Raw genomic sequence first — 288,358 nt, forward strand, 5'->3', positions numbered from 1 at the left:
TATACTGGGGAGCACCTACCTAATCTAACCTGTACTGGGGGCAGCTACCTATCTATCCTATACTGGGGGGCACCTACCTAATCTAACCTGTACTGGGGGGCAGCTACCTATCTAACCTATACTGGGGGGCAGCTACCTATCTAACCTATGCTGGGGGGCAGCTACCTGTCTAACCTATGCTGGGGGCAGCTACCTATCTAATCTATACTGGGGGCACCTACCTAATCTAACCTGTACTGGGGGCACCTACCTAATCTAACCTATACTGAAGGGCAGCGACCTAATCTAACCTATACTGGGGGGAAGCTACCTATCTAACCTATACTGGGGGCACTTATCTAACCTGTATTGGGGGCACCTACCTACCTAGCTAGCCTATACAGGTGGCAACTATACTGGCTACCTATACTGGGGGCACCTACCTAACTAACCTATACTGGGGGTACCTACCTATCTAACCTATGCTGGGGGCAACTATACTGGCTACCTATATTGGAGGCACCTACCTAGCTAACCTGTACTGGGGGCACCTACTTATCTAACTTATACCGGAGGGGGGGGGGGTGCCTGCCTATCTAACATACTGGGGGCAACTATACTGGCTACCTATACTGGAGGCAACTACCTGGCTAACCTATACTGGGGGCAACTTTACTGGCTCACCCATGCTTGGCCACCTATACTCGGGGGGGACCTATAGCTGGTTACCTATACCGGGGGGGGCGCAATTTTTACACCCTCGCCCTGGGTGCATTTTAGCCTAGAAACTGCACTGTTGCCGCCGGCCTCCAAGTCCGATGACTCTGAGCTCTGCGGCCTCTCCTGTCTCCTCCAAGGCTGCATGCTGGTGAAGCTGCCTAGTGCCTAAGCCTGCTGATTTGATGGCGGCGGCTGCCGCCCGCTCTGCTGCCCTGGCTGCGGCTGATTGTCACGGTCAGTCACTGAGCAGCGAGCGCCGCCGACGTGACGATGATGATGATAAGGCTGGCTGGCTGCCGCCGGACGCCGCTCATGTTATGTAGAAATATGGGGGGGGGCGCCTTTACGATCTTTGCCTCAGGCAGCAGAAAGTCCAGGACCGGCCCTGATCATGAGGCCCCCAACAAGACAAATTCAGCAATCATGAGACCCCCAACAAGACAAATTCAGCAATCATGAGGCCCCCAACAAATCATGAGGCCCCCAACAAGACAAATTCAGCAATCTTGAGGCTCCCAACAAATCATGAGGCCCCCAACAAGTAAAAATTAAATCATTAGGCCCCCAACAAGACAAATTCAGCAGTCATGAGGCACATAAATAGACAGCATTTCACATAAATAGGCAGAATGCCCCCTTATTATGGTAGACACCTCTCACCTGGATTCTGACAGGGACCCCCAGGTTAGGTAGTGAGTGACATGGAGCCCTTTAGGCAGTGAGTGCCAGGGAGCCCATTAGGTAGTGAGTGAGTGACAGGGAGTCCCTTTAGGCAGTGAGTGAGTGACAGGGAGTCCCTTTAGGGAGTGAGTGAGTGCCAGGGAGCCCCTTTAGGTAGTGAGTGAGTGCCAGAGAGCCCCTTTAGGTAGTGAGTGAGTGCCAGAGAGCCCATTAGATAGTGAGTGAGTGACAGGGAGTCCCTTTAGGCAGTGAGTGAGTGCCAGGGAGCCCCTTTAGGGAGTGAGTGAGTGCCAGAGAGCCCCTTTAGGTAGTGAGTGAGTGCCAGGGAGCCCCTTTAGGGAGTGAGTGAGTGACAGGGAGCCCATTAGGCAGTGATTGAGTGACAGGGAGCCCCTTTAGGGAGTGAGTGAGTGCCAGGGAGCCCATTAGGTAGTGAGTGAGTGACAGGGAGTCCCTTTAGGCAGTGAGTGAGTGCCAGGGAGTCCCTTTAGGAAGTGAGTGAGTGACAGGGAGCCCCTTTAGGCAGTGAGTGAGTGCCAGGGAGCCCCTTTAGGGAGTGAGTGCCAGGGAGCCCATTAGGTAGTGAGTGAGTGACAGGGAGCCCATTAGGTAGTGAGTGAGTGACAGGGAGCCCATTAGGTAGTTAGTGAGTGACAGGGAGTCCCTTTAGGCAGTGAGTGAGTGCCAGGGAGCCCATTAGGTAGTGAGTGAGTGACAGGGAGCCCATTAGGTAGTGAGTGAGTGACAGGGAGCCCATTAGGTAGTGAGTGAGTGCCAGCAGCCCAGCGTCAGACCTCAAGATCAGCGGCGACCCGACTAGTAAGAGCGGGCGCCGGACGCACCCACTCTATATGCGGAAGTGATGTCACTTCCGCATATCAGTGCGGGCGCTGGGTCCTAGCGCCCGCACTATTGCTGCCGCCTGATCGAGGTCTGACGCGGCGGATGCGGCGGTGGCGGCTAGAGGGATGGAGGCAGGGAGCAGCGGCCAGAGGGGTTGAGCGGCGGCCGGGCGGCACCCGCAGCACCTGCCAGGGCCGCGGCGGGGATGGGGCCTCCCTGCAGGCCCCGGGCCCATGACGGGAGTCACGGATGTCCCCCCCTGATGGCGGGCCTGCATATATAGTTTATATAACTAGAGAAAATTAAAGGTAGAGGAATAATGCATAAAAGAATACTTAACCACTTCCTCATCACAGGTTATTTCCCCTTAAAAACCAGAGCAATTTTCTCATTTCACGCTCCTCCCATTCATTCACTAATAACTTTATTGCTACTTATCTCACCTAAATGTTCTATATATTGTTTTTATGCCAGACAAACTAGGCTTTCTTTGGGTGGTACTTTTTGTTAAGAATTATTTTATTTTGTATGCATTTTAAAGAGAATAAGAAGAAAAAAAGGGGAAAAATGCAATATTTCTCAGTTTTCAGCCATTACAGTTTGAAAATAAAAAGTGCTACTGTAAATAAAACCCACACATTTAATTTGCCCATTTGTCTTTGGGTATTACAACATTTAATTCATATGTAAGGCTTGGTGGTGTATTCTCCACAGTCAGCATGCAACGCATGAGCTGACGTGGAGGAGGTACACACGCTAGCACAAGGAAACAGGCTATCCCTAGTATAGTGGAGGGGAGGACTGACTCCAATAGGAGATTGTGGCGCACAGAGCCGGTGCAGATCCGACAGCCACAAACAATACTTTCGCTATAACGTCTCAGCGCAAAGTAGCGCTGAGCGCATAAACCAGAACTGAGGAGATCAGGACAGGTGGACAGAATGAACGCTTGCTGGCTACCCGCTACTTAGTGACAGCAAGCGTCCAAAACAAGACAGACTGGAATGAGGCAGCCAATGCGTTTGCAGCGATGGCGTGCCTCACAAAGACAGGACAGGATAGTCAGGAAATAGCAGGATCAAGATAGATGAACGTAACACAGACAAAAATACAATAAGTATGTTTTCCTAGCGTATTACAATTACAGCTATCAATGAAACTATTTGTAACGTCTGACTAACATATGTATATATCGGCAATGAACCGATATATGACATAAGCAGGAACACTGACTAGACTGGAGCAAAACAGGGAACAGGACTCAGAAGGATTCGCTATCTCTTCGCAGAGATGAACGCAATCCACAAATGGTAACAGAACAGGATTCAGAAGGATTCGTTTTCTCTTCGCAGAGATGAACGCAATCCACAAACAGAACCAGGAGCAGGGAAACTAACTCAGCACGGGTGATCACGATACGCGCAACCTACCAAAACGTGCTGGAAAGCTGACTAACTGCACACAGGATATAAACAGTTCATGTACGTATACATCAGCGACACTGATGTATCCACGTAACACGAATACAAGGAAAATAATAAACGTGCTGGTATGCATATATATTGGCAATGAACCAATATATGATGCAAAGACCAGCAAAGTATCTTTAGAACAAGAAACACGATCGGGGGCTGAAGCAACAGCAAGACAGGCTTAAACTGAAGCTATGAAAACCCGAGGAGTCCTGCAGGAAGCAGATCTTTATACTGAGGTCATCCAATGGGAGCAGACATGCAGATTCCCACACAGGTGAATGATAATCAGTCACAAGCTGACAGCAGGGAAAGGCAGACAAAGCTATGTAGCTTGCATGGAGAGAGATCAGAACTGCCTGAGCTGCAGCACTTCTACTTCCAGCAATACCTGCTGCAGCAGCGATCATGACATCATATCTTTAGTACAAGGTATAGAGATAATGTTTTATTTTGAAATAAAGGTGTATTTTTCAGCTTTGTATTTGTTTATACTCTATCAAGAATTACAAGGCATTATTTGCAAAAAAATAACAGTAATATACCCTCATGACATGCAGTACATATTAAAAAGCAGGCAACTATTTTTACTTTCTACTTTTACTATAACTGTTTTTACTTTCATTTTCAATGAATGATCACTGTTACTCGTTGGTAGTGATGGTCATGTCAAGGAGAACGGAGTCGGGAAATGTATATTGAAGTCTCTGATTTGCTAGTCATGATCATGTGCTAAAGCAGGGAGTGATCACAGCAAATCAGAGCTTTGCAAATCTATCAGTTGATCAAATAAATCACATGTTCCTCCATGAGTTTTCCTAGATATAACGATTACTACTCACTGGTGCAGTGATCAATGATTCATCTGGCACTTTGTTTGGCTTTGGGAACACATGTTCTCATTCACCAATCGTTGCACTAACAGGTGGCAACTGGGGTGTGTAGGTGCGCACGCGATTGTTCACAGTGCTTGTAAACACGATGATGCGTGTATATATATATATATATATATATATATATATATACATATATATATATACATACACCCCACACTAGGGATTCGGGAGCATATTATCTAACTGTGGGGAAACTCTGCCCAATTATTTTTCAGGAGGAGCAACTCTGCAGCATGACTATGTGTGTGAGGGTGGAGGATTGTGCCCAAGTATTTTTGGGGAGTGATTCTGCCCATTATAATTGGGGGGTGTGGTAAGTCTCCCTAATTATCTCTGGCCATTTTTTGTTTGTGGAGAGGAAGGCTCTATCGAACTCATATATATTATGTAGTTTGTTTGTGGGTTGGAAGGCACTTATGTTCCTGTGGAATTGGAGATGATCCTCCTCAATTGCAGACCAGATGATGAAAATATTGTCAATATTTTTACTGTTGGCTAAGACAGTATAATACTCTACTGCTTAAAAAAAAAAAATGAAAACAATTTGTAATAATAAAAATAGAGTTCATATTGTTATGGCGCTGGGCAGTTTGGCAAGCTGAATGACGGCTCTCCCCGCTGCTGCAAAACTCCCCAGCGACGTTAACTACTATTTCCCGTCCGAGTTGTCACAACTCGGAGGGAGATATAATTCATGGTTTAGCAGCCGCCAGAGCCCCGAATTACCACTACACGCACTGCACAGCATTACATTGCTGCTATGGGGCACCCAGTCTTGGCGCTCAGCGCTCAGTGCCATGCGTCGCGATAACCTGCTTAGATATAAATAGGCTATTGCATTTCTGGCTGGTCAAGCAGACAGAAAATACTGCAGCGAGCAATACACATTACACAATACACATTAAGGACTCTTACACAGTAAGACGTTGCGTTTGATGTGACGTTAAGGTCACATAACGTGCCCCTAACGTAACGCATGTTAGCTTTGAAGTTGGACGTTACATTGCACTGCGTTATGCGTTTCTTGATGCGTACGTAATGCATACTTTTTGACGCATACGGATCAAACGAAAACGGCGCATGCGGCACATTTAAAAAAAACAAAAACATTATTGAGCATGTGCAAACAGTCTAACGCAGCCAAATACGAGTATAACGCACAGCATGCTGCACCTTCATTTAATGTGCTGCATTATACTCAAGCGCAACATGGGCACTGTGAACAGCCTATTGATCTTTCATTGCAGTGAGTTGGGCTGCGTTACAGGCTGCTGTAATGTGGGACATAAACGTCCCACTGTGAAAGCAGCCTAAAAGTAAAAATGCAAATAATATGTGAGAAAAATGTTAGATAAAAAACAAGATGCAGTGGGAGAATTTTCATATTCAATTTACATTTTAGAGAGTAAATTGCTTGATAGAGTAAATTGTTTGACAGAACTCTAGGTATACTTATATTATTACCTTGTCTACATAAAATAGTATGTATTGTTTGCATAAAATATATTACAGTGATAAGTTTAACAGTGATCATTGTTTCATTGGCAAGCAAACAAATGACAAAAAGGGAAATAATGGGTAACATGCTTCATGGCCAAAACTGCACCCAAGACCTATACTTATTCACATCAATTCTTCACTTCGGTGCCTAAAAACAATAGCAGCTGACAATGTGTTTGGAAAATATAAGCTTTGCAACAGTTGAATAGTTTTCTGTAAGGCCAGATATTTTAGAAAGTGCATTACAGTTTTTAGATTATAAGGATTGCAAGCATTATGGGCAGACATCATAGATACAAAGTGTCTACATGTCATGGTATTGTGTATACTGTTGGTTATATGTTTTTAGTTTTGTTTAGTGTTTATTTCCTGACTAGGGGGTTATTGCATGTTAAACTACTATAAACTGTATGTGCGCAGAAAGCACTTGTAAATGTTACCAAAATTTAGTGAATAAACCCACAATATCCATATCTTTTGTATACTTTTCCCAAATTTGGGGCCTTTGCAACTGAAGACCAACCTAATTTAAACAATTAAAAAAAACAGGCAGTCTACTGTATAGTATTGTGCTGCTTCTGTATAAGCTGAGGGAAGGTAATGTCAACCAAATATTCTCTGTACAAACACCTTCGGTTGGGAGGAGTGAAAATTCCATATAATACGTTTAGAAACATTCTGCTATTTCAGAGGTTATTGCTTTCAGATGTCAATTAGCATTAACTGATAAAATAGTTTGTTGTAAGCCTTTATTCTTCAACACCATGCAAAAGCCTCATCTACACGGTACAATTTTCCATCAAGTTGATGGATCTATTAGATAGATCTAATAAGAAATTGCATCATGTGTAGATGTTCAAATTGTTTCAGTTTTGCGATAGATTTTGCTTTGATAAGTACCCAAAATCTATTGCAAAATGTAATGCAATCCGATTGGACCGGTTGGAAATTATCTAATAGATCCGTCTAATAGAACCAATCTGACGGAAAATTGTACTGTGTAGATGAGGCTTAATGCTGGGAATACATAGGTCGATTTTGCCTCTCGATTACGTGCCCGATCGTTTTCCGCGCTCGGTTATGTGGGCAATTTTCTTCCATTTGTTTTTCTTATCTTTTCCCATTGTTCCCTATGCAAAATCGAACGCGGAATTGATCGGGCAGGAGATCGGACATTTCGGAAATTATCAATCGAGCCATCTAAATGGCTCAAAATCAAGCCAAGTATTCCCAGCATAAGACCTTAGCTGATTGGTTGCTAAATTCACATAATTGCTGTCATGCAAACTTTCTTAAACGGCAGGAATCAGGGGCGTAACAATAGGCCCTGCAGCGCCTGCGCCCGCGGGGGGGCCCGGCCCCCCCCTGGGGCCCGCTCGGGCCGTTTTTTGGGGGCTGGAGGGGTGGCAGCATGAGGGGAAAGCCGTGGCCACAGTCGGCGGGGAGAGGGGAAGTTCCCCCCTCTCCCTCACCTCGGGGCTCTCCCCTCCAGCTAGTGAACCTGTGTGGGCAGCGAGCAGCAGCGGCGGCAGGATACATACCTTCTTCCTTGCGTTCCATCGCCGCCTTCTCGCTCTAGCGGCTGACGTCACTTCCGCTTCCGGAAGTGACGTCAGCTGCTAGAGCGAGAAGGCGGCGATGGAACGCAAGGAAGAAGGTATGTATCCTGCCGCCGCTGCTGCTCGCTGCCCACACAGGTTCACTAGCTGGAGGGGAGCGCAGAGGGGAGAGCCCCGAGGTGAGGGAGAGGGGTGAACTTCCCCTCTCCCCGCCGACTGTGGGCAAGGCTTTCCCCTCATGCTGCCACCCCTCCAGCACCCAAAAACCGGCCACGAGCGGGCCCCGGGGCTTAGTTACGCCCCTGGCAGGAATCTATACGTCCTATTAGCCATTAGCCACAGCTCATCATTATTTTCTGATTGATCTAAACATCTTTCACTTTCCGGAAAATGTACGGTAATATGTTTATAACTGTGTCACTGCTGAGCAAATTCCACATTGTACAAAAACTTTCAGTGAGTTCCAATGAGGGTTTAGTTACCTCTCCTATACAACAACAACAAGTATTAATGGTGTTTTTCTAAAGATGAGTACACACATCTAATAATTGTTGCCCATTTGGGGCCTGGGAAACAATCCCTGATTCGGGATAGGAGGCTGTACAGACACATCCTTAGCCTTGAGGCTAGAGATGTGTTCTGTTGTCATACAGTGGGGCAGAGGGACAACAATTGTTGCACAGCAGAAAAATAGCATTGTGATATGTCCTGCTCAGGCAAAGTGGATCTCCTTCCTAATATAAAAAATCCTGCAGTGCTGATGTAAGCAAAAGTTATATTTACCTGAGAAGCCTCCATTGTCTCCCCGGCGAAAAAATACCAAGCAATTTACTGCAGTAAATAGCCGGGCGTTTTTTTCTCCGACGAGACAGGGGAGCCGGAGCCAGGTACCGGAAGGGGAGTGATGTGGGGTAGAGTTGGGCCGAACCTCCGATTTTAGGTTCGCGAACCTGGTTCGCGAACTTCCGCGGAAGGTTCGGTTCGCATTAAAGTTCGCGAACCGCAATAGACTTCAATGGGGATGCGAACTTTGAAAAAAAATAATAATTATGCTGGCCACAAAAGTGATGGAAAAGATGTTTCAAGGGGTCTAACACCTGGAGGGGGGCATGGCGGAGTGGGATACATGCCAAAAGTCCCGGGGAAAAATCTGGATTTGACGCAAAGCAGCGTTTTAAGGGCAGAAATCACATTGAATGCTAAATGACAGGCCTAAAGTGCTTTCAAACATCTTGCATGTGTATACATCAATCAGGTAGTGTAATTAAGGTACTGCTTCACACTGACACACCAAACTCACCGTGTAACGCACCGCAAACAGCTGTTTGTGTAGTGACGGCCGTGCTGGACTGGTGCGCACCATGGCGAGAGTGCAGGATTTGGTGGCTTTACAGCCCATATGGTCGCCTGGCTGATGTAGCTGCGGGTTCACAGAACAGGTATGCAGTGGCAGGTTCACTGAACACAACAGGTATGCAGTGGCAGGTTCACTGAACACAACAGGTATGCAGTGGCGGGTTCACTGAACAGGTATACAGTGGCGGGTCCACTGAACAGAACAGGTATGCAGTGGCGGGTTCACTAAACAGAACAGGTATACAGTAGCGGGTTCACAGAACAGGTATACAGTGGCAGGTTCACTGAACACAACAGGTATGCAGTGGCGGGTTCACTGAACAGGTATACAGTGGCGGGTCCACTGAACAGAACAGGTATGCAGTGGCGGGTTCACTAAACAGAACAGGTATACAGTGGCGGGTTCACAGAACAGGTATGCAGTGGCAGGTTCACTGAACACAACAGGTATGCAGTGGCGGGTTCACTGAACAGGTATACAGTGGCGGGTCCACTGAACACAACAGGTATGCAGTGGCGGGTTCACTGAACAGGTATACAGTGGCGGGTCCACTGAACAGAACAGGTATGCAGTGGCGGGTTCACTGAACAGGTATGCAGTGGTGGGTTCACTGAACAGGTATGCAGTGGTGGGTTCACAGAACAGGTATGCAGTGGTGGGTTCACAGAACAGGTATGCAGTGGTGGGTTCACAGCACAGGTATGCAGTGGTGGGTTCACAGCACAGGTATGCAGTGGTGGGTTCAATGAACAGGTATACAGTGGCGGGTCCACTGAACAGAACAGGTATGCAGTGGCAGGTTCACTGAACAGGTATGCAGTGGTGGGTTCACAGCACAGGTATGCAGTGGTGGGTTCACAGAACAGGTATGCAGTGGTGGGTTCACAGCACAGGTATGCAGTGGTGGGTTCAATGAACAGGTATACAGTGGCGGGTCCACTGAACAGAACAGGTATGCAGTGGCAGGTTCACTGAACAGGTATGCAGTGGTGGGTTCACAGCACAGGTATGCAGTGGTGGGTTCACTGAACAGGTATGCAGTGGTGGGTTCACTGAACAGGTATGCAGTGGTGGGTTCACAGCACAGGTATGCAGTGGTGGGTTCACAGAACAGGTATGCAGCCAGACAGGAACAAGTTAAGCCTAACTAATCTTTCCCTGAGAGACAGTCTGCAGCAGCTCGCCCTACTCTCACTAACGCAGGCAGCACACGAGTGACCGTAATGGCCGCCGCTGCCTGCCTTATATAAGGGGGGGTGGGGTTCCAGGGGCTAGTGTAGCCTAATTGGCTACACTAGGCCTGCTGACTGTGATGTAGAGGGTCAAAGTTGACCCTCCACGTGCATTATGGGGCGAACCGAACTTCCGCAAAGGTTCGCCTGCGGGACGCGAACGCGAACCACTGAAGTTCGCATGGAACCGTTCGCAGGCGAACCGTTCGGCCCAACTCTAATGTGGGGTAATCGGGGCGACTTCGCAGGACAAGACAAGTAAGGTAAATATAACTTTTGCTTACAGCAGCGCTGCAGGATTTTTTTTTATATTAGGATGGAGATCCACTTTAAGAATCTGACAGGACGGATCCTTAATGGTGCATGATAACTAAGCAGGATTGATCAGCAGACACTGTACACACATAACGATCATCGGCTAAAACAGCTGTTATCGGCCATTTCAGCTGACGGTTATCCCATGTGTGTACGAACCTTAAGATCTCATCTGATTGTGTGATATAGTCAGTTTTCATGAGAGGAAGTTCTTAGAGTGTCCAGAAGCAAACTCCCTCAAGCGGACCTGTACTCCGAACTTCTTCTCCACTCTAAAAGATAACAGCATTATAATCTTTAAAGAAAAACATTTGTTACAGCTGATACAAATCCTGCAATAATTCTGCTGTGTGTCAGCTTCCTGCTTTCATGGAAGCAGACATAGTTAACATCCTGTGTATACAAATTAGCTGTTCTGCCAGGGCAAATGAGATTCCTGAGCTCACACAGCTGATAGACTAAATTACAGTGGTGATCAGTCACAGATGATGGGGAATTAGACTCTCTAAATACATGCAGGATTCATTTCTATGTTTTCCTTCTGTCCTGTGCAAGAGTATAGGTCCACTTAAAGGAATACAGAGGTGAAAATAAACTGATGAGATAAACAATTGTATCTATTCTCCTACTCCTAAAAATAACTTTTTGAGCCATCCCACAATTTTATTTTATGTTTCAATCTAATTTTTACGTTTTTAATGTTTCAATGTCTCTGCTCAATGACACATTCTGTCACAGAATGCCAGAGATAAAATCTATGAACTATTGCAGATAAAATCTATCCTGCTCTTTTAAAAGTGTTCTCTGTAGTCCGACTGGGTCCTGACTGGGGAGAATTGTTGTTTGCATACGTGAATGATAACTCAACAGGCAGAAAAAGGAAAACAGCCCAGATATCTGTATGCTTGACATTGTACACACGCATGTCTATCTCATCCGTTTATTTTCACCTCAGTATTCCTTTAAGGTAACCATTAACCTCCCTGGTGGTTAATTTTTTTTTTTTTCAAATCGGGAAAAATCTTTTTTTTTTATTTTATTTTTTTTGTTTCATGTAAAGCTACCAGAGTGGTAGCTACATGAAACACCACTAGAGGGCACATGTGTCCCTCTAGTGCGATCGTCGCTGGCACTAATACCAAACAGGGGAGCGCGTATATAGCGCGTATATAACGCGTTCCCCTGTTTGGCTTCTCCTGTCGCCATGGCGACGATCGGAATGACGTCATGGACGTCAGCCGACGTCCTGACGTCAGGCGCACCCGATCCAGCCCATAGCGCTGCCCGGAACTCATTGGTCCGGGCAGCGCAGGGCTCTGGCGGGGGGGGGGGGCCTCTTTCGCCGCTGTGCGCGCGGCTAGCAAAGTGCTGGCTGCGCGCACAGCACTTTGAATGGGCCAAATTGCCCCACCAGGGCCGGATAAATCCTCCTGCGTGGCATAGCCCGAGCTCAGCTCGGGCTTACCGCCAGGGAGGTTAATTATACAATCTTGACTGCACAATCTTACCACTTCTAGGAGGTTAAATTAAGTGAATATACTTTGATTAGATACCTTTAGGTAGTCCCTCATATTACATAGAAGAAGTAATATTATACAATCAAGATTGTATCATTAATGGTGTCAGATAATTTTCATTTTTCAGATATAAGAACAAGAACATGGAGCGGTTTCCAAATTGAAATAAAGTAATTTATTTTGCACATATGTGGAGATATTATTAGACCACAATTAGTCTATAGTATAATACCAGACTAGCTGTCAATGGGACCCTTCATTAATACTAACTTACAAGTTGGCAGCAACATGACATCATAAAATGAATACAATTGAAGTCCATTCATGAGCTGTATATTCAAATCCAGGATTAGGAAGGTAAACTGGCATGTAGAGCTGTCCTTCTCCTTGATCTTTGATGCATTTGTCTTCAGACTTCAGACTTGAATGGCTGTTTGTCTGGCTGATATCATTGAGGAAAATGTAAACATGTACTGTACATATATAATGAGACAATGAAGTTGGTGCAGATAGGCAACAGATTGTTTAGTCTTCTCTTGCTATACAATGTAGATGTTTCCAAAGACTATACAACAGTTACCTGTAAGAATGTGAACAAACGATTACAAAGAGACTAACCTTTTCCTGTTATACATTGCACATAGTTGTAGAGTTTAACAGCTAATGAGAGAATGAACATGAACAATTATTAAGGGTACAATCGAACAACAGTGTTTTGTGAGGTCAATATGATTTACCTTTTACTTATAGTAAACTAATCTTCTTGATTTCCATTTAACCGGACCTGTTGCACAGATGTGAGTCTCACGTCCGGTACTGCTGCAGCCGCAGGGACGTGAGACTGCAGTTTGGGATCGTGGGGTGGAAGCCCGCGATCACGATGGTCCTGGCAACAGGGGAGATTGGTGGCAGGGGAAAGAAGTCCCCTGAGTCAATCCGTACTTGTCCGGCAGGAATGATCACTGTTTTTGTTCAAAAACAGTGATCATTCTCAAATGGTACCACCATGCTGCCTCCCGCTAACTCATTTCTGCTGCTCCCAGCACTGATCTTTAGATTAATGAATGAGAACTTTGATCCTATTCATTCATCTCCCCTCTAGGCCTCTGTGATTGCCGGCATCAATAAAACTACCCGCCCTATGAGGGAACGTTTAGTAGAACATATTAGGTTCATTAGGAAGGGTAAAGGTGGAGTCCCAAGACTTGTGGAACATTTTAAACAGGTGCATCAATGTGATCCTACCCAGTTGAAGATGGTGGGAATGTTTTCTGTGATAACCCCGAGAAGAGGGGGGGGACAGAGAGAGACTTCTTTCTCAGAAACAATCGACCTGGATTTCGAGGACTAATGCAATGGGTCCATTGGGGTTCAATGATAGAAACGAATTTAGCGTTTTTTTTGCAATATTAGAAATGGTCTAAGGTTATAAATTTTGTGGCTTTTTCTCCTTACTTTTACCTGGTCTTGAGGAGTCACTTTCTAATGTATCTCTCTTTAGTCCTTTATAGTTAATTAATCCTAATGTATGCAAATATTTCTCTTTCCTGGTTATGGGATCTTTCCCTTTAATTGATGTAATGATTTTTTATATTCAAGGTTCCCCCTGGCCAGCGTGCTCTGTGCGGACTAGATTCTGTCCTCCCTTGCCCGTGTTGAGCTCCTTGCATGGTACACATTACCACGTCCGACGGGGGCGGTCTTAGACTCGCTTCCGGGTGGATGCGGCGTAACTAGTAGGTTGCCATGGCTGCAAACCTTGCTATTAAATGTGGCAGTTTAACACCAGTTGGTGCCCATGTGAAGAACATTGTCTTTGTTGATAATTCATCAATAAGATGCCTGCGTCACTCCCAAGTAACACAGCCACGCATTACTTCTTATTTAGCATACTTATTGTACACAATAGGAAAGAATGCGTGAGGGCATCTTGTGGCCAAATAGTAAAATTACACCTACATAGTTTAGGGGGTGACATTTTTTTTAATATGTACGTCAAGAGGGTATATTACTATTAAATTATGGGCTTGTGATAGATGTAAAACTGAAAAAATGCACTTTTATTTCCAAATCAAATATTGTCACCATACATTGTACTAGGGATATAAATTAAATGTTGTAATAACCAGGACAAATGAGCAAATACAATGAATGTGTGGCTTTTATCCACAGTAGAACATTTATTTTAAAACTATAATGGCCAATAACTGAGAAATATGATTTTTTCCCATTTTCTTCTTATTATTCCTATTAAAATGCATTTAGAATAAAATAATTCTTAGTATACTGTACCACCCAAAGAAAGCCTAATTGGTGGCAGAAAAAAACAAGGTATAGATCAATTTGATAAGTAGTGATAAAGCTATTGGGAAATGAAAGGAAGGAGCGCTGAAATGTGAAAATTCCTCTCATCCATAAGGCGAAAACAACCCGCGGGCTGAAATAGTTAATATACTACTATATATTCACTGATAATATATTTGAAGAAGAAGATCAAATGGCTTGAATCTACCTGAGGGTCAAACAGTGACATAGACCATTTTATTTATTCTGTGCAATCTTATGCATAATAATGATCATTAGTTATTTCCCGTGTTTTATGCTAGTGGAATATGAGCAGGCATATTATTATTATATATACATACAGATATATATACTTTAAAAATGATTTCACATTGGGCACCTTTAGAATGTGGATTGATCTACCATTGTGGATCAAGCCAGCCCACCTTATTAACTTTATTATATGGTGGATTGTTATGCATAGGTCCATCATCTACAGACCAATTTCTAAACCTATCTACGGTAACAAGATGTTCATATATGTACTAAACTCTCCCATTAAAGTAATCCTGGCCTCTGGGAAGTCAAGTGCAAAAAACATGCAGCTTGCCTCAAAATATATTCATAGCTGTGGAGGAGGGGAATTACATATCCCTATCAAAGCATGCAAAACCGCTCTATAAATATAGCCACAAATACTAATCTTTCCCAATTTTAACTTTGTGAAAAGACTATAAACTAACGTTAATTAGAAGGGCCCCCATGAAAGTGCAAGAAAAGAGTCTACAACAAATAGACCATCCAATGGTTTCAGCAAGTTGCCAACTTTTCTCAATTGCACAACTGACAGTACTGGCACTGTCTATTCATTCGAATGGGCAGAGCTTAACGATGTGTGCCACAGCTGACTTTTACAGCCCGGGAAACACCTGTGTGAACCGGCCCTTAGGACCAAGTAAATGTGTTTTATGAAGGGATACAAACTCTGTATTTATTCACATAAGAGAGGACCAGCGAGTGTCTCAGAGTACTGCTGAGGCCTCTCCCATTCGTAGACAGAAGACTCAGCTGCATAGTATAACTTTACATAAGAGATTTCAGAATTGGCTCTTAACTTCCAGGCACTCCGATTTCAAATAAGTAAACAGAAAACCATCATTACTCCCAAAGGGGCAGATCCACTAAACATTTGTAAAATGTATGTGCGTTATTGCACAAATAGAGAAACTCATGTTACCTTCACAAATAACGTAACGCACATTATACAAGCAATGTGTGCATTGCTTGTAATGCGAGCTGCTCTAGTTGTGCAATGTCTGTTATGTATGGTTTGCGTAAATGCTGGTCAAGTTTACAAGCGATATAACCCACCAAAGTTTTTGCGCTTTTTATCTGTGCACAATAGGATTACTGATTTTTAATTATTCTGCCTCCATCTGTTATGTAATTTTAGTATAAATTAACATGAATTGCCAATGGTGGCTTTCACACTGTAACATACTTTACTCCTATCCAATAATAAACAAATCAAAAATGAATGTGACCTGACAGATCACATAATTAACTTTTTATTATTCCAGCTACAGTAGAGCCCTAAATGCCAGCTTATGGATAAAAAGCACTGCTGGCACACAATCCTTCAACATTCAAGAAACATGCATACATATAATATTACAATGACTGGAGATAAAATACACTAGTACAGTTCCACCCCAGAGCACTATACAGCAAATATATACAAAAGAACGAGCATCAGTCTTTATTCTTCAAAAGTACAAATTCTCCTCCATTGCAGTCGTGAAATGTAAACAGGTTACAAAAGATCCAATTTACAGAACCAAAATGCCTGACATGTGTTCCACGGCTCAAGGCCGCTTCCTCAGAGGCACACGAGTATATAAATATCAGGAGTGACCACACTGACCAGGATTAGAAGACCGCAATCTGAGATACTATAAAAGAACCGGTATAACACAAAGATGTGCTCTCCTATGTGACCAAGTGTTGCTTGACAACCGCTCTGTACAGCCTCTCTCTGATACATATAATATTGCCTACAAACACACAAACTGGTACACATGCATATACATAGAAATACATGCACAAAAAGTTAAATTAAATTTAGCAGACCACATCTTGCTTACAAAGATATCTTTTGTCTCCTTGGCTATTCCATATACTGCCTGCTCGACCCCAACACCAGCATTTTTCTCTCCACAATGCATTCAAAATTCTCATTCCTTAATCCTCCAGAAATCTCACTCCTTGAGAGCAGCAGCGATAGTCTCAAGCACTGAGGGAAGAAGGATGATTACCTGTTTGTTATGTCCAGTGAGTGCAGTCTCGGCTGTGTGCTTTCTACTCTATGGCTACTGGGCTCCTACAGAGTATAGAGGCAGCAGCAACTTCCCTACACTGCAATGCACATGTGGTGCCCTACGCACTTGCCTAGGTGGCCTATACCTAAAAAAGCCTGGTTGAGAGGCTAAAAAAACCTCATTTATAGAGATTATAATCTTGACAGAGAATTTCATACCTAAATCAGTAGATCGTGACATTGGTGACAAGGATAAAAGCTTACCAGTCTGAATATCCATATAAAACAGTTCTACCGCTAAATGTATGCTTGTTGATCAGCACAGCCTTTCTCTTTCTGTGTACATTTTACAAAATTCAAGTTGGTTACACTTGGAAACCTCCATTTAACATTGCAGTCACTGATAACTCTTCCTTAAAGTAAATGTGAATTGAGGAAAAAAATGGTACAAACTTACCTATGGAGGGGGAAGGCTCTGGATCCAAAGAGCCTGCCTGCATTGCCACCTCCGTTGTGTGTACTCGACCAACTGGTCAAATGCACGTCCCTGAGCCCTTGGGAGGCTTTGGAAGCACTCATGTCACCGAGTACAGTCAAAAACGGTACTTTGCACGGATGAGTGTGCACTTGTGCATGCACAGTAAGGAGCCGCCATCTTTGGAAGCACTCAGGGACACTAGTACCGTACTTCCCGAGGCGGCAAATTTAAATGGGGGTGATGATGCTGGAACAAAGGGAATAAGAGAGCACAGGGAAAGCCCTATAGGATCCAGAGCATTCCCTGTCCATAGGTAGATATCTACATTTTTGTTTTTTAAGTCACTTCACATTTGATTTAAGGATAGCCATGTGATAAATCCTAACACACTTAGGTCTGAGACACACTGCCAAGCATTGTTTGCATTCTGAGAAACCCATTCTCATTGACTTGCATGAGAATCATGGCAAAATCGCGGCAAGATCGCAGAGATTGATTTTGATTTTCATTCAAGTCAATGGGAATGCGGTTCTGAAAACGTAAACGCATTGCAAAATGCTTAGCGGTGTGTCTCAGGCCTTGGGGGCTATTAAAACTTGCATTTCTTACTGTAAATTGACTTTTCACACCATTCTATCCCTAAGTAAAGGAACAAATCCTAATCTTAAAGATTTAATGAAGTAAATCTTAAAAATGAGGATTAGAAAGGTTATTAAATACTACTTGATTTATCACCAAAGTGATAATAAAGATCATTCAGATTCCTTAATTAATACAGGAAAAAAAGCTTTGGGGATTTGACACCATTGGTGCTAAATTCATACATACTTGAGCCGTGTACATCACAATTTTTCATAAAAAGAACGGCATGTGTGCTAAGAATTATAGCTATCTGCAAAGTCATTTCTGTAAATAATTAAACGTCGGTCAGTCAGTTATAATCTTGTCAGGCTTTGTTTTACTCAAGGAAAAGGGAATACATGGAAGTGAGTGCAAGCCAGATAACAAGAGATTAAGGTGTTGGGGAGGTTGGGGGCCCTGGGGCACCCATTAGTCTAATAGCAATCAGTGTGTGACGGCTGGGGTGGGAGGGATGGAGGGGCGCACTTTGGTGTTTCAGCCTCGGGTGCTGGAGGACCTTTTTCCAGCTCTGATTGTGGGAGATGTAGTTTATGGGCACTGTGCATTTTAAAGTTGCATAGACCTTACCTTTGAAGCTCTCACTGGTCACATAAAATGGTAAAATGGGACGCATTCGTATGACACCTGTGGTGTACATCATCCTGCAGGCATGCCCGATATTTTGCTTGGCTCTAAATTATTCACAAAGATGGGGTTCACTAGGCTTTTCTGCGGAACAGTCTGGGTTAGAATTGATGATTCCACAACACCCAGCTATCCCCTAAAGTCTGCAATAAACTTTCATTTCAAGCCACTTGTACACAAACACAGGTACACTTTGGATTCCATCCTGAATTAAAAGATGCAAAGAAAGGTCAGTTGAATTAGAGCCACATGAATGTAATGTACTGTATATACAGTATATGTCACTTTAAATAGGTGTAGATGAATGTAACAGTTTGAAATGTACCATGACAAAATAATTGTACTCAAGCCCCGTATTATAGAAAAAAAAAACCATAATCTTATAAAGATTATTGTTTGTTTTCCCCACTTTCTGCAGAAAGTCATCTCTGTCACCAAAGGGTATATGAATTGCGACACAGTCTCACCAGGAGACAGCGTGGGGAAACAGGCGTGCTACAGAGTGGAATAGTTATAATTAGGCTTCTTCCAGCAGTCTGTTTGTAAACTTGCCCAAAACAATAAACAAAACATGAAAAAGACATCAGTGGTCTGGCTCCTAACTACCTCGCTTTGTAGCACTGTTTGACTAAAACAACAGAAAACAATAAAAGTCACTTGGAATAAAAAAAGAGGAACTTTCTGGACTTGATTGGCAGAATGTCAGCAAATGCAGAGCTCCTACCCTTTCAGCTACAGACTTTAATGCTGGGCTCTGTATCTCTCAATCCGAATGCCCTAACTCAGTGGTTACCAAACTTTTTTGGGTGAGGGCACCCTTGGTGGCTTTGAAATTTTTTCAAGGCACCCCTCTGCAAAAACAACTACTGAAATGCCATTATGACCCTTATCAGGCGACGACCCACTCCAAGTAGCTAGTGATGCTTATTAGGCACCATGATTCCTCTCAGGTTCAACTTCACCCATGGTTGCGGGGACTAAAGGTTAACTAGCAGGTAATGCAGCCACATTGTATATCAATGCGCGGTTGCATTACCTGATGGTATTGCATAAAGGATCGGGATGCATGCCGAGGCACCCCTGAAAGGTGCCCGAGGCGCACCAGGGTGCCGCGGCACCCAGTTTGAGAACCCCTGCCCTAACTACTAACCACCAACCACTAGCATAACTGAGTGCTTTACCATCAGCAGGTAGACAAGCCAGGATGCAGCCAGAGTGGCCTGGGAATACAATACAGTTATACAATTTGATGCTACCAGAGGTTAGACGGGGATAGGGCTGTCATGTTAGTGCCAGTGCACCACTCGCATTGGGAACCCACACGTGGGTTAGGAGTGTAAGTGGCCTGAATTTAAAAGGATACATGGGATGAAGGTATGTCACAATAAGGAAACATGGGTACCTCAATATAAGAGGACATGTGCAATGCATTCCTGGATCTCAGTGGAATGGGACGTGGGATTGGGAGATGTTATTACAAGGATATGTGAGATATGGTGTGATCTTGGTATAAGGGAGGGGAGGATCGAAGGATAAAGGGACCTGTGGTATAAAAGAATGGGGCAGTGAGCAGCAACATGTAGGGTGCTCTTTCATTTATCAATACACTTGAAACACAGTTTCGGCCTCTTCCCTCATTGTTAGTTTGAGCTGACACGTTATCATCATCAATATTTTCTTTGAATAAATCTGCTGTCGCTCTTTTGCAGAGTTATACAGGGCAACATCACTCCATGGTTATAAGAAAACTCCATGAGAAACTATTCATATACTTTAGCTGATTATCTCTCTTGCAAAACATCAGTGATAAGATGTCTAGTAATTTACTTCCTCTTAACAAAGGTCACCATATCTGATCACACTTATCAAGTGTAGATGGTTATAAAACATTGTATTAGGCTGTAATCATTTCTTTCTGTTGCAAGCAATCCAAGAGATTAAAGTGGACCTGAACTCTTGCACAGGACAGAAAGAAAACAGCGAGAAATGCACCCTGTATGTATTAAGAGAGTTTAGCCTGTCTTCTTCCCCGTCATTAGTGTCTAATCACAAGTTGTGATTTGCCCTTAGCTGTGTCAGCTGACTGCCATGTAGAGAGCTCATTTGTAAACACTGGATTTTAACAATATGTCTGCTTCCATGAAGGCAGGAAGTAGACAAACTGCAGAATTACTGCAGGATTTGTATTAGCTGTAACAAATAAATGTTTTTCTTTAAAAGAAAGCCTCGGTTAAAAAAAATCATTTTTACTTACCAGGGACTTTAACCAGCCCCCTGCAGCCGTTCTGTGCCTTTGCAGTCACTCACGGATCCTCCAACCCCCCAATACTAGCTAGTTTTGTTTTCGGCAACAGGCTTAATGTGCCTGCACAGGCCTGGCCATGCGTCTCCTTCTTTGCGTTACCGTCCACAATAGCACCCTGCGCAGGATGCTGTTGCGGACAGGAACGCCAAGAAGGCTACGTGTGGCCAGGCCTGTCGAGCTTGCAGGTAAAACAAAATTAGCTGGCGGCGGGGGCACGGGACGGCTGCAGGGGGCTGGTAGAAGCCCCAGGTAAGTAAAAATTATTTTTAATCAAGATTTTAGTATCCCTTTAAAGGTTACTATGCTGTTGCTTATCTTTTTAGAGCTGAGAGGAAGTTCTGAGTTCGGGTCTGCTTTAACTCCACATTAGTTTTAGCAATATGTTGTGCAGCTGCTGCAACTCTTATTAGTTTAGATACCTTGACTACTGGCAACCTAGTTTTCTCCATTGTCCCAACTAAGCTAGCTATGCAGAGGGTGATTATATTATAATAAGCCAAGCTGATTAATCCCTATCCCATTGGAAGTTGTTTGGATAGTGATCAATTCCACTCATATTTACCGGTATTACATTTTTTATTTCTGCAGAAATCTATTGAACTGCAATCAAACTGCAACCATTGTACTACTCAATGCAGTGCAGCACTAGGATCCATTAATCTCTCATCGCTCCTGCCCTGCAGGGCTACGGAGTTGGAGTCGAGGAGTTGGTATAAGTTTTGGGTACCTGGAGTCGGTGGTTTCATAAACTGAGGAATCGGAGTCGGGTGATTTTTGGGTACCTGGAGTCAAGTCAATGGTTTCATAAACTGAGGAGTCAGATTATTTTTATACTCACTGCAAGGGGTGTGGAGTCGGAGTCGAGGCAATTTTGGAAACCTGGAGTTGGAGTTGTTTTCTTAAACTCAGAAGTTGGAGTTGAATGGTTTTTGTACCTACTCCACAGCCCTGTTGCACAAATGGCCCAGAACTTTTCCTACATGTTCATCTAGACTTATGATCGATAAACTGTACAAGGTCAATCGAAAGCCAATCGATCATTTCTATTGGAGCAGTAGATTACTGACATATTGGATCAAAGTGATCAATCCTGCCAGAAATGTACTGTTTATTTTAAAATTACCTTTTCATATGCTTATAGAGCAGGACGTTTTGAATCAGGATGATACAATTTGCAGAGTGAGACTATATGCATATAGAGTGAGACTTCAGAGTTGTAAATGATATGCTAGAAACACTTTAAGTTCAAGCAATTTATTGTCTTTGTATAACACAACTTAATTACTTTTTATGACAAGACAACCTCAAAGTTGCATTTCAAGAACATAAGTGACAATAACAAACGGTAGAAATAAAGAAGTCATACAAAGTATTTAAAAATGCCATATACAGTGTTACCGGATAAGCAGCATAATTGCATAATATTATTGCACATTCAATTAAAAATGATCTCAGAGAAGATTCTGAGTTTAGAAAGTTTATGACTGATGGGGAAAAGCTGCTTTTCTATCTGTTTGTTCATATGCAAACGGATTTAAAATGTCTACCTGATGGTAGAAGATCTTACAAAGTGTTTCCAGGGTGAGTAGTTAAGTGATTGGCAGCATAATCATTATTTCACCCGTCGATAAAGTTATCCTTATATCCGTCCTTAAAGTTATCCTTGATAAAAGTTTTTATCAAGTTCAAGTGACGGTAGTTCAGTGCCATTATTGACATCTGCTGTTTTTGTGACCCGCTGCAGGGCTTCTTTACCAGCCTTTACCAGCCTTGGTGCAGCTATTGTACCAGGCCATCATGCAGGTGGTCAATACACTCTCTATAGTGCATCTGTAGAAATTAACCAGCAGCTTTAGGCCGGGTTTATACTTGAGGTTTCGCATTGCGTACATTTTACGCATTCCCACTGGTGCAGGAACACTAACACATACATTTTTACGCGATAGTGGTGCAATGCATAAAAATGTATGTGTAATGTTCCTGCACCAGCGGGGATGTGTAAAAATGTACGCAATGCGGCCTGCCGACCCCGAGGTCAGCAAAAATAAAACTAGCTGGCGACGGGGGACTGGAGCAGCAGTGAGTGACTACGAGGGCACAGGATGGCTGCATGGGGCTGGTAGAAGCCCCAGGTAAGTGAAACTCATTTTTTTTTGCCTGACAATTCCTTTAGGGGTAGAGGATGTAAGTTTGCCTTACCTAATGGACTACCTCTCCGTGCAGGCATTGGGGTGGGCACATGCACACAACTTTGCTGGAAATGCTGCAGCTGTAGTCTCTCCCTGCAGAAGATGGTGGATCCCATATGGACGGGAGGCCAGAGGAGCAGCACCCCGTAGACAAGTATTGATGCTCACTCTGCCCCCCCCCCCTGCCCCCCCACGCCACACTCCATTATGAACCTGCCTTATGGTCAGGTTCATTTAGAAAATTCTAGGTAATAAATAAGGTGGAGTCATCTAGAGATTATTATTATTATTATTTATTGTATTTATAAAGCGCCAACATATTACGCAGCGCTGGACAATAAATAGGGATACATACAATATTTAGGGGTGACATACAGCAGTATGACAATACAGGAATAAAAGAAAACCAGATCACACAGCACAGTATGAGTACCAGGTAATGCTTAGTCAGTCACTGGAGGGGAGCATGGAGATTAGGCAAGTTAGGTTCACTCAGATGCATAGCATGGGTGCACAGTAATGGAGGTGCATGATCAGGTAGGACACAAAAGGAGGAGGACCCTGCCCAAAGGCTTACAATCTGGAGATAGGGAAAATAGGGTAGAGAAGGGGTGAGGAGATTGATGGAGAAGATAGAGATGGGTGGCCCTAAGAACGAACACAAAGAAACACAAAGGGCCATCCTATTTGTTTTTCTCCTTTTCCCCTGAGTTTTCTCAAAGGAGATGATGTTACATCTTATCTAAAACATTATTTTGTAACAGTTAAAAAAGTACAAAATTATAAGTAAAGGTAATGCCAAACTCATTTTGGAGTATGTTCTTGCTTGTATGAGCTTTAAAAGTATTTTATTGATAAGGTTTGAAAATATCTACGTGGAGAGAGAAAAGTTAATAGCAGAGAGGAAGGTGGCAGAGAGAGATAGAGAAGAGTGGTGGAGACAGATAGAGGAGTGGCATAAAGAAAGCGAGAAATAGAGAAATATGCGTGGCATCGGTGGAGACAGAGAGGAGTGGCAGAGAGATACTGAGAAGGTGCCATATAGGGTCGGTTCACACTTGTTTTAAAAACGTATCCTTTTGATACATTTTTAAAGCTCTGCTTAAACGCAGGAAGCGAATCCTATGTTAAAAATAGGATCTGCTTCAACTTGTTACAAAACACGGATCCTGCACAGATCCGTGTACCGTGGAACGCCAGATGGAACACAGAGTCCTAACTTGGAACATTTTCCCAGACTGGACAGGAAAATGTGTTCAATGAAAGGCTATGAGAACATACACTGTCTATTCTCACTAGGCTAGTCACCACATCCGCATCGCCCGTTTTGTCCACATCCATGTCGCTGCTATGACGTTATACTCGTGTCCCATCTCTGCCGCTCAGTCCCTTGTAAGCAGCCCGACGGCCGGGGGATCTCCATTGGGCTGCAAAAGACCAATGGAAATCCTCAGCAACAGGGAGAATCCTCATTGGTTCATGTTGGACCAATGCAAATTTTCCCTGTGGCTAGGGAGAATTGGCTTGCTGCATCCTATGGAGAGCCCCATGATTCTGCTGGCCTCTGGGCTGTTGAAGGGACCAAGCAGTGGAGGCGGAACAGGTGAGCAGCAATGCGTATAGGCAGACTTGATCGACGTAGAAGTGGACAGCCTGGCATGTGAACGCAGAACAGATGGGGTGCGGTCATGGAATGGGTGTATTTGTATTTGCAGAACGGATGTTACGCATCCACCTCGCAGATGTACTTACCGGTTTCATTCTGCATCCACTCAAGTGTGAGTCCGCCCATAGTCTCCTGCTATTCTTCATCTCATACTTTCCTCAACAGTAACCATCTCACCTCCATTCACCTGATATGCACAGCCAGGGTTTTTACCAGAACTCCCCAGCCCCCCTCCGTGTATTCTCACCTCTCTCTTGGATGCATTTTTCCCAGGTAGGGAAGTCGGGAGGAAGAGGGATCACAGGCCAGTCTTCTCCCATCCCTTCAAAAACCAATAATACATACATCCTGTGCAGTGAATGTACTGCCAGCCACATGCCTGGCTAGAGAGCTGGTGACAGGTTCTCAGCTCTGGGATGAAGTAATGCGCTCTTGCATCCTCAGCAGGGCAGTTTCTTGGGCAGGGCGGCCGCCCTGGGCCCATACTGGCAAGTAGAAGAAGGGGGGCGCAGGCAGAAGGACATAGCCGCTAAGGAGATGGTGACGTGTGGTGCAGCCAAATTGAAGAAGAAAGAAAATTACCAGAGCGATCACCTTCCTTGACTCCTCCTGGGCTGCATGTGTCCGACGTCAAGTCATCATTACGTCACCACGGCGTGATGACACCTGATGTCCTGTAGCAGTAGTACAGGCTGTCAGTGCACGGCACCCATGGAGGAGTCGGCTCTCTTCGCCTGTGTGTTTTCCTGGTCCCTGCTTCCTCCTGAATGATCGGCTGGTCACTAGTAAGTAGGCAGATCTACTTGTGACCTGTGGCTGTGTGACTGTCCCTAAAGAGTAAGGGTTCGCGAGTCCACAGGGGTGGGGGGAAGGAGGCGCAATTTTTACACCCTCGCTCTGGGTTCAATTTAGCCTAGAAACTGCCCTGATCCTCAGTACCTCTCATGGCAGCCATGTCAGAGGAAAGACAGGGTATTAGAAAATATAAAAATAGGTAAATTTACTTGCTGTCTTAGTAAGGCCTCTTTCACATGGGAGGTGGGAAGCACTGAATTCACCGCCTGTCATCCACTCCTGTGCAGCAGCCAGGCACTTGGTGCCAGCAGTAAAGAGGCAGCCCCCCCCCCCCCCCCCATTGAGTAAGGCATCAATTGATCGGGGTTTTTCGATTGCACCCAAATGACGCACGTGACTGGCAGTCGGGAGGCTGAAGTGCCTGAAAAGCGTGCATTTCATCCTCCTGTGTGAAAGAGGAATAGGTAATGCTGCAATAAAACATGTGCTTCAGATGCATGGGCAGATAAGTGCACAGAGTTTGTATGTTCTCCCTGTGTCCGCTTGAGTTTCATCTGGGCATTCCGCTGTTTTCCCACATGCCCGAAAACATACAGATAAGTTAATTGGCTTCCCCCTAAAAACTGGCCCTAGACTATGATACATGCACTACGCAATACATACATAGACATATGACTATGGTACGGGTTAGACTGGGAGCTCCTCTGAGGGACAGTTATACTCTGTACAGCGCTGCAGAAGATGTCAGCACTATATAAATACTAAATAATAGTAATGTATAGCACAGTGTGGTTATAGCATAAAGTTGTATGACCTAACTATGCAGCCACAGTATATACTCATCACATTCACAAGTGCTGTAATCTGAAGGCAATTTGTATGCTTTTTAAGATATTCGTAGTAAAGAAGAGAAGAGGAAGCGCCAGCTCTGCTTACTAAGGTTTATTGTGAACACAACGGCAATACAGGCATTCCAGACAGGTGAGGGGTGGAGATACCGGCCTAACAGCCGTTTTGCGGCAACTGCCGCTTTCTCAAAGGTAACAGAGGTATCAATCAAGATTGATATCTCTGTTGCCTTTGAGAAAGCGGCAGTTGCCCCGAAACGGCTGTTAGGCCGGTATCTCCACCCCTGACCTGTCTGGAATGCCTGTATTGCCGTTGAGTTCACAATAAACCTTAGTAAGCAGAGCTGGTGCTCCCTCTTTTCTTCTTTACTACGAATTTGATGTGTCTGAAGGTGGCCACACACCATACAATTTTTTTAAATATCTGTTCAATTTAAGAATTGCAATTCATTTTTCTGACTGATTGTAACATTCCAAAAATCTGACCAATGTACCACACACCTGTGTTCAATTTTTCCCCAATTATGATAAAAATGATTGGAAACTATGACAAAATTGCTAGGGTGTGTATATTAATAAATTGACAATCTAACATACACACCATACAATCTTTAGAAAGGTTGAAGAAAAATATCTGGCATTCCAGGTCGATCAAAATCAAAGAAAACGGGAAGTCCGGATTTTTCAGTAAAATGAAAAAAAAGCTTTCGATTGTTTCGGGAGATCCGATCGTTTTTATCGAATTGCCGTAAAATCGGATCATTTTATTGTATCGTGTGTGGCCACCTTGACTGTGAGCACAACTCTTAAAGGGGCGAACACCTCGAGTCTACTGCCAGCTAGCACCTGGTGCCAAACTACATATCTTCTTTTGTCTAGCTTCTTAGGATATGTTCTAGTATAGCAAGTGCATAGCAATGTCTAGAAGGTTCATAGAAATTTACTTTCAGATTGCTGACTCATTCCTGTGCTCTTCAGTTCTTACATGTTACATAATATAATTATCTGAATGTGTTCTAGTATGGGGTCATCAAGGCTTTTTTTTATTTTTTTGAACCTCTTAAACTACATATTCCCAGCTTGACTCAAGTTATTGCATGTCTGTAGTAAATGTTCTTCCTTTACAACTAAATGACTGCATATCTCTGTGCTATAAAAAGTAATATAAAAGTGTAGATGTTTTACCTTTAGATGCTCATGTACATTACACTAGCCTAATAAGGCAGACATTCTAGCAGAAGTTGGTTAATGGACAATTTCACAACTGCAGTCAAGAGTTTACAATTAACCAGAATCATTAATTAATGATAAAAAAGTACAAAAGACGGCCTGACAGACGTTAGTTTGTCTCACGTTGCTTTGGACCCTTCACCAGTTAGCATTGCCAAACATACTATAAAAGATTTAGAGCAAAGTACTGTAGCCTACACCAATCGATCAGATTTAAAGTAAACTTTAAACAAACCTAATGGTATTTATTTACCTATTCTCCAGCCAGCACTAGCCCCTCCCGCAGTATGTTATGTTGCTTATGGTGACAGCAGTGCTGCTGGCTATTGGCAGTAAGACTACTGACACCCTGCCCTCCAGTCCAAGAATTCTGGAAAACTATAACAATTCCTGGCCAAGATGCTGCGATGCCCGGTCGATCTGTCTTTCAAGGCTGCTATGTTGGGTATTATCGATAACGCAACGTGTAGTAAACACAAGCAGGTATTTCTTAGGTTAGCCTTTTTTTATGCCAGAAAATCCTTACTACTAAAGTGGAAAACACCTATTCCTCCCATGATAGGTGATTTTAAAACCTTGGTTAATTAAAATTTACCTCTGTATAATCTCACATATCAAACAAGGGGTTATCCGGCAAAATTTGAAAAGGTCTGGAGTCTATGGACTGAGAACTGTGACACTGTCACGCCAGATTTGGACATTACAATCAGTGTTTCAGATCTATATTTGTAAAGTCTACTCTCTTGTATTGCAAATCTATAGAAACTGAAGTGGTGAAGTCAACCTGTCATATAAGTATGTGTGTAGAGATGCCTATAAATGTGATATTTGCCAGTTGTAATGTTAAGGGTCCTGGGAGTTTAGGGTGGGGGGGGGGGGGGGGTTCATTGGGGAGGAGAAGGGACTGTATACTGGGGAACGTTTGCATTTGTATTTGTATTTGTAAAAACCAATAAAAATTCTCTTTAAAAAAAAGACTACTGACACCCAGTAGCTACAGACCTCAGGGCCCTGATGCAGAATTTGGACCCACCCTACATTAAATAGCTAGGTATAGGCGCCTCCAATATAGGTAGCCAAGAATAGGTGCCCCAGCATAAGTAACCAGGAATAGGTGAGCCAGTATAGGTAGCCAGGAACAGCTGCCCCCAGTATAGGTAGGCAGGAATAGGGGCCCCCAGTTTTTCTAGCCAGGTATAGGTGCTCCAGTATAGGTAACTCAGGAATAGGTGCTCCCAGTATAGGTAGCCAGTAATAGGTGCCTCAGCATAGGTAGCCAGGAATAGGTGCTCCCAGTATACGTAGCCAGGAATAGATGCTCCCAGTATACGTAGCCAGGAATAGGTGCTCCCAGTATACGTAGCCAGGAATAGGTGCTCCCAGTATACGTAGCCAGGAATAGGTGCTCCCAGTATAGGTAGCCAGGCATAGGTGCATCAGTATAGGTAGCCAGGAATAGATGTTCACAGCATGGGCGTCCACACATACGGCAAAACCGGGCATCTGCCTGAGCCTGGCCGCCTGCTGCCCCCCCCCCCCTGGCCGCGTGCAGCCAGAAGGAGGGGAGCAGCACAGAGAAGAGAGAGAGCTATGGGCACAGTGGGGAAGGGCGGACGTCTCCCCCCCCCTTCCCTCACCTTAGGGAGCTCTCTCTCCCTCGCTGTCCCCTCCGGAATGAAGTGTGCAGCGGCTGGGCAGCGGGCGGAACTTACCTCGTCTCGCTCCTGCGCCGGAAGTTCTGGTGCCGCACTCTGGTCTGGATCAGACCAGAGTAGCGGCTAATCCATCCAGCGCGTGCGACGAGACGAGGTAAGTTCCGCCCGCTGCCCAGCCGCTGCACACTTCATTCCGGACTCCGGAGGGGAGAGCCCCCTAAGGTGAGTGTCCATAGCTCTCCCTCTTCTCTGCGCTGCTCCCCTCCTGCTGGGGCACACATGGCCACTTTTTTCTGGGGACATATACTGGGACATACAGTATCCCCCTGGCTACATATACTGGGACATATCCCCCTGGCTACATATACTGGGACATATCCCCCTGGCTACATATACTGGGACATATCCCCCTGGCTACATATACTGGGACATATCCCCCTGGCTACATATACTGGGACATATCCCCCTGGCTACATATACTGGGACATATCCCCCTGGCTACATATACTGGGACATATCCCCCTGGCTACATATACTGGGACATATCCCCCTGCCTACATATACTGGGACATATCCCCCTGCCTACATATACTGGGACATATACCCCCTGCCTACATATACTGGGACATATACCCCCTGCCTACATATACTGGGACATATACCCCCTGCCTACATATACTGGGACATATACCCCCTGCCTACATATACTGGGACATATACCCCCTGCCTACATATACTGGGACATATACCCCTGGCTACATATACTGGGCTATATCCCCCTGGCTACATATACTGGGACATATCCCCCTGGCTACATATACTGGGACATATCCCCTGGCTACACATACTGGGACATATCCCCCTGGCTACATATACTGGGACATATACCCCCTGCCTACATATACTGGGACATATACCCCTGCCTACATATACTGGGACATATCCCCCTGGCTACTTTTTCTGGGGACATATACCCCTGCCTACATATACTGGGGCATATCCCCCTGGCTACATATACTGGGACATATACCCCTGCCTACATATACTGGGAAATATACCCCTGCCTACATATACTGGGACATATACCCCTGGCTACATATACTGGGACATATACCCCTGGCTACATATACTGGGACAGATACCCCTGGCTACATATACTGGGACATATACCCCCTGCCTACATATACTGGGACATATACCCCCTGCCTACATATACTGGGACATATACCCCCTGCCTACATATACTGGGACATATACCCCCTGCCTACATATACTGGGACATATACCCCTGCCTACATATACTGGGACATATACCCCTGCCTACATATACTGGGGACATATACCCCTGCCTACATATACTGGGCACATATACCCCTGCCTACATATACTGGGCACATATACCCCTGGCTACCTGTTCTGGGGACATCTCTACCCCTGGCTACCAGTTCTGGGGACATCTATACCGCTGGCCACCTATTCTGGGGACACCTATAGACCTGGGGCTACCTATTTTTGGGGAACCACTGCCGTCAGATTGAGTGTATTTTGGGGAACTGCTGCCAGGTGAGAGGTGTCTACATATTAAGGGGGCATTCTGCCTATTTATGTGAAAAGCTGTCTATTTATGTGCCTCATGACTGCTGAATTTGTCTTGTTGCGGGCCTCATGGTTACTGACTTTGTCTTGTTGGGGGCCTCATGATTTGTTTGGGGGCCTCAAGATTGCTGAATTTGTCTTGTTGGGGGCCTCATGATTGCTGAATTTGTCTTGTTGGGGTCCTCATGATTGCTGAATTTGTCTTGTTGGGGGCCTCATGATTGCTGAGTTGGTCATGTTGGGGGCCTCATGATTGCTGAATTTGTCTTGATGGGGGCCTCATGATTGCTGAATTTGTCTTGTTGGGGGTCACATGATTGCTAACTGCGAGACTATGGAAAAAGCTGAATCATCATTATATGAGACAATAGCATTAAACCTACTTTTTCCGCTTTTTAAAACAGAAAATGAAAATTGGGAGGTTCTAAAAAAAATGAATAATTTTTTCAGGAGTACGATGGATGAAATTGTTTATCTTCACAGTTTATTTTCAACTTAATTTTCCATAATGTTCATGTATGAGTTAAAACGTTTGTATTTAGTTTAAATTGCTGTTGGCACTTTGTGATAGTAAAGTGACTTTGCAGTTTGGACACTCGACCTCCAAAAGGTTTGCCACCACTGTCCTAATCTAATGTCCCACCATTGCTTAGTTCATGTAAACTTGTCTCCACCCACGACCACACCCACATTCTGGTTCATGACCACACCCATTTTTTGGCGCGGCGCGCGCCGCATGACGTAGCTCCATTTTTTCCGGCGCCGCCCCGCTTTTTGCTCCCTACCTCCCCCCCCCCTGGAGAATTTTCTGCGGACGCCCATGGTTCACAGTATCTGGCTATGATTAAGGAGCCTTTCAGAGCTCCGATACGCGTCAGCCTTGTCTGTGTCTACTGATGTGTCAATAAAGTTGAAGATATGGCTTTTAACCCAGCCTTGGTGTAGCGGAATACTTTTCTTTGCCGCATGTCTTGAAACCTGAGATTCCTGCTCCTTCGGCATTTACAGCGGTGGTTGTAGCGATCCTTTCTCTTTTGCTCTGGTTCACAGTATAGATAGCAAGAAATGGGTGCCTCAGTATAGGTAGCCAGGAATAGGTGCTCCCAGTGTAGATAGCCAGGAACAGGTCCCCCAAAATAGGTAGTTAGGAATAGGTGCCTCGATATAGATAGCCAGAAGTAGGTGCCTCAGTATAGATAGCCAGGAGTAGGTGCCTCAGTATAGATAGCCAGTGATAGGTGCTCCAGTATAGATAGCCAGTGATAGGTGCTCCAGTATAGATAGCCAGTGATAGGTGCCTCAGTATAGATAGCCAGTGATAGGTGCCTCAGTATAGATAGCCAGTGATAGGTGCCTCAGTATAGGTAAAAAGGCAGAGGGGGGGACGCAACTGCACGCATACCAGCAGCCACTGAGAGGTAATCAATTACTCACTTTGCCTCGATCCAAGTGCTGCATCTACTAAATTCTTCCTGTTCGTTATTTTCTATCTCACAGTAACAGCGCCCCTAGGGGGCGCAGTTACTGTGAGCTGGAATGCAAAACAGGAAGAAGTAAGTAGATGCAGCGCTTGGATCATGGCTAAGGCCTGGTGCACACCAACAGTGGCGTACCTAGGGTATTTGGCACCCGGTGCTGATTATCCACAGACACCCCCCCCCCCCCCAATCAGGAAGACAACGTGCGGCACGCTTAGCCGAAAAATAGGGCTACATTGTGCGGCTGCGCTGAAAAATGGGTGTGGTCATGGACCAAAATGTGGGTGTGGTCACGGGTGGAGACAAATTTACATGAACTTACCAATGGTGGTACATTAGATTAGGACAGTGGTGGCGAACCTTTTGGAGGCCGAGTGCCCAAACTGCAACCCAAAAGTCACTTATCTATCGCAAAGTGCCAACAGCAATTTAAACTAAATACAAACTCATACGTGAACATTATGGAAAATCCAAGTTGAAAATAAACTGTGAAGATAAACAATTTCATCCATCCTACTCCTGAAAAATGTATTGTTTTAGAAACCCCCTCCCCCCAGTTTTATTTTCTGTTTTAAAAAGCTAAAAAAGTAGGTTTAAGGCTATTGTCTCATATGATTATGATTCAGCTTTTCCCATAGTCTCACAGTTAGCAATCATGTGACCCCCAACAAGACAAATTCAGCAATCATGAGGCCCCCAACAAGACAAATTCAGCAACCATGAGGCCCCCAACAAGACAAATTCAGAAATCTTGAGGCACCCAACAAATCATGAGGCCACCAACAAGACAAATTCAGCAATCATGAGGCCCCCAACAAGACAAATTCAGCAATCATAAGGCACATAAATAGACAGCATTTCACATAAATGGGCAGAATGCCCCCTTAATATGGTAGACACCTCTCACCTGGCTTCTGAATTCTCCTCTACTGGCTGCTGTGCCTGGCTGGCAATACTGTGTGGACTGAAAGGCCTGGCAGTGATGCTGTGGCCTGGCTGGCGGTGATGCGGTGGCCTGACTGGCGGTGATGCTGTGGCCTGACTGGCGGTGATGCTGTGGCCTGACTGGCGGTGATGCTGTGGCTGGCCTGACTGGCGGTGATGCTGTAGCTGGGCTGGCTGGCGGTGATGCTGTGGCTGGGCTGGCTGGCTGGCGGTGATGCTGTGGCTGGGCTGGCTGGCGGTGATGCTGTGGCTGTGCCTGGCTGGTTGAAGTAAATGCTGGCCTGACTGGGGGTGATGCTGTGGCCTTTTTGCCAGCGATTCTGGGCTGGTTGGCTGGTGGTGATGTTGGGCTGGCTGGCCTAGATAGTTTAGGTAGTGAGAGGTGCCCCCTAGTTTAGGTAGCGCCAGGAGCCAGTGTAGGTAGTATAGTAGTCCCCAGTACAGCTAGTATAGTGGCCCCCAGTATAGTGGCCCCCAGTTTAGCTAGTATAGTTTCCCCCAGCCAGTATAGCTAGTATAGTTGCCCCCAGCCAGTATAGCTAGTATAGTTGCCCCCAGCCAGTATAGCTAGTATAGTTGCCCCCAGTAAGTATAGCTAGTATAGTTGCCCCCAGCCAGTATAGCTAGTATAGTTGCCCCCAGCCAGTATAGCTAGTATAGTTGCCCCCAGCCAGTATAGCTAGTATAGTTGCCCCCAGCCAGTATAGCTAGTATAGTTGCCCCCAGCCAGTATAGCTAGTATAGTTGCCCCCAGCCAGTATAGCTAGTATAGTTGCCCCCAGCCAGTATAGCTAGTATAGTTGCCCCCAGTAAGTATAGCTAGTTTAGTTGCCCCCAGCCAGTATAGCTAGTATAGTTGCCCCCAGTAAGTATAGCTAGTATAGTTGCCCCCTGCCAGTATAGCTAGTATAGTTGCCCCCAGTAAGTATAGCTAGTATAGTTGCCCCCCGCCAGTATAGCTAGTATAGTTGCCCCCAGTAAGTATAGCTAGTGTAGTTGCCCCCAGCCAGTATAGTTGCCCCCAGCCAGTATAGTTGCCCCAAGTATAGCTAGTATAGTTGCCCCCAGCCAGTATAGTTGCCCCCAGTAAGTATAGCTAGTATATATGCCCCAGTATAGCTAGTATAGTTGCCCCGAGCCAGTATAGTTGCCCCCATTAAGTATAGCTAGTATAGTTGCCCCAGTATAGCTAGTATAGTTGCCCCCAGGAGGGTGAAAGCAGCGCTAGAAGGAGGGGCAGTGGGGGCAGCGGTGGGGAGGGGGGAAATATCCCCCCTCCCTCACCTGGGACCCCTCCTTCTGCCTCTCGCCCCCTCCATAACCAATAGTCGGGAAGTGCGGGGTGGCAGGAGGCGTGCTAAGAATTACTCACCTCATTTCCGCATTCCAAGCGTGGAGCGCAGCCGCAGCGTCATGTCGTTACAGGTCTCCGTCTTCAATGCCGCCCACTGTGCTTCCACTAATCAGGAAGCACAGTGGGCGGCATTGAAGGCGGAGACATGACGCTGCGGCTGCGCTCCACGCTTGGAACGCGGAAATGAGGTGAGTAATTCTTAGCACGCCTCCGGCCACCCCGCATTTCCCGACAATTAGCTATGGAGGGGGAGAGAGGCAGAAGGAGGGGTCCCAGGTGAGGGAGGGGGGGGGATATTTCCCCCCTCCCCACCGCTGCCCCCACTGCCCCTCCTTCTAGCGCTGCTTTCACCCTCCTGCTGTGCTGCTGTGGGGGGTCGTGGTGACACCCCCCTGGGTGTCTGACACCCGGTGCGCCCCGCCCCACTGCGCCCTATGATAGGGACGCTACTGCACACCAAAACCCGCTAGCAGATCTTCAAAATGCTAGCAGATTTTGAAACGCTGTTTCTTATTTTTCTGAAACATTTCAGCTAGCATTTTTCGGTTTTGGGTAGCGGTTTTTGTGTAGCAGAATTCATAAATTGTTACAGTAAAGCTGTTACTGAACAGCTTATGTAACAAAAACGACTGCAAAACCGCTCTGAACTGGCGTGTTTCAGAGCGGTTTGTGTATTTCCTATACTTTACATTGGAGGCAGAAACGCCTCCGCAATCCAAAAATGCCTCAGCCCGGGAGTATGTGTTTCAGCAAAACACCTCCCGCTCTGGTGTGACCCACCCCATTGAAATACATTACCCTAGTGTATCTGCAGCCGCAAGTGGCTGCAAAAATGCCTGAAAACCCACTCGGTGTGCCCCAGCCCTGAGTGAGTAATTATTGCCCCTTCAGTGGCTGCTGCCGGTGCGTGTGCCACTGCGCTCCCCCACGCAGCACATGGGGAGGACGAGCGGGCCCTTTTGGGGCCCTGGCCCGGTCGCACAGGTGACTGCTGCGACCATGGCCCCTAGGCCCCTGCTGACACTTACATGACTATCCACTGCAGGGCCAGATGTATACTCAGATGTAGACGTGGGAAACAATGACTGTGGGCACCCTAACAGCTCCCTTTCTTCCCCCCTTTAGTGGCATTAGCAGGGCTGTTTCTAGCCTGTGTATCACTCCAGGCAAGAAGTCCTGTGTCACCCCCCCCTTCCCCACCAAAAAAACAACAACCAGGCATACACTAGAGAATATCAACCATGTGACGTATAAGGTGATACAGGGAGTCCAAAAAGATACAAACATGCTGAGCCTGTCGCATTTCATTGCACATACCCTTCCTGCACTCCCCAGCTTAGTGTGTAATTCCAGAGTATAGTGCAGCAGACGCTGTGCTCTCATCTCTCCGCTGGAGTCCAGTGCTGAACTTCCATCTGTCTGCTCATTACTCGTCCTAGTGCTCAGCATCTCCTAGCGCGTGTAGCGTGATTGAGAGTGAGGTCTACAGGAAGACAGACAGGTCGCACAGGTTTAGCAGTGGACTCCGGCGGGGAGGTAAGAGCACAGCGTTTGCGGTGTTATACTCTGCATTTACACACTGGGCTAGGGGAGTGCAGGAGGGTAACAGGGAAAGATAGTGGCATAAGTGGACATAAGGGGGCACAGGGGGACAGACAGAGGTACAGGGGGCAGACGGAGGCACAGGGGGCTTGTAGAAGGCACACAGGGACAGAAGTAAGCACAAAGGGGGACAGTAGGAGGCAGAAAAGGACTGAAGGAGGAACAGAAGAAGGAGGAGGACAGAAGGATGCAAAGGGAGACAAACAGAGGCACAAAAGGGGACAGAAGGAGGCAGAGGGGGACTGAAGGTGGAATAGGGGGACAGAAGGAGGCACAGGGAGACAGAAGGAGGCACAAAGGGGGATAGAAGGAGGCACTGGGGACAGAAGGAGGAAAAAAGGGACAGAAGGAGGCACAGAGAGGGGCACAGAAGAAGGCACAGGGGATGGAAGAACACACAAAGGGGGTGTAACGACTGCAGAATTATCTCCGTGGTCAACGCACAAGATGTGCACTGACACTGCAGAGATCCTCCACAAGCATTTAAATAACAGAACCCAGCTTTGGTGCAATGCACCTGTAGAGAGGAATTCCCACCGGCAGATGGAGCTCTGGAGTGCAGAGGAGTGAACCCTCTGCACTGCCACAGATGCCAGATGGAAATTGTACGAGGTGAAACAATACAGGGCACGATAGCCCCTAAAGAGAGAGTGAGCACAGAGACAGAATGTTTGTATGTCCACCAATCCAATCGCCACCCGGCGACAGTTGACATACAACAGCAAAAACCAAAGTGAGAAAGCAATCGCCAGAATGGCGATTGCTAATAGAGACACAAGACTGAATGAGACAGAACGTGACTGAGTAAGGAAGACACAGCAACCCTAAACAGAGAGTGAGCACAGAGACAGAATGTATGTATGTCCACCAATCCAGTCGCCACCCGGCGACGGTTGACATACAACAGCGAAAACCAAAGTGAAAACCAAAGTGAGAAAGCAATCGCCAAAATGGCGATTGCTAATAGAGACACAAGACTGAATGAGACAGAGCGTGACTGAGTAGGAAAGGCACAGCAAAGAACCACAATCTGAACGTCAAAGAAAATAACAAACAAACTACCTAAACGCGGTCGCCGCATGAGAAGCGCAACAGCGACAAAACACGTTAATGGCGTGGTCTCCGCACGAGAAGCGCAACAGAGACAAAACACGCCAACCCTGACTAACAAATGAACCTAACAAAGACGACAGACAAATAACGCGAACGCTTGCTAATCGTTTGCCTCCCTCCAGACAACAGCAAGCGTTCGTGCTGGACAAGACAGACTAAAGGAGTAACCAGTAGCAACCGCAGCTAAGGTTATACTCCAAGACAGACAAAGGAGATCCACCGCCACTACAGCCAGGGCAATGCGATCTAGGAACAAGACCAAACGATTTACTGCCAGCCGCCGCAGGCGACAGTACAATCGCAGGGACCAGTCAAAAACAGCACAGGAATAAACAGTACAAATAATACAAAGCCTGACTGCACTATAGAAAATGCAAGATGCACTCCCCAATAATTAACTACACTAGAATCTTCGCCAACAATCAACAGAGGGGCTGAAACTCCAGGAAAGTTAGCAGGAACAAACCTTCATGACCAGCACGGAATTCTGGGAGGAAATGGTATTTATACTGCAAGCCATCAAAGGAAGCAGCTAAGCAATTTGCATGACAAGTGGATGCAAATTCCTCACCAGAACAGCAACTCTGAAACTTGCAGAATGAAGACAGGTCTATTTTCTAGGGACCTGCAGCACTCAGACCTAAAAAATGGTCAAAAAGCTGTCTGCCTGTGCCGACAGCAGAGCAGATCATTACAGGGCGACTCTAGGAGGCACAGTAAGACAGATATATGCACAGGGGGGCAGAGGTAGCACAAGGGGACAGAGGGAGGCACAGGGGGACTGAAAGAGGCACAAGGAGACAAAAGGAGGCACAAAGGAGTATAGAAAGAGGCACAGGGGCACAGAAGGACACACAGGGGAATGAAGGAGGCACAAGACATAAGGAGGCACAAAGGGGCACAGAAAGAGGAACCGAGGGATGCACGGGGGGGGGGGTCCACAGAGGGACACAGTGGAGGCTGCCTGCAACTTACACTATCCGGACTGTGTCATGTCTGTAGTACTGCTGCTTCTCAGGACACCAGGTGACAGAACACCTGTGGGGTAGTCCAGGGGCAGGGCTTAGTCTGGGGGTGGGGCTTAAACCAGGGGCCTGGTGCCGCCCAGGACCAATGGCACTCTCAAAGCTATAGCTTTTGGCGACTGACACCACTGGATCGGAAAGATGGAGGACAACGTGGAAGCCTTATTAGGATCCAGAGGTTTCCCCTCCTGAGGTAAGTACCCCATAGGAGCACTATTTTTCTTACAGATTCTCTTTAAATAACGATTTTTTACTGACATATTAGGACACTTTTAGCACCTTTTTTTACTGCACTTTTTCCACAAATGGCAATTTCAGGTGGAATTTGTGAATACGAACTTGGTCATACTTCAGTCGGTAATTTTCCGACATTTAATGAATGGAGGCCAATGTGTATTACAAACTATGAACCTGAAATAGAGCTTAAAGAGACTCTGAAGCGAGAATAAATCTCGCTTTAGAGCTCATAGTTAGCAGGGGCACGTGTGCCCCTGCTAAACCGCCGCTATAGCACCGCTAAACGGGGGTCCCTTCACCCCCAAACCCCCCACTGCGACACTTGGTCGCAGACTTGGTTGCTCCTGGAGGCAGGGCTAAGGGCTGCAGCCCTGCCTCCAGTCGCGTCTATCGGCCGCGCATCGCCGCCTCTCCCCCGCCCCTCTCAGTGAAGGAAGACTGAGAGGGGCGGGGGAGAGGCGGAGATACGCGCTGACAGACGCGCGTGGGGCAGGGCTGCGGCGGTTAGCCCTGCCCCAACCAGGAAGCACTCCCCCGCTGCATGGAGGGGGATTTGGGGGTGAAGGGACCCCCGTTAAGCCGCGGGATAGCGGCAGTTTAGCAGGGGCACACGTGCCCCTGCTATCTATGATGTGAAGCGAGATTTATTCTCGCTTCAGACTCTCTTTAAAGGAAATCTTAATCAGTGACAATGGGCTCTATTCTCAAAGACTTCCCGCATGCGGTAAAGTACATGCGGGAAGTTTGCGACCAAAACACCGTCAAGTTGATATTCTCAAAATGTTCCGCATGTTTTTCCGCATGCGGTAAAAGTGCGGGATTCATGCGGAAAAATTTTCGCAAAAGTCGGTATTTTCCGCAATAAAAAAATCAATTCTCAAAAATGTTCAGGCGCATCATTTCGTCGTTATTTACCGATTTTTTATCACCTACAAGTAGGTGATATATTCCGCATCCCATTGACTTAAATGAAGTCTGGAGGCTTATGGGCTGTGCTTGCTGGACTTTAACTTTTTTTTTAAAACACTTTTTCATGCGACCTTTTTACCGCATGATTTCCGCATGAATAATGGCTGTTACCGCATCTTTTTTCCCGCATGCAGAAAATATTAGTGAATGTGGAAAAAATGCGGAGTTTACCGCTGGCGGTAATTTTGCGGTGATTTGGCCTCTTTGAGAATAGAACCCTATCTCTCAATAGAAGTTATGCCATCATGAGACATGCCATAGTTCTAGCACAGTAAAACAATTTATTATGTTTATTGCCTAATCCCAGGAAGGAACCCTCATCAATTAAGTTTCATTGCAGGTGTTTGGGCAGAGTCCACCGATAGAGCACCTTTCTGTCTCCAATTTAGAGATGTTCCACTAGTTGCATGTGTCCTGCAAGCCGCTGATAAATGCCCTGGGAAGATAGCTATCCCGCTGTCATCTATCGCTGATTATTAACACGAAGTTATTTCCAGCCAGGCTGTGAAGGGAAGGAGGAGGAGGTCCTAGGAGGGGGAAAGCTAAGAGAAGTGAGTTAGAAGTAGTTGGTGTCGGAGAAAAGTGTCACATCAGCCTGAGCTCAGCAGAGAGGGAGGGAGGGAATAGGTGATCCGCTACAGCCGCTATGGTGTTCGAGGACATGGACACTTATGATAACGTGGACTCTAGTAAGAAAGTCTGTATCACTGGGAAACATGTGGCCATAATTGTAGGGGCGGTGGTAGTGGTGGGATTAGCTGTTGGCTTGGGAGTAGGTCTCTCTTACCCAGCACCATGTAAATCTACCAACGGTGATGCTACGACGGCACCTACTGCGTCCAGCACCTCTAGTACCACCAGCGGGACCAGCACTGCTACCACCAGCGGGACCAGCACTGCTACTTCCACCTCTAGCACCACAACCACCACCACAGGGCAGCCAGAGTCTCAAGTGTGCCCGGTTAACAATGCTGACAGCAGCGGAGACTGGAAGAGTTTCCGACTTCCAGATCACATTAGACCTCTCCACTACGACCTTGAGATCAAACCAGAGATGGATAAAGATACTTACAGCGGTACTGTGGTCATCTGGCTAAAGCTGACAAAGGCAGACACCCGGCACCTATGGCTTCACATCAGGGAGAGCAAAATCAGCGAGCAGCCCAAGCTGAACAATCGTTATGGCCAAGACATCCCTCTGAAGAACTGCTTCGAGTACCAGACGCAGGAGTATCTGGTGCTGGAGTCCACGCAGGTCCTAGGGGCCAATGCCAATGACGAGAACCAGGAGGACAGCTATCGTCTGACCCTGCACTTCACCGGCCTGCTGAATGGAACTCTGGTGGGGTTCTACAGGACCACCTACCAGGAAAATGGAGAGACCAAGTAATGTATCTACTAATTTACCCATCCTCTTTTATTCTGCCTAAAATCTGACCTGCTAGCTAGCAGGCTTTTAAATGGTCAAGATACAGCTGAGTTGCAATGGTCTTTTATCACACTCTCTGACAGATACCAATTCAGTAATTATATGGGTGAGTGTGTTGCTTAGGTTCACTGGATGTGAACGCAATTGTATGTGCATGTTCACATCTCTACATTGTAATGGGTCACATAATTATCCCCAAGGCTCGTACCTACATCGCAACCTTTTGCATGATTTTTTTTCGATGATCAGTGATTTTTTTTTTTCGTGTGATAAGTGATCGTTTCCATAATCTGGCGACGTGGGTATGTGTGCACTATTAACCGAATGATGTTGTGACTTGCGGCAATTACTACCATCACGGCACATAGGATCCTTAAAGGGAACCTAAACTGAGGATAGGGATTTTTCCTTTTAAAATAATACCAGTTGCCTGACTCTCCTGCTGATCCTGTGTCTCTGTAGGTACTCGCCATACAATTTTCTGTTAGCTTTTTTCCATGTTGTAGGTAAATCTAACAGAAAGTTGTATGGTGTGGACACAGTATAATACTTTTAGCCACAGCCCCTGAACAAGCATGCAGATCAGGTGCTCTGACTGAAGTCAGACTGGATTGGCTGCATGCTTGTTTCAGATCAACCACTACTGCAGTGAAAGATCAACAGGATAGCCAGGCAACTGGTATGATTTAAAAGGAAACATCCATATCCCTCTCAGTTTAGGTTCCCTTTAAGATCTCTGACCACCGCGTAAAGTACTATGATCATTTGACCTCTTGTTCACGCTGGTTGTGCGTTGCGTGTTCCTGCGGCTAGGAAGTTGGATCAGGGAATGCTCGTTCTTTGGGAGGAGTCGCTGTGAGGTTCCCTGATAAGTCTTCAGGTGAGTATTCAGCTTTAACCACCATGGCGTTCTATTACCTGTGCCAGGGTGGTGGCGCAGCAGTTTTTTGTAAAACATTTTTTTTTTAAATCATGTAGCTAGCCTAGCCCCCCTCCCTGCGGCGTCCGGCGCGTAGCTTCGATCGCCACCGGCGCGTACCCACGTAAGGAAATCCCGTTCTGAACGGGATTTCCTTAAGGGCTTCCCTGTCGCCATGACGACGATCGCGATGACGTCATCGACGTCGTGACGTCAGACAGAGTCCCGATCCACCCTTCAGAGCTGCCTGGCACTGATTTGGAAAAGCTCTTGCTAATGCAATGCTATGGGGTATTTTTTTTTATAAAATCACATCGCTCAAGTGGGATCACACCCATAGCATTACATTAGCAAGAGTTTTTCAAGTCACAAAGCGCTCAGAAAAGCGCTGCTAGTCAGTTCCAGGCCTAATGGCTGCATTTTAACATGGCTTGCTGCACTGTAACACATCGTCTGTGCGACCTTCACTTTGTACCGGTTGCAGTATATATTGGTGTGTGGCATCCCAACGCACTGCACAAAATGTGTGCGTTAACAGTGAAGCATACTTTTCCTTGACTGTATGCTTCACTGCATCATTCAAATAACGAACAGCACCACTTTACAGTTCCATTGGTTTCCTACTTTTACAAGGATTGCAATGCCTGCTGTAAACTTAGTCTTGGGCTCCGTACACTAGGGCTGCACGATTTTAGGGAAAAATCGAAATTGCGATTTTTCCTCTCAGAAATTGCAATTTCTATTTTTTTTTTTTCCCCCGATTTTTTTTTTTTTTTTTTTATTAAATGCTGGGGGGTTTCTGCACTGCCCGGTCCGCTGTCTGTAATACTTTACTTCTGGCCCCGCTGTGCGCAGATTGGCCAGAAGCAGTGAATATGTATGAGTGTTAATGAGCGGGGGGGTGGGGGAGAGATCCACTCCAGCGAGCGGCCGGGCACATAATACAGCATTACCAATCACTGGCTAGCGATGGAATGACGGCAGCGGTAGGCTGAGCTGTATGCTCTGTACAGCTCCGCCTACCACTGCCGTCATTCCATCGCTAGCCAGTGATTGGTAATGCTGCTGTATGTGCCCGGCCGCTCGCTCGAGTGGATCCGCCCCCCGCTCATTAACACTCATACATATTCACTGCTTCTGGCCAATCCGCGCACAGCGGGGCCAGAAGCAAATTATTAAACAGGACCGAAAAACCGAAGGTAGTGACGATCAGCAGATCGTCTTGCCACGAACCGCGGTTTCAGTTTTAAACCGAAAAACCGCGCAGCCCTACCGTACACACTATGGCCCATATGCAAAGAACTTTTTCTCCTGAGTTTCCTCCTAGGTGATATTTTCACATTTTGGCCCAGTGCACACCAACAACCTCTAGCAGATCCGCAAAATACTAAAGGTTTTTAGGCCTGGTGCACACCAAAAACCGCTAGCAGATCCTCAAAATGCTAGCAGATTTTGAAACGCTTTTTCTTATTTTTCTATGGCGTTTTGCTAGCGTTTTGCGGATTGCTGCAGCGGATTTCAGTATAGTACATTTCATATATTGTTACAGTAAAGCCTGTTACTGAACAGCTTCTGTAACAAAAACGCCGGCAAAACCGCTCTGAACAGGCGTTTTTCAGAGCGGTTTGCGTTTTTCCTATGCTTAACATTGAGGCAGAAACGCATCCGAAATCCAAAAAATGCCTCACCCCGGCATTTTTCGTTTCTGCAAAACGCCTCCCGCTCTGGTGTGCACCACCCCATTGAGATACATTGACCAAGCAGATCCGCAGCCACAAGCGGCTTCAGAAACGCTGAAAAAGCCGCTAGGTGTGCACCAGCCCTTAAAGCAGATGTAGGCCTGGTGCACACCAAGCGTTTTTGGTAGCATTTTCAAAAATGCTGCCACTTGTGAAACCGCTTAGCTAATGTATCTCAATGAGATGGTGCACACCAGCTGTTTGTGGTTTTTAGCAAACCGCAAATGTGGCTCCTGCAGCATTTTTGCGATTTGCATATGTGTTTCTGCCTCAGTGTAAAGTATAGGATAGCTCAAACCGCTCTAAAATAAAACACTAGATCAGGCCCAGTGTACTCCAAAAACCTCTAGCAGGTCTGCAAAACGCTAGAGGTTTTTGAAAATAATTTCAGAGCGATTCTATGCATGTTTTCTAAAGCATGTTTTCCTAGCACATTACAAATATTGTTACAGTAATGCTGGGAATACATGGGTCAATCCAGCGGCCGATTAGCCGCCGGATCGACCCCAGCCGCATCCCCGCTCGTCCGCTGATCGATTACCGATCGACCCCCGCCGGCGCTTCCTTATCAGCGCTCGATTCCCTGCCATTGTCCGGCGGGGGTCGAGCGGCTTGATCGGGCCAGCTGAATATTATCAGCTGGTCGATACACGGTACAGAAACGTACCGTGTATCCCCAGCATAAAACTGTTACTGAACAGCTTCTGTAACAAAAACGCCTGGAAAACCACTCTGATCTAGCGTTTTTCAGAGCTGTTTTCCACTTTTCTATTCTTTAACATTGAGGCAGGTATGCCTCAGATATCTACAAAATGCTGCAGCCCCTGAGTTTGCGTTTGTGGAAAAATTGAATCTCTCTGGTGTGCCCCATCCCATCCCATTCACTTTCATTAGCCAAGCAGTTTTCCCCCTGCAAGTGTTTTAAAAAACGCTCCAGAACCGCTCTGGTGTGCACCAGCCCTCAGAGCAGTTTTCCAGGCGTTTTTGTTACAGTAGCTGTTCAGTAACAGCTTTTACTGTAACAATATTTGAAATCTGCTACACAAAAACGCTCCCAAAAACGCTAGGCATGTTTAGAAAACCTCTCTAAGGGCCCATTCACACTAGAGCGGTTTGCCGGCGATTTCGGCAAAATGCTCAAGCGCTGGCGCTTTTTAACCACTTGAGGACCCACCCTTTACCCCCCCCTTAACGACCAGCGCTGTTGTAGCTGATCTGTGCTGGGTGGGCTCTGCAGCCCCCAGCACAGATCAGCGTGCAGGCAGAGCGACCAGATCGCCCCCCTTTTTTCCCCACTAGGGGGATGATGTGCTGGGGGGGTCTGATCGCTCCTGCCTGCGGGTGTTGCGGGGGGGGGGGGCACCTCAAAGCCCCCCTCCGCGGCGAAATCCTCCCCCTCCCTCTCCTACCTGGCCCCCCCTGGTAAGCCGGGCTGCACAGGACGCTATCCGTCCTGTGCAGCCAGTGACAGGCTGTCTCCGGTCACATGGCGGCGATCCCCGGCCGCTGATTGGCCGGGGATCGCCGATCTGCCTTACGGCGCTGCTGCGCAGCAGCGCCGTACAAATGTAAACAAAGCGGATTATTTCCGCTTGTGTTTACATTTAGCCTGCGAGCCGCCATCGACGGCCCGCAGGCTATTCACGGAGCACCCGCCGTGAATTGACAGGAAGCAGCCGCTCGCACGAGCGGCTGCTTCCTGATTAATCAGCCTGCAGCTGGCGACGCAATACTGCGTCGCTGGTCCTGCAGCTGCCACTTTGCCGACGCGCGTTATGAGTGCGCGGTCGGCAAGTGGTTAAAGCGCCTGTGCAATAATACCCTATGGGCCCGTTCTCACTTGGGCGATTTGCGATAATCACTGGAGATTAACGGCCAAACGCAAACGTGTAGCCCGCACCATTTTCAGTGCTAAAGAAGCACTAAACGCGATCGCTAAAAAAAATCACCAAGTGTAAATGGCGATTTTTTTTTTTTTTTTTTTTTTTTTTTTTTTTTTAATTTTATTTATTTATTTATTTTTATTTTTTTTTTTTTTTATCCGCGTTCAGTTCCTGCAAAATGCATTCATAGTCTATGATGTCTGCAGATTTCATACACACCTTGTTTAACAGACATTCATCTGCAGATCAGATCCACCAGGATGGATCTTCAGATCTGTAGATGATTGTCTGATCTACAGATGAATGTCTGTTAAACAAGGTGTGTATGAGGATCTGCAGATATCATAGACTATGAATGCATTTTGCAGGAACTGATCTTTTGCAGGAACATATCTGCAGATCCTCATACACACCTTGTTTAAAGGGAAGGTTCAGGGTGGCTCTTAAAAAAATAAAAATGCCCATCCACTTACCTGGGGCTTCCTCCAGCCGTGGGCAGCCAGGACGTGCCCTCGGCGCCGCTCCGCAGGCTCCCGGTCCCCTCCGGTGGCCGACCCAACCTGGCCAGGCCGGCTGCCAGGTCGGGCTCTTCTGCGTTTCAAAATGCGCCTCACGGGGGCGCGCTGACGTCATCGGACGTCCTCCGGGCTGTACTGCACAGGCGCAGAACTACTGCGCCTGCGCAGTACAGCCCGGAGGACGTCCGATGAGGCGCATTTTGAAACGCAGAAGAGCCCGACCTGGCAGGCGGCCTGGCCAGGTCGGGTCGGCCACCGGAGGGGACCGGGAGCCTGCGGAGCGGCGCCGAGGGCACGTCCTGGCTGCCCACGGCTGGAGGAAGCCCCAGGTAAGTGGATGGGCATTTTTATTTTTTTAAGAGCCACCCTGAACCTTCCCTTTAAACAAGGTGTGTATGAGGATCTGCAGATATCATAGACTATCAATGCATTTTGCAGGAACGGATCTTTTGCAGGAACTGATCTTTTGCAGATACTGATCTGTTGCATGTGTACAGCATCTGTGTGTGCAGCATCTTGCAAATATTTTTATCTGATGGGGAGTTCAGCTCCATAGAATAGACTGTGTAGAGTATGGCTCTCATACTACATGGAAGGGGGTAAAATTGGTCTGTGATCTTTCATTTTCCAAAGACTTTTATCTGACGTGTGTACACACCTTAAGGCTTTCATTGACCATCTTTAGTAATTAGCTGCATGTGGCAAGATGCTTTGTTAGGCCTAGTGCACACCAGAGCGTTTCGGCTGCGGTTTGCGATCCGTATGCGGGTGCGGATCCACTTGGGTAATGTATTTCAATGGGCTGGTGCACACCAGAGCGGGAGGCGTTTTGCAGAAACACATACTCCCGGGCTGCTGCAGATTTTGGATTGCGGATGCGTTTCTGCCTCAATGTTAAGTATAGGAAAAACGCAAACCACTCTGAAAAACGGCACTTCAGAGCGGTTTGCCAGGCGTTTTTTGTTACAGTAGCTGTTCAGTAACAGCTTTTACTGTAACAATACATGAAATCTACTACACCAAAAACGCTTCCCAAAACCGCAAAATGCTAGCTGAAACGCTACATAAAAATAACAAAGCGTTTCAAAATCTGCAAGCATTTTGCGGATCTGCTAGCGGTTTTTGGTGTGCACCAGGCCTAACTAAAGGCTAGTACACACTAGCAATTTTGAATGGTCATTGATTGGTCAATTTTAATGCAGATTATATAGGTAAATGGTCATACTACATGGAGGTGGTAACATTGACCAATGATTGGCCTATCAAAATTGCTAGTGTGTACTAGGCTTAAAGCCTGGTACACACATCCAATTTTGATTAGCCAATGATTGGTTAATTTTACCACTTCCATGTAGTGTGAGAGCTTACTACACAATCTGTTGGCCCTCTTATTACATGGAGGTGGTAAAATTGGTCAGTGATTGGCCAATTTAGAATTGCATGCGTGTATGCACCCTTATTTTTAAGACCTTGATTGACTAAAGGTGCATACACACATCAGACTATAGTCTTTGGAAAATGAAAGATCACAGACCAATCTTACCCCCTTCCATGTAGTATGAGAGCCATACCTTCACAGTCTATTCTATGGAGCTGAACTCCACATCAGAAAAAAATCTTTGCAAGATGACAAAAGATCTGTAGCTGCAAAAGATCTGTTCCTGACAAAAATCCATTCCTGCAAATTGCAATGATAGTCTATGAGATCTGCAGATCATCATACACACATGATTTAACTGACATTCATCTGCAGATCAAGCAATCATCTGCAGATCTGAAAATCCATCCTGGTGGATCTGATCTGTGGATGAATGTCAGTTAAATCATGTGTGTATGATGATCTGCAGATCTCATAGACTATCATTGCAATTTGCAGGAATGGATTTTTGTCAGGAACAGATCTTTTGCAGCTACAGATCTTTTGTCATCTTGCAAAGATTTTTTTCTGATGTGGAGTTCAGCTCCATAGAAAAGACTGTGTAGAGTATGGCTCTCATACTACATGAAGGGTGGTAAGATTGGTCTGTGATCTTTCACTTTACAAAGACTATAGTCTGATGTGTGTATGCACCTTATGGCCTGGAACCCACTGAAATCCGCAAACGCAACCGCTAGCGTTTTGCCTGAGCGGTTTGCAAGCGGATTCATGCGAGGTTTCGGTCGCGTTTTGCAACAGTGTATTTTTTTCCTCAGCGGTTGTGTAGCGTTTTGCGTTTCGCGTTTTTATCCTGATTGGTCCTGTAAATTAATTTTAATTTTGTTACAGTGTGCTGAACCGCAAAACGCTAGCAAAACCGCTCAGTTTAGGTTTTGCTGAGCGTTTCTGCTAGCGTTTCAATACTTTACATTGAAGCGTTAACGCTCCCAAAATGCTGCAGGTCCTGCGTTTGCGTCTCTGGGAAACGCAAACGCTCCTGTGGAAGTTGCCCCATCCATTAACATCAGCTGAGCATTTTGGCAAAACGCTAGCGTATCGCAGCGCTGCCAAAATGCTCAAAAAAACGCTCTTGTGGGTTCCAGCCCTGAGGCTGGGTGCACACATAGCAGAAACACTGTGTTGTATGCAGCAATGTTAGTCTATGGGGCGCAGAAAAAGTTGCATTTCCCTGCGTTTGTACAGTATGCGTTCCGCAAACGCTGGTAGTGTTGCATAATATGCAGGCTGGCTGCCAAAATGCACACAATGAAAGTCTATGGTAACGCATATGCATTGCGTTTTTCATGCGTTTTTGAATTAAAAATGAAAGACCTCTGATGTGTTTCAGCTTCCTGTTGTCTTTCTAGTGATTTCCACAAATTAAAAAAAAAAATAATGCATATGTGTTCTCCATTAGCTAACCGCAAACACATTAAAAAGCACGTAAAATGCATGAAAAACGCATCTGCGTAAAAAAACCAGCGAACATAAAACGCACCAAAAATGCGGTAAAGATGCAATAGCAAGATGCAGGAGCACCATCCTTAAAGAAAACCTGAACTGATAATTAAAAGTCAAAATAAGCATACACAGGTCATACTTACCTCCAGTGTAGTCTACTCCTAAATCTCTTTATCCTTTCCCGTGTCTTGTATGTCCACTGTGATCAAGGGAATTCTCCGTCCTCCATTTTAAAAATGGCCATTACCCCATAACCGCTTTCTTGTCAGCACACTGTTAGGGCTGGAACCCACAGGAGCGCTTTTGGCAGCGTTTTGGCAGCACTGCGATACGCTAGCAGTTTGCCAAAACACTGGGCTAATGTTAATGGATGGGGCAACTTCCACATGAGCGTTTGCGTTTCCCAGAAACGCAAACGCAGGACCTGCAGCATTTTGGGAGCGTTAGCGCTTCAATGTAAAGTATTGAAACGCTAGCAGAAACGCTCAGCAAAACCTAAACTGAGCGGTTTTGCTAGCGTTTTGCGGTTCAGCACACTGTAACAAAATTAAAAATAATTCACAGGACCAATCAGGTAAAAACGCAAAACGCTACGCACCCGCTGGGCAAAAAAATACAATGTTGCAAAACACGACCAAAAACGCGCATGAATCCGCTTGCAAACCGCTCAGACAAAACGCTAGCGGTTGCGTTTTGCGTTTGCTGATTTCAGTGGGTTCCAGGCCTCAAACTGTAACATGGTCCACTTGATCCATAGGGAAACATGGACATTACCGGGCATATCAGTTGTCCACTCAGCTATAACTGACAGCAACTGATAGATAACTGACAGCAACTGATAGATAACTGACAGCAACTGATAGATAACTGACAGCAACTGATATATATCTGACAGCAACTGATATATTTCAGTTCTGACAAAATGTTGTCAGAACTGGAAGGGATCATTGTCAGAAGAAAATGGTGAGCTTCTGAGAGGAACTGATGGCAAGGTAACTATGTAATGTTCATTTGAAATTACCTCATGTGTTTATTTTCAATAATTTTACTCAGTACAGGTTCTCTTTAAATGCTTCTTTTTCATGCTATGTCATATGCGACCCCAGCCTGAGCCCTGGGGCCCACCAGAGTGCTTTCAGCTGCATGTTGAGATCACCGGTTAACCCATGAGCAATAGGGCAGTTGAACTGTGTTCTCAGCAAGCAGTTACCAGGTGGCAGTGAGCAGTTACCAAGCAGCAGTGAGCAGTTGTCAGGCAGCAGCAAGCAGTTGTGGCAGTTTACTGCTCATCGAAAAGAACCCATACGCTGATTAATGTGAATGAGAGAAACCCACTGGTCCTGTAGGCTTAGAGAACCTGAACTGAAAATAAAAAGTCAAATTAACCATACTTACCTCCTGTTAATGTGCGTTGCGACTTTTTTGTTTCATTGTAATTTTACATTGTGATTTTAACGTTGCATCACAATGCAACGTCCCACTGTGAACTTAGCCGAAGGGTGACATTTGCCAATAAAGATTGGATATGTATATGCATCCTAAGGGCTGGCACCCACTAGAACATTTTTTTAGGGATCACTTTCAATCGCTAGCGATTTCCCTAAACGCTCTGCCAATCTAAATGGATGGGATAGATTTCACTAGGCAAATCGCAATCGCAGAACATGCAGCATTCTGGGAATGCTTCCATTCTAATGTATTGTATAGGAGCAGGGAAATCTCTCCCAAAATCACTAGCAAAGCGCTACTACAAATTGCTAGCAATTGCGTTAGTGCTTTGCGTTTTCTAGCGGGTCCCAGGCCTAAGGCTACTTTCCCAGTGGACATTGGATTCCCTGTAGCAGCAGCAGGAATGCAATGCAAAAGAACGGGAATGTCACACCACACATTATCTGCACATTGCGTTGCATTCAGGGCTAGTTCACACCAAAAAGTCGCTAAGCGTAATTGCAAGTGCTTAGCCATTTACCGGTATATAGCGAATTGCAGTAGTGATTACTGGCATGTGCCTAGCAATTTTCTATTTATGCCTAGTGATTTTGGAACAGTTATGTTTTTGTGGCAAAACAGGAAGTACACTTTGACCCGGAAGAGAACAGCTTTTTGCTGAAAGTTTTCCCTTTTTCTATACTTTACATTCAGGTGTAATTGCCTCCATAATGCTTCTGGACCCGTGTTTGCGTTTGGGAAAAAGCCACATCACTCTGGTGTGAACTAGCCCATACAAACACATTAGCCGAGCGCTTTACAAAACGCTGGTGCTTTCAAAAGCTGATATAGCTTGTATAATCAGCTGTCAATAGTTTCTGAACCGGACTAGCTGTATTCACAGTTCTGGTTCTACACTCTCCTGTGTACAAAAATTACCTAAAGTTCTATTTTCAAACTGTTTATTAGCCCAAGCTAAATTTCCCTTTGCAGTATGGAAGTGCAGTGTACAGTGCATGACCTATGTAACAGCACATCAGAGGCTCTCCGTTATTTTTCTAGCACAGCATTCCTGCAAAGTGTGAACAATTTGATGTAAAGCCTGACAGTGCCGTCTCTCAGGAGAAACATTCCTCTTGCATGATGGTGATGGATCCATTTTTAAGCTGCTTTGTGTCATCTGAGGCAGCATGCAGTAGTATGAAGGATACTCCCACTATGAAGAACTTGCTTTCTTTTTAGCAGAGCAGGTATATCCACCAGGCAACTTAGGCAGGTGTTTTGGGCCTAGCGGGTGCCAAGGGGCCAACCTGCTACCTTCGTTGACCTCTCCTCTTTAGCTCACAAAAGGGACCACAAGGGGGGGGGGGCAAAATCTACTACCTGGCCTATGGCCCCATTACACATGAATCCATACCCTGCTTCTTAGGGTTCATTTACATATGGTGGTCACAAAAAAATATTTTCTGGGGGAAGGTGGCAGTATTTTTTTGCAACACCCTTTTGGAAGGGTCCAAGTCAATATGGGGATCCTTGTCCTAGTTAGCCTTGCTGGCAGTTGAGGAGCTACCAGATACTGAAAAGTGAGCATTTTTTTTTTATACGGAGTATATTGAGGACTTTATTACCTGAATTCCTGTGCAGGCTATTGCTAACAGAAAAGTTTTCGCTACTTGAAGATTGTGATTTAATAAAAAAAAATCCCCTGTAGCACTACATTAGCAAGAGCTTTTCAAATCACAATTGCTTAGAAAAGCACAGCTAGTGGGTCCCAGTCCTTACTTTTATTGTGATGGTCACATGATTTAGAGTGACCAGACGTCCCGGATTTCCCGGGACGCGTCCCGGATTCGGGGTCCGCTGTCCCAGGCTGCATGAGGTCCCGGGAAACGTCGCGCTTTTAGCAGCGGAACGTCCCGGCCTCGGGACTCTGGTCACTTTATTGCATGAACTGGCAGCGGCCCTGCTCCAGCCTCCTTACTGTCTTCCAGTGTTCAGGCAGGCGAGCAGGGCTGCGGCAAGATGGCTGCCAAAGCCCTGTACTGGAGACTATTTGTGTCTCCAGTACAGGGCTTTGGGCGCCATCTTGCCGTAGCCCTGCTCTGCCTGTCAGCGCGGGAGACTGCAGGAGGATCGTCCGGGGGAGATGCGTGCCAGAGGAGTCTTCTGCCAGGTGAGTAAATGCTTTTTTTTCCCCAGGTGTTGTCCACTATGCATTTATTTTGTGCTGACATGTTTGCCCGCAGTGCGTTTATTTTGTGCTGACATGTTGCCCACAATGCGCTTATTTTGTGCTGACATGTTGCCCATTGCATTTATTTTGTGCTGACATTTTGCCCACATTGCGTTTATTTTCTGGTGTCTGGGGTAACTGTTGCTGCATTTATTATTTAATGGTCATAGTTGGCTATGTTTGCTGCTTTGGGGTTACGGTATACTATTAAATAGCATCACACCGTTTCTGCACACCCATGATGCGAAACCTCGTCTGACCACATCATGGCGTAAACACTGCTTTCTCATGCCTCGCTGTTACATCATTATGTTAGCTCCGCCCATACAATGTCATGGCCACACACATTTCTCGGCGTGGCACGCTGTGCACGCCGCATCCCCCCCTTTTTCGTTGCCCCCCCAACCTCCCAGCCCCCCCGTCCCAGGTTGAACCAACAAAAATCTGTTCACTCTACATGACTGCATCAAGGCAGCAGCAGTGGATGGAGGGGTCGGAGAGGGATTTGGTGAAAAAGAAATGTAAATTAACTTGCACTGAGTAACAGGAGGCTATGGCCCTTTAAAGAGACACTGAAGCGAAAAAAAAAATATGATATAGTGAATTGGTTGTGTACTATGAATAATTACTAGAAGATTAGCAGCAAAGAAAATATTCTCATACTTTTATTTTCAGGTATATAGTGTTTTTTCTAACATTGCATCATTCTATAATATGTGCAGATTACACAACACTCAGCACTCAAAATAAGTCTTTCAGAGCAGTCTGTGAAGTAATGACCTCTCCTCTAGCAGAGGAAAAGTAAATAGTCCAGGAACAGTTGAGATAATAAAAGTCAGATAACAGCCCTCTCCCGAACTTAGTCGGAGAGCTTAATGGCTTGTTTGCATAGAGATAACAACTGGAGTTTCTCAACTCTTCCTGTACTGGAAACAATTACACTGATGTATCTGATCTTAATGTTTTATTTCTTAGCTGTGCTACACATACAAATCATAATATCATCATTTTTTTTTCGCTTCAGTGTCTCTTTAATGCAAAGTTCTCTGCGTTTGGAGCGGCTCCCACTACTGGATGGCACCAGTGACTATAGAAAAATACAAGAAGGGAGGGGAGCGCTCCAATGGTGCATTAACTTTATAAATGTTTAAGATGCAGTAAGAGTTACACTTGCAATCAATGCGTATTCAAAGCGCCCATCAGGCAAGCCACCAGCAAGTCCTCCCAAGCTGCCTCTGAGGTTGGGGGGTAGCTTGGTATAAAAAAGTCATGCTTTTTACTGTTAATACCCTGTGAGTTCAGGTTTTTGTCATCTTTATTGAGGTCTTGGTGATGGAATATTCAGTGATGGGATCCAAATAAGCCAGTGCATCATGATACAGAAAGGGAGTTGACCGCTACAGAGGAAGGCTGGCCCCTTAGAGGTGGAAGATAACCTGGTAACTGTCCCAAGGTGCTGTACCCACCACTCACCATTTTCTCCTACATTTCGGTACTTTTAAAATTCAGAGTACTAAAAAGTTATATTAAACAAAAGATCAAACATTTTTTATTCTTAACACTACAGGCGATTATGAATCATGTACTGATAATACATTACATACAAATAGTGTGTTACGGCATACACCTGAAGACAGTACTAGACAATACAACACTCTGCAGAGTCATTTGTACACAACAGACCCATCATCCTCAAACTGTTGTCTAAAATGCTCTGGGGTAAACCAGGGCTTTTGACCTTGCACCCATGAACAACAATAGCCATGATGCTGGAAGCCCTACTTCCTAGTCTCAGGGACGGAACTAGACCAAGTTGCGCCTGGGGCAAGGTCAGGTTTTGGCGCCTAAACTGCCATTCCCCATCCAGTTTTGGCACCTAAAGGTCAGGTTTTGGCGCCTAAAGATCAGGTTTTGGCGCCTTTTTAAGAATTCAACAAACTGCGCCTGGGGCAAGATACCCGCCTGCCCCCCCTAGATCCGTCCCTGCCTAGTCTACCTGATAGCAATGAGACAGCATAGGGAAAATAATAAGTTCTATTACTTTATTTTCTTTCTTTTTTTTTTTACAATTGATGCTGCAGAGTTTTTTGAATATTTAGCTAGGCAGTGACTTGACAATGAATGAGATGAGTTCCTACCGAACAGGACTACAGCTGTGCAAATTGAAGTTTTTTTGTGGAATCAAGTTTGTGAGGGTAGCTTAGCCATTGTATTTCTCCCCCCCCCCCCCCATACCATCACAATGCATTGCTAGCCTGTACTCATAGGCTAGTTACGTGTCGTTACTAGGGATGGTCAAGGAGACAAGGCCGGACTTGTACTTTCCAGCACCCTAGGCGGCTGTCACCAACCGCCCCCCCCCCCCCCCCCCCCACACACACACACACACACACACATTCTATCCAAGTCTGACTAGTTTGAATGGGCTCCCCTCTTTTTTGCTGCTTTGCTCCATGTTCAACAAAGAAGCAGTGCATGCTCTGTCCACTCCATGTCATTTTGCACTCCTGCCTGAATGCACAGCAGCCGGTAGCGTTTTGGGCATGCATACTTCAGAAATGATGCTTATGTATGAGCAGCACTTGGCAAGTACGCATTCCCATAACACTCCCTCGGCTGCTGTGCACATCCGTACAGGCGTGCGAAATTACAGGGAGCCCCAGTGGACAGCGCTGCTTCTTTGACCTCTGTGCGACCTGCTGCCGTCAGAGCCACAAATAGGGGACAGTGTAGCGCAATGGAGAGAAGCCCATCCAAAACAGAGAACAGGTAAGTAGAAGGATCCCAAACTACACACTCTGGCATAGATGTAGTGTAATGCTAGGTACACATGATGCAATTTTCTGACAGCTTTACTGTCAAATCGATTATTTCCATCATGTCTGATCTGATTTCTGATGAATTTTTCGATCAATTTTCTGTTCACTTCTATAAAAAATCATTCAGAAAATTGATTGGAAAGAAGATCGGACATCTTGGAAATAGTCGATCTGACAGTAAATCTGTCAGAAAATTGCATTGTGTGTACCTAGCATGAGCTCAGGTGTACTTTACACAGTGACAATTTAGCACTTAATGCTGGATACACACGGTGCGTTCCCGCACTCGATTTCCCGCTTGATTCCCGTCGATTAGTTTATTTCCAACATGTCCGATTTGCATTTTGATGGATAGTTAGGTCGATTTGGCATACTTTACATGCGAATCGACCTAACGATCCATCGAACTGCAAATCGGACATGTTGGAAATAAACTAATTGACGGGAAATCGAGTGCGGGAACGCACCGTGTGTATCCAGCATAAGACAAATCAGTCAGCAGGAAGTTTTGTAGCAGAATAACTCTTTTTATTGGCTAACCAAAAGAATAACAGTGAGCCTTTTGGCTCATACACACGAGCCACCGCTGTGGCAAGAGCCATAAATTTTTTTTTAAAAAGCAGCGACAGTTCGTCCCCAGGTCCCTCTGTGCAACAGCCGTACACACGGCGCACAGAGGGACACAGATTCAGCGATAGCTGTCGCCGAAGGTTCCTCCTCCCAGCCGTCCCCCCGCCGGGAGCTCCGTACATTGTGTATGGGGTTGCTGTTGTTAGTCCGCATACACACGGCGGACTAGTTACAGTTGCGTCGAAGTTGCGGCGACAGCTGTCGCCAGGCGATTGGCCAAGTCAATCGCCTGGCGACAGCTCTGACAAGCGATGGTTCGTGGTGCGCGCCTCATACACACGGGCGACCTGTCGCCGCAACATGCGCATGCCACGTGGTTGCGGCGACAGTTGTAGCCCGTGTGTATGAGGCTTTTGGGTAATGAGCCGTCTTCAGACTTTGTTCCTGAATACAAGATGTTAGGGCACACATCTATATATACAGTCAGCAGGAGATGCATTGTTTTGTAAATATGCAGATTGTTTTGTAAATATAAATGTAACACAGTTGTCATTCTGTTTAAAAACATCCTGCTTTCACTGATGGTTAACATAGTACAATGCTTTGCTGGCAAAAAAAAAAAAAAGTCAGGAAAGAGTTAAACTGTAGCACAAAGAAAGTTGCTGTCATTCTCTAGGAGAAAAAAAACAAGCCATAAATTTAACAGATCAGAGGTCTGACCTACTAGTAATAAAATAACATCAGTCAGGGAGAGGGGAGAACTGCTAATTCCTGTCTATGAATGCGTGTGGCATGAAAAAAACTAATCCGAACTCAAGAGTTCTGCTACTTGATCCTATATATTTTTCTTCTCACAGCAGATTGTTTGTCCCTTTTCATCATACAGAGTACAGGTGACAGCAGACGCTGACTGTCATCACACACACTCTGCACAAGTGAGAGAGATGCAGGGATCTCTGGAATTCAGGCAGACCAGAGCAAAGCAGGAGAGGTGATTTACTTTGACATGTGACCTCTTATCTCTCCAAGTCCTGCGCCCTGCTGATTTTTATCGCCCCAGGCCATGGCCTTTGTGACCTTCCCAGAAATCCGGCCCTGCAGGGAGATGCAAACAATTTTGAGTTGATGCAGCATTATGCCAATTTTTTATGCAGCTTGAAAATGGACTGATCAAATTTTACCTCAGCAGGATCTGATTGGTTCATTTTTTAAGCTGCATACATTTGCATACACAATTTGCATTTGTATAATGCTACATCAACTCGAAATAATTTGCATCTCACTGCCCATCCCTAGTCTTTACAGACTCGGATTCTGCCAGGCAACAGTCGTCATGCATGTGTACAAGGCATTAGGCTTCTATTGAGGGCTTCCTCAAAGTATTAGGTAAGAGGTTTAACCAATAATTACAGTTTAAAGATGCTGGTACAATCAAGTGTGCACAAATATTATCAAAGTTTCAGAAAGTTTACATGGGTAAAAATAAAATAGAATGATCTTCTATAAATCAAAGAGAAGAAAAAAGAATAAGTGTAGAGAGGTCAAACATATTTATCTCATTGATTGTCTCTCAATTTTATGTTCTGTAGGGTAAAGTGAACCAGTATGCAGTTTAATCGGGTAAGCCCTCCCATACACCCTGTATGCTTTGCACCATAAGCCAGTATCAGCCATACTGTTTGGTTGCAACAGAATTTAAGTTACAGTTTAACTGCCCCTTTCTGTTAGTGTTCTGAAGTCAGACCAATGTTTTCTGTGGTACTGTTAAAGAGAAACTGTGACCAAGAATTGAACTTCATCCCAATCAGTAGCTGATACCCCCTTCCCTATGAGAAATCTATTCCTTTTCTCAAACTGATCATCAGGGGGCTCTGTATGGCTGATATTGTGGTGAAACACCTCCCACAAGAAACTCTGAGGACCATGGTACTTCTGGTATTTTCCTGTCTGTGAACGTTGTTGCATTGTGGGAAATAGCCGTTTACAGCTGTTTCCAACTGCTAAAACAGCATGCAGCTGCTACATTACCTGCCAGCAGTAAAAATGTCACCATGTGATAAATGTCAGAATGTAAATCAGGGATAAACACTGACTAAACCATTTATCCATAATTATTGTAAAAACGAAGCACTTTTTTTATTACATTATTTTCACTGGAGTTCCTCTTTAAGAACAGTAAAATGTGTGTTAGCAGAAATTAATTTTCAAGTAACATCACAACAAAAATATTATTCCAAAACACTTTTGAAATACTTCTGCTTCAAGCAACACCTAAGAAATACAGTGATCTATTGATAGCTTAACTCAAGTAAACACAGAGCTGTCTTGATGGGCAGCGATCTGACACGTGCTAGTCTGTGAAGGAGAGCCTGTGTTCAGCTCATGCACGTAGATCACATGTTAGCTAGAAAAGACTAGCATGTGTCTTCACAGATGGTGTCCGCTGTATCGCATACTGTGCACTGTGTGCGCTTCTTGACCTGCTTTTATCAGATGGGTCAATGGTGGTCTACAACAATACTGCTGACATCAGGCTGCATCTCCGCCTGTGGTTACATAGTTGTTGTTCTGCCTGCCTTTGCTCCACAGGCTCTTAAACTAACATACCATTCAGCTTTCTAAATGTACAGATCAGGTTAAAGACAAGTAAATTTATGGCTGGTGGAGTTAAAGAAATGCCTGTTTTTATGTAACATTACCAGCAGGGTCAGACTTGCATCTCATGAGCCTATAGACACAGAAGTTCTGGCTCCCTAAACTACTCCCTCAGACAAACCAGCAAATCTTGTTTGGTTTGCCCAGGAACCGCTTTGTAAGTGTGCTGACTGCCCACATTCCCTGGTCAAGTTGGCCAGCACCTTTCGACTCTTTCCTCTGCCCTGCCTGGAGTGCCCTCGCTCACCATCTTGGAGCCACACTGACATCACCCCCCCCCCCCCTCTCAGTGGTGCATAGAGATCTAGAGCCCATCCAGCTCTATGTGCTGCCTCTAAGAGAAGTAATAGTGTGGCTCTAGAATGTTGTGTGAGTTGTCATACCTATGACAGCCACCTCTTAGCATGCTGCTGCCTCTAGTCTTGTGTCTAGTGTGCCTAGTCCGGCCCTGATTACCAGATTACTTTCTATGGAGGTTACACATCTGCAGTTATTTCTGCAGTTATAAGTTAAGTGAACTTGTATAATTCTGTAGAGGATAACTATTTCCTTCTACATGGGGGAAACTGAGAGTGTGGGAGAAAGAAATACTATTAAAGGGATTAAACCTTCTTCCAACATACAAATGTCCACGGACACAGGAAGTGAAAGCCGCACTAGCAAATAAAAACCACTGGGTCCTGGTCAATTCAGCTGGCCGGGGATTAATACTCTTGAAGGATAATGGATCAGTAGCTATAAGCTTTGTTTTCTAGCACAGCTTCCAGCAGTGGAGATGTGAATGTCAGGGGAATTTTCCATTATTTATGTCCACAGATGAGGGGGCAGAAATAATGTAAGTATTAATTTATCCTCCTAAAATGGAAAATGTGCATATTCCTATTAGATACACTTGAAATGATTAGGCTAACTTAGTACTGAGACCTATCCTTTCTGATGACTAAAGCTAGTGCTGAAAGAGCGGTATCTCTTGGCAAAGAAAGACTAATGTATTTGGTCTTTAGATCATGAGGCTTAGCAAGCTGAGTTGTGTGGCTGCAGCCTAATTTAAAGTGAACCAGAGATGAAGCACCCTCATGTATTTCACCATATATATCAGTGGGAACATTAGAGAAAACACCTACCCTGCTCTCTGTTTCATTCTTCACTGCTCCGCCTGCTTATCAGCCCTGATAAAACCCCCCCACTGAGCATTGTCTGGCCTTTGACTTTTTTCAAGCCCCAGCCTGACCCATTCTGGCTCTGATATAATGACTCTGCTATAATGATTCCCGAGCAAAGCCAGACTGAATGCTCAGTCGGGGATTTTATCAGGGCTGATAACAAGCAGGCTGAGCAGTAAAGAATGAAACAGAGAGCAGGATAGGTGTTTTCTCTCATGTTCCCACTGATATATATGGTAAAATACATGAGGGTGCTTTGTCTCTGGTTCACTTTTTACAGTGTACCTGAGACTTATGGGAATAAAGGCTTTTTACTTACTGGGGGCTTCTTCCAGCCCCTTGTAGTCCATCTCTCCCCTTGATGTTCTCCTGTTCCCTCTGTTGTTCCTCTGTCAGTCCCATACAGTCCATGACTTGGCTCTGTTGCGTACTACCGCGCATCTGCTGCGTACTCCCTTGGCCGGGAGTGGCCTACGCATGGGCAGGTTAAGACTGTAACTACACATGCGCAAAAAAGGCCCTGGCCATGGGAGTGCGACGTGGAGGCGTGAGGGCCAAAACAGCATAACTGCAGTGGTCCACAACCCAGCTGGATTGCGGACTTCACAAGAGCACAGCATATGGGACCTGAAGGACAATGAGAGATGCCATGAGAACTGTAGACATTCTAATAGAAAAGGCTGCACAGCCCAATATATTCAATAGATTTATTCATTACAAATACAGTTCCACAGAAAGCTGTTATCCAAACATTAAAAAACATTAAAATGCATGATGCAGCATTCCCCCCAGAACGGAATCAACCATACTAATTATCAGGGCTGGTTCTAGAAAGGCACATATGAGGGGGCAGTCAGAAATGTGAAGGGGGCATCATGTGCAAGCACATTTTTCTTCAGTAATGCTAGTGCGGTAAAAAAATTGGGTGTGGTCGTGATCTCATGTGGGCGGGGCTAACTCTAATGTAACGCTTAAAAGTGAGGCGGCAATGCAAGAACGATTACTTCCAACACATAAAATGGAACAACCGTTATCTCAGACACATGAAATGGAATAACTATTACTGCCGACACAGGAAATGCAAGAACCATTACCTCTGACACATGAAATGCAAGCAGTGCTTCACCATAAAATAATCGTAATGTGGCAATCTTTCACCATAAAATAATTGTAAAGCAGCAATGATTCACCATAAAATAGTAATGTGGCAATGTTTCACTAGAAAATAATTGTAATGGTGGCAGTGTTTTACCATAAAATAATCATAATGTGGCAATCTTGCACAAGAAAATAATCGTAACGCAGCAATGATTCACAATAAAATAATCATAATGCGGCAATCTTGCACCAAAAAATAATCATAATACAGCAGCGTTTCACCAGACAATAATCATAATGCGGCAATGTTTCACTAGAAAATAACTGTAATGTGGCCAGCGTTTCACCATAAAATAATCGTAATGTGGCCAGCATTTCACCACAAAATTATCGTACTGCAGCAATGTTTCACTAGAAAATAATCATAATGTGGACAGCATTACACCAAAAACGAATGACCACCTGTAAAAAAAAAAAGCATTTACTCACCTGCAGAAGACCATTTACTCACCTGCAGCGGCGCAGCCAGCCTGCGAAAGTCCCGCACTGACAGGCAGAGAGCAGGACTATGGGAAGATGGCGCCCAAAGCCCTGTACTGGAGAAACAAATAGTCTTCAGTACAGGGCTTTGGGCGCCATCTTCCCGTAGCCCTGCTCTGCCTGCTGGAAGACTATGCAGGCTGGAGCGTTGAGCTGCGGAGATGAACTGGTGAAGCGTCTATTAGACACCGTGGCCAGTTCACCACAGGGGTCCCACAGTCTGGTGGGGGAAGAATGACATGTCCCCTGCCCGCTGTTCCGCTGTCCCCCGCCGCCCCTCCCTGCCGCTTTGCCCAGAACCATTGAGATGGCAGGACATTTATTTGAGGGGGCCCTGCCCCCTCTCGCCCCACGCTAGAGCCGGCCCGTGAAAGCACAATATGAAAGGTTTATATATATATAATTGTTGAAGTGCAAATATTATTTATAGACATCCATATGGTGGATGAATTATATGCTTTATTCGGTCAGAACAAGACAGTACTTTTTAGTGACAGGCTGGAAAAGAGGCAGGAAATTCTCTAGTGCCACTGCACACTGCATGCATTGTAATTGTTTTTAATGTTCGCATTACAGTTTTCTGTGGAATTGTATTTGTTCTGAATAAACTTTATTGATCATATCCCAATATGATATGATAAAATGCATGCAGCTAAAAGTACGTGTACGCATCCTTTGTTTGCGCTCCATGCCACTTTCATATGAATTTACGCATACAATGCAGCCGGAAATATGCGTTCCACGCAACAGGAAGTACGCATTTGATGCAACCGGAAGTACACATTGGCGTGATTTCCTGATGTGTCACATGACCTTTCTCTCCTCAATTTAATGCCGAACTAGCGTGCATTCAAAGAGGGTCTCATCCTTGATGAAGCAGTGTTACGTCCTGCGGAACCGGTGGTCTTGTCCGCCCTGAAACCTTGAAATGCTCACACTCTACTTGGGAATCCTGGTTTGTCCTACCTGGGTGAAGTGTGTGTGTGTGTATATATATATATATATATATATATATATATATATATATATATATATATATATATATATATATATATATATATTCTCCTATACCCCACTAGCAGCATCATTTAATATAGATGGTCATTGTATGTACTGATGTGTGTTTTTTGTTGTGTTTGCAATTTTTACACTGAGTTTTCTGCCTAGCACCTAATACTGAACCCGGGTTCAACACACACTGTATCAGATTGATAACAAGTGTGTGTCACTGACTACTAAGGTCCTGCCAGGTGATGCTAATAATATATATGTTATTATTATACTTATGACCCCAAGGGAGTGTGGATGGTTTTAAATGTTTTTAATTGTGTCCATACAGCTGTTGTGTTTTTTGATACCAATAAACTTGTTATATATTTTTGAATATACCCTGGAGTGGTGCTGTTCATATGGGGAGACATTTTCTTTCTTTTTACCATATCCAAATATGCAGCTGTTTCAGAACCTCTTTTCATCTCATGGCATTGCATACAGTTGAGTCTGAGGGCTGCATGAACGTTGCTGGTGTGCAGGCATCCAGCTCTTGATTTCCTTTGAGGGACATTAAGGGAGCTGACATACTACAGGGGCTGGAGGAAGCCCCAGGTAAGTAAAATTCCTTTTCTCCCATTTAACTCAGATTAACTGTAATGATCAATTTATCAGCAGAGTTTTAAAACTAAATGTAACTTGTTAAAAACCAACATTGTTTCTCTTTAGTATGAATGTATCCTTGTGCAGATACTATTACCGGGCAGGTGGATTTTCACACAGTGTCGGACTGGGACCTGGAAAAGCTGAGGAAATCCACTTGCTGGCCAATCAGCAGTAATCATGCGAAGACTTGCTATGGGTTTCTATTGGGAGTGATAACACAGGGTTACTGCTGCTTGGCCAGCAGGTGGATTTCCTCAGTTTTTCCACCTCCCAGTCCGACACTGTTTTCAATCACATCATATTAGATCAATAAGATGTCAGTCCTGATAAATGAAGGCATCCCCAGTCATCTCTAAGGATTTCCACCAGGGTTATCATAAGTTATCCAGCAGACCTAAGCTAGGTTATTTAAAAATATGCAAATTTTTAAGTGGTTTAAGATTAAAATTCTCAACGAGTCATAATGAGACATATTGAAGGTTGCTGAAAATCTAATAAATGATCAGTTGTGTGATTGTAGACTTATGCAGGAGCTTGCTGAGAGGATAATTTAGTAAATGTGCACAATCTCATCTGATCTTGTTGGGCAGAGGTGGAGAATGCATTTTCTGTATGTTGTGAAAACTGCCATCTTGCTTTCAGCATATTCTAAAATTACATCATTGATCTCGTGAAAACACAATATGAAAGGTGTGTATATATATATTAGTACGAAGTGCAAATATTATTGATAGACATCCATATACAGGAGTAAGGTGAGTGAATTATATGCTTTATACGGTCAGAAGACTGTATTATATAGTGACAGCCAGCAGCTGGCATTCTTTTTCTTACTCTGAACAGTTACTTTCTGCCTCTAAAGCCTCATACACACGAGGTACCGTTGTAGCTGTTGCTAGCACACAGGAGACGTGTGCGCATCAGCTCGGTGACAGCTCCGCCTGAGTGACAGCTGTCTACACGACAGGCAGAGACGCGGCGGAAGCTGTCGCCGAAGCTCCCTTCTAGCTGTTTGTAGCTGTCGCTAGTCCGCACATACACATGCAGTACGCGTGGCGGACTAGCGGCGGTTGCTGCGACAGCTGTTACCGGCGATTGGCCAAGTCAATCGCCTGGCGACAGCTCTGAGTAGCGACAGTTCGTGGTGCGCGCCTCATACACACGGAGGACCTGTCGCTGCAACATGCGCGTGCCACGTGTTTGTGGCGACAGTTGTGCCCTGTGTGTATGAGCCATAAGCATCACTGCTTTGTATTAAAAGGTGACATGAGGAAAGGTAGTAATACAGAGAGATATCTAACGCTGCCAACTGAGAATCAGCAAGGCAGGTAGTGAGGATATCTGTGGAATAGGACTCCACAGAGACAAAAGAAAGGCATGTTTACAGAGACAACATAAATGTATGTATATAATCCTGCTTCACAGAAAATATACAAATACCATTTAAAAAATTCACAATTTAGGTATATGTTAAAGAAAAAATGTTGTGGATGCTGTATGCGAATGTTGTAATTTTACCACTAACTCATGTACCTTTCAGCAGCTATTAATAAGATCTATGCATGCTCACTTCTTTCCCACACGGCTCTACAGCACCATATACCTGATGAAGTGGGGCTGCGCATGTAACACATGTAATGCATTTTAAAAGTAAGGACAAGATTCCATTAGCACAGGCAGGCCATCTCCAAGACACTTGTGCACCACAATAATGCATCCAAATCCCTGTAGCCATGCCATGCACGGCGATAGGGATTCAGGTCTGTTGTGCAAAATTCTGAAGCGGTGCTTCAAATTTTTTTCACGCACTGTAATTCAGAAACAGCCTATTGATTTCAATAGGCTAAGATCTCAGATCTGTATTTGTGTGCATGAAATCGGGCACAATCAGCCCTAATGGAAACCGGGCCTAAGCTATGGCTTTTTGTCAGAAGGTGATTCCTCATCCTTAAACTGCTTTCTATGTTGTAAAATGTATTCTTATGGACACCACCTACCGGTAGAGTTCTTATCTATAAAGCAAAAGACATTAAACTACAGTTCCATGTTCCATAGGCGAATATCAACTCCAAAGGCATACCAGGAGGTGAACATTAGGAGCTGGCAAGACTTCACTCCTGCTTCAGTTGCATTATTGGACCCCTCACAGTTCCTCACATTATATCAAATCCCTTCCAGTGTCTGAAATGTGAGCTAACAACTTGAATCGCTTGCTTCAGAGTTCCAGATAGTTTGTTGAAAGATTTGAATTTTTGCACAGAGACAGGGTTTTATCATTCAAACGTTTTTTTTTAATTTAAAATATAAATCTGAGCAGTATGAACCTTTGTGGCACAGCATGCACATGGTCATTATATAACATATCTAAAAGATACAATAATGGTGTCATACATTCTTTTCAACTTCTTGAATTGAGATATCACAGTAACTTTTTAAGAATCAGAAAGCGAGACAGTAAGAACATTTTGTTATCCTCTAGGCACAGTAAAGTTTGTATATACGCTACCTGCTCTAATATCTTGTCAGCATACAGGAACTGAGTCTGAAAAAGGCGTATTAGCTGAAAGCTTACTCTTATTCTTTTAAGTAAGCAAATAAATGATATCATCCTGATTCAAAACTTCTTGCTTTCATTGTCTAGGTATAAAACTGTCATTGACACAAGATGGCTTTTAAGGGTTCTTTTACACAGTAATGCAGCAGCTAAATGCATGTGAATGCCCTGTCCAGACAGCATGTGTTCCATGGCAGTTAGAGGAACTCCAGTGAAAATAATGTAATAAAAAAGTGCTTTATTTTTACAATAATTATGTATAAATGATTGAGTCAGTGTGTGCCTATTGTAAAATATTTCCTCTCACTGACTTACATTTCTGACCTTTATCACATGGTGACATTTTTACTGCTGGCAGGTGATGTCAGTGGAAGGAGATGCTGCTTGCTTTTTTGGCTGTTGGAAACAGCTGTAAACAGCTATTATTTCCAACAATGCAACCATGGTCCTGACATCACACTGTGGGAGGGGTTTTACCACAATATCAGCCATATAGAGCCCCCTGATGATCCGTTTGGGAAAAGGAAAAGAAATTGGGATTGGGATGAAGTTCAATTCTTAGTTACGGATTCTCTTTAAACAGACAATGCAAAAAGGCACCCATTTAAATGCATGCAGTTTATGTTGCATTTGTCATGCATTGTAATCCAGAGTCCCAGATTTGCTTTAAAAGTACAGTAGTTTGAAAATATCCCTTTTAGGAGAAAACTCAGGAGAAAAGTTAGCAGGATATGGCCCTATGTGGTTGGTAGGAATTACGGTAGATTGTGAGTTTCTCCTGAAGGGCAGCTAGCGATATGATTGACTATGTGCTTTGTAAAACACTGAAAATGTTAATAATAATGATGCATTTCCATTTCCCCTAGTGCCACGCGGCTGCGAGACGTGCAGTGGCACTTCCTGGTCTGCGGGAACGCTGACGAATGCCATAAGCCGTGCCATGCACGGCAATGGTATTCGCAGCCTCCCGCATGGAAACTGATGGCAATGTCGGCCGAATTGCTAAGGTAAGCGACTCGGCCGGCGGCGCCATTTTGTCCTATGGCAGAGTTTCCCCACGCGATTTGCCTGCGGGGAAACTTCGGATTCGGACGGTTTCTGCGCTAGTGGAAACAGGCCCGTATTGTTTTAGTCGTTATTATTGATCTATAAAGTGCCAACATATTCTGTGGCGCTGTACAAAGAAAAATAAACATGGGGTACATAATGATACAGACAATGGTAACCACCAGTGTCAAATGTAACATGATGAATAAAATTTTAGCCGATTGCAAGATGTAAAATAAATAACAATTTCCAAGACACAAAAGAGCGAGAGAGCCCTGCCCTCGCGACTTACAATCTGTAATTACAATATTTATATAAACTGTCCATCTAAAACAAATATTAGGTTGTGTTTTCTTACTATGAATGATGATTGTTGTATGTCTGATCAAATCAATGCCACGTTCTGTATGAATTGATGCTGCACTTTTCCCAGTGCTGCAGAGGAAGACTTACCAGTTGTGTCTTGTCAGTTAATAAAGGAATCCTTCGTGATTTATTATTGTTCTTTCATGGAAACAATTAAAAGAGCAGGACTATACAATGTCAGCCCTAATAAGCAAAAAGATAACAAACTTGAGATTCCACAATAATGAATACTGCCAGCAGTTGGCTTTATTTACTTCAAGTTTTTAAGGAAGTTGCAAAACTTGCCCTAGTGTGTTACAATTCTGTTAAATGCTTCTTCTTTATGTATCAAAGCAGAGCGCATCAGATCTAATTTCAGTGGAAACCACAAAACTTTTTTTTTTATCATAACTATGTCCCTTTATAGAAAGGTCTTCATTGGTCTCTGATCAGTAATGTAGACCTATTGCTCTGCTAATTTTGCTTTTGTATAGAAACAGCAGAGGCTACATTTTTCTTTTTTTTTTAAATACCTTACAGATTGTTATTATTTAGTATCTACACAGTGCCGACATCTTCCGCAGCACTGTACAGAGTATATTGCTTTGTCACTTAATTGTCCCTCAGAGGGGTTCCCTGCCATATCCCTATGTCGATGTGCGTATTGTGTAGCTTATGTATTGTAGTCTAGGGCCAATTTAGGGGGAAGCCAATTAACTTATCTGTATGCTGGTGGGATGTGTGAGGATACAAGAGTGCCCAGAGGAAACCCACAGGCATGGGGAGAACATACATACTCCGTGCAGATAGTGTCCTGGCTGGAATTTAAAACCGGGACCTAGCGCTGCAAGGCAAGAGTGCTAACCCCTACGCCACCGTGCTGCACGATGCAGATGTCGCACAACAGATGCAGCACAAAGCCATATCTGCTGCGCTATGTCTGCACCCCTGGCCCCTTGCCTTGCTTAATGGCAAAGCTATGTGCACAGTAGCCTTTAGGCACCCAAACTCTCCTAAAACAATCATGTGTGTTTATTTTGGGGGACTGTGTACTTTATGTTCAGGGACTCCTGACAGGTGCTTCCATGTATTCAATAATTTGTGGAGTGTTAGGATCCTTGGCCAGTTGCTATTATGTATCCTGCAACAGCAGGAGGCCACCTGCTCATTCTCCAATGTTGCATGTGGCAACACACAAAGATTACTTCGCAGTTTCTGGTATCTTTTTTAATGTAGATTAGAGAGTCCTGTACTAGAAAGTCCTGATAAATTCCATAATTTACAGAACTATTGTGTAGTGAAAGTGCAGACATGTCTGCCCTCTCATATCATTCTTTGGTCTCTCTGTATCAGTGGAGAGGTTGGATCATGATTATGTGATATGATATGTGGATCGGGACAGGGCAGTATCCGCTATGCAGTACCTGCCAGAGCTCTGCATGGAATGTTTTTGCATGCTGGACAATGGAGACTCTCAGTTCTTAAAATGTACCGTGCTTTTCTTAGGTCTGTTTTGAGATTGTTAATCAAATATATGTCCATGTTCTACTAAAATGGTTCTCTCTTCCCCAGGGATATTGCAGCTACAGATCATGAGCCCACAGATGCCAGGAAATCATTCCCATGCTTTGATGAACCCAACAAAAAAGCAACTTATAACATAACACTTATCCACAAAAAGGAATACCATGCACTCTCAAACATGCCGCAGGAGGTACGTATCCAGAACCCAAGAGACACGGTTATAACTTCCATTCGGTTTCTTTGACCTTTTTGCCTGAAATAAGACCAATGCTACAAAGTTTGTTGTGTTTTGTTGTTATATGGTTGTTGGTTGATTACATCTCTTTACTGCAAAGTAATCCTGTCAAAGCTACATCCTTACATCAGTTACCAGAAACCTTTGTGGTCATTTTTATTTTATAGTAATATTATTTATTATTATAACCTCAATCTGTTCAGGTTGAGGGTTTTTTAATATATAAATAACTGCTTTAAGGTCATTCTTTTTTTGTTAGAAAACTACTAAAGATGATTTTTATACTAAAAGGGACAGAAAATATTCTTGAAAAATGGTGTGACCAGATAATTTGTGAACGCATATCATTGGGAATGGAACTGCCAGTAAATATAGTAAATTAGAATGACCACATGGAACATAAGGGAGGAGCTTTAAGCTCAGGCAGCTGCATGAGAAAGTGACTTGCATGAGTCTTTAACTTCTGGCAACTGAGATAATTTTCTCTTGTGCTTAATGAATCTTGCCAGCATTCAGGTGCACTGCCATGAATTAATGAATGCATGTGGTAGAAGAACATACTTTATTTTTATTTATTTATTTTTTTGCAATGTTAATGAATCGGTTTTCATGTCATGTCAATTCTTCAGCTGCAATGCCCCAGGGTAGCCTGACTGTGGTGCACATCCAATAGGCCTAACATGTCTGCTAGGCCTCATTGACGTGAGGTTTTTCCTGATTTGGTGAACATTGGAGGCTAGCGGTCATTTTCCCAGTGGCCTGGGGATTACACTACAGATTACATCAAAGAAGACACTGGAATTGGGGTTATTCAACACCAAGGGGGTTCTTAGGGTTAGGTATCGGTAGAGGGAGGGTTTTGTGTGAGAGTAGGGTTAGGTTTAGCAATAGTAAATTATTGGTAAATAATACCAATATTCTACTATGGAAATCAGACAGCTGTTTTAAATTTCAGCTTAAAGGTGCTCTGTGGACAGCAGACAGTAGGCTGACTTACCCAACAGTTCAGCAAACAGTCTGAAAGAGGCGTACGTACAAAAAGGGCGCCCGGACAAAAAGGGCGCGGGGTGTAAACGCTAATTAATAATTAATCATTAATAGCGTTTATAAAAATAGTGTGCTATATTTCGTTTACAAATAATGTTTTACAAAATTATAAATCATTAAATAATGTTTATGAAATCGGCAATTGTGAAAACGTTAATCTTCCCTGTTTCAAAAGGGAAACTTATAATTACGTTTATTAAAAAAACGATAATATATGTTTAATTGTTATAATTGTATATTATTGTGAATAACCTTCATTTATGGTTTGTTCTTATAATGAAATCTGAAAATATTCTTTATAACGATGATATAAATATAACTGCGTTCGTAATAAGTGTTGTAAAACATTAGTAAGTATTACTAAAATTTTACTAAAACTATACCTAAGCCTACTCTCACACACAACCCTCCCTGTACCTATCCCTAACCCCTAGACCCCCCTGGTGGTGCCTAACCCTAAGACCCCCCTGGTGGTGCCTAACCCTAAGACCCCCCTGGTGGTGCCTAACCCTAACCACCCCCCTTACTGATCGCTTTATTATGTGGATAATAATGTTTTACTAATTGTGGCTGCAAAAAATATATTGCAATTTACGTTACGTACTGATCGCTTTATTTTGTGAATAATAATGTTTTACAAACAGTAAGGGATAAAACTTTAAATAATGTTTTAATTAGTTAAATAAGATAAATATGTTTAGTATTTTTATAAACGTTATTCGGCACGGGTGCATTTTATAAACGTAAATCACCACAAGCACAGTTATAAATCATTAAAAATCTCCGGGCGCCGTTTGTAAACGTTATTTATCTCCGGCACCCTTTTTTCCTGCTCGGCGCCCATTAAACGTTATTTATTATGAGAGTGAATGGCGGCACCCTTTTTGTCCACTAGCTGCCTGCGCCCTTTTTTTCCGCTTCCCTGTAAGAGGCCTAAGTGATATAACTATGTACTCTCTAAAGCAGCCTTTCTCAACCTTTCTACCCTGGAGGAACCCTGCAAATAACTTTGGGATCTCAAGGAACCCCTGCAAACAATTTTTTGATCTCGAGGAACCCCTGCATTTATTTTGCAGGAGGTATGGTCTTTAAAATTATGTGTGGCTGTTTATTTCACTACCCCCTATTACACTGCCACTCATTATACTGTCTCCTGACCCCCCAATTTAGTGCTTCTTGTTGAAGTACCACCTATTATAATGTGCTCTATTATACTTCTTCCACAATGGGAGAAAATGCCAAGGAACCCCTGCAGAGTCCTCAAGGAACCCTGGGGTTCCAGGGAACCCTGGTTGAGAAAGCCTGCTCTAAAGTGCTGTAAATAATGTCAATGCTATATAAATGCAAAGTATTGCTTTTATTAACATCTGTGCCTAAATCTAAGCGGTAATTAAAAGTGAATATAGCTGTATCAATTTGCTTAGAATTTCTTTCAGCCACAGACCCCTTTTTAAAAGGGAAAAAAAGTCCTGTTACTCCTACTTGATTGATTGACAACATATGAATATGAGACAGTGTCCCTGCAGATAACAAATGATGTTCTCTTATTCCATACTTGTGAAATACAATATACAATATTTTAGGACAATACCTCAATATTATAAAAAGCTTTCAATGTGTGTTTCTTATTCAGAGTTCAGTGGATCTAGGAAATGGCTGGAACAAGACTGTATTCCAGAAGTCAGTACCTATGAGCACATATTTGGTTGCATTTGCCATTCATCAATTCACTTATGAGGAACGATTATCAAACAGTGGTATCCCGGTAAGAATTGTTCCCCTGTTCTGTTTTAAAGTGAACCAGAGGTGAAAATAAACTGATATTATATTTATCCTCCTACTCCTAAAAATAACATATTTTTAAATACCCCAGGGTTTTCTTTTATATTTAAAACAATCGCAAAGTTGGATTTTTTACGCTCAGTGGCAGCCTATTAGGTGTCCCAGAGTTATAAAAATGTCAATAGTTCATGTATTGTATCTCTCTCTGCCCTCAGAAGTTGTATTCTGCTTGGAAAACTTTTATGGCTGTAATCTGCTTATCAGTGATGCTTACTATATTCCCGACAAGGTACCAACAAGATATAAACTGTCACTTCCATGCCTAGACATTAACTGTTTCAGGCAGCAAAATACATAAAGTAAAACAGCCTGGTTATTTATGTTTTACACTGTACATACACACGTTTATCTCATCATGTCACATATCACCTCGGGTACACTTTAAGTTGACAAAGAAATTCAAGCATCATAAATACTGTTTCCATGGACTTACATTTGTATTATCATATGTTCACCATATGTCTGTATGACAGTTTATGAAATATCTGGAAATTTGTTGCTACGTGCAAATCTATTTAGCGTTAGCTGTCTGATGTTTAACTCTAGCCTTCCACAACTTAAAGTCCATCCTTACTGCAAGCCATATACGGGTAACTCCCTTCCTCACATTAAAGAGACTCTGAAGTGAGTCTACAAGCATGTTATTACTGTAAAGCACCTTACATAGTGCTAAACCACCGCTATCCCGCGGCAAAACGAGGGGTCTTTACCCCCCAAATCCCCCCTGCAAAACCCACGACTTTCTTGGTCGTGGATTTTGCTGCTCATGGAGGCAGAGCTATGAGCTGCAGCTCTGCCTCCATGCGCGTCAATCGTCGCACAGATCTCCGCCTCTCCCCGCCCCTCTGAGAAGACAGATTGAGAGGGGCGGGGGAGATTCTGCGATCAGCGGGGATTGAGGCGCTGAGAGGCAGAGCTACAGGGCTAAGCTCTGCCTCTTCAGGAAGCGCTGCCCCGAGATTTACAAAGGGGATTTGGGGGGTAAAGACCCCTTGTTTTGCCGCGGGATAGCGGTGGTTTAGCACTATGTAAGGTGCTTTAAGGTAATAACATGCTTGTAGACTCACTTCAGAGTCTCTTTAAGTCCTTTCTGATGCCTGACCCTAGCCTTCCCTCTAATGTACATTCCTTCCTAAAGCCTAACACTAAACTCTTGATGCTAGTTGTCACATACTCTCTCCCCTATCACTAACTTTCCTGAATTACTGCCTAATCCTAACCAAAACTAACCTTTCATCATTTTCAGTATGGAGGAATCAGGAGGGGGCAGCAGCCACATTTTCCAGTGAGCACAGAGCGGACACTGACCAACCCCTTAGTGCGCTGCTGGGAGATTAACTCTTTGCTGCCAGCACTACAACTACAGCTCATCAGAGCCTTATCCCCCTTAGTGTGTAATAAAGCATTTTAACCTTTCCCACACCCTCCCCAATTTCTTTATAAAATGGTTAAATAAGATTGGCAAGAAATGATTGCTAATGCAAGGTTGGACAGGGTGGTAAGAGGTACGTATAGCTTTTACACAAACAAACTGTGAAGGATTACATGCTTTATTACACCCAGAGCAATGGGAATTGTGCATGAAAATAAGACTGCTACGTTGCAGTGCAGGCTACAAAGAATTAGGCTGGCCATTAACAATTCCCTCTTCACTGTACAATCTTGTCCAGTCTTACCACAGCTGTGTAAAATGGGAAACTGCAAACCGTATCTGTGTAAAATATGTTCAGTAAGTTTATCCTTCCTCTACACAGATTTGTTAAAATTAGACAGAATTGAATAATTAAGGTTGTATAATGTAAAGGCCTCTTAAATCTCTCAGCAGCAGAGGGAATAGGTGGCATGGTCAGGTGATTTTCTTGTTCTGGGGAAGCAACTATTTTTCTTCTTTCAGCTAGGAACCACAGGATACAGCCAGTAATGTACTTTCAATGATATATTGGAATTCTTTTGTTTGCTATGCTCATCCGGACATTGGCATCTGTCAGTGTCTTCAGCTCATACCAAGTGAGCAAAGCAAAATTACATAAGAAAAGGAGGGTGGAGGATGCACAGTTGGAAGTATTGGAAATACACTTACATCATGGAGGTTGGCATTGCATGGAAGTACACTTGCATCAACCTGTGAGCTGACTCAGCAAAAACAGTAAGCATGTGGGGGCGTCAGACTGTGCCATGAACAAGCACAGGAGTGCAAAACAGCTGGTGCAGGTGCCCACATACTCTATATGACTTCTGTGTCTGCTCACTGATTGATGTTAATGTATTTCCATGCAATAAAGTTATGTTTCCAGCAGTGCCAGCCTCCACTCTCCTATGCCTAATACGAGTGATGTAAAAAGTACACATGTACAATGTACAAAACTGTGTGCGCTGCAAATGAATGCAAAAAATGTTTTGCATTTTTCAAAAAAATTTGAAATATTTTCAGTTGCTGCATTTCTCATTTCCCATAAACCTGTTTTATTTGCAGTTGAGAATCTATGTGCAACCAGAGCAAAAGGCCACAGCAGTGTATGCTGCAGACACTACCAAGACTGTGTTTGACTTCTATGAAGCATACTTTGGTATGCGGTACTCTCTCCCAAAACTTGGTATGTAGAAGTATTTAAAATATTTACTTGTGTAACTCCACAGTTTTGACCTATGTTGTATTGTATGGTAATGCCAGCAAACTTCTCCTACTCTACTCTACTTTTAATACTGTAGTTCATTTCAAAACGTACAGGTGTGTATGCACAAAATGTAGTCAAATTAGTTTAATTAGCAATGCACAATCATATAAGATTAACCACTTCACTGAGGGGTTTTACCCCTTGAGCACCAGAGCAATTTTCACCTTTCAGCGCTCCTTCCATTCATTCGTCTATAACTTTATCATTACTTATCACAATACGTAATTCGTACGGGCAGGGGTAAAGTGGTTAAAAATGGGAGGCTGAATTGGTAGTTAAATTGATTAGTTTGTTTGGTTGAGTGAGCAGTTTAGAGAACTCCTGAAATGTACTTAAAGGGAACTGAAGTGAGAGGGATATGGAGACGTCTATATTTATTTCCTTTAAAGCCATACATGTCAAACTTTGGCCCACAAAGCCATCAAAGTTGGCCCACAAGTGGTTTCCCCACTTTGCACTATGTTTGGCCCACCTGGGAAGTTATATTGTGGCGTGAAGCCCTAGATCACCAGAGAAGCCATATGGGGGAGTGAAGGGGGAAATCACTAGACACCAGGGAACTGTATAGGGGAAGTTGGACACTAGACACCAGGGACTGGTTAGGGGTGGGAAGGGGACCACTAGACACAAGGACACTGTATGAGGTAAGGAGGGGGGCCACTACACAACAGGGAACTGTATAGGGAAGGGAGGACCACTAAACACCAGGGAACTGTATAGGAGAGGGAAGGGGGTCCATTAGACACCAGGGAGCTTTATAAGCGAGGGAGTTGGCTACTAGACATTGAGGTTGGCCAGAAACTTGGTCCCAGTGTTAAATTTCAGCCCACTTTTCATTTGAGTTTGACACCCCTGTTTGAAATAAAAGCAGTTGCCTGGCATACTGACCATCTTACTGGCTGCACTAGAGTCTTAATCACACACTTGAATAGAGATGGCCTGAACCTCCGATTTTTAGGTTTGCGAACCGGGTTCGCGAACTTCCGCAAAAGGTTTGGTTTGCGCAAACTTTCACGAACCGCAATAGACTTCAATGGGGATGCGAACTTTGAAAACTAGAAACATTTATGCTGGCCACAAAAGTGATGGAAAAGATGTTTCAAGGGGTCTAACACCTGGAGGGTGATGATTTTGCTTCTTGGCTTGAGAAAGGGCTATACGCCCGAAACAGCGTAGCTGTCGCTGACAGATGCTTGACATCATGCTGTTTTAACTAATAAAAGAGCTTTTTTTCTACTTAAGACGGTGCTGAGTCGCTTCTGGACTTTTAACACCTGGAGGGGGGCATGGATGAGTGGGATAGACGCCAAAAGTCCCGGGGAAAAATCTGGATTTGACGCAAAGCAGCGTTTTAAGGGCAGAAATCACATTGAATGCTAAATTGCAGGACTAAAGTGCTTTAAAACATCTTGCATATGTATACATCAATCAGGGTGTGTAATTAGAGTTCTGCTTCACACTGACACACCAAACTCACTGTGTAACGCACCGCAAACAGCTGTTTGCTTAGTGACCGCCGTGCTGGACATGGGCACACCATGGCGAGAGTGCAGGACGTGGTGGTGTTCAAGCCCATATGGTCGCTGGGCTGTGGTAGCTCAATGATAGAACAACTGTAACTGTCAAGCTGATCTAATTTGGTCTGTCCACAATGAAGCAATTACCTTATTATCTTCTTGTATGTAGGTAGGCATAGGTAGGTGTCCCAGTATAGGTAGATAGGCATAGGTAGGTGCCCCAGTAGTTAGCTAGGCATAGGTAGGAGTCCCAGTATAGGTAGGTAGGCATAGGTAGGTGCCCCAGTATAGATAGATAGGCATAGGTAGGTGCCCCAGTAGTTAGCTAGGCATAGGTAGGAGTCCCAGTATAGGTAGGTAGGCATAGGTAGGTGCCCCAGTAGTTAGCTAGGCATAGGTAGGAGTCCCAGTATAGGTAGGTAGGCATAGGTAGGTGGCCCAGTATAGGTAGGTAGGCATAGGTAGGTGTCCCAGTATAGGTAGATAGGCATATATAGGGGCCCCAGTAGTTAGCTAGGCATAGGTAGGAGTCCCAGTATAGGTAGGTAGGCATAGGTAGGAGTCCCAGTATAGGTAGGTAGGCATAGGTAGGGGCCCCAGTAGTTAGAGGAGTCAGAAGATGCGGAAGTCTGCACTGCTGGCAACTGTGTTTATTTTCAATAGGTGGTAACACATCAGTAAGTACATGTGGAACAAAGATTGCACATACCGTGGTGTTGGAGGCTGTGAGCTGGTGGTGGGTGCTAGGCACAGAATAGCCTTACGGCCGTTTTGCGATGTCAATGCCCTTCTACGGAGGCTGTACCTATACAGCCTCCGTAGAAACTTTTTATTTTTATTTAGCCTGGATGGATGAATCCTTTAAGCTGAATGGCCAACTGGCCTACAAGACTAAACTGCTAGGACATTCCTGTGGCACAATTGGAATTGTTCCCTATGATGTATACTGTTGTTTTATCTGATTTGTCAAACTGCATGTTGTGCGCCTATTTATCTATCTACCTCTAGCCTCTACTTGAGCTATGTATTGTGCCAAACCCAATTCTAGGCAGGTCCAACTTATGCTTGGTGAAATAAAATTAATTCTGATTCTGACCTTGTCTATTAACTCTGGTTGTTGTAATAGCAAGAAAAGTGCTTTGTATTTGAATGTATTGTATGCCTGTCTGGCACTGGGTAAAAAAGAATGCATATATGTATATGAGCAGTAACCCTTTTGACTCTTTGTGTCCCTTATGGTATACTGATGTATTTCTTCCATTATTTAGATCAAATCGCAATTCCAGATTTTGGCACTGGAGCTATGGAGAACTGGGGGCTCATCACTTACAGAGAGACCAACTTGCTGTATGACCCCAATCAATCTGCAACTAGCAATAAACAACGAGTGGCAGCTGTGATTGCTCATGAACTTGTACACCAGGTAAAATGTATATTTTGAACACTCAAATTTGAATGAATTTACTCATGCCCGCTACTAATCTACATGACTTCTAGCAAGCTTAAAGTGTAATACCAATTTCATTGAAAAAGGATACTGCATTGTTATTCAAACTGTTTTGCTATTTAAAATTAAATTGACCTTTTCAGCACAGTAAAAAGCCCCCTATAATTTTGGAGACATGCTGAATTATGCTTTATAGTAGAAATGGTAACATTCTGTAGATCTATCCATTCCTAGTCTTCTGCATCCTTCTTGCCCCCTGCAAATGAGCGCATCATCCATTCAAGCCAGTGCCATTGGGTTGCCCCCGGCCCCAGAGATCTGTTGGCAGCCTCCCCCCTTCCAAATTCCAACACAGGGAGGGGTGAGCCGAAGCTGGGGTGCTGGGTGGTCCTGTACATAATACAGAGCCCTGTACATAATACAGTGCAGCAGCGATACAGGACCCTCTTTGCTTTATCTTCAGTTTACAAGTGTTGTGCAGCCAGCAAATCACCATTCAGCTTCAGTCCCATGTCATGTGACAGGGCTGAAAGCCGCATGGTGATTGTCTGGCTGCACGGCCCTTGTAAACTTAGCAGGAAGTGATGAAGACCTGTCGCACCAGGAAGCGGGTAATGTATAATGTTACGCTGTCACTCTGCAGGACCTCCTCCCAGCTCCTAGGCCGCTCCATGATGACGGGGGCTGTTACACCCCTGTGCGCACTGCTGCAGAGCAGTCATTATGCCAAGAGCTTTCTCTCAGCTTCTGTGCAGACACACCCAGTCTCTCACCTAAGGCTGGAAGGTGAGAAAAAGAGCAAAGGAAGCTGAAACGTCTGATGAAAATGTTTATTTTTTCAAGAAAAGTGGCGCTATACTGGTATGGGAATTAATAATATATCACACAAATGTATAAAAAGGCAGGATTTGAAACGTTGGTACAAGTTTTTAATTTATATATATATTTTTTTAAACAGAATTCATGAGTGAAATTGCATAATATCAGAACCAGTGGTCATCTAATTATCTGAATGTACTTTTTCATCTTATGTCAATAAGACAGTGATAATAATTGTTGGAATCTGTATACTGCCTTAATCATGGCAGATTATGGTTACTGTTAGCAAGCAGCACTTTTCAGAGACAGGTAGTTATACATTACCTGACCGCGGCTTCCGCTGGCTCCAGGATTCCCCCGCTCTCCATACATGCGCACCACGTGGTTGCCTAGTAACCTGGCTGCATGTGTGACATCTTACGTCACACACGCGCCCTTACTAGGCAACCAAGGGGGGCGCGCATGTATGGAGAATGGTATAACTTGTATAACTTGCACTGGACACCCAAGGGACATTTAATGTTAGGGGGGACGGGGCCAGGGGTCTTGCCACGTTAGTCGCCTGTCCCGATATTGCACGCCATTACTGCCATGGCCCTACATCTTGCAGCATGTTCAATCAACTAATGCGACCAATTTCGGCCTGAAATTGGTCGCATTGTCAGTCGGGAACACACTTGGCAGCACTGATTTTCATCCGATTTGATTATAATGATCGAATCGGATGGTCGATCGACCACTAAAGGCGCGTACACACGCCATATCCACGCCAATCAATGACTGGATAGTGTAATGGTTAAGGGTTCTGCCTCTGACACAGGAGACCTGGGTTCAAATCTCGGCTCTGCCTGTTCAGTAAGTCAGCACCTATTCAGTAAGGAGATTATTGTGCAAGTCTCCTTAACACTGCTACTGCCTACTGAGTGCGCTCTAGTGGCTGCCTCACAAGCGCTTTGAGTCCGACAGGAGAAAAGCGCTATACAAATACTGCAATTAATACCTTTTCAAACTACGGGTCCGTCAGACCCTCCCGCGGCGCAGTTGTTCTGACGACAGTTGCACATGAGTACAAGCTGTCGGCAGACTGATAAGACTTTTTTTTTTGACTGATCCGCTTGGCAACAGTCTGCCGACAGCTTGTACTCACGTGCAACTGTTGTCAGAACGGCCACCTCGCGGGAGGGTCTGGCTGACCCGTAGTTTGAAAAAGTACAGAGTGTGTACGCACCTTAAATCGCCTGATGTATGGCTACCTTAAGCTCTGTAAATAATGCAGAAAATTCCCTGCATGAAGGGGATAAGCACTGAACTTTTATTTGCTTTGTTTGTAGAGCAATTACTTAATTACAAGACAAACTGATAAAATTGCCTGTTAAGGTGCATACACGAGCACTATGGAAGCCAACAACGGGTCCGCCAGACCCTCCCGCTGGGCGGACTTTCAGCCGACAGTAGTGCGTGTGTACGCACTGTCGGCGGACTGATAAAGCTGTTCCTGAATGATCCACTCAGCGAATCGTTCAGGAACAGCCTTATCAGTCCGCCAACAGTGCGTACACACGCACTACTGTCAGCTGAAAGTCTGCCTAGAGGGAGGGTCTGACGGACCCGTTGTTGGCTTCCGTAGTGCGTGTACGCACCTTTACAGGAAAAATTATCAGTAAAGGTGCGCACACACGGCATACTGTAGCGAACGACGGGTCCTTCAGACCCTCCTGCTGGGCGAATGTTCTGCCGACAGCACATATGTACACGCTGTCGGCAGACTGATCAGACTGTTTCTGTCGGCAGAACATCCGCCCAGCGGGAGGGTCTGACGGAGCCGTCGTTTGCTACAGAATGGCAGTATGGCCTTTACCTTCAGTAAAGTGTAAATATTCCCTCGAGCAACATTAGACTAGTCTTTTTTTTGTTTTTTATTAGGTTTTTTGCTGTGTTAAATGTTTTAGAGCAAAAATGTAATTTTTGTGTTTCATACCACTATAAATAGTCCCAATAACATTCACAAGGAGTGAGAAGAAATCTCATCAGCAGGGATACATTCAGTATAGTCATGAAAATATAGCAGAGAGTCTAATTCTTCCTAGTCATACTGAAAAAAATATTTTTATTTCTTTGGTAAGGTAAGGTAGAGATGACGGCGCTTATAGTTGCAACTAGACAACACAGGGTCTGCTGTTTGTATTTTTGCTTATCATTTTGAGTTCAGTAGGTATTTAATTCAGACTCCAGACTTGCAACCTTTTACTTACACTATAGTCAATGTTGCACGGTAGGGCAGTTCAGTAGCACTGAAGTTTCAGAAGTGTACTAATAACCTTAGTAACAAAATGTCATTACTGGCATCTTTTATACATTACCTGGTCTTGGCGCGTCTCCTCCGCTTCCTGTTTAGTTTACAGGGGTCCTGCAGCCAGCCAATCACCATGTGGGGACTAAAGCCACATGATGATTGGCTGGCTGCAGGACAGCTGCAAACGAACAAGGAAGTGGAAAAGACGATATTACCCGGGAGCAGGTAATGTACTGTATACCTATACCTCTGCCCTACTCTCACACTGAATCCTCCCCTTTACCTGTGCCTAAATCTAACTACACTACCCCCCTGCTTGACCATGGACTACTGCCCCCCCCCCCCCACCCCCTCTGCCTAACTCTGGACTACTCCACCCCCGCTGCCTGAGACTAACCAACCTTCCTGTACCTACTCTCTGCCGCCATAGGCGCTAGTCTTGTGACATCTTTATCTGCTCCCTAATACCTTAACTTTGTCCCAAGTTGTGCAGTTGTACAACCAATTTTTTTTACAAAGTTCCCCTATAAGTTCATTATCTTTTCTTTGTTTTTTTAGTGGTTTGGAAATATAGTCACAATGGACTGGTGGGAGGACCTATGGCTTAATGAAGGCTTTGCCAGCTTCTTTGAATATTTAGGAGTGAATTCCACTGAGCCGGATTGGAAAATGGTAAGCCGCATCTCAAAGAAAGGTTCAGATAGAATACCACAGAATGGGCATGATACATGCTTGATAAAAAAACAATTAGCGGCCGCTATGCACGCTAGGCTCGCTCCATGCAGCGTAGCGTGCCTTACTCAGTTATGCGTGTTGCTTCCTTAGTAATGCGCGCTCCTATAAATACCGGCTGCTGCTGTGAAGTATCGCGACCATGATATTTCACTAGCGCGCCCGCTACACTATGTAATTAACACAGTAATTATGTTAATTAACCTAGTAGTGGCCGCGCTAGTGAAGTATCACAGTTAAAGGGTCACTTAAGGCAGTAAAAAAAAATAAGTTTTACTCACCTGGGGCTTCCACCAGCCCCCTGCAGCTGTCCGGTGCCCACGCAGTCTCGCTCGGATCCTCCTGGCAGCGCCGGCAGCAACTTCCGTTTTAGTCGACAGGTGCCGCCCGGCCTGGGAACGCGGGTGATTCTTCGCGTTCCTGGCCGCAATAGTGTCCTCTATACTGCTATTGTGGCCAGGATTGTGAAGAATTACTCGCGTTCCCAGGCCTGTCGGCGCCTGTCACTGAAGACGGAAGTTGCTGCCGGCGGGGCCAGGAGGATCCAAGCGAGACTGCGTGGGCACCGGACAGCTGCAGGGGGCTCGTGGAAGCCCCAGGTGAGTAAAACTTATTTTTTTTTTACTGCCTTAAGTGTCCCTTTGAGCCCAATATTACAAATTACTGTGTGTGGTCTAGTAGTGGAGCAGTTTCTGTAGCTTGAAGAACTGTTTGCATTAATAAATTGTTTTGTCCTTTTTTATTTGAAAACAAAAGTCATTTTAAGAGAACCTGAAGCGTAAATTAGTTTAAAAAGCAAATACCTATGTAAGGAGAGAAAAGCCTCTAGCTTCTCCAAAGGCTTCCCACGCTGTCCTCCAGTCCCCCGCCACTTGCTTTAACATCGGGGCCGCACTCTTCTTCTGGAACAAGCGTGGCTACGCCTGCGCAGGAGCACGGAGTCACTTGAGTTCCAGCTGGATTAGCAGCATGCTTGTTTCAGGTGAGTGATTCAGCCACCGCTACAGCCAAAGAGATCAACAGGACGCCAGGAAACTGGTATTATTGCATAAAAGGAAACATCCATATCCCTCTCAGTTTAGGTTCCCTTTAATTTGTATAATGTTCCAATATGTTACATAGCACTGTAAAATAAACTGGAGGTGCATATACATCTATAACTGTGCAAAGTATGACTCCGGGGGGCTGATTTGCTAAAGCTGCGTCAAGTGGTGATGACCCATAATGGAAAATATGCCTCAACATTGCATATATTTAGAAAGAATAGGGGAGTGAGCATGCCTGTGGTCATTCTGCAATATAAGGTGGTAGTGGGGGGGGGGGGCTGGAAGATCCATCCCCCCCCCCTCCCCCCAAGTGCCCTAGTTCTAGTGCTGAGGGTAAAGGAGCTTTTCTCTACCTTCTGTTCCCTCTGAAATAGAAGTTGGTGTATAAAAAATGAGGAGTGATCCAATGGCTGCCCTCACCTAGAGGAATAAGTAAAAAGTGTTATTTGGGGAGCCCTTAAAGTGAACCAGAGACGAAGCACCCTCATGTATTTACCATATATATCAGTGGGAACATAGAGAAAACACCTACCCTGCTCTCTGTTTCATCCTTCACTGCTCAGCCTGCTTTTTATCAGCCCTGATAAAATCCCTGACTGAGCATTGTCTGGCTTTGCTCAGGAATCATTATAGCTGAGTCTGTCTACTCTGATGTCTTTTCAAGCCCAAGCCTGCCCCCTTCTGGCTCTGCTTTCCTGTTCTGTATACTGCAGCATCACAAAGAGCTGTGACGAAATGGGAGGAGCTGCTAATGTAAGGGTATATTGAAAAATGTTTTTTTTTTATCTATATTTGTTAGTCATAAGAGGTTTTTAGAAATGATGATTTCATTTGGCACACAGTCCACTAAATAGTATGCGTTTCTGATGAACTGTGTTTTGCATGCAGTTTTAGTAAAAAAAAGCACAAAAAACGGCACACCAGAGGGGTGAAAATACCAGGCATAATATTTATTTTGTAAAATCTATCAGGGATATGTTTATTTAGTGCCAAAGACACCTGAAGTGAGAGGCATATGAAGGCTGCCATATTAATTTCCTTTTAACAAATACCAGTTGCCTGACATCCTGCTGATCTCTTTGGATGCAGCAGTATCTGGATCACATGTCTGGAGCAAGCGTGGGGCTAATCCAGTCAGACTTGAGTCAGAAACATCTGGTCTGCATGCTTGTTCAGGGTCTAGGCCTAAAGGTATTAGAGGCAGGTGATTTGCAGGACAGCAAAGCAATTAGTGTTGTTTAAAAGGAAATCAATATGTCAGACTCCATATTCCTTCCAGTTCAGGTGTCCTTTAAAGGGAATCTGAAGTAAAAATAAACTTATAAGATAATGATTTGTATGTGTAGTACAGCTAAGGAATACAACATTAGTAGCACAGATAGGAGTCTCATATTGTTTCCAGTACAGGAAGAGTTAAGAAACTTCAGTTGTTATTTATGCAAAAGAGCTTCTCTGAGTTCTCTGACCCAACTTGGGTTGGCTACAGTGCTGTTTTTTTGAAGCACTTACCTCAACCTGTCTCTCACTGTTTCTTTTTGTTAAGGTTTTTCTGCCAGGAAGTTCAATGGGTCATTAGCTCTGCTCCGTTTCATCATGTAAAATACAGTGTAATCGGTGAACTGAAAATATTAGAGAATGATGCAATGTTATAGAAAAAAAAAAGCTATATAACTGAAAATAAAAATATGAGACTCTTTTCTTAGATAGTAATGTTCTATTAATGATCCCTACTACACATACAATTCATTATATCATACTTTTTTTCTCTTCAGTTTAATGGGTACCTGAGAAAAAGTAAAGAAAAGAAAAATCTATACTTACCTGGGGCTTCCTCCAGCCCTGTTCAGGCTCGCCGGTCCCTCGTCATCCTCCCAGGCTTCCAGGATCCTTCACTAGGCGGCCCAGTTAGTCAGGTAGTCAGGGCCAGTGGGCACAGGCACAATACGGAGCATGATAGGGGGCAAGCGCATGGCTGAGCCACACATGTGCAGGACCCCCGACTGGCTGCCTAGCGGAGGATCCAGGCAATCCGGAAGTGCTGCAAGGTAACGACGAACCTGAACGGAGCTGGAAAAGGCCTCGGGTATGTATAGCTTTTTCTGTTTTTTACATCTCTGGTGCACTTTAAAGGGGAACTGAAGAGCGAGGTATATGGAGGCTGTCATGTTTATTTCCTTTTAGACAATACCAGTTGCCTGGCAGCCCTGCTGATCCTCTGCCTCTAATACTATTAGCCATAGCCCCTGAACAAGCATGCAACAGATCAGGTGTTTCAGTGGTTCAGACTTATAAGTCTGATCTGACAAGACTAGCTGCATGCTTGTTTCTGGTTTTAATCAGATACTACTGCAGAGAAATAGACCAGCAGGGCTGCCAGGCAACTGGTATTGATTAACCTCCTGAGCGGTCTGGACGAGCTCAGCTCGTCCATCACCGCCGGAGGCTGCCGCTCAGGCCCTGCTGGGCCGATTTTTATCAAATAAAGTGCAGCACACGCAGCCGGCACTTTGCCAGCCGCGTGTGCTGCCTGATCGCCGCCGCTCTGCGGCGATTCGCCGCGAGCAGCGGCGAAAGAGGGCCCCCCTAGCCGCCTGAGCCCTGCGCAGCCGGAACAAAAAGTTCCGGCCAGCGCTAAGGGCTGGATCGGAGGCGGCTGACGTCAGGACGTCGGCTGACGTCCATGACGTCACTCCGCTCGTCGCCATGGCGACGATCTAAGCAAAACAAGGAAGGCCGCTCATTGCGGCCTTCCTTGTTTATTATGGGCGCCGGAGGCGATCGGAAGAACGCCTCCGGAGCGCCCTCTAGTGGGCTTTCATGCAGCCAACTTTCAGTTGGCTGCATGAAATAGTTTTTTTTTTATTTAAAAAAAACCCTCCCGCAGCCTCCCTGGCGATCTTATCAGAACGCCAGGGTGGTTAAAAGGAAATAAACATGACAGCCTCCATATACCTCTCTCTTCAGTTCCCCTTTAAGGCTTGGTGACTGGCAAAACAAGGCCTCTCTTGCTCTTGCGAGACTTTTTCAAAAAATGCCTTTTTTATAAGAAAAATCTGTTTTAGTACTATACTTACTGAGTTTCAAGAAATTAATCCAATGATATGTTAATTTCCTTTATACACTTGTACTCTGGAGGCCTGAGGCTGCAGGAGAGCTGCAACATGAAAAATAAACTATTATTATTATTATTATTATTATTATTATGTATTTGAAGTAAAATGATTTTACAGTGCTTTGTTAATGTTCAGGACAAATCTGTCTAGTCTTGACCTTTATTTTCTGTTTTTCAGCTTGACCAGATTTTAATAGATGACCTGCTGCCTGTAATGAGAGACGATGCTCTGCAGTCCTCCCATCCAATCATCGTTACTGTCTCAACTCCCGCAGAAATCACCTCTGTCTTTGATGCCATTTCCTATAACAAGGTTGTCACATCACATGGTGCAGTATTCTTGTACAGGCCATATGTAATCTTGGCAAGACACAAAAATACATTCTGGCATGTTCCAGAACAAAATGCTTTATTTGACACTATTTTGTGAGATCATGGGAGATCCTGCTGGTGTATAGTTAAAGCGGACCTGAACTCAGAACTTCCTCTCTGCTTTAAAAGATAAGCAACAGCATAAAAACATTTAAAGAAATACATTTCCTTGTTACAGCTTGTAGAACTCCTGAGATTCTGCAGAGTCCTTATTTCCTGGTATCCTGGGAGCACAAAAAGTGTTAACGTCCTGTGTTTGCATATTAGCACTGAATTTGGCTGACAGCTCAAATTACACTAATTCATTGCTTGCTGAGAAGGGAACATTAGACAGGTTGTTCTCTTTAAACACATCGGTTGGATACACAGTATATTTCTCTGTGTCTCCTGTACAAGAGTTCAGGTCCGATTTAAAGCTATTCTGTTTACTACAGCCAGCATTACAGTGAGTTCCAGAATGTAAGATATCTGCTCCTTTAAGGCTGGTTCGCACTCGAATCACATTCTTTGATTTGTAATTTTGCGCTGATTGCTCTTTGCAATTCTGGTTTGGGAAAGACAATCACTTTTTTGTGATTACTCCCAATGCACGCACCTCATTTGCGATTGCTGCAGTGAGAATGGTGCTATAGGGATACATTGTCACAACGCTTTGCTGATCGTCTTTGACCAGCAAAGCACTGAAACGCTCCTCAAAAGCGCTCCAGTGTGTACCAGCCTTAAAAGTACCTACATCAGATATAATGCAAGATAATCATCATCCATTGTGACTCAATTCTAACATTATCTGTGGGAGAGGTTGAACTGAATCAACAAAGGAAAAAGGGCGCAGCAACCCTTATGGAAGAAAAGGCACCACTATTGGTGCTTATGATAAAAGCTGCTTTTAGTGGCATTGAAAGGAAATTCAGATGCATGGCGGCAGTCGCTAGCAACACCTCAGGGTGCCCAATTTTTTCTTTTTTACAGCAAAACGCGGCTTTGCAGATAATTATCTGCGAGCCATTTTTTTTCCACAACAAATGGCCCCTCATGCCGCTAATCAACCACCCCCAGGCACCCAATTTTACCTTCATGGTTGCATATGCCAGCTTTGCAGAAGATAGGTGGTAGCTTTAAGAGGAGGATTTAGGGTTATGTGCCATCCAGGGGGGGGGGGTTATTAGGTTTAGGCACCACCTGGGGGGGGAAGTGTCTAAGGGTCTTAGGGTTAGGTACCACCGGGGTGGGGGGGGGGAGTCTTAGGGTTAGGCACCACAGGGGGAGTCTTAGGGTTAGGCACCACCAGGGGATGGTTCTGTGTGAGAGTAGGGTTTGTTTAGCCATAGTAAAATACCAGTAAATATTGAAATTTTACTATCTAAATTCACTCGCACAATATCGCTAGCCTTAGCAATATTTTACTAGTGGCAATCCCCGCAGCCTTTTTCTCAGGCACCTTTATTTTATGTATGCCTACGCAGCCCCTACTCTATGGAACTCACTTCCACAATCAGTACGAGAGGCTCCCTCTCTGGACAGCTTTAAAAAAAGGCTAAAAACTCACCTCTTTTCCCTAGCCTTTGAGACTGCATAATGCAGGGTCACAGCGCTTTGAGTCCCCAGGGAGAAAAGCGCTATATAAATATTATTGTTATTGTTATTCACTGCTGATTCATCTATTTTTTATGCATAGAAGACAATCAGAAACAATTATGATGACCATTAAACAGGCCTGGATTTAGCTCACAGGAGCCTATAGGCACAGATGTCCAGGCAACCTAGACTTCACCCTCTATGAACCTACAAACCTCCACCGAATTGTACTGCAAGTGTGCTGGCTTACTTCCCTTGCCCGTCATAGGTAGTGCCCCTTAGTATTAGGTAGCCAGAGGTACCCTCAGTATTAAGGAGCTAGAGGTGCCCCCGACTGAATGGAGATCTTGTTAGTGGAATGCCGAGAGCAGGGTGAGTAACCTCTCATTTACACTCTAATCAGTACTCTGCACAGAGAAGGAGGGAGGGAGGTGTTGGGGAGAGTGCCGCTTTTCCATCATCAGGCGCCTGTAGGCACGTGCCTAAAGTACCCCATGGTAAACCGGCCCTTTCGTAAAATACGTAAATCAGGTTTATACTGGAATGCTGACCTATTACATTATATAATTTCTAGGGAGCATCCATTCTGAGAATGCTGGAAGACTGGATTACTCCAGAGAATTTCCAGAAAGGAATACAGGTACGGAATAACTTTTTTTTGTCCTATTTCTATTACTTTCTTTAAACAAATTTAAAAGAAAATAATCATAACAAATAATGCTTTGTGGGGAATGTTATAATACTAGAATTACAGTATGTCGTTTTTAGAGCAATATAAAATTAAATAATAATAAATGAAGTGTGTCTATGCACAAATGTTAACTTTTTGTGTCAGTTAAAAAGTATGCAGAAAAGTGTAATCACATGACCTTGCAGAACCTATGGGTCCTATTGAGCCATAATGCGGCTTGATGGAACTAGTGGTTTTGCTTTTGCAGAATTATATTATCATAAAAATAGGCTGTCCTGAATTTTTTTAAAATATCTTGCTGTTGGAGCAGGCATGTGGTTGCAATAGATCAACCACTAATTCATTAACCTTTCAGCTCCTGGTCTGATATGACCCAGAAAATGGCTACCATCTTAAATTAGATTCATTTTAATCAACCTAGACCAAATCTGGAGTATCGCGCATGTTTTCAGGCATTCTCCAGTATTCTTCCAGAGATCTTTAGTTCATTAGAACGATTATCCCAAATGTATCTTTAAATTAACAGTTGTTGTAATCATTATCATCATCCTTAATATTCCTTGTGATTTTTTTATACATATATTAGGAGTACCTACGGACGTACCAATTCAAGAATGCAAAAACGGATGAATTCTGGCAATCCCTGGCAGATGTAAGAATCGCATGAATATATTTATGGAAAAAATGAGTAGGCCATATTGATACATTTGCAAATTCTTTGCAGCTTGGAATGGGGCCAATCAACTGCATTTCCTGCCAATATTGATTGGCCCAATTCTTAGTTGCATACAATTTACATTAAATTGGCACACAATCTGGATTCATTAGCATCTCATTGATTGTGAGTCTAGTGTGAGAATTTAATATTCCGAGAGGTAATTAATCAATCTACTTACTGGTATTTGCCATGCGTACGCATAACCTATCATCTGTGCTACTATAGCTTATTTAACATTAAACTACCTGTGAAGATTCATAATATTCTCACATCTTACCTTGTATATTATGCACAGCTCCATTGTTTGTTAGTATATCAGGAAAATATCATTTTTCAGGCAAGTGGTTCACCAGTAAAAGAAGTGATGGCTACTTGGACCCAACAGATGGGTTACCCCGTGCTTAATGTGCAGTCAAGTAACACTGTTACACAAAAACGGTTTCTTTTGGACCACAAAGCAAACGAATCAGAGCCACCTTCTGACTTTGGGTAAGTATTATATTTGAATGTTTTGTTTCAATGCAGACACTATTTATCTCACATATAGTGTTAGAATGTTTCACATCACTTTATAGAGTATCATTACACACTCACACGAGCGCGCGCACACACACACACACACTCTCACTCTCACTCTCTCTCTCTCTCTCTCTCTCTCTCTCTCTCTCTCGTTATTTTGGCTGACATTCCTTTATAGCAGAACTCCCCAACACTGTCCTCAGGGCCCAACAACAGTACTTGTTTTGCAGGAAACCACAAACATGCACAGGTGAGATAATTAGTGTCTTAGCCGAGCTGATTAACCTATTTTAGTTCCTGGACGTAGAAACTACGTCCAGGAACCATGCACGCTCCCGTGGCCGATCGTGCACGCGCGCTCCCGGCCCACGGTTCGTTAGCCAGGCAATCAGTGAATCGGGCTATGGTGCCCGATCACTGATTCCTCTGCCCCGCTGAAAAAGCGACAGCTTCTCTCGGAAGCTTAGCTTTTTCTGGCTGTTGCCTCCCCCATGCATCTCTCTAAGCGTATGTTACGTTTAGAGTGACGTCATGTAAACAAACTCATGGCCGCCATCTTGTGGCCAAAAAGTAAAACTACAACTAAAAGTAAAAAAAATAAAACTCAAGACACATTTACATTATAAAACTATTGTTTACATCCCACCCTCCCAAAAATACCCAAATAAAATGTTTAATATAAAAAAAAACATTACAATAAAAAAAAAATGTAAATATTTACCTAAGGGTCACAACTACCATTGTGGATTTCCACAAAACATGCACTGTTGGTGGGCCTTGAGGACAGGGTTGGGGAACACTGCTCGCTCTCTCTCTCTCTCTCTCTCTCTCTCTCTCTCTCTCTCTCTCTCTCTCGTTATTTTGGCCAACATTCTATTCTATAGCGTAGCATATAAAAGATTAGGAGCACATATCCTGATGTCCTCTCCTGCATCAAACTAAACTCACAAGGGAGCTAACAAAATATACGAACGGTGTTCCACTTTAATGGAAATGTATCAGCTCCATTGTCACACTACAGCAGCTCCCCAGATTGCCACTATGAAAACCCAAATGATTATGTATCCTTGAGCACTGGTCACAAAATACATCACGGGGCTTATTTACAAAAATTAAATAAAAGCCCCATCATTTTGTTCTCCATTTATGAAATCCTCATCATAATTTTTATGATGCCATGTTTACAACTGTAGAAACAGATTTTGATTTTGGGAGATCAGTGTGAGGATTCGCTCGGCTGCCTGCGCAGGCAGGCAGTTTTTTGACCACTGTTCAGGTCTGCATTCTGCAGGTCTCTGGAAGAGAGACCTTTTGTCAGTATTGCAGCTTGCTGCTGAGGAATTTGCATACACTCGTTATGCAAATCCCCTACCTGCTTCCTTTGATGACTGGCAATATAAAGAGCTATGTTTCCCAGAGTCCTTTGCTGGTCATAAGGGTTAGTCCTGTGTAACTCGCCTGGAGTGTCAGCCTTGCTCTTTGTTTAAAGATTAGCTTAGAGTAATTCCTGGGACTGCAATAGGCAGGTTCCCTAGTGCAGTTAGGATTGCATATCTGTTTTGTTTGTCTGTTGCGATTGTCCTGTCCCAGCATTGGTCGACAGGAAGTTGTTCTGATCTTTGTTCTTGGAGTTTAGCTGGAGCAGCGGTTGCTACCAGCTATCTCATCTGATCTGTCTTGCCAGGATCGCACTCGCCTTGCGCTAGTGCTGTGGATCCGTCTGATCTCCATCTGTTTCTATATTTGGATCGCACTCGCCTTGCGCTAGTGCTGTGGATCCTTCTGTTCTGTCTTCCTGGATCGCACTAGCTTCTTGCGCTAGTGCTGTGGATCCTATCTCTCACTTATTCCTGTTTTCGTGTATCTGTCTTGTCTGCTACGAACGCTTGCTGGAGGCTCGGTGAGGTAACCGTTAAGCAAGCGCTCGTGTCCTCTGTTTCATGTTTGTCTGTCGGTGGTTAGTTAGGCGTGCTTGTCTCTGTTGTGCTTAACACGCGGAGACCGCGCATAAACGCGTGCACTGTTGCGAATGAGTGCGGTGTTCTCGTTTAGCTAGCGTTTGTTATTTTCCTGATCTTCTCATTGTATGATTTGCTGTGCCTTTGCTACTCTCGTGCTCGGCCTTGCTGTAGCCTTGTGTCACCTCTGGCAATCGCATCTCTCACGATTGCGTTCCTACTTCATATCTGCTGTTGTGTATGCACCGTCGCGGGTTGGCGACTGGTTTGGTGCACACACATACAATCTGTCCCTGTGCTCATTCTCTTCCGCAATCGCTTCTCTTGCGATTGCGTTCTCACTTGGTTTCTTCTGTTGTGTGTCCACCGTCGCAGGTTGGCGGCTAGATTGGTGGGCATACATACATTCCTCATCTGTGCTTATTCGGTCTTGTGTCGCTGTTAGCAATCGCCATCTCTGGCGATTGCCTTCTCACTTTGTCTTCATGGTTGTGTGTTCATCGTCACAGGGTGGCGACTAGTTTGGTGGACACACATACCCTCTGTCGCTTTGATCTCTCTCTTTCAGGGCTATCTTGCCCTGCATTTCTTCCCTTCGTGCAATTCCTGTCTGGCGTGTGTGGCAGGGCAGAGGAGCTGTTCCTCTGTACTCCACAGCTCCATCTGCCGACAGGAATTTCCCTCTACAGGTGCATTGCACCTTTTGCTGGGTTCCCTTAAATTACACGCTTATGGAGGATTTCCGCAGTGTCAGCGCACGTCTTGTGCGCTGATCACGGAGAGAATTCCACAATAGTTACAATCAGTATCTAAAATTAGCAAATTGCCATATCATAATTACCCTGTAATAAGTGGCTATCTGAAAGTTCTTTCACTTGACTGGTGTAATTTGTGGCCGTTAGTTGTTGTAGCATCTTTTATTTAAAATAAGTAGCTGTAAGCAGCCGATTGAGAGTTGGCTGGAAAAAAAGAAAGATACTTACCTGGGTATAGCGAAATCTCTGCATAGTCTGGAGCCTTCCTGTGTCCTCCGTGCGCTGTTTCCACGCACAGACCCTCTGAACATGTACGACAAGAGCTTGTTAGATATGTTCTCACGGCCACGCTCCCCGCAAAGTACGAGCACATCCATATGGCATCTACAGAACTATGGCTGTGTCTGCGCAGTAAGCTGAATCCACGCCATGCTTCTGCGCAGGCGTGTTAGTATTGCGCCAGTGTGAGTTCATTTATGAAGAGAAACAAGACCGTGAACTAACACTGGTTCCAGGCAGTGGTCTCAAAGAGGACGTGAGAAGCCTCGGGAGGATCTAGAGGCTTCCCTTTTCAAAGGTAAGTTTCTAACTTTTTTTCCTGTGGCCGGTTTGGGTTTGTTTTAATTGCTGCCACTTACTGCTATTCTCTGAAGCAAAAGTGGTTATCAGGGCAATACAAACACTACTGTTCATCCTTGTTTCCAAATTTGAAACAGCAAGGATCCCTATGAAGTGGCGATCAGGTCTGATCTCCACTTTATAACCATGGCAATGGCCAATAAAGTTCTGTTAAATAACATTGCAATCACCGCAGAAGTGGTAATAAGTCTGAAAAGAGGACGTCTTTTCAGCTGATCTCCACTCTTAAAAAGTTCAGTTATTTTGGGGAAATTATAGCACTTTTTTTGTGAACAGCCAATTTGGCTTTTTATAAACAGAGCCCTAGGTTGTTTCCTGCGGCATACAGAATGAGTGGTAATGCATACCCACACAGGGAAGAGCATAATAGAGTGGTTCCATGTGTGGATAAGAGCTGTTCTCATTCGATCACTTATAATTTAGAGACCGTGCTCATTGGCCAGAATTCAGTATACTGAATGATCAGGAGGTGATTGCTGCGCACTGGAGAGGTGGAGGGCCTGAGAGCCAGAATTGATTACTCTTTGTGCTTTCTCTATCTTTCAATTTTCCTGCATAACATGTCGGCCTGAAATGAAGGAGTCAGACTAGGTCCCAGATTCCCATCATTCCCCCTCCTCCACTAGAATGGACTGGATTTTGGCATGATCCTGGATGGTGACAAATCTTTGAGCTGTACTTTTCTAATTCTGGCCAATAAGCGCGGTGTAATTTTATAATTGACTTTGTGTGGCATTATTTACAGTTTTGCATGTGATCTGCGCACCACATGTTTTCCTTACCATTTATCCATTAGAGCATTTCTGTGTTTTTATTCTGTTCTTACTTGACTTTACTATCAGGGAATTTCTGTCTTAAAGAGACTCTGTAACAAAATGTTTAGCTTAATTTCTTCTATCCCATTAGTTCCTATACCTGTTCAAATGTGGTCTGGCTTACTGCAGCCTTTTCTAGTTGCACAGTGGCTGTGTTATCTCTGTTATATAATCTAATCTTCTCTCTTCTGTCGGCTCTGTCGGGCTCAGGCAGGAATGTGCTGTCTGCTGTTATTGGCAGAAGCTATACACACCCTCTCCACAGCCTATCACAAGCTGGTAACAGCCATGTCTTTTGTTTGTAAACACTGTCTAAAACTGGCAATTACAAGCCAGGATTGCAGCAGGGAGTGGCAGAAACAGCACACAGGGGCCCAGGAGAATATAATGAATAGAATGGTATGCTTTTTATTGTAAGAATTTTAGAGTACAGATTCTCTTTAAAGTGAAAGTAATAAAATATGAACTATTATATTTTTCTGTATGTATACAGCTACAAGTGGAACATCCCAGTGACATTTTATTCGACCTCTGATCATACAAGGAAAAATATGTTGTATATGAGCTCAGGTAACTAAAGAAGAGGTAGGATTTTTCTTTTATGTATGGCATTCCTGAAAGCTGCAGCTCTGTTAAGAAGCGTAACTTCCATTGGCAAATTGATAACGTGTATCAGTGCTACAGAAACCATTTCATAACAGGAAGTGGGTGGTGAGTAGTTTCTAGTCCCCGCTTTGCTAAGAAGTAGTAACATCCCCTCAGGGTATGGTGAGGGTGAAGGTGCTCAGCTGCAGGTGAGCAGAGCTACACAAAGGATTTTTATAACGTGAAAAATTAATTTACAAAAGTAATACATAACATAAGTCCAACTGCACTCAAAACTAAACAAGAAAAAATCTGAAAGCAATAAAGATTTATGCCTGGCAGTAGGAAATCTGTTTGAGGAATAAGTCCGCTTACTCGCGAGGCACACAAAGTGACATCCAGCAAGCTCAGAATCGTGTTTTGTACATTTTCATACACTCTTAGGCAAAAGTTTTAGGTCCCATGCTGTACAGACATGTCCCTGGCTGGCACACGTGATGAAAGAGGCAGGTATCACTACGGGCTATGGAAGAGCTGCATTCTCTGCAGGAATGGGGAGAGTTGAGAGGTCATTTGGCCAGCATCTCTTCCTGCTCCCGTTCTCTGCAAGTGGGGTGGGATAGACCACTATGAAAAGCTTTATAAGGTAGAGAAGGACCACTAGATTAAGGGGGGCCTCTAAACTATCAATTAAAGCTATATTTGGAGAGGCAGGGACCACTAGACTACCTGGAAAGCTATATAAAGGCAAGAGGCACAGTGGCATAGCAATAGGGGGTGCAGAGGTAGCAACTGCATAGGGGCCCACCCTCAACCGTATTAGCTCTGTATTGGTCCTATGCTGGCCACAATGCAATCACTTCTATAGGTGCTGTTATTGGTAGTAATCATTAATACACTGTTCCCCATCCCCTCCTTGCACTTCTGACACTATGGTTGTCCTTGGCAGGTTTTGGTGTGCCGTATCAATTGTTATGTATAGAGCGATTGGAGGGGCCTAATGTAAACCGTGCACCAGGGCCCATAGTTCCTTAGCTACACCACTGAAGAGGCAACTACTAGATTACCACGGAAAACTATATGAAGTTGAGGGGGACCACTAGACCACAGGAAAAGCTAGAAGGAGAAGAGGGAATCGCTCCTGATTAACAATCAAAGGTGGTGGTAACCACTGATCGGTTGTGCACATCCCATTGATGACTGGTCAATATGACCTGAGCAGGAAACTGCTAGCAGGAGTTGCCATGAGAAAGAAGATCAGATAAGAAGAGCCATTGTACACATGTTAATTTGGCATCCTCTCATCCCATCAGCCACCCATCACAAAATCAGGCAGGATGATTAGGTGCCCAAAGGGCCCTTTCACACTAGGGCGATTAGCGGGCGATTTCCGCTAATCGCCAAAGCTATTTTACCCTATGGCAGTGTTCTCACTGCCGTGATTGGTGCCGATCGTGGGCATTTTGCGATTAGCATCAATCGCAAGCACATTACCTCCAGCATTTTTGGAGCGATCGCAGTACAGTGCTTATAAAGTGCTGCCCGTGACTGCTCTGAAATTGGGGAAGTGTCCAGTGATTTTTACCGCGCTAATCATGGTAAAATCACTCGAGCAAAACGCTAGCACTAGGCGCTAGAGTATTGCGTTTTAGATGAGAAACGAGGCCAAAGGGTAAGACCATTGATCTGTTTGTGTGTGTAAAGTTGTATAGGAAAAGGATTTAACGGTAATTATTTTATCTACTTTCTTTAAGAAAAAAATGGCACCAAAATTAAACAGTTTACCCAGCTTTCAATCTACTTTGTATTGGCTTAAATTAAAACTGACAGATCTTATCTTTTGTTTTCTGTGATGCCTGAAATACCATATTGATCTTCTCTCTATATTTTAGCGTCATCACTGACATTGCAGCCATATGATAATGGAGATCCTGGCTTCTTCAAAATCAACGACAAACACTTTGGCTTTTTCCGTGTAAATTACGAATCTCAGACTTGGAATAACCTATCTACATTATTACAAGAAAACCATGCGGTAAATCAAGCTTTCTACTACTTTCTGATTCCTCCACCTTTTTTTTTAGCTTCTATGCCTCTATCTTTTCCTCATTTATAGAATAGTATGAACATCTATTGTGTATCAACACATTGTATTATAAAAGCGTCAAAAGTATGTACCATAATTACTCTTAAAGCAAACCTGAACTGAAAATTAAAAGTCAGAACAAACAGTCAAACAACATACTTACCTCAAGTGTAGTCTACTCATCAATCTTTCTCCTCTCCTGTGTCCTGTTTGTCCACTGTGATCAATGGAATGCTCTATCCTCCATTTTAAAAATTACTATTACTCCATAACAGCTTCCTGGTCAATACACTGTTAAACTGTAATATCGCCCACTTGAGCCATAAGGAAACATGGACAGTTGTCCTTTCAGTTATACCTGACAGCAACTGATATATTTCAGTTCTGACAAAATCTTGTCAGAATTGGAAGGAATCGTAAGAAGAAAATGGTGAGGTTCTGAGAGGAACTGATGGCAAGGTAAATATGTTTATTTTAAATAATTTTGCTCGGTTCATGTTCACGTTAAAGAAAATCCATAGGAAAAAAACCCTCTTCTGGGGAATACTTACCTCCGGAGAGGAAGCCTCTGGATCATAATGAGGCTTCCCCCATCATCCTCTGTCCTGGTGATCCAGCATTGGAAGCTCCTGAAAGTTGGATAGGTAAATATTTACCTTCTGTGATCCGACGCAGTACCAGCTCTCCATTCAGGTTCCAATTGAAAAAGCCAAACTCGATCACGTTCCGCTCTACTGCACAGACGAATTGCGCCTGCGCAGTATTTCTGACAGAGGTAGAGTGGAGAGCCACTACTTAGCCTGCGCTGGAGTCCAGGAAGGATAATGCCTGCACCACAGCCGACATCCTCACAGCTGACAATCTTGTCGGCTCTAGTTTCGGGGGCTTCCAGCGCTGGATCGCTGGGACAGAGGAGGATGTGGGAAGCCTCATTAGGATCCAGAAGCTCCCCCCTCCCGAGGTCAGTATCCACCAGAGGTTTTTTTTTTCTTTTTCTTCTTACAGCTTAACTTTAAGTGAGACAAAGAAATTCTACTGAAATGGTGGAAATATTACTAAATCTGATGGGAAATTGGGGAAAATTGCATCAGATGTTTTGTAAATGGCAAAAGTGGTAAAATGTCAAACAGAAAACTAATGCGTGATTTTGGAGCTACTGGTAATTTTATGTCCACAATTCTTGGTTTCACAGATATTAGGGATGCCCATATAACTCAATGTATAAATATGGAATTGCAAGATGCACAGTCTCTCCACCCATGGCCTGGTGTTGCTCTGACATTATGAGGTTGGATTGGAATACCTAAAAGAGTCAGGCTACACCAGGTATAGGAGGCCAAGACTTGATGTAATTGGAAGTAATCCAAAGTGCCCCCAAACTTTAGCTCCTTTAGCTCCTTTCTACATAATGCAAAACATATACTTTAAGTAAATCTTCTGATTAGCGTGTGCACAGAGTACCGTAACTGTAAATATACACCCTTTTCAGATCTAGCGGTGTATGCACTAAACTGCATTAAGCAAAATAAAGTCTTACCACACAATGATTAGAGCAGTATGCAATAGATTACATGCATTGTAATATTGTAAGATTTGTAATATTACATTGCGCTCTATTCGACGTGCGTAAGAATTTTATGCATGTAATTCTGCTTAAAGCAGTTTAGTGCATCCACTCCTACGTAACAGCAATTTACACATCATTGCCAACGTTTCGCTACCTTTTTTTCATTTTGCACTAAATTCTTGGCAAAATAAAATGGTGTGTGCTTAAGATGTACTCGCATCATTTGTAGTCAGTGTTAGTGCAGTATGTTTACGAACTGGCTGCACATATTTACCGGCCGGTTTTATCCTGCATTGTGGTTTCCACTGATCTATACAGAGGTTATAAGCTTCTGTTTTTGCTGCTTTCCTTATTAGCATATTTTCTGCCATCCGTAACAAATAAGGCTGTAATAAATAACACAGACTGTACTTCTTGTGCTTTTTGTGCCTTTTCCCCCCATTTGTCTTGATGATGAATATTTGGCTTTTGTTTTAGATTTTCACTGCTGGAGATCGAGCTGGGTTAATTGATGATGTTTTTGCCTTAGCGAGGTAAATGTTTTTTTTATTCATTTCTTTTCAGTTCTGCTATTTTCCTTAGAACAGAGCATAGTTAGATTGAGTTTAGCCCTGCACCTACCTGCCTCCCACAATTCAGTCAGTGTCTACTCTCAACTGACAATAATACTGGGGTTTGTTGATAACAGAGAGATTGGGCAGACCTTCAGTCTTAAAATAAATAAATGTTGCAATGTTTTCAAGAGTAAGCTATTAAAAACCAATAACATAGAGATTGGGCAAACCTTCGATCTAAAAAAAAAAATACGTTGCCGTGTTTTCAAGGGTGAGCTATTCAAAACCGCCCTCCCCCCCCACCCCCACGCCCGTGATCCTTCAACCTCACCTTTGGCATGACTCCTGATCTCCTCCAGTGTCTGCTATCATACGTGACTTGGTACATGTTGTGACATCTCCAGTGTCGCATGATACATGCGCTTGCAGTGATGGCAGACACTGGGGGAGGCCAGGAGTTGGTCTGGGGGATAGGTGAGCTTTCCCAGGAACAGGGGGGGGGGGGAACATTACACTTGGAGGAACACCGACTGGGGGTGCATCAGTCATCGTGATATTGAATGGCGTTACCGCCATGCACCCTTGCAACCAAGATTTTGCCACCATTGCCAATCAATTCATTTGACAGATTTCAGCCAGAAATTGATTGAAAGATTGGTTAGGCGTCCATGTTGCTTCAGCAGTACTCTTCCGATTTATCAAAATTATTGAATCAGAGGGTCGATTGGACCGTAATATTGAGTGATGTATGGGCACTCTAACAGCCATTTGCTATTATCTAGTTAAGGTATTCTTTCTGCATAATTTAACTTGTATCTGTCGGGTTAAGGCCCATACACACGTCGGATTTTTCCGAACGACGGGTCGTTTGAACGTTCAGTCGTCCGCACGCCAAATCGGGCGTGTGTACAGTCCATCGTTCGGGTGATAAGACTGATTTTGAGCGATCCGCCGGGCGGGACGTTCAAACGACCCGTCGTTCGGAAAAATCCGACGTGTGTATGGGCCTTTAACCTCATCTCTCCCTGTACCACTTGTCACATGACTGCAAAACACCAATAACTGTTTGTACAGCAGGCGTAATTTGAATAGAGTAATTGTTTTTATTTATGGTAAAAATGTGCATGCAGAATTCACACCCACTTTAAAACCTCACTGAAATAAATGTACAGTATAGTCCAACATGTAGTAAGACATTAACATGATTCATCCACATACCTCAACAAGTGATTACAAAGCACAACATATGTTACTTATTATAAGTAAAATTCAGTAGTGGTGTTGTGCCGTGTTAGCCTTTGGTAAAAGCATGGAAAAACTACAGTTGCATTAGTTGATTACACCTGCAAGTTTTTAAGACTGCTCAGGATAGATGGCAGTTAGGGGCAAATGGGTTTGGGAACTTGAATTTATCAGGATTTGCAGGTTTGTGAACCCCTGAATGCTCAATACAGGGTTTGCTGTTAACCCTCAAAACTGCTCTGCATGACATTTGCACCATTCATTGTCGCGATCCATTGACTCGATACTCTGAAATCACCTTTTCCCTCACTCTGCTTGCTTGCCAACCTTGACATCCCTGCTTCCACCGACTCGGTCATAACTTCTTCTGGCATCACCTTGATGTAAGTGCCTCCGGACCATAGAGAGCTGGATGGGTGGGCTAGATGAATTTAACATCCAGGATAGTATGAAGGTATTTGGAGAGTGTGTGTGTGGGGGGGGGGGGGGGGGGGGGGGGGGAGAGGTGACATGAACGTACAACCAAGTTGCATTGTAGTTTGGTGGGCAAACCCATGAACCTGCTTTCAAGTTGGGATGTGCGTGTTCATGACATTCATGGGTTTCCAAATCAGCCAGTAAATAACACAGAAGTGGAATGGGGAGCTATGCTCATCTAGCTTGGGGACCATGATGTTAAAGGAAAAAGTAGGTGCTGAGGTCAGCAGTCAGCAATGAGGTTTCTTTTTATGTAAAGGGTCCCTACTCTACCTAAACCAGTTAACAAGGTAGCAAACATGAAAAGTAATTTTGTTGTGTTAGGCCCAGTTCAGACTATGTGCGTTCCTAGCCGTTTTTCCAGAATGTGTATGGGCAGACTTTACGCATAGAAACGGCTACTAATGTTTTCTAATGGCCTCGTTCACATGTATGCGTATGAGACGCGTACGTTTCTCATCTGCGTTGCTGCACGCAGTTCTGTGCGTCACACACAGAAACGGACGCAATGAAAGTCTATGGACGCGTATCAAAAACGTGTACTATTGCGTTTTCAGTGTACGTTTCCCTCAGCATTTCCCATTGTTTCCTGTGTGACGCACTTCCCTTCAACATGCAAAAACGCAATAGAAAACGCAAGAAAAACGCATGCGTTTTTTAACTTGCGTTTTCTTTGCTTTTCTATGCGTTCTGCAAATGCTGACAGTATGAACAGGGCCTAACACAATGACAAAGTGCTTGAATCGTGAAACATTTAATGCTCATGACCTGGGAATCATGCTGAGGCTGTCTGGTTCTACCATTCTAGGGAACACATGTATGCACAATCAGGGAGCGACAAACTGCACTGGGACAAGAGAGCTACAGCCGGCAGCCAAACCACTGGTGTAAGTAGTGCAGTTTGTCGCTCCCTGTAGATCTTGGACTGATTTATGTGCAAGCATGTGCTTCCTAGAATGGTCGAACGTAACAGTGTCTCAGCATGAATCCCATGTTTTGAGCATGAAATGTTTGCTTGCTTGCTTGCTGACTGGTATAGGTAGAGTAGGGACCTTTTCCATAAGGGGAAAACTCCTCGCTGGCGAAAAGGTCTAGTATGCAATGCTTATGCAAGCAATCCATTTTGGAAGCTAATGTCCTCTTTCTGCAACCACATACATTTGCAACCTAGTTGTTTTTAATTCTGCTAGTGTTCCAGCTTGCTGTGTGTGTCTTGAGCGCAGAGGTTAATGATTGTCTGCACGCAAGTAGTTCACCTCATCAGTTTCGCATGGCGAATTGCATTACTCCAAGTTTACCCAACACTACAATTTAGGTCTCTAAAAGAGCCATATTATGGCTAATGACATTCACCATGTCAGACCTTAGTTGTCTCAGGTTTGCTAATAACGTAACTACATTTTCCTGTTTCTATTATAACTTGGTTATAATAAAGATATAATACTTCTAACAATCCTAGCATGTACTTCTTCTCACAGGACGGCATATATGGGAAACTTGAAAACCTAAACTGTTGCAAGGCCATTTTATAGCTGCCAAAGGAAATGTTAGGATAAGATCCCCTGAGAGTCACAATGACAGACTGCCTTCAAAAGGCATGTCAGAAGTTACAAAGTACAGAGTCTGGCCTGGTATTTCTTTCCAGTATTTTGATAATTATTGACACAAATTAAAGGCCAGACTACTTGTGTCAGCTTTATATTTAGAAGTCCATTGTTCTTGAAATCGTGGCAATAGCAGTTTGGCAGACTGACCACTAGAATGCCTGCAGTAGCAATATTTTAGCTAGCAAAATGCAAGATAATTTTGCACATGCTTTTAAAAACCCATAGTTCATCTGAAAATATTTTTTTTTTACTTTTTCTCTTCCATACCATTTAAACTCAAGACAATTTTTTTTTTTGTGCCAAAAGATAAATGGACTTCCCATTTTAAAATGTCCTCGCCTTTGAAAGGAGTCTAAAATGAGTGAAATATAAAAGTGTCAGCACATTTCCACTTATTCATGCTAGTCTTTGATCACCCTTATCACTTAACCACTGTTATTTTGTCACTGGGAAAGTATTAAGAAGCAGCCTGTACCAAGGTCCTTGCTCCAGTACTGTCTAATTTACCCACCTGAAACAAACATAGGTCAGGCATAACTTCTGGCAGATTAGCCACTGCAGCTGAACGGGGCCCAAGCACTGTGGATGGAGGCACAATCCCCCCCCCCCCCCATGTTGAGGCCATGCTAGTTATGGATGGGGGAGTCATAGTGGCTGCACTATTAGGGAGTTAGTGTCTATACAACTAAACTGGCTACCAGTACTGGGCTTGGGGGCAACTAAACTGGCTACCTATAGTGAGCCTGGGAGCAACTAAACTGGCTACCTATACTGGGCTTGAGTACATGTAAACTGGCTACCTATACTGGGCCTGGGGACAACTATACCGGGTACCTATACTGGGTCTGGGGGCAACAAGACTGGATACCTATACTGAACTTGGGGGCAATTATACTGGCTACCTATATGGGGCCTGGGGGCAACTATACTGGCTACCTAAGCTGGAGGCAACTATATGGACTACCTTCTGGGGGCACCTACCTGGCTCCAATGGTTCTCTTTTTTTCCTGTCTGGCAGAACACAGAGGGTAGCATTGGGGCCTCTCTGGTCCAATCTGCACCACTAAAATATGGTGTGCCCCAGGGCTCAATACTATCCCCTTTGTTGTTCACCATTTACATGCTACCATCCAAATCATCCAAAAAGATGGTCTCAGGGCCCTGAAACACCGGAGAGTGCTTTGCGGGTCATTTTGGTTTTTAAAAACCACTTCCATTGACTTGCATTAAAATTGCTGTAAAAGCACAATTGCCATGATTGTGATTTTTTCACAGCAATTTTACCATGATTTTAATGCAAGTCAGTGGAAGCATTTTTTAAAAACGAAAACGAGTTGCAAAATGCTCTCCAGTGTGCCAGGGTGCTAGCATACCACTGCTTTGCTGAGGGCACCTAGCTAAAGTTGTCATTTAAACATGACATGACAGACCCCATTCCAAAATAAACACATGCTTAGCTGAGCTGTAGGAGTAGATCAATGACAACTGGCTTGAACTAAATGGTGACAAAACTGAGGTTCTTATTATCAGAGGTCAGTGCCTAGCAGCAAACCAGATCCAGACTCAAGTCACCACCAGTGAGGATAGGGGACTCAGACCTTAATAGCCCCAACACTGTGCATAGCTTGGATGTACCGGTTGATGGGGAATCAAATTCCAGCTGTTGTGAAACATTCATTTTTTTCACCTAAAGAATATTGCAAAAATTAAGCACCTCATTACTTCTGAGGATTTTCCAACCCTAGTTCATGTCTTCATCACATCACGGCTGGACTACTGCAATGCCCTCTATGCAGGCCTTCCAAATAAAGAGTGGGTATGGAGAGAGGAGGCTTGAGCCAGCACTGCAGTTAGGGTAGTTTATTGTAAAAAAGGACACTTACAGTTGAGTAGCAGCCAGATGTCAGAGCAGGTTAAGTGGGCGCCAGGTCTGTATCCCCCTGCGGACGTCCGTTTCGCGCTAACAGCGCTTGTTCACCGCAATGGGGAAGGTTGGGGGCGGGCTGCATCAGCGCTGGTTACATACCAGCGTCACGGCGGCACTTCCGCCTACGTTAGCAAGCCACGCCCCCAATTTCTATGGCAACACATGACGCTCACTTGCCCCGCATGGAGGACTAAAAGCGTCCGTGTAACCTGGCAGCAGGGAGTATGCCCACAGGCACGCCCCGCCATATGACTCAACGCCCGGCCTCCCAGCAGAGGGTGCACTGCAGAGGCTGCTGACAGCAAGCAGCAGTATGCGTGCATACAGGAGACACTTACTATATTAGAGGTCTAGAGTAAAGAGGAACCCCAATGTAAGGGAGGGAGGCGAGAGTCAGGGCTAACGCGCCCGTGGGAGCAACCCCAGATGACAGGTCAAATAGAGCATAGAAATCAATAAAAATAAACACCTGAAGGTGTGTATATTCAAAACTTGCGGAGGGAGAAGAGAGAGGGAGGCGCCAGTGCACACACAGGACAGATACAGCCCGTCCAGAGAGGAGGAAGAAAAACGTGCAGGATAATGGAGTTGAGTATACCTGTGTGGCGTCAACCACTGCATATCGCCGCGCAAGCATATAGATGGGTGAAAGATTATGGGAAGCAAAATGTGGAGACAGGATCCACGCCAAGAAGCAAGGCTCCATAGATGTGACAAGGCCAAAAGGTTTAGGAGACATTGCTTAAATCATTCTAAATTCATTTCTTTGAGATCATTTTTCAAGGAAGCAAGCTAATTCGTTCTTATCATTCAGTCCAAGGGGGCCAAGTGCATTGGTTTGCATGATTCATCGTGCTTCGTGTTGTATTAAAGTACGTTCTCTGTCTCCCCCCCGGTGTGCAAGAGATACATTTTCCAAAGCAAAGAACCTCAGACAATTGGGGTTTCTCCCATGGCACTGGGCCATATGTACTATTAGCCTAGTGCATTTGTCTTTAGATTTAAGTGAACGGAGATGTTCTTTGATCCTCGTCTGCATCTCTCTTGTGGTTTGCCCAATGTAATATCTGTCACATGGGCATAATAGGCAATAAACCACGAATTTGGATCTACATGATAGTACATCTTTGATTTTGACCGGAGTTCCTCCTAAGGTCGGTGTTCCATGTTTCAGGATCTGATCACAGATACCGCATGTCCCACAGCGGTAGTTCCCTGGATGTTTAAGGGTGTTCAACCACTTGGTCGAATTTGGTTTCTTGTGTTCACTACTCGTAAGCATGTCGCCTAGAGTGGGGGCTCTCCTAAACGTCACCAGGGGGGGCATCGTAGTCGCCCCTGTCAGATGTGGATCTCCCTGTAGGACGTGCCAATTCTTGTGGATGATTCCTTTAATAGTGGTTGCCATTGGTGAATAATCAAAAGCGAACACCTGTCTGGTGTTAGCATTGGGACCGTCCTGTTGTGTAGTATATTGGCGTCGCCTTTTGATAAGTTCATTTCTGGGTCTGGAGAAGGCCCTATCTTTTGCCTCTTCCAGCAAGGCCAGGTCATAGCCTCTATGCTGCAGTCGGGCTTTGAGATCTTCTGCCTGTTCCAGATATTTGGAGTCCTCACTATTATTTCTACGGAGACGTAGGAACTGCCCATAGGGGATGGATTTCGTTACCCAGGGAGGGTGGAAACTCTTTCTATGCAGGATTGAATTTGTGGCTGTGTTCTTACGGTAGCCTCTGGTTACTAGTCGATCATGCTGAATGACAAGCTCAAGATCGAGGAAATTGATATGACATGAATCAATTTCTGCAGTGAATTTCATGTTGATCTGGTTGTCGTTCAGGTAGTCGACAAAGAGGGGAAACTCCAGTTCAGTACCTGACCAGAACACCAGGACGTCATCCACATACCTCGACCATCTCCGCAGGCACCCGCGAAACGGATTCGCGTCGCCATGCACGCAGATCTCCTCCCAGCGCGCCAGGAAGAGATTTGCGTATGTGCAGGCCACCGCCGTTCCCATGGCGGTGCCCGACACCTGCTGGTACCACTTCTCTCTAAATAGAAAGGAGTTATGGGTCAGTACGAAACGTAAACAATCGCAGATGTAATCGCAATGTTCGTCCGTGCGTGCACCTCGTCTGAGATACGACTCAACCGCCGCAATGCCGTCCTCATGTGGTATTCTGCTGTACAGGCTGACCACATCAATTGTGGCCAGCCTGTCCCCCGCACACCAGACGAGGTCATCGACCCCATCAAGAACATCGATGGTGTCAGCAAGGTGTGATGGCACCAACGATAGCAGTGGCCTGAGGAGATGGTCGAGGTACTTTGACAGTCTCTCGGTAACTGAACCGATACCGGAGACTATCGGACGTCCCGGTGGTCTGGTCCTGGATTTGTGTATTTTAGGTAGCATATACCATACTGGAAATCTGGGATGATCTGGTAATAACTGTTCCCCCATTTTCTTGGTAAGGAAGCCTGCCTCTACCCCTCTACGAAGTAGAGACCTTAGTGCAGATACATATCTCCATGTCGGGTTGCTATTCAACGGTTGATACACCCTATGGGCAGTTCCTACGTCTCCGTAGAAATAATAGTGAGGACTCCAAATATCTGGAACAGGCAGAAGATCTCAAAGCCCGACTGCAGCATAGAGGCTATGACCTGGCCTTGCTGGAAGAGGCAAAAGATAGGGCCTTCTCCAGACCCAGAAATGAACTTCTCAAAAGGCGACGCCAATATACTACACAACAGGACGTTCCCAATGCTAACACCAGACAGGTGTTCGCTTTTGATTATTCACCAATGGCAACCACTATTAAAGGAATCATCCACAAGAATTGGCACGTCCTACAGGGAGATCCACATCTGACAGGGGCGACTACGATGCCACCCCTGGTGACGTTTAGGAGAGCCCCCACTCTAGGCGACATGCTTACGAGTAGTGAACACAAGAAACCAAATTCGACCAAGTGGTTGAACACCCTTAAACATCCAGGGAACTACCGCTGTGGGACATGCGGTATCTGTGATCAGATCCTGAAACATGGAACACCGACCTTAGGAGGAACTCCGGTCAAAATCAAAGATGTACTATCATGTAGATCCAAATTCGTGGTGTATTGCCTATTATGCCCATGTGACAGATATTACATTGGGCAAACTACCCGAGAGATGCAAACGAGGATCAAAGAACATCTCCGTTCACTTAAATCTAAAGACAAATGCACTAGGCTAATAGTACATATGGCCCAGTGCCATGGGAGAAACCCCAATTGTCTGAGGTTCTTTGCTTTGGAAAATGTATCTCTTGCACACCGGGGGGGAGACAGAGAACGTACTTTATTACAACACGAAGCACGATGGATCATGCAAACCAATGCACTTGGCCCCCTTGGACTGAATGATAAGAACGAATTAGCTTGCTTCCTTGAAAAATGACCTCAAAGAAATGAATTTAGAATGATTTAAGCAATGTCTCCTAAACCTTTTGGCCTTGTCACATCTATGGAGCCTTGCTTCTTGGCGTGGATCCTGTCTCCACATTTTGCTTCCCATAATCTTTCACCCATCTATATGCTTGCGCGGCGATATGCAGTGGTTGACGCCGCACAGGTATACTCAACTCCATTATCCTGCACGTTTTTCTTCCTCCTCTCTGGACGGGCTGTATCTGTCCTGTGTGTGCACTGGCGCCTCCCTCTCTCTTCTCCCTCCGCAAGTTTTGAATATACACACCTTCAGGTGTTTATTTTTATTGATTTCTATGCTCTATTTGACCTGTCATCTGTGGTTGCTCCCACGGGCGCGTTAGCCCTGACTCTCGCCTCCCTCCCTTACATTGGGGTTCCTCTTTACTCTAGACCTCTAATATAGTAAGTGTCTCCTGTATGCACGCATACTGCTGCTTGCTGTCAGCAGCCTCTGCAGTGCACCCTCTGCTGGGAGGCCGGGCGTTGAGTCATATGGCGGGGCGTGCCTGTGGGCGTACTCCCTGCTGCCAGGTTACACGGACGCTTTTAGTCCTCCATGCGGGGCAAGTGAGCGTCATGTGTTGCCATAGAAATTGGGGGCGTGGCTTGCTAACGTAGGCGGAAGTGCCGCCGTGACGCTGGTATGTAACCAGCGCTGATGCAGCCCGCCCCCAACCTTCCCCATTGCGGTGAACAAGCGCTGTTAGCGCGAAACGGACGTCCGCAGGGGGATACAGACCTGGCGCCCACTTAACCTGCTCTGACATCTGGCTGCTACTCAACTGTAAGTGTCCTTTTTTACATTAAACTACCCTAACTGCAGTGCTGGCTCAAGCCTCCTCTCTCCATACCCACGCATTTACTGTTTATCCCTGCCGGAGCACGCAGCTGAGAGGGACCCACATCCTTACAGCGTATTACACAGTATAGCCCAGCCTAGCCTCCTGTTGTAATCCTAGTTGAGTGCTGGAACTTTACTTGCTCCTCGTTTACACTTCCAAATAAAGAACACAAATAAAAAAGTTGTAGCACTTGTATACTAAATTATGATTGGCTGCACAAAGTAGATAGAGTATCCGCTACTTTACATATAGAAATTGATAGTTATTACCCATGCGCCTTTTGTATAAAATAAATACAACACTTTATTAAAACAAACACCTACCCACATTCACAAGTGCTATGGACAGCTTGATCTGTCCAGTAGTCTGCCCAGACGTAACAAAAATCCTAGGACTAACTCACCAGGCCGATCTATTGCTGCCAGTTCCTTGTGTGAACAGATTTTGATAGGAAAAAACTGCTCCCACAATTAAAATCGTAGTCCAGATTGTGCATAAAATTTCCTCCTCTCCAGTCTCTTTCAACACTTTGTATTGCATAGAATTTAAACGTAGTCCAGATCGTAATCTTATACCTATATTTGTCTTCTGGGGCCAATTAAAAAGGGAACTTTACGTCTCCAATAAAATGTCTATATATTATAGTCGCAACTAATACAGTTCATTACTTATGCTGCATCCTTCTGTGCATGCAGTAAAACTCTCCATAGTTTCAATTTGTAAAAATATATAAAAATAATCCGTAGCTTCTGCTGCACCCGCGGCTCATATAGCTTGCCAGTAAACTCACGTATCCTGGGGATAGATGGAGGAGGTCCCGAGCCTCTGAGCTTTAGATGCCAGTAAACTCACGTATCCTGGAGATATGTGGAGGAGGTCCCAAGCTTTGGAGCTTTAGATGTTCTCTAGGCAGTCTGAGTCCCAGCCGGTGACTCGTGCGCACAGAGTCCGGGAGGTGACGTCACCACACTTGGAGCCAATAGCCAATGCGTTTCGGTAGGCACCGCCTACCTTCTTCAGGGCGTGTTTCCATTGGCTGTGCTCCCTCTTATGCTCCCTTACTCCACCCCCATTTCTCCATATTGTACTATTCTCCTTGTAATTATAAAAATACATTTAAAAAGCAAAAATTTCCACATCAGAGTTGAGACCCAAGGGGGCCAAACTGTTAAGCGTGTATATCCACTCTGTTTTCTTACGGGACATCTTGTCAATAAAATTTCCTCCTCTCCAGTCTCTTTCAACACTTTGTATCGCATAGAATTTAAATGTTTTTAAGCTGGGATTTGCTCTTTGGGATGTTAGTAAGCCATTTTAGCATATGGCAACTATCCAAATAAATAAAGCTGTTTGTATCGACTTTTTTAAAAAATGTCTTGGTCTTGATTTTTACCTTCCTGAATAAAAAAAAGTGAGATCAAAAAAAAATTTACCGATGTACTACTATACTCGCTTGTAAACTCCAAATTATACTCATTCTTATTGTTAAGCCAGCTTAAAAATGTTTGCAATTTCTCTTCCCCTCCCCTCCATATAAAAAATGTGTCATCTATAAAACGCCTCCAGAGGACGAGGTCCGCACCAGGGCCCTCCCGGCTCCCAAGAATAAACCGTTCCCAATAAGCCATATACAAATTGGCAAACCCCAGAGCGAACCTCGTCCCCATCGCAGTCCCCACCCTCTGTAGAAAGTACCGTGCAGTGTAAGAAAAATAATTGTGAGATAATATAAACATAATAGCACTTTCTATAAACTTGATCTGGTCATTAGGCATATCTGTCAATTCGTAAATAAAAAATCTGACAGCTTCTATACCCTTTGTGTAGTCTATAATGGTATACAAAGAGCTTACATCTGCCACACATAGTATATATCCTTCTTCCCACTGTACTTCCTCCAAGATTCTCAGAATGTGTCCTTGATATAGTACTGCGTTTGGACTACTGCCTTCTGTAAAAATCCATCTACATATTCAGACAGATTAGCCGTCAGGGATCCAATCCCGGAGATAATAGGTCTCCCGGGTGGATCCCTGACTCGCTTATGTATTTTTGGTAGATGGTAATATATCAGAAGCCGGGGATCCTTTTGTATCAAATATTGCGATTCTTTGTCATTTAAAATACCCTGTTCTTCTCCTACTTTAATCAATGCTTCTAATTCCTTTTGGTATTCCAAACATGGATTTCTTTTAAAGAGACACTGAAGCGAGACTAAATCTCGCTTCAGCTCTCATACATAGCAGGGGCATGTGTGCCCCTGCTAAAACGCCGCTATCCCGCGGCTGCACGAGGGTCCCTGACCCCCCAACCCACCCCCCGCAAATCTTGGTCGCAAGTTGGTCGTAGATTAGCCCTTCCTAGAGGCAGGGCTAACGGCTGCAGCCCTGCCTCACAATCGCCGCCTCTCCCGCGCCCCTCTCAGTGAAGGAAGACTGAGAGGGGCGGGGGAGAGGCGGAGATACGCGTCTGACAGACGCGCGTGGGGCAGGGCTGCGGCGGTTAGCCCTGCCCCAATGCGGAAGCGCTCCCACGCATTACGGAGGGGATTTGGGGGGACAGGGACCCCCATTAAGCCGCAGGATAGCGGCGTTTTAGCAGGGGCACACGTGCCCCTGCTAGCTATGAGGTCTGAAGCGAGATCTATTCTCGCTTCAGACTCTCTTTAAGTAACAAATAAGTATTTTTATCATGTAGTTGACGTTCTGCTTCTTTGTTATAGTCTACTGTGTTCTGAACCACTACCCCACCTCCCTTATCTGCAGGCCTAATTGTAATGCAGGGGTCATCCCGTAGGGCCTTCATAGACATCCTTTCTTGTACAGTAAGATTATAAAAATTCTTTTGTTTTAATTTCCTAATGTCCTTCAGGACCATTGTCTCAAAAGTGATCATAGAGTCACTCATTTCATTTGTAGGGTTAAATTTGGATTTGTCCTGTAGTTTAGTACGTTCAAAAGTATCATAATTTTTATTTTGGTTATTTGTTAATGGGGTTTTTATTTATAAAATATTTTTTTAGACATAGTTGTCTCATGTATTTCTTGATGCCAATAAACGCATCAAATTGATTTAATTTGTTTGTAGGCGCAAACTTTTAAGGACCAACACCTCAGAGGGTTTCAATTCTCTATCACTAAGATTATATATCCCATCTTTAGTTTCTTTTGGTCCAACCGGAACTTCAGTTATCTTCTTCTTTTTGGATTTGCCCCTACCTCTACTCCTCTATACCTATTCCTTCTCTCCTTCCCCTGTATAAAAAATGATTCATAATTTTGCTTAGATTTTTTTGATGATATGACCTTAACTTCATTTTTTCTACCTTTTCTACTTTTTCTACTTTTTCTTTTTTATCGTACTCTCTTCTATTATCCTTTTTGCTTCCCTTTTTTTTATCCAAAACAGTCCTATAGTCAATAGGTCCACGTAAATGTATTGACTATAGGACTGTTTTGGATCATCTACCATCTACCAAAAATACATAAGCGAGTCAGGGATCCACCCGGGAGACCTATTATCTCCGGGATTGGATCCCTGACGGCTAATCTGTCTGAATATGTAGATGGATTTTTACAGAAGGCAGTAGTCCAAACACAGTCCTATATCAAGGACACAGGACACATTCTGAGAATCTTGGAAAAAGTACAGTGGGAAGAAGGATATATACTATGTGTGGCAGATGTAAGCTCTTTGTATACCATTATAGACCACACAAAGGGTATAGAAGCTGTCAGATTTTTTATTAACGAATTGACAGATATCCCTAATGACCAGATCAAGTTTATAGAAAGTGCTATTAGGTTTATATTATCTCACAATTCTTTTTCTTACGATGCACGGTACTTTCTACAGAGGGTGGGGACTGCGATGGGGACGAGGTTCGCTCTGGGGTTCACCAATTTGTATATGGCTTATTGGGAACGGTTTATTCTTGGGAGACGGGAGGGCCCTGGTGTGGATCTCGTCCTCTGGAGGCGTTTTACAGATGACGCATTTTTCATATGGCGGGGAGGGGAAGAGAATTGCATTTAAGCAACAATAAATGAGGTAAGAGAATACACTTGAGAAGATCTGCTGACAACCATAGTCAAAAACAATACATTCCCGTTGCCTAGTATAAAAATGCAATATAATCATCAATCAAGAGATCTAAAAAAGGATTATAGAAAAACATTGGGAGATCTTACAAAAAGACAAAACCCTCAATGGAATTTTAACACACTCAGCACTGGGGTGATATATATTATTGAATGTGGTTGCAATAAGCAATATATCGGTAGAACAAAGAGAAATCTTCTCTCCAGAATAGGAGAGCATGTGAATAATATAAAAAGTGGGAACAATAAGCAACCACTCAGTAAACACTTCAAAGAATGTCATGCAAACAGCTTAAAAACGTTTAAATTCTATGCAATACAAAGTGTTGAAAGAGACTGGAGAGGAGGAAATTTTATGCACTATCTGGACTACGATTTTAATTGTGGGAGCAATTTTTTCCTATCAAAATCTGTTCACACAAGGAACTGGCAGCAATAGATTGGTCTGGTGAGTTAGTCCTAGGATTTTTGTTACGTCTGGGCAGACTACTGGACAGATCAATCTGTCCATAGCACTTGTGAATGTGGGTAGGCATTTGTTTTATAAAAGTGTTGTATTTATTTTATACAAAGGCGCATGGGTAATAACTATCACCTTTCAAATAAAGACCTGCCTGCAGCTATTACAGAAGCTGCAAGTCTGTTAACAAGCCAACCCCGCCGGTGCCACAAAACACCAATCCTTTACTCACTCCATTGGCTTCCTGTAAAATGGAGAATCCTCTTCAAAATTGGCATTCAGCATTCAAATCTCCACACGACGTAGGCCCCAAATACCTGAAGGATTTGTTGTAACTGTGTCACACCTCCCACAACCTCAAACTTTTGTTTTTCTTAGCATTTTAGTAATGGGGCTTTTAGGACCATTGTAGCCCCTCACACACTCCAATGAGTTCTGCTTCACCATGAGCTTGCTGGTTCGTCTGTACAATATAATAACATTTCTATAGCGCTTTTCTCCCATAGGACTCAAAGCACTTAGGCTCTCTCACATTCAGTACTTGGTAGTAGAATGAAGTATTCACACAACAAAATATATATTTCTGCAAATGCCAAACTGAACATGTGAGTTTTTAGTCTGGATTTAAACATGTCCAGGGATGGAGCTGTCCTGATCTGTTGAGGTAAGGAGTTCCAAAACGTAGGAGCAGCATGACAGAAGACTCTGGGACCAAAAGTTTCCAAGTGGACTCTGGGTATGACTAGATTATTAGAACCTGTGGATCTGAGATTGCTGGGACTGCTACGCAGCTGCAACATTTCTTTCATGTATCTAGGTTATTTAGTGATTTAAATGTCAGTAGGCCAATCTTGAATGACCCTCCATTCTATAGGTAGCCAGTGAAGGGAGTGCAGGACTGGTGTTATGAAGCAGTGACGGGGTTGGTTGGTTAACAGTCTGGCAGCAGTATTCTGTATCAGCTGTAGGCGGTACAAGTCCTTTTTTGGAAGGCCAGAGTAGAGAGCATTGCAGTAGTCCAGTCGGGAGGTAATGAAGGCATGAATTAAATAAAGATGGTAGCCTGTGTTTTCCTCTGTGGTCAGGTTCTCTTCCAGTTGTTGAATGATGCTTTCTTTTATTTAGTATATGTTCTATTACAGAAATCGCAATAGTTAATAGTAGTGATAAAAGGCACACTTGTCAGTATCTTATGATTACAGTTTCTTATTTGGTAGAGGTTAGAGCTGGCATATCGGTAAAGTCTTTAAGTGCTTGATAATGTGATATAGGCAATATCACCAATCATAAAACAAGCAATGTCCATCGGTACACCAATTCTGAGGCTAACACTCTTTATTGTGCCCAAAACCACAATGAATCGGACAATTGTTTCTGGAGCCTCACAGGGTCTCCCGTTTTCAAGACATGTGGTATATATACTTTGAAAATTGGAGCCCCTGCGAGCCCCCCCCCCCCCCCCCCCCCCCCATTCATAGCGATTTCAGGATACCAGCACAGTCTGCAAGGTTTAAGTATCACTACTCTCTATTGATTGATGCAGGCGCTGTATTGATGCTACAATCTGCTAGCGATCCAATCTATAAACATAAGATGTTTATATTTTATAATTAACGCTATAAAAATCAGTCCATCTGGAAGTGGGTCCGTGTTTAAACTGTCTGAACTCCCGTTACAATTCGATATCAGAATTCATAGGAACAAATTATATTGTTTTCTGTATGTTAATTTGACAGCGCTGAAATGCTGGACTACAACATATCACTTGATTTGACAAAATATCTTTCTGAAGAGAGAGACTATCTGCCTTGGGTGAGAATCAATTCTGCCCTTAGCTACCTAAATGACATGCTGGAAGATGACAGCTCCATCTACCCAAAATTTCAGGTAAATACCTAGCTATGCTTTTCTCATATTAAAAGAAATAACATGCTTGATGTATTGATATACATTTCATGTAAACTCATTCATAGAAGGTACTTTTATGTGCTTATTGCGATCACAAGGCCAGATTATTTTTAATTTAACAATTGATTTGCCCATTTTTTTTTCTTTCCGAAGAAGCAGTGCTTAAAAGAATACTGTAGGGGGTCGGGGATAATGAGTTTAACTTACCCGGGGCTTCTAATGGTCTTCTGCAGACATCCTGTGCCCGTGCAATCACTCACTGATGCTCCGGCCCCGCCTCCAGTTCACTTCTGGAATTTCAGACTTTAAGTCTGAAAACCACTGCGCCTGCGTTGCCGTGTCCTCACTCTCGCTGATGTCACCAGGTGCGTACTGCACAAGCCCAGTATGGTCTGTGGCTGCACAGTACGCTCCTGGTGACATCAGCGGGAGCGAGGACACGGCAATGCAGGCGCAGTGGATTTCAGACTTTAAAGTCTGAAATTCCAGAAGTGAACTGGAGGTGGGGCCAGAGCATCGGGGAGTGGCTGCGTGGGCACAGGATGACTGCGGGGGACCATTGGAAGCCCCGGGTAAGTTCAACTCATTTTCCCCCGCCCCCCTACAGTATTTCTTTAACCACCTAATGACAACAGGATGTATATACAGTATATGTCCAGTGTAGTTGTGGAGAGTGCACCACCAGTTTGTTACTAAATGAGACACGTTTGCTATTATTTTAACTGTGACGAGTTGTAAAATACATTTTGGTGTGTCTTAAAACGTGGACCCACATCACATGAAAAACAGAGACAAACTCAATCAAAACTCAATCAAAACATAAAAAGTCATTTTCAAAATTATGATCAAACTTGGGAAAGTTTTAGCAAAACTACAAGATACATATGTAGTAACATTTTAACTGTGATGAGTAGAAGAATAGAGTTTAGAGAGTTACAGGGTTGAGGCCCATGTCTTGTGTATTCTTTTTAGTCAAAACTGAATTAAATACAGTTCAATTTTCTCATGTTCTGTACCAAAATAAAAGACTTGTAAAATGAAAACAAAGTGACAAAATGTAAAAAACATGTATTGTTACCTTAGGAACTTTGCTTTTTAAATATGTATACCATGAGGGTATGTTACTATTATTTTTGCAAATAAGGTTTTGTAATCATCAATAGTGTACAATGAGAAAACAAAACACTGAAAATAGACACCTTTATTTCCAAATGCAATATTGTCACCATACATTGTACTAGGGACACTATCTGGCTAGTTCCCAGATAATCTGGTGAAGCGTGCAGAAGTCGTATCCCGGGTATCGCAGGATCTTCACTGGCAATCAATATGTAGAGCAGTTGCGATTCTAGCGTCGGGCGGCAAGATTGGCCCGCACCAGGTACCCAACCTTGCAGGGGTGCCACCAGGCCTCCTGCCGTGGCCCTCTACAGTCAGATTCCGTGGCCCCCTCTTTGCTATACTCACATGGCCCCGATCCGATCTAGCGCAGAACCTCGCCGATCTCCTGCGGGCCGCTCAGCTCCTGTCACCAGTTACTTCAATTGGGCCGGAAGTTACCATGGTGATGAGACGCTAAACAGGAGAGCTTAGCGTCTCATCACCATGTTAACTTCCGGCCTGCATCTCTCACGTCTGCGCGGATAGAAGTACCTGGTGACAGGAGCTGAGCGGCCTGCAGGAGATCGGTGAGGTTCTGCGTGGGATTGGATCGGGGCCATGTGAGTATAGCAAAGAGGGGGCCATGGATGTGAAGCACACGGAGGGGGACGGGTGGCACAGGACACAGGGCCAACACCCGGCACAGGAGCACAAGAGATGGCACAGGGGGGACATAGATGGCACAGAGGGACAAGAGGTGGCACACAGAGAACATAGGGGGCACAGAGGGACAAGAGGTGGCACATGGGGAACAGAGGAGCCCAAGAGGTGGCACAGATGGACAAGAGGTGGCACATGGGGAACAGAGGAGCCCAAGAGGTGGCACAGATAGACAAGAGGTGATACAAAGGGGCACAAGAGGTGGCACAGAGTTTACTGAGAGGACACACAAGCGGTGGCACAGGGGAACAAAGGGGCACAGAGGGATAAGAGGTGGCGCACAGGAAACAAAGGCGTACAAGAGGTGGCACAGAGGGGCACAAGATGAGACACAGGGAGAACAGAGGGGACAAGAGGTGGCACAGGGGGGACAAGATGGCACAGGGGAAACCTAGGGTACAAAGAGTGACAAGAGGTTGCACAGATTTACAAGAGGTGACCCAGGGGATACATTGGGGACACATTGAGACAAGAGGTTGCGTAGGGAGAACACAGGGACAAGAGGTGGCACGGGGAACAGAGGAGCACAAAAGGCAGCACAAAGGTAAAAAAAAGTGGCACAGAGGGAAAAGAGGTGGTACAGGGTTTACTGAGAGGACACACAGGGACGAGGTGTCACAGGGGGAACATATGGGGCACAGAGGGACAAGAGGTGGCAGATGGGAAACATAGAAGCACAAGAGGAGGCACAGGGGGAACAAGGGGGGGGGAGTGGCAGGAACCCTATTTATTGAAGTCGGCCTTCCACCATGTATAGTAGTCTGAAAAAAAAATGCCTGTGCTTTGAGATGAAACTTGAGGGGGGGGGGGGGGTGGTCTGGGTGTCTGTAAATAATTAGCATCGGGTGTCAAATACCCTAGGTACACCACTGATGTAGAGGTCTGCACCACTTCAGACTTAATCTTAGTTTATTGAAAAGGTAAAAAAAAAGACATACTGGTGAAAAAGAACTGTAGGACAAGACAGCCCAGTTCTGAAGACAAAGTTCAGTTCACACACATATATACACCACATCAACCAATCAGGTAAAATATGTAAATTAGTGGACCTGATGAGGAACTGCTACTTACTATGCACACCACACCCTTCATGTCCACAGACCATCTGCTATTGGTCAACAAAGTTAGAGAGTAAAAGTCTTGAAATGACACATAGAAATGTCGCCATATCCATCAACTTTGTGTTACCAGATAGAAAATGTCAAAAGTAGATAGCCACACAAACAAATAAGAGCCTGTATCTCGGTGATATTATGTATCTAATCTCTCGCCGCTAGTAAACAAACAGGAATGGCCGCCAACCAATCAGCATAAACCGCGTCAAATAACACGTTATACGCATCCCGCCTATATCGTGTAAAAATGTACACATCCCACAGCGCGGCAAAATGACCCGGGATACGACGTCTGCACGCTTCACCAGTTTATCTGGGAACGAGCCAGAGTGTGCGGTCTCACAGCTATAAATACATTGTGTTGATGGTATCAACGTGACCAGCACCATGGCGGAAGCCAAACATGGCACTGGGGAGAATGTCTTCTCCTATATGGACGAGCAGATCAGCTCCATCGTAGCAATGGCTGAAGGTGGATTTACGTTTTTGAATAAAACTGATCCTAAGTTGATTAAACGTGACTTGGAGACAACTAGGAAGACGTGCATCTCGTTGGACCTAGATGCCAAAACATTGGTGGAATATCTAAAGGTTGGAAAGGTTCCACAGGCTTGTCGCTCTCATTCTGCACCTTTCCTCTTTTCTGGGGAGGTGGACTTTACCTCCGTTTGGGCCAAGATTTGGAACAAAGCATCATTCGACTCCATGGCTCACATGAGTGTGAGGATTTATAAGGAACTTCCTGTTTTGGAGACTAAAATCAAATCCCTTGAGGAGGAACTTAAACATATTCTTACTGGAACCAATTATCAACCGTATATGGACTCACTTACATCTAAAATGATAGCCTTTTCCGATGGTCTTGAGGAGGTCAAGAAGTCTAAATTTATAGGTGATACTAATGATTACACCCAAGGCTATGTTTATAGTTGGCAAAGACGGGCCCCTACTGGTAAGAAACCCCAACAATGTCCTTATAGGATACCAAGACCTAAGAAGGGTGGTAGTAACCCCAACCTCTCTGGTGTTGATACATCTGCAGATTCACATCAGATTTTTGATCCTCAAGGGAGCCCACACAAAGAATAGTGGACGAGGGAGACGGGGCGGCAAGAGACACAAACATTACAGGAACCAAACAATGAGCCCGATCCAACTGAGGAAGAGATAGTAGGACCATCTCTTGTTGTGAACATTTCCAAATATAATTTGACCGAAACGGAAAAAGAAAATTCTTAAATATGGACTATCATTTTGTCCGACTAATTTTCCAGACTTTTTTGCACTGGATGTTGAACTGAATGGCTTTTTTCGTACACTAAAGCTTAAAAAAAATGTAGGACACCAAGATCAGAGACAGTCTTTAGATTTTCTGTACCAGCGGATGAGGATTGTTTGACACTGAAGGAAGTTAGGTTGAGAAATAAAAGCGCATTTGTACCGAATAGCCATCCAGCTATTGATCTTTTTATTGAACGTGTCACCAATGACCTTAAACAGGTAGAGAAAAGACAGAGGTGCCTGGCTCTTCTACTGACCACATATGCTATTGCTCTGTTGTTATTGCCTGATGAAGCGGGATCAAACCTGCGCAACGCGTTGCATATTTGGAGTTCATAAATAAAATATATTGACTGTCTTTACTACAGTTGTTGTGTGTCTACTTGGAGGAGGTAAGTCTACCACTACCTCCTCTATTTACCAAGAATTTGGTTTTTAAGCTCATTTAGCTTCCTTTTATCCTTTTGGCGCCTCTGTTCTCCTGCATAAGGTAGAGAAAATGGCACGATCTGGTCAACTCTTAGTCAAACATAGCTTTAACCTCCTTGGCGGTAACCCCGTGTGTTACACGGGGTAAGCCGCCGGAGGGTGCCGCTCAGGCCCTGCTGGGCCGATTTACATAATTTTTTTTCAAACACGCAGCTAGCACTTTGCTAGCTGCGTGTTTGCTCTGATCGCCGCCGCCGATGCGCCGCTACCCGCCGCGGAAACAGGCCCCCCCCCCCGCATACCCCTTTGCGCAGCCTGGCCAATCGCCGCCAGGCTGCGCTATGGGGTGGATCGGGACTCCCTGTGACATCACGACGTCCGTGACGTTGTGACGTCACTCCATTCGTCGCCATGGCGACGGGGGAAGCCCTCAAGGAAATCCCGTTCAGAATGGGATTTCCTTATGGGCAAGCGGCGCCGGCGGCGATCGGAGGGGACGGGCGGACGCCGCGGGGAGGGGGGAAGCATGTAGCTAGCGCCAGGCTAGCTAAATGCTAAAAAAAAAAAAAAATGGCAAAAAAAAAACCCTCCCGCGGCTGCGCAGCCACGGGAATTATACCGCCAGGGGAGTTAAAGAGACTCTGTAACAAAATGTTGAGCCTTATTTCTTCTATCCTATAAGTTCCTATACCTGTTCTAATGTGCTCTGGCATACTGCAGCCTTTTCTAGTTGCACTGTCTCTGTAATAAATCTTATCTTCTTTCCTCTGTCAGCTCTGTCGGGCTCAGGCTGGAATGTGTGGAATGTGCAGCACTGCTTGTGATAGGCAGGAGCTTTACACACCCTCTCCAAGCTCTCCTCTTAGCCTATCACACTCTGTTTAGCAGCCATGTCTTTTGTTTGGAAACACTGCCTAAAACTGGCAATTACAAGCCAGGATTGCAGCAGGGAGTGGCAGAAACAGCACAGAGGGGCCCATGAGAACATAATGAATAGAATGGTATGCTTTTTATTGTAAGAATTTTAGAGTACAGATTCTCTTTAATGCTTCTGAAAGAGAAGCCCTTAAAATTTAGAAACCAATTCTGAGATCATAGTCCGTCCAGCAGACAAAGGAGGATCGGTGGTTATTTTAGACAGGGAATATTATGTTCATGAAATTTATACCAGAGTCTACTTTGTTTTGTTGAGGGAACTGTTGATCTTCTCAATTTAGCCAGGATGCCTGGGAAAGCTTCCTGAGTAACAGTTAAGGCATCTAATTACATATATGTTTGCTAAAGAATGTTTCTCCTCTGTATGTCAGTGTATATAAGCTGTGTTTTTCAGTTTTTGTCAGGAACCAGTCCAATGAAGGCTTTTTATAAGCCGAAAGCTCACTGCTTACTCATCTCTAAGTTAGGCAATAAATGGTATCATCCTGATTCAAAACTCCATGAAATTTATAGAAAGCTTAACAATGGTGATGTTTACAGGAGGCTAGATGGTAACCCTGTTCATCAGATTATGAGGGAAATTGGACAGTGGTCAAAAGGGCCATGAATAATGGCCTTATTGGTGATGACCTTTACAATTTTCTTATTAATCGGCATCCATCTACAGCATCCTCCTGTGATATTTCCAAAGTTAGCGCTACAACAGAATCAGTGCTTTATAAAACAAAATAAAAGAGTATGTCGTCTCTATTCATGTAATTAAAAGTTCGTAATATTCCTAATGAGGCTCCACCTCTTCAGCAAAGTGTAAGTCCAAAGTTCATTTAATCATGTGACAACAGTTTCTAGGTCTGTATGCGCTTCTAATAGGTGTCAGTTCCACCGTCTGCAGAAATCTCTTGTTATAGTAGTTAGCGCTCCACCATATATAGCATATACTCCAGTGCCTCTTGTATATGATTGCACTTACCCTGTCCGTTTGACCACTGTGAGACTGGTCAAAGATCGCTCATGGATGATCCCCCTCGATCAGAACCTCCGCTCCACTGCTTCTTCCTGTTGCTGTCAACCCTCGTTGATCAAAGTATACCTCATGGAATGAGAAACCTCACATAGTACAGTTCCGTTTGTTAAAAGATAAACTTTATTGCTCAAAATGCACTCACAATGTGTTGGAGCAATACAGCGCTCAGAGTTTTGGTTACGGGCTCTCCCCCGTGCCTCCCGGTCAGGCCAGTAGGATCCGCTCCGCTTCCCGCTGATCGTCCGCACAGTGCAGTGAAAAGGCTTGTGGTTTTGGCTGCAACGTTCCCCACGCTGTGCACTCCGTGCTTCCGACAGTCCGAGGTAGCTCCACCCTACGCGTTTCGTCACTCCGTGTGACTCATCAGGGGCGTGGTTAGCTACTCGGCTGTCAGTTTACATAGGCTTACAAGGGTACGCCTTCCGCACATGGTAGCCGATGTGCGTACCGTCACTTTCCCCCGTCGCGCGCGTCCCATTGGCCAGTACTTCTGCCTCACCCGGATGTGCCCGTAGTGTGCGCTTCAGTGTGGACAGCAAGCAGCCTGTCATTTCCCCCCCTCCGCTGCAGCATAGGGGAAAGCTCGTTTAACATAAAAATACATAAAAAATGCATAAAAAATACATATACATGTGAACATATATTTGAAAAAGCATAGTTAATACATAAGATAAATTGATATAAATTATTAAAAAGCGGACAACTATAGTTACTTCATACATGTCAATGTTACTAGACTCCTATCTTCCTCCTGTTTCTTACACTGCCCTCTTGTGGTCAAACCTATTATGCCAGCTAAAATCATATTTAAATGTGATAGATGATCCATTCTACTGGTTTATTCTGACCCATTTTAACTGTTAGCTATAAAGCAGTTCAGGTCGATGTCAATATTGTGTCCCCTTGGTTGTAGGGTGCCCATAGCATAGATCCACTCTGTTTCCTTTTTGGATATGTCCCTTACTTTATTAGATCCTCTCCATGAATATCTCATTTTCTCGACTCCGCAGAATCGTAGTGTCGCAGGGTTTGATTGATGGCATGTCCTAAAATGTTCCGATACACTGTGTTCTTTAAAACCTCTCCTGATATTGCCTATATGCTCTCCTACTCTTCTTTTCAGTGTTCTTGTTGTTCTTCCGATGTACTGGAGATTGCACTGGCACCACAGCATATACACCACCCCTTTACTGTTACAGGTTATGTTCTGCCTTATCTTAAAGGTGCCTCCTTTGGACGTTGATGTCACCTCATTACATCTTACTGGTGTTGCCTCCCTACATCCTATGCATCCTCTGCACGGATAAAAACCTTTTTGTTGCCAAAAAGGGGTGACTTCTCTTGGTGGATTCACGCAACTTGGTGCTAAAATGTTTCTCAGGTTTTTGGCTCTCCTGTATACAAAGTTTGGTTGCTCTGGTAAAATTGTTTTCAATGTCTCATCTTCTTTTAATATCAGCCAAAACTTTCTAAAAATGCTTTCTATCTGCCTGTGTTGCACTGAGTAATCACTGATAAAAGGTAATCGGTCATTAAATTGCTCCCCTTCTCTGACCCTATCTCTCAACAGTTCTCTCCTTTCCATTCTTCCTATTTCCATGATTTCCTTTTGTATATCTGTTTCCTTGTATCCCTTTTCCACAAATCGTTCCAGTAGAATATGCGATTGTGTAATATAGTCCTCCATGTCGCTGCAATTTCTGCATATACGCATAATTTGGCCTCTTGGGACCGCTCTTAACCATCTAGGATGGTGGCAGCTTTTTACTGATAAATATCCATTTCGGTCTGTTGGCTTGAAATATGTGGTGGTTACTAACCTATTTTCCCTTTTTTCGATGTTTAAATCCAGAAAATGGATACTTTTTTTACTTGCTTCCATTGTTAGTTCAATATTAAAGGAATAGTATCAAAGAAATCATTTTTGTGCTGACATTAGTAATGGATGTAAAAGCATTTTAATAAAGGACTCAGCATATCTTTTTGTCATATAATGTTTTTAACATTTCAGGTACCTGCACGTCAGGGTACTGTGAATTAACTGACGGCGTCGGGACAGAGGAACAGTCCACATTCATAGGGGATGCCGCTGATGCAAAATCTGAGCGGCACAGTGTATATCCTGGCTCCGCCCCCTCTCCCAACACGCAGTTAGGTTTGAGGAAGGAGAGACAACTTCTCTCGCTCCTGTTATGCCGCCCTCCTCAATGGAAGTTTTAATGGAGGTGGCAGCTGCAGAAATTGCTATTATGCCCGACAATAGTATGTAAGAGGAGGGAGAGCTATCTCCCTTCTCTCGCTCCTGCCCTGTATCTTCTGTGCACGCACTGAGTCTGCCCCGTCATTGTGTGCTGTGGTTGATATGCAAAAGCAAACTAATGCAAAGGAGGGCAGAAGTGTCCCATCTGCAGCGCATCATCTGTACTAAAACATGTTCAAATTGCTTTGCAGAATGGAATGTTTCTGTTCCCCCTTGCCTAGTTTGCCATTGCATAGCAACCACATACCAACAATGACGCGCCGGACACAGTGTGTTCAGAGTAATTTATGACAGGAGCGAGATAAGAGGGGAGACGCTCTCGCTCCTGTTACAGCCTATTGACGGGCAGCAATACACAAGACAGGAGGGCGAGAAGGGGAGAGAAGCTCTCGGCTCCTGTTACATCAGATCACATATGAGTAAATTCTACTGCGGCCACATGAGTTACGTGTGAGTGTGTGTGGGGGGAAGCTTTAACACATTTTTACCCTCAGCGTGGGCACCTATGAAAGTGGACTATTCCTCTGTCCACTGCTGTCTATAGGAAACTATAAAACAGGTTTCTTGACAAAAAAAGCATTACATGACAAAAATATATGTAGAGTCCTTTATTTATAATGCTTTTACATCCTTTACCAATGTTGCCACAAAAATACATTCTTCGATACAGTTCCTTTAACTTCGTTTTTGTTGAGTCCTTCAAAGTATGAGGGGAGTTCTTCCTCTCTACCTCTCCACAGTACAAATAGGTCATCTATAAAGCGTCTCCATACTATTATTCGGCCGTCCTCAGCTTCCCCCAGCACCTGTTGTTCCCATCTCCCCATAAAGAGGTTTGCGAATGAAGGAGCGAACCCCGCCCCCATGGCACACCCCTTAATCTGTAGGTAGTAGTTCCCTTCGTGCCAGAAGTAGTTTCTAGTTAGGGCAAATTCCAGTAATTCCATGATAAAGTTCCTCTGTTGTGTTTTAATATTTGTATCCCTTTCCAGAAAGAATCTTACCGCATCCATGCCAGCTTGATGCGGAATGTTCGTGTAGAGCGACGTGACGTCTGCCGTCACCAGTACATCATTATCCTCTATCAGTGTATCATTCAAGATCTGCAGCATATGTTTAGTGTCCTTCACTACTTGTGGTAGGCCCAGCACCAGCGGTTGCAAGAAAAAATCCAGATATTGTCCCAATCTATGTTTTAGGGATCCTATACCGCTGATGATGGGCCTCCCCGGAGGCTTTTCTACGTTTTTCTGCACCTTTGGGACCTGGTATATGATAGGAGTTCTTGGTGCTGTCGGAGTTAGAAACTCAAATTCTTTATCATTGAGTATTCCCTCTGTCAGGCCCCCCCTTAACAGTGTTCTCAACTCCCCCATAAATGTCCTGCATGGGCTCCCTCTCAGTTTTCTGTATGTTTCAGTATCGTTTACTATCCTGTTTAACTCCTCCCCATATTGTTCCTGGCTCATGACTACCACCCCGCCCCCTTTGTCAGCCGGTCTCACGACTAACTTTTTTTCTTCTAACATTGCCTTCGCCGTTCTGCTCACTCCTCTCGTTTTTTTCGGTTGTATTTTCTCTAATTCCTTTTCCACCATCTTCTTGAAGACTTCCACACAGTTAGTATTGATTTTATTCTGTGGATTAAACAAAGATCTATTTTTCATTCCTGTATGTTGATATTCTACTGTCGGGTTTATTCTACTTGTGGGTCCTTCCTTGCTTAAAAAATATTTCTTTATATTCAATACTCGTGTATATTTTTGAAGATCAACATATGTACCGAATTTATTCAAAGGTTGATTGGGGGCATGTTTGAGTCCCTGATCCAACATTTTAGTTTCTTCTATATTCAGGGGGATCCCTGATATGTTGTATATACCTTTCCCTATGTCTCTCTTCTCCTCTTGTATACGCCTCCCCCCTCGTACCCCCCTTCTTGTCTTCTCTTGTTTCCTCCTGGTGATGGTTGGTAGTGATGTTCGTATTCCGGTCTCCACTTGGGGTTCGACGGTGGTTTGTGGTGTCCTTGGTTCGGCCCTAAAAAAGGCTGATACCTTTGTTCATGTCTTAACGGATCATATTTATTTTGTATAGGAATATTATACTGTCTTTGGATATAGGTCTTTCTGGTGATGATAGTTGGAGTTATAGTTGTCCCTTCTTTTTTCCTGATCTTTGTTCATGATTCTAGATGGTTGGGGGTTTAACACTGGGTTTCTGTATTCATACCCCACACTAGTTCCTTGTTGTAGGTTGTTAATGGGGTGTAGGTTTCTCTTCGGTATTGCGCCATTTCCTTGTTCCCCTGATGTGGGTCTGCGTATAGGTAAATCCTTGGCTGTTGTTAATGTTGTTTTAATTTGCCATTTATAGGCTTTCTTCATTTTATACGCGTTCCAATCAAATATAAATTTCTTCTTCTTTTTTATAATTATCTCCCTTTCCTGTTTAATCAGGATTTCGCATGTCCTCTCTGAGAGTGTTTTATAGAGCGCGTTCTCTTTGTACGGTTCCAGGTCGCTTTTTATTCCCATAATTTCTCTACCCAAGCGTTCCAGGCGCTTAGTTTTCCTTTTCCTCAATAATTCCATAAATCCTATACCACACCCATCAAAAAACTCCTCCCACTCCTTGTTATTCTCCTCATCTTCTTCACCATCATCTGGAGATACATCCCACCTACATTTTTGCGGTACCACCCCCCATCCTGGGAGACTGATAGTGGCAGCTGTTAACTCTGTATTTTCACCTATATCCCGTCTCCTTGATAGAATTTTGCAACCCTATGTGTGTAGTCTGCCATCCTTTATTAAAGATACAGGCAATTTTTTTAATGAATTAGTGAGATTGAAGATAAGTGATTGTTGGTCACGCTGGATGTAGAAAAAGCCTCTAAACCTCAATCCCACACGATGGGGGTGTGGAGGCTGTCGAACATTTTTTGTTCTCATATTAGGATTATAATGATGCCCAGAGGTCATTTTTGTTTCAATTTCTTAATCTTATTTTGAGAGAAAATTGTTTCTTTGACAGTCGTTTCTACTTACAGTGCAGGGGGACTGCAATGGGGTCAACTGTGGCCCCTGTTTATGCAAACTTGTAAATTGGTTTGTATGAGGAAGCCTTTGTGTATACCTCACCCCTTTTTTGTGCATATGCAAAATGTTGCTTCCGATATATAGACAATGTCTTTTGTCTGTGGGTGGGGCCACACTCGACCCTGGTGTAATTTGTTGACTCCCTGCATTTGAGTAATTATGACATTAATTTGACTATCAATAGTGATTCCTATTGTATCTCCTATCTTGATACCATGGTCTTCAAACATCAGAAGGGACTAACCACTGATCTTTTTAGAAAAGAAACTGAATATAACTTGGTTTTACATTTTAAGAGTTTTCACCCTAGACACATGATCTGTAACATCCCGGGTGGTCAATTTAAACTCATTAATCGTATTGTTAAAAATGAGAACACTCAAGAGAAGAGATTGGTAGAAATGGTGGGACATTTTAGACAAAAGGGCTATCCAATGAATATATTGAAAGAACAATTAGATGCCAAAAGATGTAGGCCCAAATATAAAACTAAAAATGATAGAGTAACGCTAGTCTCCACCTATAATACAATTAGTGATCAGGTTGAACGATGCATCAAAAAGAACTGGAATATATTGAGTGACTCACTGCCCCATATTAGGGAGTTTAATAGACCACCCATGTTCTTTTATAGGAGAGCTCCATTTTTACGTAGCAAATTTAGTAAGTGTGTATTGCCAAGTCTATGTGTCTAAACTGTCACATTTGCAGTAGTTTAATCAAAGGTTATTCTTTCTCACATCCCCTGTGTGGCAAAAAATTGGATCGGAATTTGGCAGTTCCGAGTAAGCACTCGAAGCTCGAAAATTCGGCAATTCCGAGTACCGAATTCGCGTTTACATTGAAGTCAATAGTGCTAAATTCCGTGGTTAATTGTGAAGCCCCCTTACATGCTATCATCACCAAATTTGGCATGTATATTAAGCAGATGAGTAGGAACATGGTAAAAAAAAATTTGTGAAAAGACCTTATAGTTTTTGAAATAAACGATTTTAAAGTTTCATAGGAAAAATGGTTTTTAAACTGTGTAAAATGGCACTGCTGCAGTACAGGTTACTGCATTCCGAGTTCTGTATACATATTGTATACATTTCATGAAAACAGACAGGGTGGGGTCCCCCCCCCCAAGCCTCCTTAACCTCTTGTCCCCCATGCAGGCTGGGATAGCCAGAATGCGGAGTCCCGGCCACGTGGGGCTTCGCACCCTGAGCTATACCAGCCCGCATGGTCCATGGTATGGGGGGGGGCTCTGGAGGAGAGGGGGCAGCCAAGCCTCCCCCTCTCCCCCAGAGCCCTTGTCCAATCCATGGGCTCTTCCCCACCTCCGGTGCCCCAGGAGGAGGTGGGGGGCGCCGACGTCCTGGGGGGTTCATGGTGCCATCCGGGGGTCCCCTTTAACAAGCAGACTCCGGAAGCTGCCCCCTTCCCAGGAGAAATGAGTATAGGGGTACACTGTACCCCTTACCCATTTCAGCAGAGAGTTAAAAAAAAGAAATAAAAACACGACAACGAAAAAAGTCCTTTATTATTCTAAATTAACCAGGAATACTTACCTTGCAATAATCCCACGCCAGTATCCTCAGGAGTGGTCCCACGCACCCGCCCAACTCCCGGGGCTGAATGGCTATAGACAGCCTCTGCAATCTGTATTGCATAAGCTAGAAACACGAAAATTGTTTGCTAAAACAAGAATTTTCAGCAAACAGTGTCATAAACAAAATTGCTGCTGCGGAATCCCCGTTCCCCGGAGGCCTCCTCAGAGTGTCAGATTGAGCGTTATTTCACATAAATATGTGGGTCCAGGGGACCAGGGCACCTCCTGCTCTGGTTACCTGGACCCACCATCTATGTGAAAAATGGCTGGTTTCGCCACTCTAGTGTGGCCTCCAGCGTTCCGGGATTTCCCAGTGGCCATTTTGATCACACCACTGTTTGCCGAAATTTCTTGTTTCAAATGCAACATTTTCGTGTTCATAGCCTCTGCTATACAGATGCAGAGGCTGACTGTGACCATTCAGTGGCGGGAGTTCGTCGCTGGTGGAGAGTGGTGAGATGTCCTAAGAGGATACTGGTGTGGGACCACTCCTAAGGATACTGGCGTGGGATTTTCGCAAGGTAAGTATCCCTGGTTAATTTAGAACAATAAAGGACTTTTTTCGTTGTCGTGGTTTTTTCTTTTTTTAACTCTGCTGAAATGGGTAAGGGGTACCGTGTACCCCTATACTCATTTCTCCTGGGGAGGGGGCGGCTTCCGGGGTCCGCTTGTTAAACCCCATGAACCCCATGAACCCCCCAGGACGTCGGCGGCCCCCACCTCCTCCTGGGGCACCGGAGGTGGGGAAGAGTCCCTTGTCCATGGATTGGACAAGGGCTCTGGGGGAGAGGGGGAGGCTTGGCCGCTCCTCTCCTCCAGAGCCCCCCCATACCATGGACCATGCGGGCTGGTATAGCTTAGGGTGCAAAGCCTCACGTGGCCGTGACTCCGCATTCTGGCTATCCCAGCCTGCATGGGGGACAAGGGGTTAAGAAGGCTTGGGAGGGGAAACCCCAGGCTGTCTGTTTTCATGAAATGTATACAATATGAATACAGAACTCGGAATGCAGTAACCTGTACTGCAGCAGTGTCATTTTACACAGTTTAAAAACCATTTTTCCTATGAAACTTTGAAATCGATTTGCTCAAAAACTCTAAGGTCTATTCACAAAATTAGTTTTTTTACCATGTTCCTACTCATCTGCTTAATATACATGCCAAATTTGTTGATGATAGCATGTACGGGGGCTTTACAATTAACTGCAGAAGTTGGCACTATTGACTTCAATAGAAATGCACTCAGACACGAAAATTCGGAACACGAAATTCGGTTTTCGCATGCGGTACACGGAATTTCGACGAAATCGGAATTCAGCTGTTCCGATCAGCCCTAGTGGAGATCGTTTACGCAAACTGTGGAAAACTGAGGCAAAATAGATTAGGGAATTGGATAAAGTTAATACTGGCCTTAATCGAGAATATGACCTACGCTTTGATTGGTATTTGCTCTGCCTGTTTGTATATAATGTAGTTTTTTATGTTCGAGAAATTTCTTGGTTGTTTGTTTTTATTATTTTCTCAATTACGTATTGGTCACATAACTTCTATTCCGAATCAGAATCATTTTATTTTCGCCAAGCACGACTGGGTCGTGCCCGGAATTGGTTTTGGCACAAAAACAGGGCTTAACACATAAAAGGACACACAGTAGAGATGCAAGGATAGACAGGGTAGCATACATCAGGCAAAAACAATACAGTAATTACATACGAAAGACATTTTCACAAGGAGATGTGGGGTTTCGGCAGTGCAGACATGCTTAAAAGGACGATTCCGGCTAGTAGTGGGAGATCGGTCTACGGAGAGGGGGAGGAGGTGATGGGAGTGGGAGATGGGAGTTGGTCAAGAGAGTTCAGTGATTTGACTGCAGAGGGGAAGAAGCTGTTCCTGTGTCTTGTGGTCCTGATGTAAATGGACCGATGCCTCTGGCCTGAACGGAGCCGCCTGAAAAAGCGGGAGCCTGAGTGTGACGGATCACTCATGATCTGCAAAGCTCTGGAGCGCAGTCTGGTGTTGTAGAGGAGGTCCAGAGGGGGAAGTGGTTTTCCAATTATTCTCTACGCTGAACTGATGACTCTTTGTCGCTGGCAGAAGAGCTAGCGTACCATTAGCGTACTATTGCCTGTTATGATGTTACCAACGTTTTTTCACAATTTTTACGTTTCAGACCATTTACACATATTGTGGCATGCCCTTATATGTATAAGCGTTATTTGGAATGATGCATACATTTTTCTGCATTTACGCATTATGGATAGGTATGTGCACAGTGCGTCATTTTGCCGCTCCGTGGGATGTGTACATTTTTACGCGATATAGGTGGGCATGCGTAAAATGGGTCATTTGGTTTATGCTGATTGGTCGGCGGCCGTTCATGTTTGTTTACTAGTGGCGAGAGATTAGATACATGAGATCGCCGAGATACAGGCTCTTATTTGTTTGTGTGGCCATCTACTTTTGACCTTTCCTATCTGGTAACACAAAGTTGATGGATATGGCGAAATTTTTATGTGTAATTTCAAGACTTTTACTCTCTTACTTTGTTGACCAATAGGGGATGGTTTGTGGACATGGGGGGTGTGGTGTGCATAGTAAGTAGCAGTTTCCCATCAGGTCCATTAATTTACATATTTTTCCTGATTGGTTGATGTGGTGTATATATGTGTGTGTGAACTGAACTTTGTCTTCAGAACTGGGCAACTTGAAGAAAGGCGAGAGCCTGAAACAGTGGACTGTCTTGCCCTACAGTTCTTTTTTAATCTGTATGTCTTTTTTACCTATTCAATAAACTAAGATTAATTTTGAAGTGGTGCGGACCTCTACAAATTGATTGCCACTAAACAAAAAAACATAACATTTTACCTTTTCTTTTTACATTTAAAGTTTAGCAGAGGTTTTATTAGAATTTAGACAAATGGGTCCTAAAAATTCCTATCGTATATAATCCTCCACAAGTCTGAGACTTCTCAGTATGACCAATGTAAGACTAAGGAAGCAGGAGGAAATAAGTTATATATAAAAGTACAAATTTTATTAATGACCAAAATACAAACACATATATATGTAAATCTATTTAAAATTGACCAGAACACACAGGTGTGCCACCATGTCTAGGCCAGATGGAAAGATGTAGGGGATCCCCTAAAGAAAATATTGATAGTGCGCAATCCATCAAATATCTTAATGCAAAAAGAGGGGGAAGCGACTCCTAGCAGGTAACATTGAAACAAAAAAAAACAAACAAAAAAAAAACACTTGGAGAAAAATATATCATTGGTTTTGAAGGCCAAGTGTCCAGGACCTAAATGGAAAAAGACATCCTAGTAAAAAAGCACAGGTGTATCAGATTCCGGCTGTGTTGCTGCAATGTTTCATTGGTTTTAAAGGCCAAGTGTCCAGGACCTAAATGGAAAAAGACATCCTAGTAGAAAAAGCACAGGTGTATCAGATTCCGGCTGTGTTGCTATAATATTTCCAGTGATTTTGCAGGATCAAAAGGCTGAATAATGGCTGATAGAGAGATTCAATCCATCACAATAGGTGGTCTTACTGCATATGTTATCACAAAATAATTGATGTGCAGGTCCACAGGCCAGGCAAGCTGTCTCATTTAAGAGCTATAACAATGGCCAGGTGCACAGAGGTAGATTGATAGGCACACACTGTATGTGGCAAGCACTTCGGGCTAGTAAACAAAAAATTATATTCACAGCAAGCCTGACACATCCGCAAGCCCCAGGAGCAACAAGCAATTCACCAGAGTTAGTGCCCCAATCAGAAGTACATTCTGAGACAGATTCACAGGCAAGTGTTTAAACCACAGACATATGCAGGTATGGATGGTGTGATATTAAAGTTGATATAGTTCATTCATGGAACAATCCGCCAGGGTCATCCCTTCAGCAGCATCAACTTGACACAGACAAACTCAAAGTTCCAGCAAACAACAGCATATAGCAGCATATAGGTGCATCCTAGGAAGCTGTTTCAATGATCATATGGTAAACAGTGGTTACTCCATAGGAGGCTGTTTTCAAGTCACCAGAAGAAATGCATATCATTGAGGTATACTCATCTGAGTAGCTGGTCACTGCAAAGTCCATCCACAGAAGCCCATGTGCTGCCACCACAAGTGTGTCTGGTCACAAAGAGAGCCTTAGAGGCCAACCGGTTTCACTGGTGAGAATACCAGCATCATCAGGGCAGGCTCAGAAGTTTTGCTGCCTGTGGGAGAGAGGAGCCGGCCTAAAATGGCACTGGGCGGCCAGAGGATGCTACCACGCCCCCCATGACCACTCCCACCCCACCCCACCACCACAGGATGCAGGTGGTGAGTGAGAGGTGGAGGCAGAGGCGTGATGCATCCAATTCTCCGCATGTACGCACGGCGTTCCCCCCCCCCCCCCCCCGCGTCCGCATGCGGTGATGCGGATCTAAAGGAGGGAACGCATATATGCGTACAAGTGCACGCATAGCGTTTCCCTCGCGTCCGCAACCGCCAAGCAGATCAGGTAGGAGGGAACGCGTATATGCGTACGACTGTACGCGACCCACAGAGACCCCCAACAGGGCCGCTATGAGAATGCAGCCGACGCAAAAGGGCTCCGGGATCGCTGAGGGGCACGGACTATCAAGACCGCACCCCCAGATAGATGGTAAGGAGAAAGGGTGGCCCGGCTGTCCCGCAGGGCGGGGCCCCGGGTCCCCTGGGCCGCGCAGTCGCCATCACCACCGGAGCGCAACCATAGCCGCGGCCAAGTGTGCCCAGGGGCAACAGGAAATGGGTTAGGGGAGGGCCACGGGGGAGGGGAACGGGGAAGGCCCACAGGTAGGCCAAGGGCCAGCAGGCATTAGCCCAATATATGGTCCATGTCAAGCCAAAGACTGGGCCGAGCACCCCCCCAGGGCACACCGATCCCCCACCGACCCCACCCCACATCCAGGACCACCAGCCAGTGCGGCGCGCCGGGGGGGTCCATAGCTACCACCTCCCACAGGATCAGCAAAGTCATCGAAAAAAGTTACATATTGAAAAAAACACAATATAATAATGCAGAAATATTTCCATTAATAATAAATCCCTAATAGCTATATATAATTAAATAATCATAAGCAAAAAAATAGAATACGAAAGTATAATGAAATGGTAATCAATAAACTGTTGTCCTGCCGATAGGGGACCAAGCGAGAGGAGACCAAGGACAAAGTGGAGCAACGGGGGGTCACGCCAACCCACCAACCACCATCAAAGAAGTGTCGAAGATCATATCTAAATTAGATGGCATAAAAGGTTTTAAATCAAAGGAATATATAAGGGTCGGGAAAAGACCCGGTTCGAGCGCAAAAAGGCCGCCAGCTTAAGCACAGTAAAAAGAAAAGTATGAAGATTCATACTTAGAAATTGAACAAAAATAATGAAAAGTAGAGAACATATGGCCCTGAGCCAGAGCACTACTGTCACAGAAATGGGGCGAAATCAATACCTTCATTAAGGCCCGGTGTCCGAAAGGCCTTAAGTTTGTAAATCCAGAAGGCCTCACATTGGAGGAGTCTCCCGTCCCAGTCCCCTCCCCGTGGGTCCCGGTGTACCCTATCCAAGCCAAAGAATCGAATTTTCCTGGGGTTACCCCCCTGGCAAGTTGCGAAGTGTCGGGCTACAGGTGTCTGGTGTCCCTCCTGGATACCATAAGTGTGTTCATAAATACGTCTATTAAGGGATCTGCCAGTCTTGGCCACATAAAAGGCCCCACAGGGGCAGAGGAGGAGATAAATTATCCATTCTGTCTCACAGTTAACATAATGTCTGGTAGTTAATACAACGTCTCTCATCACAAGGGGGCACTGTTTACCGACCTAGATGTACCTGCATTGGTTACAGGAATGACATGGGTAAGTACCCAGAACTGTGCAATTACATAATTTGGTTTTGCCTCTACCTGAGTAGTGGCTGCGTGTCAAGGTATCACCTATGGTGGTGGCCCGCCTGTGGGTAACAGAGGACTCCCTCGGAACAAAGGGGGCAACACGCTGGTCGCCCGTGAGCACATGCCAATGTTTCTGAAGTAGGGCGCGGACCTGAAAGTGATGATCATTGTATTTGGTAATGAAGGAAAGACCCCTGTCTGGTTCATTTCGAGATTTTTGTCCCGATGATTGATTGTATAGAAGAGTAGATCTAGGGGTATCGCAAGCTCGATGATAGGCTTTCTTTAGGTATTTTTTGGGGTAACCGCGAGCCCTAAATCGTTGCTGTAAATCATTAGCTTGGGCATGGAAGTTCCTGTCATCAGAGCAGTTCCGTCGGGCTCTCAGGTATTGCCCGACAGGAATACTGCGTATCTGGTGTGTGGGATGAAAACTTCTTGCATGAAGCAAGGCGTTAGCTGCTGTAGGTTTTCTATAAAGATCCGTCTGTAATACTCCCTGGTCGTTCACAGAAATCATAATGTCCAAAAACGGGATACTGTGAGTGTCCATAGTCATGGTAAATTTGAGGTTGAAAACATTATTATTTAGCAAATTGACCAGATCAAACATCTGTTGTTGTGTTCCTGTCCAGATTAAAAATATATCATCGATATAACGATGCCAGGTAAGTACATGCCCCAAAAGATCACTCAGGTCCGCATCCGAAAAAATACATCGTTCCCATTCTCCCAGGTACAGGCATGCATAGGACGGGGCACAGGTGGTCCCCATCGCTGTGTCCTGCACCTGGAGGAAATGGGAGGAGTCAAACAAAAATAATTGTTCTTGAGAATAAACTCCAATAGCCTTAATAGAAACATATTATGAGGAATGGCATCAATGGGAAGGGTCATCAAAACCGATCTGATCGTCTCAAGTCCCTCAGTGTGAGGGATACTGGAGTAGAGGGCCTCGACGTCAAGGGTGACAAGCCAGGCACCAGTAGGGATGCTAATATCATCTAAAATGGTAAGTAGATGAGTCGTATCACGTACGTAAGAAGGTAATGCCCTCACATGGGGCTGTAAATGTGCATCCACATATCGACTTGCATTTTCAGTCAAAGAGGCACACCCCGATATAATGGGGCATCCAGGGGGGTCTGTAGTGGACTTATGTGTCTTAGGGAGGGCATAAAAAGTTGGAATTCTAGGATTAGGATTCCACAAGAAGCGATAAGTCCTATTGGAAATAATGCCTATTGACAAGGCATCTCCCAATATATCCTGAAAGTTTTGATGGCTGGCTTGCATCCTCGACGCCGAGACCCTCTCATACCACTCAGTATTGTTCAAAATGTTGTAACACATCCGTTCATATTGGCATGTACTCATGACAACCACGTTGCCCCCCTTGTCCGAGGGTTTGACCACCAAATCTGGGGCTGAGGATAAGTCCTGTAACGCCCTACGTTGATCAGGGGTGAGGTTAGAGGGGCAACCCCTGCCTGTGGGCAAAAGTTCCATATCCCTCATTACAGATTGTGCAAATACCTGTAAGCTTGATATCGAGGACAAAGCTGGGAAGAATTTAGATTTAGGTCTAAGTTTCATTGTATTGGGTCGCTCAATCACAGAGTCTCCTGAGACAGAGGGACTTGGTGGATCAGGGGGGACACTGGAGAATGCCTGTAGATCCATAAGATCTCTAAGGATCTGCTGATCCTGAGTATTGTTGACCAATGGAGAGAAATTATCCTCTCCAGATGTATTTGCATAACGTATTTTCAAAGCCACACGTCTGCAAAATAAGTAAAGATCCTTGACCAACTCAAACTTATCCAGATCAGCTGTGATTGAAAAGCCCAATCCAAGACTGAGCACGGTAATATGATGTTCATTTAATTCAAAGTCTGAGATATTGATAACTTGCTTTTACATCGTCTCCAAAGAAATCCCCTGTGATCCCCCTAGTGAGATTTGCCCTGCTTGGTCTGTGGCCCCTGTTTGTCCTTTTTCTTTTTGTGTTTGTGAGTGCCCCCTTTGTTTCTTGTATCTTGCGGGTCCAATCCTAAAGCCTCTGCCTCCGCCTCTCACTCACCACCTGCATCCTGTGGTGGTGGGGTGGGAGTGGTCATGGGGGGCGTGGTAGCATCCTCTGGCCGCCCAGTGCCATTTTAGGCCGGCTCCTCTCTCCCACAGGCAGCAAAACTTCTGAGCCTGCCCTGATGATGCTGGTATTCTCACCAGTGAAACCGGTTGGCCTCTAAGGCTCTCTTTGTGACCAGACACACTTGTGGTGGCAGCACATGGGCTTCTGTGGATGGACTTTGCAGTGACCAGCTACTCAGATGAGTATACCTCAATGATATGCATTTCTTCTGGTGACTTGAAAACAGCCTCCTATGGAGTAACCACTGTTTACCATATGATCATTGAAACAGCTTCCTAGGATGCACCTATATGCTGCTATACGCTGTTGTTTGCTGGAACTTTGAGTTTGTCTGTGTCAAGTTGATGCTGCTGAAGGGATGACCCTGGCGGATTGTTCCATGAATGAACTATATCAACTTTAATATCACACCATCCATACCTGCATATGTCTGTGGTTTAAACACTTGCCTGTGAATCTGTCTCAGAATGTACTTCTGATTGGGGCACTAACTCTGGTGAATTGCTTGTTGCTCCTGGGGCTTGCGGATGTGTCAGGCTTGCTGTGAATATAATTTTTTGTTTACTAGCCCGAAGTGCTTGCCACATACAGTGTGTGCCTATCAATCTACCTCTGTGCACCTGGCCATTGTTATAGCTCTTAAATGAGACAGCTTGCCTGACCTGTGGACCTGCACATCAATTATTTTGTGATAACATATGCAGTAAGACCACCTATTGTGATGGATTGAATCTCTCTATCAGCCATTATTCAGCCTTTTGATCCTGCAAAATCACTGGAAATATTATAGCAACACAGCCGGAATCTGATACACCTGTGCTTTTTCTACTAGGATGTCTTTTTCTATTTAGGTCCTGGACACTTGGCCTTCAAAACCAATGATATATTTTTCTCCAAGGTTTTTTTTTTTTTTTTTGTTTTTTGTTTTTTTTGTTTCAATGTTACCTGCTAGGAGTCGCTTCCCCCTCTTTTTGCATTAAGATATTTGATGGATGGATTTGATGGATTGCGCACTATCAATATTTTCTTTAGGGGATCCCCTACATCTTTCCATCTGGCCTAGACATGGTGGCACACCTGTGTGTTCTGGTCAATTTTAAATAGATTTACATATATATGTGTTTGTATTTTGGTCATTAATAAAATTTGTACTTTTATATATAATTTATTTCCTCCTGCTTCCTTAGTCTTACAGAGGTTTTATTGGCCTACTTCAGCTGGTCTGTCTGACAGCAGAGGTTTCAGGCAGCTGAGGACAAAGGCATTGTTTTAATGCACACATTAGCAAGAAGTAAACAATACCTTTTAATCAACAAAGGGAAGAGGGTGGGTTATTAGGACATCTTCAAAGAGTTTATCTAGCAGGAAGTTGTGAAGATAGCATCTGTGACTTGTGTAAATAAGGACAGCTAGAAGGGAAGGGGGAACATGGCAGCTCCTATAGCTATTAGAAACCAGGAGAAATTCCAGAGAGATAAGGGGTTCTTAGTTCCCATTAAAAGACCACTTTTCATGAAAAATTTTAAAATACAAAAAATATGTGTACATGTAAGGGTGGCTATACATATATTGATTTTCTCATTCAATTCCGTTTGACTAAAAATCGATCGAAAGCGTTGATTGGACAGGATGGAAAATTTAAAATGGGGGTGGGACAAGAGCATTGGCAGATTGATGGCCTATAGCTTTGCACTGCATCGAACAGTGCCACTCTGCAGTTCAATTGATTTTTCAATAGATTCCCTGCTGGAATCTATTGGAAATTGGTGTGCAGTGTATAGTAGGAATCGATTCCTTCTGAATCCATTATTTTCAGAAAGGAATCAATCCTTTTGGAACATTGGGTGGAAATCTAGAAGTGTATGGCCAGCTTAAGATGCGCATTTGTATCAGAGTAAAACGCATCTTACAGTAGGTAATAAAAATCTGACAGATCTGACCTATTTGGGCAAGTCCATCACCTAGGACCGATGGTGACAAGCTGGATCATGATTGACAGCTAGCAGGACAGGGCTAAAGGTGACAGATTGGGGCTGTGATTGACTTCTGCCAAGACAGGTGCCAGGCTAGTGACCTGAATTAAAACTGGCGCACAAGGCCTAAGGTGACAGGCAAGGTCTGGACTGACAGTCGGGCAGGACAAGGATGGGTATATCAGGTTGGTCGTAGGCAGAATCAGAGAGCAAGGGACATTGAGATTGCACTACACAGAGGGGGTTTATGTAGCTTTGCAGCACAAACAGCTGTGACCATGGTCTAAATTCTGCATTCGCACCAATTTTCTGGCCATGTCCTTCTCTCTACCTTGGTCACTAGCTGTATCAAGCACGCCCCTGGGGAACATACTGTCAGAGACGCTAGATGATGCCTAGGCTTGGAGCATGGCCAGAAAGCCAGAGTTGTTGGGTAGGGTGCAGCTGTAGTACCTGAGCAGGATGGTAAGTATGATGATATGTGCCAAACTCTGACAGTGCTAACAACACCACCATGAAAAAACAACATGGTAGGGACGCTGCATCCTTCTTTGTCAACGTTGTTTTGGATTGTACATTACCTCAAACAGAAATTGATCTCCAGTCAAAAGCTTAATGGAACACCATTTTCCTTCAAAAGCAAAAAGCTTACTCTTATATATTTTATGTTAGCCAGTAAATGGTATCATCCGGATTAAAAACTTTTTGCTTTTACTGATGGCTAACACAGTACAATATTCTACTGGATTTTCTTTCATGCAGCATGTATGGGAGTCGATGGCTAGTGACTGGAGTTCTAAATGTTATATTTGGAATCAAACCTAATAAAAATAGCAACTGAATGAACTGATTTTGGAACATTAAATAAGTATTACATTGGCAAATCTTGCTAAAACGATTTGAAATTACATTATCAATAAAGTATGTTACAGACCAAACCCTTAACAATTCTGTATTATTTTAGGCATATTGGCGGAAACAAGTAAAACCAATTTCAGACCAGCTTGGTTGGAATGATACTGGCTCTGATATACAAAAGTAAGTATGAACACACATGTTTCTGACACATTAATACATGGTATACATATCTTATGGCGGCTGATTCACAAGGCTTTTCTGTTGAATTATCTCACCCTATGTATTAACTCCCAATTTATCTCTCTTTAAATGACCTAACTCATGATTTATCTTTCCTTATCTTTTTATCTCATAATTTATCTCTCTTTATGGATCTCTTGAATTAGCTCTCCTTACAGTTAAGATGAAAAATAAGTTGGTTTTGTGAATCATCCTCATTGACAGAGAAGTGCTACAACACACTAAAATTACTGAGTTGAAAATGAGATGAACATGATCAGTAGTGAATTTTAAAGAGGACATCTGTACACAGATAAATTTATAGACACATAATTGGGAATTTACAGTATCTTCCTGTGTATAAATGCTTATTACCTTTAATTTAGGCAGATGCAACTCTTTTTTTAATTATATCCTGAATTCTTGATTTGCCTGAGCAGCTATTTTGAATTGGTACAGTATCTTTTGCACTGGTGAGGACCTGCATAATCAGTGTTTTTTTTTTGTTTTGTTTTTTTTTGTTTTTTTAAGGTCTGTATAGGTTTTTTCTAACACTCATGGGAAGTGCAGCCTTGTGTCCAACATAGAGTTGGCAGAGGAGACTGCATCAAACCTAGTTTCATGTTGAGTGATGAGGCTGTCAAGAACCTAAATCATCACCCACAGGGTTTTGAGAGGAACACGTAGCTTTTTTATAAAGAGGAGAGGGTGTAAGAGGAGTTAAATGCTATATTCCACAGAGAGAAGGAAGAACCTATATTTGTAGTGATGATTATAAAAATGTGGTGGGCTGGGTCAGGTGATCTGCTCTTTCCCTTGGCAATGAAAAGCAACGGGATGTAGCCTGCCAGAAGCCAGGTACTCTCAACATATACTGCTCAAAAAAAATTAAAGGAACACTTTGAAAACACATCAGATCTCAATCTGAAGAAAATGATGCCGAATATCTACACTGATATGAACTGGTTAATTTGTTAGGAATGAAAGGATGCCATATTGTTTGCTGGAAATGAAAAGTATCAACCTATAGAGGGTTGAATTTAAAAGTAAAAAAATTATACGGCGGACGATTCAATTTTGCTGAAATATCATTGCAGCAAATCAAAATTGTACTCAGCAGTTTGTATGGCATCTAGATGATTGTAGGCATGCCTGACAACGTCAGGGTATGCGCCTAGTGAAATGAATGGTGTCCTGAGGTAGCCGCTCTCATATTTGGACCAGGGCATCACTGAGCAGCTTACACAGTGTGAGATTCAACCTTTAGCTGTCTAATAGATTGAGACCTAATATCCCACAGGTGTTGTAGTGGATTTTGGGAAGGAGTGCACAGGGGCAAGACAACTGTATCAATTCCTCCAGGAACTACTTGCATGTTCTCACCACATGACCCCAGACATTTACGTGTACCAAGGGGAACTTAGCACCCACTTCACCAGCATAGAGTCTGACAGGGGGTCCAAGGATTACATTCTGATAATGAATGGCAGTTAAGGAGCTATTGGTCAGCCTATAGAGCCTTGTGTGGCCCTCCATTAATATGCCTTTACAGATCATCACTGACCCACCACCATGCTGGTCATGCTGAACAATGTTTTAGGCAGCATAATGTTGTCTACTGCTTTCCCAGACTCTTTCACATCTGACATGTATGCTCAGGGTGAACTTGCTCTCTGAAAAGCACAGGTGCAAGTTATGGATCTACCAATTCTAGTATTCTATAAATGCTAATCTAGCGCCATGGAGCTGGGTAGTGAGCACAAGGCCCGCTAGAGGACGCAGGGCCCTAAGGTCACTCTAATGAAGTCTGTTTCTGATTGTTTGAGAGTAAGACATGTAAGCCATTGGCCTGCTGGAGGTAATTTTGTAGGGCAGTTCTAATTCTCTTCCTGTTAGTGAGTTAAGTATCTTCTTTGACATTTTCCAGCTTTCCTGGAAGAACTGCAGGTGTTCTGGAATTTCCTCCATGAGGCTGTGCTGGGAGGTACAGAAACCTTCTGGCAATTGCACTTATTGATATACCATGCTGGAGGAGTTAGGTCCAGGTATCACGTCATGCCACCAGAGGAGTTGAGGAGGAAAAAATGATTATTTCTTGGTCATACAACTTAACACCCAAATTAATTTTACCCCCTTTTCTTCTCACAAATAGAGCTTTCATTTGGTGGTATTTGATTGCTGCTGGGTTTTTGGTTTTTTTTGTGTATTTTTTTTTTTATTAAAAAAACAAGTTTGCTTTCCTAAAAGAGAAAGAATTTGCGATAATTCAGGTTGGAGTGAGCTTGAGATGTCTCCCAGAGCAACACTGCTGAATATATGCAAATTAACCATTGTACCCTTAGAAGCTAAACACACCTCCAGAACCGCTGGAATGCAATGATGTTTCAGCTTGTTAATTTGTACAGAGCCATAATAATCCAACATGCATACAGACTGTTTCGGATTGTTTGATCCTCATCAGTGCATGGCATGGATTAATTTGGCTCTATGGAGTAGGGCTTGTGAATCCGAGAGGCACAGACTAACCAGCAAGCTCATGGTGACCCAGAACTCATTGGGGTGTGTAAGGGACTACAATGGTCCTAAAAGCCCCCTTACTAAGATGTTAAGAAAAACAAAAGTTTGCTTTCCTAAAACAAAGAATTTGCGATAATTCAGGTTGGAGTGAGCTTGAGATGTCTCCCAGAGCAACACTGCTGAATATATGCAAATTTTCCATTGTACCCTAAAGGTGGCCATACACTGGTCGATGTGCCATTAGATCGACCAGCTGACAGATCCCTGTCTAATCGAATCTGATCAGATAGGGATCGTATGGCTGCCTTTACTGCAAACAGATTGTGAATCGATTTCAGCCTGAAACCGATCACAATCTGTTCAGCTGCTCCTGCCGCCTGTCCCCCCCCCCCCCCCCCCGTATACATTACCTGAGGCTGGCTCCCGGGCGTCTTCTCCGCACTGCACCGCACCGCTGTTCTTGCTCCATCCCGGCGCTTCCTGTGTTACTCCGTGACCAGGAAGTTCAAATAGAGCGCCCTCTATTTCAACTTCCTGGTCACCGGAGTGACACAGGAAGTATAAGCGTACACTGGGACATGCGGAAATGCGGTGCAGCGAGGAGAAGAGGACCCCGGAGCCAGCTTCAGGTAATGTATACATGCTCGGATCGGGCCCGAATCGTACGCCGCAAGCGACGCGCTCCTACCGCCGGGCGATCGAGGGTAATTTCCCGCACGGCGCGATCGACGGACCGATCCGATTTCGGGAGGGAATCGGATCGGCGGGTGCGTTTAGCGCAAGCGATTGGCAGCAGATTCGATCCCAGGATCGGATCTGCTGTCGAAACGGCCGTGAATCGAGCCAGTGTATGGCCTGCTTTAGAAGCTAAACACACCTCCAGAACCGCTGGAATGCAATGATGTGTCAGCTTGTTAATTTGTACAGAGCCATAATAATCCAACATGCATACAGACTGTTTCTGGTTGTTTGATCCTCATCAGTGCATGGCATGGATTGTAGTCCCTTACACACTCCAATGAGTTCTGGGTCACCATGAGCTTGCTGGTTAGTCTGTGCCTTTTTTATTAAAAAAAAGTGTTTTGTTTTGTTTTTGTTTCTTGTAAAAATATTTTTTTCTTGTATCCCCCCACCCAATTTGGCCCCAGACTCTCCCCCCCCCCCCAATCCCTAAATTGGCCCTAGACTATGCTACATGCACTACACAATACATACATAGGCATTAGGCTATTGCAGGGATTAGATTGTGAGCCCCTCCAAGGGACAGTTAAGTAACAATACTATACTCTGTACAGCGCTGCATAAGATGACAGCACTATATAAATGCTTTTATCATTATAAGTAGAAAAAAAAAGCCTGCCAGCGCTGATCGGCAGCTGGCAGGCTGATCATTGGGGCCCGCTGTTTACAGTGACGGGAGCTCGTGCTCTTGTTCCTCACAAGTTGACGCCATATGGCATCACTGAGACCTGACAGAGACGCTCTCCCGCTGCCAATCTGCTTTAGGCGGACAGGAAGTGGTTAAAAAGTACTCCTTACATTTTTAGAGCAGTTTACTTATTACAAGAACTACAGCTCTGTAATGCACAAAACTGCATTGCTAACTGATGCAAATGTACATTGCATGTATTAAAAAAAAGGCTGCTCAACTGAGGCTTTGAGGTGTTGGTAAGCTTTATTTCTAAAAAAAAGTTTTAACTTGAATCTAATCAGATGATGGTCACAAATATGGTTTTTTTTTTAATGAGCTTGGTGTTCCTCCTTAATACCAGGTGAAACCTGTTAACCAGTTGAGTTCTTTTTTAGGCTTCTTCGACCTCTAGTTTTGGGACTTGCTTGCAAGATGGAAGACCCTGAGGCCTTGAGCAATGCTTTCAATCGTTTCCAGGAATGGAAAACAGGAACCAGGTATGTTGAAAGTATTTAAGAAATATATTCATATGACACTTCAATAAAGTTGGTGAAGTATCTTCAGCATGTGCTGATATTTGTTTGTTTGTACCCAAGAAGCTGTGACAAAATTGTCGAGTCAACATTTTTTTTTAAAGGACAACCAAGGTGACATGTGACATGAGATAGACATGTGTATGTACACTGCCAAGCACACAAATAACTAGACCATTATTTTTTTTTTTTTCTCTGCCTGAAAGAGTTAAACATCAGGTATGGAAGTGACAGTTTCTGACCCAGTCGGACTGGGTCAGACTATAGCATAACACTCACTGATGAGTAATTACAGCCACAAAACACTTTTTTCCTGTCAGTAAATGGCTTCTGAGAGCAGGAAAGAGATAAAAGGGGTCAATAATTCATAGATTTGAGCTCTAGCATACTTCAGCGAAGGTGTAATTGAGCAGAGATAATGAAACAGTAAAAACTAGATTCAAATATAAAATAAAACTGTAGGATATCTTAGGTCATTTTTAGGAGGAGCTGGATGGATACAATTGTTTTTCTCATCAGTTTATTTTCACCTCGGATGTCCTCAGGGGTCTAGCCCTGGGAAAAGAAGTGAGTGGACTCAGGTGGAGAACCTCTGCAGCGCGCCAAAAAATGGGCGTGGTCAAGCACACCGTGGGCGTGGTCATGGGTGGGGCCAAATATACATGACCTTAGCAGTGATGTAAAAGGTCTGCCAAGGAAGTTTGAGCTCTGCCGTAGTGTATCCCCCAAAAATTGATGTAATCTGACAGCATTTCACCAAAAAGACTCATAATCTGGTAGAAGTTCCTCCAAAATACAGATAATATGGAAGTGGTTCCCCCAAAATAGACAATGTGGCAGCAGCAGTTCCACCAACATACACATAATTTGGAAGCAGTTCCCCAAAATACGCGAAACCTGGCAGCGGATCACCCAAAATACACGTAACACCCAAAAGACATATAATCTGGCAGTAGTGGTCCCCCAAACATACACAATCTGGCAGCAGTTCCCCAAAATACACGTAATCTGGCAGCAGCCGTTCCCCTAACATACACACAATCTGGCAGCTGTTCCCCAAAATACATAACAGCGATTCCACAAAAATGCAGATAATCTGACAGCAGTTCCCCCAAAATAGGTACCCCCAGGTAGCCAGGTCTATAGGTGTCCCCAGTATAAGTAGCCATGAGTATAGTAGTCCCCAGTATATGTAGCCAGAGGTATAGTTGCCTAGTATATGTAGCCAGGGGTATATGTGCCCAGTATATGTAGCCAGTGGGATATGTCCCCAGTATATGTAGCCAGTGGTATATGTCCCCAGTATATGTAGGCAGGGGTATATGTCCCCAGTATATGTAGGCAGGGGTATATGTCCCCAGTATATGTAGGCAGGAGTATATGTGCCCAGTATATATAGGCAGAGGTATATGTGCCCAGTATATGTAGCCAGTGGGATATGTGCCCAGTATATGTAGCCAGTGGTATATGTCCCCAGTATATGTAGGCAGGGGTATATGTCCCCAGTATATGTAGGCAGGGGTATATGTCCCCAGTATATGTAGGCAGGGGTATATGTCCCCAGTATATGTAGGCAGGTGTATATGTCCCCAGTATATGTAGCGAGGGGTATATATGCCCAGTATATGTAGGCAGGGGTATATATGCCCAGTATATGTAGGCAGGTGTATATGTCCCCAGTACAGTGGAGGAAATAATTATTTGACCCCTCACTGATTTTGTAAGTTTGTCCAATGACAAAGAAATGAAGTCTCAGAACAGTATCATTTCAGTGGTAGGTTTATTTTAACAGTGGCAGATAGCACATCAAAAGGAAAATCGAAAAAATAACCTTAAAAGATAGCAACTGATTTGCATTTCATTGAGTGAAATAAGTTTTTCAACCCTCTAACAATAAAAGACTTAATACTTAGTGGAAAAACCCTTGTTTGCAAGCACAGAGGTCAAACGTTTCTTGTAATTGATGACCAAGTTTGCACACATTTTAGGAGGAATGTTGGTCCACTCCTCTTTGCAGATCATCTCTAAATCCCTAAGGTTTCGAGGCTGTCTCTGTGCAACTCTGAGCTTAAGCTCCCTCCATTGGTTTTCTATTGGATTAAGGTCCGGAGACTGACTAGGCCACTCCATGACCTTAATGTGCTTCTTCTTGAGCCACTCCTTTGTGGCCTTTGCTGTATGTTTTGGGTCATTGTCGTGCTGGAACACCCATCCTCGACCCATTTTCAGTTTCCTGGCAGAGGGAAGGAGGTTGTCGTTCAGGATTTCACGATACATGGCTCCGTCCATTTTCCCGTTAATGCGATTAAGTTGTCCTGTGCCCTTAGCAGAAAAAAACACCCCCAAAGCAAAATGTTTCCACCCCCATGCTTGACGGTGGGGACGGTGTTTTGGGGGTCATAGGCAGCATTTTTCTTCCTCCAAACACAGCGAGTTGAGTTAATGCCAAAGAGCTCTATTTTGGTCTCATCAGACCACAGCACCTTCTCCCAGTCACTCACAGAATCATTCAGGTGTTCATTGGCAAACTTCAGACGGGCCTGCACATGTGCCTTCTTGAGCAGGGGGACCTTGCGAGCCCTGCAGGATTTTAATCCATTGCGGTGTAATGTGTTTCCAATGGTTTTCTTGGTGACTGTGGGCCCTGCTAATTTGAGGTCATTCACTAACTCCTCCAGTGTAGTTCTAGGATGCTTTTTCACCTTTCTCAGAACCATTGACACCCCACGAGGTGAGATCTTGCGTGGAGCCCCAGAGCGAGGTCGATTGATGGTCATTTTGTGCTCCTTCCATTTTCGAACAATCGCACCAACAGTTGTCACCTTCTCTCCCAGCTTCTTGCTAATGGTTTTGTAGCCCATTCCAGCCTTGTGCAGGTCTACAATTTTGTCTCTAACATCCTTGGACAGCTCTTTGGTCTTTCCCATGTTGGAGAGTTTGGAGTCTGCTTGATTGATTGATTCTGTGGACAGGTGTCTTTTATACAGGTGACTAGTTAAGACAGGTGTCCTTAATGAGGGTGACTAATTGAGTAGAAGTGTCTAACCACTCTGTGGGAGCCTGAACTCTTAATGGTTGGTAGGGGTTCAAAAGCTTATTTCACTCAATGAAATGCAAATCAGTTGCTATCTTTTATTTAAGGTTATTTTTTCGATTTTCCTTTTGATGTGCTATCTGCCACTGTTAAAATAAACCTACCACTGAAATGATACTGTTCTGAGACTTCATTTCTTTGTCATTGGACAAACTTACAAAATCAGTGAGGGGTCAAATAATTATTTCCTCCACTGTATATGTAGCGAGGGGTATATATGCCCAGTATATGTAGGCAGGGGTATATATGCCCAGTATATGTAGGCAGGTGTATATGTCCCCAGTATATGTAGGCAGGTGTATATGTCCCCAGTATATGTAGGCAGGTGTATATGTCCCCAGTATATGTAGGCAGGTGTATATGTCCCCAGTATATGAAGCGAGGGGTATATATGCCCAGTATATGTAGGCAGGGGTATATGTCCCCAGTATATGTAGGCAGGGGTATATGTCCCCAGTATATGTAGGCAGGTGTATATGTGGCCAGTATATGTAGTCAGGGGTATATGTGCCCAGGTAGTCAGGTGTGCCCCCACCCGGAGGGAGCAGAGCAGGGAAGGCGAGCTATAGGGACAGCGGGGATGGGCGGACATCTCCCCCCCCATCCCTCACCTTTGTGCTCCCCTTCCTGCCTCTCCCCTCCGGCGTTTTTAAGTGTCGGCCCGGCGGCGAAAGGAGGCGGAGACTTACTTCGTTCCAGTCGCATGGGACGCTCCGCTCTGTGTGCGGCTAGAAGACCAGACTAGCCGCACACAGAGCGGAGTGTCCCATGCGACTGGAATGCAGAAAGTCTCCGCCCACTTTCGCCGCCGGCCCGACACTTAAAAACGCTGGAGGGGAGAGGCAGGAAGGGGAGCACAAAGGTGAGGGATGGGGGGGGGGGGAGATGTCCGCCCATCCCCGCTGTCCCCATAGCTTGCCTTTCCTGCTCTGTTCCCCTCCACACAAGCCAGGGTGAACGGCATTCACTTTGAAGAAAAAGTGGGTGGACGCCGTTCACCCGCGTTCACGCAGGACTCGACCCCTGGATGTCCGTTAATGTTTTTCTGTAAACCGAAACTCCCCAAAATATCAATCCTGGGGCCTTGGATATCCCACAAGATTGTTGTTACAAGGAATATGAGACCTTCTTTTCTATTTTATTCTACAAATTTAAAGTGAACCCTGGGTGAAAATAAACTGATGAGATAAACAATTGTATTTATCCTCCTCCTCCTCCTCCTAACAATGCTAAAAATTTAAGCTATCCAATGGTTTTATTTTATATTTAAATATTTACTAAGTAGATTGAATGTTTTGTTGTCTGGGCTGAGATGCAGCCTATTAGGTGTCCCTGAATGAAAATACATGAACTATTGACCTTGTTTTCAATCTCCTTCTGCTCTCAGAAGTTGTATTCTGTCAGAAAAACTTGTATGGCTATAATTTGCTTATCAGTGGTGTTAACTATAATGCCAACAAGCTAATGACAAGACCGAAGCCTAAACATTATCTCTTTCAGGCAGCAAATAAAACAAGTAAAACAGCCTGGTTATTAATATCTTTTGCACTGTACATACACATGTTTATCTCATCATATCACCTGTCGCATCGGGTACACTTTAAGTAGCGTGAAACTATTCCCTATTTCGTTCCACACCTTAATGTTGCACGAGAGCCTGTTCTCAGTTTCATCCCACACTTTTCTGTTGCATGAGAGCTCATTCTCCGTTTCGTTTCACACCTGTATGTTGCATGAGAGCCTATTCTCAGTTTTATCCCACACTTTTATGTTGCATGAGAGCTCATTCTCCGTTTCGTTTCGCACCTTTGTGTTGCATGAGAGCCTATTCTCAGTTTCATCCCACACTTTTCTGTTGCATGAGAGCTCATTCTCCGTTTCGTTTTGCACCTTTATGTTGCATGAGAGCCTATTCTCAGTTTTATCCCACACTTTTATGTTGCATGAGAGCTCATTCTCCGTTTCGTTTCGCACCTTTGTGTTGCATGAGAGCCTATTCTCAGTTTCATCCCACACTTTTATGTTGCATGAGAGCTCATTCTCCGTTTCGTTTTGCACCTTTATGTTGCATGAGAGCCAGGGGTCGAGTCCTGCCTGGACGCGGGTGAACGGCGTCCACCCACTTTTTCTTCAGCGTGGACGCTGTTCACCCTGGCTTGTGTGGAGGGGAGCAGCGCAGAGGAGGAGAGCTATGGGGACAGCGGGGATGGGCGGACATCTCCCCCCCCCCCCCCCATCCCTCACCTTCGTCCTCCCCTCCCTGCCTCTCTCCTCCGGTGTTTTGAAATGTCGGGCCCAGCGGCTAAAGTGGGCGGAGACTTTCCGCCTTCTTCCGGCCGCAAAGGACGCTCCACTCTGTGTGCGGCTAGAAGACCAGACTAGCAACACACAGAGCGGAGCGTCCTTTGCGACTGGAACGCGGTAAGTCTCCGCCCACTTTAGCTGCTGGCCCGACATTTCAAAACACCGGAGGGGAGAGGCAGGAAGGGGAGCACGAAGGTGAGGGAAGGGGGGGGGAGATGTCCGCCCATCCCCGCTGTCCCCATAGCTCTCCTCTGCGCTGCTCCCCTCCTGCTGGGGGCACACCTGGCTACCTGGGCACATATCCCCCTGGCTACATATACTGGACACATATACCCCTGGCTACATATACTGGGCACATATACCCCTGGCTACATATACTGGGCATATATACCCCTGCCTAAATATACTGGACACCTATACCCCTCCCTATATATACTGGGCACATATACCCCTGGCTACATATACTGGGCACATATACCCCTGGCTACATATACTGGGCACATATACCCCTGGTTACATATACTGGGCACATATACCCCTGGCTACATATACTGGGCACATATACCCCTGGCTACATATACTGGGCACATATACCCCTGACTACATATATTGGGCACATATACCCCTGCCTGCATATACAGGGCACATATACCCCTGGCTACATATACTGGGCATATATACCCCTGCCTAAATATACTGGACACATATACCCCTCCCTATATATACTGGGCACATATACCCATGGCTACATATACTGGGCACATATACCCCTGGCTACATATACTGGGCACATATACCCCTGGTTACATATACTGGGCACATATACCCCTCGCTATATATACTGGGCACATATACCCCTGGCTACATATACTGGGCACATATACCCCTGGCTACATATACTGGGCACATATAACCCTGGCTACATATACTGGGCACATATACCCCTGGTTACATATACTGAGCACATATACCCCTGGTTACATATACTGGGCACATATACCCCTGGCTACATATACTGGGCACATATACCCCTGGCTACATATACTGGGCACATATACCCCTGGCTACATATACTGGGGACACCTATAGACCTGGCTACCTGGGGGTACCTATTTTAGGGGAACTGCTGTCAGATTATCTGAATTTTTGTGGAACCGCTGTTATGTATTTTGGGGAGCAGCTGCCAGATTATGTGTATGTTAGGGGAACGGCTGCTGCCAGATTACGTGTATTTTGGGGAACTGCTGCTAGATTGTGTATGTTTGGGGGACCACTACTGCCAGATTATATGTCCTTTGGGTGTTGCGTGTATTTTGGGTGATCCGCTGCCAGGTTTTGCGTATTTTGGGGAACCACTTCCATATTCTCTGTATTTTGGAGGAACTTCTACCAGATTTTGTGTCTTTTTGGTGAAATGCTGTCAGATTACATCTATTTTTGAGGGATACACTACGGCAGAGCTCAAACTTCCTTGGCAGACCTTTTACATCACTGCTAGGGTCATGTATATTTGGCCCCACCCATGACTACGCCCATGGTGTGCTTGACCACGGCCATTTTTGGCGCGCAGCGCGTTCTCCAAGTGAGTCCTATTCTCAGGTTCGTCCCACACCTGTATGTTGCATGAGAACTTATTCTCAGTTTCATTCCACACCATTATGTTGCATGAGAGGCTGTTCACCTCTCCCCTCAAATGGATGGCTAAACCACACAGCAACCGGGTCTCCCCAGCTGGTTGCAGTAAGCTGTTTCTAGTCATCCAAGGTTATTGCAACCAGTTGGGGGTGATCTGCAGTCTGTGTTTGTATGCTTGATTTGCAGATCAATGTCTGATCTGCAGTTTAGTTATGATTAGGCACAAGAATTGGCAATGTCTGTGGTTTTTGTTTTTTACTTTGTCTTTGATCCTGAAGCTGACCATGTCAGGAGTGGTTTTCTGTCTAGTGGTGGCCCGGCAGGCCGTGCAAGTCTAGCATGCTTTTTGGCAAAGCACAGCCTGCTAGAGTTAGGACCAGAGGTCAAACAGAAATGTACTATTATTTATTTCTGTTTGCTTTTTTTAATATGATTTACAAACTGGGAGTATTGCAAGCAGCTGGGGTATCTGGGTGTGTTTGTTTAGGATTTAATTGCCTTCTATTTTTTTTATAGACAAATTAAATGAGGCAACAGTAAAAGTACTCATACATCTAGCAATGCATGGGCTGATCGACCATGAGACAAATCTTTTTGATGTGATCTGATCAGAGCAAAATTTCTTGCCTGCCCAAGTGCCCATACACCACAGACCAATTCCCAATAGATTTCAGCATGAAATCTATCCGGAAGGGGCCTAGTGAAACCTCCTATGATGCCTGCTTTGCTGCCCCCAAATGTAAATTGCCCCCCCTGTGCCTGTGTACCCCCTTGTATATGCACCCCCCCCCCCCCCATGTAAGTCTGCCAGTGCTATGATGACGCCGTGAGAACGGCGAAACATGTAAAGGCCGTGCCTCTATGAGACGCCGTCCCATCCCCGCCTGACACACAGCAGGGACCATTCAAGGTACAGTTCCGCTTTGGCACCCTCACTTGGGACACTTGGGACATTGTGCTGCTCTGTTGCCACATAGGAGATGAGGCCCTACACACTTTAGCCACTACCATCTTTGGACTATATGTTAGTCTCAGTTCCTTGGATTACATCCACACTGTCAGAATACCGGTCTGGTTCATGCTGCCACACTTTGATTTCTCAAGCTCCGGATCCACTGATGACAATGGAGTGGTGAAACACTGTGGTTACACAATATACAGTTATCTGTTTGTCCAATGGACCTTGTTGTGCTAGCCGGTTACCTATGATTGGATGTGGCCATATTGGACGTGCTACGTTGTGTACCTGCATACTAACATCTCTGCTTTTTACCTCATCTTCGTCTATTAGCCATCATGCCATTTCAGCTGATTTCTTCTGGACTGCCCTGCTATTACCACCTTTGACCCATACAGTGTGAGCTCACATTCCATCTGTACCTGGCCAGTTGCATGGTTGTATGGTTGCGTGGTGTGGATCAGCGTGAGGGGATGGCCATCTCATAATGTTTTTAAGAGTTATAGGTTAGATGTATCATTAAGATTAAATACATTTATACTTTTGCACATTAATTGTTGTCGATAGCAATTTGTAGTACAACTGTGAGCACCTGTTGGTTATTGCAGATCCATTACGTTGTGTACATTGCTATACTGAACGCCATTACCGCTGCACACCCAATTGACCTCGGCAGTCCTAGATTGATACATTTGGTCCAGGCTTGCTTGTTGCAGTACCAAATATCGCCTGCTTCAATAAAATGATCAAATGGTTGGTTGGGCTGCAACATTGTTGGATAGCCACCTTCATTCTTATTATGAATAGAATTAGGCACTCATGAAATTATTGTGCGTTTTCCCCAGCCTTCCAGTGAACCTTAGGCAGCTGGTGTACCGCTATGGGATGAAGCAGGCTGCTGATGAGGAGTCATGGAATTACATGTTTAAACAGTATCAAGATACATCATTGGCTCAAGAAAAGGAGAAGCTTCTTCAGGGTCTTGCAGCAGCAAATGATATTCAGCTCCTGGACAGGTCAGTAGTAAATGGAAATAAAGGCTGGCTATCAGTCATTTTTTTCTACATAATTTCACCCATATGCAGAATGAATCTAAATTGCTTATCTCAAACATTAAATGCTGGAACATGTTTTTCTAATAACATGTTAAAGCAACTCTACGCTAAAAACATCTAAATGTGTGGTAAGGCAACATCCTAAGAACCTTAGCACCTTCTCTCTGTAGCTTCTGTGTTGGAAAAGCCTTAAAGAGACTCCGTAACAAAAATTACATCCTGTTTTTTATCATCCTACAAGTTCCAAAAGCTATTCTAATGTGTTCTGGCTTACTGCAGCACTTTGTACTATCACAGTCTCTGTAATAAATCAACTTATCTCTCTCTTGTCAGACTTGTCAGCCTGTGTCTGGAAGGCTGCCAAGTTCTTCAGTGTTGTGGTTCTGCTATGAACTCCGCCTTCCAGGCCCCTCTATGCACACTGCGGCCTAGTGCACACCAAAAACCGCTAGCAGATCCGCAAAATGCTAGCAGATTTTGAAACGCTTTTTCTTATTTTTCTGCAGCGTTTCAGCTAGCGTTTTGCGGTTTTGTGTAGCGGTTTTGGTATAGTAGATTTCATGTATTGTTACAGTAAAGCTGTTACTGAACAGCTACTGTAACAAAAAACGCCTGGCAAACCGCTCTGAAGTGCCGTTTTTCAGAGCGGTTTGCGTTTTTACTATACTTAACATTGAGGCAGAAACGCATCCGCAATCCAAAATCTGCAGCAGCCCGGGAGTATGCGTTTCTGCAAAACGCCTCCCGCTCTGGTGTGCACCAGCCCATTGAAATACATTACCCTAGCGGATCCGCACCCGCAAGCAGATCGCAAACCGCAGCGGAAACGTTCCGGTGTGCACTAGGCCTGCCTGTGTGTTATCTAGATTAGAGCAGCTTCTCTCTTCTCTCTTATCTTTTACAAGCTGGATAAAGGTGGCCATAAACTGGTCGATGTGCCATTAGATCGACCAGCTGACAGATCCCTATCTGATCGAATCTGATCAGAGAGGGATCGTATGGCTGCCTTTACTGCAAACAGATTGTGAATCGATTTCAGCCTGAAACCGATTCACCATCTGCTGAGCTGCTCCTGCCACCTGCTGTCGTCCCCCCCCCCGTATACATTACCTGATGCTGGCTCCCGGGCATCTTCTCCGCATTGCACGGCTCTGTTCCGGCTCCATTACGGCGCTTCCTGTGTTACTCCGTGACCAGGAAGTTCAAATAGAGCGCCCTCTATTTGAACTTCCTGGTCACTGCAGTGACACAGGAAGCGCCGGGATGGATGGAGCCGGAACAGAGCTGTGCAGCACGGAGAAGACGCCCGGGAGCCAGCCTCAGGTAATGTATACTTGATCGGATCGGCCGCCGCTAGCGACGCGCACTTTACCCGTGGGCGATCGAGGGTAATTTCCCGCACGGCGCGATCGACGGACCGATCCGATTTCGGGAGGAAATCGGATCGGCGGCTGCGTTTACCGCGAACGATTGGCAGCAGATTCGATCCCAGGATCGAATCTGCTGTCGAAACGGCCGGGAATCGAGCCAGTGTATGGCCTGCTTAAATCGTCCTCTGAGCTGGCTGGGCTTTCACATAGTGAGGAATTACAGACAAGGGCAAAGCTGTTTGCAGGAAGAAAAGAGCAGCCTGAAACTTCAGTGCATGAGAGATGCAGGGAGAAAGAAACACACAAATGATCTCTTGAGATTCAAAAGGAAGGGGGTATACAGCCTGCTTGTGTATGGATGTATTTTCTATGTGTGGACATACTGTACATCAACCTACTTCCTGTTTTGGTGGCCATTTTGTTTGTTTATAAACAAACTTTTTAAAACTGTTTTTAACCTCTTTTAATGCGGCGGGGAGAGGCGAAATTGTGACAGAGGGTAATAGGAGATGTCCCCTAACGCACTGGTATGTTTACTTTTGTGTGATTTTAACAATACAGATTCTCTTTAAAGGGGTTCTTCCACGAATGAGAAAAAAAATAAAAAGTGGTTTATGCATAAACTAATAAACATCCTTCTAAAATAGTGTAAAACGTTTTGGTTTTTTTTAATTAATGGTTTCCTCAATACAACATGTAATGTGAAATAGTGACGGATGAAGGCTGGGAGGCTAATCCATTTCTTAGGGGTGTTTTTTTTTTTTACTTTCTTTTCAAAAACATAACTCCTGCCTAAGTAGTTTTCTGTGGTATAACCCACTTCTAGCAGGAATCACCATTATAGCCCTAACGGCTTAGCTCCACTGAGCTGCTGAATATCATTCATAAAGCATTTCCGCATGCGGAAATGCTTAAAACAGCTGACTTTACCGAACACTTGGCAAAGTCAGCATTCATAAAAGCTCTTTCCGCATGAAAAAATGACACTACCGAGCAGAGTGAAAAATCACCGCCTTGTGCTGTGATTATCGGAAAATGTTAATTCATGAAGATCACCGCAAGCGGTGTGCGGTCGGGAAGTACCGCTCACTCTGATGTGGTGATAACATTATAAGTGAATGGAGACACACAGACCTCCCAGGCAGCTGCAGCAGAGCGGAACACGGAGAAATGTATCAACTCGGCAGCTTCCTTGTCTCCGCAAGCCTACCGCCAGCCTAGTTCGGGGAATCCCCGCACTGCTACCGCACATGGATACATTTTTATGAATGCCCACCCAGAAGTCTAAAATACTGGCAGCAAGGCAGTGGTGTTTTCTGCATTGTTTCCTCTTGCTGACAGCTCCTTTATGAATGATAGCCTGTGTTTACATTGTAGCTAGGCAACCAGACCCCGGGTGCAGAGACTCGTTTGTAAGGAGTCATAAGCTGCTGGGAGAATCAGTCCCATCTACACCATATGATTCTTTGTCAGATTCGATTCAATTTGATTCGATTCATTGATTTGATTTGATTCAATCTGACATGTCTGATTCATGATTCGATTCAGTTTGAATCAAATTGAATCGAATCATGAATTGGACATGTCAGATTGAGTCAAATCAAATTGAATCGAATCTGACAAAGAATCATATGGTGTAGATGGGATTGATTCATTCTCCCAGCAGCTTATGACTCTTCACAAACCAGTCTCTGCATGGCATCTGGTTGCCTAGCAACAATGTAAACACATATTCAGCAGCTCAGTGGAGCTCAGCCGTTAGGGCTATAATGGCGATTCCTGCTCCCAGTCCTTCATACGTCACTATTTACATTACATGTTGTATTGATGAAACCATTCATTTTTTTTAAAAAAACTTTTTACACTATTTTAGAAGGATGTTTAATAGTTTATGCATAAACCACTTTTTATTTTTTTAATTTTTTTCCTCATTCGTGAAAGAACCCAGTTCCTGCAGTAGTTAGTTTTCAAGCTATGGAAGTAAATCTGTAAAGTCTGTAGCCACAGCATCTCATCTGACCATACTCAAGTTTTTCCTATTGGGACAAGGAGAAGAAAATGATCAGATGGTGTGGGTGCAGAGCCGGATTTAGGCATAAGCTAAACAAGCTACATTGTGGGGCCCTCACAAAAATTAAAGTTTTTTTTTTTTTTGTTGGGTTCCTTTTCAAATGTCCGGTGTTTTTTATGTGTACTTGGCTTTCTTTCTTTTTAAATTGCTTGTGTGGTAAATTTTTGTGTAATTTTAAAATGAGTCAATTTTATTTATTATTTAACCCTACTTTGCCACATGTTGGGAGAGCAGTCTCTTGGCTTCTGTCCTGTGGATTCGGTGCTGCCGACACCCGCCATTCAGTCCAGTGCAGGGGAGGAGCAGATCGTAGCCCAAGCAGAAGCATGGGGCACCCCATACCAATGGAAATACTGCTTAGCAACAGGGAAAATTCTTATTGGTTCATGGTGGACCAATGAGAATCCTCCCTGTGGCAATGTAGGACTGCACGTGATTTTTTTACAATCCAACAGGGAGCCCCATGCTTCTGCCAGGCTCCAGTTGGCTATGGGACGAGCGGAAGAGTCAGCAGCATCACCAGACGAAGCGAACAAAGTGGATGCAAACAGCAGGCAATGTAAACTTCATGGACTCCAATGCGTCCTGAGCAGATGCACTTACTGCAACGTTCCTGCATCTGCTGCATTTACGTCATAGTGTGAACTGGGCCTTAGAGGGGCTTATAAAGACTGCCAAACACAAGTTGCTCTGTCGCGTCATAGACTGTAAGAACTGATTTAGAGTGGCAAATGCTATTCCAGAGTTACATTGTGGCACTTGTGCCTTACTTCATTGCATCTTGATAAAGGGTATGATAGCATTTTTTCTGTATTAAAAATGTAAACTCTTAGGCCTGGTGCACACCAAAAACCGCTAGCAGATCCGCAAAATGCTAGCAGATTTTGAAACGCTTTTTCTTCTTTTTCTGTAGCGTTTCAGCTAGCGTTTTGCGGTTTTGTGCAGCGGTTTTGGTGTAGTAGATTTCATATATTGTTACAGTAAAGCTGTTACTGAACAGCTTCTGTAACAAACGCCGGCTAAACCGCTCTGAACAGGCGTTTTTCAGAGCGGTTTGCGTTTTTTCTATACTTAACATTGAGGCAGAAACTCATCCGAAATCCAAAAAATGCCTCACCCCGGGAGGATTCGTTTCTGCAAAACGCCTCCCACTCTGGTGTGCACCACCCCATTGAGATACATTGACCAAGCGGATCCGCAGCCGCAAGCGGCTGCAGAAACGCTGAAAAAGCCGCTCGGTGTGCACCATCCCATAGTGTGCATTCTAAACACCCCTTTATAAATAAGCTCATCGGAGGTCCTGGTGTGTGTATATGTCAGTCCCACCATAATCCTGTGTATCATATGACCCATATGACCATAACACAATGTCATTTTCTGTTCCAGATACCTGAAGGCCATTTATGACCCCAGTCTCATTAAAAGCCAAGATGCACTGAATGTGATATATTATATATCTGTGTACAGCAAGCTTGGAAAACAAATGGCTTGGGACTGGGTGCGGATTAACTGGGACTATTTAGTTAACAGGTATTTCGTTCTGTCTTCTCCTGCTTTTGTATGCATTATATTAAAATGTATTTTAATTTAAAGTAGAACTCCAATTTGGTTGCAATAATAATAGTCACCTCTGGGTTGAGTTGCATTTTGGCAATCCTTATACCAGATTATGACTGGTATACTTAGCAGCAGATATTAGAAACGCAAAGATAAAAACCACCGTATGGAATATGGATTAGGATGCCTGTCATTTGACTTCTAACTTTTTGTAGATTTTATGTGTAGGAACCAGTGATTCCTCAAGCTTGTCTGCTTCTAGTTCACTAAAGAAAATGTTTATTTTCTTATAGATACACAATTGGTGATCGAAACCTTGGCCGCATTGTTTTAAGGCTCTCAGGAACATTTAATACCAATACTCAACTCTGGCAGGTAAGTGTTTGCACTTTTTGGCTGAGTTTATGATGCATTATTTTTGTGCACTGCACACACTCACTAAATACACCAAAGTTAAAACAGATCTTTGCAGAAACAAATTCAGCAAATCTCTGGAGAAAGCTCTGTTTTTTAAAGGGGAACTGAAGTAAGAGGTATACGGAGGCTGCCATATTTATTTCCTTTTAATCAATATCAGTTGCCTGGCAGCCCTGCTGATGCTCTGCCTCTAATACTATTAGCCATAGCCCCTGAACAAGCATGCAGCAGATCAGGTGTTTCAGACTTTAAAGTCAGATCTGACAAGACTAGCTGCATGCTTATTTCTGGTGTTATTCAGATACTACTGCAGAGAAATAGAGCAGCAGGGCTGCCAGGCAACTGGTATTAATTCAAAGGAAATAAATATGGCAGCCTCCATATACCTCTTACTTCAGTTCCCCTTTAAGCACTATGCTTAAAGGGAGCCTAAACTGAGGAGGACATGGATTTTTCCTTTTACAATAATACCAGTTGCCTGACTCTCCTGCTGATCCTGTGTCTCTAATACTTTTAGCCACAGCCCCTCAACAAGCATGCAGATGAAGTCTAAAGACTGAAGTCAGACTGGATTAGCTGCATGCTTGTTTCAGGTGTGTGATTCAGCCACTACTGCAGCCAAAGAGATCAGCAGGACGCCAGGCAACTGGTATTTAAAAGGAAACATCCATATCCCTCTCAGTTTAGGTTCCCTTTAATGGGTTGTTATGAAAACATCTCTGTATATTTCAAGTATAACAAGCTGCATAGCACATACAGTATCTGTAGGTACTGTGATGTTCCTCAGGTAACCGCTCTGTAGCTCTGCATATTTCACTCTGACAGCTGCCTTGCATAGCTGTCAACTGTTAATGAGATGGGAATGATTACACCTAACAATACTTATGCAAAGAAAGAGATGCAAATGTATTAGATCAGGGGCATAACAACCCATTGTGGCACCCCTGTGTGAGGTCCCTCACTCTCATGTAATGAATCCATTGTTTCATTGAACCAGTAGGCAAAAAGAGATGTGGGAATTTGGGGTATCTTTTAAACCAAGCTGTGTAGTGACACCATGGTTAATGGTAGGTTTCATATAATATTTAATGGCATGGTATTCATTCAGTGAAAATATATAATTTAAAGGGGTTTCAGCTTTAATGCAAATATTTGTAGAACCCAACTCCAAGAAAAAGGCAGTTTTGGGTAGTGTGAAAAAGGTTTAAAAAGTATTTTGGGGTTTATTGCTCTCCTGTGTCCTGGCCTGTGAGAATTTCCCTTATTTCCTGTCCAGACTAGAAAAGAGGAAAAGATAAGCGTAAGAATCCAGTTCTTATTGCTGTCCTTCATTTCTTGTACCATTAGTTTTCATATTACAGCTTCAAAGGGGTTCCAGGAACAAGAATTTGTGTATAATCTCTGCAAAAGAAGCATCAACAACAATTAAAGTCTAAATTAAATAACACATTCTGTATTTGCGCTTTAAGATAACCATAGGTATGAAGTGACCATACCTACACGTTCAACTTTCAGCTGACATCTTCTACCAGGTTTCCTTTGACCATTTCCATGCAAATCTGGGAAAAGAGCATAGATTTATCACATTATTCTGAAGAAATCTTGAGTGCTTGATAATCTTATTCACTGGCATCAAAGACTTTATTGCTCATGTCGTTCTACAGTGGAGCCAAATTTTACATTCTCATGCTGAGAATACACGGGTCGCTCGATTCTGCGCCCAATCGTTTTGCCCGCACAGTTCTCTTATCTTCCACTCGTTTTTCTTATCTTTTTTTAATTCACTTTAATGACAAATGGAGCGGTAAAATGATCGAACGGTGATCGGGCATGCCGGAAATTACCTATCTAACCATCCTATCAGCTCAGAATCAAGCCCATTTCCTCCACATGTGGGTTCTGGGTGCAGAAAACTGACTCCAATGAATGCCTATGGGAAACCTGCATCAGAAAAATCGCTTTTAGTGGAAACAGGCCCATAAGCTTTCATTAGGGTCAGTTTTCTGCATCCAGAATCCACGTGCAGTGGAAACGGGCCCTTATTTGCCTAGTAGGCTTTAGTTGGTCTGCTATACAAACCTGTGCTATGCTAATATCCAACACTGGCTATGGCTAACTTTACATATAATGCATACTGATCTAAGCAAAATGAAATTTAGTGGTTGATTTCCTAAAAGCAGCAATGTGTAAAAATGACTATTTCACTAAACAAAAAGTTTAAGTTTCACTAAACCAAAATGCATAATTTATAGTGAACTGATTTAGCATTTGTGGTTCATGTCAGAGTCCTCAGCCACACACAACGTGTAGATTAAAAAATTGTGCAGGCAAATTTGGCCGCAGGTTGAAGCTGAAAGATGGCTCACCCTGCTGCAGCCAAACGTCTACCCGCACTAAATACTATTCCCCCTCTGAGTTGTAGCAGATGCCAGGACAGGTGAGTATTTAGCCCCACAACCCTTACATGCTCCATCATTAAAGGGACCCTGAACACAGTGCATGGGTATGCATTTAAGCATACCCAGAATACTTTGTTATACCCCCTCACTCACCGCCAATGAAGTAAAGCTCAGGGTCCCTTTAAGACAGAGCCTGTCATGACAGGCTCAGTCAGTTTTAGCTTTGGTAGTCTTTAACTGAGTTACAAACCCAACTGCAACCAATTCATTTTTTAGTTTTGGATTGAGTGGTAAAGCCTTGAAACCAGGTCAGGTCACTGTCTGTACCCCAATTAGAGAGATTCTCATCCTCTTCCTGCCACTGGTGACATTACATAAAATGAGTGATATCTTTCCATAGAAATATGGTGGCTGGATAGTGTAGTGGTTAAGGGCTCTGCCTCTGACACAGGAGACCTGGGTTCGAATCTCGTCTCTGCCTGATCAGTAAGCCAGCACCTATTCAGTAGGAGACCTTGGGCAAGACTCCCTAACACTGCTACTGCCTATAGAGCGCATCCTAGTGGCTGCAGCTCTGGCGCTTTGAGTCTGCCAGGAGAAAAGCGCGATATAAATGTTCTGTGTTTGTCTGTTTGTTTGTTTGTTTGTTTGTCTGTATTTATCATTGACTGTGTCCATGGTGCTACAAAAACTGCAATAAAATGAAATTTGTACCTTACAAAAGTAAAACAAAAAAAAAATTAGTGGACCTCTGATGTATTTTCTCGATCGATATGTACAAACAGTTTTCATAAAACAATGAATTTTAGCCATACCTTTGGCCCTCAATTTTTTACCGGTAAATTGTTAGGAATGGGAGCTAGCTTGCTTCTTATGCTTCATTTACTTTCTAGATGGAAAACTTCTTTGAGCGATATCCAAATGCTGGGGCTGGTGAAACCCCAAGAAAGCAAGCACTGGAAACCGTCAAGAACAACATTGAGTGGGTGACAATAAACAAAAATGGCGTCAAAGCCTGGCTAGATGAAAATGCCCCTTCCTAAGGACAGAACAACTCAGCATTACAAGAGGATTGAATGTTGGCAATGTGCCTAGTCATATCCAAATTGAATTAAATTCCAAACATGGACCCTATCAACGAATCAAAGAATTCTCAAGTAGAAAACTCCAGAAAAGTTAAATCATTCCTGTTTCCTAGAAAAGGATGTCACCTGAAAGCTGCCTTCTATTGTTCTAAAATGTGGTCATGATTATGTTGGAAGATTGTCTACTTATGTAGATCAGGAAACTGGGTATGATGACTATTCTACCACCAGCTGTCCAGTGTACTGCCCATAGAGCATGCCAGGTGAACAGGAGGGAAGGGAGGAGGGGGATGTTGGAAATGTTCACTTGACTATAAAGCTTCTTTCTATGAATCTAAGGTGCCTTGGATAATAATTCTGTTGAATATTTGTTGAGTTTTAAAATGCATTGTCCTGTAGTATCACATTTTCAATGTTTTAGGAAACAAACCGTTTTTTAAAATATTTTGAGCACCATAGGTAGTTTTATTGTAACACTGAATTACTGTTTTTGTTTATCTTGCAGTCTTTCCACCCATTTTCTTGTATCAATATTTATATATTTTCTTTAATATTTTTATCTTTTTACATACCTTTTTTTTATGTCTTCTCGAACTTCATTTGCATTTTCTATATGATGTTCTTTCCCTGTAATTTTTTTTTCATGTTTCATCTATGTGAAAATGGTTAGAACATGCTCCATTTTTTAAATACCTAATGACAGAGATATTCTGTGGGTGGAAACTGTGTTCCTGTGATAGCATTATACCTCTTGTTACTCTACTCACAAAAAACAGCATTTGTTTTGTGTTGGATTTTTCTAACCAGTACATATCTATTTTTTGTTTTACAGACCGCAATAATGTACTGCTAGTACTGTTTAAAAAGGGGGCTTTAAAAAAACACTTTAGCAATTCACGTAAACCACTCATCTTGTACACTAGACCACTAGTCCTTAATCTAAACTTGCACCATACTTAACAGTGGCTAATAGAGGAACCCCTGATTTCTATAAATCGACTTCTCCTGACTGTAGCTACCACACATTACCTTCATAGTACCCTTGGACTATGTATTTTCCTTAAGCCTAACCACTTCTCTCTCCTTTACCTACTGCATCTGTATCACCAACCAATCTATTTTCACTTTTGAGCCCTTAAGTTTAACTCTTAACATGGCAGATACCTAACACTAACCACAGACCATCCACGTAAGCCGAACACTAATGGTAACTGACCTGTCCTTAGCTAGGGATGGTCAATGAGATGCAAATAATTCCGGCTTGCAAGGAGGTTTCATGAAAATTGTACGTAGCTTTCAACTGGACCAATCAAATGAACTTCCCATGCAATTTTAATTGGCCAGATTGCCACATACAATTTACAGAAAATGTTCATTCAAGTCAGAATTGTTTGTGTCTCACTGACCATCTCTACAATTAACCCTAACCTAATCCAATACATCCCACTCACTTGAATGTACTACATTAACCATAGCACTGACTTCCTTTAAACCTAACCTCCCCTGACCCTTTTAACCCTTACATCTATAAAAAAAAAATTCGATACTGGGACTGAGAGCCCTAATACTTACTTCAGATGTAGCTTGCACCTAAGGCACAAGACGGAACATTTAGCTTCTCTGATGTGTGATCATTTCTGCAACTGGCCTGGATTTTTTTTTAAAGAAAAAAATTTCCAGCTGTCCAGTGGGAAAAGATTTCAACAATTACATGAGTTCTCTCACCATTGCATGGATGATGAACAGTTAATGGGCAGCTGTGTAGTGGCAGTGACCAATCTTTATAGACTGGGACACACTTTTTTAATTTTTATTGGACAATGATTGGCCAATTTTACCACCTCCCTTGTAGTATAATTGACTAGTCATTGGCCAATAAAAATTGCATGTCTGTACCAGGCTTTAAGAAATCCAAGTTGTCCTAAACTTATACTGAAATGCTTTGTTGTCTTATGTGTATGTGACCGCAATCACTGACCTTCCAGCATGGTGTGACTTGACCCAGGTGACGCTAGCATATTCTTGTCGCCAAAAAGCAGATCATTTGAATAAATGGTGCCCAGAAACGGTACAATTTTCACCAAAGGCGATCTTTCAATGCGATTTTTACGATCACATTTTATAGAAAATTCGATATTTATGAAGGCAATCGATAAGGTAATGATTCTTTGATCAATTGCTAAATAGGATAAAATCGATTCGAAAATTGGATTTTATGATCGCATTTGAAGAAAGAATGGTTCACTAAATGTGAATAATCGATAATTGCCTTCCGATTAGTTACGATCGTTCAAATCGCATTGAAAGATCGCATTTAGTGAAAAATTGTACAGTTAATGGGCACCTTTAACACAGTTTAGCAGGACCACTGTGGATTTCTGATGAACTCCAGCCCAGCAGTACAGTAATAATTCAGGCCCATTATCTCTGCAGGAGACTGGTGGAGAGGAGATGATACATGCTCATCATTTTACAAGTGTAAAATACAATTGTTGAGGTTTATTGAATTTCTGATATTCATAATTATGCAGGTTGATAAAAAAAGTACATTTAAAAAAAATGATTCTGCTAATGCTATTTCATGCTTGAAGTATGTTGTACAAATGTATATTGTATTGATTTTTTTAATCAAAATTATGTTAATTCATTAGACGTTACTAACAATGGTCATCAATGGATTTGAACCAGCTCTGAGCATTGCCTGCTGTGATCAGGTGAGCCTGACTTGCATGTGACCTCAACAAAGGAAACAATAAACAACAGAAACACATCTCAGTGTACAACAAGGTGTTTTTTTTAAAGTGACAATGAAGCAAAAAAAAAAAAATAATATAACAAATTGTCTGTGTAGTACAGATAATTGATAGAAAATTAGTAGCAAAGAGAATAGTCTCATATTTTTATTTTCAGTTATATAGCTTTTTTTAATAAGCTTGCAGCTTATTAACTACACTGCATTTTAAACTATGAAACAGAGCAAAAATAATGATCCTTTGAACTTCCCTGCAGTAAAATCTCATCTGAAGTTGTCTTTCACTATTTCTTTGATGTATAAGTGCTTCAGAAAATAGCACTGTAGCCCTTAGTCAGAGAGCTCAGAGAAGTTTTTTTTGCATAGATAACTGAAAGAGAACTTCAGCCTAAACAAACATACTGTCATTAAGTTACATTAGTTATGTTAATTAGAATAGATAGGTAATATAATTTTTTACCCACCCTGTTTTAAAAGAACAGGCAAATGTTTGTGATTCATGGGCGCTGCCATCTTTGTCATGGGGGCAGCCATCTTTTTGGTTGAAAGGAGGTGACAAGGAGCAGGAGACACAGTTCCAACTGTCCTGTGTCCGGATAACCCCTCCCAGCTGCACACGCTAGGCTTCAAATGTCAAATTCAAAATGTAAAAAAAAAAAATTTGCACCAAAACAGAAGAACGAGAGCAACAACATCAGAAATCCCATCATGCTTTGCACAGCATCAGGGGAAAAAAGCCCGGGCAGTTTTCTTCTGTGCAGCTAAAAATGGGGCTTGGATAAGAGAAACAAAGTTCTGATGCTGTGATACTGTTAAAGAAACACCAGGCCTTTTCAGTGCTGCTGAGTCGATTTTTAGTCCGGAGGTTCACTTGAAGTTTCTTATCTCTTCCTATACTGGAAACAATATGAGACTCATACCTTTGCTACTAAATGCTAGGTACACACCATACAATTTTCTGTTAGATTTACCAGCCAGATCGATTTTTTTCCAACATGTCAAATCAGAATTTCGATCGATTTTCCAAGTTTTTGTAATTTTTTTTTTTTAATCACTTTTCGTTCAGTGCTATGAAAATCGATTAAAAAAAATGAGAAAAAACTAAGAGAATTATCGGAAATTTAAACAAATGAAATTCAGATCGGACATGTTGGAAAAAAACGATCTGGCAGGTAAATTGAACAGAAAATTGTATGGTGTGTACCTAGCATTATGTTCTATTTCTTAAGGTCCGTACACACGCCGGACTGGAGGCAACGACGGGTCCATCGTCACCTCCTGCTGGGTGGGCGTTCCAGCGATAATCCGGCGTGTGTACAGTCTGTCGACAGACTGATACGGCTGTTTGTGAGCGATCCGCCGTATTAGTCTGCAGACAGACTGTACACACGCCGGACTATCGCTGGAACGCCCACCCAGCAGGAGGTGATGACGGACCCGTCGTTGCCTCCAGTCCAGCGTGTGTACGGACCTTTAGCTGTACTACACAGACAATTCATTGAATCAGAAGTTTATTTTCACCTCAGATTCCCTTTAAGTTTTGGGTTAGTAATTGCCAATGACCCTTTTATCTGTGTACAGAGGTAAAGAGAAGGCCATCCACTACTGCACAAAACTGGGTTTCCACTGAAGATCGTGGTGGACTCGAGGACAAAGCAAGAAACTCACTGCCTATAGCAGAAACAAAAACTACAGCTCGACAATGCAAAATACCGCTTCCACATAAAAGCAGGACTAATTAATTTTCTCCCTCTCCATACATAATGACTTGTTTACTACCCTGTAATATGCTCTATAGCAAGGGTCAGGAACCTTTTTGGCTGAGAGCCAACTGTATACACATAACCATGGCAACAGGGATGTGAGCCCTCTGCTGCGCATACACACGGTCCCAGTTTGAGACATATTGTATGGCTCTCACAGAATTACAAACTGGGACTGTGTGTATGCGCAGCAGAGGGCTCACATCCCTGTTGCCATGGTTATGTGTATATAGTTGATCCGCCAGGCAGCGGAAGTGTCAGACACATCTTCAACTTCTCTTGGGTTTCAGCAACATCAGCAATTTCCCCGAGAGCCAGACAGGAGAAATACCGACTAACAGCTTGTACAATTAGTTAGCTGACTTAGGGGTTGATTCACATTGTAGGATGTGATCCTCGCACTCTGGCCCAATCGGCTGCCTGTCAAGTGACAGACAGCCTATTGGGCCAATCAAAGTGTGGGGATCTCGTCCTACAAAGTCACTGGACCTGACTGGATCCAGGGTGGGACAAATGGAGCGGCCGTTAGTTTTGGGTGAAGCGTGAGTAAGTTAGTAGTGCATCCTACAGCAGTAGCGTGCCTACTTTGAAAATTTTACGTGAATCAACCCCTACTGATTTGTCTGTGAGCCAGATGTATCCATCAAAAGAGCAATAGGTTCCCTACCCCTGCTCTATAGCTTTCCTCATGCGCTGTAATCAGTCTATGGCTTGGAAGCATTTAGTGTAATTGTTTTTTGGTTAGCTTGATTTTAATGTGTTTTCTAATTACCAATCAGATGTGTAACTACTGGAGATGCCCTCCTTGCAACCAGGGCCATGGGGGTCCCCAACCTCATACCTTACCGCTTTACCTCCAACACAGCGGGCCACCTCTCCAGAGCAACTGCTGTAATGGCCACACTTGTAATGAGTGGCTGCACTGTTATGGGGAAAGGTGCACATCATAATATGACCCCAGTTAAGTGGTTCTTCAACTGTGGGGGTCACCACAGGGGGATGGGGAGTGAATGTTTTGCTGGGTGGCCCTATTATTTTTAATTGAAGAGGAACTGTAACCAAGAATTGAACTTCATCCCAATCAATACCTGATACCTCCTTTTTCCCATGAAAAATCTTTATCTATTCTCAAATAAATCATGAGGCTCTGTATGGCTGCTATTGTAATGAAACCCCTCCCACAGCGTGATGTTAGTACCTATTTGCTGACATCACACTGTGGGAACATTGTTGCATTGTGGACAATAACAGCTGTTTCTAACTGCCAAAAAAGCAGCATTCTGCAACGGGAACCTGCGGCACTTGCAGTCCACCCAAGCCTACAACTGTGGCTCACAGACTTTCTCACCAACAGATCCCAAGTTGTCAGACTGGGCGATATCCACTCACAAGCAGCAATCACGAACACAGGTGCTCCCCAAGGCTGCGTCCTGTCACCACTGCTGTTCTCCCTCTACACAAACAACTGCAGATCGGAGGCAGACTCCGTAAAGGTCATCAAGTTTGCCGATGACACCACCATCATTGGCCTTGTCACCAAGGACAACAACCAGGAGTACCGCCAACAGGTGGAGAGTATTTGCAACTGGAGCAAGGAGAACAGGCTGGTCCTTAACACTGCAAAAACTGTTGAGCTAATCATTGACTTCAGGAAGTCTGCCCCGCCCCCTTTTCATATTGACGGCACCGAGGTAGCCAGGGTGCCTTGTGTCCGGCTTCTGGGTACTATAATTTCCAGTGATCTCTGTCAGGAACCGGCCCGCGGCACGCCTGCGTATACGGTTCCCGACTGCAAGTTTGACCAGATTAAGCGGGGAACAGCCTTATTTAAGCTACAAACAAGGCTGGAACCCCTCAAACACTTCCCACTGCCACCACTAGCGTTGCTAGACACGTCCCCTCAGCTGTCGAGGGCTAAACACGCAATCTGCGTTTTCGTATTTGGGTCAGCTTTGCGCTTAGGCCGAATACGAGAACGCCACGCACCCATACACACAGTACAGTTGTACAGTAACACAGCACAATCAGACAATGATTTGTAATGCAAGTTACACTGTCGTGCAGCAAAACCACTAACAGTCGTTCCAAACGATACTGTTAGACTTCCCACTCGGCTGTCGAGCGCAGCAGTGCCCCATACACACAATGCAATTACAATTTCATATGGTAGTGTTGCTCAAACATACAATTAGGCACGGACTTATACACAGCTACACTGCAGTCTCTTCTAGGCTATGAGGGTTAGTTTAGTATAGCAGAAGTCAAGCTTATTAAATAATAATTTAATATTCCAGGAAAAAGTGGAACAATGCAGAACAGAATATATACAAAGATTACAAAAGACAAAGTAAAAAAGTTACAAAATTAAGAGTTACAAAGATACACACAAAAGCGATTTGCTTACCAAATACAGGGATCCAGATAGAAGAATCTTGGACCTTTGTGGACGGACACAGTTCTGGCTTTGACCAGGAGCCCCTTAGCTTGGGCCGGGAGTCCAGCTGCCGCTACCGTCAGAAGAGAACTGATTTGAGGTATCTGTCCCCTGGTTTTTATAATGAAATATTTGCCTCGAGGCTGTAAGCCTGTGTGGAGGGGGGGGGGACTAGATTTAATTACATCCTCAGTCATAATTGGATTTCCAGAGATCCAACATCCACTATAGTACACACACCCAACAAAAGACTTCCTTAGTCCAATTTCCCCAGGTTACAATGTCTATACATCTAAAGATTGCCTGTAAACAGACACAGACAATCACATCCGAGATTGTCTGATATTGTTCTCCCTCAGGTGACTGCTAGTGGCCTAATGAGCCCCTTCCTTGCCTATTGAAGGTGACTGGTCTATTCAATAAGACACTGGCAGTTCCTTTGATCTCTGTCCTGAATGACTGTTTTAATCTACATACAGACATATCCAGGTGACACCTTTCAAAAGCCAGACTGGCTGGCCTACCTACACCTCTGACAAAATATATAGCTGAAGGCGATAGAAAATGAAAGAAATATGTTCCTGTTATCCTTACATCATCAGCACCCCAATATATCACCACAATCTCAGCTGGAAGCCCAACATCACTGCCACCCAACGGAAAGCCCAGCAGAGACTCTTCTTCCTCCGCCAGCTGAGAAAGTTTGGCATGACTCAAAAAATCCTAACCAGCTTCTACACTGCCACCATTGAGTCAATCCTCTGCTCCTCCATCTTGGTCTGGTATGCTGGGGCCACCGCCAACGACAAGGACAAACTTCAGAGGGTCATTAAGTCAGCGGAGAGGATCATTGGGTGCCCCCTCCCCTCTCTTGCCCTGCGACACAACAACAGACTGAAATCCAGGGCTCGGAGGATTGCCAATGATCCTTTTCACCCAGGCCACCGCTACTTCAGCCTGCTGCCACTGGGCTGGAGGCTTCGGGCCATCTCCACAAAGACCACGAGACACAGGAACTCGTTCTTCGCCTCGGCGGTCAACCTTCTCAACGCCCTCCACATGCTACCATCAATGCAAGCCCCGACGAGCTGCGGGGCGGTCTGTGCCATGGCGGATCGTTCAACCAACCCTCCAGACTAACCATCTCGGTGTCACACTAGGGTCTGTGATGCTAAGGATATATAGGGATATAGAGCAATGCAATGTGTAGTGGAATGAATTGAAATGTAATGCTAACTCACGCTAACCGATGCCTCTACGGCTCGCTGCTATCTATCTATGCCTCCAGGGGCGCCGCGAGGCATAAAGCGAACCAAGCGGTCGCTTGGGGCCTCACAATCTTAGGGGCCTCGGCGGCTCCGTGACGTCGGCGTGACGTCACTTTTTCCCCGCAGCCCCGCCGGGCTGGCAGAGCAGAGCAGGGCTACAGGAAGATGGCCGCCGCCGAAGCCCTGCTCTGGAGACTATGTCTCCAGTACAGGGCTTCGGGTGGCCATCTTACCGACCCGTAGCCCTGCATGAATCAGCGCGGGAGATTGGAGGAGGAAGCCAGGGAGGGAGCTCCGTGGGAACTGCGCGCCTGAGAAGCCGGCCGGGAGAGGAGACCAGGGAGAGAAGACTTCTGCCAGTGCCAGCCTGCCAGGTGAGTAAATTCTTTTCTTTTTGCAGCCGCAGCCCTAATTGCGAATTTGCTGATGTGGCCCTAATTGCGATTGATTTCTGCTGAACTGTGCCCTAAATGCGTTTGATATCTGCTGAAAATGTGGCCCTAATTGCGATTGATTTCTGCTGAACTGTGCCCTAAATGCGTTTGATATCTGCTGAAAATGTGGCCCTAATTGCGATTGATTTCTGCTGAACTGTGCCCTAAATGCGTTTGATATCTGCTGAAAATGTGGCCCTAATTGCGATTGATTTCTGCTGAACTGTGCCCTAAATGCGTTTGATATCTGCCGAAAATGTGGCCCTAATTGCGATTGATTTCTGCTGAACTGTGCCCTAAATGCGTTTGATATCTGCTGAAAATGTGGCCCTAATTGCGATTGATTTCTGCTGAACTGTGCCCTAAATGCGTTTGATATCTGCTGAAAATGTGGCCCTAATTGCGATTGATTTCTGCTGAACTGTGCCCTAAATGCGTTTGATATCTGCTGAAAATGTGGCCCTAATTGCGATTGATTTCTACTGAACTGTGCCCTAAATGCGTTTGATATCTGCTGAAAATGTGGCCCTAATTGCGATTGATTTCTGCTGAACTGTGCCCTAAATGCGTTTGATATCTGCTGAAAATGTGGCCCTAATTGCGATTGATTTCTGCTGAACTGCGCCCTAAATGCGTTTGATATCTGCTGAAAATGTGGCCCTAATTGCGATTGATTTCTGCTGAACTGTGCCCTAAATGCGTTTGATATCTGCTGAAAATGTGGCCCTAATTGCGATTGATTTCTGCTGAACTGTGCCCTAAATGCGTTTGATATCTGCTGAAAATGTGGCCCTAATTGCGATTGATTTCTGCTGAACTGTGCCCTAAATGCGTTTGATATCTGCCGAAAATGTGGCCCTAATTGCGATTGATTTCTGCTGAACTGTGCCCTAAATGCGTTTGATATCTGCTGAAAATGTGGCCCTAATTGCGATTGATTTCTGCTGAACTGTGCCCTAAATGCGTTTGATATCTGCTGAAAATGTGGCCCTAATTGCGATTGATTTCTGCTGAACTGTGCCCTAAATGCGTTTGATATCTGCTGAAAATGTGGCCCTAATTGCGATTGATTTCTGCTGAACTGTGCCCTAAATGCGTTTGATATCTGCTGAAAATGTGGCCCTAATTGCGATTGATTTCTGCTGAACTGTGCCCTAAATGCGTTTGATATCTGCTGAAAATGTGGCCCTAATTGCGTTTGATTTCTGCTGAACTCTGCCCTAATTGCGTTTGATTTCTGCTGAAAATGTGCCCTAATTGCGTTTGATTTCGGCTGAAAATGTGCCCTAATTGCGTTTGATTTCTGCTGAAAATGTGCCCTAATTGCGTTTGATTTCTGCTGAAATGTGGCCCAAATTGCGTTTTTATTTTCTGGTGTCTGGGGTAACTGTTGCTGCATTTATTATTTAATGGTCATAGTTGGCTATATTTGCTGTGCTACGGTTAAGCTTCGCCCATACAATGTCATGGCCGCGCCTCAATCACCCCAACATCCATTTTTTTCCCGCAAACAGCCCCGCCCCAATCCGCCCTCCTGCTCCACCCACATGTCATGGCCACGCCCACTTATGCGGGATAGCCACACCCATTTTTCGCCGCGGCGCGCAGGATAGGGCCTCTTGCTACAGTCCGCTTGGGGCCACAAAAACCTTAGCTGCACCCCTGTATGCCTCTACCTATGTCTTCGCTCTGAGCCAGATGTATTGTGCCAAAAACAATTCCGGGCATGACCCAGTCATGCTTTGCGAAATAAAGTTTTCTGATTTCTGATCTCCTTCCACAGACATCGCCTGCCAGCAGTAAAGATGTCGCCACGTGATAAATGTGAGAATGTAAATCAGGGAGGGCAAAGATTTTACAATGGTCAACACTGACTAAATTTATAATTCATTATTGTAAAAATGAAGCACTTTTTTCATTACAGTACATTATTTTCACTGCAGTTCCTCTTTAAGCCACTGCAGACAATATAATGAATTCATCTTTATTTAAAGGGTAATTACACTAAATTGCATTCAGTGTATAAGGATTTGGTGTGCCACTGTATAAGTAACAGTCACCTTCAGGCAGGGGGTCACAGGTCACACTTGAGGACACATGGTTGCTTTTACTGCATGCAGAATCATAGAGCCCATATTAATCAACTAGTAGACCTAAGCCCGTTAAAATAACGGGCTCTAGGTCTCCCTCACAACCCCCCTCCCGCCCCTGTGACCGCTGCCACCACTGCATGTCAGTGCGCATATGTCCGCCCGGCCCCCTGGTCGCCTCCTCCTCCTGTCCCACGGCTGTCTGTGCTAACCATGCGCAGTAGCATGAATGCACTGACACAGGGAGAGGGGACACAGAGACACTTGCTGATTATTATATAGGATGGGGTGATTCACATTCAATGTGGTTCTTGCGTGCAGGAAAAGAAATTGCTGCATGCACTCCTTTCCTTTTCCCTTCACAATCCTTGTCTATCACGTGCGTTTTAATGCAGATGAACGTTGCGGTCTGCAGGAAAATCTTAGTGATTCTCGCACGTTGTAAGTGTGACTATAGCTGCCCCACAATAGATAGCCAGGTGAAGGTGGTGCCCCAGAATAGATTAGCCAGGTGCAGGTGGTGCCCCAGAATAGATTAGCCAGGTGCAGGTGGTGCCCCAGAATAGATAGCCAGGTGCAGGTGGTGCCCCAGAATAGATGAGCCAGGTGAAGGTGGTGCCCCAGAATATATTAGCCAGGTGCAGCCCCAAAATAGATTAGCCAGGTGCAGATGGTGCCCCAGCATAGATGAGCCAGTTGAAGGTGGTGCCCCAGAATATTGTAGATTAGCTAGGTCAGGTGGTGCCCCAGAATAGATGAGCCAGGTGAAGGTGGTGCCCCAGAATAGATAGCCAGGTGCAGGTAGTGCCCCAGAATAGATTAGCCAGGTGCAGCCCCAGAATAGATTAGCCAGCTGCAGGTGGTGCCCCAGAATGGATGAGCCAGGTGAACGTGGTTCCCCAGAATAGATTAGCCAGGTGCAGGTGGTGCCCCAGAATAGAATAGCCAGGTGCAGCCCCAGAAATAGATTAGCCAGGTGCAGGTGGTGCCCCACAATAGATAGCCAGGTGAAGGTGGTGCCCCAGAATAGATAGCCAGGTGCAGGTAGTGCCCCAGAATAGATTAGCCAGGTGCAGCCCCAGAATAGATTAGCCAGCTGCAGGTGGTGCCCCAGAATGGATGAGCCAGGTGAACGTGGTTCCCCAGAATAGATTAGCCAGGTGCAGGTGGTGCCCCAGAATAGAATAGCCAGGTGCAGCCCCAGAAATAGATTAGCCAGGTGCAGGTGGTGCCCCACAATAGATAGCCAGTTGAAGGTGGTGCCCCAGAATAGATTAGCCAGGTGCAGGTGGTGCCCCAGAATAGATTAGCCAGATGCAGGTGGTGCCCCAGAATAGATGAGCCAGGTGAAGGTGGTGCCCCAGAATAGATTAGCCAGGTGCAGCCCCAGAATAGATTAGCCAGGTGCAGGTGGTGCCCCAGAATAGATTAGCCAGGTGCAGGTGGTGCTCCAGAATAGATTAGCCAGGTGAAGGTGGTGCCCCAGAATAGATTATCCAGGTGCAGGTGGTGCCCCAGAATAGATTAGCCAGGTGCAGCCCCAGAATAGATTAGCCAGGTGCAGGTGGTGCCCCAGAATAGATTAGCCAGGTGCAGGTGGTACCCCAGAATAGATTAGCCAGGTGCAGGTGGTGCCCCAGAACAGATTAGCCAGGTGCAGGTGGTGTCCCAGAATAGATTAGGTGCTTACCTGAGGAAAATTTATGCGTGCTCTAACACCAAGTTTTAACCCTAGCAAATCTGGCTCAATTGGCTATTCATGAGGCAATGCTCATGCAAATATGCATTTGCTTTCGCACGTCAAACTATGCAGGGTCAAAAAACGAATACCGCAAAGCGGTCGCCCTGCGGGAATTAGTTCATGCCACATTAGCACTATCCAGGAGCATGTAGCAGAACGCAATGGACGTTAAGGTAAGTGCCTGTTTTTAATATTAGGAGGTTGGAGCGGACGGCTCCCCCCGGCGCTGGCCACACTTGGGGGGTCGCCTGCGTCCACCAGCCTCCCCCTCCGGGGTGCTACTGTGGTTCCCAGGCGGTGAGAGTGCCTGGGACCCCGCGGTCCCCCGGTTGTATGGGGGCATTGGGAAGCCTCCCCGTGGCGCTCCTGGATAGTGCTAATGTGGCATGAACTAATTCCCGTAGGGCGACCGCTTTGCGGTATTCGGTTTTTGACCCTGCATAGTTTGGCGTGCGAAAGCAAATGCATATTTGCATGAGCATTGCCTCATGAATAGCCAATTGAGCCACATTTGCAGACCCGGACTTGCTAGGGTTAAAACTTGGTGTTAGAGCACGCATAAATTTTCCTCAGGTAAGCATTTTTTTTGCAGTTGTAGCCTTTGGAGGCAGCCAGGTGGAAGATGGCGTGCTCTGGTGGTGTGAGCCCTGGAGTGAGTTGTTTGCACCTGTCCTCACCACCCTCCCCCCTCTGGAGTGTTGTGTGTGAGCCAGCACTGAGCTCTAAAGCTTGGGGTGACCCATGCTTCACTCGTTTCTCATGTGGTGCCCCCAAGTTAATGCGCATGTAGCAGAACGCAATGGACGTTAAGGTAAGTGCCTTTTTTTAATATTGAGAGGTTGGAGAGGACGGCTCCCCCTGGCACTGGCAACGCTTGGGGGGGTCGCCTGCGCCACCCAGCCTCCCCCTCCGGGGTGCTACTGTGGTTCCCAGGCGGTGAGAGTGCCTGGGATGCCTGGGACCCCGCGGTCCCCCGGTTGTATGGGGGCATTGGGAAGCCTCCCCGTGGCGCTCCTGGATAGTGCTAATGTGGCATGAACTAATTCCCGTAGGGCGACCGCTTTGCGGTATTCGTTTTTTGACCCTGCATAGTTTGGCGTGCGAAAGCAAATGCATATTTGCATGAGCATTGCCTCATGAAAAGCAAATTGAGCCAGATTTACAGAGCCGGACTTGCTAGGGTTAAAACTTGGTGTTAGAGCACGCATACATTTTCCTCAGACCAGAATAGATTAACCAGGTGCAATGTGGTGCCTCAGAATAGATAGCCAGGTACAGGTGGTGCCTCAGTGTAGTTAGTGAACCTATAGGTGCTGCAGTATAGATAGCCAGGTAGTGCCCCAGTATAATCTTTCGTAGCCCCGTTCCCACGGAGACTTCTCTTGCTGGGCTCTCTTCCTGTCGCCGGGCTCTCCTCCTGTCGCCGGGCTCTCCTCCTCTCCGCTTGTCTTCCCACTATGGTTACTTCCAGCAGCAAATCTGACATCATGAGAGGCTGCCGGGTAACCAAGGCAACAGGACATGAGGGGGCGACAGGTAGAGCCCGGACAGGAGGAGAGCCCGGTGATAGGATTCCATATCGGAACGGGGCTAAGTAAGTTGCTGCTCCCCACCGACACTGTCTGCCCTGCCTGACACTTCTCTCCTGAGAACCACTGCACTAGCGCAGGGCTGCCCGATGCATACCATCTAATTGTGCTGCTCTGCTGCCCTACGCAGAGCAGCACACAGCCAATTAGAAGAGGCAAAGGGGTGAGGCATGGCACACAAGAGCCTCATCCTGCCCACCTCCTTCCTTTCAGTCTGCCGCTCTCATCCACCACATTGTCGGGATCCTCCTCGCTGACCCTGCATGCCTGGAGGGGCATGCCGCACTGAGACCTGTCATTAGCGGTGATCCACAGTTGAGAGGAGATCAGAGGGTAACAGCGTGTATACAAGAAGTGCTTTTCCTTTATACACGCCATTACCATCCGCTCTCCTCCCCACTGCTGGTTGCTGCTAATTTGAAGGGGGTGACAATGTGGAGGAGAGCGGCGGTTGGTGGAGAGAGGGAGGCACCTATGCCTAGCTATCTATATGTGGGGGGCACTTATGCCTAAGGTGATATCTATATGGGGGGCTCCTATACCTAACTATGTGGGGGAACCTATGCCTAGCTATATGTGGGGGGCACCTATGCCTAAGGTGATATCTATATGGGGGGCACCTATAGAAGACACAGAACATTTATATTGCGCTTTTCTCCTGGTGGACTCAAAGTACCAGAGCTGCAGCCACTAGGACGTGTTCTATAAGCAGTAGCAGCGATAGGGATTCTTGCCCAAGTTCTCCTACTGAATAGGTGCTGGCTTACTGAACAGGCAGAGCCGAGATTTGAACCCAGGTCGCCTGTGTCAGAGGCAGAGCCTCTATCCAGCTGCTCTACCTAGCTATATGTGGGGTGACCTTTGCCTAAATATCTATATGTGAGGGGCACCTATGCCTAGCTATATGTGAGGGGCACCTATGCCTAGCTATCTATGTGGGGGGCACCCATGCCATAGCTCCCAACTGTCCCTCTTTTGGAGGGGCAGTCCCTCTTTGGGAGCCATGTCCTTCTGTCCCTCTTTCCTCCTCATTAGTCCCTCTTTCAGGACTTTGTCCCTCTTTCTATGTAAATATATATTTCTACTAAAAAATGTGTTTGATTGACTCTAAGCTTTACTCCCATCCTTTTAAATTGATATAGTACTCATTTTAAAATGTTACTATGAAGGAAAATGAACCAGGATAGAAAGGACAAGTGTGGTTTGAATTATATAACAACATATTTTTTTTGTGAAATCTTTATGGTATGCGTGACTAGGGGCGTGGCGGGGCGTGATCAGTGGCGTGACTTAGGTGTCCCTCTTTCTCATCTCAAAAAGTTGGGAGGTATGTCTAGCTATCTATATGGGGGGCACCCATGTCTAGCTATCTATATGGGGGACGTATGCCTAGCTACCTATATTGGGGGCACCTATACCTGGCTATTTTAAATGTTGGTAGATCTCGCGAGCTCTGGAGTTTTCAAAGTAGTTCGCAAATCAAAAGTGTGGGCACCCCTGCACTAAAGAAACAACATTTTCTGTGTCCAATCTGCTGTTCAGCCATGCGGTAGTCTGCAGTGCCACCTACTGGGCATACTAGCTTGAGGTTTTCAGGAGATTGGATTTCTCTGTATCCATTTTCTATGTTCTCTATATACAAAGCCATATCATGAGAACCTATCTGTCTCTAGAAATATTGTGTAGTGGAGTTCTAATTCATGTATGCGGGAGCATCACTACTTCATTCTATTAACTACATTTACCTGCATGGTCTGATGGATTAAAGTTTAAAGAAATACAAACAAAAAAATAACGGTGGCTTTTCACGGGAGAACAAGATTCAATATGTGTAAGGATGTATTGTGGAATAGGGAGAGTGGTGGCAGTGGAGGTATTTCAAAGTTTAAACCCTTAGCACACATTATGCTTGTGTTGCATTTTAGTGCATGCCACACTGGATGCATTACTCACAGTATTGAGTTTCCAGGATAGTTCATATAGATCTTTTGCAAAATAGCACTGTATGACAATGCACTGCGGAATGCATCTTTGTGGGCTGCGGGGGGGTTGTGAACATATACACCACATACATTGACCATGCCTTTTTTTTAACTCCTTGTCCTGCATGCAGACTGGTGTTGCCCAAGGTGGCTGAGTGTAGAGTTCAGCCTTCTTTAACAATACCAGCCCACATGGTTCATGACTCACATAGGAGGAGTGCTCTTCCATTGACTGGTGGATATTCCCCCTTCCCTCTTTGCAAAGCACCTTGTCTGCCACCTTAAAGATATTAAACACCATGGAATTTCCATTTGTTAAAGAGAATCTGTACTCTAAAATTCTTACAATAAAAAGCATACCATTCTATTCATTATGTTCTCCGTCCTGAGCTCCTCTGTGCTGTTTCTGCCACTCCCTGCTGCAATCCTGGCTTGTAATTGCCAGTTTTAGGCAGTGTTTACAAACAAAAAACATGGCTGCTAACCAGCATGTGATAGGCTGAGAGAAGCTCAGTCTGTGACTTATACAGAGCCTGCAGGGGGCGTGGAGAGGGTGTGTATAACTTCTACCTCTCACAGCAGAGCAGCACATTCCTGCCTGAGCTGACAAAGCCGACAAAGCAAAGAAGATTAGATTATATAACAGAGATAATACAGCCACTGTGCAACTAGGAAAGGCTGCAGTAAGACAGACCACATTCGAACAGGTATAGAAACTTATAGGTTAGAAGAAATAAGGCTGAAAATTTTGTTACAGAGTCTCTTTAAGGTGTACCTGAAGGAAAAAAGTCCTCCAAAGGGTTACTTACATTGGGAGGGGGAAGTCTCGGGATCCTAAAGAGGCTTCCCCTGTCCTCCTCACCAGAGGGGATCCAGTGCTGGGACAACCAAAGATTCCACCAACAAGGGCTTGTCAGCTGTGCCTTCTGATGGGCTCCAGTGGAAACTGCGGAGCCCGAAGCCTGCTTTACGTGCATCTTGAGACGGTGCGCGCCTGTGCAGCAGAGCGGTCCCGATCGGGCTTGACTGCAGCCCGAGCGGGAAGATGCTAGTCGGCCAGACAGTACTGCAGATTGTAAATATTGCTGTCAGTGTCTCTGGGGAATAAGGGAGGGGGGGGGGGGGGGTTAGCCAGCGCTGGAACAAGCTGGCTGAGGAGGAGGGGGAAGCCTCAACAGGGTCCAGAGGCTTCACCCTCTCACGGTAAGTACATCCCCCAGGGGCGCTTTTTTCCCTGCAGGTACACTTTAAATTAGACAAGGGAAATTAGGGTTTTTACTTACCTGGGGCTTTTTCCAGCCCCCCTGTAGTCTGTCAGCCCTCTCGGCGTCCACCTGGTAGCCCACGAATCACAGACTTTAACAAGGGTAACAACAGCACACAGGTACGTTATTGCAGACTGGTAATGCATTTTAATGCATACAATAGTAAGGCTCTGAGCAATCATGCATCAAAATGCACATGTATCGTGATGCATACAGAGTCTACATTTGTAGCAGGTGCTCTTGCTTATTTTTGTCGTCCCCTTGCCGGTTTATTAAATCTTCATGCAGAAATATACTTCATAAAGGACTTGTACACAGCTATTTGCTGGATCTTACAACTCTGAAAAAGCTGTTGAGTAAAAGGCTGTGCACTTGCATGACAGACAAGTGGAACATACTGTGACTTCTCCTCTTCATTGCTTTACAATGAGATGAGCATCTGTTGATAATGCTGCATCTCCATGTAACTGTCTCTCTTGCTGTAGGATTATGAACAGCTGTTATGCTGGGAATACACGTTTCGTTTTTGCCTTCGTTTAAACCTTCGTTTCGATTGTGCCTTTTGTCCTTTTCGATCCCGAAATAATCGACCGTACGGTTAATATCACCACCCACGGTTTCGTTTTTTTTTTCGATTCTGATGGTTTCGTTTTTCCAATGATCGAAGGCTGCAAAGAAACGAAACGTAGTACAGGGACGGACGGCATAAACGAATATATAATCGATCTGAACAGCCATCAAGCCTACCAATGGCTCGATTAGATGGATAAAGAGAGATAATATCAAACATGTTCGATCACTAGTCGTTCGTTTTTGGGGTCTATTAATCGAAACTATAATGAGATTATGACTATTTTCACATACGTTTTCAACACTCGATTCGTTTACCGAACGAATCGAAGGCTAAAACGAAGGCAAAAACGAAACGTGTATTCCCAGCATTAGTCCCACTGTTCTCCTTGTAAATGCAATCTATGTTTCCACTTTCTTTTGCTGTGTGCTTTCGCTGCCTCACTTATGCTGGGTAGTCACTCAGACAACTGATACTTTTTAAATAAAATTGTTTTTCTAATACACTTCTACTAGGGCAAGCAGAAGAAGGAAGTCCACTATAAAAAGGAAGCGGAATCTAGGGGTTTAGGCCAACAAGTTTTCTGATGTTTTGAGTTCCTGTTTGCTTAAAGAGATAAAGAGACACTGAAGCAAATTTTTTTTTTATTATATAATGAATTGGTTGGGTAGTATGGATAATCAGGGTCGGACTGGGACACCAAGGGCCCACCAAGGAAGTTTCAGCCTGGGGCCCGCCCCCCTCTCCTCCCCCAACCCCCCCATTTTGGGCTCACATACACATGTACTCTAGAAATTTTGCATGACTTTATGGTAGGGAATAGATTTTGCATACCTCCCAACTTTTTGAGATGAGAAACCGGGACACTTAAGCCATGCCCCCGACCACGCCCCCAACCACACCCCCTGACACACCCCTAGTCAAAAAAAAAATATATATATATATATATATATATATATATATATATATATATATGAATGGTGGGGAGAAGGGTGAAGGTGCCCAGGTAAAAAAAAGGATCGAGGCGCCAGCCGCGGCTGTGGTGTGCGGGATGCGCGCCAAGCTTGTCCCCCCTCCCTCCGAATGTGCCCCCCAGTGTCCCCCTGTATGGCGAGATACGAGTGCAGCAGAGCGGCAGTCTTACCATTCCTCTTCGCATATGGGCATCTCGTCTTCTCCGCTTCCTGTGACGTCACAGGAAGTAGTTGGAAGACGAGATGCCAGTACGCGAGGAAGATGGTAAGACTGCCGCTCTGCTGCGCTCGTATCTCGCCATACAGGGGGTCACTGGGGGGCACATTCGGAGGGAGGGGGAAAAGCTTGGCCCGCATCCCGCACACCACAGCCGCGGCTGGCGCCTCGATCCTTCTTTTTTCCTCCGCTGCCTCCTCTGCTGCCAGCCGGGACAAAGGGGGGCTATCCCGGGACAGCGGGACCCCTCCCCCAACCCGTGACGGTCCCGGCGAAAACGGGACGTTTGGGGCCCCTGGATTTTGAGCAATTCTGAGGACAGTCTCCAATAGCGCGCGCCGCAGCGAAACTAAATGGGTGTCACCACGCACTGGAACATCGGCGTGGTCATGATGAGTCATGGGCAGACTAAAAAAAAAAAATACAAAACACAAAATAAGTAGCGGTGTTATTCACAGAGATTAGGTCTGACCACATACATTTTAGATAAAATATTCAAGTAGTTACATGACTCATGATAATTCATAGTAGTCAAATGGCAGCAGATACCCCCACAAAATGCAATCAGGTTGCCGACAGATGCCCCCACAAAATGCAATCAGGTTGACGGCAGATGCCTGCACAAAATGCAATCAGGTTGGCGGCAGATACCCCCACAAAATGCAATCAGGTTGGCTGCAGATACCCCCACAAAATGCAAACAGGTTGGCTGCAGATACCCCCACAAAATTCAAACAGGTTGGCTACAGATACCCCCACAAAATGCAAACAGGTTGGCTGCAGATACCCCCACACAATGCAATCAGGTTGGTGGCAGATACCCTCACAAAATGCAATCAGATTGGCTGCAGATACCCCCACACAATGCAATCAGGTTGGCTGCAGATACCCCCACACAATGCAATCAGGTTGGTGGCAGATACCCCCACAAAATGCAATCAGGTTGGCTGCAGATACCCCCACACAATGCAATCAGGTTGGCTGCAGATACCCCCACAAAATGCAAACAGGTTGGCTGCAGATACCCCCACACAATGCAATCAGGTTGGCTGCAGATACCCCCACACAATGCAATCAGGTTGGTGGCAGATACCCCCACAAAATGCAATCAGGTTGGCTGCAGATACCCCCACAAAATGCAAACAGGTTGGCTGCAGATACCCCCACAAAATGCAAACAGGTTGGCTGCAGATACCCCCACAAAATGCAATCAGGTTGGCTGCAGATACCCCCACACAATGCAATCAGGTTGGCTGCAGATACCCCCACAAAATGCAATCAGATTGGCTGCAGATACCACCACACAATGCAATCAGGTTGGTGGCAGATACCCCCACAAAATGCCAGTCCCCCCCCCAGCTTGGAAGGGGGGGCAGCGGGCACAGATCAGCGGGGAAGCCTTCCCCCCTCCCTCACCTAGGGGCCCCCCCTTCCGCGCACCCCTACCTCCTCCAGAAGTGCAGCCAGCAGCGAACGGAGAATAGCTTACCAAGCTTCAGATGATGCTAGCTCCGCTCTGCATGCCGCTGCTACTGCCCTGCTGGTCTCTGTCTCCTGTAGTGACGCTGTCCAATCACGCTCTCGCAGGAAGTACTGCGAGAGCGTGATTGGACAGCGTCACTGTAGGAGACAGAGACCAGCAGGGCAGCAGCGGCATGCGGAGCGGAGCTAGCATCATCTGAAGCTCTGTAGCTATTCTCCGCTCGCTGCTGGCTGCACTTCTGGAGGAGGGGGGTGCGCGGAAGGGGGGGGCCCTAGGTGAGGGAGGCTTCCCCCCCTCTCTGCCGCTCTGTGCCCAATTTCCCTCCTTCAAAGCTGTGCCCCCCTCCCTCTTAGCTCTGGGGCCCTAAGGAGGCGGGGCAGTCGGTGGCTCAGTCCGAGCCTGCGGATAATTACTAGAATATTAGTAACAAAGAAAATATTATATTTTTATTTTCAGTTGTATAGTGTTTTTTAACATTGCATCATTCTCTAATATTTGCAGTTTACCCACTACTCAGCATTCTAAATGATTTTGCAGAGCAGCAGTGAACTTTTGAACCCCTTCTCAGCAGAGAAAAAGATGATACAATCACTGACAGTTGAGATAACAAGCTTCAGAACACAAAGCTCTCTGCAACTTTGAAAGTGGTGGAACTCAATGGGCCTGATTTACAAAGCGGTGATGACTCAGTTATCACGCCTAAAAGACTTTAGGCGTGATAACCTTTGCACTAGCAAAGTTATCACCGCTTTGTGCTGTAACCCGCGCGAAGCAAAGTCCCATAGGGCTTAATGGGCACTGTGCGCGAAGCAACACTTTGCGCGAGTTACTTCAGATCACGCCTACACTAAGTTTAGGTGTAATAAAGGGCTTTTCACAGGCGTGCAAAGTGTTTGCACCGCTTTGTGAATCAGGCCCAATGGCTTTTATTGCATAGATAACTGGGGTTTCTTAGCTCTTATTGTACTGGAAACAATAAAAGCACCATACACACGCTCAACAGCTGTCTTTTATGCAGCACAATTGTTAAACAACTTTTGTTGTGAAACAGCAGAAAAAAAAGTAGTTTGCTACTGTTCAAAAAGCTGATAAGACTGATAAGAAGTCAATTCAACTGTTGGATTGACTTCTTATCAGTCTTATCAGCTTTTTGACCAATAGCAAAATACTTTTTTTAGCTGTTTCAACTTGTTTCCAAACAAAAGTTGTTCAACAATTGTGCTTCATAAAAGACCGCTGTTGAGCGTGTATATATGGCTTTAGACTTATGTCTCTGCTCCTAATGTTTTATTTCTTACAACACATACAAATCATTATATCATAATGTATCAGTGTCTCTTTAAAGTGAACCTCCGGACTAAAAATCTACTCAGCAGAACTGAAAAGGCTTGGTGTTTCTTTAACAGTTTCACAGCATCAGAACTTTGTTTTTCTTACCAAAGCATCATTTTTAGCTGCATTTTTACCTAAGCTCCACCCATCAAAGTAAAAAAGCCCGGGCTTTTTTTCCCTGATGCTGTGCAGAGCATGATGGGATTTCCTATGTTGTTGTTCACGTTGCCTAGCAACTGGGAGAAGTGCTCAGGATACAGGACAGTTGGAACTGTGTCTCATGCTCCCTCTGTCACCTCCTTTCAACCAAAAAGATGGCTGCCCTTATGAAATCAAACATTTGCCTGTTCTTTTAAAACAGTGTGGGTAAGAGATTATATTACCTATCTATTTTAAATAACCTAACTAACGTAACTTAATGACAGCATGTTTGTTTAGGCTGAAGTTCTTAAAGTTGCTTCCGAAACTGTAGTTTCCTGTATAGAAGTTCTTTTAGGTTCAGATTCACCCGACAAACTATAAAAACTAACACTGCAGCAACCTCTGGCACAGGTTATTACAAGAGTAAAACAGGGAGAGGTTAAATCCGTCTCCATGCAGATGGTACATGGTTCTCATCTGAAAATATTAATAAATAAAAAGTCTGTTTTGAACTACCAGTAAACCCGTGCTTTTCGAAAGAATTGCACAGCACAACCACCGCAAAGCTTCCACCACCCAAAGCCTGCAAGTGTGCCACTGCTGCCCAAAGAATGCCCGCATGTATACCTAAGCACACAGCTGCATCCATGCATCCAGGGCATAATTTCAACTGTCATTTGATATTCTAGATTCCTGAACTTGGCGGTATCCTTTCTGCTGCACCACAACCTTCACTTATATTTGTTTTGATCCACTCATGTGGGTGACTCTGAGTGAGGCAAGTGAGCTGACCGCACCCCAAGTTTAGTTCCCTTCACAATGAGATGAACATACTTTGATTAGGTTTCAAATATGGCGTTGGGGATGTTCCATTCACACCATTTATACCGGTGTCTCTCAACATTATTAAAGCAAGGACCCCTAATAAAAGCTTTTCCTCAAACCTTATTATGGATTGTATCATCTAAAACACTCCTTGATATGTATATTATTAAGAGTACTCAATGGTTATGTTACGTATAAATGCATTAGTTTGTGCTTTAACTCAACTAAAAATACATGTCCATGCTTATTTATACATGACTATTTTTTATCCCAAAACTCACTGTAATAGATTTGACTCTGGGCAGGTTCTAGAATTTTTTGCTGCCTGAAGCAAACTCGTGAGGATGCACCCCCATCCCGAGGAGAACTATATATATATATATATATATATATATATATATATATATATATATATATACATAGTTTGTGGCAATTTCATACAGCATGCTTTTCTCAGTCATACTTGCACAGCAATAAGCTGCAGTTTACCTGCACAGGAAAGGGAGATAAGAGGGCAAAATGGTACATGGTGAGAAGGGGGTGCCAGCATGCAGACTCACACCAGGCAAGCTCTGTGCTCTGTGAGTCAGGCAGAAGCAGCAGAGCAGAGGGGGAGACTGGAAAAGATCAGTGTAGAGCTGATGCTGCCCTCTACATTCTGCTGCCCTGAATTACATGATTCTGCTTCTTAGTTCCTTCCCAACTCCAGAAAACTATGTCCCTGACAATCAAACCGAACTCCAGTGCCCTTCAGTCATGTGCCAATATCATGGGTCTGGCTATTTCATACCCCAAACTATGGGTGCAGATTATCCACCCCTAACGTCTGCTAGACCGGTACCTGGAGTTCAGCTATATAAGAGCCGAACCCTGGCTGAAGGCCAATTTGCTCAGTCCACGTCACCATATCCACAAATACATTGTGGGTTATGAACTCAAATTCACTGCTTTGGGGGGCCTTCATCGGCACTGTAAAAATGCAGCCTGGTTCATCTTTTTTGAGCCCTGGGATCTCCTCAACCACCTCATACATTTGGAGGATTGGGAGGGGCAGTAGCATAGGGCTTGTGTTCTTCAGGAGGCCCATGCCCCAGTGCAGCTACTTTCTCTCCTCCCTCTTGCCGCTGCTGTCACAGTGTGTCATGCTACTCACAGGGGGCTAGCAATATACTCTGCTGCAATATCTGCTCCTCCCCTCCTGTAATCTGATGGTGCTACTTACAGTGCACGACTGTCAGCACTCTAGTTGGCACCACCACTGACTTACTCTTAGTACCACCCCTCAAACTCCCATCAGGAGAGGGGAGCATATATACCTGCCAAGTAGTGTGATGCAACAATTTCAGCAGCATTGGGAGGGAGGGGAGAAAGTATCTGTACTACCACTTTTAATAGGACAACTGGAAATGACTGAGAAAAAGTGTCTATATTTGTGTCTGTGATCACAATCCATGACTGGACATAGCAAACTCACAAACAGGAGTTGCAGGCTGGATTTTTACTTTTTTTGCCATCCATGGGCCACCATCACCAGACTGACTCCTACCCCTTTAGTATAGGTAGCTAGATGACTCCTCCCCTTTAGTATAGGTAGCTAGTTGACTCATCCCCTCCCCCTTTAGAATAGGTAGTTAGATGACCCCTTCCCTCCCCCTTTAGTATAGGTAGCTAGATGACTCCTCCCCTTCGCCGTTAGTATAGGTAGCTAGATTACGCCTCCCCTTCCCCTTTAGTATACTGTAGTTAGCTATATAGATCTTCCCCTCCACCCTTTAGTATAGGCAGCTACATACCCCCCTCCAACATTTAGTATAGGTAGCTAGAAAATGCCGCTCCTCCCCCTTTTGTAAAGGTAACTTGTTAGCTCCAACCCCAAGCTACTGCCCCAATACCAGGCCGCCTCTTGCCCTTTTGCGCCATAGGCCATGGCCTGTTTTGCCTTGCCATAAATCCGGCCCTGATTTTTAGACATTGGCCACCTGGACATGTGCTTTGAGTGAAAAAAAAGAGAGGTGCCTGGCTCTTCTACTGACCACATATGCTATTGCTCCATTGTTATTGCCTGATGAAGCGGGATCAAACCTGCGAAACGCGCTGCATATTTGGAGTTCATAAATAAAATATATTGCCTGTCTTTACTACAGTCATTGTGTGTCTACTTGGAGGAGGTAAGTCCACCACTACCTCCTCTATTTACCAAGAATTTGGTTTTTAAGCTCATTTAGCTTCCTTTTATCCTTTTGGCGCCTCTGTTCTCCTGCATAATGTGCTTTGAATGACATCTAGTGGTCAGTGTGTGCATTGCACCAACTTCTTGCATTGTGTGCATTGCACCAACTTTTGAAAAATGCTGCCTGCATGCTTAAAGTGGACCTGAACTCTTGCACAGGGCAGAAGGAAAATATAGAGAAATGCACCCTGTGTGTATTTAGAGAGTTTAGCCAGTCTAATTCTCCTCGTGTGTGACTAATCACAAGTTGTAATTTGATCTCTCCCCTGGGTCACATGACTGCCAAGGCAGATAAGCAGATGAGCTCATTTGAAAGCATAGAATGCTAACAATATGTCCACTTCCATGAATCAGGAAGTAGAAACAGTGCAGGTATATTGCAGTATTTGTATCAGATGTAACAAAGATTTTTTTCTTTAAAGGTTATTATGCTGTTGCTTATCTTTTCGAGCAGAGAGGAAGTTCTGAGTTCAGGTCCACTTTAACAGGAGCTAAACAGATATACATTCAGCAAGTTATCTTCTGAACTCATGTATTCTCTGTATTGTAGAGCGAGGCATTGTCCAAATTTTTTTTTTTTCCCAATGTACTTTTTTCATTATATGATTATTATGTGTGATACAATCGCTGCTTCACCACTTTGGTCACCAATGATGATTTATCTACATTCTTTCCAGTAAAATAGATATCAGATGTGAATGGAATTATAGCTTCTCCGGCTCTGAAAGGCTTGGCTGGATAAACAATAAATACTGGTTTTAGTACAACTTCTTTATGATATACGATTTGGACAAGATAATTTAAATACCATTTACGTGGAAGAACAAAAAAAGAGCAAAATGTATTTATATCTGTTTTGACATAACTCTTCCAGACTTTCAGAGCTAAGAACGAAAGAGCAAACTGCCAAAAAGCTTCTGTCTAGTTGATATATTCTTCGAGAATGGCCAGCCCCGGAGTAATGCAGAATCCAATTTGGTCAGCATATATATATATAAGTGCAAAATTTATAAAGTCTGAAGGTAAAAAAGAAATCACTTTGACATGAATCAGGAAAATCCTAGTCTGACAAAATCAAATTGTAGCATTTTAAGCCCATTCAGTATTTTTATTTGAAATTAGTGTTAACTTGTATGTGTGTACGGTACTTCTATTGGGCAGTTAAACCTCAATCAGGACCATTTCTGAGCATAGGAGATCCAGGCAAAATCCAGGGCTGCTTTTTAGTGTACAACACCTTAACCCTCTTGGCGTTATGATTCTTTCCGGATTTTAGGGTCAAAAAGCGGTGCAATTTTTTTTGCATGCTTTTAGATCCTAAAACCTGGAACAAATCATGCTGCTAGGGAATGCTGCAGCAGCCCAGCACTCACCTCACTGGTATCCAGCACTGCAGTTTTCTCTCCGTCCTCCGGGTGGCGCTGTAACCCTATGGAAAGATTGCCGGCTGTTGTTATAATGACAGACCGCGATCTCACCAGGGGGAAGCAGAGCCTCAGAGGAGAGGAAGAAGAATGGCGGCTGACATAGGGATCCCCAGGAGGTGAGTGAAAATGCCTGCTGCATGCATTGCTCTGCATTGACCTCCTGGCAGCTATTACGATTTCAGCTCGGGATAACTGCTTCTGTTTTTTCCACCCCGAGCTAAACTTGTGTTTACCGCTAAGGAGGTTAATAGTCTGTAATCAGTGTAATGAATGGCAGGCAATCTGCACTGCACAGTTAAGTGTCATGACAATATACTCTGTACAGTGCTGCAGAAGATGTCGGCTCTATATAAATACTAAATAATAATAATAAAAGGTGATATTTTTACAATTTGTCAGTAAAATGCCTTTTAAACCACCAGCAAGCAAGAAAATACTTAAAATAATTTTGATAGTACCTTTTCACCTACTTTTTGGTACTTTTTCAATTGCAAAGTGCAAGTGCAAATAGAAGATGAAAAATTAACTCCTAGGAGAAAACTAAGGACTGGAAGATCATTCCAGTGACAAGCTCTTGGGAACTCCATTTCACAGTGCTGAAAAATAATGGTGGGCCAAAAAAATATTGACACTTAGGGCACAATTTTGACATTCTTCACTTAGGGGAGTACTCCGTTTTGTTGTCAACAGTTTAGGCATAAATCAGGGGTCTCAAACTCGCGGCCCGCGGGCCATTTGCGGCCCTCGATACAATATTTTGTGGCCCTCGCCCGCAAAAGCTTCCTTATAGTTCGCTTCAGTGCTCCCAAGTAATCCACCGCATCCCCGCCGCTAAACGAGGGCTGCAGAGCCCCCAAATCGCCCGGGGGGCAATCCGCCAGCATTTCCTGGAAGGGGCAGAGCTTTCAGCTTCAGCTCTGCCCCTCCTGACGTCAATTGCCGCCTCTCCCCGCCCCTCTCTGTGAAGGAAGAGAGAGAGGGGCGGGCAGAGGCGGCCATGCGCCACGATTGTGAAATTCCTTATGCGGCCCAGCCTCATCCTGACTTTGCCTCCTGCGGCCCCCAGGTAAATTGAGTTTGAGACCCCTGGCATAAATGGTTGTGTGTTATTTTGATGGGACAGAAAATGTACACTGTTATACAAGCTGTACACTGATTACTTTACATTGTATCAAAGTGTCATATCATTCTTCAGTTATGTCCAATTAAAAGATATAATAAAATATTTACAAAAATGAGGGAGAAGTACTCTCCATATATAAAACCCATATATTGTGAGTAGAAAAACTACCTAATTAACATGGCTAGAGTTCCTATAGGGTTTGCAGATCATGGTATCACTCTAAATAAGCTACACACTTCCTTCCCCCATGCTCCATAGTACAGTTGCAACGCTCAGAAAAAAAACCCTACATGTTTCACCTCCATGAAAGAAGCTTTGTGAAGGGTAAAGTAAAAGGCAAGATGCTAAAGTGAAAGTGCGTTAATTTATAAGCAAGAAATAAGCAGTTTCTGTACACATTTATCACAAAGTAGCAGCATATTGGCAAGAGGTTTAGCTAAGATGACTGCTCTTCACTGCTGCTCCTCTCCTCCCATTGTAGTCCAGAGTCAATCAGTCCAGCGATCCTCCTGCAATAGAGGTCACTAAATGGTAGTCCATTCTATAAATAACTAGAAGTACAGTTTTTGTATATGTTGTTTAATGATAGATGAATATACTGCACATATTTTATGAGTGCTTCAATCCAGGTAATGATACTGCTGTATGTTTTCAATTAGCGTGAGCTGATAGTACGGGTGACCAATGGAGACTGGCGTAAGGAGGAGTTTGCAGATCAGTTATGTGTGTGTGAGAGAACGCGGAAAAGCCGACGCGTGGGCTACTGAGGAGGCGGCTGATTCCGCGTCCAATGCGGTGGTTTGCACGCGGAAGCGTGTGTCTGGTAGCAGGGCAGAACGCGGAAAAGCCGCCGCATGCAACAACAGTAAGGCGGCTGGTTCCGCGTTCAGCGCGGCGGTTTGCACGCGGCAGCGTGTGTCTGGTGTGGCTGAGCCTGTTAGTGCACACAGGCTTAGGAAAACGCACGCGCGCGCTGAGAGGCAGAATTCTTATACTGGGCAGAGAGAGTCAGCTGATCACGCCGATCAGCTGACTCCAGAGCAGGATACTATTGGTTGATCAATTAGGGGTGGTGCTGGAGAGCACTACTCCATATATAGTTACTGCTGGCCAGTAGCAAGTTGTCTGCCGTTGCGAACACTACGTGGAAGCACTCAGACCTTAGTCAGATCCAACAGTGTGTTTGAACCAGCTGGACCTGGGAATTCACACTGAGCCAGATTACTTATACTGTTATTCTGTTTATGCTAGTTTCAGGGTGCTGAGACCACGGACCTCGCACCCAAGACTAGGGAACTGTATTTGTGTTATACTCCAAACTAGTTCCAGGGTGCTGAGACCATGGACCTCGCACCCAAGACTAGGGAACTGTATTTGTGTTATACTCCAGACTAGTTCCAGGGTGCTGAGACCACGGACCTCGCACCCAAGACTAAGGAACTTGTATTATCATTCTGTTATACTTCAGACTAGTTCCAGGGTGTAGAGACCACGGACCTCACACCCAGACTAGGCATTGTTTGATATCTGTTATGACTTATTGCTTTCCTGACTACTCCTCTGTCCTCTGATTCGGTACCTCGCATATCTGATTCTCTGTTGCCAAACCCTGCATGCCCTGGATACCGAATCAGTCTTCTGTCTTTGTACTTTATCTGTCCGTGTGTTACCGACCAGGGGTGCCCGACCTCGAGAGCTATCTCTCCTCTTTAGAGATAGTCTCCAGATCAGATAGTGACATCCACCTTCAGGTGTCACTCACTTTCTGGTCCTTCCTATCTTCAGCCTGACTCCACCCCTTGGAGAGTCTCAGGCTGCTGGAAGGTTCTTGTGTCCTCAAGTGCAGTATTCCTTTACTGCCTATGATCACCTGCTCCGCAGGTGCATTATTCAAAGTACTACTGTTACACCAAACACTCACATACCTATAGGTGTCCAGATGTTAGCAATATATCTGTATTATCGGTGATTCTGCAAATCATCAATAATCAGGTATATATCTGCATTCTTGGTGATACTGCAGATCACCAATAATCAGATTCTCTCTGCGTGCTGACACCAATCGTTACAGTGTGCAATCCATCTGCCACGATGTCATGATAGGCTTTACCCAACCTATTCAATACAGTAATTGGTGACCCTCAGCCAGCCTGTGGGAGCATCAGTGCCGGGCACTGAACCAGAGAGTCCACAATTTAGGCAGTTTTCTTGTTCTGAGTGTGGGAAATCATTCCATGCTTCAGTCAAGACTTCTCAGACACTAGAGAACTCATACTGGTGAAAGTCTCCATGCTTGTTCCAAGTGTGGTTAGATCATGAATTTATAAGTCACAACTTACCGGAGAGTTCACACAGGTGAGATACCATATTCTTGTTCAGAGGGTGAGAAGTAATACATTTGGAATTCAATAAACAGCAAAGATTTCACACTGGTGAAAAGCCTTTTTCCTGTTCGGAGTATGGGAAGTCATGACTCGCTGCTCACCATGAATCAGTTGACTGGTGCCACCCCCTCCTTGCTGTGTTGATTGGTGAGGCGGTAACTGGCAATGCAGGCCCAATCATGACTCTGCTAGTGTTTGCCACCACTGACATTTGAATGGAAGACATGACTTCTATATCAAATATCAAATATTACAGCTGTGAAACAGCCCTCACCCAGATTTGCAATGATCTTCTCATGGCAAGAGACAAGGGTCAATGTTCCATCCTGATTTTGCTCGACCTCTCAGCGGCTTTTGACACAGTCGATCATGAAATCTTTCTCAACAGGCTACAAGAGTACTGTGGCATAGATGGCATTGTTCTTCGGTGGTTCAACTCCTTCCTGGCTGGCAGAACACAAAGGGTAGCCTTAGGGCCCTTACTCTCCAACCCTGTACCACTAAAATACGGTGTACTTCAGGGCGCAATATTATCCCTTTTACTTTTCACCATATACATGCTGCCACTTGGAGAAATCATACAAAAACATGGCTTGACATATCATTGCTATGCTGATGACACCCAGCTATACTTGTCATTCAAACCTGGCGTCACAGATCCTACTCCACAAATAAACGCATGTTAAGGTGAGCTTCAGGAATGGATGAATAATAATTGACTAAAACTGAATGCTGACAAAACTGAGGTTCTTGTTATTGAGGGTCAGGGCTTGACAGCAAAGCAGCCCCAGTCTCAACCAACACTGCTAAGGATAGGGAGCTCAGACCTGAACAACTCAGACTGTGTGCGCAGCCTGGGAGTACTGATTGATGGGAAATTAAGCTTCAGGAATCAAATCTCAGCTGTTGTGAAACATTCCTTCTTCTTTTATTTAAGGAATATTGCAAGGATTAAACACTTCATTCCTTCAGAGGATCTTCCAACCCTAGTTCATGCCTTCATCATATCAAGGTTGGACTACTGCAATGTCCTCTACACAGGCCTGCATAAGAAAGACCTACGCCGCCTGCAATTATTACAGAATGCTGCCGCAAGGCTGTTAACGAGCCAACCCCGCCATTGCCACATAACACCAACCCTGTGCTCACTCCACTGGCTACCGATAAAATTGAGAATTTTGTTTAAGATTGGCTTACAGACATTCAAATCCTTGCACAATCTGGGCCCTGGATACCTGAAGGACTTGTTGCAACTGCATCAAACCCCCCACAATCTTATGCTGGATAAACACCATGAGTTTCCGCGTCGAATGCGTCCGTCGATACGTGTCGATTCGATTATTTCCGAGCATTTCTGAACGAATTTCGATGATTTTTAGGTCGATTGCCATGTAAAGTATGGCAAATCGACCTAACGAACCATCGAAGCTTGAATCGGACATGTCGGAAATAATCGAATTTCGCATCGATCACGGAAACGCATGGTGTGTATCCAGCATTAGATCAAAAGCACGTAACACCTTGGTCACCCCCAGAGTCCACCTCAAAACCTTTGCAGACAAAGCCTTTTGCCATGCTGCCCCTACACTTTGGAACTCCCTGCCACACCCAATCAGGACAGCTCCATCCCTGGAAGCATTTAAGTCTAAACTGAAAACCCACCTCTTCAGTCCGGCATTCATGAACATCTGACTATCTGACTATCTCCTCTGTAACACAACCCAGCCTGCAACCCTGTATTGATCTGAGACACAACTATGCGCTTTGAGTCCTATGGGAGAAAAGCGCTTTACAAATGATATTGCATTGTATTATTGTATTGAACTTCTGGTTATATCAAACGTGGAAGTCTATATGTGCTCCATGCTCATGTGCTATCATGGGAAAGAGGTGGAAGTAATGGGTGTCTCATTGTTAGGGTTGACAACACTATATATGAGATCACTTTTACTTACTTTTTTTTTAACGCATTTCTTATTTTAGAAATTGGTGTTTCATTTGCGGAAGTAACAAAAAAAAATAAACTTTCTTTTTTATAAATAGAAAGATGCAGTTGTTTGCAAAACTCAAGATCACCAAGGAAGTCCCGCTACACCAGATGGTAGGGTGAAGTCAAACATCTTTATTCTTTAATCCATCATCAGATAAAAGCTCACGCGTATCGGAGCTATGATTAAAGGTGCCCATACACTCGTCAGATTGGCAGCAGATAGATAAGAAATGCATCTGATGATCTATCTGATGCATTTTTAGAACATTTTTTACCAGGATAGAATTCCAATAGATTTCAGTTTGAAATCTATTGAATTTCGATCTGATGGCATTTTTTTGCCATCAGATTTCCATTAAGGCCAATGCAAACTGATAAGCAATCTCATCAGATCGACCTAAATTTTCCACCCTGCCAGTTCGATGGAAATCCATCGAAATCGATCGAAATCGGCCATCGATCGGTCGATTGGCCAACCGATTTGCAAACGATCAATCGATCGATCGATCGGGATCGATCGGTCGGCCAGAAAATCGGCTGAGTGTATGGGCCCCTTAAGGAGCCATTCATTGCTCCAATATGCTGAGCTTTTATCTGATGATGGATTCAAGAATAAAGATGTTTGGGGGGGAGTGGCTGGCGCGCTAGAAAGATGGACGCTTTCTAGTGCAGCTCAGCGAGACCGACTGCCGTTGCCCTGAATTTCTAGCTTCCCAACGGCTCCCCTTCATACCTCTTCCCCCGAAACAGCATCTGCTTACCCCCGTGCACCTATGGACCGAAGATCGAGAGGATCCAGAGAGTCTTCTCCCAGTTCCAGATCATCCAGGAGGCGCCGCGGCCCGCCAAGCATGGCGTCCTCGGCCTCCTCTCACTCAGACGCCACAATTGCTTCCCGCTTGCGACCGAAAAGCAGCAAGTCAGAGCATGCCACTCCGCGCTCCTCTCGCTCCACCGAGGCAGCTCTGGAGTGGACACCGAAAGATGCGCTGCTGCTGGATAAATTTAAAGCGCTTCTCCACCGGGAGCTGGATACCGTAGCCCACAAAGTAGCCTCTCAACTAAAGAAAGAGATAAGAGAGCTGACAGCACGCACAGGAGAAATAGAGGATAACGTGGACAAAATCAACACAATTGTGAACGCACACGAGAAGGAGATGGGCGAGATGAAGACAGAGCTGGCAGATGCAAAACTCCGCCTGGAAGACTCGGAAAACCGCTCTCGTCGCAGTAACTTAAGAATTCGCGGGCTCCCGGAGTCCATCTTGGATCTTAATTCCACCGCAACAGCTCTGTTCCAAGAACTGGTGCCCTCCATCCCCATAGAACGCCTGGAATTCGACAGGATTCACAGAGCACTGGGTCAGGGGCGTAACTAGAAATCACTGGGCCCCCCCTGCGAATATTTGGATGGGCCCCCCCCCATAGGTGCCAAATAATCGTAATGGGGCAGCGTTTCACTGTAAATTAATTGTAAAGTGGGCAGCATTTTACCAGACAATCGTAATGTGGGCCACAAAATCGTAATGTGGGCAGAGTTCACCAGAAAATCGTAATGTGGGCCTTTAGAAAATCATAATGTGGGCAGAGTTCACCAGAAAATCGTAATGTGGGCAGAGTTCACCAGAAAATCGTAATGTGGGCACCAGTCACCAGAAAATCGTAACGTGAGCAGCAGTCACCAGAAAATTGTAACGTGGACAGCATTCACCAGACAATCGTAATGTGGGCAGTGTTCACCAGAAAATCGTAATGTGGGCCAGAAAATCGTAATGTGGGCAGCGTTCACCAGAAAATCGTAACGTGGACAGCATTCACCAGACAATCGCAACGTGGGCAGTGTTCACCAGAAAATCGTAATGTGGGCCAGAAAATCGTAATGTGGGCATAGTTCACCAGAAAATCGCAATGTGGGCAGCAGTCACCAGAAAATCGCCATGTGGGCAGCAGTCACCAGAAAATTGCAATGTGGGCATCAGTCACCAGAAAATCCTAATGTGGGCAGCAGTCACCAGAATATCGTAATGTGGGCAGCAGTCACCAGAAAATCCTAATGTGGGCAGCAGTCAGTCACCAGAATATGATAATGTGGGCAGCACACACCAGAAAATCCTAATGTGGGCAGCAGTCACCAGAAAATCCTTATGTGGGCAGCAGACACCAGAAAATCGCAATGTGGGCAGCAGACACCTGAAAATCGCAATGTGGGCAGCAGACACCTGAAAATCGCAATGTGGGCAGCAGACACCTGAAAATCGTAATGTGGGCAGCAGACACCTGAAAATCGTAATGTGGGCAGCAGACACCTGAAAATCGTAATGTGGGCAGCAGACACCTGAAAATCGCAATGTGGGCAGCAGTGACCAGAAAATCGCAATGTGGGCAGCAGTGACCAGAAAATCGTAATGTGGGCAGCAGACACCTGAAAATCGCAATGTGGGCAGCAGACACCAGAAAATCGTAATGTGGGCAGCAGACACCTGAAAATCGTAATGTGGGCAGCAGGCACCTGAAAATCGTAATGTGGGCAGCAGTCACCAGAAAATCACAATGTGGGCAGCAGTCACCTGAAAATCACAATGTGGGCAGCAGACACCTGAAAATCGCAATGTGGGCAGCAGACACCTGAAAATCACAATGTGGGCAGCAGACACCTGAAAATCGTAATGTGGGCAGCAGACACCTGAAAATCACAATGTGGGCAGCAGACACCTGAAAATCACAATGTAGGCAGCAGACACTAGAAAAAAAAACAATTCACTTACCTGACAGAAGTCTTCTCCTCTCCCGGCATCTGGCTCGCAGCTCCCAGAGTCCTCCTGCAGCACATCTCCCGCGCTGACAGGCAGAATGCAGGGCTACGGCAAGATGGCTGCCGAAGCCCTGTACTAGAGACACAAATAGTCTCCAGTGTAGGGCTTCTTCGGCGGCCATCTTGCCGTAGCCCTGCTCTGCCTGCCGGAGACTAAGCAGGCTGCTGAAGAGGGGCTGCAGGGAATGAACTGGCGCAGCGTCTATTAGAAGCTGCGGCCAGTTGAGCACCTTGCTGGGGGGTCCAGAGCAGTGCTCCCCCCACGCACAGTGAGCGGGCCCCAGAGCAGCCCCGGGCCCCCCTGCGGCTGAGGGGGTCGCATCCCCGGTAGGTACGCCGGTGCACTGGGTCCTCAGAAACCTAATGGGCCACCTCATGACATCCTCATTAAATTCACATTCTATCGCACCAAAGAAACAGTTCTGCAGGCGGTGTGGTGAAATTTTTTGCAACTTTATCAGATTTTGCCACCGATTGCACCTATTTATAGGTATAGCTATCAGAAAGTGCAACCTAACCATTGACTTTAACCTATCTGTATCAGAAAATGCAACCCAACCAAACCCTATTCTCACACAGAACCCTCCCCTCTTGCTCAACTAATAACCCCCCCTGGAGGGAGCAATCCCCCCTCTTGCTCAACTAACAACCCCCCCTGGAGGGAACAATCCCACCTCTTGCTCAACTAATAACCCCCCCCTGGAGGGAACAATCCCACTTCTAGCTCAATGGGATCTGTGGTTGCAAAAAATTACAGGCGTGTTAACAGAGAGGAGCCACGCCTACACAGTCATACACTGTCCTCTGTGGCAAGTTGCAAAATATGATGGGTAGCAAAATTTTTCGCTACAGCGGCACGAGATAAAGAACCGCTCACCTTCCAAGATCATTCATACCAGATCTATGCAGACCTGGCACCTGCTACCATTCTAAAGAGAAAGGCTATGAAGCCCTTTACCTCTGCCCTTCGCTCGCACGGCATCAAATATAAATGGGGATTCCCCTTCAAAATGATTTTTGTGCACTCTGGAAAATCCTATGCAGTGTCCTCCCCGGACGATGCTCAGCGGCTCCTTGAACAGCTTCGCCTTCTCCTGCCGGCTGATACCTCCAGCACCTCTAGATCTCCTCCGAAGCAGCCCTCCCAGAGATCACCCTCGCTGCAAGATGAATGGCGACAGGTTCCTACCACTGGAAAGCCGAGATCCAACTTCAGCTCCCAGGCAGGAGTCTCCCCTGGACGCAGCAACCCACCACCGGATTGATTTTTGTTCTGCTTCCCTTCAGTTCCACTCTTCTGTTTTTTGCCGCCTTCCACCGAGGCCTCTCTGATACACAGGCCACGCTGAACTTGCCATCTGCTGACACAGTTGGGTAAGACTATGAAAGCTGCTCTTTTTCATTTTTTCTCCCCCCCACCTCAAATCCTGATCACTTATGGGACATAATCTGACAGGAGCTCCCTAATCCCCCTATATTCATTTTGCTATATAGAATGCTCCTGTGCGAACAGTACTGCAGGATGTTTGTTATAGTACCTGCACACACTTCTCCCAGTTAACGGACAAGGACTTAGCTTGAGCAACAGCTTCTAGTGATAACAACTCTTTCTTACACTCCTTGTTTATACCTAAGGAACGCCATGTGTGCCTTGTTGTCGTTGAGAACTCTCAACACTGTTATTAATTTCTAATAATCTCAGTTTATGATGCCCTCGTCTGAGACATACTGTTGCTGTTTGCACATCGGGCACCACTTGTTATCTTTATGGTTAAAACTACTTTGTGAATGTTGCCTTATACCTTCCCTTCCCTCTACCCTCCTCCCCACACCTGACCGATATCTGCTTACACCCCAGGGACACCAAGTGTGCCCCTCCGCCACTGAGCATTCCTCTTCCTCCCTCCCTGCCCCCTCCCCCTCCCCCCCCTCCCCCCGAGTCCTCCTATGATATGTATTATGATAGTGATATAACACGTGGTCATTCTATAATACTGTTACCAGCTCCTAATTTGGCTCAATATGAGCTACCTGTGTACAGAAAGTGCTGCCACTTGCATATGAGGTGCCATTTACTGTGTTCATGACTATATGACTCTACTAATGTGCCCTTATACCTTCTCTCCCTCCCACCCTTTCCCCTACACTTGACCTCTATCTGCTTATACCCCAGGGACGCCATGTGTGCCCCTCCGTCACTGAGCATTCCTCTCCCCCCTTCCTTGACCCCCCCCCCCCCCGAATCCTTTTATGTTATGTATTATGATAGTGATATAGTACGTGGTCATTCTATTATACGGTTACCAGCTCTTAATTTGGCTCAATATGAGCTACCTGTGTACAGAATGTGCTGCTACTTCCATATAAGGCGCCATTTATTGTGTTTATGACTATAGGATTTTACTAATGTGCCCTTATACCCTCTCTCCCTCTTACCCTTCCCCCTACACCTGACCTCTACCTGCTTATACCCCAGGGACACCATGTGTGTCCCTCCGTCACTGAGCATTCCTCTCCCTCCTTCCTTGATCCCCCCCCCCCCCCCCCGAATCCTCTTATGATATGGATTACGTTAGTGATATAGTATGTGGATATTCTTCTACACGGTTACCAGCTCTTAATTTGGCTCAATATGAGCTACCGGTGTACAAAATGTGCTGCTACTTGCATATGAGGCGCCATTTAGTGTGTTTATGACTACAGGATTTTACTAATGTGCCCTTATACCCTCTCCCCCTCTTACCCTTTCCCCTATACCTGATCCCTATCTGCTCATACCCCAGGGACACCACGTGTGCCCCTCCGTCACTGAGCACCCCTCTCCCTCCCTCCCCGACCCCCTCCTCCTGCCCGTCCATTAACACCCTCTTTTTTTACCCTCTCCCCTATGCCTAACCAACATCAGCTTATACCCCAGGGTCACTATAGGTGCCCCTCCGTCACTGAGCATTCCTCTCCCTCTTCCCCTGGCTGTCCAATATCCATCTATGATATGCACTGGAATATCAATATAATGTGCGGTTAATCCACTATACTGTTGTTAGCGTCTATTACCAATAGGAGTTACCTTCATTTTTGTCTGGTTCCGTATAAAAATGAATACTGTGCACTCACTGGTCGCATCTTATGCTCTTTGCCTCCCTTCAACCTCTCACTATCTCAAAATGTACAGCTTTCCTCCTGCCTAGCAGATTAAGCCTAATACGAGGGTTCTCTCTCGTTACGTTCTCTCCACCCTGACTATAGTCGTTGGGATTTCCCTAACCATTTTAGGTTCTCAGTTAGCCAGCAGGGCAGTCGGTCTACACATGCTCTCCCTATGTACCAGTTAGGGCTTACCTCCACCTGGTACTTTGCTCTTTCCGAGCTTGTCTTACTATTGACCTATCTTAGGTCAACCCTTCTAATACTTGTTCTTACTCTTCTCATTCCCTTCTTTTCTCCTCTTTGCTTCTTTCTTTCCTGGGCCTCCCGCCTCATGGTCTCCCACCATGGTCTCCCACCTCTGGTCATACAGATCCTCCATGACCTCTGACACTTTTAAAATTTTCTCGCACAACGACCAGGGTTTTGACTCCCCCAATAAACGCTCCAAAGCATTTTCATACTACAAAGCATGTCAGGCGGATGTAGTCTGCTTACAGGAAACCAGATTAGATCAATCCTCCTGTCCTAGGCACTTAAATCGCCACTTTCCCGTCGCTCATTTTGCCTGTGCCCGCACTAAAGTCCGAGGCGTTATCATTGCATTCCGGAAAAATTTCCCGTTCATTTGCACAAAACAAATTGCTGATCCCACGGGCCGATACCTTATTTTAACCGGTTCCATATATGACAGAGAAATTACCTTTGCTTCTTACTACGCGCCTAACGCACACCAGTCCAACTTTTACTCCCACTTCCTCCAAGTCCTAACACAACACGGAACTGGCCAAATAATAATTGCAGGCGACACTAATGTCACCCTCAACCCTAGAATAGATAGACAGAGATCTACTAACCTTAGCCCCTCTCCCGAACCCACCGACCTCCAAGGTATCAAAATCAAAGCACTGCTTGATAAATATAGTTATGTAGACATCTGGAGAGAACTTCACCCTACCACTAACTTTAACTATGACTAAGGGCAGATTGTAAGCCCGACACGCGTCAGTTGAACCTTGTGGTTTTATTGCCATGTCATGTGGAATCTTTTGAATAAAGAACAACAGCATTTTTCTACCAGCACCTGGTCTGCGGATCCTTCTATGCATACCCTACCACTAAGGACTTTACTTTTTACTCAAATTCCCACAACAGCTTTAGTCGCATTGATCATATATTTACCCAACAGAAATACCTACACCTTGCCCCAGCTGCCAAAATTCACTCCACCACCTGGTCTGACCATTCCCCAATCTCAATCTGCTGCTCACTGTCGCTCCCGCTTAAAAGAGAGTTCCATTGGCGTTTAAATGATTCTATGCTTTCTAGAGAGGAAATACTCAACCAATTAAAAGACAAAGTTACGGAGTACTTTGATGACAACATAGGCTCCGTATCCTCTTCATTGACCTTGTGGGAAGCCCACAAAGCTACCATTCGGAGCTTCCTGATCGGCTTGGCTAGCTCACTTAAACGCCAACGTATCCAAAAGATTACAGACTTAACTAACAAATTTGAGGCGGCTGAACACACTTGGAAACAACATCCTACCCGGATTAATAGAATTATCAAAGACAAACTATGCACAGAATTAGACTTGCTCCTAATGGATAAAGTAGAACGGCAATTGCGCTGGAGGAGGCAATTATATTATTACAACGCCAATAAACCCCTGGCCCTTCTAGCTGAATGTCTTAACAATAAGCCCCTTCACCCTACCACCCTGAAAGTACGCGACGCTTCTGGCCAGGCAACTGACAATCCCCGCAAAATAGTGGACATCTTTACCACATTCCTATTAGACTTATACACCAACACTACCTCTACTTCTGATAGAGCCATCCATGATTTTCTAGACCAAATAAGTCTGCCAAAACTCACTGAAGACACTGCTGCTACTCTTAGCACACCTATCACCTCTCTGGAAGTTCTTTCCGCCATAAAAACCCTCAAGGCCAATAAAACCCCAGGCCCAGATGGTTTCACTGCACAATACTATAAAAATGTAGCCATCTCATTAGCTCCAACTTTAGCTGATTGTTACAATGAGCTACGCGAGAGTAAACCGCTTCCTGGTTCCTTGCTATCCGCCCATATTTCTATGATCCCCAAAACTGAACAGGACTGCCATGCACCCCACCAATTTCGCCCCATTTCCCTCATTTATGTAGACCTCAAGCTGCTGGGGAAAATATTAGCTTTACGTCTAAATAGAGTTTTGCCAGATCTTATTCATCGCGACCAGGTAGGTTTTGTTCCGGGCCGCCAGGCGGAAGACAATACTAGACGTGCAGTCCTCCTGTCCCACTACTTACATTCCCAAAAAATCCCAAGTGTAGCCTTATCCCTAGAGATCTTTAAGGCCTTTGACACCCTCTCATGGAATTACCTCAAACACACTTTAAGCAAATGGGGGCTAGATCCCTATTTTCTGAATTGGGTCGGGGGACTGTACTCCGCTCCTACAGCCTCGGTGAGATTTTCAGGCCACACCTCACAAACTTTCCCCGTAAAGAGAGGTACTCGCCAGAGCTGCCCCCTCTCCCCTTTACTCTTCATTTTAGCTCTAGAGCCATTCGCCTGTTTTCTACGAGAAAACATTGATATTAGGGGGGTAGAGAGAGTCGGTCTGGCTCACAAATTACTCATGTTTGCAGACGATACCCTCTTGTTTCTCACACAACCTCACATCTCCATCCCAAACTCCCTCAAAGCCCTTGAACTATTTGCTCAGGTCTCTGGTTTAAAAATTAATATGGCGAAATCTAAAGCCCTAGGCATCGCCCTTACGCCGCATCTCACTACTCAACTTCGAGAGTTTTGCCCCTTTCAATGGGTTCAATCTATACCCTACCTTGGTATCACTTTAACCTCCAACTATGCCTCCCTTATCGCGGCCAACTACCCGCCACTACTCAAATCCCTATCTACATTAACGGATAGATGGTCCACACTCCCGCTCTCTTGGCTAGGAAAGATTAATTCAATCAAGATGCCGTTCTTACCTAAGCTTCTCTACTATTTTCGGACCCTTCCTGTCAAAGTGCCCCCTCACTACCTACGCACTTTCCAACATAGAATACAATCTTTCATTTGGGGTCGTAAGCATCCTAGAGTTAATAAGTCAACCCTTTTCGCTCATAAACTAGACGGTGGCTTGGGAGTCCCACAGATTAGCTCTTATTACCGAGCAGCAACTATAACTCAACTAACACGGGTGTATCAAACTCGTGACACCCCTCTCTGGGTGTTTCTCGAGATCCCAGATAGTGCCTCTATGCTCCCGAGCACCCTCCTTTGGGTACCTCAAAAGATGCGGCCCTCTACCCTTAGCCCCCCCATGCTTCATAGCCTCCAAGTTTAGGACTCAGTCCGATACTCTTCCCATCTTCTATCACCCCACCTTCCCCTGCTACCTCTGGTTAACAACCCACTTTTTCTCCCAGGGTATGAGAATCTGGAAGCCTTCAGATGGTGGGTCGATAACGGCCTCACCAAAGTTATGCATTTTATTAACCTTAGAGGGGTGTACAGTTGGCCAGCCCTACAAGAAAAAACTTTCAGGTCCCACCGAAAGAATATTTTCGATTCCTACAAATAAGACACTGGGTACAGTCCCTCACCCAAAATAGGGAGCCCCCTTTTGACCCCACCCCATATGAGAATATATGCCTTCACCGCTCTAACTCCAAAGGGCTAATTTCCACAATTTACTCTTTCCTGACCCGTCCAGAATGCCCACGCTTACATTACCAGATGGGAATCTGATCTGTCGGGCACAAGAGACCGAGAGGACTGGCTTAATATATGGAGCAGAATTTCCTGCTGCTCATCGAATCTACACACCATAGAGGCGGCATATAAGGTTATGACTCGCTGGTATCTTGTTCCGGCAAGAATAGCTAAGGTGTTTCCCTCCGCCAGCCCTTTCTGCTTTCGTGGCTGTAGGTCACACGGAGATATGCTTCACACTTGGTGGACCTGCCCCAGGCTCACCAGATTCTGGTATCAAGTAGTTTACAGGTTACTTTCATCCCTCTTCCATGTAACCATCCCCAAAAACCCTTGGCAAGCTCTCTTGCACGAAAAAATAGAACTGCTAACCTTATCCCAGAACAAACTAGCTTCATTCGTTCTCTCGGCAGCCACAATGACAATTGCTAGCAACTGGAAAAAACCTTCTGTTAACATTAGTGAGGTGAAATCTAGAATCAACTCTTTCATGATGAATGAGAAGCTGACCAGTATTTTGAGGGACACTCATAAAAAATTCGAGAAGATTTGGGACCCCTGTATTCAATTAGAACACCCCCTCATGGAAAGTTCCTTGATCAGGAGGCTATGAGTCGGGACGGCCCTCTTTTTCTTTCTCTTTCTTCTTCTCTCTCTCTTTTTCCTTCTTCCTCACATTCTCTTTCTTCTGATTCTTTCTCTTCCACTTAAACTCTTCAGTTGAGCTTATCATAGCGATTTCTCAGTTGCCCGTCTATCGCTGGACGACGGGCGCTGGGGATCACAGTTTTTCCTAGCCTTTGGCTGGGATCACCCCCCTCCCATTCATATACTTGCCCCAGATAGTTGGACATGGTCCTCTGGGTCACATCTCTATAAAGTCTCTAATATGCACTACCCCCTAGTTTACATTGTGATTACGTTATCATTCCTCTTATTGCATGATATTTGACCAATGTTAAGTTTATCACCCTGTTATTGTATGACATCTGATCAATGTTACATTGACTGTTACAATACTACTTGGCCATTGTTAGCCTTAATGTATCTTTTGAAAATAGAAACTCCAATAAAAAAAATTTGAAAAAAAAAAGAATAAAGATGTTTGACTTCACCCTACCATCTGATGTAGCGGGACTTCCTTGGTGATCTTGAACTTTGGCATTTGATTTTCCTGCTCCCATTTGGGCAAACACACGTGAGTGCAGCAGTCTCCCTTCTCTTTTTCTACTGTTTGCAAAACTCATGGGTTTTAAAATAACAAAGCACTACAGTAGGTGATATTAGATTAACACAAAGGGCCAGGACTTTTACCTCTCTAAACAACTAAATCAGGGGTAGGGAACCTATGGCTCGGGAGCCAGATTGCTACATCTGGCTCATAGACAAATCAGTAGGGGTTGATTCACTAAGCTACACTGCTCAAGCAGCGAAGCTTAGTGTGGCAGCGCAAGTAAAATTTTCAAAGTGGTGCACGCTACTGTAGCATGCACTACTAACTTACTCGCGCTACCCCAAAACGAACGGCTGCTCCATTGTCCACTCTGGACCCTGTCATGTCCAGTGACTTTGTAGAACGAGATCCCTGCACTTTGACTGGCCTAATAGGCTGACTGTCACTTGATAGGCAGCCTATTGGGCCAAAGTGTGGGGATCTTGTTCTACAAAGTGAATCAACCCCCATGTCAGCTAGCTAATTCTACAAGCTGTCGGTATTTCTCCTGTCTGGCTCTCTGGGAAATTGCTGATGTTGCTGAAACCCAAGAGAAGTTGAAGACGTGTCTGACACTTCCACTGCCCAGCGGATCAACTGTATACACATCACCATGACAACAGGCATGTGAGCCCTACTGTCCCAGTTTGAAACATATTGTATGACTCTAACGGAATTACATTTTAAAATATGTGGCGTTTATGGCTCTCTCAGACAAAAAGGTTCCTGACCCCTGAACTAAATAGTCACTGTCAGCTAATTGAGTCTTGAACTAGGCAGGCCATATAACAAATTCATAACCACCCGTCTCTCTCCATCTGCTGATTCCAAAAGATAGACACAAAATGTTACTATGTATTTTAATATGAACCTAATTAAATAATAAAAATAATTACTGTATATCATCAGGGATAAGCTGACTTTTTTACACACAAATTGGGGGCTGAAAGTGGAGGGGTTCTGCTTTTCCACAGGTGACTTACTGTGTGAACTCTCCCTATGCAGATCGTGCATTGAAAGCATGCCTGAAATCATAACTACCTTTCCTTGCTCCAGTTTACATCCTCGCGTCTCAGCGGCAGCTCCTTAAAGAGAAACCGTGACCAAGAATTGAACTTCATCCCAATCAGTAGCTGATGCCCCCTTTCCCATGAGAAATCTTTTCCTTTTCACAAACGGATTATCAGGGGGCTCTGTATGGCTGATATTGTGGTGAAACCCCTCCCACAGTGTGATGTCATGACCATGGTCCTGACAGTTTCCTGTCCGTGAACCTTATTTTATTGTGGAAAATAACAGCTGTTTACAGCTGGGTCCAACTGCCAAAAAAGCAAGCAGCATCTCCTTCCACTTACATCACCTCCCAGCAGTAAAAATGTCACCGTGTGGTAAATGTAGGTAAATGTGAGAATGTAAATCAGGGAGAGGAAAGATTTTACAATGGGCAAACACTGACTAAATCATTTATACATAATTATTGTAAAAATAAAGCACTTTTTTATTACATTATTTTCACTGCAGTTCCTCTTTAACTGGCTGCTGGAGGTCCAGGCTCACTGCAGTCACATGACAGAGAGCCTGGAGCTCTAGCATGGGGTGCTAGGGTGGCACATTTGGATTGGCTAATCAGTTGGTAATAGAATTTGGCCTTTTTTTTTGGAGCCCAAAAGTGCGGGGGTGGGCTTATTCGCGGATCCTCAGTGATATACGATAATGAAAATAAATGCAATAAGAAAATATTTCTTTGATGCATATATGATGAGAATAGCAGCTTTCTTAAGCATTGACTTTCAGGTTGGATTCCGTATAGGACGTTGCGTTGTGATGCGATGTTACAATGCAATAAATAAGTGGTAAAGCACATTAGCGATGTGTCACATTAGGTAGGTACAGTTAAGCATACAGGCAATGGAAAGTATGCTTTCCTGTACCTGGTAACGTGTGCATTTAGAGGTAACGCACTGCAGCAGTGCGTTACTATTACGCAACACGTTACAATGCGACGCTAACATCGCACTGTGAACGTCACATAGACTTCTTATTGCAGTGTGGTAAGCTGCGTTAAATGACTTTACAACGCAGTACAGCAAGTTGCAACGTCCTACTGTGAACCTAGCCTAAATCCCCTGTGGTGTGTGTTATATAAGTTATGTGTACAGTGGGTGTTTAACCTGTCTTATGTTATTGACAGTCAGTCCATTGAGCAGACAATAGTTCAGGTTATGTGTCTTTTTATCTACAGAACATATTATGAGCCAAGAGTGAATATTTAACCTTCACTGATAATTCTGTTATGACTTCAAACAATCTGACTCCATAGTATGTGTCAATCCAGCCAGTGTCTGTAAACACATTACTTTACTCTCATTTGTTTTTGATGAAGTTTGTCCATGATATTACTGCTGCTGTCGCTATATTATATGTATTTTCTGCTTCAGTATCATGTGACTATTGAAAATCCTTGTGCAATAATAAGTGGGAATTTTAGGAAAAATACATTATTTGCGTACAATATCTGAACAACCCAATATACACACCTAACTATTCATAAGTTTATCATTGTGTGCAGGGTCAGACTGGGATACTAAGGGCCCACCAAGGAAGTTTCAGCCTGGGGCCCGCCCCCTCTCCTCCTCCCCTCCCCTGATCCCCTCTCCTCCTCCTTCCCCCCCATTTTGGGCTCACATACACATGTACTCTATACATTTTGCATGATTTTATGGTAGGGAATAGATTGTGAGCACTGCTGTGGACAGTCTCCAGTAGGGATATGTCCACATGCAGCGCGCAGCAAGAATAAATGGGTGTCACCACGCACTGGAACATCGGCGTGGTCATGATGAGTCATGGGCAGACTTAAAAAAAAAAAAAAAAACACAAAATAAGTAGCGGTGTTATTCACAGAGATTAGGTCCGACCAGATATATTTTAGATAAAATATTCAAGTAGTTACATTCCTCATGATAATTCATCAAGTATTCACATGGCAGCAGATTTTCCGACAAAAAGCAATCAGATTGTCAGCAGATATCCCCACAAAATGCAATCAGGTTGGCGGCAGATACCTGCACAAAAAGCAATCAGATTGGCGGCAGATATCCCCACAAAATGCAATCAGATTGGCAGCAGATACCCCCACAAAATGCAATCAGATTGGCAGCAGATATCCCCACTAAATGCAATCAGGTTGGCAGCAGATATCCTAACAAAATGCAATCAGGTTGGCGGCAGATACCCCCACAAAATGCAATAAGATTGGCAGCAGATACCCCCACAAAATGCAATAAGATTGGCAGCAGATATCGCCACTAAATGCAATCAGATTGGCAGCAGATATCCTAACAAAATGCAATCAGGTTGGCAGCAGATACCCCCACAAAATGCAATCAGATTGGCAGCAGATATGCCCCCCAAAAATGCAATAAGATTTGCAGCAGATAACCCAACAAAATGCAATCAGATTGGCAGCAGATATCCTCCCACAAAATGCAATAAAATTGGCAGCAGATATCCCCCCACAAAATGCATTCAGACTGGTGGCAGATTTCCCCACAAAATGCAAGCTCCCCCCAGCTTGGAAGGCGGGGGGGGGGCAGCGGGCACAGATCAGCAGGGAGGGGGGGAAGCCTCCCCCCCCCTCACCTAGGGCCCCCCCCTTCCGCGTCCCCCCAGTTAGGTAGGCAGGTTTCTCAGTAGTCCCCCAGGCAGGAAGGGGAAAAGTGGGCACAGAGCAGTGGGGAGGGGGGGAAGCCTCCCCCCTCCCTCACCTAGGGCACCCCCATCCACGCTACCCCCTGTCCAAAATTGCAGCCAGTAGTGGCAGCAGCGAGCGCAGGAATCACTTACCATCCGAGAGAATCAGAGAGCTCTGTGTGCCGCTGCTGGTCCGGTCTCCTGCACTGCAATGTACAATCACGCTCTCACAGGAAGTACTGCGAGAGCGTGATTGGACAGTCAGTGCAGAAGACCAGACCAGACGAGCGGCACGCAGAGCTATCGATCTCAGACGGTAAACTATTCCCCGCTGCTGCCGCTGGCTGGCTGGTTGCAATTCTGGTGGGGTGAGCGCGGAAGGGGGGCCCCTAGGGGAGGGAGGGGGGGAGGCTTCCCCCCCTCCCCGCTGCTCTGTGCCCACTTTTCCCCCTTCCTGCGCTTAGCCCCCCTCCTTTTCAGCACTTTTTAATGAATAGAATTAATTTATAAAGGCATAAGGATGTATCGCAAAAAAAAATGTTCTTTTATTACAGTAATATACAGGGTTCCATCACAAATAAAAAATAAAAAAACAAACAAACTCCTGCACAGTAATCCAAAAAATAGTCACAGGACTGCACAATAAAAAAAAAAAAAAAAAAAAAAAGGAAAATAGCTATTAAAAAAAAGCATACTTTATTGCTATTTTTCTTTCTTTATATTGCACTCCTGTGACTTCTTTCTAGAGATGGGCTGAACTGTTCTACCGGCGAATAGTTTGCAGCGAACAAGGGTTGTTCTCGTTCGCACCCTGAGGCGCATACATGTGGTGTTTAATGTGCCCCCTATACATTATAATGGAGCCAAACTTTGACACCTAACCCCAGAGTCAGCAGACACATGGCAGCCAATCAGCTATCCCTCCCACCTGGACAGCCGCCCCCCCCCCCCACACACACACACACACACCTATCAGAAAGCCAGCACAGAAGCCATTTTGCAGTCTGTGTTTGGCTTCTGTGTTAGGCAGATGATGGACAGTGTGTTGCTTACATGGAGAGAGTTAGGTAGGCCTGTGTTCTGTGTCTTCAGTGCCGATTCTTGCTGCTACCACATTGTCCTGAACAGCTAAGCCCTTCTTAGGGCATTGCTTTTCTTGCTATTGAATTGCTCTTCTGTGGCCAGTGCAAGTTAGCTGTTGGAGACTGGTCTGCTGGTCCTAGTAGTGCACCGACCATAACCCAATAATCCTTCACACCACTACTGGCATCTAGTATCCACTGCTGCCCCCTGTATAAGGCCTCAGTGCAGAATCAGTGTTTTTTGGGTCACTTAACTGTCATTGAACTACCTCAGCCTGACCATAGAGGCTGGAAAACCACGATTGCCTGCACTTCCACGATTGTACGGTGGCCACTACACACCACTACACAAAGATTGCTGCCAAGAGGACTAACATCTATGTCTTGGAGGTGTCAACTAGTAAAAACAAAGATATGCTCACCTGACGTAATCAATAAAGGTCATTGCGGTTGTTTGCGGACTGCTGCGTGTTAAATGTGGCATTTCCTCTGTCAGTGTGAAGCAGGCATAACCCTTACACTACCTGATGGACGTGTACACACGCCGGATGTTTTAGAGCACTTTGTTCCACCAGTTTAGGAATGTAATGTGATTTCTGGCCTTGAGAGATAAAAATACGACTCTGCGTCACCTATGTAATTTCTGGTGGGACTTTTTCCATGGACCCCCCTCTGGCATGCCCCCATCCATGTGTTAGGCACCTTGAAACAACTTTTCCATCACTTTTGTGGCCAGAAACAGTCCCTGTAGGTTTTAGAATCTTAAATTTGATGTTCGGCCCATCACTACTTCTTTCCCTTCTGCTTGATGAAGGGCTAATGAGTGCCTGGAATGGACATGTGCCATTGCAGCAATTTCTGTACTGGATACTCAAGTGCATTTTTCACATTATTGTGCAAGAGTTTGTTTCCTTTTTCTTTTATCTTTGATTTTTTTTGGTGACAGGACTATGTATAGCCATATTTCTACTACTATTTGTAGTACTAATTCTTTATGATATACATCCTTATGCATTTACTGTGGTGATCACCTTGGATGTACTGAAGAATCATCCATATATAGAATTCATTTTAAAGAGTAACTGTCAGGCTGCAGAAGCTAATTTAAACCTCTATTCTCCTGTGTTAAACAGTAGGAAGCCCAAAAGCAATTAGTGAAGATAAAAATCTCAGTTACCTTTGATGTGTGCTTATCAGCAAGGCTGTTATTCTTAAGAAGACGCAAGCCGCATACCATACTGCAAAGCATTCTGGGGCTCTCCCCTCGGCTGCTAATGAGACGTTACAGCAGCTTGTAATCGCGTAGCACTGATAAATCTCGGGCAGAGTACACTGCAGGAGTCAGCTATTGTTCCTAGCCACATGGCTCATTAATATTCACTGCACACTGTGTTGTTCAAGTACAAGCTTATCTGTGATTAGGAAGCAGGCAGGACATGACGACACATTTGACAGAAAAACATGGAGCCTGCCATGAGCTGTCAGGAGCATCTATCTCTGCATATACTATATACAAATTCTGTGAAATCCAAACGTGGACAGTGAAATGCATATGTAATGTAAGTACAGCCAATCTTTAGCTACTGATATATGTGTTTATTTTCTCTGAGACCTTATACCTAACAGCTCCTCTTTAAAGAGGAGATTTAACCCAGGATTGAAGTTCATCCCAATAAGAAGCCGACATCTTCTTTCCCAGAAGAAATCTTTACCTTTTCTCAAATAGATCATCAGGGACATTTGTATGGCTGATATTGTGGTAAAACCCCTCCCACTGTGGCCCTGACAGTTTCCTCTTTGTGAACCTTGTTGAATTGTGGGAAATAATGGTTGTCTCTAACTGACAGACAGCAAGCAGTATCTCCCTCAGTGCATTTACAATATATATATATATATATATATATATATATATATATATATATATATATATATATGTTACAGGCAAAGTACGAAATTCAGGCATTCTATAGAATGCTTAAGACAGGTTCGACAAAGTGTGAAATGTCTGTTTTTGTTACGTACTTTGCCTAGGCATTCTATAGAATGCCTGAATTTTCGTACTTTGCCTGTAACATCTATACAGTGACTGTACAACCGACCGCCTGTAGATGTGAGTGGTCTCTCTCTCTCCTCCCCTGTTATGTTTGCAGCTCTCTTTCTATTCCTTACTTTAGTTTTTTTCAGTAGTGCTCTCTTGTCTGTGCCTCTGCTTTGCTTTGTCAGTCTCACCAATGGCTGGTCTCTTCTTTAGTCTCTGCCTCTATTTTCTCACAAAAATCATGCTTATTACTTGCTGCAAGTAGCGCATTGTATCATGACTTATTTTTTATTTCTTTTGCTGCATCATGGGCTTTTCAGGCTCCTCCCCCTCACTAGCCTTCAACTGCCAAAACCCAACTGCCACTCTATAGAATGCCTGATTTCGTACTTTGCCTGTAATATATATATATATATATATATATATATATATATATATATATATATATATATATATATATATATATATATATATATATATATATATATATATATATATATATATATATATATATGCATATTGAATGTAGCCCACCCCTCCCAGTGATGTTTAGCCTAGGGTAATTAGCTATGCAGAATTCTCCCCTCCACCCCCAGGCATTCTGGGAGATTAGGTGTATTTTGTACTCACTTTAGAATTCTCAGTAAACACCTGTTCCGCAGAGATCACCTGACAGCAGTAAAGATGTGGCCACCTGTGATAACTTTCAGAATGTTAATCAGGGAGAGGAAAGATTGGACAAACACTAACTAAACAATTTATAAATGAATATTGCAAAAAAAAAAAAAAAAAAGGCAATTTGATGTATTATGTTAATTTCACTACAGCTCCTGGAATGTTATTAATATTTTACAGTTTCGTTTTCTGGTCCATTAACTTACTTGAGCTTATTAGTGGCTGGTTGTCTCTAACTGGCTGGATAGCGTAATGGTTAAGGACTCTGCTTCTGACATGGAGACCAGGGTTTGAATCTCGGCTCTGCCTGTTCAGTAAGCCAGCACCTATTCAGTAGGAGACCTTAGGCAAGTCTCCCTAACACTGCTACTGCCTATTAGTGATGGGAATTCCGGCTCTTCTCAGAGAATCGGCTCTTCTGAATCGGCTCCCATTAAAGAGCCGGCTCTCAATCAGCTCTTCATTAAAGAGAACCCGAGGTGGGTTTGAAGAATATTATCTGCATACAGAGGCTGGATCTGTCTATACAGCCCAGCCTCTGTTGCTATCCCAAACCCCCCTAAGGTCCCCCTGCACTCTGCAATCCCTCCATAAATCACAGCCACGCTGCTGACAAACAGCTTGTCAGAGCTAGCTGTGTTTATCTCTATAGTGTCAGTCTGCTGCTCTCCCCGCCTCCTGCAGAACTCCAGTCCCCGCCTGCATCCCTTCCCTCCCTGCTGATTGGAGGAAAAGGACGGGGGCAGGGACCGGAGCTATGCAGGAGGCGGGGGAGCAGCTGAGACTGACACTACAGATGTAAACACAGCCTCACAGCACGGCTGTGATTTATGAGGGATTGCAGAGTGCAGGGGGACCTTATTGGGGTTTGGGATAGCAACAGAGGCTGGGCTGTATAGGCAGATCCAGCCTCTGTATGCAGATAACATTCTTTAAACACACCTCGGGTTCTCTTTAAATATCACTAGACACCACTCAGAATCGGAGTAAAAGCCCCGCCACCATCTCCATGACAACTCCAGACTGCTTCTCTGACTGGTGCAATCCCTCCTGCTACTGCTCTGCTCCGCCCCATACACTCCTACAAGCTGCGAGAGGAGGACTACATCTCCCAGCATGCCTCAGCGCCCTTTATTACAAACCAAAGCAGGGTTGTGTGGGGTGGCTGAGGCATCGGCTCTTTTGAAACTGAGAACCGCCTCTTGTCGTTCGCAGCAAAGAGCCGGCTCTAAGAGGGACCTATCACTACTGCCTATAGAGCGTGTCCTAGTGGCTCAGCTCTGGTGCTTTGAGTCCGCCAGGAGAAAAGCGCTATATAAGTGTTTGTCTTTATTAAGGTTCTCATCATGCTATCTACTTGTCTAATGAAGACTGCTACTGTCTGTTGTGCAAGCTGTGTGCTTGTATTCAGCGCACCTGTCCTGTTCTATTTTACCGAGAATAGGGTGAGTCAGAGAATGGCAGTTTCCGTGAAACTCGCTACAGATTGGTCTAATTTATACATATGAGTGCTTGCTGCAGCTTCCGAGGCATGTTGCCTTGTGGAGGGAGCCATCTGCTGGATATTGTCAAAACAGCTGTTTTGATTCCTTGCTCTGTGGATTCCACAATATTTAGAATAGGCTTGTACATCCCTCCCCTCACACTGCCCCAGTTTTGACGGTATTTTGAGCTCCTACATAAATGTAGATGAAGGTGCCGACTTTGATTCAGCAAACTGGTAATCTAGGAATAACAAACTGCAAGGATCATGTAACAAGTCTGGAGATTTAAAAATAGGAGATTATATTACAAGCATAAGAGCAGGACTTAGATGTCAGGAAGTTCAGACCTAAAAACTCCAAAGAGAGCAGCAGGGAATAGCTTCATGTTAATGTTCTAATTGTTTTCCCCTATTTTTGCTTGAGTGGAATCAATACTGCAGGCAGAGACAGATCAAGGTGGAATGGGGCATAAGCAAGTACTTTGGGACCACATTTTTATGGCTAGTTGAGATTTTTGTTTTTTGTAAGATTTGTTGGTGGCTAGCATAAATCAGGCCCCTAGACTCTCTCCAGGTCCTAGACACCAGCCCAATTTCCTTTGTGGCTGATCTGGCTCTGGCTGCATGGAATAAGGTCTAAAGCATCCTAATACCATTTATTCATCACTGTGGTCACCTGTTCCTGGAGTGTTTGCAATTTGGTTACTGTAGCCACTGATCAGGGCCGGTCCTAGACAAATTGCACCGCATGTTATAGCTTTGGTGAACCCCCCCCCCCCCCCCCAAAAAAAACACCCTCAGCATAGGTAGGTAGCCAGGTACAGGTGCCCCCCAGTATTGGTAGCTAGGTGCAGTTGCCCCAGTGTAGGTTAGCCTGGAACAGTTGCCCCCAGGGTAGGTTGGCCAGACACTCTCTTCACTTCCTGTTTCTGCCTGGTGCTGCCCCCAGACTTCCGCCGCCTGAGAAAGTCGTCTCACTTGGCATCATGGTCAGAGCGGCAATGCCACTGATGCTATCACTCCGGGATCACTCCCAAAATTCTCCAAGCAGCGTTGCTAGTAGGACCACCCCTATAGGTATCCACTGGAGCAGTGCTTTGTTGATTGCAGGCAAGCTCAGCAAAGGCCTCCTTCACAGTGGGATGTTGCGTTTGATGCGACGCTAAAGTCGCACAACGTGCCCCTAACGCAGTGCGTGTAGGTTATGCAATTGGACAGTATTTTGCACTGCTTTATGTGTCTCTTGGTGCGCCGTTTTTGTCGCATACTGATGGAACGAAAACGGTGCATGCGTTACATTTAAAAAAAGAAAAAAACATTACTGAGCATGTGCAACACACATACCGCAGCAAATGTATTGCTAAACGCACAGCGTGCAGCACTTTCTAAATATTGCTACACGTTACACCCAACGCAACGTGTGCACTGTGAATGTCGCACCGACTTTGTATTGCTGTGCGTTATTGTATTGTCTGCAAACAAATTCTGGCAACACTGTGGGAAATGAGTGTGTGCTTAGTCACTGTAAAGCATGCAAAAAACTAGGAATATGACCATAAATAGCACCACACCAATATATCAAAAGTATCACAATTTATTAATCATATCTCAAAAAAGCACTATAGAGTATTAAAACACACATACAATTAAAACAAGGAGACATCACAATAGAATGGCTATAGTATATATAGTAGTAAAGCGTTGCTAATAGCATACAATGTAATATTGATCACCTGGGAAGTTCACTATATGAACTCCCTCAGGGATTGAACCCGGGTTCATAAGATCACGTTAGAAGAAAGTGCAAATACATATACAAAAGTATGAGGTTATCAATAACCATATAACCTGTGCAACCTGTGAAGAAAGTGCATAATGCATAACATAATAAAACAGTGATTATACCCATATATGCTGAAAGCCAAAGTGACAAGATGCTGGGACCATATAGGTAGCATGGAGTGCAGAAAAGGCGAAGCTTACGTGACCCAGGGATAATGAAGGCCGTTGTGGTGTCTCCATAGAAGAAGGAGGCCCCCGGCAGAAGTCTGCCGGGGGCCTCCTTCTTCTATGGAGACACCACAACGGCCTTCATTATCCCTGGGTCACGTAAGCTTCGCCTTTTCTGCACTCCATGCTACCTATATGGTCCCAGCATCTTGTCACTTTGGCTTTCAGCATATATGGGTATAATCACTGTTTTATTATGTTATGCATTATGCACTTTCTTCACAGGTTGCACGGGTTATATGGTTATTGATAACCTCATACTTTTGTATATGTATTTGCACTTTCTTCTAACGTGATCTTATGAACCCGGGTTCAATCCCTGAGGGAGTTCATATAGTGAACTTCCCAGGTGATCAATATTACATTGTATGCTATTAGCAACGCTTTACTACTATATATACTATAGCCATTCTATTGTGGTGTCTCCTTGTTTTAATTGTATGTGTGTTTTTAATACTCTATAGTGCTTTTTTGAGATATGATTAATAAATTGTGATACTTTTGATATATTGGTGTGGTGCTATTTATGGTCATATTCCTAGTTTTTTGCATTGTATTGTCTCCGTTATAATTTTTTATAACGTGCGACTTTAACATCCCACTGAGAAAGAGGCCTTAGTGGGTCACAACCCTTCATTTTACCGGCACATATCACAACTCTTAAAATCTGTGTTCACTTCTAGATTATGAAAACTAATTTTTTTTCTTCTTGCTATAATACTATTAGAAATATAAGGTTGCTTGACACCAATTACACCCTTTACTAAGTATCAGAATCATAAGTAGTCTGAGAACAGCAGGTGCGGAATGGATGTTTTTCATCTTTAAAATACTTGACGTTACATACATAATTTCCCTTCCACTTACACGTGCCACCCACCCCCTCACTGTGTGTACGCACCCCCTGCAGAGCCCCACTGCCTGCATGTGGGTCCCCTCCCCTTTAGCCACTTCCGCCGCGTACATGCCATGTATATTACAACTGCCTTTTAAATATATAGATTATGCTCACTTTTAAAAAAATCTGTTTAGGTGGTATAAAAGGACAACTGGTGGCTGCCATATGTATTTCCTTTTAAGCGATACCATTTGCCTGGCAGCCCTGCTGATCCTCTGCCTTTAATAATTTTACCCATAGCCCCTGAGCAAGCATGCCGCAGATAAGGTGTTTTTAACATTATTGTCAGAGCTGACAAGATTAGCTGCATACTTGTTTCTGGTGTTATTCAGACACTACTGCAGCCAAATAGATCAGCAGGGCTGCCAGGCAACTAGTATTGCTTAACATGAATTATACTGCATATGGCAGCCTTCATATTCCTCTCACTATAGTTCTCCTTTAATATACATCTTTACCCCTCTACCTTTTTCAGAGTACCTTCCATGTGAGCTGGTGCTGCTCAGGAGATGGAGACTCACACAGGCCAGCTAAGATGTTTTTGCAATGTGTTAAAAAGGGATGAGGGGCACACTGTTTTTTTTTTCTTTTCATCCTATATACAGTGGCTTGCAAAAGTATTTGGCCCCCTTGAAGTTTTCCACATTTTGTCATATTACTGCCACAAACATGAATCAATTTTATTGGAATTCCACATGAAAGACCAGTACAAAGTGGTGTACACGTGAGAAGTGGAACGAAAATCATACATCATTCTAAACATTTTTTACAAATAAATAACTGCAAAGTGGGGTGTGCATAATTATTCAGCCCCCTTTGGTCTGAGTACAGTCAGTTGCCCATAGACATTGCATGATGAGTGCTAATGACTAAATAGAGTGCACCTGTGTGTAATCTAATGTCAGTACAAATACAGCTGCTCTGTGAGGGCCTCAGAGGTTGTCTAAGAGAATATTGGGAGCAACAACACCATGAAGTCCAAAGACCACACCAGACAGGTCAGGGATAAAGCTATTGAGAAATTTAAAGCAGGCGTAAGGCCCATACACACGTCGGATTTCCGCGAACGACGCGTCGTTACGTTGTTCGCCCGCTAAATCGGGCGTGTGCACAGGCTGTCGTTCGCTTGATAAGGGCGAGTTTGAGCGATCCGCCCGGCGAACGACGGAATGACGGGACGTTCAAACGACCCGTCGTTCGCGGAAATCCAACGTGTGTATGGGCCTTTAGGCTACAAAAAGATTTCCAAAGCCTTGAACATCCCACGGAGCACTGTTCAAGCGATCATTCAGAAATGGAAGGAGTATGGCACAACTGTAAGCCTACCAAGACAAGGCCACCCACCTAAACTCACAGGCCGAACAAGGATTGCGCTGATCAGAAATGAAGTCAAGAGGCCCATGGTGACTCTGGACGAACTGCAGAGATCTACGGCTCAGGTGGGGGAATCTGTCCATAGGACAACTATTAGTCATGCACTGCACAAAATTGGCCTTTATGGAAGAGTGGCAAGAAGAAAGCCATTGTTAACAGAAATCATAAGAAGTCCAGTTTGCAGTTTGCCACAAGCCATGTGGGGGACACAGCAAACATGTGGAAGAAGGTGCTTTGGTCAGATGAGACCAAAACGGAACTTTTTTGGCCAAAATGCAAAACGGTATGTGTGGCGGAAAACTAACACTGCACATCACTCTGAACACACCATCCCCACTGTCAAATATGGTGGTGGCAGTATCATGCTCTGGGGTTGCTTCTCTTCAGCAGGGACAGGGAAGCTGGTCAGAGTTGATGGGAAGATGGATGGAACCAAATACAGGGCAATCTTGGAAGAAAACCTCTTGGAGTCTGGAAAAGACTTGAGACTGGGGCAGAGGTTCACCTTCCAGCAGGACAACGACCATAAACATAAAGCCAGGGCAACAATGGAATGGTTTAAAACAAAACATATCCATGTGTTAGAATAGCCCAGTCAAAGTCCAGATCTAAATCCAATCGAAAATCTGTGGCAAGATCTGAAAACTGCTGTTCACAAACGCTGTCCATCTAATCTGACTGAGCTGGAGCTGTTTTGCAAAGAAGAATGGGCAAGGATTTCAGTCTCTAGATGTGCAAAGCTGGTAGAGACATACCCTAAAAGACTGGCAGCTGTAATTGCAGCAAAAGGTGGTTCTACAAAGTATTGACTCAGGGGGTACTGAATAATTATGCACACCCCACTTTGCAGTTATTTATTTGTAAAAAATGTTTGGAATCATGTATGATTTTCGTTCCACTTATCACGTGTACACCACTTTGTATTGGTCTTTCATGTGAAATTCCAATAAAATTAATTCATGTTTGTGGCAGTAATGAGACAAAATGTGGAAAACTTCAAGGGGGCCGAATACTTTTGCAAGCCACTGTAATAATTTGCAAGTGTCCCTGTGCCCTGCTTTGTCCCTGTGTCAGTGCTTTTTTGCACTGCGCATGTGCAGGGACACAGAGACACTGAAGGCTTGCAGGAGAGGACAGGGCCAGAAGCGGCGGGCGTGCATGCGCAGTGACAGACCTAGCCCGTTTTTAAACGGGCTAAGGTCACTCGTTTTTAATAAAATGTTAAAAGAAAGTGAAAATATTTAAAATGATATCTAACTATTTCAGCCCGCGAGTATTTTTCACCTTATGGACGAGAGGAATTTTCACATTTCAGCGCTCCTCCCTTTCATTCCTCAATAACTTTATCACTACTTATCACAAAGAAATTATCTATACGTTGTTTTTCCTCCACCAATTAGGCTTTCTTTGGGTGGTACATTATGTTAAGAATTATTTTATTATAAATGCATTTTAACAGGAATAATTAAGAAAAAAAAATGAAAAAATCATTATTTCTCATTTTTTCGGACATTACAGTTTTAAAATACCACATGTTACCGTAATTAAAATCCACACATTTTATTTGCCCATTTGTCTCGGTTATTGCAATGTTAAAATTATATCCCTAGTATAATGTATGGTGACAATATTTTATTTGGAAATAAGGGTACATTTTTTTCAGTTTTACATCCATCACTAATTTTTAGCCCATAAATCCTCTATAATAAAACCCCTGTGTCCGTGCCTCCTGTCTCTGTGTAGCGTTGTCCGTGCTTTTGGCCACTGCGCCAGAGACAGGAGGCCGGGGACAGGGCCAGGGAGTCGAGCGGGCAGCATGTGAGCAGGCGGCCGGATGTGCGACGGGTGAGCGGGCGGCGGTCGCGTGCGGCGGTTGGGTGATAGGGTGCGTGCGCGCACGGTGGCGGGCGCAGCAGGCGGGTGCGTGCGCAGTGGGTGGCAGAAATGCACGCGCCCAGGAACACAGACCTAGAGCCCGTTTTTATACGGGCTTAGGTCTACTAGTTTATAATAATATGCCCTCTTGAGATACATACGGTATTCATTTTTTTTATTCCCTCAGTAGTCAGTAGGTGTAATTTTACTATTTGGCCACGAGATGTCCCCGTTGAGCAACTCTTATTAGCAGGGGCGTCTCTAGCCATTTTGTCACTCCAAGCGAGAAATCCTGTGGAACCCCCCCCCCCCCCTCCCGTGATTGCCCCCAGTCCCATACCCCACACCCCTCATGGTGAACACCACTCCTGTGGTGAACCCCACCCCCAAGACCCCCGAAAATCATAATGCAGCAGCGTTTCACCAGAAAATGTACTTATTGCGGCATGGGTTCACCAGAAAATAGTTGTTATGCAGCAGAGCGTTTCACCATAAAATATACTTATTGCGGCATGCACTCACACACACCACACACAGTACACACACACACACTATACACACACACACACACAGTGTACACACACACACACACAGTACACACACTGCACACAACATACACACTATACACAGTACACACACACACACACACACACTAGACATGCACAGCACAGTACACACTATACACACACACACACACACACAGTACACACACTGCACACAACATACACACTATACACAGTACACACACACACACACTAGACATGCACAGCACAGTACACACACACACACACACAGTACACACACTGCACACAACATACACACACACACACAGTACACACACTGCACACAACATACACACACACACACAGTACACACACTGCACACAACATACACACTATACACAGTACACACACACACACACACACTTTAGACACACACACACACACAGTACGCACACTGCACACAACATACACACACACACACAGTACACACACTGCACACAACACACACACACACACACACACACAGCACACTGTACACAGCACACAGTAGACATACACTATACACATACAGAGATAGGAGGAGTGGAGTGAGACTGAGAATAGCCTGAGATGGAGCAGTTTATCTGTATTGCAGTCCCACATTACACAGAGACTAGTTGCTGGTAATAGGACTGCTGTCCCTGCCAATCTCTTACACAAGTCAGCAAGCAGCCCTCCTGGAGTCTAGGGACTGTCAAAACTTTTCAACCTGTTTAAGACCTTATCTGCACATGCAGTCATTATACCAATGGAGAGAGACCAGACAGATTTTTTCCCACTGACCCTCCAGACGAGTTCTACATCATGCTGTGTATATTTACCAGCTAGCCTGCCCTCTAATTGCACTTTTATCAGCTAGCCTAGTATTTTACATTGCCTTACATCAACAAACCTGAATACAGCAGACACAGGACCAACCCTAAATCATTGAATGAAAGGCGGCCTGGGGGGGAAGTCAATGCCTGGCTGCTGCACAGTCTCTACATCCACGCAGTTAGCAGTAGCAGAGAGAGAGGGACTGAATTCTCAGGAGTTGGACTCAGGAGCTGATGATGCTGTACTCCTCGGATCCCTGACTAGGATGAGTGCCTTCTCTCACTGACTCATTCATTACTGTGGTTCTTTGAATCATTGAGCTGAAGTCCAGTCAGCCCCGCTGCTGCTGTGTAAACTGACACCTGAGTCAGCTGAGAGGCATTTCTTCTCTCACTACTCAGTGCAGAAGCGCCCTTGCCTCTTCCTGTCGCCTTAGGCGAAAATTTATAGCTGCCTAATGGCTCGGACGCCTCTGCTTATTAGCGTACAATATGTACGCTACATAGGAAACAATGTGTTGCTATATTGTAACTAGGGAAGTGACACAGGCAGAGATCACGGTGGCCTGCGGGGAGATCCCATTCATAAATCTAACGACGGCGGCGGAAATCGGCGGAAGGAAGCACGGTGGCTCTATTGAAGAATAAACACTGTTTATGAACAAAAACAGTTATCCTCAGCAGACATGTACAAGGAACTTTTGTCCCCCGCAGCCAATCCCCCTGCTACCAGCAACATCGCGATCACGGGCATTTTAATGCCCGCACAATCACCCGCAAAGCACCCTACACTGCAGGGGCGTAAATAGCGCATCCCTACGACTGTAGCAGCTGCATAAATGGTTTAAAAAAATATAAAATGAAATAATGACAGTAAAGCGGTAGGCAAAAAGTGATGTGTGGTGCTGAAAAAGCTCACCAAAGTAAAAGAAATCTTTCACCATACACCTGAAAACAATTACTTATTGCTCAGGCCAGTTATTTTATTGCACTTATGATGCATCCATGCAATAAGGCGACAAGGACGTTTTTGCGCTGAAAATAGCCATGAGTAGAATTTTCATAAAATGACTGATATTCTATTATTGGGCAGTGCTAATTCCAATGGTAAAATATCAGTAAGGCTTTATTCACATCTAAAATCGAAATCGCTGACGGCCACGTTATGCGATTTTTAGCGCAATTTTTTTCTATGGGCTTACCTGTGCGCTTTGATTTTCGCTTTTCAAAGCGCTTTTGCAGAGCGATTTGTTTTTTCACTTTCTGACGCAAGTTAGGAAGTGAACTCTTTGACAATGTATTTATTCATCAAAGCGCGAACTCAATCATCGCACAAATCGATTTTGAAAGCGTTTTGCACTTTTCCTATACCTTCCCTTGTAGCAAAATCACACTAAAAATGGTACAGGCAGCACTTTGCTGAGCGGATCGGAAATGAACCGCACAGATGTGAACTTTCTCATAGGGAATTATTGCACAAGCGCTTTCAGGGCAATTTTGCAAATCACCGGCGCTTAAAAAATAGCGAAAAAACGCCCTAGGTGTGAACAAGCCCTAAATGTTACAGATATTTTACTAATGCTACATATAACCCAATTCTCACATGAGCCCCCCTCTACTGATGTCTAACCCTAATTGACCCCACCCCACCAATGCCTAACTGTGCCCACCACCAGTGCCTAACCCTAACCAACACCCTCCCCCACCACCAATGCTTAACCCTAACTGACTCCACAGGCATTCCTAATCCTAAGTGCCCCTTCACCCATTTCTAACCCTAAGGCCCCTTTAACACTGGCGCGTTGCGTTACCCTGTTTTGCAACAGGGTAACACTATACCAATAAAAATCTATGGGGCGTAAGTTCCTGATTTATCACGTGAGCAACAGCACATTGTCAGGCAACAAGCACGGCGAAGCGCGGCGAACTGGAAGTCATGTAAGTCTATGGAGATGCAGCTTTTTAACAGTTTTTTTTTAATTTGCGTTGCGGTATGCATGCGCAGGAATGTATTTTTTCAATACACAGAAGGGAGTTTTCCTCACAGTGCCGCGGGAATTCCCGAAGGCTGTTTGTTAGCATTGCGGTACACCCATAATGCCGTTTGAAACCGGCCTAACCGCCCGCCCTGCAGAAAATCCGATGATATCCGCCCGCCTTTGTCACAATAACTGTAAAATGTTGCAGAAGTTTGAGCACCCATTAGGTGCTCATATTAATTGCAGCTACAGGGGGAAATTCCTGCGCTTATTAGTAGCCACAGTTGTGTAGCAGTCAATCTAAATGTTCCATCCAGTCTGATCAATATTTTCATTAATTTTAGGTCAAAATTGATTGGAAATTGTTTGAAATGGAATACTTTTGGAAACTGATTCCAGCAGATTCAATCACTCTGATCGAATCTGCTGGGAAAAGGAGGCGGGCCTATGCATATCCTGTTATTACACTGTGGCGCAGGGTCATATGAAGCCTCATTTCTGAGTTGCAATGTGGTGAACGTACATCACTTTGCAAAAGTCAAGTGTAAAACCAGTCTAAAGGTGTTCAAAAAGGTCAGCAATTTCTGCTCAGTGCTTTGCAGTCCAGTGATCATTTAACAGAACAGTGCAGCGTGCAGTCTATGATCAACCGTGAAAGTAATTTCATTCATTCAGTTTTGAGAATGATTTGCCACCTGATATGATCACTTGGGAATACTTGGGCTAGGAAGAAGTTAAACATTTCTATTTTATGAAAATAAACAGTGATTCCCCATTGTCCTTACCGCTGAAGATTGTAGAAGCACAGAGATTAAACAAGAGTGATGATATGATATGCTATGGAAAGTTAAAGTAATACATCGATTAGGTAAAGAAAAGAAACACGGAAATCCTTAAAGGTGGCCATATATCAGGCGACTTGGCGGCCAATCGACCATCCAATTCGATTATAATAATAAAATTGGATGAAAACCGGTGCTAACAAGTGCTTGCCCCGACCGACAATGCGACCAATTTCGGGACGAAAATTGGTCGCATTCTCGATCGCACATGCTGCAAGATGTTAGGCCGACTAGCTCGTTAGGGTGCACGGTGGGAATGGCGTGCAATTTCCCGACGATCGACGAACCCGGTGAAACTCCCTAATGTAAATGTGTCCCATGTAAAATATACATTACCTGCCCACGACCTCTGCTTGTCCCTCCACTGCTCCGGGCGCATTCCCCTCTCCATACACGCATGCCTCGTGTGGTTTTCTAGTAAGGGCGCACGTGTGACGTCACATCCTGGGCTAGAAGCCAGGGAGAGACAAGCGGAGGCCGCAGACTGGTAATGTATACTTTACACGGGGCACCGGGGGGGGACACTTACATTGGGAGGCACAGCATCGGGGTGCCGAGTTGGCAAATGCGGCACACAAGGCCGATTCCGGATCAGTTTCAGCATGAAATTTATTGGGAGTCGGTCTGTGGTGTATACGCAGCTGACAGATCTCTCTCTTATCAGATTCAATAAGAGAGAGATTTATCTTGTTCCAATCTGCCCATACATTGCTAGATGTATGGTTACCTTAAAACGGACATATTATCCATGTTAAACTAAATCAGATACTTTTCATTTTTAAGCTCCCAAAGGCTGGGTTCTCACCTCTGTTGCTTCTTGTTACTTTTGCCTGTTTTGTTTAATAATAAAGTTGTTTAACAAATCTGTATTATGCAGAAGTTTATGCCTTACTTGAATAATCCCATGGAAGATGATTCAACTATTTCAAAAAATTATAACAATATTTAAATAACTAAGAGGTAACATTAATAATAATGTAGTAAAGACATCTGAAATATTCTCCTTTTGAATTCCAGGGATACCAAGATTCTAGTCTAGGCTGGAGGACAGAAGTAGAACAAACAAACACAAGGTTTTAATTCTTCTCATACCGACATTGTAGTGACCAACATAATAATGCTTCAGAATTATAGTGCTGACTACATGGTGCCCTTCTCTGCATTGTCCATCATCATTGTGTCACCACTTTTATTGTACCTCATATGTAGTGTCCCAATTTATAGAGCCCATGTATAAAATGTTCCCGTTTATAGAGCCTTGTATGAAGAGCCGGGACAAGGTCCTCCAGCACCCAAGGCTGAGACACCAAAGTACGCCCCTCCATCCCTCCCACCCCAGCCGTCACATACTGATTGCTATTAGACTAAGAGGCGCCCCAGGGCCCCCAACCCTCCAACAACTTACTCTCGAGTTATCTGGCTTGCAATCACTGCCATGTATCCCCTTTTCTTATTTCTCTCTGCTTCAAACATAATAGGGGAATGATGGCTGAGTGAGTTGTGCGCCCCCTCCTACACTGCGCCATGAGGCTGGAGCCTCTCTCGCCTCTGCCTCGGCCCGGCCCTGTTTGCATGTAGTATCCCCTATATAGTGCTCTTTTATTGTTGCCCTTTATTGTGCTCCTTAGTGGTCCCTACTTGCCTGGTGAAGCCTTCCACACTTCAAAGACAAGGGAAGCAGTGTTGAGGGGAAGATTATACATTATAGAAATGTATATTTATATTTATGTATTTTAAATTGTATTCTTTTTGCAATAGAGGTCCTTCAAAGTGACCATGTAGTGAAAGAATATGATGACATGAACATTGCAAAGAGGTGGTTAAATATCAGAAACCTGCTGTACTGCATTCGATGTGAACTCATTGCATCACATATGTGATATTGTTTGTTGTAACACTACGCAACTGGCACAGTGTGAAAGGGCCCTTAAAGGCAGATGATCAGCAGGATAGCCAGGAAATTTGCATTGTTCAAGGGTCGCGTCGCCACAGTGCCCGCAGCACGATGCAATGCAGCGGAAGTGGTCCAGCAAATGCAGAAGTTGCAGCACATTAGTAAGCGGTAACAAGCAGCACAGGACTCTATGGGAGTCAGTGGCACCACAAACAATCTAAATAGATGTTTTGTGTCAGAGAAAGAAAGGCGCGAAAAGGATGAAACAATGTTCAAATTAAAATTTGGGGAAGAGGTAACCACCTCTCCATAGAAGATTTAACAAGATAAACATTTCAAAAAATGTCTTTAATAGTGTACTCCAATAATTGCGATGCATTTCTTGGGACACAGACCTCTTCCTCAGGTAGTGGAACCGGAGCAGCTGATCCTTTATGAAAGCGAGCATAGTGCCCCCATGATAACGTTTGCTTTGATAATGGATCAGCTGCTCCTGTTCCACTTCCTGAGGAAGTGGACTGTGCCCCACGCAACGACTCGCAATTATTGGAGTACACTATTAAAGAAAACTTTTGAAACGTTTATCTTGTTGATTCTTCTACGGGGAAATAAGTACCTCTTCCCCAAATTTTAATTTGAACATTGTTTTGTTTTTTTGGTGCTCTCTTTCTCTGTAAAAAAATATCTTGTGAATTTTTAGAAAGAGCAAAAATAGAAGGAAAGCTGGCACTGCTGTAGTGGCTTCATTTATTATTGCAAAACATCAGTATCAAAAAGTTAAACATTTCTTTGCACAAAATTGCATAAAAAATGATTGCACATACCGAGATGAGTGAGGACTCGGAGGTGCTGTAAACATCGGTGAGTGCCTAAACCCGGCACTCACCAATGTTTACAGCACCTCCTCACTCACCTTGGTATGTGCAATCATTTTCTATGCAATTTTGTGCAAAGAAATGTTTAACTTTTTGATACTGATGTTTTGCAATAATAAATGAAGCCACTACAGCAGTGCCAGCTTTCCTTCTATTTTTGCTCTTTCTAAAAATTCACATCAATCTACTACTTCTATCAGCTTGAGCACGCTGACAAAGGGCTCACAAGAGGAGGGGCATATCATCCCACTAGTGCATGTTCTATAGCTGAACTGTATCCACCCTGCAGTGCCAGCCCACCACCATCTTTTGTATTTACAAAATATCTTGAGTCCACCTTTGTTGGAGGGGTCTATTCCCATTTTTCTATCTACAGAGAACGACATCTTAATCCACCCTGAGGGAACGTGTCAAGTTCCCCTACCGCCAGGGCCAGTTCTAGATTTTTTGCTGCCTGAGGCCAAACTTCTGAGGATGTACCCCCTCCTCAGTCAGGACAGCAGTGCCACCTACTCCCTTCTTCTGTGCAAGTCAAATGACACACTGCTGCTCTCCTTGCTCCCCCCCTCCCCTCCTCACTCACTGTCAGACTCCTCAAACAGCACAACAAGCTGCTTTTCCCTACTGATGACCTCTTCACCTTGCTCTCCTCTCGCTTCTCTTCCTACTCTGACTGCATGCGGTTACAAAAATTCTGCCCCTGCAATGTCTGTACCTGATGCAAATGTTTCACCTTGCTTCATGAGAGAACTGACCCTGGCTACCGCCTTGTTAGTGGTTGCTTGCCAGCAACCCACCTTTGTGAGTATAACCTTACATTGTTTCTGTTTGTCATGTTGGTCTAAAATAGTACACTATAGTGGGATCTCGATCTCTCCCTTTTTTTCCATTTTTCTTACAATCTAAATAGATTGTAGTGGCAGCCGTGCAACGCGAATGCACTCATTGGGGGAAGTGCCCTGATGTACTTCCTGTCCTGCAGTAAGTATTTCACTAAGGGGGGGCGGGGCCATGGGGATTTCCTTGTCGGCGCAGGCTGCTGCAAGGAGTAAAATATTAGTACGGTGCAATGGGTTGCGGTAAGGCTCTTATGCCGCTCGGCTATCGCAACGCACATGTATGAAACCACCCTCAAAGGAAATAAATATGCTAGCCTCTATATCCCACTTCAGGTGTGCTTTAATTAAGGGAAGTACCTATTTTTCTTTTTTTCTTAAATGCTTTAACTCTCTTCCTATTGCACCCGTGTGCAGGGCCGGCTTAACCCCCAATGGGGCCCCGGGGCAAAGGTAACACGGGGGCCCCATCCCCCAGAAAAATGTCAATACCCAGATGCCGAGGCCCCCCCCCCTACCACCACTTCCAGAACCCCGACTTCCCTCCTACCTGATCCGCGCTAACAAATATATCCGCAAGCGGGGCCCCAGCATGACAGCAGCATTTGTAGTTTACCTGTCCCGGCTGCTGTGCTGAAGCTGGTTGCACGTCTTCATTCCACTTCCTGTGGGACCGATGGTTACACATATCATGTGTAACATGCACCTGGTCACACAGGAAGTGGAATGAAGATGGGCAAGCGGCTCCAGCACAGCAGCCGGGACAGGTAAACTACAAATGCTTCTGTCGTGCTGGGGCCCCGCTTGCAGATATATTAGTTAGCACAAATCAATTAGCGGGAAGGTCGTGGTTCTGGTAGCGTGGGAGGCGGAGTCACAACCACAGTGTTAAGGCAGACGGAGGCTGGGGGCCCCAGCAGTGCTCGGGGCACTTGGGCAAGTGCCCCCCTTGGCTTAATGCAAGCGCTGGCCCTTCTTGTGTGAACCAGCCCTTAACAGATGGGGCAGTATTTGTTTTTCAAACTCACTAAATTTCTATGCTTGCAAAGAAACAAAGAATCTTTACTAAGTATTGAGGGATTTTCCCAGCTGGGACTCGTTCAAAAAGAACAAGCAAGGCAATTCTAGGGAATGCTGTAAACAGGCAATATATCTTTTATCGTATCAAATTTTGATTTCCAGAAATGTTCAATGATTGTGCACCCCCAGAACATACTGTATGCAAGAAGGTTCCAGTATCTGCATTACATTTTGGGCATGTAGGATCATTTCTGCTAAGTATGCATACATTCAGACATTAGGTACTGTATGTACGGTGGAGAAATGTAAATTGTATCAGATGATCTTTCACTGAGATAGGTACCATATCTCATCCTTCATTGGCTCCAGACCCTGTGATCACTGTGAGCCTAGAAAGAAAGTTGCTGGTCTTAGGCTGCTTACACACCAAGACGTTACAGGCGCACGTTAGTGCGCCTGTAACGCTCCCCCAACGCACAGCAATGTAACACAAGTGGGCTGTTCACACAGCCCACGTTGCGTTACATGTAACGCTGCACGTTCTGTGCAAAGTGCAGCATGCTACGGCGTTGGAGCGGCTATAGCCGCGTTAGACTGTTTGCACATGCGCAGTGGGGGGCGGAGAGGAGGCGGGGAGAGCCAGCTACAGTAGCCGCGCACATGGCTACTTAATATTCACTGCACTGGCGGGCGCTGATTGGCCGGCGGGACCACGTGATGCAGAGTGTCTTGCTCCGCATCACGTGGTCCCGCTGGCCAATCAGCGCCACTCTGGGAGACATTATAGGACTCGAGCCGCCTAACGCGGCTCACTCTACCGTCGGCTCTTGCAGCACCATACGTTGTGTTAGGTGCACGTTATGCGACCTTAACGTGGCACCTAATGCAACGTCTTGGTGTGCAAGAAGCCTTAAGGAACTAGAGATGCCACTTCCCAAAGTGGATAAATAAATATTTTAATGTATTTAATACAGTGTTTCTCTAGCTAGACTATAAAGTAAATTTCTTGAAAATGTAACACAAACATATACATTTTGTTTAACCCCCTTGGCGGTATGAAAAATACCGCCAGGGGGCAGCGCAGCAGTTTTTTTTTTATTTTTATTTTTAAATCATGTAGCGAGCCGAGGGCTCGCTACATGATAGCCGCTGCTCAGCGGCATCCCCCCAGCCCCGTCGATCGCCTCCGGGATTTCCTGGAGGGCTTCCCCCGTCGCCATGGCGACGGGGCGGAATGACGTCACCGACGTCAGCGACGTCGGGACGTCATTGGGAGACCCGATCCACCCCTTGGCGCTGCCTGGCACTGATTGGCCAGGCAGCGCAGGGGTCTGGGGGGGGGGGCCGCGCGCCGCACCGGATAGCGGCGGTCGGGCGCGTGGCGGCGGCGATCGGGGTGCTGGCGCAGCTAGAAAAGTGCTAGCTGCGTCCAGCAAAAAAAAAATTATGTAAATCGGCCCAGCAGGGCCTGAGCGGCACCCTCCGGCGGCTTACCCCGTGTCACACACGGGGTTACCGCTAAGGAGGTTAAGGCTGTATTCATAGTGGAATGTTGCGGGTTAAGGCGACATTAAAGCGCAAATGTGTCTGCCTTAAGATGTAACGCACGGCAAGCAATTTTTAATGAGACATTAACATTGCACTGTGAACGGCCCATAGGCTTATCATTGCAGTGCGGTAAGCTGCTTTAAAAGACTTTATAACGCATGACCATAACGTCCCACTGTGAATGCGACCTAAAGACCATTTTTGGCTCAGAACTAAATATACCCTCTGTTAGTTTAGTCAGCACGCTGCCAAAATATTATCAATTTATGTCAAATTAAGTTTATGCGGATACAAAAAAAATAAACTTAAAGCAGCTAAACTGAAGGAGTTAATAGCAGACTCTGTAGGCGGGGCTCCTATTGTTTGGCGTGCTGCAAGAGGCAAAGGCACATACTTAATGTTCTGAAAATACTGCAACAAACGGTAAGGGTACGTTTCCACTAGAGCGAATCTGCATGCGTTTCCTGCATGCAGATTCGCGCAACCAATACAAGTGGATGGCACCGTTTCAACTTGTCAGGAATTCTGTGTGGCTCGCTCTGCAGAAAAAATCTGCACAGCAGAGCCGTCAGAATTCGCACGCCGCACACCCGCACGCGAAACGTCGGTCATGTAACTAAATAGGAAAACCGCAAGCACTTGAGTCTTGCGGTTTTCCCGACGTATCCGCGTGCAATTTCATTTAAAAACCCATGTCAATGCTTGCCGACATTGACATGGTTAAAATCGAATTGTTAAATTCGCGAACTATTCCGCGTGAAAATCTGCATGAAAACGTCAACGAATCCGCAACCGTATGCGGATTCGTTGACGCGTTTTCCGCGAGCAAATCGCGCGGCACAAGTGGAAACGTACCCTGAGACCTGGAATCCACTAGGACTTTAAAATCGTGGTAGTGCTGTGTGCAGCGATTCCTAGGGCAATTCCACTCACGTTTCCTGGTGCTTAGAAGTGCTGTACAGTAAAGTGTACATCACTTCCGATTAGCGATTTGCATTTATTTTTGTTTTTTAACCACTTCAGCCTACAGGCCATTTTACCTGTCGGCCAAAAATCATTTTTACCTGCCAGTGCTCCTCCCATTCATTTATCACTGCTCCTCACACTTGAATGATCTATATCTTGTTTATTTCGCCACAAATTAAGCTTTTTGAGGCCAATACTTGTTTTCAGTAATTACTTTATTTTCTATGCATGTTTTAGGCAAATGCAAGAAAAAAAAATGAAAACAATACACTCTTTCTCAAATTCCATAGCCTATAGTTTTAAAATAAGCAATGCTACTATAAATAAAATCCACCCATTTTATTTGCCCATTAGTCCTGACTATCACATTTAAATTATATCCCTAGTACAATGTGTGGCACCGATATATTATTTGGAAATAAAGGTGTACTTTTTCTGTTTTGGGGGTTTTTTTGTGCCCCATCAGTTGCAAGCCTTTATATACTAAAATAACAGTAATATACCCTCATGACATATATATTGAAAAAAAAGCTGAACCCCTAAGGCAACTTTTATGGATTTTTTTCTTCACTGTTTTTTTTTTTCATGTGCTTGCTTGGTTACTGAGGTGGGGGAAGGGGCTGCGGAAGGGATTCATTTTATTATTTCTTTTACTGTAGGTGACTTGTGTTTGCAATTCAACGTTTCACCACTAGATGGCACTAGAAATAATCCTGATTTACCTGGAAGTGTTACATTTTTTTTTTTTTACATTTGTTTCATTTGTTCTTATGAATGGACATTACCCCTGATCGGGCTCATGTCCATTCGTTACAGGCACTGTGATTGGTTCGGGGGAGCCTTGCATGCATGCGCACCCACCGCTTAAACACTGGACATGTATCCGCGTCCAGTTAGACTTAAAGGAAACATCCAAAGAAACATCCTTGGACCTTTAATTTAAGCAGTGCCTATTTGGACGACTATAGTCATCCAGATAGGCTGAAATGGTTAAACTTTACAGTATTATACTTGCCAGGTGTCTGGCTTCCATCCGTAGCCCTGCCCCTAAAGGAAGAGGTCATAGGTGCTTCTCTAGGACCAATCAGAGAAGCACCTGTGACTTCTTCTACTAGGGGGTGCGGCTACGGACGGAGGTCAGACATCCAGACACCTGGGAAGTATAAATAACTTTGATTACATTTGTAATCGCTCGCCCCCAAATCGCTGCAAACTATATACTTAGCATTGAGTGCTCAAAATGCTGCATGTCCTGCGATTGCGATCAAACCTAATCACAATTGCATTAGTGGGTTTCCCACCACTTACTTTCATTGGCAAAGCATTTTTGGGATATGCCCAGTGATTGACGGTGATCCCTAAACACTGCCAAAAATCAGGGACGGATCTAGGGGGGGCAGGCGGGTATCTTGCCCCAGGCGCAGTTTGTTGAATTCTTAAAAAGGCGGCAAAATTTGGATGGGGAATGGCAGTTTAGGCGCCAAAACCTGATCTTTAGGCACCAAAACCTGACCTTTAGGTGCCAAAACTGGATGGGGAATGGCAGTTTAGGCGCCAAAACCTGACCTTTAGGTGCCAAAACCTGACCTTGCCCCAGGCGCAACTTGGTCTAGATCCGTCCCTGCCAAAAACGCCCCAGCGGGTTCCTACCCTAATGGAAATGAGTCGTGTAAAAAGTGGCAGATAAAGGATAATTTATGGCTGGAGTAAGTCTTTATATGCAATCACACATTTGTTTGGTGAGTATAAATATTGCCTTTTTACGAAAGTGTTCACAAGTCCACATTATTTGCGTTTATCATGCATGCCCACATAGAAGTCTTTAAACCCCTGAGTGTTTGCAGTTCTACTCCCACTAAGGATTTTCTCTGCTAAGCATTTGTATATACTCTCTGTGTTGCCTAGGTTTCCTCCAGGCACGCCTGTTTTTTCCTCCCATAATCCAAAAATTACAGATATGTTAATTGGCTTCATGACATAAATGGCATTGATTTGAGTGTAAGTTTTCAGGACTTTGGAAGGGAGATTATAGTGTGAGCTTATTTGGCTAGCAAGGAGTCCAGGACTAGAGAAAATTACCTGGTGGTACTAGATCTCCATAACATACTGGTACCTGGCTTAAAGGAACCCACGGTGAAAGGGATGCACCAGGCAACTGGCAATGTTTACAAGGAACTAAATATGGTAGCCTCCATATCCATCTCACCTCGGGTTCCCTTAAAGGTGCTGGTAAGACAAAAAAAGACAGCTGAAAGGTGAGAAAAAGGCAGCTTCCATGTATATTATTGGGTTTTGTAGCCACACTGCAACTTCTCTGTTAGGATAACCATGCCATGAATAGATAGCACTGCATTGTGCCACAGTTTGTAATGTACAGTCATTCTAATCATTGCAATTCTTACATTATATCTTCTCTATTGACATTTCACAGTTCTGGGAATCTGAAAATGCAAGCGGGTTAATAAATGGAAATTTGGAGGAGTAAATGTTAACAATTCTATATTTTTTTCCTTAGAAACTAGCTTAAATTTGTTTGCACATTCTTCGACTATGACATTGTGCAATCTGGACATAAATATTGGCAATCCAACTGAATACAGAGGAAAGTATTGTTACCCTTTTGAGAAAAGAACATAATACAAAAATCTGAATAGGATGGAATAATGTCATTCTGATGATATCATGTCTAATTTGTTCTAATGTGCCAAACCCATTCATTAGCTGTGTTTAGCTGTGTGCTGTGAAAGCACTGGGGATTTAAATGCCTGCTATGTTTAGATATGCAGATAGGAACTAATCACAATAAGCCGCCTCCTCCCTCCCCCACAATCCTCATTCAATCACAAGTTGTTCAGTGACTTTACACTTTCAGAAAGGCTGAGTTGTGTATTGCTACAAGGAACCTGGAAACACAAACACTGCAACCCACAGTCAGCCAAGAAAAAGCATCACTTCTTCCTCAGAACACTTCGTGTGCCTAATATTGCTGCCCCATGCTTCTACTCATTGACTTTTGCTGCCTCCAAATACACAAGACAGCACACAGAGGTGCAATGATGAGCAAGGAACAATATATTATATTAGTTCATTTAATGACAATAATAAAAATAATACTTTTACATTTCTAGCATTTTTTTCTCACAGATAACTCAAAGTGTTGTATGTAAATAATATAAATTCTCTGAGGGTGAGTTCACGCTGTGCGCATTGCTTCGTGCTGTTTTGCTGCATGTTGATGCACTGCTCATAAAATTGTACGGCCATGTTGACATCTCTGAGTTGTAACGATCATGTTATCATAACACAATTTCTACAGTGTGTTTCTGGATAATGTGTGCCGTGACACGATTGTTACATGGCGAATCTTCATGCTGTAAAAACAAAATGCGCTTTTTAACGTGCACAGTGTGCTTTGTGACGTGCACAATGAGCACGTTGTTCTGTGGGAACACTATGGCCCTTAATCAATTCTCCTATTTCTCCTAAGCTTTCTCCTTTGAGATAATTTTTCTGCTGTTTAAAATATTTTCTTAGCACTTTGCAATTGAAAAATATGCCCAAAAAGTTGGTGGAAAAGTATTTTCTGGTCTGCTGGTGGTTTAAAGAGACTCTGTAACAAAAGAAGTGTCAGTGGGGGGTACGTACCTTGGGAGGGGGAAGCCTTGATAGGATCCAGAGGCTTCCCCCTCCCAAGGTACGTACCCTCCCCCCCCCCCCCCCCCTCCCGTCCTTCTCCATCCCATGGTGGTCTTTCACTGCCCCTCTGAAGCCACACAATTTGTCAAGCTGTGGCGTAGTTGCAGCAGTGCCTGCAATATTTACCTTCCCGCTCCAGCGCAGGCGCAGTAGCGGCTCTTGGCTTGAGATCTGGCGGAAATAACCGATCCCAGTCAGGTCCGCTATACTGCGCAGGCGACTTGTGCCTGCGCAGTAGAGCGGACCCTACTGGGATGGGCTATTTCCACCTGACCCAGAGCCGATTTCTGCCTGATCCCGAGCCGAGAGCCACTACTGCGATGGAGCTGGGAAGGTAAATATTTACATAGCCGCCATTCGGAGGTGCCCAACGAGACCACCGTGAGACGGAGGAGGATGGGGAAGCCTCGATAGGATCCAGAGGCTTTCCCCTTCTGAGGTAAGCACCCCCAGGGGCACTTTTTTATGTTACAGGTTTTCTTTAAAAGGACACTGTGCAGAACTAAAAAATGCAATACTGAACTTGTCTAGGGCTTCTTCCTGCTCCCCATAGTCTGTGAGGACTGTTGGCATCCTCTGGGTCTCCTCTATTTTCCTCTGGTGGCTCTGGTACCTGCATGCACAACCCGTCCATGTGCCCATCAGCATTCTGCACATGTGCAGTTTAGTCACATGCAGGGCCGGGCCGAGGCATAGGCTGGAGAGGCTCCAGCCTCAGGGCGCAGTGTAGGAGGGGACGCACAATTCATTCAGCTGCCATTCCTAATTGTGTTTGAGGCAGAAAGAAATAAGAAAATTGGATACATGGCAGTGACTGCAAGCCAGATAACTACATATTAAGGTGTTGGGGAGGTTGTGGGCCCTGTGGCGCCTCTTAGTCTAATAGCAATCAGAGTGTGATGGCTGGGGTGGCAGGATTGGAGGGGCGCACTTTGGGGTCTCAGCCTTGGGTGCTGGAGGACCTTGTCCCAGCTCTGGTCACATGCATAACGCATATGTTATAATGAGTGTTAACTGCAATGGAGACTGGACATAGACTTTAATACAAAGCTTGCATGCAGCAAGTTAGAATAATGCAATCAGTTACAACACAGTACTGTAAACAGGCCCACAGAATTGAATGGGCAGTGAGCTGACATGCAGATTTATTGTGCAATATAACTCATAGCTCCCACCTGTCCCTTTTTTGGAGGAACAGTGCCTCTTTGGGAGGCCAATCCCTCTGTCCCTCTTTCTTCTTAATTTATCCCTCTTTCGGGACTCAAATACAGATCTGTGTAAATATATGTGTTTTCTCCTGAAAAGTGTGTTTGATTTTAAACTTTATTCCCATCCATTGATATATTTTTTATTGTCAATGTTAATATGAAGGAAAATGAACCAGGATAGACAGGACCAACGTGATTTGAATTATAAAAGAACATATTTTTCTCATGAAATCTTTATGAAATGGGTGACTAGGGGTGCGTCGGGTGCGGGATTAGCAGTGTGGCAGGGACATAGTTTAAATATAGAGCAAAAAGTTTAAGTTTAAATAGTTTAAATGTCCCTCTTTCTTATCTCAAAAGTTGGGAGGTATGATAATTGAGCACTGTGAACTAGGCCTACAGCATAGGGAAATACATTTTCTTATTTTTTTGAAGGCATCTTGGGATAAAGCCTCTTGCACTGACTATGGGTTTCGAAAGAGTTTAGACTGAATGGTCCTTGAGGCCTAGTTCACAGTACTCCGTTGCGTTGCTGAATAATTCTGCATGTCAACTCACTGCAAATGCAACTCTATGGGGCTGTTTACAGTAACAGGTTGCATTATTCTAACTCACTGCATGCAGGTTTTGTTTTAACCACTTAAGGACCGCCCCCAGCCGATGGGCGGCGGCAAAATCCGGGCCCAAACGACCGCAATACGCCCATCGGCGGGGGCGGCTGCGGGAGAGGCTATGCGGCGATCGCGTCATTTGTGACGCGATCAGCCGCCGGGGACTGGCTCCGCCCACCGCTCGCTGTAACCCGCCGGCCGTTCGGAAGCGCCGGCGGGTTACTAGCTGCCCGATCGCCCCCCCCCCCCCCCCCCCACTGTTTGCACCCAATCACCCCCCTAATCACCCATCAATCACTCCCTGTCACTATCTGTCAACGCTATTTTTTTTTTTAGTCCCTAATCTGCCCCCTACTCCCTCCTGATCACCCCCCCACCCCTCAGATTCTCCCCAGACCCCCCCCAGACCCCCCCCCCGTGTACTGTATGCATCTATCCCCCCTGATCACCTGTCAATCACCTGTCAATCACCCGTCAATCACCTGTCAATCACCCCCTGTCACTGCCACCCATCAATCAGCCCCTAACCTGCCCCTTGCGGGCAATCTGATCACCCACCCACACCAATAGATCGCCCGCAGATCCGACATCAGATCACCTCCCAAATGCAGTGTTTACATCTCTTCTCTCCTCTAAACACCCACTAATTACCCATCAATCACCCATCAATCACCCCCTATCACCACCTGTCACTGTTACCCATCAGATTAGACCCTAATCTGCCCCTTGCGGGCACCCAATCACCCGCCCACACGCTCAGATTGCCCTCAAACCCCCCCTTATCAATTCGCCAGTGCAATATTTACATCTGTTATTCCCTGTAATAACCCACTGATCACCTGTCAATCACCCATCAATCACCCCCTGTCACTGCCACCCATCAATCACCCCCTGTCACTGCCACCCATCAATCAGCCCCTAACCTGCCCCTTGCGGGCAATCTGATCACCCACCCACACCAATAGATCGCCCGCAGATCCGACATCAGATCACCTCCCAAATGCAGTGTTTACATCTCTTCTCTCCTCTAAACACCCACTAATTACCCATCAATCACCCATCAATCACCCCCTATCACCACCTGTCACTGTTACCCATCAGATTAGACCCTAATCTGCCCCTTGCGGGCACCCAATCACCCGCCCACATGCTCAGATTGCCCTCAAACCCCCCCTTATCAATTCGCCAGTGCAATATTTACATCTGTTATTCCCTGTAATAACCCACTGATCACCTGTCAATCACCCATCAATCACCCCCTGTCACTGCCACCCATCAATCACCCCCTGTCACTGCCACCCATCAATCAGCCCCTAACCTGCCCCTTGCGGGCAATCTTATCACCCACCCACACCAATAGATCGCCCGCAGATCCGACATCAGATCACCTCCCAAATGCAGTGTTTACATCTCTTCTCTCCTCTAAACACCCACTAATTACCCATCAATCACCCATCAATCACCCCCTATCACCACCTGTCACTGTTACCCATCAGATTAGACCCTAATCTGCCCCTTGCGGGCACCCAATCACCCGCCCACACGTTCAGATTGCCCTCAGACCCCCCCTTATCAATTCGCCAGTGCAATATTTACATCTGTTATTCCCTGTAATAACCCACTGATCACCTGTCAATCACCCATCAATCACCCCCTGTCACTGCCACCCATCAATCACCCCCTGTCACTGCCACCCATCAATCAGCCCCTAACCTGCCCCTTGCGGGCAATCTGATCACCCACCCACACCAATAGATCGCCCGCAGATCCGACATCAGATCACCTCCCAAATGCAGTGTTTACATCTCTTCTCTCCTCTAAACACCCACTAATTACCCATCAATCACCCATCAATCACCCCCTATCACCACCTGTCACTGTTACCCATCAGATTAGACCCTAATCTGCCCCTTGCGGGCACCCAATCACCCGCCCACACGCTCAGATTGCCCTCAGACCCCCCCTTATCAATTCGCCAGTGCAATATTTACATCTGTTATTCCCTGTAATAACCCACTGATCACCTGTCAATCACCCATCAATCACCCCCTGTCACTGCCACCCATCAATCACCCCCTGTCACTGCCACCCATCAATCAGCCCCTAACCTGCCCCTTGCGGGCAATCTGATCACCCACCCACACCAATAGATCGCCCGCAGATCCGACATCAGATCACTTCCCAAATGCAGTGTTTACATCTCTTCTCTCCTCTAAACACCCACTAATTACCCATCAATCACCCATCAATCACCCCCTATCACCACCTGTCACTGTTACCCATCAGATTAGACCCTAATCTGCCCCTTGCGGGCACCCAATCACCCGCCCACACGCTCAGATTGCCCTCAGACCCCCCCTTATCAATTCGCCAGTGCAATATTTACATCTGTTATTCCCTGTAATAACCCACTGATCACCTGTCAATCACCCATCAATCACCCCCTGTCACTGCCACCCATCAATCAGCCCCTAACCTGCCCCTTGCGGGCAATCTGATCACCCACCCACACCAATAGATCGCCCGCAGGTCCGACATCAGATCACCTCCCAAGTGCAGTGTTTACATCTCTTCTCTCCTCTAAACACCCACTAATCACCCATCAATCACCCCCTATCACCACCTGTCACTGTTACCCATCAGATTAGACCCTAATCTGCCCCTAGGGCACCCAATCACCCGCCCACACCTCAGAACGCCCTCAGACCCCAGCCCTGATCACCTCGCCAGTGCATTGCTTGCATCTATTTCCCCCCTCTAATCACACCTTGAGACACCCATCAATCACCTCCTGTCACCCCCTAGCACACCTACCCATCAGATCAGGCCCTAATTTGCCCCGTGTGGGCTCCTGATCACTCGGCCAAACCCTCAGATCCCCCTCAGACCCCCTTCCGTTCACCTCCCCAGTGCATTGATTGCATCTATTTTCCCCTCTAACCGCCCCCTGAGACACCCATCAATCACCTCCTGTCACCCCCCTAGCACTCCTATCCATCAGAACAGGCCCAATACATCCTGTCATCTAAGAGGCCACCCTGCTTATGACCGGTTCCACAAAATTTGCCCCCTCATAGACCACCTGTCATCAAAATTTGCAGATGCTTATACCCCTGAACAGTCATTTTGAGGCATTTGTTTTCTAGACTACTCCTCGCGGTTTAGGGCCCCTAAAATGCCAGGGCAGTATAGGAACCCCACAAGTGACCCCATTTTAGAAAGAAGACACCCCAAGGTATTCTGTTAGGTGTATGATGAGTTCATAGAAGATTTTATTTTTTGTCAAAAGTTAGCGGAAATTGGATTTTTATTGTTTTTTTCACAAAGTGTCATTTTTCACTAACTTGTGACAAAAAATAAAATCTTCTACGAACTCACCATACCCCTAACGGAATACCTTGGGGTGTCTTCTTTCTAAAATGGGGTCACTTGTGGGGTTCCTATACTGCCCTGGCATTTTAGGGGCCTTAAACCGTGAGAAGTAGTCTAGAAAACAAATGCCTCAAAATGACCTGTGAATAGGACGTTGGGCCCCTTAGCGCACCTAGGCTGCAAAAAAGTGTCACACATGTGGTATCGCCGTACTCAGAAGAAGTAGTATAATGTGTTTTGGGGTGTATTTTTATACATACCCATGCTGGGTGGGAGAAATCTCTCTGTAAATGGACAATTGTGTGTAAAAAAAATCAAATAATTGTCATTTACAGAGATATTTCTCCCACCCAGCATGGGTATGTGTAAAAATACACCCCAAAACACATTATAATACTTCTCCCGAGTACGGCGATACCACATGTGTGGCACTTTTTTGCACCCTAACTGCGCTAAGGGGCCCAAAGTCCAATGAGTACCTTTAGGATTTCACAAGTCATTTTGCGACATTTGGTTTCAAGACTACTCCTCACGGTTTAGGGCCCCTAAAATGCCAGGGCAGTATAGGAATCCCACAAATGACCCCATTTTAGAAAGAAGACACCCCAAGGTATTCCGTTAGGAGTACGGTGAGTTCATAGAAGATTTTATTTTTTGTCACAAGTTAGCGGAAAATGACACTTTGTGAAAAAAAAAATTAAAATCAATTTCTGCTAACTTGTGACAAAAAAAAAATCTTCTATGAACTCACCATACTCCTAACGGAATACCTTGGGGTGTCTTCTTTCTAAAATGGGGTAATTTGTGGGGTTCCTATACTGTCCTGGCATTTTAGGGGCCCTAAACCGTGAGGAGTAGTCTTGAAACCAAATTTCTCAAAATGACCTGTGAAATCCTAAAGGTACTCATTGGACTTTGGGCACCTTAGCGCAGTTAGGGTGCAAAAAAGTGCCACACATGTGGTATCGCCGTACTCAGGAGAAGTAGTATAATGTGTTTTGGGGTGTATTTTTCCACATACCCATGCTGAGTGGGAGAAATATCTCTATAAATAGACAATTGTGTGTAAAAAAAAATAAAAAATTGTCATTTACGGAGATATTTCTCCCACCCAGCATGGGTATGTGTAAAAATACACCCCAAAACACATTATACTACTTCTCCTGAGTACGGCAATACCACATGTGTGTCACTTTTTTGAAGCCTAACTGCGCTAAGGGGCCCAAAGTCCAATGAGCATCTTTAGGCTTTACAGGGGTGCTTACAATTAGGCACCCCCCAAAATGCCAGGACAGTGAACACACCCCACAAATGACCCCATTTTGGAAAGTAGACACTTCAAGGTATTCAGAGAGGAGCATAGTGAGTCCGTGGCAGATTTCATTTTTTTTTGTCGCAAGTTAGAAGAAATGGAAACTTTTTTTTTTTTTGTCAGAAAGTGTCATTTTCCGCTAACTTGTGACAAAAAATAAAATCTTCTATGAACGCACCTTGCCTCTCACTGAATACTTTGGGATGTCTTCTTTCCAAAATGGGGTCATTTGGGGGGTATTTGTACTTTCCTGGAATTTTAGCCCCTCATGAAACCTGACAGGTGCGCAGAAAAGTCAGAGATGCTTGAAAATGGGAAAATTCACTTTTGGCACCATAGTTTGTAAACGCTATAACTTTTACCCAATCCAATAAATATACACTGAATGGTTTTTTTTTATCAAAGACATGTAGCAGAATAACTTTCGCGCTCAAATGTATAGGAAATTTTACTTTATTTGAAAAATGTCAGCACAGAAAGTTAAAAAAAATCATTTTTTTGCCAAAATGTATGTCTTTTTTGCTGAATATAATAAAAAGTAAAAATCGCAGAAGCAATCAAATAGCACCAAAAGAAAGCTGTATTAGTGACAAGAAAAGGAGGTAAAATTCATTTAGGTGGTAGGTTGTATGAGCGAACAATAAACCGTGAAAGCTGCAGTGGTCTGAATGGAGAAAAAGGCTCTGGTCCTTAAGGGGCGAAAAGACTGTGGTCCTGAAGTGGTTAAAGTTAATGTTTAGTCTCCATTGCAGTTCACACACATTTAAGGGCTTGTTCACACTAAGGGCGTTTTCAGGATTTTTTAAGCGCTGGCGATTTTGAAAATTGCCCTAAAAGCACTTGTGCAATGATTCCCTATAAGAGTGTTCAAATCTGAGCAGTTCGATTCCGATCCGCTCACCAAAGTGCTGCCTGTACCATTTTTGGGGCGATTTGCCTCAATGGAAGGTATAGGGAAATCGCAAAATGCTTGAAATAGCACTTTGTATAGCGATTTCCCCAGCGCTTTCATGAATAAATACATTGTATTTATTCTTTTCTGGGTCAAATAGTTCACTTCCTGACTTGAGTCAGGAAGTGAAAAAACAAATCGCTTTGCAAAAGCACTTAAAAAGTGCTTTAAAAAAATCGCAACGCGAAGGTAAGTGCTGGGGGGGCACTAAAAATAATCGCGCACAAAATTACAAAACGCTGGTGTCAGCAATTGCGATTTTAGATGTGAACAAGGCCTTATCTGTAGTTCTGCAACTGGCCACTGTGAACCTAGCCTGAACCAAATAGTATGTTTTTATTCCGACCCTAGGCATTATCAGGTTAGATTTGTTTGCAGAGCAAAGGGTGCATGTAACCTTGTGTGATTCCAATAGTTCCTCAAGTGGTCAAGGATCCGGGTTACTCAAGGCTTTATAAGTCATCAGGCAGAGCTCTGTTCTCCAGCAGTCCACATTTTACTGGCCATGAGTGGAGAGTTTATAGAATATACAGGAAGTGAGAAGGGTGGGGTGGCAACATATCAGCTAAGTTACAAATGCATGTCTTGCTAAATGTAGCAATTCCAACACAAACAACGCATACAAAGGGATCATTTACCAAATAAGCTAATTTTATTCTTGTTTATTTGTGATGAAAATGCCAAGTCAGCATCCGATAAACTAAAATGTACTTTTTCATGAACTGGAATAGATATTTTAAGTGGGAGTCAAAGAATGTATCTCCAGTTCATCTCATTAGATGTAGAAATGTATTTTAAGAACAGAAATAATGCAATACTACAATTACCATTTATATGTCAGACTTTACCAGTCAGGCTGCATGATTATCAACCTGTAGCAGACAGATGATGATCCAGATCCAATGGCAATGGTCTGCTGGCTGTCAGTCCAAACCTCCACTGCTCTTTAGTATTTGTCAGTTACTGCATGTACAGTATATGTTGTAGCCCAGCCAGGAGTTGTGCTTTAAAAAAAAAATCAATTCAGCAAAATTGAAATTCCCCTTTAACCTGATTGATCAGTTGACATGATTACAGTCTTGTATGCAATTTAATCCTAGAAAGTTTATTACACTGATTTTGATGTGATCTATTTATTTAGTATAGCCAAGTTCTCCCTTCGGTACTTATCCGTTAGCCGGGCGCATCCGGCAGGTGGCGCTAATTACTATTCCCCCTCCAGGCGACATGGATAGTAGGGAAAGATGTAACTCTGGTGGAGTTTTGTCGCCACCTAGAGGATGCGCCCGGCTAACGGATAAGTACCCTCTCTTCTAAGAAACAGAAACGCTTATAGGCCTCGTTCACATTGCTTTCCGCTCGCGCTCTCCCCCACAGTGAGCAATTATTTTTTTTTTACATTTCAAATCGCTCTGCTCGGAGTGTTTTAAGCGCTTTTGTAAGCGCTTTAGCAGAGCAGTTATTTAAATCACTTCCTGACTTGGGGAAATCATTATACAAAGCACTTTTCAACACTTTACGATTTCCCTATATGTTCCATTCAGGGCAAATCGCCCTGAAAATGGTACATGCCGTGCTTTTGTCAGCAGCAAGCAAACTTAATGCCCCCATGAGAACTATCTCATTGGAAAGCATAGTGTAAGTGCTTTTAGGGTGATTTGTACAAATTGCCTGCGCATAAAAAATCCAAAAAACGCCTCTAGTGTGAACGAGCCCAAAGGCCTGGTGCACACCAAAAATGCTAGCAGATCCGCAAAATGCTAGCAGATTTTGAAGCGCTTTTTCTTATTTTTCTGTAGCGTTTCACCTAGCATTTTGCGGTTTTGGGAAGCGTTTTTGGTGTAGTAGATTTCTTATATTGTTACAGTAAAGCTGTTACTGAACGGCTTCTGTAACAAAAACGCCTGCAAAACCACTCTGAACTGCCGTTTTTCAGAGCGGTTTGCGTTTTTCCTATACTCTACATTGGAGGCAGAAACGCCTCCGCAATCCAAAATCTGCAGCAGCCCGGGAGTATGCGTTTCTGCTAAACGCCTCCCGCTCTGGTGTGCACCAGCCCATTGAAATATATTACCCAAGTGTTTCCACATCCACAAGCGGATCGCAAAACGCTGCCGAACCGCTCTGGTGTGCACTAGGCCTTACTGAAGATAAAGAGACTGTGATGGCAAGTTAAATGGACTCAGATATTAGATTCATGGAACTTCAACTCATTGCCCTGAGACTAGGATCACATTAGTGCATAGCAGTGCAACATAACAGCAGACCTGCGCACTGCAATGCAACACCTATGCAATGTTTACAGTGTGGCCAGGGCAGTGTGGTATAATGGCATGCGGCATCCCAACACAATACGTGTGTTAACAGTGACAATATAAGAAAATAGGACAAGCACCATATATACTATGTGGAGTGTGATAGTGGGGCCCCTTACCAAAGGGTCCAAATAGAATGGAGTGTGCTAATGGGCAAGCTAAAACGTTTAATAAAAGGAGAGAAAGCACCCATATATAAACAGCACCAGACCAATATTGAATAATCAATTCTATAATGCTTTATTGGGATCACAAAAAACTTTAACAATAAAAAGCAATTAAAATCACCAAGAAGGTGAGACGACAGGTTGCAACAATATAATCATGAATTTTATCAAACAGTAAATAGGAAAACCAACTAACAGCAATTGCTGTGAATGAAAGTTGGACAAGAGGCCAAAGTGCTGCCGTGCGTAGAGAAGCAAAAGGAGGGACTTACGTGAAAGGAGAGAGCAGGACTGGGAAGAGCACCACCACCAATCACCCAATTCGCCAATGGGCAATTGGCGGTGGTGCTCTTCCCAGTCCTTCTCTCTCCTTTCACGTAAGTCCCACTTTCGCTGTGCTATGACCACCAACAGACTTGGATTACTATGAACAGATTGTATAGGTAAACCCTCATACTACATGGAGGTGGTGAAACTGGTCATAATTGAAATTGTGTACCAGGCTTTTGTCTCTTTACTCCACATCACTATAGTGACTGACAACATATATTGGTTGGGGTGATATTAGAGATGGTCAATGTGATGATAATAATTCCAGCTTGCATGCAAACTGAATGAAAGTTGTGTGTAAGTTAGTTACCTGGCAGTCCTGCTGGTCTATTAGGATGCAGCAGTGTCTGAATAATGCCAGAAGCAAGCATGAAGCTAATCTTGTCAGATCTGACAATAATGTCAGAAACACCTGGTCTGCTGCATGCTTGTTCAGGGTTTATGGCTACAAGTATTAGAGGTAGAGGATTAGCAGGATAGCCAGGCAACTGGTATTGCTTAACCTCTTGACCTCTTGAGGACCATGGTGTTAAACCCCCCCTAGTGACCAGGCCAATTTCAGTTTAATTGGCTGCTGCAGCTTTAAGGCCAAGCTGCAGGGCCGTGCAACTCTGCACACAAGTGATCCCTTTTCTTTAAAATCTATCCCTCCCTCCAGCCAGCCAGCCAATTATGGCGATCGGCTGTTATAGGCTTCTGCCTATGAGAGCCGATCGCTCTCTTGTCCCCCAGAGGGACAGCCGGGTGACACGGCTGTCCCCAGTACAGCGCTGCTGCTGATCGCAGCGCTGTACATGTAAATACACAGCGGTTTCGCCGTGTAACAGTCTTCCGAGCTCCACCCACCAAGCAGGAGATGCATGTACACCTTACGCGCGATCTCCTGCAAACTGCTGCCCCAGGACTTTACGCCAATCGGCGTTAGCTGGTCCTGGGGTTGCTGCCGCAGCCACGCCCGTTGGCGTGGCGCGGTCGGCAAGCTGTTAAAAGGAAATAAATATGGCAGCCTCCATATCCCTCTTGCTTCGGCTGCCCTTTGAACTTGCCTGCAAGTCAGAATTATTAGCTTCATATTCACCATCTCTGCTGACCCATCTGGCTGACTATTGGAATCTTTTCTATGATATGGGCAGATGACAAACAACTGATGTTTCAAAGAATTCATTGTGGATTGTTTCTCATAGACTTTTGGTTTGAGTTTCATGTCTATGGGAAAGCTAGGCTCAATGGACTTTACCTTTTTGATTACTTATTTTCCACGCACTCACTCAGAGTATGTTTGCACTGTTTTAGCAAATAGAAGATGACATCACCCTGCAATGTTTATGGCAGCATCTGTGCAATGAATAACTGGCCAAGTTTTATTCCTGTAGAACCTGAAATTTGAATTATTCTGCTACTTAGAATGACCTATGCATACAGTGGTGAATTATAGCGCAAGTTATAACTGCACAGCAGCGCAATGTAATGTTCCCACAATGACAGCACTCACATGTTTGCACTGCCTAGTGGTGTATTGTAAGTATATGAGCCATGCTGTGCACTACTGGACACCAGGCACGTTACACCGGTGTATCAAATGAATGACAGTGTGGTACCATGCATTGCTACTACACACACTGAAGAGGCTATTTTTTAAAATCTGTTGGGAGGCACCGTGTGCAAGTCACAACAGATTCAGTGAGAACTTAGCTTTCGTCTAGATGGCTAAATTTTGGTATCTGATTAGGTCACTGTAGGCAGGGCCAGATTTCTGGGAAGGTAACAATGGCCCAGGCCTTGGGCAAGTGCGGCCCAAGGGGGGAGCTGGACATGGACAAGGGGCACCTGGATATGGAAGAGGAGGCTGTAAATTGAAAAGAGAGGCTGCAAATTGAAAAGAGAGGCTGCAAACTGGGAACAACACACAGCAGAGGAGAGCTGTGCATGAAGGAGAGGGGCTACTGAGCATGGATGTTACACATAGATGAGGGGGCTGCACGTGGAATTTGGGGACTCTGCTGCACATGGAAGGGAAGCAACAAGAAAGTTGGCCTAGAGGCAATAACAGTATAAATCTGACCCTGACTGTAGGGTAAATTAACCTCCATAATTCATGGCTCTTTTCCCACTATTTAGAATCCATTGTAGTGAAATTTATCTACACCCCACTTTAGCACAAAGGTTACATCTCACCTTGACGGTGCAGTGCGCACATGCAGGCAAATATACTGCAGATGCACTGTCTATCCTGTGTGTAATGACTTGTGATCCAATACTAGATGGCTGATCTTTGTTGCTGCTGTACTTTCTTGTCATTTGGCTTCCTTGGTGTGTGAAGTGACTAATGGATCCTTATTCAGGAAGCAGACATTCTTACCTCTTTTTTACTAAATCCTAAAAAATATGAAAATAGTACACAAATAGTTTTTCTTACCTTTATTTCCATTACTGGGTTATTTTTTACTAACAATGTATAAATAACAAACACAGAAACCTTTTTGGAAATTGTTCACTGCTGCTGCCTAAATGACATTGTCACATTCTATCCTTCATTGCAGAAATCAGACTGATACAGAAATAAGATCCCTGTAACCTTCTTAGGGCTTTGTATGCTTAGCCAGACATCCTGTTAAAGTGTTTGAACAGTTTCACAATGTTTTTTCTAACCCCACCTATAAAATATAGTAAATAGAGCATATGGGGGGGGGGGGGGGGACATTAAAAAATGCTATTATATTAGACCTGGAATTGCTGTTATATGTGCTTAGCTAAACTAAACTTCTGTCTGGGAGGGTCCTCTTCAGTGCTGCAGATTCACCTTCCTGTGGGCTGTTTGCTACTTTCGTATTGATTACCAAATCATGAGCTAACTTAGGGAGACCTTGAAGCCTATCGGAAGGTGATCATATAAATAAATGAATGGAGAAAAACCTTCATTGAATGTAACACAGTCAGAGGTGACTCTGAGGAACGTCCCATCAGCATGCCCCATTCAGAGAGCATTCACCCACAAGTTAGGGTTGGTTCACACTTAGCGCTTTTGCAGCATTTTGCTGATCACCAGCATTCAGCAAAGCGGATGCGGTCAATTGCAAATGTGCTTTGGTGATGATTGCACTGTGTTTCTCGTTCTATTGAATGGGAATCACAAGCGCAAATCACGGTAAATCAGGAGATTTTGCCTGCCAGATCGCGGACGCAAACCCGATCCTGATAAAGGAAGTTCTATTAATAATGGTCTATTGGAGTTCTGCCTGCCCACGTTGAACACTGTTCTACTAGCTCACTGGGGATGACGACTTACATGACGAGTACAAAGTTTATAAGAGAGGACTGGTGCCCACGTAAAAGTGCTAACGCAAACGCTGGGCGTTTTTTGAAATGTTTTTTAAAGCCATTTCAGGCATATGGGTAGCGATTTTCTAGGTATGCCTAGAAAGTTCTTTCAGAAGTTATTCACACGTCTCCATTTCAGAAAATAGTACTGCACTTTACAGAGGGGGGAAATGTATCCAGAACAGGTAAAATGGGCACATGTCATGCCTAGTAATCTGGGTGCTGCCATAGGCTTCAATGCAGTTAGCTGCAATGGTGCTGGGAGGTGAGTAATTTGGGTGCCACTGTAGCCGAACTCCAGCTAGGTGATTTGAGCAGCTATACAGCTAGCATGGTAAATTGTGTGGCTGTGGTTTTTGGCTTTCTGGTGGGAGCACTAGCACATGGAGTTCAGCTACATTGGACAATGTAGCCCCTCCCCCTCGATAACTCTCCCCATCCCCCTTTTCCTACGTTCACTCAGGCTTCAATAAAGTAAAAAAAAATTGTCCCATTAATATTTGATTGACATAGTGATTGTAATGTTAATAAAAAAGGCCATTGTTTAATAGATTTTCATTAGATTCTAAATTGTATTAAATCTAATGTCTAAGAGGTATATACTATTCTATAATATTGAATAGTGTGTACCTCTCGAGCCCATTTCCAATAGGGCCGAATCTGCAGCATTTGACCTGCAGGCAAGTCGCACCGGCAAATGCTGCCTATTTGGGCAATGGCTTGCCATCCAGATTGCATGCTGGTGCAGTACTACACAGCATGCTGCAGTTTCCATCAGCACACACTTGAATCCATACAGCCGTGCATGGCATGGCTATGCGATTCGGATGCGTACTTCCATCACTGCAAGTGCCAGAGTGCATCCTGCAAGACACACACCATCTCAGTGGAAACCGGCCCTTACACTTGCCAAACACCATGCAAGCCTGATTGTACAGTGTTTTCCAACCTTATCTCTTCAGGCCCTGTTCACAGCGATCAGTTGCGTTGCAGAACAATTCTCCATGTCAACTCACTGCCCATACAGTTCTATGGGGCTGTTCACAGTACTGCGTTGTAATGGATCACGTTAATCTAACTCACTGCATGCAGGCTTTGTATAAAGGCTATGTACAGTCTCCATTGCAGTTCACACTCATTATAATGCGTATGTTATGCAACTGACCGCTGTGAACCTTGCCGCAGGCCCTGTTCACAATGCTCAGTTGAGTTGCAGAATAATTCTGCATTTCAACTCACTGCTTTACAATTCTATTTTTGTCACCCAATGATTATCAGACAGCTGTCTTTAGGGCTATATTTTCCGCTTTCATTCCTTTTTAAATGAGTGAATCTATGTTGTTATGTCCCATTTTCATCAAGTATAAGATATAGTGTGTCTGAATTTAGTATCAATGAGGGGTTGTTCACACTGCAGGCGTTTTCGGCTTTTTTTCCGCCCGCGTGCGGTCTTTAAAAATTGCCCCGACCGCGTGGACGATGAATGTCTATGAGAAAGTTCATATCAGCGCGGGTCATGTGCTTTGCGCTGTGCGGCTAGCAAAGAGGAGCATGTACCATTTTTTAGGCAATTCCGCCTCAATGGAAAGTATAGGTGAAAGGCAAAACACTCACAAAATAGCTTTGTGTAGCGATTGCGTTTGCGTTTTTAAGAATAAATACATTGTATTTATTCTTTTCCATGTCAAAGAGTTCACTTCCTGACTTGCGTCAGGGAGTGAATTACAAAACCACTTTGGAAAAAAAACGCTTAGAAAACTGCTAAGCACAAAAAAACAAATCACCCACCCAAGCGCCGGGAATCGGAAAAAAAGATGCCTCCAAAACAGCCCAACGTGGATGGACACACGAGCTGAACGCAATGTGAACAAGGCCTATAAGGGCCCATTCACACTAGAAGCGCTTTTCTGAGCGTTTTGCAATTGATTAGTGTTTTTTAAAATCGCTCCCATTCACTTTCATTAAAATTGAGAGATCGTAGTGATTTTTCACAATTTTTACTGCGATTTTAATGAAAGTGAATGGGAGCGATTTTAAAAATTGCTAATCAATCACAAAGAGCTCATAAAAGCACTTCTAGTGTGAATGGGCCCTAATGCCGGGGATACACGGTACATTTCTGTGCCGTGTATCGACCAGCTGATCCAGCCAGCTGATAATATTCAGCTGGCCTGATCAAGCCGCTCGACCCGCGCCCGCTCGATCCCCGCCGGCGGACAATGGCAGGGAATTGAGCGCTGATAAGGAAGTGCTGGCGGGGATGAGCGGTAATCGATCCACGTGCGGACGAGCGGGGACGCGGCTGGGGTCGATCCGGCGGCTAATCGGCTGCCGGATCGACCCGTGTATTCCCAGCATAAGTTTGTGTGACCTATCTATGCCAAAATCAACCTTTTTTTTATAAATACAATTCTATGAGCCTATTCACATGACTGTTGATACTGATCACTTTTTTCTAGCCCCCTGCCTGCAGGCTTTGTAATAAACTCTATGTCCAGTCTCAATTGCAGTTCACACTTGTTAAAATACATTATAATGCATGCATACACAGCTGACCTCTGTGAACCCAGCCTAAATCAAATGTATTGGACTGGATTTTGCAGCTGAGATTATCTGGCCAGACAGGTAAACTGAAGCTAAACTGGTTAGAATTTTTAAATTAAATTCCATTTAATGACTGGCTAGGTTCACAGTGGTCAATAGCATAACGCACGTGGTATAATGAGTGTTAACTGCAATGGAGACTGGCCATAGACTTTAATACAAAGCCTGCTTGCACCAAAGTTAGAAGAACACGATCAGTTACAATGCACTATAATGCTCAGTACAGTAAACTCCAAAGTACCAGGAAAAGTAGTTTACTATATGAGAAATGTAGTATATCAGAATTGGTCATACATTTTTATATTTAAACGAAGGCTTGTGTACTTTTGCGCTGTCAGTCAGAGTTCCAGGGCACAGACTCCCTTGTGATGCAGGTGGTAGATACACGGCTCAGCTCCTTAGATTTGGGTGATGCAGAATACTAATGGAAAGAGGAGCGCTCCATAGTGTGTTACCACTTACGATCTGTCTGCAGCAGAGGAGTTAGCGGATGACCTGCCCGCTTACATGCGTATATCTTTTGTACATCTTGTAAGTACAATTTTATTCCTTGCGTATTAAAGCATTTTTTATGGTAACACACTATGGAGCGCTCCTCTTTCCATTAGTATTTTTATATTTATACAGACACATTTGCTGGGACTTGAGGACTGGGTTTACTGTATTCAGAGGTTTATTGTATCAGAGTTTACTATAACATGATTCTACAGTACTGTGAACATCCCCATAGAACTGTATGGGCAGTGAGCTGACATGCAGAATTATTCTGCAACGCAACTGAGCACTGTGAACTAGGCCTGAGGCAGGGGCGTAAAAACGTCCCACCGGGCCCCCATGCACAAATACTGAGCACCCCCCCGGGCCCGCTTGGGGGCGTTTTGGGGGGTTGGGGGGAAAGCCATGCTGCACTTCGGTGGGGAGGAGGGATGGCCCCCCCCCCTCCCTCCCTCACCTTGGACTCTCCCCTCTGCACTGCCCTCCAGCGTTGAATAGTTTGTGTATGCAGGTGGCGGGCAGCGGCAAATGCATACCTTCCGTGCGCTACAGCGTGGATTTTTCGCCCCCTCTAGTGTCTGACGCGACTTCCTGTATAAACAGGAAGTCGCGTCAGAGGCTAGAGAGAGGAACATCCACGCTGGAGCGCACGGAAGGTATGTATCTGCCGCTGCCCGCCGTGATTCTACAGTACTGTGAACAGCCCCATAGAACTGTATGGGCAGTGAGCTGACATGCAGAATTATTCTGCAACGCAACTGAGCACTGTGAACTAGGCCTGAGGCAGGGGCGCAACAAGGTCCTACCAGGCCCCCCTGCAGAAATACTGAGCGCCCCCCCTCCCCGCAGAATGCAGCATGGCTTTCCCTCATGCTGCAACCCCTCCAGCCCCCCAAAATGGTGAGCTGACAGGGGCTGCATGCCCTATTGTTACGCCAGTGGCCTGAGGGCTGGTTCACAGTGCTCAGTTGTGTTGCAGAATAATTCTGCATGTCAGCTCACTGCCCATACAATTCTATGGGCCTGTTCACAGTACTGCATTGTAACTGATCACATTGCAGTATTCTAACTCACTGCATGCAGGCTTTGTATTAAAGGGAACCTGAGACGAAAGAAGACTCAGATTCCACACTTACCTGGGGCTTCCTTAAACATCTTTAAGGCTGCTCGGTCCCTTTGTTGGGGCTTCCTTAAACCCGCTTTAGGCTGCTCGGACCCCTCGGTCCCTTTGTCGTGCATGCGCAACCCGCGCATGCGTGTATTCCAATCACACTCCCATTGCCCGGAGCATTCCGCGTGCTCAGTAACTATTGCACAGGTGCAGTACGCACCCGGCCGGCAATGGGAATGTGATGGGAGCGCACGGCCAGACTGCACATGCGCAACGAAGTGTGACTTAGCCAGGCTGTCAGGCCATCCAGCGGGAGACAGGAGCCACCCAGGAAGAAGCCAAGGGACCAAGCGGCCTTAAGGGGGCTTATAGAAGCCCCAGGTAAGTATTGTACCTGAGACTGTTTTTTCTCAGGTACACTTTAAGGTCTTGTTCACATTATAAGCGTTTTCACTTACTTTTAAGCACTGGCGATTTTTAAAATCCGCTTAGAAAAGCGCTTTCAAAAATCACTCAATAAATAACTCAGCGCTTGCGATGACGCTGGCGATTTATAATGTGAACAAGGCCTATGTCTATGTACAGTCTCCATTGCAGTTCACACACATTATAACGCCTGCGTTGCAACTGACCACTGTGAACTTAACCTTAAAGAAGAAATGTATGTAATGTTGTTGGATTGCTTTTGTAATGTATGCCTTTAGGGTGCTGTCACATTGACATGTGTTGCATTGTAATGCACACTATTTAGCACACTGTAAGGCACTGCAATTCAAAGTCTATGAACAGTTCACACCTCATCATTTGTGCTGCAATTCAACTGATTCTGTTGTTACAGTGCAGAACATGCCAGTGTCCTTGTTGCTAGAATCACACATGCTGATGCACACAATGCTATACAATGAAGGTGCACACTGGTCAGGTGCTTCTTTGCCTGTGTTACATAATATGCCACCACAAATGTTGTTTTCAGTTGTATCCCATGTACTGTATGTTGTAATGCAACGTAATACAGCTCCCCAGAGTAAAACTATTCTTAAACCTTTTTTGTCATTTAAAAGTTAGAAGTTTCTGCAACCTGCTTTCTAACTCTGAAGCATAGAATTTGGGTGCCAGGCTGGTAATTGGGCACCCCATATACTGCAGTGTTAATTGCAGCTCTAGGGGTGCCTAGCGCATAATTTCAATGCCGGAGTTGCCAAACTCCATATAGCGACAAATAAAGTGGCAGCGGTACTTCGTAGCCAAACTCCCAATAACAGAAAAGGGGGGTGAACTCCGGAGATCGGCAGGAATAAGTTATATGCTGTAGTGGATGTAGTATGTAAACACTGTAGTGTTAGGCGTAGGTATGAGGTAAGATAAGTGATAGGCTTAGATAGGACAAAGGGTTAGTGTTAGGCATAGGTAAGAGGACAGGTTAGTGTTAGGTGTAGGTAGGAGGAAGGGTTAGTGTTAGGCGTAAGTAGGAGGAAGGGTTAGTGTTAGGCGTAAGTAGGAGGAAGGGTTAGTGTTAGGTGTAGGTAAGAGGAAGGGAGAGTGTTAGGCATAGGTGGGAGGAAGGGTTAGTGTTAGGCATAGAAGGAAAGATTAGTGTTAGGTTTAGGTAGGAGGAAGGTTTAGAGTTAGGCGTAGGTAGGTGGAAAGGTTAGTGTTAGGCTGTAACGATTGGTGTCAGCACACAGAGAGAATCTGATTATTGATGATCTGCAGAATCATCAATAATACAGATGTATACTTGATTATGGATGATCTGCAGAATCACCAATAATACAAGTATGCCTAACCTCTGGACACCTAATAAGTAAAAGTGTTTGATGAACTGTAGGCTATCTCCCGAGAAGCGGGAGATATAAGCAGCTCGGCCAAGAACCACCTGAGGGGCAGGTGGCCCTGGGCAGTGCAGAAACTATCTCCTTGATATTGAGGACCTGGAAACCAGGGATAATAATAATCAGATGGTAGACTGTACTGCAGCCAGGGGACTCCAAAGGAAGAGGCCACTGGCTGCTTACAGGCCGGACTCTCTGAGGAGCGGGAGTCCTGGTTGCAGCTGACCCCTGGTAGAATGGTGTCACTGCTAGTACAGATAGACTGAGCACTCAGGGAGAGTGACAGCCTGGGAGGTCGGGCAGGCCAGGTCGGCAACACACGAGCAGATGAGGTACAGAGACAGAAGACTGATTCAGTAACCGGGTACAGGCAGGGTCTGGCAACAAGTAGGCAGATATGCAGAGGTACCGAATCAGAAAGCAAGAGAAAGGTCGACAGAGCAAATAGTCATAACATATAATTATCACGAAGTCCTAGCCTGGGGCGTGAGGTCCTTGGTCTCGACACCCGGGAACTAGTCTAGAGTATAACACAGTAATGACACAGTATCCCTAAGCTTGGGTGTGAGGTCTTTGGTCACAACACCCTGGAACTGGTCTAAAGTATAACACAGCAATGACACACTATCCCTAAGCTTGGGTGTGAGGTCCTTGGTCACAACACCCTGGAACTGGTCTAAAGTAAAACACAGCAATCTGGCTAAGTGTGAATTCCCAGGTCCTCCTGGTTCTAACACACTGTGGGATCTGACTGGTCTGAGTGCTCACACCTAAGTTTTCGCAACGGCAGACAACCAGCAACTGACAGGCAAGATGTATATATAGTGCAGCGCTCCTCAGCGCCGCCCAGCACCACTCAGCCAATCCCCCACTGCGCTGGGTTCAGCTGATCGTCCTGATCAGCTGATCCCTCTCCTACTGGCATAAATGTCCTGCCTCCTAGCGCGCGCGCGCGTAGCTCTCCATCTGTGTGCACTACTAGGCTCAGACAAATCAGACGCATGCTGCTGTGTGGAAACCGCCGGTCTGAATGCGGAGACAGCCGGCCCGCTGCCAGACCGCGCGGCGGTGTCTCCGCAATCCATTACAGTACCCCCCCTGCTGAGGAGTGGACTCCGGACACTTCCCACCAGGCTTCCCAGGATGTGAGTCATGAAATTCTTTCTTTAATTCCTCCGCATGCATGCGACAATCTGGCACCCAAGTTCTTTCCTCCACACCATATCCTTTCCAGTGGACCAGATACTGTTCGGAATTCTGCACTAAGCGAGAGTCCAGAAACTTTTCAATTCTCATATTCTGGTTGGTCGTCAACCAACACAGGGGGGGGGAGAGGAATCCACGTGCACTGCTGGCTTCAATAGAGACACATGGAATGATTTCACACCTTTCATACTGCCTGGGAGATCAATCGCGTAAGTGACATTATTAATTTTCTTGGAGACTGGGAATGGTCCTATAAACCTAGGACCCAGTTTGGGTGACAGTTGCTTCAAGACCAAATGCCGAGTGGATACCCACACCAAATCTCCTGGAGAGAACTTCCACTCTACGGACCGCCTTTTATCTGCCTGTCTTTTCTGGGTCTGGAAAGCTTTCCCCAAGTTCTTCTTAACCATTCCCCAAATCTCCTTTAAAGCCCTCTGCCAATCCTCCAGGGCCGGGAATGGTGTAGATGCCACCGGCAATGGAGCAAACTTAAGTGATGTTCCCAAAACTACCTGGAATGGGGAATGAAGAGGAGCTTTTCATGTTGTTGTGCGCAAATTCTGCGAACGGCAAAAATTTTACCCAATCGGATTGCGCATCCGCAACATAGCATCTGAGAAATTGTTCTGGGGATTGGTTAACTCTCTCAGTCTGGCCATTGGTCTGTGGGTGGTAGCCTGATGAGAATGCAAGGTCCATATCCAGCTGATGGCAAAAGGCTCTCTAAAACTTAGAAACAAATTGGACTCCCCGATCTGACACTACATTTTCCGGAATGCCATGTAGCTGGAAAATGTGCTGGATGAAGAGGTCAGCCAATTCCTGGGCCGAGGGGAGTCCTTTCAAAGGAACAAAATGAGCCATCTTACTGAATCTGTCCACTACCACCCAAATGACCGTCTTGCCCTTAGACCTGGGGAGTTCTCCCACAAAATCCATGGATAAGTGGGTCCATGGTTCACTTGGGACTGGCAAGGGTTGTAAAGTACCAACAGGAGCCTGACGAGAAGGTTTACTCCTAGCACACACTGCACACTCTCTTACAAACTCCTTATAATCTGTTGCTAATGTAGGCCACCAAGCACATCTGGCCAGTAAATCCTGAGTTCTGGTGGCCCCGGGATGACCAGCATTCTTGTGGGAATGAAACAGTTGCAAGAGTTGTAGACGGAAAGGTAGTGGCACAAACATGACCCCATCAGGCTTCCCCTCTGGAACATCCTGTTGGTAAGGACTCAAAGTGACTGTCCAATCCTTCCAGGTCTCAGTGGATGCCAGAACTACCTTCTGAGGTAGGATGGTCTCAGGGGCTGAGGGCTGTACTGTCTCGGGCTCGAAACACCTGGACAAGGCGTCGGCCTTGATGTTTTTACTACCAGGGGTATACGTAATTACAAATCTGAATCTTGCAAAGAACAGGGACCACCGGGCCTGACAGGGGCTAAGTCTCTTGGCGCCCTCTATGTACTCCAGATTCTTGTGATCTGTATAAACTGTGATATTATGTTCTGCACCTTCTAGCCAATGTCGCCATTCCTCAAAAGCTAGTTTGATGGCTAAAAGCTCCCGGTTGCCTATGTCGTAGTTTTTCTCTGCGGTTGAAAACCTACGAGAGAAATAGGCACATGGCTGGAGTTTGCCCTGCAAGCCTGATCTCTGAGACAATACAGCTCCCACCCCCACCTCTGAAGCATCAACCTCCACGATAAAGGGGAAGGTGACATCAACATGTCTTAATATAGGTGCGGAACAGAACAGTTTTTTCAGTGTAGAAAAAGCAGCATGTGCCTCTGCTGACCAGTGGTGAGTATCAGCCCCTTTCTTGGTAAGACTGGTGAGGGGCGAGACTATTGTAGAGTACCCCTTTATAAACCTCCTGTAGTAGTTGGCAAAGCCCATAAATCTCTGGAGTGCCTTCAGTCCTACAGGCTGAGGCCACTCCAGGACAGCAGAAACCTTCCCTGAATCCATAGAGAGGCCAGACGTAGAGATAATGTACCCCAAGAAGGTAACAGAGGTTACTTCGAAGAGGCATTTCTCCAGTTTAGCATAAAGCAGATTCTGTCTTAACTTCTCTAGAACAAACTTAACATGCTTGCGATGTTCCGAGAGATTGGATGAGAAGATCAGTATATCGTCCAGATAGACTAAGACGAACTTCCCCAACACCTCCCTGAATACCTCATTAATCAACTTCTGGAAGACGACCGGAGCGTTGCACAACCCGAAGGGCATAACCAGATAATCGTAGTGCCCATCGGGCGTGTTAAAGGCTGTCTTCCATTCGTCACCATCCCTAATACGAACTAGGTTGTATGCACCTCTCAAATCTAGCTTCGAGAAAATCTTGGCGTTGTTAACCTGAGTGAATAAATCGTCAATCAAGGGTAAAGGATAACGATTTTTTACTGTGATCTTGTTTAAGCCTTGATAATCAATGCAGGGACGAAGGCCTCCATCTTTTTTTTTTACAAAAAAGAATCCTGCCCCTGCTGGTGAACAAGAGGGACGGATGAACCCATTAGCCAAGTTTTCTCTGATGTATTCCCGCATAGCCAGTTTCTCAGGCCCAGACAGATTATAGAGGTGACCCCTGTGAGGCATACAACCAGATCTTAAATCGATGGGACAATCGAAGGTACGGTGGGGGGGGAGTTTATCTGCTGATTTGGGACAGAATACGTCAGCAAATTCTGCGTCTTGTTTTGGCACACCTTTATTCTGAATCTTGGTGTTACCCACGGTTACTTTCGCTAAACAGTGATGATAACAATGGGTAGACCAGCTCGTTAGCTGACCTGAAACCCAATCTATCTGAGGAGAGTGAAGTTGTAACCATGGCATGCCAAGAATGACGGTGGAGGTTGCCATACGCAGGACCAGGAATTGTAGATTCTCCTTATGTAGCACCCCAACGCTGAACCTCAAATTCGGTGTTCGAGACAGGGGATGTCTACTTTGCAGAGGAGAGTCATCTACTGCAGTGACCAAAACCTGTTGCTCTAATGGGAGTATAGGAATCCCCAAATTTTTTGCAAACTCGTAATCTATAAAGTTAGCCGCTGAACCAGAGTCTATGAAAGCTTCAGTGGTAACAGTCTGGCTTTCCCATGTGACAGAACAAGGAAGGAGCAAACGATTATTGTTTAGAGGTAATGACTGCGCGCCTAGGGTATTACCTCTGACTACACCTAGGCGGCAGCGTTTCCCGACTTCTTGGGACAATTCTGCACCTTATAATCCTCCTCTGCACAGTATAAACAGATCTGTTCTGTTTTCCTGCGATTTTTTTTCACTCGTGTCAATTTGGACTGTCCAATTTGCATTGGCTCTGGCGAAGGTGAGACGGGTGTAGGAGACATACCTTACAGTGTTCTTACCCTGGGTGTGTTTCTGATACCGTAACCGGCGATCAACCCGTACTGCTAAAGCAATTGCCTCATCAATAGATTTTGGTTCAGGGTGTCCGAACATCAAATCAGACTGCGTCTGACAACCCTGATAAAAAGCAGTCTAACAATGCAAATGTCCCCCACCTAGCTGACACAGACCACTTCCTGAATTCAGCTGCGTAGACTTCTACCGGATCCTTGCCTTGACGCAAGGTCTTAAGCTTCCGCTCAGCAGTGGAGGCAATGTCCGGATCATCATAAACTATGGCCATGGCCTTAAAAAATTCCTCAACTGACGTTAAAGCCTCATGCCCTACCTGAAGGCTATATGCCCAAGCTTGAGAATCCCCTGACAAAAGGGTCTTAATAAATGTAATTCTCTGTGCCTCAGTTCCTGATAAATTGGGTCTTAGTTCAAAATACGACATTACTCGATTTTTAAAGTTCTGAAAGTCAGATCTATGACCAGAAAACCTTTCGGGTACAGACATGCGTAAGTCTGTAACTGGAGGAGATCGCACTGCATTTACAGCCGTCTAAAGGACCTGTATGGACCCAGACAATGCAGTGATCTGGGTCTGATGACCGTCCAGCACCCTGATGAACTTCTCCATCGAGGTGGCGAGTGCATCAAGACGGCTGTTGAGTGCGTCCATTTTGTTTTTCAGGTCTGCCGTTCTGTAACGATTGGTGTCAGCACACAGAGATAATCTGATTATTTATGATCTGCAGAATCATCAATAATACAGATGTATACTTGATTATGGATGATCTGCAAAATCACCAATAATACAAGTATGCCTAACCCCTGGACACCTAATAAGTAAAAGTGTTTGATGAACTGTAGGCTATCTCCCGAGAAGCGGGAGATATAAGCAGCTCGGCCAAGAACCACCTGAGGGGCAGGTGGCCCTGGGCAGTGCAGAAACTATCTCCTTGACAGTGAGCACCTGGCAACCAGGGATAATAATAATCAGATGGTAGACTGTACTGCAGCCAGGGGACTCCAGAGGAAGAGGCCACTGGCTGCTAACAGGCCGGACTGTCTGAGGAGCGGGAGTCCTGGTTGCAGCTGACCCCTGGTAGAATGGTGTCACTGCTAGTACAGATAGACTGAGCACTCAGGGAGAGTGACAGCCTGGGAGGTCTGGCAGGCCAGGTCAGCAACACACGAGCAGATGAGGTACAGAGACAGAAGACTGATTCGGTAACCGGGTACAGGCAGGGTCTGGCAACAAGTAGGCAGATATGCAGAGGTACCGAATCAGAAAGCAAGAGAAAGGTCGACAGAGCAAATAGTCATAACATATAATTATCACAAAGTCCTAGCCTGGGGCGTGAGGTCCTTGTTCTCGACACCCGGGAACTAGTCTAGAGTATAACACAGCAATGACACAGTATCCCTAAGCTTGGGTGTGAGGTCCGTGGTCACAACACCCTGGAACTGGTCTAAAGTATAACACAGCAATGACACAGTATCCCTAAGCTTGGGTGTGAGGTCCTTGGTCACAACACCCTGGAACTGGTCTAAAGTATAACACAGCAATGACACAGTATCCCTAAGCTTGGGTGTGAGGTCCTTGGTCTCGACACCCGGGAACTAGTCTAGAGTATAACACAGCAATGACACAGTATCCCTAAGCTTGGGTGTGAGGTCTTTGGTCACAACACCCTGGAACTGGTCTAAAGTATAACACAGCAATGACACAGTATCCCTAAGCTTGGGTGTGAGGTCCTTGGTCACAACACCCTGGAACTGGTCTAAAGTAAAACACAGCAATCTGGCTAAGTGTGAATTCCCAGGTCCTCCTGGTTCTAACACACTGTGGGATCTGACTGGTCTGAGTGCTCACACCTAAGTTTTCGCAACGGCAGACAACCAGCAACTGACAGGCAAGATGTATATATAGTGCAGCGCTCCTCAGCGCTGCCCAGCACCACTCAGCCAATCCCCCACTGCGCTGGGATCAGCTGATCGTCCTGATCAACTGATCCCTCTCCTACTGGCATAAATGTCCTGCCTCCTAGCGCGCGCGCGCGTAGCTCTCCATCTGTGTGCACTACTAGGCTCAGACAAATCAGACGCATGCTGCTGTGTGGAAACCGCCGGTCTGAACGCGGAGACAGCTGCCCCGCTGCTAGACTGCGCGTCGGTGTCTCCGCAATCCATTACATAGGCGTAAGCAGGAGGGAGGGTTAGTGTTAGGCATAAGCAGGAGAGAGGGTTAGTGTTAGGCGTAGGTACGAGTAAAGGTTAGTGTTAGGCGAAGGTAGGAGGAAGGGTTAGTGTTGGGCATAGGTAGGTGGAAGAGCTAGTGTTGGGTGTAGGTAGGAGGAGGGGTTAGGACTAGGAGTAGGTAGAGAGGAGGGTTAGTGTGAGAGGTAAGTTAGCTAAAGCTAATGTAGAATATTGGTGAAAATTACTGATATTCTACTACTATCTGCATTATCTGCCACCAATAGTAGAATATTGGTAACATTACTGATATTCAACTAGCGGCCTTATCCGGTGCCCAAATATGCAGGTGCCTTTTATTAATGTATGCGGCTGACCCACCTACATAAATGAGTCACAGACTTCACAGATGAATTACAATTACTGGTATAACCATTTATTTAGCACATTCTGACATTGCAGATAGTGTTTGCATTTGTACCAGTTTAGCAAGTCTTCTTTGCACAAAATTTGTTAAATAAGTAAGATTACCTTCAAATTAACATGCTGTGTTACGTTGTAACCAACATTGTTTTTGCGCACTGTAACATGGTGCAGGTCAAGGTCTATGAGCCCCACCTCCTAAGCTGTGCTACGATGGAGTAGTAGAGTAACAGAGCGCAGAACATGCAATGCATTGCTAGAGGCATACATGTGGATACGTGCACTATTATGCTAGGTACACACCATACAATTTTCTGTTAGATTTTCTCTTAGATTTACCTGCCAGATAGCTTTTTTCCATGTTGTAGGTAAATCTAACAGAAGAATCTAACAGAAAATTGTATGGTGTGTACCTAGCATTAGTCAACAAAAGTGCAGATTGGTCAGTTGCTTCTTTGTGTGCGTTACATCGCATGCCACTGCAAATGTTGTTTTTAGTTGTGTTATATGTACGTTATAGCACAACGCCCCGCTGTGAAACTAGCTTTAGTTGTGTTTGATGGAGGCTTTTTAGTCCTGTTCTACAGAACCCCTACCCAACCTTCTGGGTGATTATTTAAAGTATGTAAATACATCCAAACGTGTTTTTCTTGTACTTGCAGACAATTTCTGTGTGTTTCCAGTGCTGTTTGTGCACCATTACAAGTGACAATACACAGGTTTGCTCCCTGCAGTTTCAAGTCCCACAATATACTGTATAGATTTTTATACAATGTGTTTGCTGCAGGTTTTTTTTTTAGTTTAGTTTTTTCCCCAGAGCACTCTACTAAATACAAATAAATACTGAAGACAGTGTTCAGAAGAATGCACTTTATACATTCAAATAATGTATGTATTTATTTTTTGTGTGTGTAGTAACGAATAATATATCTACTCGGCCCTAAGTCTTGGGAGTAAGTTCAGTGCAGCCAAGAAAAGCTCCTTTCTGGAAGAATCAATTGCATTATAACTTACTTTGTAATGCATTTGCAATTCTTTGCTGTGGGAAGCAATAAAAGCAGAAAAAAGGACCTGCTGCATTTATAAACATAATACAAAAAATACAATTCAACTGCGGCAAAAGTAACAATAATGACAGAACAGAAATGTACTGAAAGATCCTTCAAAATGCATAAGGAAAGCATGCCAGGAGCAGAGCACACAGCTTAATACAGACAGTGTGTTTGTAGGAATATTCAAAAACAAATGCATCAACACCACACAGAAGCTGTAGTAGTGCATGGCTATGCATATATATATATATATATATGCAATCTCTCTCATCTATATTAAGTAATGTACCCCTTTACATCATTATCTATATGTCAAGCACCTAGTGACCATCCTTTATCAACTGTACCTCCAAAATGGTGGGAGTTTTTTTTAGCAAGTCCCTTGATACATGTAATATAAATATGCATTTCTAAAGACGACATTTCATATATTTTGGGGGGCCTCATCTCAATATATTAATATCTACCAATTTGTGCCTACTGTATGCCCAATCAATCAACTTTTGATCAATTTTAGACAGTTTATTAAAAAAAAAATGAGCAGGCAGGTTGGATGAGGAAATATAGGGCTCTGAAGGCCATAAGGCATTGCAATGCATTGAGCTGCTGGGTGGGGGGTTGGGGGTGTTAATCAATTCTGGGTTGAATTTTAAACACAATCTAATTGTGAGCAAGTATGAATGGTGGTAACATTGATCTATACTGCATGATCAATTTTCAATTGAGAAGTGATCATTTTGGTAGTGCATAGCTAGCAGAGTGGTCCACAAGAGACCATAAATGATCTTGCAGAACTGTCCTTGGATGTAATAGAAGTCTCCTACTGTTATATGGTGCTCAGCCCTCGCTGGGGTCACAGCCAGGGCTGCTCATAGTGTATTTGTAGCTTTGTTATTGCAGTCACATGCATACACTCACAGCAAGATCTGTTCCCTAGATACAACTCAGTCTGGGATTATTATTCTGCAAAGACCTCTGGCCCAAAGATGCCATAATAAACTGGACTCTAGATATTTACATGATACATTATACATAGATTTTATTATTTCAATGCATATTTCCTATGGCATTTTTTTGACCCAAAAAATGTCTAAGTTTAATTAAAATTCCATAAATATGCTATTATAAATATTTTAAAAAAGGTGTATGCCTAACTTAAACCAGTGAAATGTAGCCGCTGGGTGCTAAACAATAACTTTTGTAAACTTATAAGAGTGAGCACTGCTACTTTCAGCTAAATATCAATGCATTCCAATGGAAATACAAAAATACATTCATGTGTCCTCTACATATATACTGTAGATAAGTGTGCACACTGCTAGTCCGTGTACAAAGGATTAGTTAGTAAGTAGAACAATACAGAGCATAATCTCCCGTCACTTGTAGTGTGCTGCCTGCCTAAAATACAGCACAAGTCTGGGTGTCAGCTCAGAAGATAGCAGCTAATATTTCCCTTTGTATTAGTTGTGACATTCCTAGAAGGAAAGTAATAAGAGAGATCAATTTCACGCTCTGACAGATAGATGGCACCCGGAATCTCATGCTGAGCCTATGGGCACCCGCTGGTCTCAGGGGAATACAAAGAGCACAAGGTATGTGCTGCTGCTGCTATCACAGAATCATGCACACCTAATAATCAGTGCATAAACTAGTGGACTCCTTTATTTTATCCAAGAAGTGGCCGCTGCTGCTGGTGTGTTTAGTGGACGTTCTTAAACCACAGAGATCACACAGTCTCTAATATATCATAGGAGGGGTCGCTGCTGCAATTTGTATGAACTATGGGGTATGTGAGGGCCTCGCTCCTAAGAAGGTCACAGATGTTAATAGGACAATGTTCAGGGCTTTAAATTATGAGCAGAAACGTTGTTACATAGTGAGTAAGAAGAACAAGCGGAGGCCTGAGATGTTGTGTGACTAGTGGGTAATATCACTGAGCAAATGAGAAGATCATTCATTATTAGCACAAATGAAAACTGTTGCTTACATATACACAATAGTACTAAGTTTCAGTAGATCATTCTTAATCTCTGTGACTTATTATACACCACTGGCAGATGCAATATCTACTACTGCACTAATAAAGTATTGACAATTAAAAGCAGGTCTTTATTTTATTTTGTGTTGAGTTTTATGACAGCAATATGTGTGTATATATATATATATATATATATATATATATATATATATATATATATATATATATATATATATATATATATATATATATATATATGTGTGTGTGTATATATATATATATATATATATATGTGTGTGTGTGTGTGTGTATATATATATAGAGAGAGAGAGAGAGAGAGAGAGAGAGAGAGAGAGAGAGAGAGAGAGAGAGAGAGAGAGAGAGAGAGAGAGAGAGAGAGAGAGAGAGAGAGAGAGAGAGAGAGAGAGAGAGAGAGAGATATCAGCATGTATATATTTACAAGTGTTGAATTCTATCGCGTAGAACACTATCATCACTGAGTGAAGGACGCAGAATATACAATTATTATGATCCTCCGCTTGTCTCCGCTTATAAATGTCTATAAAGAGTCTTCATAATAATAAAATTGGATATATGCATGGCCATAAGTTTTTAGTGTAAGCGGGGCTATGTCTCAGATCTGCCAACTTTACTCAGAAGTCTGAAAAACGGATTTAAATCTTATTCTTTAGCTAGACATTCATGCTGATAGAACTTTTTAACCATATATTGTTTTTTAGTATGTATTGTTTACATAGTCAAAAGCAGATAGATCTCTGTATGTATGTATGTATGTATGTATGTATGTATGTATGTATGTATGTATATATGTATGTATATAGATAGATAGATATCTATACATATATATATATATATATATATATCTAGCTATCTATCTAGCTATATATATATAATCCTTACCTTGCTCTTCCCGTTGTATTCCAAAATCCGAATCATGCAAGTAAAAATGGACACACCTAAACAGACATGTGTCCATTGGATGGGGGATGGCCAGCACTATAGGAATAGGTACTTGGTACTAAGCGATGCCTCCCTTGCCACAGACCCCACCTCTGACCTTTTCTCTAGGGGTTTCATTCTTTTACGTCGGGGTAAAAAGTGTTGGGGATTGTTTCCTGACTGAGCCTGAACTAAATATTATTAGAGAAGAGAAACACAAGCACATTGTAGAGGAATAGCTGCGATGAGTGAGCAGTCAGGTGTGGTCTGTTTTATCTGTAATAAATAAGGCTTCATTCATTTAGGCGAGTAGTGACAGTCCCACCTTGGTTCTGGTGGTGTGTGAGCCCCGGCCTGACTCTTGCCCCAACCCCCCCCAGGGATGTGTATTGAGACCTAGACACCTTTGTTTATTCAACTTGTACAGGACGGTTAATACAGTCTTCATTATCTGCCCTTTCCATATAGACTCAGTACAAAGGACCAAGCGCTCTTCAGATAATACCGTCAAGGGTTTGTTGAGCAGAAGAAAAAAAAACCTTATAAGGCTCATGTTTGTTTTATCATTAATTTTTGACTGCCAACTCTGTCCTTCTCAACTCTGTAGCAGCCGCTCAAAGAAAATACCCAACATTTGAGTTCACACCTCGCAAAATAATACAAATGTGACAGATGAATGGCTCGCAGTGGTTATAGAATAGAATGAAAGGTATGAATGTGGCTAGCTGGGAGAATGCTACAGTTACATATTATTATGGCATATTACAGAAGGTGCTTTGCCAGAGGGTGACCCAGGAATGTGATGGAATCTGATGTTATCAAACATTGTTTGATATTACGTGCAGATAGATAGATAGATAACAGGCAAATATATTAATAAACACAAACACAAATATATGACTGTTTTATGAATTAAATGATCAACCTGGACTGATAAAATATAATAATTAGTGTGTTGGTAGATAGATAGATAGATAGATAGATAGATAGATAGATAGATAGATAGATAGATAGATAGATAGTTAGATAGATAGGCCTTGAAGTGGCCTAAGAATGCAGACTGATTCAAGTAAACACAAATATATTCTTTTTTGATTATGAGTTAAAATGATCTAAGTGGGCGATAAAATATAATAATAATAATAATAATAGGTTGGTTGGTAAGTAGGCAGGCAGATAGATAGATAGATAGATAGATAGATAGATAGATAGATAGATAGATAGATAGATAGATAGATAGATAGATAGATAATCCAAAATGTATGAAGTTTGGGTGGGTGGTAAATATGAACTTCCAAAGCTAAATAGAAAAGGAGGGGTCACAATGGGCCTTCTAACCTTTCACTGGATATATTTTAGGGTGCAGATCTCCTGTTGTGGATCGGGGTATATTTAGTCCAGCATAAGGAGTGGCAGAATCGCAGTAGAGGAATCGGATCAGTGCACTCACCATAGTGTTGACACGTTGGAATAAATCGATTAGGAGAGTGGAACTGAAGTCCAGCACAGTCCACACTGATCTGTGACGCCCCAGGGGGACAGAAGGTTTGCTGGGACTGTATAGTGAGTCGTTTTCAGCCATCTAGCCCCATCCACCCTCTGAGGTGCGGCAGCATGTATGTTGTGTGTTCCTTCCTCTACATGTGGACTCTTCTGCCTGGGTGTATAGAGATCAGACTAGGATGAAGGCAGATCAACGTTCAATCTCCCGCCTGTTCCACTTGTTATCTCCCCAAGGATCCTTCCTCAACTTCCTCACCACCTTTTATCCACCCCCATTCTCCCCTATACCAACTGCTGGCAAACATACAATGTGGGAAAAAAAGAGCAATGAGTGATCCCAATACACAAATGTGTCTGTGTCCTGCCCTCTCCGAGCCTTTACATACTAGACAAGAGTCAGAAGTTTTTAGAGCCGCTCTGTACGGCCACATGGCAACCGCACTTACCAAAGTCTTACAAAGTTAATGTACAAACGCCCACTATAAAGCTATAAAGGAGCTTATATCAGGTTTTAGTGCTGAGAAATTACCGTGGATCGCGGCAGCTGGGACAATGGCCTGCAGTGTGGATTACACAGCACCGAGGAGGACATGATTTTAAGGGAACCCAGCAGAGAAGGCTTTAGGGCAGCCGGTTTGTACAAAGCTACACACATTAAACTGTACACACACGCACATTTCCAATTGCACACACGCTGAATTGTACACATACACACACTCAGATGCACAAACACTAAATTGCACACACAAACTGCACACATACGTCTGCACACACTAATTCTACGCACATGCACATTGTACATACAGTAAACTGCGCACTTACACAAATTTTGTACACACTACACACTCACAGAAAAACACCCGTTTGCAGATACATATATTCCAGTAACAGCTTGCAGCAATATTTTTATCACGTACCGTATACAGCAATTTTATTTCACGTATACACTACATCGCATGCTCAATTGTAAGACACACACACATACCTATGTGTGTGTGTGTGTGTGTGTGTGTACATATATATATATATACACGCACACACTAACGGGTGCAAACCACTGTTGGGATTCAGACGAACACTGTTGTATTTGAATAAATAAAAAGTCGCCAAGATGACTTCTAACGAGAATATTGCAGAAAAGTAATATTTTACCATGTATTGCTGGAATTAGACATTTTATCTTAGTGTAGCAGGCAGGCCCGCACTCACCAAACACGCAGCGACCAGTAAGCACCCACACTTTGTTTGTTTCCCAAAGAGATAATTTTATTGTTAAAGCGACATAGTTTTCTTTTTTTTTCCTGCCAAATTTTTTTTTTGTAACAATACATTAAAATTCATTTTTACAACTGGATTGTTCACTGATAATTCAACCAGCTTGACGGAAATTGAACAAATAAATAATCACACTTGTAGAAGCGAGAGTCCGGCAGTTTCATTGTTGTGTGCCAGGCGGCACGTGTGTACAAGAAGGCAAGATCGATTCAATGTAAGGAATCTGGGCATAGGGGGCAATGTCCAGCGCTTTGTGCTTCTATACTTGTAGATTTTTAGTGGGGCATTTTATTTTGGGAAATAAAGTACTGACTGAACCTGAAAACATTTTAACCAAAATAATAATAATAAAATTAATATTATTTAAAAAAAAGATGCACATAAAAATTTAAAGTTGCATTTTTTTCAGTTTCAGAAAACAATAGGGCACCCGCCAGAGGTCCTATTCTATACTGATACACACAATAATGTCAGAAATACAGTGTCGCCTTAAATATTTACATTATTGACCCCAACGGAGGCAATTTTTTGAATTGGACTCCCCTTGCATGCTTCGTTAAAGTCCTTGGCATGTTAACACTGTAGAGTTATCACCAACGACTGCCTTTTATAAAATTAATTTTGACATTAATAATATTATATATTTATATATATACATCCTTTCAGTCCTTTTGTGTTTCCTTTTTTTAAACAATGCTAAACTTAAAAAAAAACAAGCTCGTTGCAACTTTAAAATGTCATATCCAGTCAAACGTGTCCATATATATATATTTCTCGGCGTCCTCCTGTGTCTGATAATACTTTCAAAGAACCCGCTGCACTGGATCCCCTGAAAACAAGACACGTAAAAGCTTTCGGTTTGTTTGTTTTTCCTTCCACAATCCTCTCCTTTGAGTCCAGACAGGTAAAGTCTTTATAGAAAGGATGGTTCCCATAAAGTATAAATACACATGCACAGATTGCAGCTCTATCAGACGGGCCTGTCCACAGCGTACTGACACGCACTGAGATTGGATCCTGGGTTTTGAACAGTGGCATATCCAAAACTAGAGTGCTGCTTGGCTTTGAGTCTAAGGCTGGCCAGGCTGGAGTTACATGTGTCCCTGTAGACATAGGGGGGTGTTGGAGGAGCGTAGGGACAGGCTGACGTTGGCACGGCTGAATTCAGAGAGGGGTTGCTCAAGTTGTTCAGGTTATTCAAGCTGTTGAGGCTGGAGCCTGGCACCCCAGTGACGGCAGATGGCACCATGCCGGAGGACATGCTCATGGAGGAGATGGAGTTGGGTGAGGAGAACATGCTCTGTGAGGAAAGGGGGTTGACATTCATGGAGTTGAAGAATGGGAAACTCTTGGTGGAGAGTGAGGCGGAGGTCAGGCCCTTGGCTGCCCAGTTGTTGTAGGAGTAGCCCGGGTACATGTCGTCATAGGGTTGCATGAGCCCATTGAACTGAGGTCCAAAGCCATTCTTGCACAGCTCTGCCTGCTGGTTCCTCTCTCTCTTTCTCCATTTAGCTCTGCGATTCTTGAACCAAACCTACAAAGTAAGCACAAAGCCAGGTCAGCTTAGGCCACATACATGTAATAGCCAAGAAGACTTGTGGAACACATGACCCATCTGCACGCGGATACATATATCTGCCATCTCGTATCAAATCACTGAGCATAAAAATGTGTCACGCTGCTGCCACAGCACAACTAGCAGCCAGTCACTGCAACCGGCAATACACAAAGCAGGTCAGCGCACAGCTCTAACGGGCACACTTTACATATTCCAATACATACAGCAAGAACCTGGACATATATTATCTACTTCTGTATCTGGCTGTAGGATGGGGGACCCCATAGTAGAATATGGGCATACAAGTTAGCTAGTCTATGTGCCTTTCGAGACATCCCCAGATTGAGACAGATTAAATACATTTGTTGAAGATCTATGCAGAGTGGGTTGCGAGTTCAATCTGTTTTCACTTCAGTCAGTCATATAAAGAGTATTTACCATCCAGGAATCAGGATTTCATCTGCACACAACTGCATGTTTGAATAGAAGAACACATATGTTCAGTGCACTGCTCTGTACAATTCTACCAGGAGTATAACTGCCTGAGGTTTCCCTACCTGCTCAGGTTTGGGGAGAATCCCTATTCTCTCAGGCCTCGAATGGGAGATCAGTGATAAACAAAGGCTAGTATTGGAAATGCATGCAGTCCCAGCCAGGCTCGCATACAGAATGTATCATAAATGCCTCCCAACACAAGGCAACTTCCAGCGAGTGCCTCAGTGCCAGGAGAGCAGCAAGCCGTTTATCTAGTGAATATTAGAATAAATGTTTGCTGTGAAGCCTCCAGAGAGTCCCCGGAAATGATCTGCAGCGCCTGAAACAACTTTTGACCCAACTTGTCCTCTCTCTGGCTCGCTGAATGAAATCTCCCTCAGCCCTCCCTGCAGACAATAGAAACGTGCGGATCAGTGTGCAATACACATCTTGGGTGTCTGAATTGTCAGCAGCCACCCTCCTGCCGGCTCAGTATGTGTATTCGACAGGGTCCCTGGGTCTCTCCTGTTTACACAAATCATGTTGTACATTACAGATCGCTGTTAACTGTACCATTAGCCCTCGCACTCGATTGACAAGAACCACATTAGCAGCCTTTAGGACCCCCCCCAAATGCTGCTAATTTGAGCTGAAAAGATAAAATGCTCATCAAACGCATAGATAAAGGGAGATGCCAGGCTTGGATGAGACTAGGGCTATGAGGATATGAATCTGAGCGAACACAGGGAGGATATTACTTATACTGAGGCTGCTGCTTACAAATATTGTGCAAATCCATAATCTAAACAAACACCCTAATCATGTGCCCACAACTTGAGTCGAAAAAGAAACTTCACATTATTCCATATACAAAGCAAGCCACACACTGGCCGACTGATCTGGCAGATTTCTGTCTGTCTTTAGATTGTAAGCTCTAGGGCAGGGCTCTCACTCCTTTTGTGTCTTGGAATGTGTTATTCATTTCTTAGCTTGCATCCTGTTATACATTTTATTCATGTTACATCCCTGATTGTAATCACAAATGCTGTATTTTGTACAAGTGTCCATGTTTGATGTATATCATTGCCTGTATCATTATGTACCCCTTGTTTGTTTTCCTACTTTGTACAGCGCCACAGAATATGTTGGCACTTTATAAATGAATAATAATAATAATAATAATCTGAATTCGTAAATGTGAAGTGAAGGACTGTGAATATTTCCTTTGAAAACGTGAAACTTGCTGTCACATGTAGCTAACATCTTATTTCTGTTCCTCTCAGTATCTGATTAGTTCTGTGACCCTTTTGTGTCTTGGAATTCCATATGCATTTGAATCATCATGTTACATATGTCACTGTAATGACTAGTTCTACCAATTCTGTATTATGTACCAATGCCTAGACTTTGTGCACACCATTGTCTTCCTTATTGTTTGCACCCCATGTATGTTTCTCACTCTGTACAGCGCCATGGAATATGTTGGTGCAATAAAAATAAATAATAATAATTGTAGCTAACATCTTATGTTTTTCCTCTAAGTAGCTGAATAGATCTGTGTCATCCAAATAGTAAATTTTGTTTACACAATGGACATATTCAGTCAAAATCTGCCAGATCAATCTGCTGGTGTGTGGATGGATGAAGCAAATACACTAAGGCCAGTGAAATAATGGATTACACTAGACATGCAGTGTAGTGAGTAGAGCTGTGTCCACTTCAACCATCCAATCACAAGCAACTGCTAGGATAAATGCAGTTAGCACAGCTTCAGTACTGCACTATTAAATGCCCATCCCATAAGTACCACCTCAATCTGGTCAATCAATACATAAAACATATTGACCATCCTATTATGGTAGCTGCACGTTTACACTCACATCTAACTGGCTTTTGTAATATTATCATTTTTCAAGATTAGCTAAATTTTTCAAAAGCTGGAATGAATGAATTTCTGCAGTTCTGCTTTGTGAGAATGATGCTGGTATTATAGTCTCATAAATGGCCTGTGCACATATGCATGTAATCTTTGTGGAAGGTCTATTATTACAGGCCTTGAAGAAGGTTACTTGTGATATTGTTTCCAAACTTTACAACCCTCCCTGAGTTAATATTTGCAGCTACTTTGCCCCTGAAACAAATGACTTAACCAACAAAGTTTGGTAACTTGGTAAATTGTCTCCAAGGCTGTTGTTTACGTGCAGTCTAGTTTTAGGTGCTGTAAAATGTTATCTTGTGCGAGCCTCAGATTATGGACGAGCTGGGCTTGGGTTTACTCAGCCAGCATAAAGTACCATTGGCCACACACATATTGATACTTGTCTCCCTTTGAACATGTGTAAGATTACAAATATCAGTTCTCTACGCAGTAAATTCACATATGGTGGAAGCGATCCAGCCGTATTCCCCCCAGAGACAACTTAAAGGCATTTTACATCTCCGAATACCACATCATTATGAACTCCCCATTCTGCTGGCCCCGCAGATGTTTCAAAGCACTTTTCATTGCACGACAAATATGCGATATAAAATGGGATTATTTCAGCGGTGCCTACTTCTGCGTTTTTAACACCGTGCCTTTTTTATGTCCTACACTTGTGTTACTACGTTATTACATATTGCTACATATTTTACTGGCTGTAAGAGGCCAACATAAAGCCCAGGAAACAGAGTGCTAAACATAACTAACATAACTGTATATCAACTGGCAAGTATTTATACGATCCGAGCTCTTTGAAGTGGCTCAAGTGTGAAAGTGCACATGGAAGTGTATATATATATATATATATATATATATATATATATATATATATATATATATATATATATATATATATATATATATATATATATATATATATATATTCATACACACATATTTAAGCTCCTGAGTGATTGCCATGTGTGTAGACCGATACATACATACATAGATGACAGGCAGACCTGTACGCATGATCAGAGCATCCTCCATCAGAGGGTCAAGTGTAATAATACTCACCCTGACTCTGGCCTCCGTGAGGTTTGTCCACACAGCGATCTCCTCCCTGGTGGACATGTCAGGGTAGCGGTTCCTTTGGAAAGTGGCCTCCAGCTCCTGCAGCTGTTGGCTGGTGAAATGGGTCCTCTGCCTTCTCTGCCTCTTCTTCTTGGAGGGGTCATCGGCGTTGGCATCGTCGTTCTTGCTTTGATGGTTTTTCTCCTTATCTGTGGACACACAACACAACGTAGGTGTCATCATCTGGTCTTAGTACACCAGTCCCAGCAGTACAGAGCCATTGAAAATACAAATAAAATTAAGAGCAAACACTAGCTAATGAGTTTTGCCCTCTTGGCCTGGCGTGGCACCCACAGGGTTCTCCTACAAATCCTGTAAATCCCCAATAGCTCAGGGCTGTGATTAGACGCCCCTGCCTGCAGGAGCAGGGCACAAATGCTACACAGATTGATGAAAACACAATAACCCGCGCTCCTCACAAAGGTTTGCTTAAATAAATAAACAGCATTGTGCCTGCATATTGCAGGTGCGGCTATATAGATGGCCCTGGCGTTCTCCAACTGCACGACCAGCTAGCCTGCTCTTTTCATTTAGCTGGAGTCATTTTGATGTCTTTATTGCACGCATCTAATCCTTACTAATTTATTTCACCCAATTATCTGCACAGATTCGAGCCTTTTTTCCTCCCCTGTCCTCGTCTCTTATAAGATGCATAATAGCCTCTAGTTATTGCCCTACCAGAAGAGCTACAAATCACAGTCATTATTTACAAGTTGGCGTGATTGAAGTTATGTATTACAAACTTATCAGGAGCTATTGGCAACCGCACAGCCTCTCTACACATAGCTTACTCCATTAAGTAGGGATTTCACAGGAATACAAAATAATAATAATAATAATTTCATCCCACCAATTATTTCTGTAAATTCACATTGTGCCTCATAGATTAAAAAAAAAAAATCTGATCTTGACTGAGCTATTGTCTGAGCGTGGGCTGAAGTGATTATTAATATTTATTACATCAGATAAAATATTTTACTTATTTCTCCTACTCCCAATAACCAAGGTAATTCAAACATACAGGCAAACCAGAAAGAGTACAGATATGATGAATAGCAGACAGGTAAAATAACATAGTAGAACATCATTAACAAAGCACAAACTTGTACTTTTGGTGTAAAACGCACACTTGGGGCAGTAAACAAACCGATGCTAAGCATGTGTGTGTGTGTGTGCCACTGTGCCTGTGTGTGTGTCTGCCTGTGTGTGTGTCTGCATGTGTGTGCGGTCTCGGCCGATCCTTACCTGCAGCCTCTGGGCTGGAGGTGTCAGAAATGGTGTGGACCTCCAGCCTTTGCTTACAGTCCACAGAGCGCTGGCCCAGAGAGGAAGCCATGGAGACCAGAGTCACTGCCTGATGATGGGAAGAGGCTGAAGTCAGTTTGCTCCCGGACAAATGCTCCAAGTGCAATGGGTCTTTCATAGAGTTCATCAGTGAGTTGGTTGTATTGCAAACAAGCCTTCCGAAAATATCCACGTCAGGAAAAAGTCAAAAAGAAAACCGCAATTCTATAGGAGAAAGAAATCCCGTATAGTTTGAGATGAAATTCAATTCCACTGTGTGTCCAACTGGTGGCACCAGAATAGTATATTCAAGCACTAAGCAGCAGGGACAGCAGCAATAGCAGCAGTACAGGCTTGGTGAAATAGTTTCAGCAAGTCACTCGTTAAGTGCAGGCTTAAGGAGCCTTACTTTTAAGTCCTGCTGAGTCCAGTGGAGTCATTAGGCAGGTATTACTTTCTGTTCCTGCTTGTCTCTGGATACAGGAGGCACTGAGAGTTAGGCGGGACTGGACTGGTGCAGAAGGCTTCCTTTAGTAATGTAGCAGTCAGTGCATCATACAGCAGGGGAGAGACATTAGGGCAGGTCTAGGAACTGTCACTGGGACGTAACATAGCACTGCATCAGGCAGCGTTAACTCCAGATCACTGCTTCTAGCACAGGACTGCACTTTCACAAGTGACAATGGAGATTCAGCAAAGGCTCAGTCGCTTCCCTGTTTGACTTACATCTTAAAACCAGAGATTTGTCCTACCCAAATGACTGACGTCAGCTCACGGTCGCCCTTCCCAGCTGGCCGCACACCCAGCGCTGCGCGTCCCAGCCAATCACAGGCTCCCCCTGCTCACCGCGCTCTGATCCAGGCACGATGGGCGGGGCTACCGTAATTATAGACACCAATCCGCACTACAGCGGGGCGGACCTCAAACATAACTTCTGCAACCTGAATTGTCAACCAGCGACTCTTGTCTGAATCCAACTGATCCAAGAAGAGCCCATGGTCCATCTCTCCGAACCAAAGGGGGATTTTCTAGGGACAAATCGTTTAATTACCCGGTGAACTAAAGTGATCTAGAGATTTGCATCCAAGATTAACCCTTCTTACACGTTGTGCACTGTTAACTCTAACTTATTGCTACCTATATACATTACTGTTTTGTTATTACACATCCTCACACCCAGCATGCATTTCTATATCAGTCAAATCATACACAGCGACTAGTGAATTCGTGTAAGCTTTAAATAACTCATTAGGTCAGGAGGAACAGACTTCAAAGTAGATCTAAAATAAAACAGTCAATTTTCGTATTAGCCATTGATAGATGTTACAGATTCGGTGGACTGGCGAGATTACAGGAAACCCAATCATTAAGATTATTTTTCTTCCTTAAAATGGTGTAACAGGATAAAGCACAATTACAGAATTAAACGTTAATTAGCGCAATTAGCTTCCAGAAAAAAACAACCAGCTTATTATAGAAGAAGCATCTCTTTCTCTCTTTAATAACTGGAATCACTTAGCATGGCTACTGACCAAAATATCCCCAGATATCGATGCTGTTATCAGTGGCCAGAAGAGGAAGCAATGTGTGTGAATATACTGTGTGTGGATACATTGGGCTTATACACGTGCATTGGATTACCGCAGATTTTATCGATACATAAAATTGATGCATCACTTTATAGGCTCTCAGCTACCTGTTTATGTTTTTCATATTCGTGGTACCATGGCAGCCGAAACGTCCCATAAATATGGACATTGAACAGCAGGCAGGCAAGCAGGCTAGAGGCTGATTGGACCCTGATAGCTTAGCATCTGACCTTTTTCACATGGGCTTTTGTGTTTATGCAGGCGTGTAAAGACAGTGCAGGATTCCAGCTTATCCCATCTTGTGACAATTTTATGCCTATAGCTCTGGGGGAAATGGTTTCTCCTTTATGCGCTGCAATTTTGGACTTTATATTCCATTTATGTACATTGTGCACCGTGGAAATCGCTTGTCAATCGTAAAAGGAGCGAATTAAAATGAGCTTCATAACTTTGCCTGACATTCCTCGTCCCTCCCCTAAAGATCCGCGATTGCCAGAAGCTGGAGAGGTACAACAGAGCAGATCGTCATGCAGGCAGCTACCAGCATTTCTGGAGAATATATCAGTCTATCTATCTATCTATCTATCTATCTATCTATCTATCTATCTATCTATCTATCTATCTATCTATCTATCTATCTATCTATCTATCTATTAATTATCATTACAGGTGTATATATCTATATATTCATTATAAGTGTATTATCTATCTATCTATCTATCTATCTATCTATCTATCTATCTATCTATCTATCTATTAGGGATGATCAATGAAATGCAAATAATACTCGACATTGGACCAATCAGAATAACGTCCTGTTATTTTTATTGGTCCAAGTTCAAGCTGCATGTAATTTACATGAAATTTGAATGTTAGCAGAAAGACTGTATATGCATCTAGTTGATCATCCCCACTACACATATCTATCTATCTATCTATCTATCTATCTATCTATCTATCTATCTATCTATCTATCTATCTATCTATCTATCTATCTATCTATCTAGCCATCCATCCAGTTATCTATCATCTACCTATATATTATATATCTATTATCTATCTATCTATCTATTCATCCATCCATCCATCCATGTATGTACCTGTCTATCTATCCATTATCTATCTATCTATCTATCTATCTATCTATCTATCTATCTATCTATCTATCTATCCATCCATCATGTGTCTATCTATCTATCTATCTATCTATCTATCTATCTATCTATCCATCATCTATCTATCTATCTATCTATCTATCCATCATGTGTCTATCTATCTATCTATCTATCTATCTATCTATCTATCTATCTATCTATCTATCTATCTATCCATCATGTGTCTATCTATCTATCTATCTATCCATCCATCATGTATGTATGTATGTATCTATGTATTTATGTATCTATCTATCTATCCATCATGTGTCTGTCTATCTATCTATCTATCTATCTATCTATCTATCTATCTATCTATCTATCTATCTATCTATCTATCCATCCATCCATCATGTATGTATGTATGTATGTATGTATGTATGTATGTATCTATCTATCTATCTATCTATCTATCTATCTATCTATCTATCTATCTATCTATCTATCTATCTATCTATCTATCCATTATTCACCCATCATCTTATAGTTGCCATCCTCCTTCTGCCAACTACTGAGAATCAATAAAATCCCTTCAGATAAATGTGGAGTTTGATATATTCCTGAGATTTCGGAACACGGAATCCTCCCTCACATCACCCGCAGTAGAGGCAATATTCTTTACATTTTACATTTTGTAGTGTCTTTTAATCTGATAAAACTCTAATTTGCTTAAGTCTTTTAAATAGGGGGTTTAGACAGGCCCCAGCCGTTTTCTTATTGAATTTCCCTTAATTCCCAGTGATCATAAAGTATATGTGTAAAGCAAATATTTCCCGTTTCTGCACTGCAGTTGATGACCTATAACTATGTCAATATGAATTTGGATCAATGTTGGGCTGCCCGTGCATTGCGTGTGACAGGAGTGGCTGGTGTGATCCTGGAGGGGTGGGCTGCTGCTGCAGTGCGGGGGACACGGGGGATGACCTGACAGCTCACTTTGCAGAGATGTTCTATTCAAATAAAGGCCGAATACTAATTGCAGCGTAAATTATCATGGGCTCAATGGCGAGCAGGGCGCACTAATGATGAAATAAATGGGGTACTTCTCTGAACGCGTGCGGGATTTCAGTTTAAACATCTGGGGAGATCAGTGGTCATCTTCATAGTCAGTTCTGGTCCAACTGTAAAATCAGGAGGGCTTTGGGGCGAGCAGGACAGGTGTGTGTGTGTGTGTGTGTGTGTGGGGGGGGGGGGGGGGTGGTAATCAGGGGAGGCTTTGTTAAGGCATTTTATAAGGAAACCAATGATCAGACAGGTGAAGGGAAACCAGAACTTCCCCCCAGTACCTACCATCAGAGGATGGAGTTGAACTTTGGTTCCTTAGGTAAAGAAATACAAAATATACATTTATGGAAATAGTGTCCCCCCCCCCCCCCCCCCCTTTGCAGAATCTTACAGAGCAAACAGAGCACCGGCTATCAATCTAAACTCTCCCGTTCTGGGCCCAGGTCCCTGTTTAACGATAACCTCGTGTTGGATATATATATATATATATATATATATATATATATATATATATATATATATATATATATATATATATATATATATATATATATATATATATATATATATATATGTATAGCAAGAGGTGCTATAATTCCGGGCAGAGTCAGTTAGTTTACAAGTACAGTATACGTTTTCTTTAGGGGGGAGGGGGGGCGGATTCGAGTGGTTGCTACAGGCGACCATTACCTCTCAGTTGCTCAGTGTTGCATCAGTTTTTTTCTTCCAGAGTGTGGATAATGAAATGGATTTTGTTCTCTTTACTGGCTGTAGGCCTGAGGGAGTCACACATTGCCAGGACCGCTCTACATAGCTTTTTTTTTTTAGTAAATCGCCTTAATTTGAAGCCTGTATTGGTGAAAGTGTAGGCGGTAGCTATCAGAGAGACTGCACTTGAAAGTGGCATAACACATTGGAAAGTGAACGGACAGCAGCCTTGTAACAAGCTGAGTGGCAGCATATTTCATAGCAGGCGAAGCGATGTCAGATTGGATAAACAATCGCCTACAAATGTGGCTGTGTATAACCAACACTCATCTCCTCCGTACACAGAGCTGTCAATGCCCGCAGGATCTATAATTAATATCAGTGATATTATTAACAGATCACCTGACTCACATCCCCGCTCACCAGTCTGCTTTCCACAGGCAGCAGCATATCTCCTCCCAAAAACAATGTATAGAAAGGAGTCCTCTTAAGCCCAGTGATTGCTGCTTTATTCTTATCAGTACAACTGTGCTATTCTGTAATAATATACTGTCAGTTTCCATCAATAGTCTAACTAACAAGTAATATTATATACAATAGGGGGGGGGGGGGGGGGTACGTGATGAAGTGGAGTAGGGGTTGGTACAAGGCTGCAGAGCCTGTGGGTAGTAGTAATAATAATAATAATAATAATAATAATAATAATAATAATAACAACAGCAATAGCTTATTCCTGCGCATGTAGAATCATAGCGCCCAGCTTTGTTTAGTGAGCACCAGAAAGGACCTCCAACAAGCCCAGTACGTTTTGTGAGACGTGCAATTACCAATGAGAGTATTTTTTTATGCTTCTGTTGTGTTTACCCAATAATAACACGCCTACATCAGCTAATTCCGTGCAGAACAAGTCTCATCAGGAGAGCAGCATCGCACGCAGCTGGATCTACAGCCTGCAATGCTCGCCTAGAGAACGATCATGAATTTCATCGATTTATAAAATCAGATCGTTCTTTATCAATGCTGAATTATAAGATCAAATTCTGGGCTGAAATATAACTGTACGATTTCCACCCCATAAATTAGGCCAACACTGATGTTTGGTCACGCACTAGCTATTTCGATCATTATATGATATATTTATTCATATAACAACACAGCATGTGGTAATCTTCAAGTGATCAACAATCCGCCATATCTCTGACACGTGAGCCTTGATAATAACGTGTTATCAGATGCAGTTATAGATCTAGCAATGTTATTATTATGATCATCATTTATCACCATCATAATATTCCTTTACATTGTGCTGACATTTTGTGTGGCATTTTACAGAGTACAGAAAATATTTCTTGTCACTGGTCCCAATCTAATGTCCCTATAGTCATATCTGAACACCCCTGGGACTGTTATACATCATAATATCATGTATTGCATGCTAAGGGGTCGGTATAGCGGGTGGCACAGAGACAGGTCTGTTAGCACAGACTCCAGGTTAATGTAGTGTCTACTGGCCCCTGTGCATCCCTCCTCCTTATTTCTACACATTATTGCAGTAATATTCTCTTAATAGATAAATTGGTGCTGATAGGACTCTGTTGTGTTATAATAACACTGCCTCGCACAGCGTGGAGTACTGCCCATTCTCCTGGATGGAGAGCCATTAATTAAAATTCAGTCAATATTAGGCAAAAGACAATGCTTTTTACATAGGATTAAGCAGACATCTGATTGTTCCATTAGTATATTCCTGCTCACGAAAACAGCTTTGCTTATATATTTCTCATTCCCTAGAGCCAGGCCAGCTACTCCTGCATATATTATTGGTTAGCAGGAAAAATAGGAAAACGGCGAAGGGGAAATGGTCTTCAATGAGACTCTTACAAGCAGGGCGGGCCCCTAAAGTATTACACCGTGCTCCTAATTAAAGCAATCTGTATGAACGCTCTCTATAGCAGCTCCCCGTGTCTATCTGTACTGTACTTGCAGGAGCATAAATGTACAGATTCATAAATATATATGTGTAACCAACCCAACACGCGGAGACTGCTAAGTGGGAAAAGAGTGTCGTATGGCTTTTTATAACAGGCAGGGGCGCAGCAATAGGGGTTGCAGAGGTAGCGACCGCATCGGGGCCCTTGGGCCAGAGGGGCCCCGAAGGGCCCTCCCTCAACCACAGCATTAGCTCTCTATTGGTCCTGTACTGATAATAATCACTTCTATAGATACGTTGAATAGTGGTAATCCTTAACAAACTGTTTCCCATCCTTTCCTTGCACCTCTGAAACTGTAGTTGCCATTGGCAGGTTTTGGTGCGCCGGATCAATTGTTATGTATAGAGTGCTTGGGGGGCCCACTGCTCCTTAGCTACGCCACTGATAACAGGCTACTGCCAAAGGACAATAGTAAGTCGCCTGTGACCACAATAGAGGACACTAATGAGCGGTGTTCGGGGACACGTGGACATACAAATGATACGCTTGGGTAATTACTAATTGTAATGTAGTGCACTGGAAGAGGCAATACAAAAGAGTCGGCGCTGCTGTCATTTTAATTGTTGATTTCCTTGTAGCCTGCTGTGTCAGCTGAAGATAAGGTGTATTTTATTATTTTAATATATATTTATTTTATTGTCTGTATTGTCCTCCCTTCTCTACGGACTGAACGCGCTGTACTATATATATATATATATATATATATATATATATATATATATATATATATATATATATATATATATATATATATATATATATATATATATATATATATATATATATATATATATATATATATACTATATATATATATATATATATATATATATATATATATATATATATATATATATATATATATATATATATATATATATATATATATATATATATATATATCGTACAGCTCGTTCAGTCCGTCCGTAGAGAAGATATATATATATATATATATATATATATATATGTATATATATATATGTATATATTATTATTTTTTCTGAAGATCATTTGTAAAAAAACAACAACAACAACAAACAAAAAAACTAAATTGACGTATAAACTGTAGGCGGACTGTATTCCAGTGCTTCTGGATGCCAGTTTTGGAAATTATTTGCCTATTCACTTACTCAATATAAGTGAGGCATCATGGGAGTCCCTTCTTGTTCAAATAAAGCTGTTATTGCAATTGAAAATACGTTTTTTTAGAGGTATTAATTTTCAAAAACAACCTAACAACTCTGGTTTGCAAAGTAAATAATAATATTAAAAATAAGCAAAAAATCAAAACAAAAAAACACAAAAAAAATCATATAAGGTAAGTAAAAATACAAACAAAATAACATTCCATCATTAATATGATATGGCACAGACTAGCTGACGTTTGACGAGTTTCTAGCCACCATTTGTAAAATTCCTGAAAAGTTGCAGCGTGACCAGTCTACTGAAAGTGACAACATAATTACATGGTCACTGCCTGCTGTTACATACGTCTAGCGGCAGAGGGCGACATAGGATCACGTCTAGAAAAGCAGCTGCACTAGAGGAGTGTTCTGGGTCCCCTCTATAGAGACGATGATAATTATGGGGTTGTCTTTGCATTTTTAGGGAGAAACGAGGAATAGACGAATTACTTTTTGTAACTTTAAAAAGAAGTTATCTTCATATTTTCGTTTATCTGTGAATCAGTGGCGCTTTGGATGTGGAAAGCTAGAACCATAGCCTTGGGCAAATAATTTAGGATAAAAATATAGGGTGATTTACTGTTACCGCCATTTCATACCATTTTATTTCCATGCAAGTATGCTGTCCTCAGTGCACATCAATCAAACTTAAAAATGAGGCAAGCTGTGGAACCCCTTATCACCAAATTATTAACGCTAGCTAAAAAAATAACTAGTCTTATTATCTGTCTTCTTCTTCTTCTTGTTATTATTATTATTATTATTTAAATAAGGCACGGCCATCAGTTTACTTTTAGCTATAATATAGTAGCGTGACAGATTCTCCGATCTTTGTTTAGGTAGTCTAGTAAACAATAGTATCGTTTGTGCAATAGTCTTGTTTCCATCGCCTGAATGACAAGTCGTTGGGTTGAGTTCATGGAAAGAACCACAATTAACAATTATTTGGGAACTGGACCCAACCTGAAGTAATTTATGAAGAAAAACGCAAAAGAGAAGAAAAGCTCAACAGTTGCCCATAGCAACATGCCGGGTCTCTAAGTACACGTTCCACTTTCTCATACACGATGAAGTAGTCAGATTTTCGTTTAGCTTATCGTCGCGTTCTATGACCATGGTGCCAATGCATTCAGCCATTGCCTAGATGCAGGAGCCTGCTAGTGCTGACACACACAGATGGAAGAGGGCAAAGCTCCACATATCTGTATTTAAATGTGTAATTATTTCCTGATTGATCAGGAACAGGATTTAATTGTTTAGTAAAAAAAAAGGAACGTGGGCGAACACCTAGCCAGCTGCTATAAAACAAGCTGTGCTGCGCTACCAGAAAGAGGTTTTCGTTCTATTGAATATAGCTGTACACATCTTTGCACTTTCCATACCTGTTTAGCACTTTCTATCTTGGCAACCACTGGATTGTATGATATGGGAAGTGCAAGCAAGCTGAACTCAGATCTCTTGCTTCACAAATCTGTTCATTTTTGTGAAATGCTCGCTGATCACTGAAGGAAAGACTCTGGATGACTGTTTTACTTCACTTTTAATGAAACGCCCCCTCCCTGCCACATTGCATACTTTGCTACTGTCCTGCCAATGGAGGTTTGATATTGAGGCGCATACAGCTCGGCTGTCCCTTGTCTGTCCCATGTAGTTCCTGTGCAGCAGTGAAGTCACCTTTCTGGACTGGTCTCAGGTTACATAGAAAAGAAGCTCTACTGCAGAGCGCTGAGATGCACACTGCACACAGAGAGATTGGGAAAAGGTAGCTTTACACACATCTATCACAGTCTGGGGGTCAGCCATGCACTGGCTTTAGCTATAGCACCTACCTATAATCATCCTAGTACTCGGGTCTTCCCAATGTCGCAGGCTAATGGAAAAAACTTCCTATGTAGATTTTTTTTACACAGGAAAACAATGCAAACAAGTCTCGATTCTCCACAGTGACATCCATACAATGAAAATAGGATTCTTACCTAATTGGACACAGGTTGTCACCAGTTTGCGACAGTTGGACTCCATTTTCCTTGTTGCCTTGGGAACTGTAAAATATTGGAAAGATTCGTGATTCTTAAAACATAGTTCCAATAATTATTTTATCTATCTATCTATCTATCTATCTATCTATCTATCTATCTATCTATCTATCTATCTATCTTAATCTATCTGTCATATTATATTCCATTCCATTCTATTCTATTGTATTCACCAAAATACAATCCCACTTTACTATTGAGTATAATTACTACTCCCCACTTCTGAAAGCAAAACGAGGAATTAAAGACATCTCTCTATATATAACTGAATAGTGACATTCTATGAACAGTATCATACAGTTCCCAGTTACATTTATTATGTTAGTACTTTGTGGAATAAATGAAACTGGATCATGGTAAAATAGAAATATAAACACGCTCGTGCTTTCTGCTGTGCTCCGGGTTGCATATTTCATCTTTAATTATCGCCATTACTTCTCCAGGAAAACACTGACTAATTATAGGAACGCCTTGTACTCAGTGGAGGCTCATTTGTTCAATTACATTCCAATGTATGAGGATTTACTTATGTGACATAGCGACCTATAACGACAGTAATTCCTTATTATATTTTATCAGTCCACTGAGATAAGTGGAACTAATTTTAACTCATAATTAGAAATGAATATATTTGTGCTTATTGTGATCCATCTTCTTATTCTATCTATCTATCTATCTATCTATCTATCTATCTATCTATCTATCTATCTATCTATCTATCTATCTATCTATCTTTTCTATCTTTCTAACCATCCACACAAACTCATGTGTGTATAAGTAGTTGCTGTACATTTCGCTAATCACTATACTATTGTCACTCTAACTTATTATATTGTCTACCACTTCTGCATTATGTACCAATATTCGTATTTTTCCATGTACCTGTATATATATATATATATATATATATATATATATATATATATATATATATATATATATTTATATATATATATATATATATATATATTAATAATAATAATAATAGAGAAAGAAGAGGATAATAATACTACTACTAATAATAATAGAGAAAGAAGAGGAGAGAGAGAGAAAATCTTCCTACAACATATACATTCATCATTTTTCTTACATATAATCTGGGTGATTTCTTTGCTAAGGCGTTGTGTGTTTCCATTGTTTATTGAGGACACACTTGATCAGATTGATAAAATCTAATAAAGTAAAAAGAATGCTATGCTTGTATAATGGATGGGCTTCCCCATGATGCATCAGTAGTAGTGACTGAGAGTAGCAGTGATGTAGGCGTTGGATGGTTGGGGATGTTGCCTATAAGCCGGGTACACACGAGGCTTGCACATTGTGACTGCAGTAATTATGGAGTAATTGCTTAGTGCTGGTGTAAGGACAATTAGTAGAGAGACAGTAGTGAGCAGAGCAGTTGCAGTATTGCACAGCCTCACTGACACTCCCACCACACCAGGAAGCAGTCAGTTTATGTTTACTATTTTCACCGCTTTTGCTGCCTTCTCTTTTTTTTTCCACCCTTGGAGTCTCTGAGTTTTTCCCAGGCTGGTGCCAAAGAGAAGCAGAAGTTTGGCTGGCCTGGTCTTTGAATGATTCCGCAGTAAAATCACGGGATTAGTGCCTGATTGAGATGTCTGTTCGGGAGATATTACAAAATTCATTATCACAGCTCTCTACTAACTCGATATGAAGTAACACAGATGGGATTTTATTAGCCCAGGATTGGAATGTTTACTTATGATAATTTCGGGGGAAATTTGCATGTCATCATCTGGATAATCTTTTTCTCTCCTTTCATGTCTGCATTGGCTGAATGAATTGCTTCAAGTCTGGAATGACGCTTTTATTCCTGACCTGGAGCTGCGGCCTAATTTATTACAAGAACCATTTTCAGATAACCTGAGCCACGCCGAGCTGCTCACACTTCCATGCGTCCCTCATCTGTCAGCACAATGCCCCGATCTCCAGACTATTACAAACTACATGTGGTGTGTGTGTGTATATATATATATATTTTTGCTATATTTTGCTATATATACATGTTATTTATAATTCTCGGAGGTTTTTTGAAGGCTGAAATAGAACAATATCTAAAAAGCATATTTTTAGAGTTTTATGTCTTAATTAATTATCCTTATTTTTTTTTTTTACTTACCATGAGCTGTTATAACAACAAATACCCTGAACAGTGTGTTTTTCTCATTACACAAACTCAGCTGCAGTATATTCTAGCTATATTGATATACTCTCTATAGCAGTTATACACACTGCACATGACCACATTACAGTATTCTTCCATTAAATAATATGCATAATAATAATAATAATAATAATAATACAATATGTCATGGTAAACAGAAAGTGCTTATTAAGCTGTCCGCACTACCGGATGTTATTATATGGTCACAGCAGGAGCCACCTTCCATATATTCTTTCCCACACAGATGTGTTCCTATTTCTCTATGGTTGGCCTGACTTGTATAGCTGATAAGAGAGTGCTGACACGGTGCATAGGCGGGTAACAGGTAGCTGCATGCAATGAGTGCACAGTGTGACTTCACACGCTGCTAATGGCAATGGCTGGAGGCCTGTGCCCTACACTGTGCTGTAAACACTTGTACAGATGATGAGACCACCGCGCTGCCGGCCACTCTGCTGCTGGTCTCATGCTGGATTTGGTGTTGGAATATGCTTTCATGCGAGATACATAAATCCATAAAGTCACATTCTTCCAGCCAGCTGTTCTGTAGCTTCAAAGATATGGCAATACACAGGCTTCAGCCCTTCTCACTTCTTTCCTAATGCCTTTTTACACACTATGGACAATATGCTGTTAAATTACAGTAGACACTTCAAGCAAGTTTCAGATATTCCACTTATGGCGTTTTGAGGGGGGCAAAGGGGCAAAAATGGAGAATAGGGAAAATATAGTTTTTGTCTGAGGTACATTTATTAGCAATATTTCACACATATCAGTATCGTGTTAACTGTTCTCTGATCTCAAACCATCTGGATTTGCTTTGTCTTCTGTTACAAACTTGTCTGACAGTACTTGAGCTGGCTTTGTTAATGTATACACAGCATTGCACCCTCCATGAGAACAGGACGCTGGATACCACTGTATATAGTTTATCAAGCACACCACAGGGCTGGATATACTCTATGGCAGAACTCTGTGCTTATGGCTTTTTCATTTATGAGTATTTATTCAGAGTGCCCAAAACAAACAAATAAACAAAAAGCATTCAATAATGAAAAAGGTAAAATAAAATTGAAATAGTGAAGCAAGTCATAAGGCCTACAGCAGGCCTTATGGTAATTACAATATTGATCACTGGCTTTACAGTGTTTTATTAAACAAAACTTAGTTTTCACGTAAAACCGTGCTATTTGGCATACGCTCATGCTTAGACCAACACAATCAGTGCATTTAGTGAAAGTACAAGTCAAAAGTCTGATTTGCTAGATAGTTGATTTGAGCCTGCCTGGGTCAAATCCCAGTACTCAGTCAGGACACACACGATACAAAAAACAAAACAGAAAACACATACACCAAAAAAACCCCTTACACAATACAGAAACCACACACACAAACACACACACTACATAAATACACGCATACAGACCACAACACACACACACACACACACACACACACACACACACACACACACACACACACACACACACACACACACACACACACACACACACACACACACACACACACACACACACACACACACACACACACACACACACACACACACACACTACAAAATGCAAGCCCCACACTGCAAAACACACCCACCTACACACCACAAACCCACACACTACAGAAAGCACACACACACACACACACACACACACACACACACACACACACACACACACACACACACACACACACACACACACACACACACACACACACACACACTACAAAATGCAAGCCCCACACTGCAAAACACACCCACCTACACACCACAAACCCACACACTACAGAAAGCACACACACACACACACACACACACACACACACACACACACACACACACACACACACACACACACACACACACACACACACACTACAAAATGCACACCCCACACTGCAAATCTCAACTACACACACACAGACACAGACACACACACACTACAAAATGCACACCCCCACACTGCAAAGCACAACTACACACACACAGACACAGACACACACACACTACAAAATGCACACCCCCACACTGCAAAGCACAACTACACACACACACACACACACACACACACACACACACACACACACACACACACACACACACACACACACACACACACACACACACACACACACACACACACACACACACACACACACACACTAATTCGCTGTATCATAACTGGTCTGTTGAACTACATAACTGAACTCCCTCCAAAGATCGCTTCAGAAATGATATATGTTTACCTTTATTTGTAAGTAGCGGCCCATAGATATGACATTTGTAGCCCACCTTCATGCTTGCAGAGAG

General features: G+C 44.2%; 2 protein-coding genes across 3 annotated transcripts in view; one reads left to right on the plus strand and one right to left on the minus strand.

The window, feature by feature from the left end:
* Positions 1 to 40,068: 40,068 nt before the first annotated feature.
* On the plus strand, positions 40,069 to 161,735 carry ENPEP (glutamyl aminopeptidase). Its single transcript, XM_068278792.1, has 20 exons — positions 40,069 to 40,808; positions 68,469 to 68,610; positions 71,336 to 71,467; positions 74,018 to 74,138; positions 77,005 to 77,159; positions 80,854 to 80,967; positions 85,364 to 85,498; positions 87,707 to 87,772; positions 88,410 to 88,475; positions 88,879 to 89,030; positions 93,721 to 93,797; positions 95,705 to 95,847; positions 97,943 to 97,998; positions 113,890 to 114,040; positions 138,639 to 138,712; positions 143,075 to 143,176; positions 152,049 to 152,219; positions 157,086 to 157,229; positions 157,550 to 157,631; positions 160,966 to 161,735. Exons 1-20 carry the CDS (start codon positions 40,069 to 40,071, stop codon positions 161,113 to 161,115), a joined length of 2,973 nt encoding a protein of 990 aa, XP_068134893.1. The 3' UTR covers positions 161,116 to 161,735.
* Positions 161,736 to 267,774: 106,039 nt separating this feature from the next.
* Positions 267,775 to 288,358, minus strand: part of PITX2 (paired like homeodomain 2) — a 21,085-nt gene continuing 501 nt past the window's right edge. The window contains exons 2-4 of one of the 2 annotated variants that reach the window (XM_068281512.1): positions 283,788 to 283,853; positions 272,840 to 273,045; positions 267,775 to 269,343 (exon numbers count right to left, since the gene is read on the minus strand). In XM_068281512.1, the coding sequence (XP_068137613.1) occupies positions 268,780 to 269,343; positions 272,840 to 273,045; positions 283,788 to 283,833 (816 nt within the window). In that variant the 5' untranslated portion in view covers positions 283,834 to 283,853 and the 3' untranslated portion in view covers positions 267,775 to 268,779. Of the gene's footprint in view, positions 269,344 to 272,839; positions 273,046 to 274,141; positions 274,919 to 283,787; positions 283,854 to 288,358 lie in introns of those variants that run through there. The other variant, XM_068281505.1, reaches the window with a different exon arrangement.

Source organism: Hyperolius riggenbachi, chromosome 1 (genome assembly GCF_040937935.1).
Source record: "Hyperolius riggenbachi isolate aHypRig1 chromosome 1, aHypRig1.pri, whole genome shotgun sequence".
Taxonomy (NCBI): Eukaryota; Metazoa; Chordata; class Amphibia; order Anura; family Hyperoliidae; genus Hyperolius; species Hyperolius riggenbachi.

Coding starts and splice junctions, on each gene's coding strand:
- ENPEP (XM_068278792.1), top strand. CDS start 40,069: ATGGTGTTCGAGGACATGGACACTTATGATAACGTGGACTCTAGTAAG. Junction 95,848..97,942: donor TATTACAAGAAAACCATGCG/GTAAATCAAGCT, acceptor CTTTTGTTTTAG/ATTTTCACTGCTGGAGATCG. Junction 114,041..138,638: donor CCATCTACCCAAAATTTCAG/GTAAATACCTAG, acceptor GTATTATTTTAG/GCATATTGGCGGAAACAAGT.